The 266,632-nt window shown below is 38.7% G+C and overlaps 7 protein-coding genes and 1 long non-coding RNA gene across 25 annotated transcripts; 2 read left to right on the plus strand and 6 right to left on the minus strand.

Moving 5' to 3' along the window:
* Nucleotides 1–1,658: 1,658 nt before the first annotated feature.
* Nucleotides 1,659–38,662, plus strand: gas7a (growth arrest-specific 7a). Of its 6 annotated transcripts, none has more exons than XM_053239319.1 (14): nucleotides 1,659–1,917; nucleotides 8,600–8,719; nucleotides 11,769–11,831; nucleotides 13,529–13,614; nucleotides 16,491–16,559; nucleotides 23,350–23,439; nucleotides 25,097–25,212; nucleotides 26,775–26,849; nucleotides 26,979–27,057; nucleotides 27,833–27,964; nucleotides 30,243–30,366; nucleotides 33,489–33,568; nucleotides 33,817–33,915; nucleotides 35,195–38,662. In XM_053239319.1, exons 3-14 carry the CDS (start codon nucleotides 11,783–11,785, stop codon nucleotides 35,306–35,308), a joined length of 1,113 nt encoding a protein of 370 aa, XP_053095294.1. In that variant the 5' UTR covers nucleotides 1,659–1,917; nucleotides 8,600–8,719; nucleotides 11,769–11,782; the 3' UTR covers nucleotides 35,309–38,662. The 6 variants fall into 6 exon arrangements, with proteins under 6 accessions (XP_053095294.1, XP_053095293.1, XP_053095295.1 ...); XM_053239318.1 differs by having other exon boundaries at nucleotides 8,600–8,675; XM_053239320.1 differs by lacking the exon at nucleotides 1,659–1,917 and adding an exon at nucleotides 8,409–8,445.
* Nucleotides 38,473–41,737, minus strand: rcvrna (recoverin a). The gene is made up of 3 exons (XM_026916997.3): nucleotides 41,204–41,737; nucleotides 40,840–40,951; nucleotides 38,473–40,536 (listed from the first exon to the last, which is right to left on the minus strand). Exons 1-3 carry the CDS (start codon nucleotides 41,582–41,584, stop codon nucleotides 40,418–40,420), a joined length of 612 nt encoding a protein of 203 aa, XP_026772798.1. The 5' UTR covers nucleotides 41,585–41,737; the 3' UTR covers nucleotides 38,473–40,417.
* Nucleotides 41,738–53,725: 11,988 nt separating this feature from the next.
* Nucleotides 53,726–56,147, minus strand: LOC113528015 (immunoglobulin lambda constant 6). Of its 2 annotated transcripts, none has more exons than XM_034309798.2 (2): nucleotides 55,133–55,431; nucleotides 53,726–54,345 (listed from the first exon to the last, which is right to left on the minus strand). In XM_034309798.2, exons 1-2 carry the CDS (start codon nucleotides 55,194–55,196, stop codon nucleotides 54,023–54,025), a joined length of 387 nt encoding a protein of 128 aa, XP_034165689.2. In that variant the 5' UTR covers nucleotides 55,197–55,431; the 3' UTR covers nucleotides 53,726–54,022. The 2 variants fall into 2 exon arrangements, 1 of the variants encoding a protein (XP_034165689.2); XR_008303214.1 differs by lacking the exon at nucleotides 55,133–55,431 and adding an exon at nucleotides 55,858–56,147 and having other exon boundaries at nucleotides 54,203–54,345.
* Nucleotides 56,148–61,311: 5,164 nt separating this feature from the next.
* Nucleotides 61,312–103,575, plus strand: aatka (apoptosis-associated tyrosine kinase a). 3 transcript variants are annotated; one of them, XM_026916454.3, is made up of 14 exons: nucleotides 61,312–61,916; nucleotides 76,359–76,492; nucleotides 82,397–82,535; nucleotides 94,640–94,719; nucleotides 95,031–95,149; nucleotides 95,328–95,415; nucleotides 95,742–95,875; nucleotides 96,175–96,259; nucleotides 96,386–96,507; nucleotides 96,597–96,746; nucleotides 97,364–100,553; nucleotides 100,656–100,800; nucleotides 100,943–101,143; nucleotides 101,294–103,575. In XM_026916454.3, the coding sequence occupies exons 1-14, from the start codon at nucleotides 61,835–61,837 to the stop codon at nucleotides 101,320–101,322; spliced, it is 4,698 nt and encodes a 1,565-aa protein (XP_026772255.3). In that variant the 5' UTR covers nucleotides 61,312–61,834; the 3' UTR covers nucleotides 101,323–103,575. The 3 variants fall into 3 exon arrangements, with proteins under 3 accessions (XP_026772255.3, XP_026772257.3, XP_053095219.1); XM_026916456.3 differs by lacking the exons at nucleotides 61,312–61,916; nucleotides 76,359–76,492; nucleotides 82,397–82,535 and adding an exon at nucleotides 93,828–94,350; XM_053239244.1 differs by lacking the exons at nucleotides 61,312–61,916; nucleotides 76,359–76,492; nucleotides 82,397–82,535 and adding an exon at nucleotides 93,829–94,419.
* A 1,100-nt stretch (nucleotides 103,576–104,675) lies between these two features.
* baiap2a (BAR/IMD domain containing adaptor protein 2a) lies at nucleotides 104,676–177,250 on the minus strand. 8 transcript variants are annotated; one of them, XM_026916570.3, is made up of 14 exons: nucleotides 175,799–177,250; nucleotides 151,168–151,243; nucleotides 147,474–147,560; nucleotides 127,668–127,729; nucleotides 127,434–127,505; nucleotides 123,358–123,495; nucleotides 117,031–117,183; nucleotides 115,913–116,146; nucleotides 113,782–113,992; nucleotides 113,371–113,572; nucleotides 113,130–113,198; nucleotides 112,579–112,732; nucleotides 107,571–107,613; nucleotides 104,676–106,995 (listed from the first exon to the last, which is right to left on the minus strand). In XM_026916570.3, the coding sequence occupies exons 1-13, from the start codon at nucleotides 175,868–175,870 to the stop codon at nucleotides 107,602–107,604; spliced, it is 1,542 nt and encodes a 513-aa protein (XP_026772371.1). In that variant the 5' UTR covers nucleotides 175,871–177,250; the 3' UTR covers nucleotides 104,676–106,995; nucleotides 107,571–107,601. The 8 variants fall into 8 exon arrangements, with proteins under 8 accessions (XP_026772371.1, XP_053095097.1, XP_053095098.1 ...); XM_053239122.1 differs by lacking the exon at nucleotides 175,799–177,250 and adding an exon at nucleotides 112,212–112,249 and having other exon boundaries at nucleotides 151,168–151,603; XM_026916567.3 differs by lacking the exons at nucleotides 104,676–106,995; nucleotides 107,571–107,613 and adding exons at nucleotides 108,302–110,777; nucleotides 112,212–112,249.
* Nucleotides 177,251–177,704: 454 nt separating this feature from the next.
* Nucleotides 177,705–182,484, minus strand: chmp6a (charged multivesicular body protein 6a). Its single transcript, XM_026916804.3, has 8 exons — nucleotides 182,119–182,484; nucleotides 180,591–180,700; nucleotides 180,352–180,439; nucleotides 180,106–180,192; nucleotides 179,736–179,801; nucleotides 178,435–178,515; nucleotides 178,275–178,341; nucleotides 177,705–178,175 (listed from the first exon to the last, which is right to left on the minus strand). Exons 1-8 carry the CDS (start codon nucleotides 182,182–182,184, stop codon nucleotides 178,126–178,128), a joined length of 615 nt encoding a protein of 204 aa, XP_026772605.1. The 5' UTR covers nucleotides 182,185–182,484; the 3' UTR covers nucleotides 177,705–178,125.
* Nucleotides 182,485–184,576: 2,092 nt separating this feature from the next.
* Nucleotides 184,577–221,975, minus strand: ttyh2l (tweety homolog 2, like). Of its 3 annotated transcripts, none has more exons than XM_053239434.1 (15): nucleotides 221,609–221,975; nucleotides 215,037–215,209; nucleotides 208,342–208,453; nucleotides 203,731–203,951; nucleotides 202,328–202,423; nucleotides 197,751–197,823; nucleotides 192,775–192,844; nucleotides 192,551–192,606; nucleotides 191,094–191,186; nucleotides 190,899–190,991; nucleotides 190,665–190,807; nucleotides 189,380–189,565; nucleotides 189,143–189,221; nucleotides 186,748–186,760; nucleotides 184,577–185,586 (listed from the first exon to the last, which is right to left on the minus strand). In XM_053239434.1, exons 1-15 carry the CDS (start codon nucleotides 221,735–221,737, stop codon nucleotides 185,546–185,548), a joined length of 1,578 nt encoding a protein of 525 aa, XP_053095409.1. In that variant the 5' UTR covers nucleotides 221,738–221,975; the 3' UTR covers nucleotides 184,577–185,545. The 3 variants fall into 3 exon arrangements, with proteins under 3 accessions (XP_053095409.1, XP_034166181.1, XP_026773009.1); XM_034310290.2 differs by lacking the exon at nucleotides 186,748–186,760 and adding an exon at nucleotides 215,435–215,572 and having other exon boundaries at nucleotides 221,609–221,737; XM_026917208.3 differs by lacking the exon at nucleotides 186,748–186,760.
* A 26,733-nt stretch (nucleotides 221,976–248,708) lies between these two features.
* LOC113528410 (uncharacterized) lies at nucleotides 248,709–251,441 on the minus strand. Its single transcript, XR_003402938.2, has 3 exons — nucleotides 251,264–251,441; nucleotides 250,210–250,459; nucleotides 248,709–249,659 (listed from the first exon to the last, which is right to left on the minus strand). It is a non-coding gene; the product is annotated as an uncharacterized LOC113528410 (long non-coding RNA).
* Between the last annotated feature and the right edge of the window lie 15,191 nt (nucleotides 251,442–266,632).

Raw genomic sequence — 266,632 nt, forward strand, 5'->3', positions numbered from 1 at the left:
CTGAGTCCACCAGTGATGAGAGCTGGCATAAGTTTTGAAACCTTGACATCTTAAGTAAAATGCTACTTGTGTACTCTAGATAGTGTAGCTTATGTTTTATTACAGATGGCTGAGCAGATATTTATTACAGATTTTTTTTTATACAAATATTGGCAAAGGAGATTTTATATCATTACATTAAACTGTAAATAACACTCTACAATAAAACACACTTGACTGTAAGATTTCTTTAATTTGTAAGATTTTGCTGATGCAGTATTTTGCTTGGAAAGAAGTATTTTTAGTTAAAATGGAAGGAAAATAGTAGTAAAAAGACTTTTTTATCTCATAATTATGACTAGGTACAGTATATCAGATTTATGACTTATCTTACAATTATGACATATAGTATCTTGAAATTATGACTTGATATATTATGACTTTTTAATCTCATTATTATGACCGGTTATTTTATAGTTATCTCTTAGAATTTAGAAATTATAAAATAATATCTTGACTTGTTTGACTTCCATAGGGGTTATGGGATGTTGGTGATCTGCATATTTTATAATCCTGCTAACATTTTGTGTTTCAGAATAATTCTGTGCTTTGGTTTGGCCAGTCTAAATGTGACTATCGATTTTCCTTTTTTAGCCTCAGGAAGCAGACAAGCAAACACGAGCTTTTAGCAGCATAAGCACATTATGCTAATGGATGGCAATGATTCATATAAAGATTAATGGTGTCATTTAATTTAAGATTTCTTTATCATGGTATGTTAAAAAAATTCAAATATCTCCCTAGTTGAATGAAGATAATCATTGTACAAGTATCATGAGAATCACAACAATAAGTTGGACATAAATGTGCCCTATATCTACTACATAACATTACACACAACCCTGAGCAGCATCTGTGCTGAGCAGTAGAAAGGTAGGCAGGATGTCCAAGGAAGAGACGTCAGATGGTGAAACTGTTACAAACATTTATACACCCACTTAAACAAGACAGAAAGCAGTAGGGAAGACAAGGTTTTATCCTATCCAGTTTTAGTGCATAGATGAAATGATAAAATGGAAATCAATTGTCCTGATTCATGTAAAAGAGTTGTTCAAAACGAATGAATCATTTGTGAATAACCCATCATTAACGCTAGCACGGTTGCCCAGTGAATGGACGCACTGAAGTAACTGGAAGCACACGTCAAGCTCGCAACTTTGTTCTTTGATGTGACGACATGACAGATTTCTCACAGCCGCTTTTAGAGGCATGGCAGAGGGCGGTTTCTACGGTGAAAGCTTCATGCTTTCTTTTTCAAAACAGCACTTTGTCCTCCTCACTCATCACTGCTCCTTAACTCTCTGGTCTAGACAGCAGTAAAAATAGCAGAGCCGTTGTCTTTGTCTGAGCTACTGTCATTACGAGGGGAGTTCTTTGGCAGGAAGAAGCTCTAAACAAGGTCTATTTGACTCAAGCAGCACAAAACTGGCCTTGTTAACTGAAGAGGGAGTCATTTCTTCACTCTCTCTGTCTTCATGGTGTCACGCACTGTGCTGCCTGTCGTCTCCAGAGTCCAGGAGAAGGCTTGTAACCCGCTTGCATCTGGGGCTTGAGAACAAAGCCTTATAGAAAGTTTCCAAGCTTGGCAACCACAGCCTGGCATTTTTTATCTGACCTCTGCTTTTGGGAAATGAGGAGGAAAAAGAGGGGCAGGGTTCATGGCTCTTCATTCTTTCCACATATTTGAATTTTGAGTCTGGGATTTGGGTTGTTTTGTACTTTGTGTACTAGTGTATGAGTGAGTGAGCGATGGTGCAGGGTGTCTAGAACCAACTGCTCTGTTAGTACTGGTACATAGGACGTTCATCATCCCATCCAGAATTCTCTACTTTGAATATTCTGTCTTGCAAAGGCTTGTTTGATGCACAGGAGTACCTGGTAAGAGCATTTAGTCAGTTTTGAGTAAAGCAGATAAAATGACTTGTAGGTTGATTAGCCATGTTTACTGTTCTAACTAAGAATGGGAATGTGGTCTAATATGCTTTGCTGAGCACGTTGACTTTTTGCTGATATCTTTTTTTGCTGGGAAAACAAGCTGCTTGTGATTTAACTTATGATCAGCATATACATTTGACTCCCTACTTAATGTAAATATATGTGTAAACAAAAATTTCACAGACTCTTGGGTTGAGGTACTTGGTATATACAAACCCATTCTGAGTTAATGGCGTCTTCCATGTTCCATGCATGTAATTAAATCAGCACAACCCAAATTAATGATCAGACAGCTGAGCTTTCTTTGAGAGTTTCTAAAACTCTGTCTTCACTACCATACAGTATATCAAGTCTCAACCATTTACTACTGACAACTCTATGTTTTTGGCTCAGCTGCAGTGTCTTAAATAACACCCCTGGTTATCTTTAAAAAAAATCTAATGTCAAGTAAAATCTGGTTTGTTTATAGCCATATCCATTAGTCTCTACCAGACGTAGTATGGCCTTAGATTCTTTCCAGATCTCCTTTCAACTCATTCAAGTGTGTTTAATTATTACCATCTATAAGATTTCATTTCTTTTGTCCCATTGCCCTTTACAGAGGCCCAGCACATAGCGCTGCATATGCAGCACATTACTCTAGACCTGAGTAATTCTTTAACTCAAACCTTCAGTCTACTTAAGTCCCTTATGATGTTTCTGTTCTGAAAGCAGGATGCATTTTGACAATTAGTGCTCAAATTTTCAGGAACAATGGGCCATGTTTATCATTCATTTCAGGCTCAATGCTTTTTTGTTTTCTACAGTCAAATCAGTAAGGTGTATGTAGATGGAGGGACCTGATACCTGATGTTTTTGTGTGTATAGTCTTTAGAATAAAACAATCTTAATTCGAGTTCTAGAGACTTTCTAATGATTTTACACTGTGTGATTACAGCGGTCTTTTACAATCATTATTTATAAAACCGTATGAGATAATCCTAAGAAAATCTTGGCTGAATTCTGTAATAAACAGTGCGATATCATGTGTTCTCTGTGTCAGAATATACAATAAAGATCCACTAATGATAGACCTGTGATTAATGAAAATTACAACACAATGTTTACATCATCAATCAATGCAATCTGGTCTTGTGCAGAAAACGGGGTTGCATAAACACAACCATTCTTCAAACTAAACTATTTTTCTGTACATTTGCCACTACCATATTTGTCCCACAAGTTTTTTGTAATCTGTTGATGTCCCGTTGGTGGTTTTTAGACAAGCGTGGCAGTAGTCACATGCTGAGATTTTAATTTATAAATTATTCTGACACTGCCAGAACTTTGTCTTTGGTTGCAATGGTACTAAATTGGTCCCTGGTGAGCATGTAACATTACATACTGTAGACCGCTGATCTCAACTCTAAAGAAGGACTAAAGAATGTTTTTACGGTGGGTGATTTGTTTGCAACAACAAAATCAGGCCAAACATCATACCATGTAAACCCAATTTTAACTATGAATAGATGTCATGTTCCCTGTCAGGACTTCGCCTTTGTTGATTTATTACCATTGATGTTGTTTTTAATGGCCATATTTTTTTATCATACAAGGAGTCCATTGATTCTTCCGAAGTCCAAAGGCAGTATACCAATTATTACATGCTATAGGACTTATGTTGAGAGTGATTTTTGCTTTCAAAACCAAAAAGAAATTGTTCTTTAGTGGTGTCATTTAATCTTATTCTCTCTCTGTGATCTGAAACAAAACATTATGAGAGAAATGGTACGACTGATCAAAGATAATAACATTCTTCCAGCAACATTAAAATACCCTCTTTGGGCATTTTAATAACTTTTGTCATTATAAAAATTTGCAACAGGTTTCCAAACATACATTCAGAAGACGTTTATCAATGTCCCAGTATGGTACATGAGCAGATTCTCAGAAATACAACTGTGCAACTTATTCAAGGATGGTGGACTGATAAAACTCAGAAAGCAAGAAGCTAATATAAGAAGTTAGAGTTCTTTCAGTAGACAGGGAAGGGTAAATACTACTGCTATGAAATTTATAAAAATTGAACTTCAGCCAACTGCAAGAATATTCTGGATTTGAATATCTTATCGTTTGGTGAATATGCAAATCCAGGTCAGGCATTTCTGCCCACGACAACTAATAAATCCCCCAAAAAATCTTTTGTTGAAACTGCACACACATAAAAGCCCATCTTTTTTTTTTTTTTTTACCACTAATAATCTACCAATTTAGTTTCTTTTCAATTTAGCAATAAAGTAATAAAGTAAAGTAGTTATCAGCATGTAGGTTTTGTTTTGTTCTTCACAAAAACCTCATCTTGCACCAGGTGATTTGGTAACCGTTTTATATAACTTTTAACAATTATACATACATTCAGTTAGCCACTTTACTCTAAAGTGAGAAATAAACAGAGGTCCTGATTAAATAGATAAGGAGGCTACCAGTCAAATTAAAGTACTCCTGGTAGATACAGTATGCACACATTTGTCTTTCAATATAATAGTACTTATTAAAATATTATATTCAGTATAAATATTCTATTAAAATGCATTTTTTAAGTATTACATATTATAAATAAGAATCAGTGTGACAAGATAAATATTAATAAAGCTGTTCTGTCTTAGGCACAAGGCAGAGTTTCTAAGACAATTACAGTTGTAGGTTAGTGCCATCTTTTAGGCAAGTATTCACTAAAGATCTTTTAGTATTCACTAAAGATGAGTGTTTAATACTGTGTTTTAAGCAGCACATACACCAACTGCCCTCTTTATTAGACATACCCACCTTGTTGCTGCACTTTGTAAACTTCTATAACTAAAATACTATAGCCCATCTTCACCATTCACAGTGCATGTCAGTCAGCCTCCAGCTCTTTATCAGTGTCAGTTTCTGACCACATGATTGTAGTTGGTTTATATAACTGGTTTTGCACATTTTTTTTAGTCCTGTGGTGAAATTAAAGTGTATAAAAATCTTAGTGTACATCATATCATAGGAAAACAGCACCACTGTGAGTTACTCTGACAGGATTCACGTGGTGATGCACAACAGCTCATGTTGAATTTTTTTCTTCACTGACTGAGTAATGTCAATAATGTTTTTGAGAAACTTTACATTTTATGGCTGATGAAAACACTCAACACCCTATCACCATCCAAATCACACCATAATTTGTGCCACGTTTTTGTTATTTATGCCACTTTTGTGCTGTTGAAAGAAAGTTGTTAAGTGATATATTTTAACTGCATGAAAAGAAAGGCAGGATTCATCACACAAGTCTCCATCACAGCTAATCCTAATCACACTGGTAAATCCTATTCATTTGTGCTCAGTGTGTGCTGGCGAAAGAAACATTTGTGCCATTTTATTTCTTCAGTTATTAAGCAAAATATTTTTCACTTGTAACACCACACAGAATTAACTCCTTAATTGGACCAAAACAGCATGCTTAATCTGTGCTGTTTATACGCACTTGTGCTTTTCTTTCTTTCTTTCTTTCTTTCTATCTTTCTTCTTTTTTATATATGCATTTTTTATACAGTATACACGTTTTATAAAAGCCATAACATATATTACTGGCCATGACATCATATATTACTGGAAGTCACATTCAGACAAGCCAGGTTTAAATTAAAAGGGTATTATTTTTAGTCTTTTTCACTATCCTGACACATATTTAAGCTATAAAAATAGACACATTTCCCCATCCATCCACCTCAATTAAACAAACTAGTGTTGTGTCTCAAATCACATGCTTATGTACTATTCTACACCATTATTGAGTACCAACACTATCCAGTTTATCTATTACAGTGTTTGAATTTGAAAAACCTCCCATGTAGCTTTCAAACCTACCAAAAGGTCTGTTTTTGGTACTAGTCATCTGGATTTTCTAGATTAGTAAATACTTTTGAATATAAGGGCAGAGCTTTCGATTTGAGATGCAGCCCAGGACATGGCGGAAAGTTTTAAGACAGACAGAGCTTGTTACGGCCGAGGAAATAAAGAACAAACAGAATTCAGTCTGGTTATGATTAGAAACGTGTTTTGTTGATTGGTAAATGTAATGAATGTCTGATTGATGCATCCTTTGTTTGAAGATAACATTACCACATTACTTACTTGACATCAGCCACCACAGTCACAATTAAGGTAGGCAGTGGATCAAACTACTATGAGGCATATTAGGGGGGTTTAAATGCTATAAAATGTGTTATTTTGTGTTATTTATAAGTTTTCTTTACACACTGTATTGTTTTACATAATTATTTTTGCATTAGTAAAATTGAGTGGGGGGCAATTCATGTTTTTTTCCAGCAGAGGTTTACATGTACCCCATACCCCCATTTCCACTTATACTCTTTTCCTAACAAGGGTGACAGGAATGAGTCTCATGTCAGCAGTACACCTAAATAACTCAGTGGTTGTCTGCTAATCCAGGGGAATGAAAAAGTAGTACAGTGCAGAATGGCCCTCTGGTGGATTAAAGAGCTCTCCTTTGCTCCCCCATCACAGCATGTGCCAGATCTTTCATTAAACCTAAACAGAGTAACAGACAGAGGAAGAGATGGAGGGAGAGTGAGGGAGTGATGCAGTGTGGAATCTCTTTTATGTTACACATCAAACGTCGACCTACAGCCTGTAGGAGTGCCTATAGCATGCACACTTATAGAAGTTATCCAATGATTGCTGGTGCCCTCGATCTCCTCATTTTAGGAAAACATCCAGTGGGCTAAAGTTCTGTAGGCGGAAACGCCTTATTGACGAGAAAGGTCAGAGGAGAATGGCCAGACTGGCTCAAGTTGACAAGAAATCTACAGTAACTTAAAATAGCCACTCTTTACAACCATGGTGAACAGAAAAGAATCTCAGTCAGCCAAGAACAGAAATCTGAGGATACAGTGGGCCCAGGCTCACCAATACTGAACAACTGAAGCATTAAAATGACCGGATTTAACATTAGGGGATTTAATGATAGCTGGCTAGCTGACTACCCTTAGACTGTAAAGTGTAAAGTATGAAGTATCTGAGATGACTTATGACATACAGTATGTGTGGCAGTCTGGGAAATCCTGTCAGATGTTGCTGTGGCCGAATACTGACAAACAGCCTAAACATGCTTATTGCATACTTTAACCTCTCAACTGTCAGAAACCATAAATACCAAAATGATGTGGAAATGTTTTTATTTACTCTTAGGCTATCTACCTGCAAAGATCATGTTGGGTAAGGAGCCAGTCTAACAAACAGAGTGGTAAAAACAGTCATAAAGTCTGCATATGAAAAAAGATGACTAAAACCTAGCTAAGTGTGATTTCCTCACACAGTGAATGTTTTGCTTTGATCAAGTTGCTGGATAGCTATGTACCATACAGAAATAGGCATAAGCATAATCAAATCATTTTGTAATAAGAAACCAGTTGCTTTCTGATTATCAAAGATATCTGTGATATTTCGGTGCTGCAGTTGGAATGGAATTTTTAAATGCAATTTTCTCTCTTTTCAGATAAACATTTTTAAAAGCTTGTGATTAAGATAGGTGGAAAAGAGAAACATATGCATCTAAAACCTCTTGTTAAATCTGACCCAATGTGTCTGGCTGTGATACTGATAATAAAAAAATGCATTGCAGTTTTAAATGACATTAAACTGCAGCGGCAGTCCAACTGTTAGCTTATTTAGTTATGGATTATGCTAGAATATGTAAAAGAAGATGGTATTCAGTGGTTCATCAAAACAATTAGGAAAATGCAATTTTAGGTGATTTTTGTCCTTTTTTTTAAGTAGTTTATATTGTTTTAAACTCTTTAGCATTTTTCAATGTCTATGTTCTTTTTCTTACTCATCTTCTATTATCTTCATTGCCCTCTCCTTCTTTTCTATGTTCGTATTTCCTCTCAGTCTGCGTCTGGAGGTGGTTGATAAGGTGTGAATAGACATTAGTTTTGTTTCTGACAGGTAATAACTTTTTTTTTTTTAGAATGCAAGCTATACCTGTTCATACTTCACAGATATAGTTTATTACATAACTGATAAGGGTCTTAACTCTAGCTAAGGATGTCTGGGTAGAAGGCTCAGTATCTCATACAGCATTTCTACATGGCTGATGAGGCAAGACACCCCACTAGACATAATTTAATATACATACCTGTAGATAAAGGAAAAATATGAACAAATCACACATCAAATCTGGGTTTGTATGATTGTTTAAAACTCCTGATTATACTGTATATGTTTTAAGCAAAATTATTTTGTTGTGTTATTGGATAGCTGATAAACATGTGATTAGTCAGTCTGAATCTGTGTCACCACATCATATGGCAATGTGATTCATCAGAACAGTCTGTGTATTACTAACTCTGTTTGCAGCATGGCCATGATGCTGTGGGCACATTGCTAATTGGAACGCGTTCATTTTTAAATCATATTCTTACCTCCTAATCTCACTCGGTAGGTAATGGGAAAGAGAGTTAATAGAGAATACAAGATAAGGAACCCAATTTCTAATAAAAAATTGGGATTTTTTTTTTTAATTAATTAACATAATAAAGTTTCCTTAGACAGTTTCAAGTCTTCTGACTGACTTTTTCGAATTGTGTTCCAGGAGTCTGGGAGCTCCAGTCCGACTATAGACCAGAGCTAGACAAAGTTCTTTTACCCGTGGCCTGGAACTGCTACAGGTAAGCAGAGGAGTGCAAGTACGACAGTAATTCAAGCAGTAAAGGTAGGTTACTTTTTTCTCTCACATTATAAATGTATATGATGGATGCCTGGAAACTCTTCAATATGTGCCTATATGTGCACAGAAACAATGTTGCCAACTCCTTTCAGAGGAAAATATCTAATGCATGCTCAGAAAGTTGCTACGAGCTGAAAGATGATGTCATAGACTAATTTGCATATTCATTGAATGATGATCATTTCGATATTAAAACGAGTTACATGAAGATGGAAAAATTTCTGAGGACAAGAATAGAATAGAACAGAGTTTTATTCTGACTAGAAAACAATAGATTATTACTTAGTTTCTTATAGAAAGAAGTCATCTTCTGTCATGGTACTACAAAACTAACTATTTACCTATTTACAAAACCGAATCAAACCAACTTCGTACATATTTACAAAATACTATAATTTCTTTCAAGAACATAGACAAAAAGAAGCACTGGTAGTGAGTAAGTGGGAAATAAACAAGAAAGAAATGGTTATGTATACATGTAAACAAAGAAGTGTACAGGTGCGACAAACAATGGTGATCAGTGATTGGTCACTGGGAACAATAATGATCATGGATTAGTCCTTGGGAACAATGGTGATCAGTGGTCATTGGGAAAAACTGTGATCAGTGATTGGTTGTTGGTAAGAATAATGATCATGAATTAGTCATTGGAAACAATTGTGATTGGCATTTGGCCAGTGGGAACAATAGAGATCACGGACTGGTTGTTGGGAAAAATAGTGATCAGGGATTGGTTGTTGGGAACAATGATGATCAGTGATTGGTCATTGGGAACAATAGTGATAAGTCATTGGTTATTTGGGAACGGTGGTGATCAGTGATTGGTAGTTGTGAACACAGGCTCAGGTAAGCACTTAAAGTGGCCAAGTCTAACAACAAAGTTGCAAAGTTGGCAAGATTGTAGAGACTGTGCAAATTCTCTGTAGTTTGTATCTTGCTTAATGGAACTACATTAGGTATATTTTTTCTTGGACATAATACAACACAGCTACCTCCTACAAAGCCATGCCAAAAAGCTTAGGCCTCATTGTCTAGTCTGGCATTTTAAAACAAATATACAGTACAGCTCATTGTCTCTCCTCATCAGTGACCAGACTCAAATACTCAAGCAGCTAATCTCTAATATTCTAATAACACTAATAATCTCTAATATTTCCTAAGGCTACTATAAGCGAGCAAGCATACATACCTGATAAAAATGCGAATTTTAATGAGTGCAGAGTGCCAACTGCGTAAAGAGCCGCGGGCTGTGATGTGCCATTAACATTTTTCATCATCTCCACAAACCATTTATCTGAAAACTGAAACATGGTGCTGATATAGAATGGATTTATCTGATTTATACTGACACACATAGCCACCAACATGGACAGAAACTCTGAGTTTATAACCTTTTCATTTTTCTATTTGGCTGCTGCATTGCAGCATGATGACTGGCTTGCATAATGCTGTAATAGCCATTTGTTTTCAACAGAGCGCTAATGTAAGTGCATGCTGAAGGCAGCTCTGTTTAATACCGATCATTATCAGTAGTTAGAGAGCGGAGCCTTGGCAGCACCCCCATGGGGCAGCCTGTGTTTGCAGAGTTTTGGATAAAGGCCAGAGCGAGAGAGAGAGAGGTGGTGGTGGAGAGGGAGATAAGAATCGGCTGAGCAGAACTGTTGATCTTGGATCAGGCTGCTTCTTTGCAATGCTATTTAAGACTTAGGTGTTTTAAGGAGATAAACAGTTCTTGAGTCAGTGCTATTCGGGATTGTACTTTGTGCTCTGAGCTGGCATTCAGGGTATTTAGCACACTTCTGGCACTGGCCTGGCACGACGCATCTCCTGTGAACTCTGGCAGATTTGTGCATTATAACCATGTGCTGCTGCTTTTACTTTGTAAACAGTTTATGTCCTCAGATTTTCTTCCTACAATATTCCACATCAGTTATTATTGCCAGATCTGAGCAGACAGTCTGCACTGTTTTTTCATTTATACAGCCAGCTATCAACATGAATAATCACTTTTTTCTTCCTGTGTCAAAAATTACAGCCCTCAATTCATTATCAGCTTACTTAGACTAACCCTGACGTGCCCCTTCAAGTTATTTATTCCTATAATAATATTTACAGGAGTGGCTGCCAAATGGTCACTGAGACTACTATTTGAGACTGATTACCAAATAATGCTTGCACAAGCAGTTTTTTCTGTTAAAACTGGCGTCTCACTCACTGCCTGGGACACAACTGGACTATTTTGCAAGTGCAAAAAAAAAAAAATCTCACTACACAGCAAACATTGGAGCAACTGAACAAAAAATAGGCCCTGCAGTTTAAAAGAAGCACTTGGTAGAGTACTATTGTACTCCTAAGCCCCGATTTACTAAAATCCCAAATAACGCATGTTAATTTGTGTGTGCAAGGGGATAAATTGAGCACACAAAAAGTGGTGTATCGCGGGCAATTTACAAAGAATAATTGTTTGAATTACATCATGGTATTAGTAAGGTTTAGAAATTAGGTATTTCCTTGTGCTATTTGTGTGCTCAGACCTCTAGACAGTTAAACTGAAACAAAACTTTTCCACAGATATTTCCTGTAAAATATAACAGCGAAGTTTGTGAGATGCATGGAAAAATTGTACCAAATGCAATATGAACACAAAATAAGAGCATGTATGTTCTGTTCTTAGCACAGGCTACGTATCAAAACCTTTTCACACTCTCTTTAAATGCAGAATGCTGTTTGTTCACACAATCACCATTCCTGAAGGGATTTGGGATTTAGTAAAAATACATTGTGCCTAATAATTTAATCTATTTGCATTGACCTGCCCTGTATTTTATACCCCAAATTGCATAGTCATTACACACAAAACCAGACAAACCATTATGCACTGTAATGAATTTTTTTCCATATAAAAATATAATGACTTAAGAAATAAATGTATTATGTTGTTTATGTTAAGTGATATCTGCTAATCATGATAATGATATCTGCTAAAAATGATAATGCTAATCTGTCAATTATGTTTACCATGTATATTTTTCAGAAACAACGTGGAAAATGCCGTCTACTTTAGCCACAAAGACTACCCATACACACAAAACCTCAGGTGATGTCAAGCTATAAGCTGCATTACTCAAGTCTCACTTTGCTCCCAATGCCAAACCTGTTGAACATCTTGTGTTATCACAAATAGCAGAGAAACTACAAATAATCTTTTGCAAGTGCTCAAGTTTGTTCCTTTTCCTAATTAACCTCACTTGGCTAGCTATGTTACATCATTAAAATGAACATTATTAACATGAAAACCTGCTATAAACCACCCCTACATAGTGACAGTGACAATCATTACACTGTAATAATGTGTTTATGTACTTTTTGTGGTCATCAAGTAAAACAACACCATATTTCTGCTTATAAGAATGAAGCTAAAAACTCAGTTTTCAGTTTTGATTTTTAAATGCATGTCAGTCCAGAAAGTGTTATAACACAGCTGTATGTCAATGTAAATCTGTGTCATTTAGCTCAGCTGTGTCAGATTAACATCAAAATTGACAAAAGCAGCTGATGCCTTTCAAAATAAGACTCTATAAAACCTTATGTCATATGTATACAGATGGCTTATACAGATGTCATGTAGCCCTGTGAACACTGCCCTTAGGTAAAACTATACTGTTCTACTTGTGCCAAAAATACTGCATTACCAGTGAAGGGGCAGTAAAACCTGTGCATACACAGAAGAATCAGAAGTGTTAAACTGTTTACTGTATGTCAGTCAATATATTTAAAACAAGGACAGTAGGATCAACAGACCCCTTTATACAATTCTAGTTATGCACTGGTTATTTAAGTGGTAGTAATGCACAAAAATATAATGTTGTGTCTGTTCAGCATAGTACATTAAAGTATATGTTAAAAGGTAAGCAGTCTATATGATCTGATTTCCTGTCTTGTGTATGTGTATTCCTGTCTCGCGGCTGTTCCTGTCCCAGCACCCATTAAAAATTATGTTCTATTCAGGACAATGATTCAATTGATTCTAAAATTATTTTTCCATCCTAAAACTTTATGGCCCCTAATAAGCCGGAAAATTTCAGATCATATTTATTCTACAGTGCTTATGCTCATGTCATTTTAGCCTGGGAGTAACAAAATGATATGCAAGTGTTTGAAAATAATATAATAATATAACAAAATGAAATAACATAACATATAGATAATATGAAAATATAGATAATATGAAAATGGCACAAGGGTCAATGCAGTCTGAGGGACGCCTTCCAGAGACTCCTGTGTTAGACACCAGGCAGTGAATCACAGGCTCAGGGACAGAGACACAGAGGAAAGGAAAAGCAGATATGGCCAGTGTCAGTGGTGATGTCGCAGAGGTTACACATATTCATGGACGTCCCTGAGGGGGATTAGAAAAAACAACTCGTGACTCCCAGTAGAGTTGCAGACTGCGTGGGCTGGCCTGAACCATCTCTGCACCACACTTACTTTATCTCCCTCATTTATCATGATGTTGCACATCATTTGTCAGACTGATGTTGCTGTTGTCATTTGTTTTCATGGAGCCATTCATCATGCAGATGTGAAGGTGTCTGTTATTGCGGTAACTCCTAAAAATTCGTTGTTAATGTTTATAATTGGAATAAATGAGGTTTGAATGACATGATAATTAATGTGCAAAAGCCCAAATATTTTGCATATTGCATGAATTGTTTTTTTTTTTAATTTATTGTATTGACACAGTGAGATTTCACAGTTCTAACTGATGTAAACTCCTGATCTGTATGCTTTCAGTAAATGGATCACAGTCTGCTGACATTCCTGTGAAGCGACTGGAGAAGGTAGACAGGATGGTGCGGAAAGCCAGAGTGAACAGCCAGGTACAGTCCTACTCGGGCAGGTCAGGGGTGGGATCTTTAAGAGGATTGATCTGGATGTCTGTGTGATGCATAACTTAAAACAGGAATGTCAGTTTCCATTCACTGTAGAGTCACATCTGATTCAGCTTACCAGCTAATCACCAAGGCCTTCACAGGACAAGATAGATCACTGTATGGCTGTGAGTTTGACACTTCTCAGTTAAAGTCTGGAGAATAAAAGTGCACATTGCGATCAGTGTATCTTTTATTCAGCAGGATGACTGTTTAACATCTACATACAGGTGAACTGAGCTGAACAGTTAAGGAAGGGTTTTACTGAAGGGGTCAGAGTTATTACTCTGGTGGTCCTGGGAGTATTTTGTATTAAACGTATTATCTCAGACTTTTAACCATTCCAGCATCTGAAACATATTTGCACATCATTGGTACTAATAAATGGTAAGATGTTATACCAACAATATTGTAGTCCTGTAAACCAGACATCTAGCTTTTGACAGAGACTATGTTTTGTTGCTAAATGGTGCTAAGAACCACATACTTTCAGCAGAAGAGGCCACTTGACTGACATTGCAAGTGACCAACCACAGACTGTTGTTTTTGTGTGACTGATGCTACATTAAAAACACATCAAATATTTCAACGACATGATCATATCTTCCTCAGGTGTTGTCACAGTGATTGAAAGGTTCCCCATAAGACTGATGAAAGATGTATATACAAAGAAAAACCTTCAAGATCCTGAAACCTCTGGCCAGAAAAGTGTACAATAAGCATCAGACACTTGGTGCCCATCAGCAGAGCACCTGAGGCTAAGACTGAAAACATATGCCATGGTATTACTAGATAATGGTATTACTAGCTATTAAATCAGCATAATAACATATGTCCATGATTTAGTATTACTAGATATAACAATGATACACCATCAATACCTTATATACAGCAGGGTACCACTATGCCATGCCACCAATAAAGCACTGGCATTGGCATTGCTAGATGTTCATACAAGATGCCAGCAATATGATCATGGCTTTGGCATTACTACATGTTAAAGAAATGAAAGTTAAATCTTGTCTACATCACTGTAACAATTCAAACATCTTTGCCAAATTTAAGCTGCTTGGCAGGCTTCTACCACTTCTTTTAAAATCATCTTTTGAATTCACTGCCAGGCTCAAATCAAATGCCAGATCACTTACAATCGAACCCTTCACTGTTTGGCAGTCTCAGGCAGCATGCCTAGGCTGCAGGCTTTGGAGCCACCTGCAAGGCTCTGTTAACAGTAACGCTTGAGTAGCAGAGGAAATCAGACCAAGTAAAGCTCTGGGCAGGTCACGTGGTTGCCTGGCAGTGGGACGAGGGCGTGGGCATGCCAGCAAGCAGACTGGAGCACAGGCCATATGGGCGTCCCGCTCCTGGACACTGGCACGTGGTTAGCTCCTGATCTGAGGCCAGGTTCGGAAAAGACTGAACGGGAGAATCGTAGCAGGGAAAGGGGTGCATTAGATTGGGACGAGAGGGAAAGGAGGTCGAAAGGCAGTGTGGAGCTGGCACAAAGCGGGAGTGGATTGTCAAACGGCAGGGCACAGAACAAGACAGGCAGTGTGGGGCCGCTGCCTCCATGTTCCTGAGAAAGGTGAGAGGCTGTATTGTTGTTTAGTGTTAAGTCCTTTTCTGTGGTTCAATGTTTGGTGGTTTTGCTCTTCAGGTGAGTCAGTGTGTGTGGGTGTGCGTCTTTGATCAGTCACGTGTATATTTGTTTGAGATCATTCAAATGTTGCATCTGTATTATACCAAATAGAACACAGAACAGAACATGGTTGTTTTGCTCAGAGAGCATCATGAACATGGGAAAATGCAAAAGCAAACACTGACAAAGATCCGAACACGGGGTGAGGATGGATGCTGATGAGGTTGAGTGTAAATATAGCACCTGCACACAGTCTAGTTTTCGCACCTTCACAAAACACACCAGCACAGACAGATGCACACTCTTCTCACTACCTATTGCTCAGTGAATACATCTATCATGTGACCCTTAAGCGGAGATAAAATAATCTCCCCTTTTCACAATTACAGAGAAGGAAAGGCTCTTCGTTTTTCATTCTCTTGTCTCAATCGCACATCTCGTATTCATCTCACCTCCAATCATTAGCCTCTCAGTACTTATTACACGGCCATTTCTCCCCTCACACTCCCTCCCTTTCCTTCCTTCTCCTCTTCTCTTACTCAAGCACACATAGGCATGCTGAAGAAGGAGGGAGGTGTGGTACGGTTTGAGTAAATAAAAGCTCTTTCCCTCCTTGCGCTCCCATTTATGCTTTCTAACCCACTGTCTCTGTCACACTGTCTCTGTCAGGTTCCCTTCATAATATTTCTCTTCCAGCTGTATTGTGCTTTGCCTGCCTGCCTTGCTCTAACTTTACCTCTCTCTCCCTCACTCTCCCTTCATTTTTACTGTTTGCATGCAGTCAGCATTCTTAACTGTTAGGAGTGTAGGTGTGTCACACCTCCACTCACCCACTCACTTACTCATTCAGCCTCATTGTCCCACTCACTTTCCCTTTCTGTCTCTCTCTCTTGCTCTCCTCATTGCAGTTGCACTATCACAAACCCCCCTACTCTCCAACAGCACTGGCACGCCCCTCTCCCTACACACATGCACACACACACACACACACATACTCACATAAACACAGCCCACTCTGCACTGCTCACCACGGCAACGCAGGCAAGCAGGCAGACGGCACACGGAAGACACGGTGGAAGAGAACGAGTGAGAGAGAAGGAGTGAAGGGAGCACCTGAGAGATGGAAACAGAGGAAAGCTTTGACACAGAGGGCAGTTTTGACGATGCCTCCTATCTCTCCCCACAGAGCCCCGGGTCCCTCTCACCAGCCAGGAGACAGAACAAGGAGAAGGAAATCAAGGAGACCAAAACCACAGTGAGTCTGGAGAAACCACGCACACACATAAATTCACAAACGTAAACGGCACAGCTGGAATACTCCAGAGGCTGATTATGCGCATACTGACTTGATGCTGATTGTATTGACATCCTCAGGCTGAAGCTCCCAGTTGGTCCTGGATAATAGATATCTAGGGAGTAAAGGCAGAGCTTGATTGAATATTCTCAATCACTAAAGTGATAAGAAGAGGTTGAAATGTCAGGTTGTTACACTTCTGAAACTGGCCAGTGGGGTTGTAAAGTCCTGGAGTGTTCTGCTGATGGGAAACATCTGTTCACTAGTTCAGTGCCACTCTCCTTTAGTGTATGTGTGTTTCCTAAAGGGGATTACATCATTGCTGTTTTACATTGTGAGCATATGTTGTAAACTGTATATTGTTATGGATCAGATGGTTATGGCATTGGGTGATACTTTGAGCTAGTGTGTTTGGACAGCTGATTTACAAACTGTCTTAGTAACATCAGATTGGTCATAGTGTGCTGGGGTCTTGGCTTCTTTTTTTTTCTTCCTAAGGCTTTTCCTTCTCAATCCCCAGAGACCACTTGGCATTCCAGACTCTGCTCTGACGTGACTTTTTGTGTGCAGTGTGTGCAAAACAGCTCTGGCATTGCTGACACTGACAGCATGAGACTAATTTCTCATAGACGCACACTTCTTGCTTGCTTGCATCACTGGTGTTGGATATATAAAGCTATGTATATATATTGAACACACACAGTACTCTGACAGTAGCCATATTGGGATCAGGAGGTCTGGCAGATCAGTTGATACACATCTTGTGTGCAGTATTCAGTTGGGGTCCAACTGAGATTTGTATTATAGTTAAAGTAACACGCTTGCATCCATGCAGCCAGAAGAAGGTTTCCAGATTCCGCAGATTATTAAGAATCTATATTTACATCCCTGGGTATTATGTGGCCATTTGTAATAGTATTAACTTATAGTAATAGCAAATCACATTCTACATCAGAACAAATCATATTTAAATGTATAGGCAGTATAATATATACGCATTTCAGAAGATCCCACCCCTGGTCCTGTTGTAGTATCACTGTTCTGACTGTTTTATTGTGTTTCTTGCCGTAACACATTCCCATTAATCAGCTAATTAACAGGCTGCATGTGGGTGTTCTAAAGATCAGGGCTGGGAACTATTGTCCTCTATCACAATACAGCGGAGTCTATACACAGTCTTGATGCACAGATGACACTAGTATTGTGCATCAAAGTAGGATGTATATAATTTTATTTAATTACATTTATTTGAATGCTCAATTGACAGGCTATAATTCAAAGAGTAATACTGCATATAGTTATGTAACCAGCGATATCTGCCTGAGATAGTGAGAAAGAGAGAGAAAGAGAGAGAGAGAGAGAGTGAGAGAGAGAGGGAGAGGGAGAAAAGGAATGAATTAGGGATGCCGCATGTGCTGGAAAGCCAGACCGGACTTCTCGATTACTGTTTTGGAAGAGGGGAGTAGTGTTTCTGTCACACCAACAGGGCAGCAGAGCCGTCCATCAGGGCCATAAAGCCCGCCCACTTGGGAGAGATAGCTGCAGCCCGGGGAACGGGGGAAGACTTGGCTGGTCCAGTTTCCATGGTGACAAAGGCACCAGAAGTGATTAATGGGTGTTGAAATGAAACACGCACACATACAAAGAAAAGGTTAGAGAGAAATATGGATTGCGAGAGGCAGGGAGGGAAAGAAGACCTTTGATTTGTTTTTATAACAGAGAAACATATGGCACACTATGAGTGATATTCTGATTACTTTAAATATATAGGTCTTGACAGATGCACATGAACCTGCATTAATTGGTTAAGGAGAATACTGAGTATGGTCTGATGCATGCACGTATGCATTGCATCGCATGTCAGTGGCTGAATATTGTGAGGTGCACTTAGAGAGGCTTAACAGGCGGTTTTCCATGACAACCACAATCAAAGCTGCTTTCGATCAATATGGTGGGATGGCTCAGATTCGTGGAGAGGCAGAGTTGTCTTTTCTCCTTCTCTACTGTGTGCATGTGAGGCAAAGCCAGTGATGTGTGCAGATCTTTGAATCCAGACTCAAAGGCATTTTAAATAGCCTGACCCTTAATTCCCTCAAGCACTTGTTGCTTGATTTGAGGTGCAGAATAGGCTGTAAAATGAGCCTGAGACAGCTTGTAGAAGGAGGTTAAGTATTATTGAGTGTTATGTCAGGCAGTGTATGTATTGGGTAATGTGTCATGTTTAAAGCAGGTGGATATGCAGATTCTTTAGTCTGTTAGAGTAAAGCACTATGCTGTTTCACAAAAGGAAAAAAAGTGTGTGCCTTCACAGCGAAACCAATTTGTCGCTTAGCAACAGAGGCCGAGCAGTCCACATTCTGAGCAGTGTTTGAGATCAGCGATGTTCGCTGGAGTGTGTACGTTAGTGTGTGTTTATGTATGTTTTCAGCAGTCCAATACAGGTTTTCCATTGCAGTATATGTATACTGTGCCAGAGGAACCCCGGACCAAATGGAATTTTATTTACTGGTTGGCATTCCTGGAGTTTACTACACATTATCATTATGTCAGTGGTATTCGCTATTCAGCGAAAAACTGGGTGCTGGGCAGCCGACCAAATATAGCCAGTGCATCTAAAGAGAAAGCGAGTGGGTTAACATACTGGTGTCTGACCCAGACTACGCACAAACAATGTGCTTACTCAAACACTGGACCTTTATAATACAATTATAAGCATTGTATTAACTTTTTATAATGTAATGCTGGACGGATTATGGAAGGCTTATGTAAAAATGTATGTATTATGTGACGTTGAAAGACAGAGGAGAGGAATACCTCTTTACCTTAATGTTACTGTACATGTTTTTATCCTTTTCTTGCAAGTTGTTTGTTTGTATTTACCAACCAGACATTCATCAAGCTCTGAAACATCTACAAAATATCCATTCCTATTACATCAGAAGATATATGACATTTCAAAGCTTTATAAAGTGCTTCATAACAGTGCCATTAAGTGCAACACCAATATGAGCAGCAAGGGTCTCTCAGACTGTTCTGAATTTGTTGGCACTGGTTGATGCTATATTACCTCCTTAGAATCACAGCCTTTGTCAGTGCATTCAGACTTACCTTACTCATTCTTGTAACTATGCACCTTTCCTATTAATTTCAAAGTAGTTACTGAATAACCAACAGTTGTTACTGAATAATATGCTCTAAGCATTAGTCCTTTGTTCCAGTACTTTTTCAACCTCAATCTCATTCCATTACATCTGTAATTAAGGCCAACTTAGGGACACAACACATTTCCCTGCATTGAGAAAATAACCCATTTACTTGTAACATACTAAAAGTGGAAGTCAAAAATGAAAGGATGGTTCTTTAACTCTATCCATAAAAGTTTCATATACATGTGGTGGGCTGGGAAAACCCAACAGGTGTAGCTCAGTTCTGGAAAACAGCCAAAAATGATGAAAAATTGTGTTTTGACCATTTTCTGCCAATAATATACTTTGACGTCTTTAAAATTTGAATAAGTAATTTTTCCCAAAATGGTATGGAAGTGTAAATGTTTATATTTTGTTACCATGCCTGTCTGCAAAAATTACATTGGAGCCAGTTTAACAAACACTGGCTAAAATTTCTACTCTAATGCTGCTATACTGCTTTCCCCAAAGTGCTGTATTCCAGTTTAGGTCGAAGGTTTCCCTCCCCCGGATCTGAGCAGGGAGCAGAGGCAAACCTGAGGCTGACAAGGGGGGTGGAGTGGTGTAGGAGCGATGTAGTGACGATAAATGAGCTAATTTAGAGCATGATGGGAGGCTGATTTAAACAACAGCAATGACAAATGTAGAGGCAGCGTAATGGAAAACTCAGTGGCCGTGACAATTGGTATGATCTCCCAGGGAGGTAATAAAAAGGGACTGGGCACAAGTGTGTAAATCAAGACATTCGGCTTGAGCACACCTGGGACATATGAGTGTGTGTGAGTATGTGGTGGTAAGCTCGTGCGTAGTGTTTCCAGTGTATGCACACAGAATATAACCATAGGCACTTAATGTACCTAGAGTATTTATATGTTATTAAGAGCAATAATGCATAAAATACAAGATAACAATCTGTAATCAGAGACACAGCTATGACATTAAAATTTATGAAAGAGTTGTGACATGGAACTGCACCAGAAGTAGCTATTTTATACAGAGAAATTATGACTCACTCCATATTTGCACACTATCCTTGGTGGAAAAAGTCAATTCCGATCATTGTCATGAATCATTTAAACACAGATATGGCATTAGTATGCCAAGTATGTGTTTGGAAATCCATGTGAACATCATATCCTAATTATGGACAAATCTTTGGAAAATGTCTCTGGGAATTGAGATCCATCTTCATGCGGTGCTATGTGTGAGTGTGTAAGGCAGAAGGAGCGTACTGTTTGGCAGTTGCAGGGATGCAGTGCAGATGGTGAACATTACATAATTGTAGGTCTAACAGGCTAATTGGAGACGCTGTGGACCCAAGAGTGTATACTCAAACAGACTGTGTCTTTTAGTGGTGGGTACACTTGAATCCTACTTAATGAACATCGTTGGATCAATGACACTGTGCATATTAATGCTGTATTAGTTGTTACTATAGATAAAGGGGGAAAAAATCATATTCAGTTTGATCACATTCTGGTTTCGCACCCTTCTTCTCCCTGTCTCCTTCATTTTTCCTTCCTTCCTTCCTCAGGCATGTTAGGTAACAACCCAGATGACTAGTCCATTGCTGACCTTTAACAAATACAAATTCACCCACCAAGCTATATATAAGTCCTCTAATATTATATATATATATATGTTAGTGGTTTTCCTCATGGGGACCAGCCAAATGTCCCCGCAAGATTAAAACCATTAGATATTTCTATCCTTGTGGTGACATTTCGTCCCCCCAAGATAAGAACCTGTCCACATAAACACACATACATACACACACACGGTGCTCTCCATTTGTGTCACTTATTGTCACATTGCCACATATGTAACACAATGGCCCCTATTTTGTTGTAATAGCACAGCTGAAAAAAAGGGAGTATTGAGGTTTGCAGTACAGAGCAGTGGCATATCCATAATGACATACAACTGAGATTTCATTAACAGATTTCATGATGATTTTTGGTAGTAAGAACCGGGTGACAAACAGAAAAGACAAAAAATGTGTTTCTCTGTCACTTACAGATTTTCATTCATATTTAAGTTGTAGTGTCACTTACAGATTTTCATTCATATTTAAGTTGTAGTGTCACTTACAGATTTTCATTCATATTTAAGTTGGAGTGTCACTTACAGATTTTCATTCATATTTAAGTTGTAGTGTCACAAACATGGAGACATGGATACAAGAGCACACATTTTATTATGAAAGCCAGCTATACAAAATCTCCTCCTGCATGAATGCCAAAACAGGCAAAAAGTCAGTGAGGAATAAGAGAGAATAATGTTGCTGGTCTGGTGTCATTCCAGACCAGCTTACAGAATGCATAACTATAGCACTGATGCACTGCCTGATTTGAATATAGTTTACAGTGTAATAGAAATATGATTGTGTGATTTAAATAGATTTCTTTTGAGTTTGCACTACAAACACCCATGCATAAAAATGCATCAGGATGGAGTGATTTAAACACTGGATAAAATGGAATTGTGCCTGTTTTGTTTGAGCCATGGAGCACATTAGAAATGCTTTGGGTGCAGATTGTGATTTCACATTGACACCATGTGAAGTGCATCATTCAGAGGAGATGAGGAGGTTGTGACAGGTAGAAATAAGTGGCTAGCACACCATTCCTGTCACCATGTAACTGTTTACTGTATGTACGATACGTCCAACACTGCCTGTATTGTGTTACAACTGTTCTATTGTGTTGCATTTATTGTGTTGTACTGGTACTACTTGAACAGTGTGCATTTATTGTTGTGTATCTTGTCTATTTGCAGTACATTTTGTTTGGTGATTATCTTGCTCCACACTGTTGTCAAAATTCTATAATATATTGCACCCAGGCCTTGGAGAATGCTATTTTGTTCTACTATTTACCTGTGTATGGCCAGAATGGCAATAAAACTGTCTACTACTCTACTACTTCATGTAATTTAAAACATATGATTTATATTTAATCCTGTGCTTGACCTGTTTTGGCATTGTTTTGGGTAGCAGTAAAGCAAATGCACTTTGATTTTCCATCCTGTAATCATATCAGTTTAAATCTCAATTGTAGACCTTGCAGTATAATTTCACTTCAGAAAGCTAGATTTCCTGATGGAACAAAAAATAATTTAAAGTGTGTATGTTTTTTTTTTATGTTTGCATAAAGAAATGTAGGCCTATGTGGGCTATTCAGTGCTCTAGAGTGTTTCCAAGTCAGACAAGTTTGTACAGTTTTGTTATTTGTGGTCAGTTTGTACAGTATTGCTAAATATCAAGTCAGTATTCAGACAGCAGTCTGAGCTTCATTATTATGTGTTATTATATTGTGGTGTCGTCATAACTGTCTTGTGAAAAATCATTTGTGCATTGTGAATCCTTTCATAAAATGCAAAGACCCGCCCTGCCATATGTTCAGGATATGGCACTGCCTTTCTGAATAAATGATGAGTATAATTAACTATATAATATGTATTTATGTTTGCTTGATGATTCTGTGAACCCTGAGATTAGAATTCCTATGCTGTTTTATGCTTTTTCTCTTTATGTGGTCCTGTTTTTCTACTCCATCACTCTGTAGATCAACTTCGTCACGTTCCCATTGGTACAGTCTACGCCTGAGCAGCAACTCCTCAAACCCAATGAGTGGAGCTACTGCGACTATTTCTGGGTAAGGGAAAATGAAGGAGGGGAGGGGTGGGAAGATAATCTGCAAAGGAAAAAAATGCATAGAAAGTTAAACAACTACTACACATCTTCCCTTTATCCTTTACTTTCCATTATATATACACTAAGTATTGTGGTCAGTAACATGTGGTTAAGGAAGACAGGGCACAAGTGTATAAACTCAGTGTGATATGTATTAGGGGAAGTCCAAGAATCATTGTAAATGTCAATATGATTGACTAAAACACTGGCAGATGGTATTAAACTTGAATGTGGCTGTTCTGACCCTGCCTGGTTAGCATTAGCCAGCTAGCCTAAGACGACAACACTCAGCAGCACCGCTATGCTGACAAGATTTAACGGATGCCATTATTTTTGGTTGGGACTGACTCTGGGAGGCAGCAGGACTGTCTCTGTTTTGATTACGTTCATACATACATACGTTCTTGTTAGGACTTTCAAAAAATAAGAAAAATGCAGTGCTGTGATGAGACTCAAGTGTGCCTGTGGCTTGTCCGAACTGCCATTTGTCAGTTACTCCAATTGACTAACTTTCTTATACACATTTTTTGTTGCCGATCTGCAGGGATTTTATTTTTTTCTGCATGGAAGCATCATCAGAAGTGTGTAGCTTAGAGGGAATAATGCTGAGCATAACTGGTGAACACAATGGGGTAATCAACCAGTGAAAGGGGAGGATACGGGACAGAAACCAAAACAAAAGCACATGGCAGTGTAAAGACAAGCACATCACATAAACCCAAAACAGAAAGACACATACTAAGTACTGCACGCTGAGAGAAGAGGAGTTTGTAAGGAGTTAGGCTTGCTTGCAACACTCCAGCATTTTTCAACTTGCATCTGTAGCATATGTAATTACTGAGGATAATAATGTCGACATGCTGCCCTGCTCTGAGAAAAAAATTTGCACAGAAAACTGTTTACTATAAAGTGTTTTCTAGAGAAAGCAGTTTGGTTCAGTGAGCATTACATCCCTCAAATTAAACGTGACAAGAGTATGTGACGCCTCTGCTATGTGTGAGAAGGCACGTCAGTGGCTGTCAGCCCTGCAAACCATACACACACACAGTTGTAGTTAATGTTTATTATTGTTTGGTTTGTGTTGATTTACAAAAACACTCAATCACAGGTGAACATCCACGCTTGTGCATCAAACGCCTCCATACACACACACGCACACACACACACACACGCACACACACAAAATTACTCATAGGATGAAACACTCTCTCTCCTGAATCATGTACAGCCCCACACGTGATGTCATGCCCACACACACCCTCTGATTCATACAAGCTCGTCCCCTCACTCACTGACTCACCTACTTACCCACACACACACAAACGCTTGTGGTTCAGGTGTGTGTATGTTTTTCTGAGTAGGAGGTTGGGGGTGGGGTTTAGCCCTTTGTGAGGACATTTGACTAGTCCTCATAAACAAGACTTTTTTTTAACAAAAAAAGCAGCTTCATAATATAAAAAAAAAATCAGGCAAAGATTTTCTTTTAGTTACTGAAGCTAGGGTTTGGGTTATGTGTAGGCATAGTATTATTTACCTATAGCATTACAGAAGTCAATATAAATACCTCACAACAAACAAGTGTATGTGTGTTGATTTCCTGTTCTGTCTGTGGTTATTAGGCCGATAAGAAGGACCCTCAGGGGACGAACACGGTATCGGGCTTCGAGGTTCTGCTGCAAAAACAGCTGAAGGGCAAACAGATGCAGAAGGAGATGGCTGAATTCATTAGGGAAAGGTATTCCACTCTTTCACACTCCATGGACATTTCCTAACCTTAGCACACTTCTTAGTTTTTGTAGATATGCTGCAGAAATTCCAGATAATTCTAAAGGTCATGCAAATAAAGGACCAAGTGACAAATACTAATTAACCCCCCAAAAAATTTAAAGTTCATGTTAGTGATTTTAGATGGAGATAGCAATTTCTTGATTGACTTTTGTTGATCCTAAAGAGGAAATTTAGATGCTACAGTACCAAAAAACACTAATATTATGTATACCTAGTCAATAGTCACATTCACACTACACATATTTACACATGTACACAGCAGAAAGACATCTTTGTTGAGTGTTCTGAGTGCAAAAAATATGTGCAGAAGATGACATCAAACTGAAGCATTCATATAGTATTTGTGCTTCATTGTGGTTAATGTTAAAAAACATTTAGGCCCTACTAAGTAATAAAACACAACGGGGCATGCTGAAAATAATCATCGACTGAATGGTGTAATCCTTTAAAACCCCAAAGTGAACTATTTTCCAAACAAAGCACATAACAAAGTGTTTTATTCCTCTTATACCACAGCAATTCACCAACACTAACAATTTTCTATTAATTAAAGAACGAAAAGTCAATTTACAGTTACATGTAATGTTGTAGAACGTCCATAAGACAAGTTAGTTCCTGTTATTACTAAGTTTATAGCAGGTATAATCTATAAGTTCTCAGCACCAAATTGCATATTCATTAAGGCAAACAAGCAAAAATGAACAACTCATACTGTTTTGCTCATGTGAAATACACAATCCTCCATAGACCCTGTTAGTAAATCAGCTTGCACATTTTTGCAGGTGTTACCAAGTTTGCATGTGTTTTTACACACACGAAACTTCAGTAAATCATAGCCTCACTGTTCTGTGGGACTTGAGTTATACAGTGTAGCATGCTGGGATGAGGCATTATGAAACCTGATGACATCTGTGGAAAAAAAATCCCCAGTGTGCTACCTAGAACTTCTTGGTGGATCCTACAGCATAGATTTCATTTACATGACTCATATATTTGTCACTTGGTCAGTTTTCCATTAAAGTGGCTCATCACAGACATTGTCTTAATCACTTTTATGGCCCTGTTAGTAAATCAGCTTGCACATTTTTGCAGGTGTTACCAAGTTTGCATGTGTTTTTACACAAATTGAAGGACATCTTTGCTGAAGCTGTTTCATTGTCAGTGGTTTCTTTCAAGGGACTTTCCTGAATCCCATGGTTTCTTTCTCTCAGCTTTAGGGAAGAGTGACTCACCGTCCCTTTGCTTACCTCAGAACAAGGGTGGCCTATTACACAACTCTGCCTATGGCTTATTCTCATCAAGCGTTTTCGCTGCGAATGTGTACCCCATGCCCGCATTGTGTGTTTAATTACGTTTTTAACAGGAAACTCATCAATTCAGCAGGTGTAGCCAGCAGTATTCTTATATCAGATTTATGGTCAGTAACTCAGTTGTTTGCAGTACTGTTCCTCTGGGACATCACGTTGCCAGTTCTGACTGTTTTTCTCCCGTACATTCTGTCCGCACTAGAATAAAGATTGAAGAAGAGTACGCCAAGAACCTCTCCAAGCTTTCCCAGATCCCGCTTGCTGCTCAAGAAGAGGGGTATGTAGAGCCAGATAGTAGCAAGCGTCTGTGTGTGTGGGGGTGTGTATAGTGACTGAGTGATGCATGTGTGTGTATAGATGTATTCTAGCTTTATTTCACTGCAGTGACTATTCTGGCTTGGTTTAGGACACTTGGCGAGGCTTGGAGCCAGCTAAAGAAGAGTTTGGCCGATGAAGCAGAGGTCCATCTCAAATTCTCCTCAAAGGTAGGAACCAGCAAAACATAGTGTTGCCTTTAATACACAAGTAAATAAAATATCATGCTGTGAAGAAGAACTTACATGAGTCAGGTTGTTGGACAAAATAATTAATAGAGTAACTGAATAATCAAGTTTTTGGATAGGTATGTCTCATAGAGAAATGGACATAAGCCTAACAAATTTGTAATCAGGTAAAATTACAATTTGTCCAGATATATATACACACAAATATTTGGAAGGGCTTGTGTGTAAATATACTCTTTACTGTTTATAATGAGAGTAGAGAAATGCTCAGAAAGAATATTTTTTAATTTTAGCTGCTAAAAACAGGTATGAATCATATAGCTGTCTAGAGACACAAAGAAAAAGTTGGCACTCTCCCAGAATGAAATAATTATTGCTGAGACAGTAACTCTGTCCCTGGTCCAAACAAATCCCCCCTAAAATAAGGCAAAGCCTAGCAGCAGGAAGCAGCAACTCATTATATCTGCAGCACCAATCCTGTAGAGACACACACTGCAAGCAAGCTGGATACAAACACTGATATACACAACTGCCCACTAAATATCCTGATCCACAATAGATGCTTTGGTCCTTTTTCATACACACACACAACACACACACTCATGTACTTGTGTGGATACAGCACTTACACTGACCTACACCTACACAAGTGTACGGATGACAGTACTTTGGGGCGAGTGGGCCGTGGTTAAGGGCCGGTTATGAGTGTAATGAGTTTTTTTCTCTTCACACCAACCTTCCCACTTCTGCCTTACAGCTTCAGTGCGAGGTGGAGAAGCCACTGTTGACGTTCAGAGGGGACAACTTCAAGAAGGACATGAAGAAATACGACCACCACATTGCTGACCTGAGGAAACAGCTGGTCAGTCGTTATGCTGCCGTAGAGAAGGTATGTTTTAAGTTGTTTTTTGTGAACTCCATAATCATTTTCTCTATAAATACACTGAGAGCTCTCATCTGACACAAGTTTTTCAAGTATTATTACCTATATTTATATAATTTGATCTTTAAACCTTACTTGAATCCTGTAAGGCTGAAATAACCATATCATAAACAAAACTTATGCTGACATGAGCTGCCATGACAGTTTACATTCAGTAATATGAGTGTCATGTTACCATTACCAATTGTCCTGATAGCTTTCTTAATGTTTGACACCATGAAAGCTAATTGTACTTCCTAATTTCCTAATATTTCCTAGGTACTCTAGTTAGCACGTTTTATAATTAGGTATGCACTTTATGATCCCCGTCATAGCATATTTTGTAACGTAGCCAGAAAAACCTGTCAAAAACATGCTACTGTCTGATTATTTCACATGATGGCACATGTTATTGCCATTATCATGACATCAGTGTGAATGTTTGATGTCATTACAGCTTACATCACATACTAATTCTTTGCTAATTGGGTTTTAGTTAGCTTAGGTTTTATTACATGTTTAATTAATTAAAACTGATAGTAAATAGTATTTTCTGTGGCCATGTTTGAATATATCTTATGCTCTGACAATAATTGTAAGGTATCTACCATAATATCTGTAATAAAACATATGCTAACCGTAGGACATGTAGCAAACAAAAATTAGCATGTAAAATGTCAGCTATGCTAATTACAGGGAATGGTTACATAACACTGCTATGCAACTGGACACGAGTTGACTTGATAGTGTATGACATCTGCCATGAAACGCATATGATGCCATTATGATGTGGGGTTCAAACAAAGTTTTATCTGACAGAATATTTTAAAGGGTTTTTTTGTGTGCGTATTTTCTTTTGTGTCAAATATCTTTAACTGTTGCCCAAATATAAACGAGCAGCCATAGCATTAACAGATTGTGCTGTATGCATCACTAACACCTCACCATACTGTATCTGTGCCCAGATTCCCTCATCCACAGCAGGTGGCTGGGTGAGACGTTGGGCTCAACGTCATGAGTGCGATCTATGTTGTTCTTCCCACCAGAAAGCAACAGCAAAATAGTGGTTTAATAGTGGAGAATTTAACATACTATAGTGTGTAGACCATTCTGAAGGCTTCTGAGCAAATGATTTAGGCTGAAACTTCAAAAAATGATAAAACCAGAATTCTCCTTTAAGTAGTCAATTGCTGTTATAGTTTCACACAGAGAATGTATTTAGATACCTATCTAATGGTATCTGAATATACAGCTACTATACACTCACTGGCCACTTTAATAGAAACACCTGTATACTTCATGCAATTATGCAGTCAGGCAATCATGTGGCAGTAGTGCAATGCATAACATCATGCAGATACAGGTCAGGAGCTTCAGTTACCAAAACTGGACAGCTGAGGTTTGGAAAAACATTGGCTGGTCTTTTTCCAATCTTGGCCTGTGCCCACTGGACTGACAAGTGTGGAATCTGATGTGGTCTTCTGCTGTTGTAGCTCACTTGCCTCATGGTTTAACATGTCCTGAGATGCTTTTCTTCTCACCACAGTTGTAAAGAGTGGTTATTTGAGTTACCGTAGACTTCCTGTCAACTTGTACCAGTCTGGACATTCTTCTCTGACCTCTCTCATCAACAGGGTATTTCCACCTGCAGAACTGCTGATGTTTTTTTAATTTTTACACCATTCTGTGTAGACTGTTGTGTGTGAAAATACTAGGAGATCAGCAGTTTCTAAAATACCAGCCCATGTGGCACCAACAAACATAACACGGTCAAAGTCACTGTGATCACATTTTTCCCTGTTCTGATGTTTCATGTGAACTTTAACTGATGCACTTGCCCTGTATCTCCATGATTTTATGTATTGTACTCCTGCCATATGATTGGCTGATTAGATAATTGCATGATAATTTGACATGAAAGTGTGCTGTTAATCATGCTAATAATGTGATGAAAAATGCAGCTAGCCAATATTAATTTTACTTGCTAATACTTATACTGTAAGAAACACTATTAGTGCACGACAAATATTTAACTTGGGTATGGCCTTGACTGTAACACGAGTTTTTTTTGTCAGAAGAAAACACAGATAATACAGATAATAGGAAAGCCAATACAAAAAGAGATGCTGAAAGCAAATCCTTAGTTATAAGTTAAAGAGAAGTACAAGAACAAAGCCTGGCTGGGGGTAATTGGAGGCGATATATTAATGTCTGCATTGTGCCTGTGTCAATTGTGTGGCTGTAGGCCCGTAAGGCTCTGGCAGATAGGCAGAAGGACCTGGAGGTGAAGACCCAGCAACTGGAGATCAAACTGAGCAACAAGACTGAAGAGGACATCAAGAAGGCCCGACGGAAATCCACTCAAGCAGGTCAGAGTTTTTTCAGCAACTTAACATTTATTGCATAATCACTAAGCAACATTTCCGATCCCAGTTTTCAGTGACTTTGCTTTTCTTAACCAGTGAGTCTAGACATGCTAGAACTGATTTAGATGGGTAGATACAGATTCCTGCAATATGAATAAGAATCTCTGAATTTTGTTCTCTACGTAAGAATGAGCCTTTTTTCATAACACCTTCTCGGTATACTGAGCTCAAGACTTTCTGCTCTCCTCTCCATCTCCTCCTCTTGATAATTACACTGGAAATAAGCCTTCCATTATCTGATGTTCCTTATTTAGACATAAGTAAACAGTTTTTTCATATGTCACTCTAGTGTGGAGTCAGTTAGCGAACACTGTTGTGCCTGTGGAAGAGTTTCTTGTCTCATTGCCAGCCTCCAACATTTTAAAGGAGCCAGGTTCTTTCCACTCCAGACAGCTGAAAACTGGAGATCCGGTGCAGATACAGTGGGATAATAGCCTTAGAGGGGAAGTTAAAAGCAGTCGAGCTAACAAAACGTCTGCCCTCACCAAGTGAGGACTATAAGTACTAGACTTCAATGCTGGCCAGTCAGCACTATTGAACAGGAGGGGATGTGGAAACCTGCAGGATGCAGCTTTTCAAACCTATGAACTGCCTGATGCACCATGGGAGAGTATTATCACCCAGTCAGAGCCCAGGCAGAAGATGGTATGTACGCATACAAAGAAGCTCAGTTTGGTGTCTGCTTTAGGGTCTGAAATTAGACAGTGCACCAGGGACATATTCAAGCTGGTAACTAGATATGCAGGGAAAGTTATCTGTTCTGTAATAACTTTCTATTCCATGTTGCTATCTATTATATTGCTATCTATTACATGAACATTTTTCAATCCAGTGATTATATCTTGCCTCAAAATCTAATTGCATCAGAGTGTTCTACTGTTTATTTTCTCACTGTAAACTGGCACACAAAGTGTGTATACACGCAACAGTGAAGATTGCAGCCTTTAACATTTTGAAGCTTGTGGCCAGAAAGGTGTATAAAAGATACCAGATGTTCCATGACCCCTGGATGGAACGCCTGAGGCTGAGTCTATTTTCTGCGTGACTGATTCATATTGTTGAAATTACCTGCCTGCAGTTTACCTCTCTGAGGATGTCAAGTTTTATTCCATCATGTATATATTATTGCCCAAAGACATGAATTTCATGGTGAAATGCAACAAATTACAACAACAACTCAGGTGCCTTGGGGAGAATATGGGCTGTACAAAATGAACTACAAAAAAATGGAATGATTTGTTTATTCCTTGACTTAGCTATAAACACTGGTCATTGATCTGAACAGTGTACCGGTTTATAACATTAACTTGATGATTACATTTCTCTCACTTGAAGCTCCCACATTTACTCATTTTATTTCTTTTGGCTTTTTTTTTTTTTTTTTTTTTTAGAAACAACATTATCTGGCAGCATTTTAAGGCCAAGGAAAAAATCAGGGTGGCATACCTTGCGCAAGAAAAAATACTTATGTTCAAAGTCTAAATAGTGGATGACTGAGACGCACCTCCACCCTGTCTGAGCACTTAAGTCTCTAGATAATTCTGAGGTCTGAACACTGATGTGTGCAGTGTCTGTATTAACTCAATAGGTGTGCTTACCTCAACACTGAATAAAGTGTGTGAGGGATTTTGATTATAACATAAGAGCATCAGAAATACCTATGTGATACACAGACTGAGCTTACCATATAAAGATCTGTAGCTCAGTGCCCATGCAATACTTGTACTTACATATTTACTGGTGTGTACCGACTAGTATTATGAGTGTTTCTTACTATCAATCACTGAATGCCCTGTATCCTGTTTAAACCTTATATGATGGCTTGCATAAATATTCACCTCCTTGAACTTTGATTGCTTCTCTAAAAATTTACCTGGTCACTGAATTTTGGTGGATGGTGTCCTCTAGGTTGAGTCACGGTTGTGCAGTATTCTTTCCATTTTTTTTCATACTGGATTTAATGGTGTCCCAAGGGATGCTTAAAGTTTGTTTTTTTAATAACCAAACCCTGAGTTATACTTTTCCAGGACTTTGTCCTGGACTTGTTTTGATAGCTCCTTGGTCTTCATCTTGCTGCTTGTTTAGGTGTGTTCTCTAACAAACTCTAGGTTCTTTCAGGAACCGGTGTATTTATACTGAGATTGTGACACTTTACTTGCTTTAATAAGCTAATTATGTAATTTTGATGGCATCTGGTTGCACCAGAACTAATTGAGGGGTTTCACTCCAATGGGGGCAAATACTTATGCAATCTCAACATTTATGATTATTTTTATTTGTAAATGGTTTTGTGAACTATATTGGTCCCCCCACTTCAATATTATGTGCTATTTTGTGCAGACTCCTGACATTTATAATCCCAGTTAAGTCCATTTCAGTTCCAGGTTGTAACACTACAGAGTGTGGAGTTTACAGGGGGTGGAAAGTTAGGCAAGACACAGTTTATTAAGAACCTCAGCAGAAGCAGTACACTATACACTAATGTACAGCTGCATTTAACTGGAAAAAAAAAAAACACCTTGCAGCTTGGCCAAGCAGCAATCCTTACTGAATTTCTTTTCTGCATTTTACTGTGACGTACATTGCACATTTAAATGTGGAAGTGTCAACATCTCACCTGCCTTTTCCTTTTTTCTGCTGATGAGCCCAGAAGTGTAGCCCTACTGACACACATGCACACACACACACACACACACACACACACACACACACACCTACGCACAGTTCACACTGTAAATAGGAAACATCATTCATGGTTAGATGCTGCCTACCTACTGTCAATTATCTTGTTTGTCCCAATTATTTAGGCAAATATCATTAAAATCACCACTTCATTCCTATATACATGGATATGTCACTTTATTTATAAGTTTGAATAATTGGTTTCTTGTCTCAATCTTAGCCATGTTTCCTCTGCAGAAATATTTTTTATTTGGTATTTTCCAGTTAATATATTTTTTAAGTATCAGCTGTGACTGCCCCCTGCTGGTGTAAAGAAGCTCTGAGTCTGTGGCTCTGTAAGCATGACTACAATACTACAGGAATGTCTGTTTTGCTGGCAATAGGTGATGACCTGATGCGCTGTGTGGATCTCTACAATCAAGCCCAATCTAAGTGGTTTGAAGAGATGGTCACTACAAGTTTGGTAATCAATCTTATACATTTATACAATTTATCTGGACTGTAGCCTACACTGTCTATCTGGAACTACGACATCCATTTTCTGAAATCTCATACCTCACTTCCACTGTACAGAATTGTTGTAGATTCCTAATCTGCATCCTAATCTGTAGATTCCTGTAACACCTGAACAGTTTATAACCATACTATATTAGATAATATTCTAGGACACGCTCATATGCTGATTGTTTCATGTCTGATTGTATTCTGCAGGAGTTGGAAAGGCTTGAGGTGGAGAGGGTGGAGATGATACAGCAGCACCTGCTCCAGTACACAACCCTACGCCGCGAGACAGACATGTTCAACCAAAGTGTGAGTAGTAGAAAAATACACATATTGTTTTAACACCACCCTTCTGCACTTAGCCACTGCCTTCTGCAGCTAGTCCTTACAGCTTGGTAGCCACAGCACACAGCTCTTTTTTGTTTAGTGTTTACTTCATGATGAAAGTTTCAGTTCAGGAAAAGCTGTAGTTTTCAAAACTTTATACAGGAGAAAATGTCAATATTTCACTATGTGAAAGGTTTTCCCAGGCCAACATGCAAATATTCTCCCTATAATTTCATCATACAGCATCAGGCTCCAATCAGATGCAGCACTTCTTAGTCTATGCACACATTTCTTATGCACAGCTCACTAGTCAGCTAAGGGATTAGACGTGATCCAGTTACTGATCCTGTTACTAAAAGTGCATGCTCCACATCTTTCACCCATGGCTAAATGCTTTAGCAAATCCTGCCACTTAGCACTTCGGTCACCAGGGCTGAGTAAACAAGGGTTGTGGGCATGCACCAGTGAAAACTGCAGATTTAATGATGGCTGGCTGCCAAGTATCAGTGTCAGACACAATAATAAATAGAGAGATCTCTGCATTATACCACCACACTTAAGCACTGTGACACTCTTGAATGAAGAAGAGTGAGAGTGAAGAAGTCTGTAGATTAGGGTGTAACACAATGCCACTATCTGTATACATATCTGTTTAGTGCTCCAAATATTCGTATTTGTATCTGTATTCAGATTTAAACCTGAAGTGGGAGTGGCCTAAACCAGAAGTTTTTTTTTTTTATTAAATATGAACCACTCTGCCTCCAGAAACATTGGAGAACACTGGAGAGAAACCCAGAGGTAGAAATCCCAGCACTGTCAGCATGCATTAATAAACACTATAAATCCATCATGTAATGTGGTTTTTCTTTGTCCCCCAAGCTTTCATATTATAGCAGTAAAACTTTTTTGTTGCGTTCCACAGGATCCCAGAAGCCCCGTCAACCTTTCTGCCAAGTTTTCTAAAGAAAAAAAAAACAGAATAGTGCATCTCCTGTTTGTATCTGTATTTGTATCCATTTAGAACACATGATCTCTTCAATCCGAATAATGAATTTATATTTAGTCTCTACTGATAGAGATGCTCTAGATAAACCAGGAGCAACATAAAGACCTAGACCTGATCATTAACAGTAACTAGAGTAATGATATCTTTATATATTGTAGGATGTCCACTTTCCCAACGTAGAACACCATACTGTAGAGCAAGCATCATTTTGAAAGATGTGTTTCACTAGAGTAGTGTCTGACTTGTGTGTTGTAGACCCTGGAGCCGGTGGACCAGCTCCTCCAGAGTGTGGATCCAGCCAAAGACAGAGAGCTGTGGGTGCGGGAGCACAAGACAGGGGATCTGAGACCTGTGGACATGGACATTTAGAGGACACTAAACTAATAATAGAAGACAACCACATCCACACACACACACACACACACACACACACACACTACACACTTCACACTTCACCCAAACTATTCAAGTCTGCCTGTCTGTCTGTACAACACTTCAAGTTCTCGGCCAAAGCCATACAGCATTGTCCCACTCAAGCCAGCATTTGTTTCCTTCAATATCTTTCCATGGACATACAAATTGCAAAGTTACAAAGACTGGTGATATAATTTATATCAACCAGTTTACAGGCTGAGTGCCTGTAATCTGCTCAGCACTTTGTTTTGCATGAATAAAAATCCACCAGCCTTATTGATCTTCAACACCCACAGATATTATTTTACTGCATCAACATGTTGATCAAGGTACATATGCATATACACAGTACAAGCAGTAAAATCTTTTAAAATAAATATTACAGTTAACTACATTCAGGCAACATTCATGTTGCTAACAGAAGCACATACAAATGCCTAAATATGTTGACATTATGGAAGCATGTATAAATCTGACCATTATTTCTATAAAATAATGGCTTTAAAAAAAGTAAATCAGTCATTTATCATAGTGTTCAAAAAATGCTTTCTACAGGAAGAACCAGCTGCAGTTTGAAAAAGGCAGCAGTCTGAACCTAAGTAACCAGCATGATCCCATTTGTAGAATTTGTGCGGATTAATATTCTATTATAGTGTCACTGTATAGTTATGTTGTTAGATCCGTAATGTAGTAAAAAAAAAAAAAAAATACAGAATTTATTGCAATGAGAAATACAATAGAATTTTTATTATATTCATACCCTACCTAAATCTACAACATGAACTCTTGTTGACAAAAAAAAAAAAAAAAAAAAAAAAAGCCTGAACAAAATGCATTATCTAGGTGCGGATATTTTTTAAAAATATTTTTGCAGACTTGTTTTGCAAAGAAGCATGTAGATCTCAAAAAATGCGGTGATGAATAGTTCTATTTCACCTACAGAATAATATTTGTGTAAAAAAATTTCAGCCCATTGACTGTGTTCATAGAGTACGTGTCTGCAAAATACTGCATTCGTAAGCCCAATCATGTAATTTCTCCTCAATCGAAGCCAAGAAACCTCTTTATGCAGAACATAATCAGCTCTGAGCAACATCGTAATCTCATTCTGCTTTCATTTCAAGTTCAGTTGGAGAAGTTACTAGAGCTGGTATTAAGGATAAACTTTAGACTTGAGTGTAGAAACTGGTTTAATTTAAACAAAGAAGAAGAAGAAGCCTTTATTTGTCACGTATATATTACAGTACATGTAAATGTACTGTAATGTACAGTATATGTGACAGTAAATGGGACATGATCATTTGTATTATGTACACTCTTAGAATAAAGGGTTCTTTAAGGGTTAACCTATTATTGTATATTAAGGGTTCTCTACTACTACTCTTTCTGATAAGGAACCATTCTGTTGTATAGTTCTACATAGAACCTTTAAGGAGTTCCCCAGAGGGACAACAGCAGAGCCCTTAAGGTTTCTAACTCATCTAAGAGTGTATAATGTACACCTTTTAGTGCCTAAAGTTATGTCTTGGAATGTTCATGTTGTTTTCTGTCTGTACATAGGTGTAAATATGTGTGTGTCATGTTCCTTTTTTGGTGTCTGCAAATGTCATAAGCAAAATCTAACGAAATTCTTGTGTAATGGTGAGTTAATGTGGGATTGTTCACATATTGAGACCTCGGTTAAACATTTTTATATCAAGACCCATTTGTGGTAGGCAGTTGAACACTGTAGGCTTGAAACCATTTATATTATATTAGCAAAATGTATTGAATATTACATTTCTCACTAGTTTCACACAGCAAGCCTTGTTTCTCAAGCTGGATATGAACATATTTATTTGTAAATCGTTCACAGCGGCTATTTAAACATGAAATGTAGTATTCATGAAAATTGAGTTAGTTTGGGAGGAAAAACATTCATATCCTACAAAAGCTCCTGAGTTTGTATAAATTTATGTATAAGGAAACTGCTTAATGTAAACCGTGAGTGATTGGTTCAAATTGTATAAATGATGATAAGTTACCTGAAAGAATGTAATCCAGAATAAATCCATAAATTAAGACAACCAAGCCCAGTCATTTAATATAGGATAAACCTAATTGCAGCCTATAAAATGAGGAAGAGTTTGTGTGAGTCTGTTAGATGTCTGTTAGGTAGATGTTACCTGACACACTGCAATGGTTGAGCTACATTACTGGAAAATTTTTGTGCACACCACACTTAGAAGGTGCTCTTTCACTGTGTAGTCATGTTGTTGTTTTCAGCTCTGTGATGTTTTATGGAGTTTGTATTTATGTAAAACAGCTATGTCATATGAACCTTCTTGGTAATTTACGACTGATTGGCATTTCTCAACATATACACTTATAGTACAGACAAAATCTGCATTACCAAAACTTTTATAAATCTGGTGAGAATTTTTAGTATGGTCTGGCCTACAAAAACATTTACACACAACTTTACTAAAAGATAAATGAGGCCCAATGAAAATTAGACAAAACTTGGATATGCAGCACATAGGAATTTAAAGTACAAAAAAGCCATTTAAAAACATTTCTGCTATTTCTAAATTCATTTATATCTTTTTATTAAGCATGTGTCAAGTCTGTCAACATATAGGGAGAGCCATCATTTAAAAATAATTTGAGTTCAACGATAAATGATGGACAAATATGACACTGTTAGAAATTGTGAGAAATACTGGAATAAATCTATAAAGCAGTCAACAGGAAAGCAGCTGCATGTGTTTACTACATTCATTGTTGTTCTGTGTTAATGTCTTACTGTAAGTGTATGTGCAGATATAAATCCATGCAGGGACTCTGAGCAGAATGGGATTGTATGGGGTTGATGCAAGTCTGTGTCACCTCATGAAAGGAACAAAAGAAATATGGGCTTGAACAGTGTTGGTTGTTTAAATAAATCAAATAGAGCACATGCTCAGACATTTTCAGGTAGTACACAGAAGCTTTTTTTTCTTTTTAACTAATTTAATTTTCTACTACCATTCCTCTCTTGCTTAACACTGGGTGTAGGTGGTTTACCTTTATGCAGTTTTGCATGTCTTGCATTGCCCATTTCCAAATTACATGTGGCATAACATTGTGCATTCTGTGTATTTTTAAAAAAAAAACTGTTACATTAAATGTCTGTGTATGTAACTAGATGCTTTTTTATATGATGCTGTAATTGTTGATTTATTTGCTTTCAAATTAATGGTCCCCATTAATACATGTTTATGGAATCATCTTGTTTCTGTTGAATATGCCCATGAAATCACCGAAATAAAGAAATAATAATAAAAATGATTTCAACTATATTTTATTTTCCATAACAGCAAGAACAAGACAATAATATCTTTGTCAAACTCTTGTTATCACCTCACATCCCCTTAATAACCCAGCCATTATGACAGGAAAGGACTGATCCCTTTAAGCAGATGAAATGTAGCCTTCTAGCACCAGTCCTCCTACAAGTCCACCACATCCAATCAGCTTCAGCAACTCAGCATTTCCCTTGAAACCGGGCCATGCATTAGCCTAATCCAAAGAAAGAAATAAGCCCATGCATTTCTCACCATTCCTTCAAAGCTTTGGCGAAGCAGAGAAGCAACATGCCAAGGATTCAACAGAGAAAAGAAAGTTGCACCTGTAATGCAAGTTTTCCATTGTAGAACTGTTACACAACAGTGTTATGATTTATTTCTGCAAATTTTCCTCTTAAAATGCAATGCATGCCTAAGACCAAAATTAACTAGTTAATTAAAAACAAAATTCTAAGTAGCTAGACGCAGAGCACTGGCCCATTTTAAAAGCATGGAAAATTCTACACAGTCTTTGCACACCTATGAGCAGTGTATTATTAGCTGACGTAAAGCTAAAATACGCACAGGAACAAGTCCCTCTTTGTTAGCAATAACTGACTGTAACCGTTATCAATAAGAAATGTCTGACAGACGGCTGTAGCTGACACATGCAATGTCATATCCCTTAAAGGCAATATATAGAAATGCACCAGGAAATAGAGCCAACTGAACTAAAGCAATAATAATTATAGATTATATATATATATATATATATATATATATATATATATAGAAGAGAGGGCAGCGTTCATTTTGTTGACAGAACAACTTTGTCAATAACTTTGTCAATTTTTTCCATGATGAAAAAGAAACAATATCTAAATCAATATCTTCCATTGTATTCAAAATCTAAGACAAAATGTGAGGACATTTTTCTCAGCAAATAAAAACAAGACAAAAATGTCAGTAATGGTCGATTGGACAAAGGTAATCCCCGACTCCAACACCACCAAATGTGGTTGAACATGAAAATTAATTGATACACATGGTTAGAGGGCATATGTGGTCATGCACACTGCACTGTAAATGGCTCTTCTGATTGGTGCATGAATACAATCTGATGCTTAAGAAATGAGAAATTAATGCATATACCTTTTGGAAAACCTAAAACTGACATTTGGGGAAAAATGGGAAAAACTGAGAAAATTTTTTTTCATTGGCTGAATTATTTAAAATTGTAGTTTTTCATAAATTAAATCTAGCAAAAAACAAATTACTAAATACAATTAAAAGTGTTTTTGGTTTTGTCAATAGAAAATCAAATTAGCTGCCAAAATTAAAACTGCCACTGTCTCATGAGGGTTTGCCTGGATTGACCTTCAGATTTTAAGAGGATTGATTACACCAGAGGGATTGCTAACCTGAGCCTAATTGCTTTCTCATACCTAACATTCTTGTTATTATAAACAAATAAAGCAATAATACAATAATGGTAAATGCTTAAGTAATGGATCTGATTTGTACTTGGAGGACATGCATGGCCATACAGTGGCTCAAAGCAGCTTGTATAGTTGTGCAGTAGGAATACAGTTGGTTGGGCAGGGTCATGGCTCTGCTGTGTTAACTTTAGACAATACAAATACATATACACACACACAGATGGTCCTCTTGAGCAAATGAGTGCCAGAGTGGCATAGGAGTTTAGCTGTGTAAACAGGAAATGAGCAGTGCACAGTCTCAGGAGAAAGTGGTGTGAATGTTATGGCCTCTTCTCCTTCAGTTTGTCCTGTATTTTCTTTGGCTCATCAAACTGTATCAACCTCAAAATGTCTTTGTTGTCCATCACTCCCTGAATGAACTCGCCCTCAGCGATCTTATCTGCAAAGCCAATGAGAGATTGTGAGAACATGATATTTTTATTACTGGCTAATATTCTTATAAAATGTCCATCTAGAGCCCTTTGAAAGGTTAAAAGTTTTAGCTTTAAGGGCTTCTTCTTGAAACTTTTTTGAAAGTGAAACACTTTTTTTTTTTTTTTTTTTTTTTTTACAGTGTTTAATGCTTCTCCCACAGGGGCAAACAGAAAACAGAAAATAGAATTTGCTTTAATGTAATGCAATTATTTTTGGTGTCATTCAGTCCTATAATATATTTTTATTTGGCCATACAAACAGCAATTACCATCTTCTTTCTTTTGGAAAAAGTTCCATATTTTGTCTGCTCTCTTTTCTGGTGTGTTCTCATCCTCTGGAAGTTTTGTCTGGTCCTCAACAGGAATCATATTGAAAATTGCCTAGATTTAGGCAAAATCAAGAATGAAGAACATAACTGTCATTTGAAATAAATTAATTCATAAATGCATTAACTCAACCTAGATGCTAAAGACTTACGCATTTAAGAGGAATAATCCAAAGAGGAATAATCCAATAGCCAAACCATGTAGCCAAAATTAACATTAGTAAAGTATAAAGTAAAATATTTTCATACACTGTAGTCAGCTTAGACTAAAGTAAAATACGTCTATATGGTGTATACACATACACACCTTCACAATATCCTGAACTTCATTTCTGCTGATGGTTCCATTGCCATCAACGTCATAAAGAGCAAAAGCCCACTCGAGCTTGTGCAGAGTTTTGCCTGAGGAGGTTAAATGCAGTGCAATAATGTACTCCTTAAAGTCCAGTGTGCCATCAGCATTGAGGTCAAAGCTACGGAAAACGTGGCGTGCGTAAGCAGTGGGGTCGGCATCAGGAAAGAAGCTGGCATAGATGCCCTCAAACTGCTCCTTAGTAATGCGCCCACTAGGACACTCTTTCAGGAAAGTGGTGTACCAGGCGCTGAGTTCAGCCTCACTGTATTTGGTGTTCATTTTTAGATCCTCCAGAATCTCCTTGGACAAAGCACTGCTCTTGCTGTTTCCCATGCTGTATTTTAAACTTAAATCACCACTTTCTCCTGCTTTTGCTTTCTGGTATCTGTTCTCTGGTGGTTTTGGCTGAACGCCCAACTAGATCTATGTGTAAATCTTCTTGGGTTGCTCTACGTGACAACTCCAACTCAGCTACGTGCTCGATGGGATTATGGATATCTCTTTTTATACCCAGTCAGGCTCTCTGAGAGATTACTTAGCTACGTCACACAACTGTGACATCTTAAATAGCAGTGCAACTGTTTACCACAGTGAATCATCATCATCTTTTTCCCAGCATCATTCAATTCATGTTCAACACTGGAGTACAGTTCATAATTGGCCTCATAGCTGGGAAGCCTCCTGAAGAAGCGCATGGCTCTGTTAGTTACCACCATTCAGCTCCACAGTTCTTTCCATCATTTTGGTTTTAGTTTGAGCTAGAGTTACAGCAGTCCCATGTGTTTTGTTTCATTTGGCTATGTGAAGCGAAGATTTCCTTGAAATTATATTCAAGAGATTGGGTTAAGACATACAGTATGTTTTGATTTTAACCTGCTTTATAGCGCTGATTTATTAAAGGCAGTTTAGAAAAGAGGCACTCTCCTGACACACTGGCAACGGACAGTTTGAGGCAGGGCTATAGCCACATTTGGAAAAATATTTTGCAGAATGCATGAAATTATTAGAAAGTCTTGTTATGGGAGGAAAGCAGATCAATGTCAGTATGTAGACACTATGTGTCTCTTTGTTTGTATCCAACAGAAATCAGGGGCCCCCCTCCAAGCTCAGGCTCTAGGGGGCCAGGCCAGACCTGGATTACAATTACAGTGAACAACAAAGTGAAGCAAGGCTAGAAAAATAATGTAAATGGATCTGTAATTGGATTCAAGTAACAGAATGTTAAGTGTAAAATAAACTAAGGCAATAATAATGAAAAAGAGTCCCACTTTCTACACCTTCTATGGATACAGAAATGTGTCCATTATTGCTTTTTACCACATAAACCCCATAAAAAGCTTATTGTTCATTAATTCGTTTAATCTGTACTACAGCGAAACAAATAGGAAAGATAGGTAGTTATGTGAGTAACAATCAAAGGACATAGTTTGACTAGTGAACTGAAAATGTGAGAGAAGGCCCAAAAATGACCAAAATAGGTATAGGTATAGGTGTCTTATGTCCTTAGAATTGTTTAAAACAGTTTACACCACAGTGCTGTTTAATTTTTTCTTCTGAATAACTGAAACGTAAAATGGGAACCTTAGAGATAAATTGCTTTTGGCCTTTGGCTGAATATACAATGTCCTCTGACTAGACGTCTACCGGGATGAAATGATGTCGCTTGTGCAAAGGTAGAGAAATTGATTGCATGGCTTTGTCCTATGCAGGCCTTTTAGTCATCAGATGAGCACGTGGCTCGTTGAGCTTATAACACCCCCCTCTCCTCATTACGCCTTGTTGGCTACTAACATTGCCTTCACGTCAGAGAGAATTGTGTTGCCCTGCTAACCAGCTTAAAGCTGAAAGCAAATCTGCCAGAATGGCGAACTCCTTATGTTTGCTCTTTTCACTAATTAAGTAAAGCCATTTACTTAATACATTCCCTACTATACAGTTCTTTCACATCATTTTAGCTATTTGATTAACAGGTTTGATGAATAACGTTACACTGAATTAGGCGCCCAAATCCATTCACATAATTCTTTAATAAATTGAATAGAATGTATGTTTTTACATCATTGCCATAGATTCCTTTATTTAGTATTTATTCATGCTATGGGTTGATCTACTGTCTATGTCCTTAATACTTCTTATCTGTTTCAGGTGCCTTGGCATCAGTGTAGAAAGGAAGGAGGCTTATGTCTGACGTTGAAATTATCACGTTCGATGGAAAATAAAGTCATTTACACATCAAATGCAGGTCACCACAACAAAAAATATCCTACTGTGAAATCTGAAAATCATTTGTGGTTGAAGTTAAGTGTAACTGCAGTATCATTTTCATCATACAGTCTTAATAATTTAACAACACAGCTGAGGAAAATGTTGTCATTCAGGAAAGGGGTCATAGCTTTCTGCAGGGGTTCTCTGACAGGCAAACTGTTGGGTTGTACATTAAACCTTTAACACTTGAGGTTTTGATACTTAACCTTTTTCTCCTCAGAGTATACCTCCAGACAAGATGGATTTAGTGGTGGTGAGCTGAAATGTTGTACCCTCTTCTGTTTAGTCCCTATTATTATTATTATTATTATTATTATTATTATTAAAATAATGCAGAATAAATGTTACCTATAATACATAAAACAGGAAACCAGGTCTAAGATGGAAAAGTTTTTCCTTCTGTCTCTTGAATAATCATGTAATATAAATCTCTCTCATGTTTTGCACCTATTAGTCTTTACGTAATGCTTAATAGAATTATCTAATTTCTTTTTATTATCTTTTTGTCACTACATCCTATTAAAATTCAGCAATTTGAAGAATGGCCCAGAATGCACAAGCCCCATGTTGGATGCTAGGAAGAGCCATGCACCAGACTGGGGAGTAATCTGACTGATAATTTTTTATATCACTGTGCTGAAATATACTATGGCTTTAGTTAGAACATGATATATAGAGATATAGATATATAACCTATTTTCACAGGGTCAAAAGTAATTGCAACAATCATAAATATTAGGATTATTTTTAATACATGATGCTAATCCTTTGTGGTCAATGACTGCCTGAAGTCTGGAACCCATGGACATCACCAAATACTGAGTTTCCTCCCATGAGATGCTTTGCCAGGCCTTTACTGCAGCTGCCTTCAGTTTTGTCTTCAGTAAGTGAAAACCATGATCAGTTGGGTTGAGGTCATCAGAGATTAAGAAATTTTAATCTTAAGAAGCTCTTGAGTTGCTTTCACGGTATGTTTTGGGTCATTACCCACTTGTACTGTGAAGATCCGTCCTGTCAGTTTTGCAGCATTTGACTGAATCAGAGCAGAAAGTATAGCTGTGTATGCTTCAGTATTCATCCTGCTACTTCTATCAGCAGTCACATCATCAATCAACACCAGTGACCCAGTTCCATTGGCAGCCATACATGCCCATGTCATAACAAGCCATAACATTATATATAAATTAAATTTTTTATCACTCAAAAACTCTTCTGAATGCTTTCTTTCCACTATTATTTCAGTCTTGTTGTCATGTAATGAAGGTGCAGACAGATGCAACTGCAGGTTAGGCAGAATATTTAATGCACAAAACACAGGTAAAGTAATCCAAATTGTTCAGCAGAGTCAAAGTCAAAAACAGGCAGAAGGTCAGGTGATCAGCGAGCACGGTAAGCTAGTCAGGACTAATGCAAAAAACATGAAATCAGTGTTATGTACTTTAAACCTTTTGGTATGTCTGTAATGGTTTTCTGACATCCACTCCAAGTTTTGTAATAACAACTAAAAAAAAAAAAACAGAGAGGCAAAATAGGAACAAAAGGCTTGGTATAATCAGGTGTACAAGACAAAGCTGAGCATATACTTTGCAAAACATGAATGGATGAGAGTCTCTGTTTAAAGGGTCCATGTGAGAGTGTAGCCGATTGAACGCAGGTGTGTTCAATCAGAAACTTGGTGATTGAGAACAGGTAAGAGTGTGTGCATTCTGGGGAGTGTAGTTTGAGGTGGCCATATTAGTAGGCCACAGAGATTGTAGGGATATTGAGTCAGCGGAGTGCTGTTACGTGACACTTGTAAACAGCAGAAAGATTTATTGTTTTAACTATAAACTCTGTAGCACTGTACATACAGTAATTATACATTTACTGTAATACAGATTTTTTAAATTCAGGTCCACTGTTCATGCAAACCACTTTGTGTGTGTAATTATAAAATCTAAAAAGACTGTATATCTTTTTTGTCACAATGGGGATAGAATTGATTACGCTGTTAATCCCATAATCTAATGAATGATTACATTTTTGGATGGACATCTGGATAAGCAAAGAGTAAACTTTTGTAATTGGAGCAGAGATACTACTTACAGACATGCTGACAAAAGCAACTGGCACACACACACCATATCTGTAATACTTTACAGTTTGGTAATTTGGCTAATGGCATATTATGATAACACATTTACTTACATGTCATGTTACATGTCACATGTCAATTATCTAACGGTCAATTATCTAACTGGAAAAAAGCTGACTTTATCCATACATTGCATGTTAATTCTTAATAACTTATTTTCAGAACATTTGACTTTTTTCTGATCTTAATGTTGTTACACATCTTTTGGGGATGAATAGCAACATAACAAATAAATAAATTGCACTCAGTATCACTCAAATTCTTTCAAATACCTATATGCTTGAATTATATTAGAGATATCCCCCCTAAATAAATAAATAAATAAATAAATAAAGCAGTTCTATTGAAGTGATGCTGCTCAGCCACAGCCATCTGGCATGCGTCACCCTTGAAGCACTGCTAATCACATTCCATTACATCAAGTACCTTAAAAAACAGGGCCGGGGGTTAAGCAGAGGCAGCCTGGCTGGAGTTTTACTGCATCTTTAGCATAGACAGTCACAGAGGCTGCAGCACTGTTCACATGGTAGGCAGGAGATCTTCTGACTGGAACTAAAGGAAGGGTGATTACGCAATGCCAGCTGCTCCAGCTGCTCCACATGCTAGCCAGGATGACAGTCTATACGGGATAACACCGAGCACCTACTGATGCAGTACAGACAGAGCAGCACAGCTGCGTATATGGATTTTTATAAAAGATGTTCATTACACAAGTGCACAACAAAATGGCACATTCTAATTTATGTAAAAACAAAATTAAACAAGGTATTGAGGCAGGAAGTATATGTGAAGGAAGCTTTAGATCAGGGATCTAAAAATGCAGGGATTTCATGGTTTGTGCTGTAATCGGATTGGAGTGGGGGCAGTGCTTTTAGCAAAGAAGACCATCCTCTTCTCCTCTCTCCCACTATCATTTCGATCACTGCTAAGTGAAACACAAGTGAATCTTACTCATGTACTCATTTGACACTGTTAGAGACTGCTGTTATTTTTTTCTTCACCACTGAGCATTGATCAACACTGCACCCTTGTGGTGTGCCCTATGATCACCATGGACACTGTGGTGTTGTCTGACAGGTCTTTTTGGCATGGTAGCACATATGTTCAACACAGCATCTCAGCTTGCAGTCTTTATGGGTCCAGAAGACTTTAAACCCAAAACCTAGGACTAGAGCTGGTCCTATGTGTGTGTAAAATCGGTTTATGAGAAGGATGCTGGTTTGTACTTGTTATACTTCTCAATTTAAACATAACTCTAAATTTAAACGTAACTCTCACTGTAAAATTACTTAGTGGACATTTTAAAAAAGCAAAGTCTAGCAAAGCCAAACCAACAAAAAATGTAAAGTGAAAAAGTTAAATAGTAAAATAAATTAAAATAGTTACTTAAGGGCAATATTCACAGTGCTACACCAACACAAGCCTTTTATGATGATGGAAGTAAATATACATAAACATTTACAGTATAAAGGCACATATAAACAAATGTTAGCTGCTTTTGTCAAATTTGTCAAGTTTGTCAACATCTGAGTCATGTGACATAGATGTATGTTGACATAATGTTTTAGGGTATTTCCCAGGCTGATTTATATAAGAATGTCAGACTTACAGTGGAACTGAGTATAGCTCAGTGCCTTTCTGATATGTCAGATATAACTGATGCGACACAACTTGCCAAGTGAGGTCAACTGTAAAACCAGACAAATGTGAGCACTTCTAAAGGTTGATCTACAGTATAGGTGTCAAATGTGCTTTAGTCCAGCGTCAAGTGGGCCAGACCAATGCAACAATTCCTCTTATGTTATGGGACAGTTCAGTGTGGACCAAACTGCAGAGTGGAAACCACTGTTTGCTTATAAATAAATAGACAAGCAGGGTTTATACAGCTCTGGAAAAAATTAAGAGACCACTGCAATATTATCAGTTTCTCTATTACTATTTATTGGTATTTGGTATTGGTATTTGAGTGAAATGCACAATTTGTTTTATTCTATAAACTACTAATGACAATAATGACAACATTTCTCCCAAATTCCAAATAAAAATATTGTCATTTAGAGAATTTATTTGCAGAAAATGCCGTTGCTTATGCTGTTCTGCATAGGCCTGAATCCCCTCAGCCATATCATCGCAAAGAGTGGATATGGATACAGATTCAGAAGTGGAGTGACCATCAGCCACCTCCTATACACGGATGACATCAAGCTGTACACCAGGAGAAAGCAAGACATTGACTCACTGATCTAACTCACCAGGATCTGCAGAGAGGACATCAGGATGCCATTCGGACTGGATAAGTGTGGCCACATGGTGGCAAAGAGAGGGGAGGTGATTAGGACTGAGGGGGTGGAGTTACCAGCAGGTAGGATAGCAGATATACAGGGCAGATACAAGTGCCTTGGTATCCCACAGGCCAACGGAAATCACAATGAGGATGCAAGGAGATCAGCTACAACCAAATACCTCCAGAGTGTAAGACAGGTGCTGAGAAGCCAGCTCAATGGTAGGAATAAGATCTGAGCCATCAATATGTATGCTACCAGTCATCAGATACCCAGCTGGAATAGTAACCTGGCCACAGGAGGAGATAGATGCCACTGATGTCAAGAGACGAAAACTCCTCACAATGCATGGAGGTTTCCACCTTCACGCAAAGTCCATCACCTTGAGACTCTACAAGCAATGAAAAGAGGGAGGCGAGGATAGTGAGCATACACACACACACACACACACACACCTTTTTTATTGACACAACTCTGGTCCTTATGCTGACAAACAGCAAAAGCAGACCCCAAAGGTGACCAAAACCTTAGAATCAAGATGCTGAAAGCACTCTTATACATACGTTAATGAACCTATTAAACACACTTGAGTAATTACAAACACCCATGAAACCCTATGTCCCAAAAATTATGGTGCCTTGAAATGGGAGGGCTATGTACAAAAAGTGCTGTAATTTCTACATGGTAAAACTACAATGTAAAAATGACCTTTATTAAATTCTGAGATTTTAACTACATGTGAATTATTTGAGTACAAATGTAAAACTTTGGAGTGCAGAGGCAAATTAAAAAAAAGCCTTTGTCCCAAACATAATGGAGGGCACTTTTTGTGACCATCATCACCATTATGTGACTCTGTAATACCTTATATACACTGGGTCGCAAAGTCATCATGATACTTTATAGCGCTTCACTGAACAGCACTGAACAGCACAGGCACAAATAATGAAATACTAATCAAACTTAAACATAAATAAATAAATGAAACCAAGTGTCTCTCATTTGATGTTAACATTTTTGCATGATAGCATTTTTCTCTTGCATGATGGCACTAGGCAGTTCTATTATGTTATATCGTATGTAGGGTGTAAATAATGTGAATAAGAAGCCATTGTGGATTTGCCTTTGATTATGGCAGATTTTACTTAGAGTATGGGGAATAAATGTAAACTATCTAAATAACAATCTAAATAGCAAAGTTTTACTATAGAGAAATGAATCTGAAACATTAAATAGCTGTCTAAAACGGTCATGTTGCCTCTTAAATCTGCCAGAAAAAGAACATTTGGAAAGATAAATAAATTTTGGCAGTCACTACAAGGCTTCTAGTCGACATCTGTTCGACTGTGTTTGATTGATGGTCTATATTATTTTTTTAATATAATTTTAATAGTCCCTGCTCAGCTTACATGGGAACTGGGAAAGAAGGATAACCAAATTCAGTATGGCACAGATTGTGTGGCAGTGGAAATGGTGATAGTGAGTCACCAAACTGTTATTACACACACAACACACACACACACACACACACACACACACACACAAAAAAAAAACTTAATTGATTTAAACTATTCAGCTTGAAATTATATGACTCTAAACCATTTAATAAATGGTAATCTTGCACATTTTCCCTCTCCCCCAGTTTGGCCTGGGCCTCCTTTGCATGCCCTCAACCACTACACCAAAACCATAATCCAAAAGTTCAAGCGGAAGAACATTAAAAACAGCCTGAAGCTCCTGGGACTGCACGTGCCTATAGGATTATAGGATACATATCTGAGCTCAGGGCTTGATCCTGCAGACCAGCACATGTCCTTTGGAGTGAATGGCACCAGACTACTTTATTCTTTCTCCCCAGACACTGCAACACTGCACTCACAGGGTGAAGAATACTGCTGAGGCCAGGTCACAGTCACTGAAGTCTTGCTTTTTTCCACAGATGGAAGGTAACAAGCTACGTGTAATTTTGGCATAGCGCTTGAGTACATGATTCACTGTAATGGTACATTCTCTTGAGTATTTTAAAAATAAATATATTCAACTGTTTCATTTATTTTTGATTTTGAATAATAATGCATTTAACTCCAGAAGACTGTAAGCTAAGTTAAAGAATGTGCAAATTTTAAATACTTCAATTTCAAGAGCCATTCAAAATAAAGCAGTTTCATGCTGGATATCAAACGCTTAGTCAGCAATGTCTCAGACATTGGAGACAGAAGAGCATTCCTGGCCCAACTGATCAGGAAACTTCAGTTTTATTGCTTCAAAGAAGAAGGTCATCTCAAAAGAGATGTCTGCTTATTTTTTCTGTTTATTTTGAGAAATTATTTATTTTAATGTAATTAATTTAATCTATATTTTTATAGTTTTAATAGATTTATTTTTTACTCAGATGGAAGATTGTCTTTCTGGATGTTTATATACGTTTTACTTATTCTGTCCTTTACATTTGTTAGGGAAACAATTGATAATGAAGTCTTTTAGTTGGAAAAATGTGTTTTTATTTGGATGAAGTTAGGAAAATAAGCCACATTAAGTTAAATGAGCTTGAACTTTGGTACTGACAACTTGAAAAAGTAAGTTCACCTTACTTTTATAATGATATTTCAACTAAACTTGGTAAGTCCACATTACTAGCATCCAACCTGCTGAAAGATATACAGGTAAACCATTAGCTAGTTGAGTGAGCTAGACTAGCTAGCCAGCTCTTTCAATGTTTCACAGTTTGAAAGCTCTCCATAAAACTTAATATGTCACTTTGGTGTTTGGTAGCTATTGCTTGTTGTGTTAAATCCGTGTAAGTGAGCTATAGCCTATACCTAGTATATCCTAGAAACATATGAATTAGCATGAGCTATCTAGCTAGCTAGCAATCCTAGCAAGCTTCTGAAACCCCAACAGCATTTAGCTAAGTTAGCTAGAAAGTTAACATTACCTTTTTTTTCAGCAGTATATACTGTTGATAATTGATGTGCCGTTCACTTCAGCATAACTCACCTGCCAAGTTAAAATAAAAACAGAAGTAATTACTTTTTAACCAGATGATTATGTGTTCTTACTTGAATAATTTTCCCTACTTTTACTCAAGTGAACTGAATTATTACTAGTAGCGGTTTTGCTCAAGTCAGTGTGTTTTGTACTCTTTCCACCTCTGTTTTTCCCCCCATGTGTATCTCAGTTTATTAGACTTTAAAATCAGTGACTGTTGTAAACAAACTAGATCATTCTGTCTTTGTATTAGGTATGTTTGCCTAGTGTAAGTGGATGCTGTGAGACTGTAAAGGTGTTCCCATGGACCCAGGAAGGCATTTTTCATTGGAATTTTAAGCACCATACAGTACATGTACTACAACATCGTACCCAAATGATAATCAAATCATTTTGCTTTTAACAGAGAACACATATGGATTATATATATATATATATATATATATATATATATATACATATTTATGTCTTAGTGTTGCCATTGTAACCATTTTCCCCTGATGAAATATGCATTTATGCAAATATGCAAATGATCAGGGAAAAATGGTTACAATGGCAATGCAAATATGCAAATTTCCTGTACAAATACAATAATACATATTATTGGGGATAATGTTGCGATAATAGGGTATAATGCCATCTACAGGACAATCAGTGCCTGTATCTTTTTCAAATGTGGCAACTAAAGAAATGACTACCAGAATAATTTCTTTTTACCATACTTCTAGACCTGATATCAGTCGTTCTGATCAAGACGGAGGTCAGTTTAAAAAAAAAAAGGGTTATCCATATCTATCTATATCAGTAAGGTGCTAGGATAAACTACTTGTGCTCACTGTATATGCTGTGTATGAACATACTGTATGTATTTATGAATTTCAATACTCTGTAATGGTCTTTGAATAAAAGTTGAAATACTAAATCAGTGGAATATCATATCACCTTTAAGCATAGTGTGCAATATTGCATGTTTGCAGAGATACCATAATGCACAACATGCACAAGTAGATTTGATTTTGGTGGGGCTGGATTACTTTAAAAACAATATGACATTAATAACAACATAGCCTCAAACAACATTAAGCCCCCAAAATTGAATTAACCAGGGATTCCAGATTTCAGCCAAATTTCCTGCACAAATACAGCTCAAAAGACCTGAAATTAGCCCAAAAAATTGGGAATTGGGAATTCTTCTTTCTTTTTTTCTCAGCCTTTGTATTTCACATTATATTTCTGATGTATGGAATATATCCATTCCATAATCCCCTTTTCCTTCTTCCAATCTTTGTAGTATAACTAGTCGAATCTGGCAACCCCATTATTAACTGTCTGTACACTCAAATTGTTCATAGGGTGGGCATGGGGCAGTGTGATTCCTTCTACTGTTAGCTCCTGTTGCAGTTCTCAATTTTGACCACTAGGTGCAATAATAACTACAAAGAAAGCCGAGGAAATCAACAGAATATCAGCTTGTATCTGTCAAAAAGCAACATTTTTAAATCACTAGTCACTCAAAAGAGGTGTTTAGTTATGACAATGTAATTTAGAATGTATGCAGTTGTGAATGAGGACTTTATGAATATTTATGAAACAAGTTTTTTATGAAAACTTGTTGAACATCTGATATAAATGATGGGCTCTAGACATAGAGATACAAATCATTACGTGGCAGGCACATCCTGTGTAAGACAAGATAAACCTGGATATTTTGAACTTTTAATAATATCATTAAATGCCATTTACTGATTATAGGCATTGTTACGTGTGATATCTGAAATGCCTCTGCTATGCCACACTCATCAGTTGAGAAAGTGGATTCAGGGATGCTGAGAATAGTGCTCTAATTGTTTGATGTTTAATAATCAGAGATAGTGCACTGAGGTGCTCCATAGGTGACAGTAATTCTAACATTTTACTTGTTCCTAATTTCATCACACTTGACTTAATTTTAAATTTAAGTTCATAAATTTTTAGCTTGTGTGAATTGTTGATACTTTGTCAACTTGCCCACGAGCAGAACAGCAAGCTGTTTGTTCTGCCCAAGTTCATACTGCTATCTATGCCAGCACATATTTTCACCTTCGAGGTATGCCCTTAGGTGTTCTTCCTGCAAGCCCAGGATGTGGGCCGACGCACACCTTTGTGCCTACTACCTATCAGATCAGACCTACTGTCCCACATGAATGGGTCAGCATGGCACAGCAAACTCCACATCTTGATATTATGGTTATGGCCTGGGAAAGATCCAAGCATACTGTCATGTTCGCAAGGGGCCAGATACACTCTTGAGTGCACCCACTCCGTCTATGCTCCAGATGTATTCAGGCAAGAGGAAAATTTTTAGAGTCTGCAGTGTCTCCATGTAAAGTGTATGTGGACGATTGCTGTGCACAGGGGTCAGATTAATTGTTTTCTACTGGGAGTGCATAAACTAATCAAAATATTTCTTACAGTTTGGTGAACTAATGTGAACCAATGGGAGATGCAAACCCAGTATTACTGCTAAAGATAGTGATGCAGCAATATATCAGTAAACTTTTCCACCTATCTGCTCATGAAATCAAGCAAGTGTTTGTTCCACTGAAGTAATAAAATGTGTTTATGATGACAGTCTATTGCACATTATGTCATGTACTGTCTAATTAAAAAAGAACTTCATTATGTTATGTCGCAACAAATCCCTACAGCAATCTATTTAAGAACTAAGAGTGCAAAACAACATACTAATAAACCTATTAATTAATACAAGGAACTGAATATAAGAGTACTCCTGCATAACGGCAAAATATGGGTAACAATTTCCCATGTAATTTCCACAGCCTTTAATTCTAGAAATATTTTGCTTAATGTAATGTATTTTAATATTCATGGTTCTGTCACAATTTGTCTCTCTAATGTAGCTTATTAAAATGTACTATGTAACATCATTCAGTATTTACAGAGACATTTTTCTTTTTTGCTTATTTTTCGAAGTTTGCACTTTATTAAAATTGTACCATATTGGTGTTTTGAAACAAAAAGCTCAAACATTACTTTGGCAGGAAAGCAACATTTTCAATATTAAATTTGACAGAGAATTGAGATAAACAAAATGTATCTGATTCACTCAATACACTGAGACTTGTTAATTTCCACTGATGCTTGTTTTCCTCCAGAAGACACGTTGCATGTTATGCTCTTATCTTTTTCCCACTCGCAGCTGTCAATACTCAGATAGCTGCTCGAGGTGAATTTCTTATTTGGTTGCTGAGCTGCAGATCCAGTGATGACTCCACTGGTGATTACGCTCCCATCTACGAGCCAGTGCATTTCAGCAAAACCGCTGGACATGTCACTGGCTACACATGCTACAGTGACTTTGTTAGACTTCAGCTCGTTACTGGATGGAGGGAAAACTGTCAGAACAGGAGCTGGGAGAGCATGGTCTAAGTGGGAGAAAAGAATTTAAGCAATAAAATTAATGTGCATATATAAATGCAATGCATTTTTAAAAATTAAAAATATACAAGAAAAATTACAGCACATAGCTAAAAAAAACACACACTAAACCTCAGCTTTCACAAAAAATCACTTAATATAATAAAGTATAAAGTGCAAATATAATAAAAATCCTAACAACAACAAAAAATTCAGTCAAGTTGCTTCATAAACAGTTCTAGTTCCAAAAATAATATTTTCCAAATCCATTTCCAGTCTTTCCCATTTGTTACAGGATTGGATCCAGTTTGTTCTTTTTTTCTCTGATATCCAATCCACCATTATTCCTGGTATCAGCCCGATACCAATCCTGGATATTGGATCTGAGCCATTGGTGCGACCTTTGGTTAATCTGTTAAACACTTTCTTTACTACCATAAAAAAATTCTCTCTGTATTAACAGTTTTTTTGGAAGTCTAATGTGTGCACTATTCAGCTGACACATTAATGCAGAAGACATAAAATATCTAATACAAAATGTAAAATAAGGAATGCATTAGACTATGAATGTAAAAATATATATTCAATCACTGGCTTGACACAAACACACAAACAGCTAAAATTCTACAAGCAAGCACATTTGAAATTTGCTAAAATAAATTTCTCAACCTGCGAAATAAAATTTATATTGACCAGTAAAAGAAAAAAAAAAAGAAAAAAATAAAGCATGCAGTATGTACATTTCAAGCCGTGAAGTGCGTATATGTTTACTGTAGAAAAAGAGTAGTTACTTACCAGTCACAATCAACTTTGTTCCTTGGGCGAATACCACAGTGATACATTTCGTATCCTCACCCATACAAAAACCCTCCCTAGTTTCAGAAGTGTTTGTAGAAGAACTGAAACATCCTCTAGACTTTAGCTTAGTTTTCTACTGACTATGTTCAGCACACACTTCGAATCTAATTATAGTCCCATATCACAGTGTTCTGTTAATAAGCCTCATTGAAAGAAAGGTGTCATTGATAACATTTTCTATAAGCCAGCTGAGAAATGGGATCTTTGTAAAGCAGAAGTGAGTGTAGGCAGTGAGGTGGTTAATGTTATGATGTGAATCACTGTGACACATATTCTTTGGCAGTGCTGTCATATGTCTGACAGTAATACACTGCAGAGTCCTCCACCTCCACATTATTTATTATTAGGTTGTAATCAATTTTAGATGAGCTTGTAGATGTAAATTTGGGTGAAGAGAAGCCAGATCCATATTTAGGAGTGCTCCAGGAATTATAATGTCTTAAGACATACTGGGGAACTCCTCCGGGAATCTGCTTGTACCAGTTAGCGCTTGCATCATCATCTCTTACAACATTGCACATGAATGTGGCCGTGTCTCCCTTATTCACGGTATGCGACACAGGTGTCTGGGTGACAACCTTCTGGCATTTAACATCTACGAAGAAAAAGTACAAAATGTCACCACAACAAATTTCAATAAAAAAATAAGAACTTGAGACTACCTGTAATAAAGTGAATACAGAATGGCATTTCAATGTTCCGTACAGGATAAAGCGAAGATGAACACCCCAAGCCTTGCAAGCATGATGCTAATGCACGTAGAGTCCAAATATTTTAAACAAGAACACAGATGAAGAGTGAGTGGAGGATGGAGACAGACAGAGTGATATATATAGGGTGGGGGTGGAACAGCTGTGGTGACGCTTTCTGACATGCATTCTGTGATAACCAATCACATCATTTAACCAATAAATAATCACACAAATTGTATTATAGTGATAAAGCAACACAATGTCCAAAGAATTGCACAATTTGCAGACATTCTTAATAGAACTGAATGCGATTTTTAATCAGTCATGCCTATTTGGTTAGTGAGACTTTGTACTAATCATATATCACTATATTAAAAAAAACCTTCAATGTATCTTGGACTTGCAAAAGTTGTCATGCTCTGATTGACAGCAATGACATAATTTGCATAAAGCAGAAATGCAGCAGGTGTATCCTGACTGAGAGAGGAGTTGCTCATACTAATTATGGGACTGAAGCATCTCTTGGGGAAATTTCCACATCTGTGCATCTCTTCTAAGTTCTTTCACTGCCTCTACAATAAAAGTAATCTACTGTAATTTGGTATAAATGGATATTACATTTTACTTTAATTTACTGTATAATGTACAGTTAAATACTCAAAACATTTACAATTTCATTTACAATTAAGTTGACTACTGCAGCTGTATACATGCTCTACAAGTGTCCATTGATTTTAAATGCCACAGCTTGTGCCATCTTTTTTCCTTCGAATGTGAATAAACAAACAGATTTTGTCAGGTTTTATCTTAATAAATCACTTCTATGTGTCTTCTAGGCACTTACAACAAAATACTAAAGTATTTAAAATAATCATGTTCTGACTGACAGAAATGACACAATTTGCATAAAGCTGAAATGATACTGTCAGAGGTAGCAGGTGTATCCTGACCGAGAGAGGAGGTGCCGATACTAATTATGGGACTGAGACATCTCTTGGGGAAATTTCCACATCAGTGCAACTCTCTAGGTTCTTTCACTGCTTCTTAATGCTGCTCGACTCAAATTCATATCATGGATCAAAACATTTAAATCTGGGCTCCATAAATGTCTGAAATTATATGATTAAAATTGTTTCATATGTATTGTTTAATTTAAACATTGCCTTCTGATTTTCCTACTGTAAAACAAAATACTGTAGATTTTACAGTAATTTACAGGCAACCTGGGTCACCAATAAAATACTGTAAAATTTACAGTAAAGTACTGTAATGTCAAACATGGTATAAAACAAATAACAAATAAACCAGTAAATTTGCTCATTTTGTTATTGCAGGATACAACTGAGCTGAAGGGTCTTGCTCACGGACCCAATCAAGGCAGTGTGGTGGTGCTGGGATTTAAACACATGACCTTCTCGTCTGTGAATTGAAACCTTAACCTCTGAGCCACCACAACTAGCTCAACTAGCTTGCATTGATTCAATGCAATCTTTTAGTGGAGTTAATTCACTGGTAGAAGTAGTTGAATCAATGCAAGCTCATTGCAGTGTTGTTTTGGTGTAGTTGTGGTTGCTCAGTGGTTAAGGCTTTCCGTCACAGATCAGACGGCTGTGTATTCAAATCCTAGCACTGTCAAGCTGTCATGGTTGGGCAAAACCATGAGCTTAACCTTGAGCTTAGCTGTATTCTGCATCAGCCAAATGAGTATACTGGGTTATGTGTTATTTTATACTACGTATGACATTACTGTACTTTACTGTAATTTTTTTTTTTTTTTTTTTTTTTTTACAATTGTTTACTGTAAATTTTACAGTACTTTACTTGTAACCCAAGCTGCCAATAAATTACTGTAAAATTTACAGTAATGTAATGTAATGTTATGTAATATATGTAAAAAAAATGTTAAATGAACATTTTAACGCAGGATTAACACTGTTGGCAAAAAAAGAGTAATATCTTGTAGTTTGGTTTAATTGGACTTATCAGCTGTTATAGTGCTATTTTTGCATATAAGTCCTTTTTGTACCTTTGTCCATTCTTACATGCTACAGCTTTCCATTTACATAATTTTGAATTGATTTTGTAAATTTTGAGAAATTAACTTGAGACTTATTAGGTGTTACCCTAAAGAGCTGAGTCATACTATAAATTCACCTTCTTTACCACACTTACCTGGATGGAAATCACTGACTCAATCCTCTAGTCACTGTATAATCACATTGATGCTTCTCTTTCAGCTGCTTCCGTTAGGGGTCGCCACAGCAGATCATTGGTCCGCATATTTAATTTGACACAGTTTTTATGCCAGATGCCCTTCTTGACGCAACCCTCCCTAGTTTTATCTGGGCTTGGGACCAGCACTGAGAACGTACTGTCGCATCCAGCGCCAGTGGCTGGGGTTGGTTCTGTGGCCAGGAATCGAACCTCGGCTGCAGCGGTGAGAGCGCTGTGGCCTAACCACTAGTCCTCGAGGGATCCATATAATCATATTGATGTATGAGGTTGAATAAATTTATGAGTTTATGAGGCTGAGTAAACACTTTTTTTTACCTTCTGTCTATTACTAATGCTATTTTTTAGTCATCACTGCTCAGTAATGACTCAGCTGGTGACTGAGGACGTGACCACCTCAGCAACAAACCAGTGCACCTTGGCAAAACACTGGACATGTCATTGGCTAGACACTAGACCGCATGCTCATAGCAGTGTGAAGAGGTGTCAGCAACAGTCTCCTGATTACAGTCTGCAGTAACTGTCTGACCTCTAGGCACTGAGAGAATATAATGAGGATTCTGTCACCACTTTCATACCTGGAATAAAAGCAGCAACCATATTACATTTCACACTGATGTGCTCAAATGCTAAGAAATTCCAGTGATGTGATATTTTATATGCAAGAGTAGTGAAGAGAGCCCAGCGAGCAAGTAGTGTTAATCAAGAATCATAATTCAACTCCAGAATTATTGGCTCAATTGATGAAAATTTTGTAAAAAAAACCCAAAAAAACAAAAAACAAAAAAAACATAATTAATTAACCCATATAATGAGTGATATTTTGCACTTAAACATATAAGGACGATAATTCATTTGAACACAATATGTTTTCAAATATTAAAATGCTTTCTCAAGTGGTACATTTTTTCTAGAAAACAATTCATTCAAAATGATCAGCACCCCTGTAATATTTGGTATTAGAAGAGCTTACCATTCCATAAAGAACATTGCAAGATCATTTATATTCGTAGGTTTGCGCTTGTGGTGTGACCTCTGGGATTCGGACCACATATTTTCAATAGAGAGTTCATTTATTTTGTGCTGTTTTGGATGGAAGTTTGAGTTTATCTTGTTGAAGGATCTGTCTAATTCCTGGTAAAAGCAAACTGACATCACGCACACAAACCACATGGGGAAAGAAAAAAAAGATAGAGAATGTGGCAGTTGTTTATGATATGATAGATTAGGGAACAAAAAAGATTTTACCTTACGAGTGAGAGATTGTGATTGTTTATAATAATTATTATTAGTTTTTGCTTGGGAATTGATTCACTGATTCATTTAAAAGAAACAGAATCAACATCATTACAGGAATGACCCTAAAAACCACATAGTTGAGAAATAAATGCAAAGGCGATTTTTACTGAATACTAATCTCACACACAAGTATTTTTACACTAACGGAATACAGAGTAAAGCTACTGAGTGGTAGTGTGTCACTGCTGAAAAATATAGCATGGTTTGACAAGCTACCAGCTCCCAAAACACAGGCTGAGCTGGTCAAACAAACTGGTAGACCATCTTTGCCAGTTGGCAAGTTTTTTTTTTAATTTAACAGCTTTTTTATTACTTTGACTGAACAATTGAACAACAAAGTGAACAATAAATGATGTTCTAATTGCCTTATTGTGCTATTTATTATTTTTTTTTTAAATAACTTGTCTATGATCTAGCATTAGGAGTGTTAATTCAGCAGGGGTCAGATAAAGTCCTGCAATGAAGGAACAAAAACCAAAATTGTTGAGACTGATCTGAAGGTTGTGAGTTATAAATCCCAGCACCACCAAGCTGTAGGTCCTTGAGCAAGACTCTTAATCATTTTTATCCTGTATCAGTTGAAAGTCAATTTAGATAAACATTTAGATTTACGGCATTTGGCAGACACCCTTATCTAGAGTGACTTACAGAAGTGCTTTAAAGTCTCTATCAATAAATCCGTCCTGATACCTGTTCACCAGGTCACAGACGAAGAGTACTACCAGTCTAAAAAAGCATCAGTGAAATGAGCAAATGTAAATGTATGATTCATTCCTTCATTCATTTATCTTGAGTAACCGCTTTATTCTGGTCAGGGTTGGGGTGGATCCTGAGCCTATCCCGGGAATTTTGAATGCAAGGCAGAAATTTAGCATAGCCAATTCACCTGCTAGCATGTTTTTGGAAGGTGGGAGGAAACCAAAAATCCCAGAGAATCCCCTGTGGACATGGGGAGAATATGTGAAACTCTACACAGACAGTAATCTAAGCTGAGGATTGAACCAGGGACCCTGGAGGTGGCAGCGCTACCCACTGTCTAGGCAATATATATGATCTATTCATTGTATATACATCATATACAGTATGTATTAATGTATTTTGTTATATTGGAAAGCAAATGTGTCTCATTTTTAGAAATGTAAGGGTTTGTATCAGTATATTAACATATTTGTATTAGGATACTGTTTAGAGAACGTTCCCCTAACGTTGGGGGAACGTCCACCGAACCATCCAACCAACCAACCAGTGCAAGGTTCAAATTATTTAAAAGTTAAGGGAACTTTAGGGGATAATTCTCTGAAGTATAATGCACAAAGAAATGTTGTATGCCCTATTTCCGTAAACAAAACTCGCCTAGAAAGCCAAAATTACTCGAAACCAAAAAATGTTAGCTGGGGTATTATTATTCCATCCATCCATCTTCTGTACCGCCTATCCTACACAGGGTTGCGGGATGTGTGGAGCCTATCCCGGGGACTCAGGGCGTGGGACACTCTGGATGGGGTGGCAACCCATTGCAGGGCACAATCAAACACACACACACACATTCACTCAATACAGACAATTTAGAGAGAAATCAGCCTACAGTGCATGTCTTCAGACTGGGGGAGGAAACCGGAGCACCTGGAGGAAACCCCTGAAGCACAGGGAGAATATGCAAACTCCATCCACACAGGGCGGAGGCAGGAATCGAACCCCAACCCTGGAGGTGTGAGGCAAACGTGCTATCCACTTATCATCTTTATTCTTCGTGTTGTGGTTGTTACCTATAGTCGTACAATGGCTGCTCGAACACGAGTCTTAGATCACATTTTTGACCTTCTTGACGCACAGTGCTGTTCAGGGTTCCGCCGGCAGATGGCGCGCTTGTCAGCTCGACCACCTTTTGCACCGCATCCAGTCTATTAAGAGACGCATCATAAAGCGGTGTTATTAACTGACTGATGCGAGCAGCAGATTGGACTCTGTTAATAGCTCTGATGCTGCATTCCAGCGCTGGGCACAAATGAACATGTCGTACAGGAAACTCAGACTTTAGCAGCACCGGGGCTGGACGACGGCCAAAGCATTGGTGCAGGGACGAAGAGGGACGCAGAGGACCAGTGTGTCGCTGAAGAGACACACGTCAAGAACACTGGGACATCAACTAACGTAATAAACCAGGAAAGCACGGGGAAATGCGCGGGAAAAGCGGCCTGTCAATCAAACGTGTGAGTGCGTTTATTAAGGCAGAGAACAGAGAGGACAGAAAAAGGTTTCCTGCGCTCGAGGCTGGTGTGTGACACCGTGACGAGTAAAATGCTGCATCTGACTTCACCTTCACTGCTGCCTGTCATTTCTTTCAGTACGACAGTGTTTAAGAGTTAATGTTAATATAAAGTACCGCAGTACAGCTCCATTAATCCTGCCCAGGAGGATGCCATCGTCGCTCTTGATCGTGGTCATGTCCTCGGTTTTTCTCAACCCCAGCTTTGCCTTCAGCTCACACTACGACACAGGTGAGTGTCAGGCACAGATCAAGTGAAACCCTCATACTGATCTACCTTATTACTGCATTTTAAACATGATGGTTTGATGTTTAATCTTTAATGTGATGTGCATTTGTTTGGAGTGTGTGTGTGTGTGTGTGTTTGTGTGTGTGTTGCTGGTCCTCCACAACATTCCAAGTGGAATATATTTAAAACCTTATTAACACTGAGACATTTCCAAGACTGCACCAGCCAACCAGATCCTGCCTTTGCATTCCTGTCTGTGGTTGCGGTTGTGTGTGTGTGTGTGTGTGTGTTCCCACAGTGGCCCTGTTACATAACATGGCTGCATGCTTGCCACATAGCATTGTTGTTTACTCCATGGAGAGGTTGTTGGCCTGCGAAAGGTCTTCAGGACGCACTGAACAGCAGGCAGAGCTGTAGGAGACGATGAGAACAACCTTCACACAAAAGCCACCCCGTTGATTTCATTTCATGGATGTGGTTTATTTTGTGTTACACTGCATTGACGCTGTAGTCCAGGGCGAACTGCCTAGCTAGAGTCAGTATGCTGTGTGTATAAATGTGGGGTTGAGGTTGAGATGAGCCCTAGGGGGTCCTGCAGGACCTGCATGAGGGATCAGTATCATTCTTTATGCTCTACACAGATGTGAGAGAGCGTCTTGGACAGGCTGTGTGCTGAGCATACAAATAATGGTAAAACTGCTTCTTCAGCTCAGATGTGTCATGCCAACGTGCGGTATCATGGTCCAAATTGATCTCAGTCCAGACTGCTAGGTTTTGAGATACAGTGCAGTTTTTGTCACATGTAACCAAAGCTAGGAATTTATCACCAAACATATTATGAACCAAAGGACTATACTGGTGATATAAACCATACTTACATTTATTCTTCATTGATTTTAATGCTCTCCAACCTCTTTCTTCCTTCTGTCCCTCTTTCATTTTGTGTTGAGAGAGCTCCTGGTTCACCCTTCATACACCCTGAGCTAGTCAAGTGCTTCATTTAGTAGTGAATTTGGCTTTTCAGTAATGCTCTATTATGTAAACTCTTCCTCAGTACTGCAGACAGAATGGCTCTGCAGTCCACCTGATTAATCTGCACAGTCCCTCTCTTGCCCAACGAAGGGGGTTGTAAAGCCCACAGTACAGCTTCCCTTATCCTCATGAAAGCTGTTAATGAGATATGGTGCAGTTCAGGAGGTCAGGCATATATATGTTGCAGTATTCATGCCTTGCTACAGCAACCTCAGACCTCATTCTAGTGTGAAGAATTGGCTTGATTAAACTGATGAAATTAGTCCGATGCTACTCTCTCTCTCTCTCTCTCTCTCTCTCTCTTTATGCTGAATTGCTGTAGGCTGCCTTCTCAGCTGCTGTGATATATGTTTCATAACGGGCCTGAGTCAGTGGCAATCTGTTACTATGACTGGCCGAGTAATGGAATTGAGAATTGATGTTACCATGGCAATATATGGTATGTTGTATATGTGGGTGTGAATCAAGAGTCTAGTCTTTTTTTTTTGTGCAGGTCACATACATCCTTAACGTTTTGCATAAGGACATGGACATGGCAGTGCCATGTGGATAATAGTACCCTAGTGTTAATATCTTGGTGGGGATCAATCATCCCCACAAGGATAGGAATATCTAACAGTTTTGACCTTGTGGCTGGAATATTAACAGTTTTGACCTTCTGGCTGGTCTCCATTTGCCCCTTGTGTATAATGATATTGTGGCATATGCTAATATAAAGCTAGGCTTTATACTGACTGTAGCTGTAACCTTTGTTTGTTTGTTTGTACAATTTCTTATGCCCAAGATTGCTTTACAAAGTATGTAACAAACAATAATGACAAATCTGTCTATGGAATCACGTCCTTTCCTTAGATGAAATTAATTTTCCTCCCACTGCAGAAAGTACATAAACAGTGTAATAAGATAATTACATTTTTAGAGACTTTTCCAAAATATTCATCATTTTGAGAATGCCAGAAATATTATCTCTTAATCTGTGTGCAAAATGACTAAACAGTGGTTAAACAAAAGATATGACATCTTCCAGCAAAATCACATTGATTACTACTGAATATTAACATTGCAGATCTGGATGGAAATAAAATCACAGAGTAGTGCCTGTAAAAGATGAAATTACCCCAGTAATGTTGTACAAATGGGGTTTAAATATCAGATTCAGCCTATAAAATGACTAGCTGATGATTTGGATAATGTGTTAAATAAAATCAATAAACTTTACTGACTGAGAATAAAATTCAGTTCATGTATTGCTGTGTCTTTGCACGGCTGCTATTAGGTCTGTGTGGTTCATCTTAAACTGTACCTTCTTGAGGTCAAGCACTTGTAGCTATGTAAATGTGCCACAGAATCTCGAACCGCATCCTCATCCACTTTAGAAATGAGGTCATTACAGTTGCATGTCTGCATTTCCTGAACTCATGCTGACTTTATAGGCTACTCTTGTTTGCTTTTACTGATGAATTAAAGCCTGATGATGAATCACTTGATTCTTACTACAGAGCTTTAAACATTTATTGGTGGACATTAAATGACTTGTGCAACTATAGTTTCTGAAATCATCAGTGTACTTTTCTCTGGAATAGGTTGAATATTGAGAAGGTCTTTGCACTTCCTATTTCTCAGTGGCAGCTTGTCAACGTTGTGAGGGCTGTCTTTAATAGTCATACTGCCTCCCTTCGCCTCGCTGTAGATTTTGAAATGCTCAATGAGACCTTTAATGATACCTGTTATCATATAAAATAGGATGCCATTCACAGGATACTGACCTGGTGCAAAGACAGAAGGGCTGTTTTTCTCCCATGTGGTGCAGTAAGACATTTAGATGTGATTTTTCTGTGTTACCAACATTCCATAAAGCAGAATGGATCAATACTAATTGTGGTACCGATTGGCTGCTTAGCTGACTGACCTCTTAATTGTGGTCACATGCGATCCTTAGCAGGCTTTAATGGTCAATGCCCCTGAATGATTCTCTGCTCCCACATTGTGGATACTTGTGTAGATTTAAAATTTTCATATCTCAATATTCGACTAGTGTTTTATCACAGGTTTAAAGATTTTAAAGAAAATGGTTTCCCCAAGACACCCAGTTAACTTGCATTTGCAAATGCATTCCTCAGTTGCAGTGAAATCTGACATCCTGTTTCCTCTTTCATGGAGCAGAAATATTGCAACACTGCCTTTATTTTTGCCCTAAAAAAATGCTGCCCCCGGAATGGGCCAGATTTTTGGAGCATGCAATTGCTGCCCATAAATTCTACCTCATCAACTGCCTTCCAAATGAACTCCAGTAGTGCTTGTATTTTGAAGTGTCCACTGTGACAGTATAGTCATCATATATTGCATAACTGATTATTGGTACATGCCTACTGTTGAGTTTCAGAATTACCTGTGCAGAATTTCAGCACCATGGAGAGTGGATTTGCTCGTTCTGCACCTGTGCTGGCAGACCTAATGGACATAAAACAGATTTGCTGCCACAATGGTTTTTGAATTAAAAGATCTCTGTCTTTTACAGTTTATCAAGAAAACTTCTACAAGAAGTCCAAAAGTTTTGGTTTTAATAATGAGAAAGGTTATCTATATGATTATAACGTTATAACGTTAAGTAACACTGGTATCATATTAGATATTCATACCACTTTCACACCAACAGAATTTAAACAAAGAGTTGGCAAAAGTACCTTAACATACCTTAACATACACTCACTGAACACTTTATTAGGAACACCTGTACACCTACTCATTCATGCAATTATCTAATTATCTTATCAAAACCAGACATTTGAAGACTGGAAATACGTAGCCTGGTCTGATGAATCTTGATTTTTGCTGAGGCACACAGATGGTAGGGTCAGAATTTGGCACCATCAGCATGAATCCATGGACCCAACCTTTAGTCAACAGTCCAGGCTGATGGAGGTGGTGTAATTGTGTGGGGAATGTTTTCTTGGCATACTTTGGGTATGTTAATACCAATCATTGCTTGAATACCACAGACTATTTGAGTATTGTTGCTGAACATGTGCATCTTTCAAGAATTTAGGCTATTTTGAGAGCAAAGGGAGGCTCTACCCAGCATTAGTATAGTGTCCCTTATAAACTTTTATTCATATCATATTTTTATCAGTTTTTCAATCCATCTCTGTGGACTGAAAAACTATCTTTAATTCAAAATCAGAATTTCAGCTTTCATTTCCTGATATTTACATCTAGATATGTTAAACAACTTAGAACATGGCACCTTTTGTTTGAACCCATCCATTTTTCAAGTCATCAGAAATATTGGAACATGTGACTGACAGGGGTTTTGGTGTTGCTCAGTTGTGTCCTGTTAGATTGATCATTTAAACAATTAATAGTTCTGAAGGTGTACTCTTGGTTTGAGCCCTGGGTTTCACCTGTGAAGACTGCATTTGTTGTTAAAAAGAATAAACCAACATGAAGACCAGAGAGCTGTCTAGGGGAGAAAAGCAAGCCATTTTGATGCTGAGAAAAGAGGAAAAAATCAATCAGAGCCATTGCACAAGCATTGGGCATAGTGAATACAACAATTTGGAATGTCTTGAAAAAGAAAGAAACAACTGGTGTACTAACTAGTACCAGACATTGAACAGGTCAGCCAAGGAAAACAACAGCAGTTGATGACACAAGCATTGTGAGAGCTGTGAAGAAAAACCCAAAAACAACAGTCAGTGACATCACCAACAACATCCACAGGGCAGGAGTGAAGGTATCACAATCCACTTTTCAAAGAAGATATTGAGAGCAGAAATACAGAGGCCATACCACAAGATGCAAATCTCTCATCAGCAGTAAGAATCAGAAGGCCATATTGGAATTTGCAAAGAAATACAGAGACCACAAAAGTTCTGGGACCAAGATTAACCTCTACCAAAGTGATGGAAAGGCCAAAGTGTGGCGAGAAAAAAAGGATCTGCTCATGATCCAAAACATACAAGCTCATTGGTGACGCATGGTGGAGGTAGTGTCATGGTTTGGACTTGCATGGCTGCTTCTGAAATTGGCTCACTAATCTTTATTAATGATGTAACTCATGATGGTAGCAGTAGATTGAATTCACAAGTCTACAGAAACATTCTGTCTGCCAATTTACAGAGAAATGCATCCAATTTAATTGGGAGAAACTTCATCATGCAGCAAGACAATGACAAGGGACATGCATCAAGGGACATGCATCAAAATATTAAGTGTTTTTCTTTTTTTTTTTTAATTTACTTTAAGACTATCTATACCTTTGCTACAAATTGGGTGGTCTGCCACCAAAGGTACCATGTTCTAAATTGTTTAACACAGTTTGATGTAAATATCAGGAAAGGAAAGTTGAAAATCTGATCTATCGTCTCATATTCATCTTTTGATCTCAAACCCAAATGTCTTCAGTTTATAGCAAAAACAGAAGGATTGGCCTGGTTGTTCCAATACCTTTGGAGGGGATTGCATGTTTTTAGCCAAAAAAAAAAGCTTAAAATCTGCTCTATGGCTCAGAATTCTTAGACAGAACCTTAAGAGTCTAAGGCATTGAAATGTCTTGCTATAAATTAAATTCCTTTGTCTTCTTTGTCTTCAGAATCTTAAAGAGATAAGATTTTACCTGGTGTACAGTTAAGATGTTCAGCTTTATGTGGAGAAAATTCTTCCTAAAAAAGTTTGAGAATCCAGCAACTTGTCATGCAGGTGCTATATCATGGGAGAGGGTTGGTAGCAGTGCTCTTGCCTTAGCTGTCCCTCTGGCATTGCCTGCTTCCATTCCTTAACAGCTTGCCTACTTTCTGAATCGGAATCAACAGCAGTCACAATCATAAAACAGTCTCTGACTACCATATTTAATGCCATATTCTCATTTTAGAATCTCTTTATACTCTTAATAATTGACCCATGTCTTGTATCCTGTATATTTTCCCTAAGGTAATAAAGACTAATGCGTAGTGTTTTTTGCCAGGTTCTGGAAGACAGGTGCACTCCAATACTATAACACATCTATGCTAATGTAGTCTGGCTAAGAGTGAAAGGCTTTTAAAAAACATCTCACGTGTGCAATAACTCAACATTTGCTTCTAATCAGGTATCTTTGTAGGAGATAAGAAAAGACAAAGTTCACAAATTTTTTGGACAGTTGTATTCAATGGACATTTACTGGCATAACCCGTCATATAGCTAATGCACAAAAGAAAATAAGGTGTGTAGATGGATTTAAAAATGAAGATCACCATCTCAAACATCATGCATTCACTGAAGAGAATGCATATTGTAGGGGTGCAATGCAATGCCACTATCTGTATCTCTATCTGTATTGGTTTAGTCTGTTTTAGTTCTGTAAATATTTTAACCCAAAGTGAGGGTGGCCTAATTTGATAGTTTTTCTTTCTTTCTGTCTTTCTTTATTTCTTTCAAATCTGGCTAGTGATTTTTTTTTTTTACCAGCCTATGACATTTTCTAACAGATTGAGTTGGTTCTATTTCCCCAAATATAAATAATAAATTAATGAATGAAAATTGTAAATGCATCGGTATAATTGCATTGTTCACATTCATGTCAATGAACATGGGCTTTCTTTGTTGCAAAAGCTCCAATTCTGGCCATTTGCCCACAATTAATTAAAAACCTCCTGCTAGCATTACTGTTTGTTACGTCTCAACCCAATTCCATGTGAACCATTCTGAAAAGTGTGCAATCTACTCAAATCTGTATTTGTATCAGTTTAGAACATAGCATCTCTTCATTCTAAATAATGTATTCAAATTCAGTTACATCCCTAGCATGTTGGCATTAACTGGCAAAATATTGTTAAATGCACTGTTTACACTTTTTATTAAAGATACCAGAATTCATACAAATTAAGTTAAAAGAGAAAGTATGAATGCTAACCCCACTCTAACCCAAATCTCAACCTTCATCAACTTTTCATATGAATTTGCAGATATAGGGTCATGTTGGATTTAGCATATAATACACAAGCATTTCTGAAACCAGCCATGTGTATTAGGCACTGTTAGAGCTGTGTGAATTTTATAAGAGGGAGTTCGATAAATGTGATTTTTGTAAGTGATTTGATTAGCGGTATAACAGTCTGACCTTTTGCATTACTAATACAATACAGATATCAGAGAGTATTGGTTATTATGTGATACTGATTTAATACTGATGATACATAGTAACTGAGTCTGGCATTAAATGTCAGTGGATTAAATCAGAAGAATAAGTCAAACTCAATACTGAGCTAGCATTTCAGTATAACATATTGGCTCTGAAGTATTGGATCAGGACATCCCCATATATGACTGGCCACTTCAGACAGGATCAAGTGTCTTTGAAATTTATCTGATTTACTACAGATTGATATGTCATATATCATAGCCCAGAGGTACATGTCAAGGTTATGAGGAAAGAAATGACATGCAGACAGTAACAACACAGCACACAACCATATCTATAAACCTAATAATTTTAGTTAATGCATTACTGCCAAAAATATTGAGGAATTTTGTGTTCTGGCAAAAATACAGAAGGCAATTTGCCCCAAATTTAAAAGTGTGGGTGAGTAGGTGAGTATTAAGGTAAAACAATTATATCAGGGTAAACAGTATGCTGCCTAATTAATGCCTTAATATCATATCTAAACACACCATTTTCACTGATCCAGTGATAGTTTGCTTTCATTTAGGAATAGTTTATCAAGTAAATGTTTGACTCCTAGTCCTCCAGGGACCCTTTAACAAATTACAATATTTATCACAAAAAAATAACATTGCAGTGTAACATTTTCCTCAATCACTCATCCCTATACCCAGTTTAAACTAATTCTGTGTAACATGCAGAAGTGGGAGGCAGGACACAAGTGCCTAAACATAACATGTTTTATTGTGGGCAATCCAGAAAGGGGTAGCCAGTGTACGTAGCACTGGTCAAAACACAGGCAGACAGGCTTAACACAGGATAAGCCATAGTCAACATATGAAAAAGGAAGGGTCAGAACCAGAAAACACAGAAAAATATGACTTAACAAGACAAAAAGCATCATAAGACTTTGCAAGGAGGGACAGAAACAACAGGGCAGAAATAACCAAACTAATCAAGGTATGACACAGAACAGGTGAATACATTAGAGTAATCAACCAATGTCGTAAAGGGGCATAGACAGGACCAAATCCACAACAAAAGCACGTCATAGCAAAAGCACAAGAATTAACTCAAAATAAAAGTACACGAGAGTGCTGAAAGGGAGAATATATGACTTCCTGTTTGACGGGGGGTTTAGAGTCTGTGAACCCAGTAATGCAGGGTCAGGATTACTTTCCATGGCCATTTTCCTGTTAGCTCTGAATATGGAACAAGTTGAATCATGCCTTTATGGTAAAATTCTGAAGGTGCTCCTGAATATAAATGCCTAACAAAACTGTACATAGAAACAAACTGGCATTGTGTAAATATGATGCGTATGTATGTATTTGCCATTGTTGTTATCTGTGACGCATGTTTTGTTCCTGAGGAAGGAACAGATGTGTAAACACTTCAGGCTTCCTCCTTCCTGAGTGTGACTTTTACACAAGCACAAATAGGGTGGAAAAACTCGTATTGCTGTTAGTCATATAAAAGCTGCACTGTGACCACAAACGCATTGGTAAAAATACTTCCCCAACTAAGTGAACACAAGCTGTGAACAGTCTGTCAGCATCACCTCGAGAGCTGCTGAGCCATCTGCACAGGCCATGAAATCCAACAGTGTACATTTAAAATTGTCTTAGTTTCAGTTCTATGCTATTGGAGACAATTTCATTTTAACAGTGTGGGAGAGTGGTGGCTCTGGAGAAATCATGCTCTGGAGTTAGGGTAGTGACTTCCCGGTGGACAAGACGACCTGTTGAGTTGCCATCTGTGCTAAACAAGCAGGAAAGAAGAAAGTGCCACATCACTATTATTTCACTATTGTTTACACATCATCCATAAGGGAAAAAAGGATATCCTTTTTTTACCCACAGTTTCTGGGATTGAGAATTTAGGCAGCATATCAACATTGCCTTTTCTATCAGTGCTTCTCATGTTTCCTTTTGCAGGATATGGTGCTTTTCCTCCTTTAGCCTTTCTCTTTTCTTACTACCCCTTGTTGACAGAAAAATGAAAATGCTTTCCTGCTGAGGAAGCGTTTCTCTCTCCCTGGCTATTTAATGAAGAGAGTGTTTGTACATCCTTAATATCCTGGTGTCCGAACACAAATCATCTGTCCTGCATTATTATAATACCAATTTATACCACTTCCCATGTGTGGAATGAATCATTCAGAGTCCCAGAAGCACACAACGATTCACAAATGTTGAAGCATTAGTTTACTGCTTCTCTTTAAATGCAAGGCCACTGCCAAACCAGAGACCAATGCATTCTGCTCTACATAAGTCCAGAAAGGTCAGCTTTGCTATGGCGCTGAATGAGGTCCGCCATCAAAGCCGTGCTGCATTGAGCTGCTCTCCAATGTCCACGAATACATGGCCAACCAATAGGGAGAATGGAGCAAGAGGTTGCTAGGCATGTGAAAAAGAGAGAAAATTCTCTTCAGACCCAGAGAATTGTGAATGGTATTACCAAATTATTAATGCTTAGAATGCACCAACCCCTTCACTACCATTAGCAACAACCTTGATATATGTATCACACTCTGTCTCTTTATATTTTCCTCTTACGGATTTGACATGGTGGTGTTTGGTTTGGCACACTCTATTTTGTAGTAGCAACACCCAGTACCAAGACCGCAAAGCAACACTTGTATATTTGTCTATGAGTGCAAACAGAGGAGGCAGGTGAAGCTCAGCTACATTCTGAGGCATGCTAAGACTACAGAGTGAGAGAAAAAGATAGACACACACCGAGAGACAGGGAGGGGGCTAAAAAAAGCAGCCAGTCAAACCCTCATGCTGCTCCCTATGCAAGTGTGTCAAACCCTCCTGCTTCAGTAGAGTGTAAGGACTGCTTCTACCATGGACTGTGTACTTACCTCCAGCAGAGGATGAGGCAATGGTCTGCTGCTCACCGTTGCCACGACAACTCATTTTTCTTCCCTGGGCCCTAGAGAGACCCCATGCTGCCAAACTTCCTGAATAGACCTCTGTGTCTTCAAATATAGCCTTAAATAGAATGGGCATCTGGAGTTTTATGGATAGGGTTTGTGGCATCTCTATCATTGTATTGATGCAGATGCAGTCTGCTGAGATGTCCATGATGCAATAGCAATTGTGACTGAAACAGGGAAATGTTTCGCAAGGTTTAGAATGAGAAGAAGCCAGCTCACTCATGAGCAGAATAACTCCTAATCTGTGCATTAATAATAGTATCAATGATTTTTAAAGTTGCACTTGCTGATGATTGGCACATTATGATATAAGAAAAGGAACTAACTTTCAGCATCCCTATAATCTTGCTAGTTTTTCTATTTGGGATTCAAATCAGTTCAGTATACTGAATTAATTAACAATAGACATTGCCTCAAAGCAGCTTTATAGAAATCCAGATGTAGATTTATATTTTGATCCCTAGCAAGCAAGAAGCTATAATGGAAAGGACAAAACTCCTTGAGATGACATGAGGAATAAACCTTGAGAGGAGCCAATCAAAAGGGAACCTATCCACCTTCTGGGATTCCATCATGGACCTTCGTATATGATCAAGATTAAATATGCATGACTGTCACCGTCAGCTGAGGTATAGAGAGTGATTAAGGACCTGTAATGGGTGTTATGAGTTACAGCTGGAGTTGTGGGAGGCTTTGGCTTTATTCTAGACAGCCAGGCCCCCAATAACGAGTCTTGGTTAGGAGTTGTTGAATAACAAGAAGGAGGCAGGGAGGCGGTGGGTGTGTATACACTGTCATGAGGAATGGAAGAGAGGGAGGTAGAATTTCAGGCGTGGTCTTTCTCACAAACTTCTGTTTGTTTTTTTTTCATAACTCCATTTACTGAACTCTTTTTTTTATAATAGTTTTTAAATCTATGTTGGACTTTTTTATTGACAGTGCTGTGGGGTTCTGCAGACATTGTTTCATATAAGGAGAGCACAGCCCAAACTGCATGAGCAATTCGTAGACCTGACTCAGAGAGTATCACAATGTTCTACCACATAACATCTTGCTGATCCATCTGGCATTTATTTGATTATTGTGTTACTTTTCTAGGCATTACTGAGCCTATCTAGGACAAAATTGGCTAATCTTGGCTAATCTTCTCTGCGCCTGGATTTTAGGTAATGCTGTGTGACTTATGGCTCTCTTTGCCCTTCTTCTGTGGTTTGTAGCAATGTAGTGAATGAATGTGAGTTTCCCAGTATTATCAAGTGCTTTTGGAAGTTGTCTTTAATGTGAGTGGTGTGGACAGCTGCAGGGAGAAGCATTCACCCATATTCTGTTGTCACTGTCACCCACTGTCTAATGGCACAGCTAGACTCATAGTAATACAGTAGGATTACAAGGAGCTATATGGTCATACAGTCTGGGTTTAGGCCAGTTTCTGTTGGTTCAAAGCATCAGCTCCTTGTCAGTGATTGAGAAGTTTAAGTTACAATGCTATAATGTAGTTTTGCATTCCTCATCAAATGCTGCCTCCTAAACTGACATGATTACAGTGTATATCAATAAAACATAAAACAAACACACACAAACAATTTATTTACAACTCAATTCTGTATCTACTACATTAACTATGGTAGTTACAACGGGTGTGGTTGCTCAGATTGTAAAAAAGCAAGAGGCCAACGTTTAAACGGCGTTCAGCTGTGACCTGCTCCCATCACACCATCTCACACACACACACACACACACACACACACACTACTAGGCACAGATGGTTCCAATTCCATAAACTATTACATGCATGCATATTGTGACTACTAGTCTAACTATACCTCCTCACAAACTCAGTCATACTCTTACTCATCCACCCCTAAACGTTCTGCAATCTGTGTGTCCTTGGATGGCTGTGACTCCTGGCCTGTCAACCACCATAATGTGTCGCATCAGTCATCACAGTATTGCGTAGTTCTGTACAGAGCACACATATTGTGTGTGTCTGTGCCTGTGTGTGTTTATATTAGAGAGGGTGTGCAACAAAGATTATGAGTGAGAACATAATGAGATGGAAGGAGCAAGAGAAGGTGAGTGAGAAGCCCTTGAAGGCCCAGCTGTTAATGCATCAGCAGAAATGTGGCAGAGCATGATGAAAATGGGGGGTTAGGCAGGGAGTAAGAGATTTAGGATGCTGTGAGAGCCCATCAGAATTGAAAGGGTCAGCTGACCAGGCTGTTACCATGGAGTCGTGAGAGTGAGGTGAGGGAGCATGTGTATTCAGATAGACTGCGGATCACTGGCCATGTTTCTGATACTGCTATTTACAAGCATGTGTGTGTGTCTTGAGGTAGTTTTGTGTGTCATGCTGTGCTTACTGTTTCTCCCTAAGTGCTATGTAATCAGCTAGATTCTTACTAAAGTGAAAAGCAAGCAGAGGATAACCTTCCTGACACATAATTACTCTTGGAATGTGTTTGGTAGGTTTCTGAGACTCTTGCACATTTGCCGGTGTAACAGAACCAAGCAAGATTGTACACCATTTGGCTGTATGTGTATATTCATTTGTCTGAGCATCTGAGACTGAGTGTGACTTTACTGTCACATTACCCTCTCTCACTTGCCAGCTGGAGGCTTAAATTGAAAATCAGATTAAATCTTAACGCCCCAAACTGTGATATCTGGCCCTGCAGCTTTCATCTCGACCCCCCGACAGCCTGTGAAAAGGCTAGTGTGATTTTGGCCGGAGCTCCTTTATCATCATCTATCAGCACAGAGCCAATCAAACTCTAACATTAATGCTCTGTATTTACATACAGGTATTTACTACTTACTATAATACACTGAACATGTAATATAACTATTAAATAATGTATGTAGAATAATTGTTTAATATTTCTAATGTCCAAGAAAATATAGTAAATTTAGTCATTTCTGTACCGGGTTGTTCTACAATAGTTTGTGTAGGTCCAGCTACATGAAATTCCAGAGGTCTGGATAAATGCATACTTCTCTGTGCAATCTTCTTTAAAAATGTTGTATTTTGACATGACTATCTTTTTATCACTCAGATAGCCTTTTTTATTATTATTTTTTTACAAGCCATGTATTAACTTCAGTAATTAGGCAAGATTGTGTAAATCTATGAATGTCTGTGAGAATTCTTATCTTTCTTGATATGCTACCTTCAGGTACATAATTTACATAAATGCTGCAACAGAAGATCTGCTACAGAAGCTTTGGTGGTTCATGTTTAGAAAACCGGTGTTGTTACAGTTTTTTTACATGTTGATCATTTCAGCTACAGTATTTTTCGAGCTCTCTGTTCGAGCTACTGAAATGCTTTGCTCAGTCTTTATGCTCATTAACAATGCCAGGCTCCATAAATATGCATGAATATGCAATTTAGAAATACCCTGACATCCTGCTCTTTACCCAAAGTAGTTAGCAAGCTAGCTAGCTGCTAGAAAACTAGCTCAAGCTAGTCACAGCTAGACATAGCATAATATACAAAATATACAAAACATAATATACCATAAGAACTCAGATATTTCCTGCTGAGCACAGACATGTCTGAATCAATCAACAATGGCAGTCTTTTAAAATGAGCCTAGTCATAACTTTAAACTTGTCTTTACTGAAGAGTTAATTTAGCTAGGTATGTAACTAGCTGAGCTAGTTAGGCTAACTAACACCTAATAAACTAGCCTACAATTGTCACAGGTAGACATAGTTGGAATTTTAATAACTCTATTGATTTTATTTTCATATTCTTGACAATTTATCTATCAGTAGCTGATCTGTCAAGATATATCAAACAGAATTATTTTGTGAATCAATAATACTAGCTAAATTAGCTGGAGAGAAGAGAACCTTTTCATATCACTGCTGAGATTTGGTTGTGTTTTTTTTTTCATCCAGATTGTGTTTCATAGTGTAGCAGCAACAGTGAAAGACAATTTACACTCCATTAAAACCATTTTCATCGTGGTCTTTCTCAGGAGGCAATGTGATCTAGCGCTCACACACAGTGGCCACAAAATTAAATCAACCACCAGGAGGCACATACTGTTTTAGAGTGTTATGAAACATCCAGATAAATTGAATTGGGAAATGAATAGACTCTAAATGGGCCACAAAAGTGTCTCTATTCCTTGCACTAGAGGAAGACACAAAGCTTCTTTTCATGCTGCATTGCTGATGTTGCTCTGCTTTTAAGTCAGTCATTGTTTCCATGCCTCATTTCTCCTTAGTGTCGTAAAACTTCTTTAAGTTTCTTTCAAAAAACTGCAAGCTGGCAAGATTACATACCCATTGTAACGGCTGCACCTCTGCTTGGGTCCTGTAGGTGGCGCCCCCCTGAGTGAGCTGTCATGGCCATCCTCTCTGGCTGTGGTGGCTGTCTCCTTCTCTGGCCTCTTCACATTCATCTTCCTCATGCTGGCCTGCCTGTGCTGCAAGAAAGGGGACATCAGCTTCAAGGTGAGTGTGCCCTCCTCACCGACTTGCTTCATCTATCAAACTGGTTGGAAAAATTAGAAGTGGATGAGAAATTAAATCTTGATTTCTTGGCTTCAGCAGGATTTTTTTGCAGCCATTACTCAGTGAAATGAGTAAGACCCTGCTTGATTTATTAGCACAGATGGAGGAAGTGAAACAAAGAAACAAGAAAGAGAGAAAGATATGAGAGACAAAACCAGAAAGTGACCTAGAATTCACACCAGGAGGGACATGGCCATAGGGTGAACACCCTTCCATCCAGTCCAAAACTCAAGGTGGGGCCGGGTTGGACATCAGTCATGACATCTCATGACAATATTAGTCATGTATATTCTCATTTCCTACCATTCAGCATTCCACATGTCCTATTTTTAAACATTACCAAAACACTTTAGATTCTATAGATACATTTTATTGTTACAGGCAGTTAAATTAGCATGACTGATTTTATTATGTAAAACCAATATAACACCAAACAGTATAACATAAGAAGTGTTCAAATGCCTTGACCAAAAAAACACAGCCAGCACTAATAGCAGGCATGCCAACCTTAATGCATTTTTTATTTTATTGCTTTCTGTCAAGGTAAAGGTGAATTCTTTTGAGTATATTAATGTGAAATAAAATCTCATTGTATGTTTGACTTAGGTAACATTACACAAGGATAAAGTTAACTCATTTATTAGGGATACACTGAAATTTTGGCCACCGAAAATTGTCACGAAAATAGCACTTTCAGTGTTTGGCCAAAAGAGAAAAAGCATGAAAATTCTTTACCAAAGTTTGAGTTTGAAGTTTGAAATGAAGTGGCAAATCTAGCAATTTAAAAAATAATTTTGAAAAATAAAGAAGTAGAAAGTGATAAAAAATGCAGTTTGTTTCCTTTGCTCGCATACATCGGTAAAGCCTCAGACATGTTTAAACAGTTTGAGCAGCAGGAAATCAAGTGAAAATGTTGGCCATGTGGAACCATTTCATTTTCTACGAGGGACATTAGACATGAGATTTCAAAATGGACTGATTTTATCAATAATCAAAATACTGAGTCATTGACATTGTGTTTATCTGCTCATGAGAACATGTTTTAGTCCTGGTTTCAGGGATCAATAAATCAGTAATATGTTGAAAATGTTCTGTATTGTACCCTCAAGCCCCACCCACTGATTATTCCTCTTCAGGGTTGGCAGCTCCGTACTAGCCATGATGCACACGTAATTATAGTATATACAATAGTTAGCATGGCAGAATAGCTAGCATACCTACTTCAGTTAATATGTAAGCTGTTTGTTTTTATTGCTACAGATTGGTGCTAGCTAACCAATATAGTGCACATACCCAGTGTTATTTTACACTGGCTATTTTATTATCTGGAAATCATACATACACAGAATACTTAAATATAAGACTTCAGTTGTTTTGCTGTAATAGCTAATAAATAAATGATACTACTATGCTTTGAAATTCTTTAACTAAATGCTAAAGGTGTGGTTGTTGCAATCCACAGCACTTTTGATGGAAGGTAAGCAACAGTGCAAAAAAATTAATGCCTGAACATATAACAACCTTAATAGAACATGGGCTGTTGGGATGAAGTTGGGCCAGCTGTACTTACAACACACTTGACATGAGATAGTGAGACGGCGAATAAACAGCATCTGTGTTTAATCTGGTTCCAGATATTGGTGTAATGAGTGTCATTCCTGTAACAACACTATATACAATATATACATTTAGTTTATATATTTAATTAGTCACTTAGAGCACCTTACACAACTTGCAAACAGTTGAAGGTACATCAGTACAAAGTATGTAGAGAATGTGCAAGGATTCCTAATCTGAAAGACTAGAGACAAGTGTTGGTTCGTACAAATGCTGGAATGGTCCAGGCAGTGACAATAAGATTGAATTTCAAACTGAAGTGCATAAACAATAATATGGACAAGTTTAGAAATAGACAATTAAAATAAGTGCAAAGAACAATATCAAAGTATTATCATACATATTGTCTGAAGAGGAATGTCTTTTTAATATCTTACTGGAAAGAATGGAGACATTGGGGCTGTATGTCTCAGAGAAGGACATGCCAGTCATCTAGAGGTTGATGACCTGAGTTGATGTGCAAGTCCTCAGTTCTCTATGGCGTTTTCACTTCTCTCACACATGCAAGTAAAAAAAAAAGCAGAGCATAGATAAACATAGCAGGATGGATGAAGTCACATTGTGACAGACATGAGTTGGTGGATTTGGTGTGGACTGAAACTGGTAAAATAGGAAGTGTATCTGTTCCAGGAGACGAGCGGAAGACAGATGACTAAAAAAAGACAGAGAAAAAGAAACGGCCTTTTAGATTACTGTACTAAACTGTTTTTAGCAGTTTGTGGACTGTCCTAAATTAGAGGTTGTAGCCAGAATGATGAGGATAAGTAGACAGCTTTGACATGCACCAGTAAGGATGCAGGTGTGGATCAGTGTATCAATGAGATGAGGAATAGACAAGCATTAATACTGATTAGCTCCTGGTTTCATTGGCCCTGAAGCATGATTCATCACAGCTAGTTTCCCCACTGAAAACTCTGATACCTGGCAATTAATGTATCAAGGTTTTATTAGTTTGGACCTCTAAGCTCCTCACATTGAGGCTTAATGGGAGTGTACATGTGGTCTTTACAGCTGTAAGAGAATGGTATGTGTGTGTAGGTGGTTGGTTTATCTCTGGCTCACCCACACTGGGCGGTTTGTGATGGACTGTGAAGGTGGCTGAGTCAGAGATGTCACCATGTCACTGATAATTAGGACAGTGTTTGTTATGATGTGGACATTGCAGAGATGCCACCCTGTGGAGAGGAGAGCTTTGTGTATGTAGTTTATCATTAGAGAACGGTGGTTGTAGTGTGGTTGGTTAGACAGAGATTAGAAATGGACAGAAAGAGAGAAAAGAGAAAGGGAAAGGGACAGGACGCGAGGGGGAAGGGAACGGAATGTAAAAACTGAGGCTGAGTCTCTCTGCAGTAGTATTTTCCGCCCCCTCTTCCTCTGCTCTGAGGCTGTCTGCAGCTGGCTGTTCTTTAGGGACTGTTGGCTCCCCCGTCCCTTCTTCCCTGATCACTAAAGCATAAAGCATGCGTGCCAAAAGAGAGTTGCATGGAGGAGGTTTCTCAACACTTTACACTGTTGAGATGTGTTAATCCGAGGCTCATGGAAGGGTTAAGAATGCAAAATGCGATGACCAAATGACCAAGGTTTATGTAATTGTATAAAGGGGCGGAGTTAGAACAAATACATTATCAAAATTAGGTGATGTCAGTTCAGCAGTGGCTTTGTGCAGTAAAATCTTTGTAATAAGGTATGATTAGATATTTCACTTACAAAATTCGTGACAATATTTTAGCAGTACAATGAAACACCTGGCTTGCATAACCTACAAATAACATGTTTTGGGCTTGTGTATGCAAGGACCCAAGAGACAGGAATGTTGTTAGCACAATTTTGGACCAAAGTGGGTTAGAAAATATCACAACAGGAAAATTCAAACATAACACCCCATGTTGTGCTTTTATTTCCTCCATGAAATAGCAACTGGATCCCAATATTAGCAACATACTGGTTGCTGGTTAAGTTTCTACTGGAGCATGTAACCAGGACTTATCGGAAGAATGATGAAAGAAACAAAATTAATTTCTTGACCTGCAAAATAAAATGACACATCCTAGTCCTTACAAATATTACATAGGGAGAGATGAACAAATGTGAGTGTTGATACAGCTTTGGTTTTCATTCTTGAGGTTGGTTTGGGAGGCTAATTTATAAAGCCTTTTTGTGTGCCAGTTACTGTAGATTAACATGTGGGTGTTGGTCGGTTTCTGTGGTTAGGACGTACTGTGTCTTGGTGCAGCAGAGGGCTCCACTGTTCTGTATGGGTGTGAATTCATGAGAAGAGGTGGTTGTTGGACGTTGATATACAGTTGTGGAGGTGATATACATATTGACTATGTATGAAGTGGTGCCTGTGTCTGAAAGTGTATGTACATCCATGAATGCCTGCTTGTTTGGGGGTCAATGGGAGCATGTGGAGAATCAGTTAAATAGAAGCTTTATCTATGTCTCATCAGCATAGGGAGGCGAGAGAGAGAGGAGAGAGAGAGAGAGAGAGAGAGGGAGAGAGAGTCCAGTAGGTCAGAGTTTTCCAGTCCAGCCTCCTACTCCATCTGTTCCCCAGTAAATAGAAGCCTGTCTGTTGCACAAACCTCCAAACACCAGAAAGTCATTAAGCAGTGCAGTAAGATTCTGTACAAGGCAGAGAACTACATTAATTACTTTAATCAATTTTGGTAGCAAAATTGACTAAATGCAAAATTAATGGTCTCATTAATAATAATGACAGTATTGGCAGTAAGTTAAATGACAAGGAAATGGAAAGCTTTAGGTTACAAGTCCTCTCTTAAATTTACCACAGACAAATAATTTGACACTCCTAAATTAATCAAATCAAGAGGGGATAAATCTGTCAGAATTTTTAGTTAGTCAGAAAATGTGTTTATATTCTGTAAGACTGCTATTAAACACAGGCATGCTACTATTTATTCTCTGTTTATTCTGTGTCTAATCAGTGAGATACATTTTATGACCACTGTTTTGTCAGGTGTCCACTTTAAAGTGCTGTACCTCTTCAGTGCTACAACTTTAGAGTTTTAATATCAGAAATTTAATGGTGAATATAAATACAAATAAAAAAATAAAAGGGGTGAAGGTATCTCAATCCACCTTTCGAAGACATTGAGAGTAGAAATACAGAGGCCTACTACTCATGATGGTAGCAGTAGAATGAATTCAAAAGTCTACAGAAACATTCTATCTGACAATTTACAGAGAAATGCAATCAATCTAATTGGGAGGAAGTTCATCATGCAGCAAGACGGTGACCCAAAACACACTGCCAACACAACAAAGGACTGGAATCAGGGGAAAAAGTAGAAGGTTTTAGACTGGCCAAGTCACTCACCAGACCTTAACCCAATTGAACTTGCATTTCACCTCCTGAAGAGGCGACTGAAGGGAGAAACCAAAACAAACAACAACTGAAAGAAGCTGCAGTACAAGCCTGGAAAAGCATCACAAAAGAGGAATGCAACAGTTCAGTGCCAGTGGGTTGCCGGCTTGATGCAGTTATTGCAAGAAAGTGATATGCAAACAAATATTATGTTTTTTTTTTATTTTAAATTACTTTAAGACTAACTGTTTTGATACTTTTGCTCACCTAAAAATTGGGTGGTCTGCCACCAAAGGTGCCATGTTCTAAATTGTTAAACACATCTAGATGGAAAATCAGGAAATGAAAGCTGATATTCTGATTTAACATCTCATATCCATCTTTTGATCTTAAACCCAAATGTCTTCAGTGTATAGCAAAAACAAAAGAACTGGCCTTGCTTTTACAATACTTTCAGAGGAGACTGTATGGGCCTTCCCCAAATTGATGCCACAAAGTTGGAAACACAGTTTTCTAGAGCATTAAGATCTGTAGCATTAAGATTTCCCTTCACTGGAACTAAGGGGCCTAGCCCATACATGTTCCATTATGACAATGTCCCTGTGCCCAAAATCAGTGCCCTACCTCACCACTGTTCTTTTGGCAATGTTCCAAAATCTAGTGGAAAGCCTTTACTGAAGAGTGGAGGCTGTTATACAAATGGGGGACCAACTCAATGTTAATGCCCATGGTTTTAGAATGGGATGTTCAACAAGCACATATGGATGTGATGGTCAAGTATCCACAAACTGTTGACCATATAGTGCATATATATATATATATATATATATATATATATATATATATATATATATATATTTGTGTGTGTGTGTGTGTGCACGTGTATTTGTCTTGTGCAGGAGTTTGAAAACACTGGTGAGGAGTACCAAGCGGATCTGTCCACTCTCGCCTCCTCTGGCTCTCAAGATGGCCCAGATGTCTACGTCCTGCCCCTCACTGAGGTTTCACTGCCTGTGGCCAAACAACCATGTAGATCAAGTAAGAACATGTTGTAGATTCATGTAATATGCTTTGATATAGGCTGTTATAGGAAAATAATCAATGATGGGATGTTGGGATGCAAAGCAGCCAAAACAATTTGCCAACTAGGGCTGGGCGATATTGCAAAAAAAAAAAAAAAGAAAGAAAAATCTCGATTTTTTATCAACTTAATGAATGATTCTCGATTACGATTCCAATTTTTTTTGTTCTTGCATAATGCAGTTGAAAAATTACGCAATTTATTTATAAAGTCTTTTATTTATTAGAATGGATTTTGGAAAAATAGTAACAGCACCATCTATAAAGGATATTTAAAGAAAGGATATTAAAAAAGCATTCTTTGCACTATTTACTATAGAACACTAAGTAAACCCTTCATTCTTGACAGAGTAAATGGGGACAATGTCTTTCGTGACATGAAATATCACTGCAACCAAGAAGTCAACTTGTGGTATTCTTCTCCAATTCTAGTTCCTTCCCCATTTACAGAGTGACGTCAAATCAACATGGTTGCACACAGCATCAGAAATAAACAAAGCAAAACTTTTTACCTTTAAATGAGTTACATTATATACAAGTATCAGCTTTAGATTAATCAACATATTCATTTTCTTAAATCTAAAACACTGACTATACAGTTTGCTGTTTGAGAAAGAAAATATACATCACTCATCCAAGTTAGCTGCCTAGCTTGTTTCTAACAAAATACGAACATACGAACATTCAGTTTCCCACTTCGTCTGTCGAATATGCCGAGGTCAAAAATGACATAATTCCGACTGGCAAGTTGCCGCTTAGGATGTACAGTAATGCAGCGTTATGTTTTGCATAAACTTGTGCATCTGACTTTTCAAACCTGTACCAATATAAATAAACATGTACAGCCTTGATTGGAACATTTTGAAAATCTTGTTAAAACATTAATTCGAATTAACAAAATTAATCGTGAAAATCGCCCAGCACTATTGCCAACAATTACAATGAATTAGAAAGAATGGCACGTTTGTTAGTTTATAGTTATGTTTAATGTTGTGTAATGTCTGTGAAACTCCATAATTCCAGTTATCACTTACATTATACCATAAAAATAGTCATTGTCACTCTTGAAATTACTAAGAAAAGAAAAACAACTTCATGTTGTGAGAGCATTCAACAATGTTATCATATAAAACTAGTAATTTAGGATAAAATTAATATACAATAGTGTATAACATTTATGAATATTCCTTTTCTTTAAAAGGAGGTGTTTTATACAAATTCTCCACCTACTGTACATAAAATGTAGTCAGTTAAGACATATTTTTTTACTGGATCTCTAAGACCAGTGCAGCTAAAACGTATGACCATCATTTACTATCAGTTCAGCTCCTTTTAATTGTTAGCTGTGTTAACCTTGTAGCTTCAGTGCAGAGTATTTTGACATCCAGGCATTTCATGGTGGATGTCAAATTTTCATGGTGGAGTGGAAAATTTTTGTAAACTTGATTTTACCCCAAATTATTCCTTTAATCTTTTTCACCAAATTCTATGAAAAAACATGATCATCTAATCTGAAATGTATATCTGTATTGATAGGTAAAAATGGCATTTTACAGTGGATATAAAAAGTCTACACACCCCTGTTACTATGGTAGGTTTTTGTGATGTAAAAAAAATGAAACCAACATAAATCTTCTCAGAACTTTTTCCACCCTCAATGTGAAATTACAGTGTATAAAAATTAAGTGAAAAACAATCAGAAACATCATAGGGAAAAATAAGAAAAATAAAAAAGTTACAATAACCTGGTTGCGTAAGTATGCACGTCCTTTTACAACTGGGGATTTGGCTGTGTTCAGAATGAAACAATCACATTCAATCTCATGTTCAAAAGTAATTATCATACAGCTGTCAACAGTGAAATTATTCTGATTAACCCCAAATAAAGATCAGCTCTTTCTGTAGGATTTTCTTGACATCTTCTTGGTTTTATTTAACTGTGAAAGCCATGGTCTGCAAAGATCTTACAAAGCCTGTACAATATCTCACTTCATGTACAGCACTCATCGATCAGGAGAGGGATACAAAAGAATTTCCAAAACATTAGAAGTAGTGATTACTCTCTGCATGTCACAGCAATCTCTTGTATTCTTCTCACATGTCTGGGCTATGGGGTCGGGTGGCTAGACGGAAGCCCTTTCTCACAAAAATCATCCAAGCTCAACTAAATCACCCCAAACCATGTAGCAAAATGTATTATGGTTTGATGAGACCAATTCCAAAAGGTATAATAATTCCATAATTCCAAAATGTATGTTTGGTGCAAAAAAAGCACATCACCAAAAGAACACCATACCCACAGTGAAGCATGGTGGTGGTAGCATCATGCTTTAGGGCTGTTTTTCTTCAGCCAGAACTGGGGCTTTTATCAAGGTGGAGGGAATCATGAATAGCTACAAATACCGGTCAATGTTCGTGCAAAACATTCAGGTGTCTGCTAGTAAGCTTACATCCAAAAAAAGGTGGGAAAAGATCTGACATGATTTATCATAGTTTCATTTTTTTTTACTTCACAAAAACCTGCCATTTTAACAGGGGTGTGTAGACTTTTTATATCCACTGTATGTCATATATACACTTAAATATATTATAGCGTAGTGTATTAGTGATTTCACATTTAAAACCTGCAATGTTATTTTCGGCATTTTTCTGGGATGTCCACATTCACATTTTGCATTAAATTCTCATTTCGTTCTGTCTCATTCCATTCTGTTTTCAGAGACTGCTTATAAATGCCAAGACTATATGATTATTTTACTGAAGAATTTTAACCTCAGCATTAATGGCCATCAGCACTGTCATATCTAAATGGTCTGTCGTCAGAACTTTACCCTATTCAACTTTATTATAATAATGTTTTGAAAAAGGTTTCAACGCATCATAGGATAAAGAAAAATGTTACTCTATTTTCTGGTAATGTTTCAGATTCTGTTCACAAAGCAACCCTTTTGATATTTTACTAGGAGTTGTACTCTGGTTTGCATTCACACTTAAGCTCTTGCCTACTATGTAAAACTGCATGTATAAAAGAGGTTTATGTGTGCTTTTGTGTGTGCTAATCTGACATGGAATGTAACAGCCATTGTTCTGTTGCATGTTTCAGCAATCTCTAATCTATCTGAGAACAGTAGTGCGTCAGAGTGTAGCCGGGACACACTGAACTGGTATTATGTAGATACCAGTCTGGTGTAGTGCCTGCATGTCTTAGTTGGCCTTTAAAGAACAGGCTTTCTGTCCCAGCTTGCTGGGGTTGCATATGGAAAAAAGAGTCGGGTTGTTTGCATTCTCACAGTGAACACTGGAGCAGAGAGATGGCTGCCTCCGAGAGCTGGATGCACATCTGTCTGTTGCATAACATGCAGCAAGACTGGCCCAGAGGACTGCGGCGTGGCTTGAGGAAGCCATCTGAAAAGCAGAACTAGAAAGAGAAGAGAGAAAAATATAGAAGCGTGGTTGTTCACTGTTGCTATACTGTGGTCATTTGTAGAGAACTAGAATACATGCAATTACGGTATTTCACCATCCAACAGGATTAGAAAATGTTTCTTTTGACTTATATTCTGGTGGACTATAGATTGACTATGTGCACCCTAAATTTTAACTTATAAAAATGAAAATATTTCGCGATTTTGCATTAAATGATAAACAGCAGATTGAACGGCAGACTGTGTCTGAGTGGGAATGTGTGTGTGTGTGTGTGTATGGTGCAGTATGTCAGATGCTCGCTTTATGACTCACATGCTCTTTCTATGTGGACTGTAAGGAGGGGGTAGAAGGCGGAACCTTGGATTGAAGCAAGATCCTTTAGCAAGGGAGCCAATCGGATCCTTCCCTCCAGTCATCCGTAGTTACAGCCATGTGATTGGTCCAGGTGTTGTGGGGAGGGAGAGATGTGGGTCCAGGTCCCCATTAGACTGAGCAGTGCTTGGTCACGGTGAGGCTGGATAATGCTTGTTCATCTTCCAGCTTTTTCCTACACTGTGCTAATTCATGAAAGCTGAAAAGAACAGAACAGAAAATTAATACTTAAGAGAAATACAAATACTCCCCACCTGTTTATTTCTCTTTTCCTTCCAGAGACTTTCTCAGGGATATGGCAGACTGAGTGAAGCTCTTAGCACACAGAACAGATGGGGCAAATGTGCAGTAGGATCTTATTAATTCAGTGAAAATGTACAACATATCAGGTACATGTACTGCAGTGTGCCACCTTTCAGAACCTACACAAAGAAAAATGGAATGTGTAATATTTGCTTTCATTTTCTACGGATTAGTGAGCACTAAACAGGACCATTACTCTTATATCTGACACACCGCCACTGCTGTGTGGAATCACAAATCTCAGATATACTCCCATATGAGTAACTACTGTCACATTTACATAAGTCTTCTAAATAAATTTAAAATCTATATATCTTTATAGCTATGTATAACTGCTATATCTGTACATGGATGCATGTGTGTTTGTTATGAGACTGAAATCCCTTTGTGGGTGGTTTCCATTCTGTCAAACTTTCTCCTTGTATAAAATATTATCTGGGATATGATGGAGGGCAGATGAGGTGTATCTTCCAACAACAGGAGCAAAGTTGATGGCATGTATTAGGAGCTTCATATTCCTTTGATAGAATCTAGCACTAAATTTGTGTGTGTGTGTATATACACTATATTACCAAAAGTATTCGGTCACCCATCCAAATGATCAGAATCAGGTGTCCTAATCACTTGGCCTGGCCACAGGTGTATAAAATCAAGCACTTAGGCATGCAGACTGGTTTTACAAACATTTGTGAAAGAATGGGCCGCTCTCAGGAGCTCAGTGAATTCCAGCGTGGAACTGTCATAGGATGCCACCTGTGCAACAAATCCAGTCGTGAAATTTCCTCGCTCCTAAATATAGTCAATTGCTACAGAGCTCCAAACTTCATGTGACCTTCAGATTAGCCCAAGTACAGTACGCAGAGAGCTTCATGGAATGGGTTTCCATGGCCGAGCAGCTGCATCCAAGCCACACATCACCAAGTGCAATGCAAAGCGTCGGATGCAGTGGTGTAAAGCACGCCGCCACTGGACTCTAGAGCAGTGGAGACGCGTTCTCTGGAGTGATGAATCACGCTTTTCCATCTGGCAATCTGATGGACGAGTCTGGGTTTGGAGGTTGCCAGGAGAACGGTACATTTTGGACTGCATTGTGCCGAGTGTGAAATTTGGTGGAGGAGGAATTATGGTGTGGGGTTGTTTTTCAGGAGTTGGGCTTGGCCCCTTAGTTCCAGTGAAAGGAACTTTGAATGCTTCAGGATACCAAAACATTTTGGACAATTCCATGCTCCCAACCTTGTGGGAACAGTTTGGAGCGGGCCCCTTCCTCTTCCAACATGACTGTGCACCAGTGCACAAAGCAAGGTCCATAAAGACATGGATGACAGAGTCTGGTGTGGATGAACTTGACTGGCCTGCACAGAGTCCTGACCTGAACCCGATAGAACACCTTTGGGATGAATTAGAGCGGAGACTGAGAGCCAGGCCTTCTCGACCAACATCAGTGTGTGACCTCACCAATGCGCTTTTGGAAGAATGGTCAAAAATTCCTATAAACACACTCCTCAACCTTGTGGACAGCCTTCCCAGAAGAGTTGAAGCTGTACTAGCTGCAAAAGGTGGACCGACATCATATTGAACCCTATGGGTTAGGAATGGGATGGCACTTAAGTTCATATGTGAGTCAAGGCAGGTGACCGAATACTTTTGGTAATATAGTGTATATATATATATATATATATATATATATACATATATATATATATATATATATACACACACACACACACACAGTGCCCTCCACTAATATTGGCACCCTTGGTAAATATGAGCAAAAAGAAGGCTTTGAAAAATTGTCTTTATTGTTTACCTTTTGATCTTTTGTTCAAAAAATTCACAAAAATACTCTACTCTCATGGATATCAAACAATTGCAAACACAACAGGTTTATACAAAAAAACTTTGTTAAATATATGTGTGGCACAATTATTAGCATCCTTTTAGTTAAAACTTTGTGCTACCTCCCTTTGCCAAGATAACAGCTCTGAGTCTTCTCCTATAATGCCTGATGAGGTTTTTAAGATCCACACTGGTGGACTCTCCTCTTCAGTTCACCCCACAGGTTTTCTATGGTCAGGTGACTGGGACGGCCGTGGCAGGACCTTGATTTTGTGGTCAGTAAACCATTTTTGTGTTGATTCCGATGTATGTTTTGGATCATTGTCCTGCTGGAAGTTCCAGCTACGGCCCATTTTAAACTTTCTGGCAGAGGTATTCAGGTGCTCATTTACACACATTCCAGGTCCTCTGGAAGAAAAACAGGAAGAAAAACAGCCCCAAACCATTAAAGAGCCACCACCATATTTAACCATGGGCATGAGGTACTTTTTCATATGGCTACCTCTCTGTGTGCGCCAAACCCACCTCTGGTGTTTATTGCCAAAAAGCTCTATTTTGGTTTCATCTGACCAAAGAACCCGATCCCATTTGAAGTTCCAGTAGTGTCTGGCAAACTGAAGACACTTGAGTTTGTTTTTGGATGAGAGTAGAGGCTTTTTTTCTTGAAACCCTTCCAAACAACTTGTGGTGATGTGGGTGACATTGGATTGTAGTTTTGGAGACTTTATCACCCCAAGACACAACTAACTTCTGCAATTCTCCAGCTGTGATCCTTGGAGATTTTTTGGCCACTCGAACCATCCTCTTCACAGTGCGTTGAGACAATATAGACATACGTCCTCTTCCAGGTTGATTCATAAAATTTCCAGTTGACTGGAACTTCTTAATTATTGCCCTGATGGTGGAAATGGGCATTTTTAATGCTTTTGCCCTTTACTTATAGCCACTTCCCATTTTATGAAGCTCAACAACCTTTTGCCGCACATCACAGCTATATTCCTTGGTCTTACCCATTGTGATGAATGACTAAGGGAATTTGGCCTATGTGTTACCTCATATTTATACCCCTGGTTGAACAATTTCATGGTTTCATGGAACAAAATCATGGTTGAACAATTTCCTGTTCCTAGTCACCCAGGTGTACTGGGTATAAAAACAAAAAGTTAAATATCAATGGGAATATACTTCAGATATATTTTTCTCATATGAATTCATAGGGATGCCAATAAATGTGCCACGCATATATTTCACAAAGGTTTTTTTTTTTTTTTTTTTTTTTTTTTTTTTTTTTTTTTTAAGTCAGTGTTGTTTTTGATATCCATGAGAGCAGAGAATTTTTGTGAATTTTCTGAACAAACGATCAAAAGGTTAAACAAACAAGACAACTTTTCACAGCCTTCTTTGATCATATTTACCAAGGGTGCCGATATTAGTGGAGGGCACTGTATAACACATACACACACACACACACACACATACACACACACACACACACACACACATATATATATATATATATATATATATATATATATATATATTTGGACAGTGACACAATTTTCGTAGTTTTGCCTCTGTACTCCACTGCAATGGATTTGAAATGAAGCAATCAAGATGTGATTGAGATGTAGACTTTCAGCTTTAATTCAATGGGTTTAATAAAAATATTGTTAAATAACTGTTTAGGAGTTACAGTCATTTTCCCAGGCTCAAAAGTCATTGGACAACTGACTGATAAGCAGTTTAATGGCCAGTCGTGGCCTGTTTACTCCTTATTTCATGACAAATTAAGGAGATAAAAGGTCTGGAGTTGATTCCAAGCGTTGAATTTGGTAGCTGTTCATGGGAACTCTCACTATGCAGTCCAAAGAGGTGTCGATGCAAGTGAGAGAGGCCATCATTAGGCTGAAAAAACAAAACAGACCTATCAGAGAGATAGCAGTAACTTTATGAGTGGCCAAATCAACAATTTGGTACATTCTTTGGTACATCCCTTCACAACATCTAGCCAAGTCAAGAACATTCTTGAGGAGGTAAGCATGCCATTGTCAAAGTCTACATCATGAAATGGACAGTTTACCTCAAGATGCAAACCACTGGCCAGATTTGACTTTGCTAAAAAAAACTCTATAAAAGCCTGACCAGGGGCCCGTTCTTCGTACGTCGCTAACTCAGTTAGCTGGATTTGATTGTTGACGATTTGGCATGATCTTGGATTATTTGGTTCTTCGACGCTCATCCTGAAGTTGTCGTCATAGCAACGGGTCGGTAAGCTTAAACCTGCTCGGGAGCAGGCTTATTTCATGTAAACAGGATTAGATCGCGGCTTTATAAGCGGAGGTGATACAGGAAGTCTTTTGCAGCCATGTCTTGCCCATTTTTATGAGAGCAACCTGTTGCGGAAGGTGCGAGGATAATTCGCAGAGCTTTTAGAATTAATCGCGTTTAGCGAGACAGACAGGATCCATTAGCACAGTGCACTTTTTGAAAGATATCATTTTTCACGTGAGGGTGTCATTTACATAATTAATTTGTTGGAACCTCATATTAAAAGTTCGACTCGTCGGAGTAGGGCTTTAATAACAGCAAACTGTGTGCATCGCGTTGATATTCTTTGTGAGTGGCACTTTACACTATTGGAGATGCAGAGAACTTGTATATGTCTACAACAGTACACATACAGTACATGAACAGTATATGTAGTTAATATTACCATTTTGTAGAATATTCTTGTATTTCACCTTTACTTGTTCCCAAGTTCTAGTGGGTCCCGTGGTGGCTCTAATATAAAAGATTAAAGTAATTATGAAAATTAAAAAAAAAAAGAAAAGTACATAATATATACTGTAATAAATGATAAAAACATCTAACACCATGACTACTTACCCATTCAATTTGTCTGCAACTTTTTGCCAACCCTCTCTCCTGGCGTTTGCAGCCTTTGAGGTGTTCCCAGACGTTTTTATTAAATTTTGGAACTCGCCATAGTTCTTGTTCTGTCGCTGAGAAAAAGTGGGCACGCTCTTTGGCCATTGTGGGCAACCAATAGCAGCGTTGCTGATCAGTGTTTCTACTATCGATACATAGCCCCTTTTAAACCAGCGCATGAACGCGCAATGATCTCAGATAACTCAATTCAGCCATACTAATCATCAACAACAGGTGTGTTCGAAGAACCTAATTAGCCAGATAATGATTAGCTGGATCATATCATCTCGGATGTGTCTTTTGATCTCGGATGTAATAAGCAATGTACGAAGAACGGGCCCCTGTTCTGATGCAAGATTAACTTGTACCAGAATGATGGGAAGAGATGAGTATGGAGAAGCAAAGCATAACACATCATCTGTCAAATATGTGGAGGTAGTGTTATGGCATGGGCATGTATGGCTGCCAGTGGAACTGGGTCACTGGTGTTTATTGATAATGTGACTGCTGATAGAAGTAGCAGGATGGATTCTGCAAAACTGATAGGACAGCACTTCACAGTACAGGTGGATAATGACCCAAAACGTATCGTGAAACCAACCCAAGAGCTTGGAAATGGAATGTTCTTAAATGGCTGAGTCGGTCACCTGACCTCAACCCAACTGAGCATGCTTTTCACTCACTGAAGACAAAACTGAAGGCAGAAAGACCCACAAACAAGCAGAAGCTGAAGGTGGCTGCAGTAAAGGCCTGGCAAAGCATCTCAAAGGAGGAAACGCAGCATTTGGTGATGTCCATGGGTACCAGACTTCAGGCAGTCATTGGCTGCCTGTTATTGCCTGTCTGTCATTGCATCCAAGTATTAAAAATAATCCTAATATTTATGATTATGTTAGTTTGTCCAGTTACTTTTGAGCCCGTGAAAATGGAGGGACTCCATTAAAAGGCTTTAATTCCTAAATGGTTAATGCAATATTTTTGTTAAACCCCAAAATCTACTTCAGTAACATCTTGATTGCTTCAGTTCAAATCCACTGTGGTGGTGTACAGAGGCAAGATTACGAAAATTGTGTCACTGTCCAAATATATATATATATATATATATATATATATATATATATATATATATATATATTCTGTCCAGGTTCCCTGGATATGCTCCGGGTCCACAGTGACCCTGACCAGGATAAAGCAGTTACTAGAGATGAATGAATGAATGAATGAATATCTAAAGGTCTACTCCTGCAAACTCATGTGCACCAAAAACAGAAACGAACAATGGGAAAACAGAACAATTAGGACAAAACATGGCATAGGCAAAGTATAAAATCACATCTAAGTGGCATAAAAATATTTAAATAAAATGAACAAAAAACTGACCAAGAAGCTGGACAAAAATTGTGGTAATGAAATTGGGCAAGAACCTAGACTTACATTACTTTAGTGATTCTCCAGAAAGCCTAATTGGTTTACTTTTTCTGGCTTGAGCAAGAGCTAACAAAAAAAATTGTGCTCCAATGGCTACCTTGTAGTACAAGTGCACAGGTATTTGTTAGACCACCCAAGACATTAATGAGAACAGGGTTTGATTTGTTTTCCATAAAATAAGCAGGTCTTCATTTCACTGAATTACAGGCTCATGACAATAAGCAGAAATCTCCAGTGTTTTCTCCTCTGTGCACATCAGACTCATGAGTGTGGCCATAATATGGATGTAATTTATTTAAATGGTGTAGATGTAGAAAAAAATGTGTAATTATCACAACGTTCAAATACAAGTGGACACCATATTACTCTAGCTCGATTGCATTTTTGAAGATGGCCCGAGGCTAGGGCTGGCCTGCAATGGGAATGCCAGTAGTGGGGTAGGAATGCATAGCTCCCAAATTCCACTCAAATAATATAAAAGAGCCAGTTGATGACCATAGTAGGAAAGAAAAGAGAGAGATAGTTGTGTGTCCAGCCGGGACTAGGGAGGGGGGCAGGCTGTTATCACTGTGACAATCCAGGCTCTGAGGAGTAGAGAATGGGCCTTGTGTCTGGCCTGGTACCGGGGGTACCAAGCGCCATCACGTCCTGCACAAAGGCAGCGATTTTGCCATAGAGAAGAGCGTGAGCGGCTGTGAGTGGCTGGAATGAGTGACCTCTGGAACACTGAGGAGGAGGAGGATGGGCCACATCACTAGAAATAATACAGGGAGAGAACTGTAGGAGGGGACAAGGGAATAGTGCACACATAGACTAACGAGAGTGTGTGTGTGTGTGTGTGTGTGTGTGTGTGTGTGTGTGTGGGGGGGGGGGGGGGGGGGGGGGGGTCATGTGTTTGACAGAGGTCTTTCTGGTGCTTACAGAGCTCTGTTTGTTTATCTCAGCCCCCACAGCACCGTTGGGAGACAGGGACATGGACAGAGACAGCATAGTAAAGACAGGGCTATTATACGCTTCTTATGTCACTGCTGGAGGGACGTCAGACACATTCTGACATGCGTAGAGCAGAGAGAGAAGACGCCCAGCAGAGACTAAAGGATGACTGAGCTCTTAGCTCTAACTTCTTAGATCTGGGCATTCATTACAAGAACTTCGCACCAAGGTACATGCCAGCCTCCAGGCCGCAGTTGCAGACACAAGACATGGGAATGTTGAGGGACAGTGTGTGGTGGTGCGGCAGGATGCCCATGGCCACTGGGAAGAAAATGAGAAAGGACTGCATTCCTAACTGGATGAGAGCTCTGAGTGTTCTTGGGAGTCATGCCGGCTTGAACTGGGCCAGCACTGCTGTTCTGTTTCCTCCCTGAAGACCCAGCCATGGATTTCTGCTTTGCAGTGATGACTGTTTTTTGCATCATCTTCACTATCTGCGCTAGTCTCTTCACCATCTTCCTTTGACTGCAAATGTGTTGCTTTCCTGGTGCGCCATTTCAGAAAAAACCTTTATAAAAACTTGCTGGATTTTTATTTATAGCCTCAGGTCTCTTAAGTAAGCATTTTCTAAACAAAATAATAAAAGTTAAATGTTACCTTTCTTGTAAACTGTCTTCCTGGTTGGCCGATGACTATCTAAGATTTGCAGAACTGGCTTGGCGTTAAGGCTCTTTCACCATGATGCATTGTTCATTGTTAAACAAGTCACATAACCTCTTTTTCCTGAGGCTGCATGCTTTCAATTTATGACCTCTCTTCCTTTCTCCCTATTTTAGTTCAGCTGCTGAAGTCAGCGGATCTTGGACGCCACAGCTTGCTTTACCTAAAGGAGATTGGCCATGATTGGTTTGGCAAGGTGAGCTTTCTAAAACAAACATCATTTTACAATGAAGGGCTTACAATGCAGGGTTCTAGTTCTTGCATGCAGTCTTGGCACAGAGTCTAAGGCTGATGCAAAGCCAGTGGAATGTGTGTGTAATTATATACAATATCATTCAAAGCTACTGTTCTATGGAAGGCAGCTTCTAAGCCTTAAACATGGGAACTGCTAGGGTATGGGGAATTCCACATAATCTACACACTTGTAAATCTCTGCTGCTTCGTCCACAGGATGGTTCATGAAAGTCTACTGTATCTCTGATAAGTTTGTGTGTGTTTGGTTTTCAGGTTTTTCTGGGGGAGGTGAATGCTGGACTGAGCACCACACAGGTGGTGGTGAAGGAGCTGAAAGCCAGTGCCAGCATACAGGAGCAGACGCAGTTCCTGGAAGAAGCTCTACCTTACCGGTCTGAATCCACTGTCATTACTCTATCTCTGTCTTCTTTTTCCCCACTCTTAATATCTTCTCTTCATTCTTTCTCATATCCTCATTTTTATCACCATTTATTTTATAAAATTTTCAAATGTATAATTCCACTTTCTAATAATAGGACTTATACTGATGTGTGTGTATAAATGATACAGTACTCTGCAGCATCCTGCCCTCTTGCAATGTCTGGCCCAGTGCACAGATGTCACACCCTATTTGCTGATTATGGAATACTGCCCTCTGGTAATTGTCTTTCACCCTGTCTCTCACACACACATATACATACAGTACATACATTGTTCTACTAGACCGGTGTATGCAAGTTGAATGATATAAATACCCACAGACCTAGCAGTTCTGCATTCCCTGCCCCATGTATATGTGTATTTTTGAGGGAATGAGGCTCCCTCTGCTGGTCAGTATGAGGTCAGTTTGTTCAAGTGGCTAATCACAGCTCTAGTAGAATTGACATTAAATGCACTTTGAAATATATATTTTGCACCCCTTGAAGTGTGGTATATTATTGCTGATCATAACTTTGCAGATGAGTAGTCCTTGGTTGGTTTCAGGGTGATGTCAAAGGATACCTCCGTAGCTGCCGGGCAGCAGGTTCAGCCACCCCTGACCCTTTCATCCTCCAACAAATGGCGTGTGAAATTGCCTCTGGGCTTCAGTACCTCCACAAACATAATTACATTCACAGGTGAGGAGAAACATGCCCACATTGTTAGCTGATTCTTTGGTCCATTTTGTCCCAGTCTAGAGTGTGGATTTCAGCCCTTGTCTTTTGGTCTCTTCTTGTAACAATATCCTGATGCTGCCTGAGTGCCTCTTACAGACTCCAGCATCAGTGATTTTGTTGCTGGAGGTGAACCTGTTGTTCATCGGAATCTCTGAATGGCATGCAAACCATTCAAAAGAATGATCAGACTTTTATCTATATTAGACTTTTAATGAACATTCAACTTCATTTGCTGACTATGAATGTTTGTGTAACCTTAGCGACCTGGCTCTCAGGAACTGTCTCCTTACTTCAGAGATGTCCGTGAAGATCGGAGACTATGGCCTCTCTCACAGTAGGTACAAGGTGAGTCAGGAATACATGAACAGGGACTGCTGAATTGGAGTGCTAATGCTGTTGTGATGACACAGCTACATCAGCCTCTATTCAGTCCATCGCTTTATTCCACATTTGTGCCTCTGTCTCTGCTAGGATGACTACTTTGTGACGGCAGATCAGATTTGGGTGCCACTGCGTTGGATCGCCCCAGAGCTCATTGATGAGGTCCATGGCAACTTGTTAGTAGTGGACCAGACAAAGGCCAGCAATGTCTGGTGAGAGGTGCCTTACAAGTTAATCACTGAACATAAGGATTAACATACCTTTCATGATGCCAGAATATAGATGCATTTTTCTGACTTAGGTCACTGGGTGTGACAATCTGGGAGCTGTTTGAGCTGGGGAGCCAGCCATACAGACACTACACAGACAGGCAGGTGTTGACATATGCAGTGAAAGAGCAGCAACTGAAGCTGCCAAAGCCTTTGCTGAAAGTCCCCCTGTCTGAACGCTGGTGAGTCATTTCAGCTCCCGAGTCATAATCACCACCATTGGTTAATGACCTTCTATTCTCCATGTGCTGGACAATCATTACTCTCCCATCACCACATACAAAACATACCACAGGCAAGCTGAGCAGTCATCAATTATCCCTAAAATAAATACTATCAACACAGTGAATATATTTTCTATCAGAGACTTCTTGAGTGTTCATTCCATTTTCTCCCTTGCAAAGCCAACAAATCAATAGTGCTCAGGTCTGTGGTTAGTCATTCATTTTCCTCTTTCACAGTCCAATCAATCATACATTTAGCTTTTCCTAGAAGTTTGTGATCATTAATTCTGGTCCCACACAATGCCATTCATTATACATGTAGTCAAGATACTGAAGTTGCAAATATTGACATACTGTGTGAATAAAATCCTGCTTTCTCTGTCAATTCATCATTATATGAGCATTTGGTCTTTATGCACTCTATAAATAGCCATGGTGCTGGCTTACCATTTGCAACTGTAACCAAAGTAAACACAGTATGCTTCTGTATGATTGCCCAAGCATTCATATAATTCAGGTATTGCAGTTTTCTTTCTAATCCTAAGAATTGTGCATTTTTCTTTGTGTATGAGCAGGTATGAAGTAATGCAGTTCTGCTGGCTGCAACCAGAGCAGCGGCCTGTTGTGGAAGAGGTCTACCTGCTGTTGAACTATCTATGTGCTAAAGGTACCAGTGAGGCAGAGGAGGACTTTGAGAAACGCTGGAACTCCCTTAGACCAAGTCTAGACACAGGCAGTTCCCAGAGAACCCCAGCCCTAGAGGTACCCTCATCTACTTCCTCATTCCCTCTGCTGGAGCACTTCTCCATGGTTGACAGTTTCCAGTCTGAGAATGGTGATGAAATACTAACAGTCACTGAGACCAGTGATGGGCTCAACTTTGAGTACAAGTGGGAACAGGCCAGAGCTGAACAGCCATACTGCTCCTCATCTACAAGTGGGCCTCTAGGAAGTAGCAACCCACATTATCAGGACATATACTATCCCCTCAGCAGTTCCACAGGAAGCTGCAAAGGGGAGAGTCTCACTCTGGGTGTTTCTCCATCCCAATACAAGTCAGATTACCCAGGTGTGGTCCCAGTGTTGAGTGCACACAGTCCGTCTGTTAGCAGTGAGTACTATATTCGCATTGAGGAACCTGTAGAGTGCAATATCAGTGTGGAGGAGGCCACTCTTGACTACAGTCCAGAACTTGAGGCCAGCAAATGTACCTTCTCCATGGCTGACATAAAAAGTCCTACTGAGGCTCATACAAACACATACTGGTCAGGAGCAAAAGACTCTAATAGCATTATCAATGATTCACAAGCTAGTCCAACTACTGGCCTCAGTGTGGAGCCACCTCAGAGAAAAGATCTGAACCATGTGGATTCTGCTGAACAATTAAATCAATACTTTTCCCCCAGTGACCGAGATAGATTGCACTGTGAACTGACACCCTCAGGAGAACAGGAAGTTCCTTTGAAAAGAGGCCAACAATCTGAGTCTTGTCTTAAGTCTGGGAGCTTACACAATACAGGTGTACAAGAAACTCCACATGGCATATCAGTTTCACTGAGCAGCCCCAGTTTGGGACAGTGTGACCCCTACCTTGAAGCCAACCAGAGGACTGCTGAAACAAATATGGCCAATGAGGCCTATTATGATATGATGGGTAGCCTACCGAAGAATATTCCCAGGCCACACAATATAACTGTTGATGTTGAAGCTGCTGATTGTCTTCTTATGGGTGCTGCTGATCCAGAGGATGACATCAATCATTTTACTGAGAGTGAAACAATTAACTGGGCCTCAAACCATTCCACAAATAACAACACTTTAAACTTTGATGATCGACAAACAAGGGGGTTTCTTGACACCTATCTTGATGTACACCATACCACAACTTCCTCCAGTGCCCAGAGCTTAAGGCCAGGGACAATAACTACCAGGCAAAATTCTCCAAGTAATCCCTCCGATACATTTAAACAGCATTCACGCATTGCATTTTCATACACAGATTCATACACAGAGTGTGTGTCATATATACAACTCTGCTCTGAGGATCAGAAGATGGTAGAGTCATCAGCCCCAGAAAAACACCAAATTATACATCCAGCCCAGAAGAACACTCCTCATCTGCATATCAGAGAGAATATGACACACTTCACTATAAGGGATTATTCAAATAGCAATCCTCTTTCTCTTGTAGCTGAGAAATCAGTGACTAAAGACAGAAGCACAACTCCTGCACAAGACATAAAAGTGCAGTCAGCTGGTCCTACAGTCATGCCTGCAACTCTGTCTGAGTGTGTCTCTGAGTGCTGTCATACAGTGGACAGCATCAGCCTGGTAAACATTGATGACTGCAGTGATGGTGATGTTACTGAAATTATTTCTGAGGTGTTTGCAGACTCTCCTATTGATTTTGCAGAAGTTGGAGACATTAACCTAGCACACATACCCTTGCATAGAGAGATTCGAAACCAAGACCCTCAGGAATTTATAGACCTTGCCTCAAGTAGCAGCCCCTGTGAAGCCTTCAGTCCAGATGCTTACCACACATCCATTCAGCCCAAATCACTGGACAGTGGTTATGACACAGAAAACAATGAGTCACCTGAGTTTGTCATGAAAGACTTGGAGGGAAAACCAGTTCTCAGTACAAGTGTGGAATCAGAGTATGAAATGGTCCTTCAGATGGACCTTGGAGAAAATGATTTGACCCCAACTAGCAATAGTACCCTTAAGCTGACAAGCCTGGGCAATAGGAATCAATACAGAGACTCCGCTTATTTTTCAGACTACGATGCAGAAAATGAAAAAAGTCCCTGTGAAGGAGGCAGCATCTTCTTTGACAACAAATTGGATAATTTCTTTGGAAAAGAACCTGTAAAAGACAACTCTCTTAAGAAGGCTGGGAGAGAGGGGGGCTGCCCAGTGAGTCAGAAAGAAGATCAGCATCATTTTCCAAGCATGATAGAAAATGAAGCTAATGGTTTGCTGAGTGTCAAACAGTCGTGTCTTGAGAGGAGGAACATGGAGTTTGATCTAAGTTCATCTCCTGCATCAGGTCCAGTGATTACAGCGTTGGCCCCATTTCCTCCAGAGATGGGGGGATGTTTGACCAAAGAGTCTGCTCCAGATGATGGCCTTGGAGTGGAATCTGAGCACTCTGGAGAAGAGCCAGCCTCTGAATGCTTCTCCAGCATGGCTTCTGAGGGCTCATCCACAACACAGGAAGCCACCACCATGGAGGACCAAGTTAACAGTACTAGCGTGGGCTTCTCATCTGCAGACTCCCTGGGTTCAGCCTCCACTATGTTGGAAGTCAAGAACTGTGAGAATAGGGAAGACAATCCAGACTGTCAGATGGATGGGAAAAATGAGGAGAATAAAGGAGTGGAGGAAAAAGCAGAGGTGGTAGATGAAGCTCTTCTGAATGTTAAGCGGGATAGTTCTCTGGACAACATTCTGCCTGCCTTACCAGAGAACCTGGACATACCAGCACCCCTGGGGAATTGTGAGGAAGAGGAAGACTCTGATGACAGCGATGAGTCGGACGAAGAGTTGCGTAGCTACGATGTCCAAGAGCAGAGTGAGGAGAGCGAGGAGGAATTCACCACTGTTCCGATGGTGGTGGTGAGTGAGCGAAGTAGCACCAGGCACCTGCGTAGCCTCCTCAAAATGCCATCCCTCCTCACACAGTCCTTCTGCGATGAGCTAGAACGCAAGAAGAAAGCTGTCTCCTTCTTTGATGATGTCACTGTGTTCCTTTTTGACCAGGTCAGCTGCATTGCATCTTGTGCATTTTGTGACAGAAATGTAGCTGGACTAGTTACTAACAGTGACTTTTTATATCTGAGAAATAGTATATTTGTGTTCTAGGACAGCCCTACAGGTGAACTGGCAGAATACACCTTTCCTCCAGGGATAGAACCGAACGGCCAGGCAGCAGAGTGTAAGGAACATCCATCACAGAAGGAAGTCAGTGACACTGATAATTCCTCAAATGGGAATGTCTTAGAAGATAGTAAGTTTTACGCACCTAAATCAAATTTGCATATTTCATATATAGCTTTTTTGCATATACTCTGTAGCTATATGGTAAGAAATGAAAACAAAAAAAAAACATTACTATTGCTATAAAAATAATAGATCCTCTCACTAAACAGGTGGGACCTTAGAGTGGGAGAATGACTTTCCATTGATGCCCAATGCTTCAACCGTAGAACCTGCCTCTGACAAAATCTGCACTCCCCCAAATTCTCCGGTCAAACTTCCTGAGGAGAAGCCAGCATCCCAGTGTTCCCGCTTCAGTGTTTCCCGCTTCTCTATTACACATGTGTCTGACTCAGACATCGAGTCCATGGGAGGTCAGTACCACTCAGTATCCTCCAGCCATGTGAGTTACACAAAGGCATTGTGCCATATGTGGTGTACATGTCTGCTACACAACCCACACATAAAATGTTTCTTTTTCTGTGCTGCACATCATGCTCTGTACTCTTGTTATCTCCACACAGGTAGCTGTTCAGATGGAGACCAGGCATGAGAACGCATCCAGATTTCCTTTTGGCCTGATCCGGCTCTAGATCCTCTTTGGTGTTTATTTAATGTTCTGGACGAGGGTTCTCTGAATCCGGAAGACAGTGCCTCATGCTGTAATTGAATTATATTAGCCAACCCTTTCTTTGTGTCTTGAGCCAGAGGTTGGCAGTGACATTGTCTGTTATAGACAGCATTTAAAAGTTCAGAAAAATCTCTAAGGAAAATTTTATGTATGCATATTTAAGATGATAAGATTATTTGCAACATTCAGTATCAGCACTCATATTGCAACAAATCACTTTATTACAAACTGTAGCAACCATAAAGGTATTCATTACATTGCTGTAATCCTCACTGGCTTACTTACAGTGCACTCATCAATCATTGGTCAGATCTTCCAGATGTTGGTTTTAACTGCAAAGTAAATGAAAAAAGCTAAAGTCTTGGTAAGACAACCCAAATCAAATAACATTCAACTTCTGTCAACTACAAACGAATTGTGTACCAGTGTTGGAAACCATTTTCCATGGAGGCAATCGCTTTTGACCACTTTAGGCTAAAATATTATGGCTCAGGTAAATTGTATTGAAGGATGTAAAAAAATTGGTACGGCATGAAAGTTTAAGCCACATTATGAAGATACTTGTGTTTAATATAATATGCTTCCTCACTTTTCCCCATTTTCCCCTCTGTGCTGCTATACAACCCTGAGGATGTGGAAAATATTACGTAAATGCACTTTCTTTGTTGAAGCCTGGAGGTTATGTGCAAATTTGTTTCCATCAACAATGTCAGGATGCTTGTCTTGTCTATTTATACAGATACCGTTAAAATGTATCCCAGTCTGATTCCTGTCCCTGATGTTCACCTTTATATGCAAGTGAACTTTCATCTCCATGTCTGTTGAGGTAGGGATTTAGCATTTTATTATATGTTTACATATGCTGGGATTATCACATTAGTCTTTAGTATCAGTGAGCTATAACTACACAGTGATGGGATTTTTGTCGTAACAGAAGACTCCAATATTTGCCAGTAATATGGCTGTATAAGAGCCTTAACTAGAGAGAGAGAAGAGATATCAGATCAGGTAACTTCACTGAATACTGCATAACTGATTAAGATGCAAATTTTAAAGGACAACTCCACAGATTTGCCAAATAACCTCAAATTTCAGTCGGATGACCTGCAGACTGAAATATTGAATTACAGCTAGGATGTCTTTTAGGATTGCTTTTATGCAAATTTGCTGAGATTTTTTCAGCTTTTCTCATACAATCTTAGAAAAAAAAGAGTGAGTTCTAGTTTTCTAACATTTCTATTTGGACCAGGTAGAAATGTTTAAGGGTTCCCCAGAGGGACAAACCAAAGAGGGTGCAAGATGGAATTTTTTTCTAAGAGTGTAGGTGAAGACTGTGATTACTGGGAAGTAATACTCCACACCTAAAATGCTCCAGGACAGCTTTTTGTAATACAGTTTAAAAAATTAAAAATTTATTTAAAGTACACCAAGTGTTAACATGACTTAGTGTAACAGATAGGTTGCTTACTACCTATAAGTTATTTGCAAAAAATGTCCTTTAAAATAAAGAGGCTCATTACAGCCACTGGCAGCTCTCTGAACAGCTCCTATAAATGGTACCTCATAATGCTGGAAGACGCTGGATATGTATTGTTAGAGAAAACTTAGCAGAGCATATCAGTATAATGACAGAAACAAGTGTAAAACAAAACACCTGTCAAATAAATGCCTGTGGACTTCCTGTCTTTCTCATACATTGTCCATCTTCAGTTACATGTCTGTGCTAGTGATCCGACACTAAGTTCTTGTAAGTTCTCGGTAACATTTTTCACTTAAAATGCTGTAATGATGTATGTTACTTGGTCTTACTACAGCTGCACAGTCATGCTCAACCCAGCACCACTGGGCCACACCCATAGTTTATTACTGTGCCAATATTCTCAAACAGGCATCAGTATACACTGGACCTCTTTAACAGGTGTTTTGTAATCTGTACAATCCTGCAGCACTGTACTATTTTTGGAACACATATCAGTACTTTATAGAGGACAGATAGATGACTGTTTCGAGTTGCCAAAGTGATACCTGATCATCAGGAGCTCAGTGAATCATCCTGTTACAGTACGGTGTGTGGTGTGTTTGTTCCTGCACTTGTGGTAGCACCATGGCTGTTGTTTCATTTCAATCCACTCCATGCTGACTGTAGTATTAAAAAATAATACTAAAACAAACCAATAGTTTGTCCTTATGTGTCAGGTGTTTAATTGTAATACAACTTTTTTCTTTTTTTGCAGAAGGTTAACAAGTTTCGCTGTTTCCGTAACATCATCTAGACTTAGCCAGTGTGTGTGTGTGTGTGTATATATATATGTATATATATATATATATATATATATATATATGTGTGTGTGTGTGTGTGTGTGTGTGTGTGTGTGTGTGCGCGCGTGCATATACATTATATGCTATATAAGCTATAGTTACAAGCCACATATTAAGGCTGAGAATTTCATGAGAACTGATCGAGGTGTGCATTAGTCCATATGTAGCATCCAGTATTGCCAAATATGGACTAAAGATACTCTGCTGCTCCTCCCAGTTTAGTCAGTGACAATCCAGTCTATTAGTTAATTCTCCCCTGTCACATGAAATTTACCACATTGCTAACAAGAAAATGCTAGCAGGCAGAGAGAGAAAATTTTAACACAAAAACCCTAGTGCATGTGGATGGACAAGATGGCTATTTTTTCTGATGGGTGCCAACAGAGCAACAGTAGGAAAACAGCGAGGCAAAAGTCCAATGTGACCACTACTTAAAAATTAGCAGCTCATCCATTTTTTACTGACCGAAGAGCCCACAGCCCCACCCACGTCAATTCTACTGGCTCACAACACTGAAGCTTGTGATTCACAGATCAAAGTTCACCAACATCAAGTCGGTATGAACCGAAAGAAACCATTACCAGAAGCAAATGTGTGTCTTTTCACATATCATTCCTTTTCCCTTCAATGAATTAGCTTTTATGCTGGGTGAATTTTAGCCATATTTGGGCTGCTGCATTAGTCGAAAAAGTAGAAAAGTGTAGTTTTAGATGGCTATATTGCTGTAGCAAAGGGTTAATACTAAACTGAAATCACAGATGCCTAGGGTCATTCTGACAGACCACCTCCTATTTCCCCACCTCCTATTATTTGGTACCACCACTTACTTTTCCAAATTGGGTGAATGCTTAATGTTGATCCACTTAATATTCCACCCAAACAATGTTTTATGTGGCCTGTTTCCAATTCTTTTAAATGCTTGGGTACTGGTGTGCTAATTAAGAATCAATGTGCACTTGATTTCATCCATTTTTTATTTCACAAAGAACAGAAATATGTATTAGTAAAATGCATCAACATAAATAAGAATGAACAGAACAAAGACAAAGCCAAAATGGATTGGACATGTTATAAAAACATAGGCTTTTCACACAAACATTCATTCTCCCAATGCTGTGCAATTCCAATCAGACATCCAGTGATGTTTCCTGTCTTGATGGTACACTCAGTACCAGGATACACTACTGCAAGTACACAAAAGCTTTCAAGATTAAGTAGGATTTAGAACTAGAAGTTGCAAGTTTTCAAAATGACACCTATATCTAAACAATATAAAGGTGTTAAGAAAAAAATGAGATCATGAAACCAAAATATTTTCAAGCATAATGAGTATTTTAAGCTATTTCTCACAATTCATAGAGTCGACTGCATCATTTTTCTATAGGATTGTAATGTTTGTTTTCAGCACAGAACAAGCGATGCTCTGTGTATTAGAGAAAATGTCATATACAACTAAAAAAAAAAAAAAAACCCCCACAAAAAACAAATAACATTTAAATCTTAAAAGTTCACATCTGCTGGAGTTCTGACCTCCAGTAGTTAGAATATTTTTGAAATAAGCACAAGAGTGATGCAAGATATGCAGATAAGTGTATTTTTTAATTAACAATTTAACACGTGGGTGACACGGTAGTGCAACCAAGGGTCCTCAGTTCAATCCTAAGCTTGTGTTACTGTCTGTGCATTACAGTTTCTGTGCATGTTCTCCCAGTGTTTGTGTAGGTTTCCTCCCCATTCTCCAGTTTCCCTCATCCCATAAAACATGGTAGTAGGTGACTGGAGACTCTAACTGACCCTAGGTGTGAATGAGTATGTGAATGTGTGTGTGTGCATGGTTCCCTGTGATGAACTGGCGTCCCATCCAGGGTTCCACCTCGCGCCCATTGTTCCTGGGATTGCCCCGGATCCCGCCATGACCCTGACCAGGATGAAGCGCTTACTGAAGATGTACTTGTCAAGCAAATTGAGAAAAATATCTATTTACACTAAATGTACATTTTAAGCAATTGTGCATGTGCTCATAAGCCCACACATCTAATTCTGAATTTTTAAGAAGCAGTAATAATGTGAGAGAACAAACAGTATTGTTTATATTGAATTTTTTTTTCTAAGTAGTTAATCAACAACACAAAAATTTCATCATTTTGTGGTGTCTATAATAAAATTAAAAATGAAAAGAAACTAAAAAGCAAACATCAATACAAAATTCTGAATACTTCCCCTTTGCCTATGAACATCTGGACTTTTTATTTTAAAGCTAAAACACCTAAAGCAGTAGAAGGCACAAACCCCTGGTGGAAAATACATTATACAGGCTTCCCTGCCAGGAAATATACAGAGAAACTGCTAGCTTTATATTGAAGCAATAGAGACGAGTGCAGTGACACTTTCATTACTGAAGTGTCCACAGTATAGAGGCGCCAGATGGAGTCTTTGCCAAAGTACATTTACATTTATTTATTTGGCGAATGCTTTTATTCACAGCAACTTGCAACTCAGTTGATCATTTGAGGGTTAAGGGACATACTGAAGGGCCAAACAGTGGTTTTTGGTACTGCTGGGACTTGAAGTGATCAGTAGCCCAGAGCCACTGAGCCACCAGTGCCCCAAAATAAAGCCTCAATTTACAGCAGCTATAGCAGGGGCAGAGGGGAGCCTTAATTACAGAGTGAAAATAAGATCACTTTTTATTCAATATCTAATATAAACTGAAGCACTAATCTTACCTCAACTTAAGATGAAAAAGGCCAAGGCCTACTGTAGCAACAGATAATAATAAGGGATGAAAGAAAAAAGAATTAAAATAATCTATACTCAATCATTACATTTTCACAAGGGTAAGCCATGTGCCTTTTGATGTGACTAGCTTTTTTCTGAATTATTTCTTAATTTTGTATCAAAACCCTTAACCATCACATCACATATGACTGTATATCACCATAATGGGATTGAATCAATAAGAGTACTGATCTATAAACCTTTCAAACATACACAGTTAATTTCTCTTCAGAGCAGTTTAGAGTGAAGATGACATTTCTGCAGAACTATACAGCAATGTTTAGGAAGCTATACAGAACACTTGTTTAATTTCTAGAACCCCGAGTTATGGATCCAGGGCTTTATCCCCAGTTGCCCTATAGAGTCTTAAGCATGTGGCTCGGTGTATTATTTCAGGTGGTAGAGAGCAGGCCTGTGAACAGGCCGCATTAGTAGAAGAGTGGAGCTGTGTGGCCGTCCATCAAGCTTGATCTGAGGTACACCTCCAGGGAGCGGTCACTGGAAGAAGAGGGGGGTCAACAAATATTATCAATGTGTGAAACGGTGCACATGGGCGTGCCATTCACTTTAGCAGGCAAATTTTAAATCTATGCACTACAAACTACAAACTATACGTGAATTTGGTCAAGATAAAGAGTACTGCTGAAAGGCATACAGTGATTCATTTGACATATACTTATGAACAAAAGTACTTTTTCTATGGAGGGTGTTTTGAGCAAGCATGCAAATGAAACAAGACGTTGTCGACTAAGTGCTAGTGTGTACATTTGTTAGGCATTGATAGGCATGCATGAGAGTTAGATTTCGAGTTACCTCCAGTGCCAACATTTTGCCTCCATGAAAACACCACCTTCTGGCAACCAATGACCTGTCTGATTGGCTGGTACAAATTACACCACAAGGAAAGAGAACCAACCAGAGAGGCCGGTGACAGAATGAAGGGAAAAAAAAGAAATAACAGAGAAGCCCCACTCCCCAATTATACGCCAGACAACCAATGAGAGCAGAGGGAAAATGAGCGAGAGGGAGGACATGATTGTTTGGCTGAGCAGCGATGGAGGCAGGTGACTTACGGAGGTCCTGTACACTCAGAACCGGGACAATTCAGGACCCAAACTGGAAGGTAAAGAGAGTCCATGGGTTTGTACCGGAGCTCAGCTCAGACTAGGATTATGCATGGCTACATATCCGACTGTTAGTTTTGTGTAAGATGGTGGGAGGTTACTCATTTTGTGGCATGGTGTCTTTGAGTTTTGCACTGGCTCAGATGGATGAAGGACATTCCAACCCTATGCTCATTCATGAGTAAATAAAACATCTCTACAATGATGACGGGTTCAAAATATAGTGTAAAATGAAGAGTCTGCCCATAGCAGTTATCCAATTTGTTTTTGATGAGACCAATTTTGGGAACAAAATCTCAGCTCTAAGTCACTCTTACACAGCAAAATATATTAAACTTCTAGGTGTTGTCAGAGCCCTGTATTAAAATCACTCCTGCTAACCTTAATACACACATCTCAGACAGCAGACAGACAGCATATCCCACTGTGACAAAAAAATCCATGATCACATAAAGACACAAACCTAAGTTCTCTCTCTCTCTCTCTCTCTCTCTCTCCCTCTCTCTCTAACACAGACACACACACACAATACACAAACAGCATTCTCTATGTATTGCAAAAGGGATTTGTTACTAAAGTTGGTGAGTGGGCATTAGATGAGAAATATAATGATGTAGTGCAGAAATGCAGAAACACACACCATGGATTCAACAGCATGGATTCAAGTTAACAATCATATATAATTTGAACAAGTGTTTTATTAATATATAGATATATTTATATATTATATATACTTTTTGTAAAAATTCACAATACATTCAAGGTCAACATGTTGCTGAAGTTCCTCCATAGCATGCATTGTGTGATGGAATGTTTTCTGTATACTGATTTCTGTGCATTGTAATTTGATTTACAAGAAAAAGAAAAGCATTTTAAAAGAGACAAAAGGTACAAAAGCACAGCAGGAAAGTACACCATGGCTCCAGAGGATCTGTCAGCTGACCATTTTGGAACACAACAGATTAGAAGTGAGAACATTTTACAGCTTTTTTTTTTTTTTTTTTTTTTTTTTTTAATGGAAATTAAAGGAGATTCAGGTCTCAGAGATGGAAAAAAAAAAACCAGAGTTGGGAGGGAAGAAGAGAGATACTATATTTACACCTGGTTGTTTCATGCATCTTGAGTCTCAGGATTATATCCAGAAATCCAGTTATAATTACAAATACAATCACACAGGAGAGGTTTTAAACAGATTTAAATCTGAGACACATTTGGGTGAAATGTTATACAATAGCAAATGCCTCCATCTCTTTTAAGTACAGTGGTAATCATATGTGAATTCAACATTAATATTCTATTATTTATTAATCACGATTACACTGAGAAGTTTATAAATACGAATTTATTCGTCCATTTCTTATGTAATGTTTGTAAACCCTCATTCAGCCATTCACTTTGCTTGATCACTACATCGAGATTTGTTTTAGTTTTAGCTTTCTGGAACCATGCGCTTGGTCCTGCCCTATACAACGTTACAATACTGTGCCGCTCAAAACCCATTGCACTGTAACCAGTCATTTGTAAATGTAGTATGAGCGCTGTAAATGTGCAAATTTATTGAAATATGAACATTATAAAGAATTAGGATTCATATTTTTAATATAAAAAGTGTTCTTCCAACGTGGAAAATGCAGTTACAGCTACAGATTTATGTCTCGAATTGCACAATTCAGAAAACAATTTCACTTTGGCAATAATGTACAATTACTCATATTACTCCGACCAAAACCCTTCACAATACATTATATGACAACGCATGTGGTTCATTACTACCAAAGTTGGTGCCTTTAAGAGAACTGAAAATGACATCTTTTGTGTAAAACAGTTGGAAACAAGGAACAACATGGGAAATTGGTGGTCAAGTATAATGAGCTGATTTGAATATTACATGCTACACAGCACCAGTTCCCAACCCTGATCCTGGAGTTCCCCCTTTCCTACACATTTTAATGTTTTCCCAGCTCTATCACACCCACCTAAACTCAGAAAGGACTGTTAATGAGCTGATTAGTTGAATCAGATGTGTCAGAGCAGGGAAAACACTAAAATGTACAGGACAGGGAATACTCCAAGAGCAGTGTTGGGATCCTGAGCATTATAGCAATTACTTTTCAATCTGGATAAACAGAGATGGATTTGACATCAAAAGGTTAACAGGATACACTCCAGTTTAACAGGATACAAACCTGATACAAGACTTTGATACGACAACCAGGTGTAAATGTAATTATCATGATTTTCTTGTTATATTTTGCTTTATTATGTGGTGGTAGCATGGTAATATTACTCATGCTGTTCTAGATTTTGATATTTTACAGTGCTATCATATTGGACTACCTGTTTGGGCCTACTTGGCCTGCATATCATATTTAATGATTTGAGATCTTTCAGAAATAATAATGGAGAAGTGTGGACAGTAATGTAAATCAATCCCACAATGTTAAAAGTGACACACCCTCTGGGCTGCACGTCGCGCTGCTTAAAGACACGGTGGAAGCACACAACGCTCTACAAAACACAGAGAGAAAAAAAAACACGCCGCACAACTGAACCATAAAGAGAATACAAGGCTCTGCGGTGAGCGAGAGCTTCAATAGTGCCAGTCCACAGCGTATAGAAAAGGACAAAGGGCACGTTTCTTTTATGGAAGGAGAGCTGCTTGAAAATATCGACATAGCTTTTGGCACTTTTACATGATGATGTCCTTTAAAAAAAATAATCATCATCATAAAAACACAACAGTTGCAGAACTTGTGCACATGCATGGGAGAGGAGTCCATTTGGAGAAGTCCACGGAGGCAGCGGGCAAGGCGAAGAGCAGCTCAGTGTCTGTAAAGGTGCGAGGCGAGCAGATGGAGCGCCCTCTGGCTCTCTCTGTCAGAGTCCCCCCCGACCCACCACACGCCACCGGCACTATGGCCCCCCGGCGACAACACGCAGGGGAGGAAGAGAGGACAGAAAGGAGGGATGAGAGCGGCCTTCTTCCACTGAAGGAGGGGTGCGTGGAGGCACGTGTTAGGATTGTTTTGAGGGGGGTAGGGAAGGCTAGAGGGGAAACTGGGAAGGGAGGGGTGCAACCCCTGTGCTATCCGGAGTTGTGTCTGTGTCTGATAGCCTGTCTGTGTTCACACTGTCGAAATCAATTTGCCATCGGAACTGTGGAACAAAGAGAGAAGGAAGCTTGCCAGGTCGGACACACTTAGAAAGAAATGGAGAAAAGACAAGACAGCCAAAAGAAGTGGAGAAAGGAAGGGATGGAAGCGACTTTGGGGGGTAGGGAAGAGAGGAGCACTGTTTTAACATGAAAAAACAGGAGCTCCACAAATGTACTAGATGACAAGATTGGGTTATATAGTGCTATATACTGCTGAAAAACAACAACAACAAAAAAAAGAAAACTAGGGGCCAGATTTGAGGTGGTTCGGCTATCAAAGTCATCTTCTTCAGTGTAAGTTAATTGTATGGCTAGATGGGTTTCAGTTTAGATGTACAGACCTAGAGACAGGAGTTCAGGGCACACAGGATACAGACAATGAGGTCAGAAATGATGCATTGCACATGTTGATGATGCTTCTCTCAGCCCTCAAACCCACCAACTCGCTCAAACACATACACAACACAAAGACATACACTCAGCCTTCTCATAGGGCATATACTGTTTTGTTCCTTCGGGGGGTGGGGGGGTATTTATACACAAACTTTTTCACATCTGCTACTTATCTGAGCTGACAGATGCCACAATGAGCTAATGAAAGGTAAGTACTGATAAAGACAGGTATTAAAAGAATACTCCTAATTTATATATACCAAATCTGTAGTGTGTACCATGGACAGGAATTTCAACTCCTTTCTCTAACTTGGGAAAGTGCAGAAGTTGCATAGCAAAGTGTTGGTAAATGAAGCTCATGGATAAAACAAAACCAAAAGCACAAAAACATAACTAAATAAAAAAAAAAAAAACCAAACCAAAACAGATATGCTGTTTATCTTCTTTACCACTGTCTCATGTAGTATTTGCTGAGCTGTATTTATAACTTTGTCTCCATCCCCATGTTTTATTTAAACTGTTGTACATATGGACATTAGTTTGTTTAAAATGTGTCACTAGTGTGCATGCAACAGCTTGAATTCTGGGTAGGGGCAGTCAATAAATGTGAAAAAGTTTTTATGAATTCCTCAAGCAAACATTTGTACATTAAGTTCAAAATGTGGTTAGAACGCTATAAGGACGTCTTTGGTAAGACCTTCTCTCACGTCTGCCTCACCCAAAGACATCTACTGTTGTAGTGTGACAGTGTTGGGTTTAAATATATTCATATATATTCAGTGACTGCACTTACCCTAATATTTATAAAGCAGCCTTTCTGTGTTTTTTCCCCCTCAATACAAGGAAACATGCCCAAATTCTTGTCCATGGTAATCACACATACGCTGCAGATGTGGTGAAAAGTGATTAGCCAAAAAGCAATGGAGTATTCCTTTAATTACTGTTCATTATCAGAAGGATCTCCCTGCTATCTGATTCATTTGACACCTTACAGTTTATTTCTTACATATAACACATATCAGTTCCTCCACATTAAATCTTACCTTGTGGCAAAACGACTGTCATAATCCTCAATCGCTGGCTGCAAATTTGTAAAAAGAACATTTCATTCCTACCCTGGAGTGCACTGAAGCAGAGCCAGTGAAGAAGGTGTGATTAGTGTTAGTAAAAAGTCATGCATTGCTCAGTGCAATAAGAAACAAGTGTGTTCTGCTCCAGCAGGTGGAGTCAGTAAGCTTCTGAGCTCAGAGGAATATATCTGTTCCCATTAAGCAGACTAGAATCATGCAGAGACGAGATAGGAAAATTTAGCTGAGAAATCTACAGGGTTAATAGTTAGCGAACTTGCATGTGTGTGCACGCGTGTGCGCGCGTGTGTGCGTGTGTGTCTGCGTGTGTGTGTGCATGTACCTGTGTGAAGCCAGCCATGCTGTAGGGACGCGGGCGATTCTGTGTGAGGCTCTGAGCCAACAGACGGGCGGTCAGACCGTAGTCAGGCATGGGCAGAGACGTGTCGTCTCTCTCCAGCAGGTTCCCTGTGCTGCTGCTCTTTCCATGGTGTAGACTGAAGGAGAGTGCACAATCAGCCCAGACTACTCAAGCCCATACATGCACCGCTGGAGTTCGCTGTAGCTTATATCAAATTAGTTGATTTAGCATTGGCCTTAATTGAATGCAAAAGGGGTGTCACCCAAAACCCAGCTTTTGTTTTTTTTGCCCCAGTGACAGAGCACCCAAGCAAGAAATTCCCCAGTCCACTTAAGAAGCAACAACTATAAGAGATAAGTGCACTTGATCTGTGTCAAACCTCTAGGAAACTATACAGCCTGAGAAACTATACAACCTTCAGAATGTCGCTGTTATAAAAGATTCGCACTAAGTCACTTTTTGTATTTCCAAAAAATGACATGCACTTAGAGGTTGTTTTTTTTTTAAGTGCGAGAAAGCGTCAGGGTACTTACTTAACTCGCAGCTTGTCACTGTCGCTGTCAGGTAACACTCTTGTGTAGGAAAAGGGGAACCAGCCTCTCCTGAAAAATAAAAAAAGCAAGCTCCTATTTAGTGCTTTTAAAAGTAAACCAATAATACATGAGCTCATGAAGGCAGTAATGGTAAGAACAAAACCACTAGAGTAAGAGTTTCGTTCAGTCATGTCCCAGCAGTTGGTAAAAACAGGTTTTTGTCTACAGCACAAAGACTTACATCTTGTTCTTCTCGTTCTCTCCATAATGCCAACCATCCCGAGCCTCAGGCACCAGCAGTGTGATAATGTCACCCTCGGTAAAGCTGAGCAGTGTGCTGTTGTCACCAGCAGCATGAGAAAAGATGGCCTGCACACGTGAGCGCCCATTCTTCTCCAGTCCTGCCGCCATGGAGCTGGACCTGGGCAGAGTCCGTGTCTCGCCTGAGGGGAAGAGAGAGAGACAAATGCTATGAAATCAAGAGAGTAGATAGTAGGTAGAATTCAGTTCTGCAACAAGTGATGCCAGAACTGTGCTGCTTCAGCGATCTGAACATTTGGGTAATGAAACTCCTTGACTGATAATTACAAAACATTCCAGCTGCTTGGCTAGTTGCATTTAGCTCTTTTCTGTAGGTGGCTTGGTCTCGTACCCACGGTGGCCTTGCTCTTAGCGGGCTGGGGTCTGCGGACAGGCAGGGTGTTGGAGTAAACCTCGCTGACCTGCCTCTGTGGCTGAGTCTGGGACTGAGGCTGAGGGGAGGCGGGTCTTCCCTGAGACACACCCCCGTCAGCCCAGTACTCCTCCCCTTGCATTCCTGTCGTACCATTGACCAGAGACATGCCATCAGGCCCCATCAGCCTCTGTAAACAAGAGGTACAAAATGAAGATTAGGCAAAAGTCATTTTAAAGTGTAAAAAACACTTTTGCTCTTATTCAGCTGAGTAATAATTGAAGTTGCATACAAGAGGCACCATAAAGTGCTAATATGAATGCAGAGTCTTGGGCAGACGAACCACACCCAAACTACACTCAAAGATGCTTGATAACACTGTCTGTCTACTGAGGTTATTCAGATCAACACTAACACACACCAGACATGATTTTAGTTCTAGTTCTAGAAGTTTGCTTTTCAGTGTTTTAATAATTTCTTTCAGTGTTCTGCTTATTTGAACTAATATGGACTTATCTATTCAAGATACACAATTGGCCCACCTACATTTATAATTAAAAATTCAGTAATCTAACTTAAGTTAAATCTGACCTAATCAAGTTCTAAAATTAATAGAAATGAACCTGTTAATACAAATAGCCATTAACACAGGACACATAACTACCTGGGAACTTGTGTCCACACAGCTGAAGCTGATTGACCATTTGTGCTCAAAACACCATTCATTTTTGATGTTGTATGACAGTTTCATGAATCAGAAAAAGGTCTGTTCATACCCCATTTTGTGAATTCAAATCTGTGATCCTTTCTTTGCAACATGGATGAATAAGGGCCAGTGTGACAGATGAAAAGCAACAACAGTTTTCTCCTTTTCAGGGTGGTGAGATGTGAATGGAAGACCGACTAACTGATTGGGTGAGTGAGTAAGGAAGGAATGAAGAGAGGGAGGAAGGGAGGAAGGGAGGGGGAAGGGAATGAATGAGTGAATGAATGAATGAGTAGTGAGTAGGTGAGTGAATGAATGAATAGTGAGAAGTGAGTGAAGGGCGAGAGAGTGAGGCAGTGAAGCAGGGAATGAGTGAAGCAGTGAGAGAGTGGGTAAAGCAGTGAGCGAGTGAGTGAAGCAGTGAGTGAGTGAAGCAGTGAGTTACGAAGCCATGAGTGAGTGAGTAAAGCAAGCAGTGAGTGAGTGAATGAAGCAGGTAGTAGTAGTGAGCGAGTGAGTGAGTGAGTGAGTGAGTGAGGAAGTAGTGAGTGAGTGAGGCAATGAGTGAGTGAATGAAGCAGTGAGTGAGTGAATGAAGCAGGTAGTAGTAGTGAGCGAGTGAGTGAGTGAGTGAGTGAGGAAGTAGTGAGTGAGTGACTGAAGCAGTGAGTGAGGAAGTAGTGAGTGAGTGAGGCAATGAGTGAGTGAATGAAGCAGTGAGTGAGTGAATGAAGCAGGTAGTAGTAGTGAGCGAGTGAGTGAGTGAGTGAGTGAGGAAGTAGTGAGTGAGTGACTGAAGCAGTGAGTGAGGAAGTAGTGAGTGAGTGAGGCAATGAGTGAGTGAATGAAGCAGTGAGTGAGTGATGTAGTGAGTGAGGTAGCAGTGAGTGAGTGATGTACTGAAAAAGGATTGTACTGAAAAAGGAATCTGACAGTAAGAACTGGGTTCAAAGTTACACATGAGACTTCAGATTTATTACTCTGGCATTAATAACAGACAAGTAAGAGCCAGTGTAACTAGATCCAGCTTGGATATTAAAATTCGCTGAGGGTGAGGTGCTCCGTACAATAGCGCTGTCTGCAGAAATGAGTTTCTGAGTCCTTGACGCATCTCTTGCACTGCACTATGGAAATGTTCACTCACTTTCCATTTGCTCCCTGCACCAGCCATCCATCTAACCACATGATAACACAATACCATCAGCATCTTAATAGGCTTATTTACATCTTCCTTCCACACAGAAAGCAAATGATGAAGATAAAGAATCGCCTATGTGAATATCTGTGACGATAACTTATGTAATATGAACACACAGAATAATCCCACAGGCTGCCACTTGGAATGATGAAACCTTCTGTAATAATAAGCTATAGCTGGGTAATAGGTGGGTAGGTGCCACTCACCCCTGGGTGGCCCATGAGGGCCGCCAGTTCAGGGGGCACAGGCAGGGGCTGAGCGCCAGGGATCGGCTCCGAGATGACCAGGTTGCCCTTAGAGGAATGCAGCGGGCTGGAGAGAAGGGGGTTCGAGCCGGACACCATCTGCTGCACAAGCAACATGGCCCTCTCCGGGAGCTTGTTGGGATCTGAGCAGGATTGCTGCCACACCGGGATCTTCTGGGTGAGCAGATCCTTGCCCTAGACACAGAAACATAAAAAGCTTTTTTCTTTAAATCAGCCACCATTTAAACTTTCTTCATTACAGATCAATTCAGTATGCAATTTTTATTATACAATCTAAAGATTAGATCATGCAAAAGCTGGTCTTTGAGAATCTGCTGGTAATCACGACAGGGCCTCTCTTTCTCCTCACCTCTTTGCCCTCTATTCCAACACACTGCAGCGTGGGTGAGGAGCCTGCCTCTGTACCCATCCGCCCACTCCTCGCCCAATGACTCACTCGCTCGCACACACGTACACACACACACACACACACACACACACACACACATATACACACACACACACACACACACACACACATATACACACACACACACACACACATATACACACACACACACACACACACACACACACACACACAGCACCCTTTCTAAACTCTTCCCACACATGGCCCTGTACTGCTACTGGACTTTCTGTCAGGGCATTTCTCTCTCTACGCCACGCATAATCCCATTATCAGAGCTTAGACCATACATACAGACAACACCAACACAGACACAGGACCCCCCCCAACCCCCACCCCAAACACACACACACACACACACACACACACACAGACACAGACACAGAAATGCTGTATAAGTAGTATGACCACAAGTTCTTCATAAGGTTCTTATAGAACAGTTCTGTGTACAAAACCAAGGACATAAATGAGCTCCTCTTCTTTGGTAATTGCAACAAAAATAATGCAGCTAAGAGCAGAACGTTGCAGGAGAGAGCTCGGAGAATTGCCATGGCAACTGCTAAGATTCTGCCGAATGGCCTTTACATTGAATTGGACAGTTTGTTTGCAGATTTCAACAGACCGTAAGATGAACATGCTCCATCTCTCTCACCTTGCCATGGTAGGCACTGCTGTTCTTGGCCACGGCGCACTGGCGGTCCACCAGGAAGCAGTATCGTCTGCGCTCCTCTGACAGAGCCGTTTTGTAGCCCTCTGCGATGAAGGTGTCCAGCTCATTCTGCTTAGTGTTGATGGTCTCCACATACTGATAAAAGGAGAAAAAGTCAAGCAGTCAGTCTAGATTCCTTACAGTAGAAATCTGGAAGTCACTCCTTGACCAATTTAATTACCCCAGGAAGCAAGTTGTTGCTTGGTGTTTTGGCTAATATAGGAAACTGGAAAATGAGGCATGACATCATGCAAGTTAACATCAAATAGACAGGTTAAAAATTAAAGGAAAAACCTGCATAACTAAGTATAGTTCAGAAATTAACATCCTACCATGCTAATTGACATGTATAAAAATGCTGAGCAGGTCTAGATTTTGGATTAAGTTCTCAAGAGGAAGAGATCTAAATGACTTTGAATCTCAGGCCTAAGTAATGAATCCTCTTTCAGCCATAAGGTCTGCTCATCTGAGTTTCAAAAGGAACAGTGACTTAAGAGACATCTGCATTTAAGACTATGGAAAAGTACCTGTGCAAAAACTCATCTACAGAGATGTGTAAAAAAGTATTATGGACAGATGAGTCATCCTTCACCATGTTTGCGACAAGTGGGCGTTGAGAGAGCGGTCCAAGCCTGAATGCTTGACCCTTCAGTGAGGGGATCTGGCGGCACTGATATACTGTGGGAGGTATTTTGCTGCATGTTTTGGTCCCACTTGTGCCCTTAGAGGGAAGGGGCACTGTAAATCAATACAAAGTCATTCTGCCTAAGCACCTTTACCCTATGATGAAACACTTCTATCCTGATTCTTTCCTTTAATTTGTCACTTTTCTGTGCATGAGCCACAGATTAATTTCATTAAGCAATCAACACACCCTCATACTCCACATCATGCCCCCTTACAATAAATGATCAAGCCCTGTTAGCCCATTTATACTAGCTATCCCTGGAGTGGGTTGTACTTATTACAGAGGTATTATTAAAACGTCATAATGGTGTTGACATACTTGCACTGTAAAATAGTCTTTTGTGGGTCTCGAAACCTCTCTGCCCCCCATGAAACCTGAGTGTTCCTTCCATTCCACGTGACCACGCCTCTGACCCACTGCCCCCATTTGAAAAAGCATGTGGACATTTCATCTGTCACTTCATCCATCCCTCCCCCTCTCTACCTACTCCCCTCTCCTATCAGCAGGAGTTTTCACCTGATGGAAATGTCAGCACCATTACAGAACTCATTACTGGAACACATCCAGGTGTTCCAACACTCAAATGTAATTTCCCCACAAAGGGGTAAGAGGCCTCCCCGCTGGCTTGCTGCATTATCATCCGTTTCAATCATATTGCTGTGTTCACCCTGGGAAAAGGAGATTTGCCATAATGAGAAAAGAACTCCACACACATACGTTTGCGCTGTGTGGAATCAATAGCGGACGTAGCTTCGGAGGAAGAAGTTAATGACTCCACCGGAGGGAGAGAAAAGGAGCTGACAATCTAACCAAAGCAAAGAAATCTCCCTTGGTCAGTCATGATGGTGTTTAATCAAGGCACAGTTTGGTGTCCAGTCCTGTCCCGGGTTGAGATTAGCACTCAGCAAGGTAGGCAGGTATGCAGGACTGGATGTAGGTTAGTGTTTCCTTTTAGCTTATGCGCTGGATGTGTAGAGATTATTGTAATGGAAAGGGTTTCATTACAGCACAAACTGTCCTAAAGAGAAAGCAATAGCAGCACCACTGTGGCATTACTGCATGTGCAGTTCATTATTCCACCACAGGCTGGTGCTAGTTTCTCACCAAAATGTGAACAAATGCACAGAAATGACCATCAAGAGTCCACACAGTGTACAGACGTAGGCTGTGTATATGCGGGTTGTAGGTCTCTCTTTATACTGCTTTGCTGGCAGCCAGTAGATTAAAGGATGAAAGCTTCAGTGGTGAACTGATATACAATCAGCACCGGCCTGTTAAACTGCATAGTGTGGTGGGGTCGTGCCCTCTACAGGCCCCTTGGCAGAACAGCTTTTGGTTTACTGAAAAAAATTGAAGCTGAAGCAGTAGAGCAGGAATGCTGCATGAGTCATACAAATGCAGAGAGGACAGATATGGAGTGGAGATAGCAACATTAAAAAAAAAAAAAAAAAAAAAAAGGAAAGAAAAGCAAGTGTACATGTAATGTGAAGTATATCAGAGGTCAGCTTTGTGGCAAGGAAGCAAGACTGACGAGTGAGTATGCAGGCAGACGTGTCACTTCATGATGCATGGAAGGAGAAGGATTTTTTTGAGATATGACAGCTGTCAGCCACGCTACAGCCAACACACTGGCTCAGCCGCTGTGACTGGTTGAGCATGCAGAGGTGGAAACTCAGCCGTACTGCAGCCTCCACACTCACATGCTTCTCTCAGAGTGCTCAGACTCCCACTAAACCTCCAAGGCTAAGCACAGCTTCTGGAGAACCAGTCAAGCCTTGCACTCGTGACTCACGAAACATTCATCATATGACAAGAGCTATCTGAGAGAGAGAGGTATGATTGTGAATTAACTTTAGCACCTTAAATATGCACAGTGGACATAAACACCTCTACGTTTGGTACTCTTTCAGAGAGCTCAGTTAAATATGTGGGGATAATAGTATGGAATAATAAGCAGGGCTGTCTCAGTAGAGTCCATTTATTAAAATATTTTCCTGAGATATAGCAATAGCAAATGGGAAGCAGTAAGCGAAGGATGCAGCAAGGGAGAGACACTTATCCCTGCTTACACTGCAATCAGTTACTCCTCTGCACTCTTCAGCACTCTTTCAGCCTTTTTTGTCCAAAGTCATGCAGTGCCTAATCCTGAGCCTTCACTGGCTGCATGCAGAGATTTTGCAAGTGTGTGTGTGTGTGTGTGTGTGTGTGTGTGTGTGTGTGTGTGAGAAGTGGATTATTTTCCTATAACAGCACTATACAATGATTTATTACTCTTCCAGTACAGCAATTTATCAACAATTGCAATTTTCATATTCTAATGAATTACACGACGCTTTTTATCCATTTACAGTTATGTTTAATGCTGTGGAACGTCAACAAGACAAATTTGTTCTTGTTATCATTTAAAGTTAATAAGACAAAAACTCAACTTGTTATGTTACTGAGAAACTGGAAAGCGCAAAGTCCTCTGTCCTGAGCACTCTTCCTTGGTGGAAAACTGATTGACCACTACAAAGCAGTCACACCGGAGACTCATTCTATAAATGTTAAATAAATGTCTCTTTACAGAAAGCTTCAGTATTAATGATTATTTCTTTGTTAAATAAAAACACATTTAAAAAAATATATTGTATGGAGCATTATCCATACAAAGTTCTTGTGAATGAGCTGTTACTATAGAAATGATAACACATTAGAACAAGTGCATTAGCCAGAAGTACTGTCAGAGCTGCTGTTATAGAAATGTAATCAACACCTTCTGAACAATCAGATTTGAGAATTCACCAGTGCTATTGTTAAAGTGTGAATCCATGGTATGGTGCTCTCGCTTGTCTATCGCTAAGGTTTCCTACTCAGATTGATAGAGCCAGCTCAAACAAAGTCACATTTCAGATGTCTAGTGTTGAATAACTTCCTGTGTGCCAAAGTTCTTGACTACAAAAATGCCCATCACTACTGTGTGTATGTGTGTGGGTGTGAGCACTCAGGCATGTCTCTGGGAGTGCACACATGTGTGCATGGCTTTGCTCCTGTGTGCATACATAATCCTGAAATGATGCGGATCACCGATCTCCATATGCTTCTCCTTAGTCACCAAATGTGCCTCAGTATGGGCCGTGACAGCTCCACCTCCACATGGTTATTTAAGTATGACATGCCAGCTGCCACAAGCTGCATTCTCCTCCATCTTCTCCCTTTATTGCAGTAAATAATTAGCTAATTAGACACTGCACTAGTGAATAATGCTTTTTTGAGGTTGGGGATGAAGTAAACAGGGAGAAGGATGGACAGAGGTATAGTGAAGCGGAGCAGAGGATCAAGGGAAGCAGACGGCATTGAGATGGAGAAAAAAATGCAGAAAGAGGGCTCAGGAATGTGGTACACTTAAACACAGCGATTTGGAAAGCGTGGGTACTGTGCTGTGTGTAAAATGCTGGAACACACAGTTATTTCGACACCCCCGCCATTCCCCAGCACTGGCTGCATGTGCCTTTGTTTGCCTATCTTTCAAGAACAGAGTGATCAGGTGGGTTTCAACTCAGCTATATTATAAGCACAGGCTGCTCTCGCCTGCAGCTAGACAAATCCATTTACATAAAAGTTGCCAGGAGGAAAATTAAATGAAAGGAAAGATTGCTTCCCTCTAGTCTGAAGTGGTCAAAAAAAAAAACAAAAAAAAACACAAGTCTGGGAGCAGTTGATGACGGTCTGAGTGCACACATCCAACCTAAAGTGCTGATGACACTGATTCATGCCGAGAGCTGGGAGTGGAGCCACATCACGGCTGATGTATGGCTGGAGCCTACATTGAGACATTGTCCGCAGGGTATCTGGCAGCACCCAGAGAGCATTCATCAAGTCCTAGCAACAACAGGCAGGAAAAATGGATTAATCCAGAGCTGGGCTACCTGCACCAGCATGCAGCCTACTCCTAGTTAACCTCGAGGGGGAAAGGAAGAGTTCCGCAAACAATTCAGTCTATGCACAAATGCTACATTAGAGCTGAGCACAGATTGAAATAACCGAATATCTGGAACCGAATACATTATCTGGCGTGAACAGAAAAGTGTTATAAATAGACACAAATGCAAATACAAATAGGAAACACACTATTGTTTTCCTATTCACAGGGCATCTGATTAAGACTAGATCGTGACTGAGATCCTACAGCATGCAAAAATGTCGCAGGACCGGGAGGTTTTTACTTTTCATCGAGTGAGTGAGCATTAGATTTGAAGCTCACAGGACAAACAAAGACCATTAACTTTGCCGCTGTGCAATGCATGTTCAGTGTTTCATTCTTCCTCCATAGTGACTACCTCGTCAGTGTTGTGGTGTTTTAAATAAGGCTACTAGGTTTCTTTTGGGATACCAACTAAATTTGTTGGAATATATTGCTGGCAGGTGCAAACAAAAATAATAACTGCACAAGTGGAATTAAAAAAAAAAATCTCTAGTTGATGCCAATTAAGTACATGAGTGATGTAGCTGAGGTTGAGGAATTGAGGATATAATGATATGATTTTATTTTATTTTTTTCTTAAATGCCAGCCCACTTTGGGTTTCAGTCCAAACAGAGATAGAGACATGGGTATTTGGAGCACTAAACAGATACAGATAGAGATGATACAGATACAGATATAATATAGAGACAGATGTGCTGTCTCATACACAAAATCCCAGAGTCATGTACAGGCAAGGGAGCTGTGTTGTATTACAGCTTGGTAATGGGTTTGAGAGAGTAGAGTTTTCACACCCAGGAAAGCGTGAAAGCTTTCTCTGGAGCTCAGGTCTCTCGGGAACCTGTATACACTGAGCAGAGTCAGAGCCTATTTATTTCCTTTAGGACTCTGCCACTATGCTGTTGTACTCACAGCAATTAAACTGTGAGCTGAGGCCTGTTCTGCTACCACAGCAAACACAGAGCAGGAGGGAAAAAGCTGGGAAAGATGGGCTCGTACAGGGAGTGGGTGCATTTGTGTGGCGACAAAAACAGGTCAAAAATGCTGAAGAAACTACTTACCTTTGCAATAACTTCCAGATCCTAAAAACACTCTCATAAGCACCTTTTTAAAAAATATATATATAACACTTCTCCTCAATAACATGTGGCCAAATACTAATTGTGGGAGTACAGATTCTTTTTAAAAACAGTGTCTTGCAGGAAAAATAGTACTTTCTACATGTTAAAATAAAACTGTACATCATCCACATAAGTTTAAGCACAAAATGCTGTTCATTTTACATATTAATTCCAGGAAGGGTGCTAATAATTCTGGAAATAACTCTCACACAACCTGCCTTCCTGATCACATGACTCTTAAATTCAAGTTAGATTAAGATAAACACAACGTTATCATAGTGTATTGTTATCAGACCTTTCTGTGTTTGCATAATGCACTCTAATCCTAGTGTAGGCGTAATGTCCCACCCCATGACTCACGGCTCTCCTACCTTCACTACTGTAGCATGTCAGGAGGTGGAGGTTAACGTGTTACTGACAGTGGGGAGGAAGACAAGGGGAAGGAGAAAGAGGAGGAGAAAAAGGAGCAGGCAGAGGAAGGGGCTAACGGTTGTCTCACCTGCAGCTCCTTGTCGTTGTATTTGGATGGGTTCTTGCTGCCCTGGCTCTTCCTACGCAGTTTCTTCAGCTCAGCCTGACATTTCTCCAGGCTCTCGCCTTTGCTCTTGTGCTCAATCTGGTACTTCTTCAGAGCCGCCTTCAGGAGACAAAACACACAAAATCTTAGTGTACACAAAGTTTTTGGATGACTCAAGCACGCTTCAAACATTATGCTACAACACAGATTTTTACAAGGCTGAAAAGCTGCAGATGTTATAAATGTCCTCTAACAAGCAATCAGTGAATCTCACCATGCCGATTAATTGGAGGAGTCGTTAAAGTTTCCAAGCAAATATAATTTTTGTATGTAATAAACAGCAAACTGCATGATCTTCTATACGGAGCTATGAATGATGGCTTAATTGCACACATGAGCATTCTTAAATAATGCATCTCTAAGCTTTAAAGCTCATACTCATAACTCACTAGCAGTTACCATGGCCACTGGAGTGAAACTCTTTGCATGACACGAGTGCGCCCTGAGAGCTGCATGAACGAGATGAGATTGGTGGCTAGCACTCATTTGTCATACAAGTCAGGGCAAACCCACAGGCACAGCAGCGCTCCTCGTTCACTAACCATGTTTCACTTTCTTCCTGTTTTCTCTCAACTCAATAATACAGCCCATAATAATTTATGAAGTATTGAAGCAAACATTATTAAACATGAAAGAGTGGCATTTTAACAAGCGCAGAGCTGAAACTGAAGGGAAGGGAAGCTTTAGTGGTTATGGGGCTGAATCTCAGTGACAGAAGCCGAAAAGAAAGGTCCAGATGTGGTTTCGGAAGTATTAATGATGATCTGTGGCCATAAATTTAAAGCTGGACTGCAAAAACAAAAAGCTCTTTAAACAAAAACACAGGGTGGGTGGATTGGAGCAGGTTTTGTGCAAAAACAGAATCGTTACTAATAGCAGCCTAATATTACTCACTTCCTGATTTACTGATTTTTTTTTTTAACTAACTGCTTCAGTGAATCAAATTGGGCATGCTTTTGTCTCATTTGATCCTCCATCCAGAGCTGTGTTCAGAAATCCTACACAGACTACACAGACTACACAATACTTTATTACTTTATTAACATTCATCACATTTATGTCTAAGAAAAAGCTATATAGTAATCTAAAAAAGAATAAAGTATTCTAGGTTACATTTACAAACTGGTATCCATATTAACTGCTTATAATTTTAGAAAATTGAAAAAATGAAACAGAATAAATAAAGAGTCATCTTCAAGACTAAACGAAACCAACTAGAATGACATGTGCTAAACAAATTACTTATTTACTAGGTAGCTAATGACACTCATGATTTTTAAGATGGAAACCTACTAAAAAAACCATTTTAATTCAATTATACCACTGCACTGTTGAATTCTTGAGTTGAATTTTCTATTAAAGTAGCTCTGACAATAGTGCTGGCTGCAAGGCAAATCACAGTTTTATGATAATGCACTTGTTCTAACAAGTTATTGTTTCTATAGTAACAGCTCATTCATGGGGACTTGTACAGAGACATGCTGCATAATCTAAGTCTAATAATACATGGTTTTTTGTTAAGCTTTCTGTAAGGAGATGTTTATTTAATATTTATGAAAGAAGACTTCAGTTAGCAACAGCACTTTGAGATAAAGCAGACCATCAAGTTTTGCACCATGAGGAAAGTCTGTAAGATGGTGGGCTTTGTAGTTTTTCAGTTAGGTGACAAGCTGTGGTTTTTTCTTCTTATTTGCTTTAACAGAGAGGAAAAAGAAAGGCTATTGGGGACTGTTTATAGCTTATTTATATTGTGATAACAGGAACTACCTTGTTTTGCAGATGTTACACAACATTAAACGTAACCCTAAATGAAAAAAAAAGTACAATGTGTTGTACGTTAATAAATAAAATAATTCTAATTGTTGACAAATTGCTGAGTTATAAGAAAAATGAAACACATTGGGATGTGCTTATATTGGAAAATAGCCAACAATTATGGCATGCCCCGTCATGTTTTATTACTTATAACAGTCACTGATGAAGAACAGAGTCGTGTGAAAGAGAATCTTGAAAGCAATTAGTCACGCAAGAGGTATGTGAAATTAGGCCTCAGCTGATTGATGATGGTACTGGGAAATCAGTGACAGGTAAAATGGCAATGTATTCGTGAATTTCAGTTTAAAATTCACAATCCTATATGCAATTTTTTGCTCAAACTGAAAATTCAATATTGACATTTAAATTTGCCATTTGGTATTGTGGCACTGACATTTCTGTTACTGCTGTGACCGTGCCCCGACATGCTGGCTGACACGTGGACGACTGTGAAAATGAAAATGCAATTGGCTCAAGATGCATTTTCCAAGATAAAGCAGGAGGTGCTGTTCCCCTCTTTAGATGTGAGCTTTTTGACATCCTGTTTTCTTTAATACAGAAAAGGTAAGTGCCTCATTAGGGACTTCAAATCCACATAAGTTTTGACAAATTTGACACCATTATTGCACTCTTTAATTATTTAATTTTCCATTTAGCATTTTTATTTCAGTAAAGCTAATTATAAAACATCCAAATCTTTGTGGTCAAAACTGCATATAGGCCTGTGATATAACAACATTCCCATTTTACATATTATATTTTCATTTAAATTTTGCCACCAACAAGCTTCCAGTCTCTTTCTGCTTTACATATGGAAAAGTCATATGCACTGCTTTTCATACAGCAATGGCTTGCGTGTCTCGAGTAGTATCCATAGCAACAACAACTCTAAGCACAGCTATCACTTGGGTTTATCACCAAAACCACATATCAAAGATGAAAATGTTTCAACATAAAGAAAACCTAAAACGGTCGACTACCTTTTTGAGTATTATTTCATCAAAATATAAAAATACTCTCACTGACCACTTTAGTAGGAAGATCTGTAAACCTGCTCTTTTATACATTTAAACCTGCAATTATCCAAAAATAAATTCACACAAATACAGGTCAAGAGCTTCAGTTCATGTTTACATCAAGCATCAGAACTTAAGAAAATGTGATTTTATTGACTCTGACTGTGGCATAGTTGTTGTATTAAGTATATCAGAAACTGCTGATCTTTTGGTATTTTCATGCACAACAATCTCTACAATGGTGCAAAAAGAACAAAAGTCCTGCAGTTCACATCCAGTTCTGCAGGTGGAGACCCCATGTTGATGAGAGAGGTCAGAGGAATTGGCCAGAATGGTTTGAGCTGACAGAAAGGTTATAGTAACTCAAATAATCAGTCTTTACATAAGTGGTGAGCAGAAAAGCAAATCACAACGAGCTAAATCTGAGGCTACAGTAGTCACAGTCTCACTAAAACTGGACAGTGAAAATTGAAAAAACATTTTTGACTTTTTTCATCTGGTCAATCAGTAAGTGTATGTTAAATAGTGGGACTTTTAACCAAATGTTGGCACACACACAATGCATTGTTTAAAAAGGTTCTCTTGCCAGTTGATTTGCCCAGTTCACTTAAAACGATCATGTTTACAAGAAGCACCCACCATTACAGCGTCTTGTACTGATAATTAAATAAAGGCTGGGTGTTTGCTCTGACTGACAATATAGTACAAAGGCAAGCAACACCCCCCACCTCCCCCCTGTTATGTGATTCCATACTGTAGCAGCACCCAGCTCCGTTCCCACTGCCCACTCGTTCTAAAGATATCCATGAGATGCTGCACATATCCTTTAATCTTGGTTGAATCGCCGAGTTGAATCGGTGCAGCGTGTGTGAGAATGAAAAAAAGAAAAAACAACTGACGATGTTGCGGCGCTGTTGCAATATTAACAGCATGAACAACACGAAACTGCAGGGATGCAGAGAGTATATGTACATATAAAAAACCCAGAAATCTGCTGCTGTATGAAAGCCATCTGTCAGTCATTTCTGTTGCCATGAGAATAGAGTGTCTCAGTGCAGTACGCTTCTATAATGCAGCATCAGGAGAACAGTCATATGCAGACTGTTCTTTCTCTATTTAGAACCTTCTGAAAGTGTGTGTATGTGTGTGTGTATTGAGGAAACTCACAGTCAGGTATCTGGCATCCAACTCCACTTTCTTCTCCAGCTCTGAAAGCAGCTCAGTGTGGAAGCACTTCAGCTGCAGAGAGAGAGTTCAAACATTCAGCGTTCTTATTTACAATGAACAGCCTTCCAGGCATGGCCATGGCTGAATCTAGATCAATATCATATTATATAAACCCAGAGGCCATCTGTAGGGCATTAGGCAAGTCAACTGGAGTGAAGATTAAAGATAACGCACCATTTCCTCTAGCTGCACTTGTATCTGCCGGTGGACCTCGGCCATCTGAAAGAGCACGTCCCCTACAGAGAGGACACAATTATTAATTTTCAGGATGACATAACGGGAACTGTAGAGAGGTGGAAACCCCTGTCGTGCACTAAGACCATGCAGTCACACAAGACACACAGACAAGACAAGCAAACAGAGGACAAGATGGAGCAATGGAACAGAGACTGACAACGAACAAACAAAAACCCCACAGACAACCACAACAAACAGAACAAAGAGAAGTTTAAAAATCTCTAAAGAAAATTTTAGGAAACTTTGAAGGTTTTTTTAAAGCATTTTTCAAGGGTACAAGCCAAGTGTCGTTTAAATAAATAATAAATACATCACCCGAGTCTACATAATTGCAATTTTGAACATCAAACCAGTCATTTTATTTCATTTGTCTTCCCTTATAAATAGCACTAATTGAAAAAGACAGTCAAAACCAGCAAACAAGATCAACAAAGAGGGAAAAAGAAAGAGGCATGCAGCTGGCTGAGGAGGTTTTTTGCATTTTATATACCTACACGCTGCCTCTTCTGAATACGCAATGCATTGTGAAGAAAAAGAATAAAAAGACACATTGAGCAGGAGACAGGAGACATACACAGAAGGAGGAAAAAGAACACAGAAAGCAATGGTGGAGACACACATACATACATACACACACACACGCACACACACACACATGGCCAGACATATCATAATGAAAATACAAAGCAGAAACTAACTATCAAAACTACAAACTAAAACTTTTAACCAAAGGTCACAAAATGTCACATGATCCAGAATCCAGACCTGATTAGAAAGCAATTACTTAAACATTTTCTCCAGTACACAGACACTAGCAGACACGCATTCGGTTGCCTAAGGAGAGGGCTTGCTCCCAGCAAGCAGATTTGGTTTGATTAATGATAATTACACAATCAGGGTGGTAAACATGCAAAGCTTATTTGCACATTTGACTTGCAGGTTGCAGTTTCAAAAGACATGAACTTTTTTCCCAGAGAAGGAGTCTGAGATACGTCCTTAGGCTGCATGTCAAACAAACAAGATCATAAACAAAGTGTTCAGAAAACTCTGTGAGAGGAAGCTGAAGATATCTGTGAGAGCCAGAGGCAGGCTGGGCGTTCTCACACAGTTCTCAACTGTACAATACACAATACTAATCCAGTGCCAGAAGCTAATTAGACACAGAAGCAGACTGTGGCCTATTCACACTAACACAGTGTGAAACACAGCCTGTACTTAGAACAGCTCCTGATAAAATGGTCTTGCTTATATAAGCAGGACACACATCAAGGAAGAGAGTAATCAAGGCAATTGTGCGCACACACACACGCACGCACACACAGACCAGCACACACATACAGACAGACAGACCTTACCCAAAACTGGATTTGTAAGAGTGTGGAAGGGAGAAGGGAGCACTTCTTATATCAGTTATATCAGAAGTATTCAATAGGCGTGTAAACCTCAGGCCTCCACTTGATACGATTTCATTTCTTAAGGGAATGATTTGAGATTTGACAAGTTCCACAATTTAGTTCGCCTCCGATCGATATGTGACCAGTTTTGTTCAGAAGTATCAGGGTTATGGGCAAATCACTTTGCTAGCCAATTTACACATCAGTTTAAAAATCTAAATAATTTTTTACACCAGTACTTTTTTCAATAATGATCAATTTATTAATTCTAATTTTTCAATTAGAATCAATCTTCAATCTCAAGGTTTCTTCCTATCACCATCTCAGGGAGTTTTTCCTTGCCACCGTCGCCCTGCTTGCTCATCAGAGACGGCACACACACACACTTCACTTTACTTTTGTTTGTGTAAAGCTGCTTTGAGACAATGACCTTTGTAAAAAGCGCTATACAAATAAAAATGAATTGAATTGAATTGAATTGAATTATAATTCATAATAATCGATTTACGACTGGTGTCTAGATTCATTTCAACTGTTACCTCTTAAACCTATGCTCTAATCCAAATCGTGCGTTTTTTATAACCCTAGTATTCAACAAAATTTTTTAAATGTTCAGTTACATAAAATTCGGTCCTTAGAAAAGATCCTCATAAACAACTAACATGACTTAAAATCAACAACAGTTACTTTGTAAAGCTTAACCATTAAGCATTAGTTCATAGCTATAAGTAAGACAATTTGAAGAGGTTATGTTTGGTGCTTCACATTGTTATTTCTGACTATCCGTCATGGGCACTGAACAGAGGAGATACATCGGTTTTGAAATGCATACTTCTCTGCCCATTCGTTTTTACTAATTCTGTGTTCATCAACTTTCCTTTGTACAATGTTCTTGATTGGTGAACTGACGAGAGAAGGCAAATAAAACTTTAAAATTCTACTAAAGCTTGTAAAAACTCTCCTCTTTCTGAGTTCACGTCTCTAGCCCTATAGCTAGTCTCTTGTCTGATGAGCTGTCTTCAGTTATATAATTTACATTTACATAATAATGTATGTGATTTTTATAAACCGCAGAGGATCTGCTAAAGTCTGCTGAACTTTTTCATACACTGAACGCTCTGCTACAGTATTTTTTATTTCCCATCTTACTGCCACTGGTTTACATTTTGCCTTTTCCTCAAAAGGAGCTCTCTCAAGCATGAACAATCCTGTGTACCAAATACAAACAAAGATAGAGGCTGCAGAAGACGACAGCACGCTCTCAGAAGGCTACTTAAGCCGATTACAGATAATCAGTTGTGATCACAACCCCGGGGCTTACACACCACTGCGCTCAGTTGAGAGCTCCCAGAGGTTCAATCAGTTAAAGATAGCCGGCCGAAGGCCTATCCGCCTTATCAGGCACCGACTGAGCCTGAGCCAGCACTTTTATAGGAGTTACGCAGGTGCAACTGAAGATAATGTTTATCCATTAATAATGTCCAAGGCTTTTGAGGTCCTTGTCTGTAAAGTAAGTGAAACATCATCAAAGCTGTATCTCAGATGATGTGCACTATACACTAGAAACCATGTGCTTGAGTATATTGTACCTAATTAGCACTAAACAAAAATTTCAAGTTCTGGTGTGAGACATCGCATCACTGAATCATGCCACAATAGCCTTCACAAGAAATGAAGTGGGGTTTTTTTTGTCTAGATTGAATTTTTTTAACATAAATTTGTAACATGGGAGCGCTCTTAAACTGTTCGGTATAAATTTAAGCCTTAGTGCTCTCTGGCAGCTCCGACCCTTTCACTGGCTGTGACAACTTTGTGTAAAAAATGTCCAATTTATAAATTACGCACTAGATACTTAAATTTGTGACTCAATTTCTGCTGGTCCCACATGGATACACTAAAGATTTGCACATTCCAAAGATAGTTCATGTCCACATCTCAGCCTTTCTTTAGTATGTAATGTCATCTGTGTACTGTAGACACAGACCTAAGATAAGCTTCTCTAATCATAAAGACTGCCCTGTGCTCATTCCAGACTCATTCACAACATGCTCATACTGAACATTCTTTCAACACACTTATTCTTGCTGACTTTAGATTATACGGTTACAAGAAGAGTAATGTTTTATAATCCCACTCTCTGGTGTCACCCAGAAGAGGACAGGTACTTGTATGCTGTAGCATTATGATTTCCCTTCACTGGAACGAGGTCGAGTCCAAACCTGTTCCAGCATGACAATGCCCCTGTGCACAAAGTGAGGTCCATGAAGAAGTCCATAGTTTGCCAAGGTTGGAGTGGAAGAATTTGAGTGGCCTGCACAGAACCCTGACCTCAACACCACTGAACACCTTTGGGATGAACTGTAATGCCGACTGCACCCCAGGCCTCCTCATCCTCCTCCTCCTCAACATCAGTGCCTGACCTCCCTAATGCTCTTGTGGCTGATTAAGCAAATCCCCACAGCCGTGTTCCAAAATCTTTTGGACAGCCTTCTCAGAAGAGTGGAGTTTATTATAACAGCAAAGAAGAAGCTAAATCTAGAGTGGGATGTTCAAAAAGCACATATGGGTGTGATGGTCAGGTGTCCACAAACTTTTGGCCATATAGTGTATGTGTCATATAGAGCCATATAGTGTATGTGTCATATAGGGCCATATAGTGTATGTGTCATATAGAGCCATATAGTGTATGTGTCATATAGGGCCATATAGTGTATGTGTCATATAGAGCCATATAGTGTATGTGTCATATAGAGCCATATAGTGTATGTGTCATATAGAGCCATATAGTGTATGTGTCATATAGAGCCATATAGTGTATGTGTCATATAGGGCCATATAGTGTATGTGTCATATAGGGCCATATAGTGTATGTTTTAGCAGTATGACTGGGACTAATTGCACTGCCTTAAGTTACTATGAGGGCAGCAATGCATCTCATCTGTTCACAATTTAAAATAAAATAAACGTTTATCAAATACTCCAGTTAAGGAAGACCTTCAGCATGACCGTGATCCAAACTCCATTGGCAAATCCCACCAATCGGGCATTCGAGAAATGGTTCACATCACAAAACTGTGGAACCTGAATAGCATTTGAAGGGTGTCAATTCTTTTCCATACTACTCCAACAAACTTTTGCTGGATCTCCATCTAAACCAATATAAATTCAATGCTCCAATACCATTTGAATGTCTGAGGTGACTACCACGCATGTGCATTTCAACAATTTTAATGAAAAAGCTTTTTCTAGGCCGGCCCACTTGGAAGTAACTGAGCTCCATCAAAAATTACTCAAAAAAAAAAACAAATACCCTAAGCAAATTTGAGTGCAAAGACACTGCACATAATGACTGGATTTAACATTGGCCTGGGGGAAGGAAATGATTATTGTAGCATTTTGTTGTAATTCATGGCTTTTTTTTGCAATTCAATTTAAGGGCTTTGGCCAAACCACTGAGACTCTGAGACAGCTGAATCGATTAAAGAATGGCATGTCGCAGCCTGTCGCAAACAGCCGCAGGCTCTTCTAAAACAAACAAACAAAAAAAAAACCCACACTGCAGTTCTTCTGCAGAAATCTAATTATTGCTTTGCTTTTGCTTTAAAGTGGAACTAGAATAAAGTGCATCTTGATAAAGTATGCACACAGAGACAAGGCCAAACTTTCAGTTTACAAAAGTGAGCCACAGAGGAGCTATTGTGCACTGTGGTTTTAGGGAAAGTCCACAGGAAACACTGTCCTTTACTAAACTGTTTAATAGGAATAACCAGAGACTTAGAATGTCAAGTTCTAGTTAGAGATCTTTATTCTTGCATTTGAAGCTGATGGGTCAGAGTGCTTGGGTGTATCCAGCTCTGGACTCATCAAACCTATTTTCTTTAAAACGTCTTGTCACATTAACAAAAGCAGCTTCTCAGCCTGTCAGTCAGTGAGCAGATTTACCCGGATGAATCAGCCGAAGTAGTCATGCATGCCTCTACCTGTGTATGTGTATGGAAAGATCCCATGCCACCACTGTCTGTTTAAATTCTTTGTATAACACAGAAACACCCAACTCATTACACACCATGCAGGCTGTAGGGGCGAGAAAGCGGAAACCCAAGCGGTGATGAGATACTGTAGCCGCGAGCCAACTCAACAGGCCAGACCAGTCTGAAAGGAGGAAGAGGAGGTGGAGGGTGAATCATGGATGAAGGTCAAGTACAGATTACTGCAGGGTGTCGTGGAAACAGAGGAAACGCGGAGGCTCGGGGCCAGAAGAGGCGAGAGGAGAGAGGAAGGGTTTGTGCTTCTGTAGGCGGTCGGGTTTTCTCTCAACAGCTGTCTGCTGTCACTGTTCCTCTTGTACAAACATGAGAGGATTACATCACTCGCCACGTTTGTTATAAAGACTATATATCCCAGAATGCTTCAGCTGACAGAGAAAAAAAAAAACTCAAAGTGTTTGTGCGGATTTTATAAGTGCTTGCGAATGCAGTACTGAGATGAACACATTGTTGACGGATGTGCGCTGAGCAGGAAAAGCAGTGAGGAGCCACTACAGAGAAAACGACACAATGTCAACTCCCGAGCTCTCTTGGGAAAAACACATCTGTGTAGCCGCTGATAAAAGAATTGAGGGCGTGTCTGTGTGTGTTACTGTGGGATAAGAGGCTTCAGAGCGATAACCACAAAGACAGCAGGTAATCTGATCTCGGGTACAGTAGCCATAATCAGTGTAGATACCAACACCTCTTTGTGTTTACTACTTCCAGGCCACACACACACACACACACACACACACACACGTGTGCATGCACGCACACACGCACACCTCAGCAGTACTCCCTGTGAATCCTAGTGATTAGACAGAAGTGGTATCTAGAGGCACCAACAGAGTAATAGGCTTCACTGGACTGAGTGTGTTTGTGTGCATTTGTGGTGCATCATGGTACAGAAAATAAAAGGTTTTACACCTGGTATTAACACCCATCTTGAGTGAGCTGAGACAGATAGCTGTTGAAACCTGGAATTTCCGTGTGTCCTGAATGCATCTCCAGCGTCCACCTTTCCAGATTTGATGCAGTTGACACAGAACGTCTGATTGATACTTCTGAGAGCGTGTATCTGTGAACATGTCAGGATTGCGTGTGGACACTCTTACAGAGTGAAGTCTTCACACTTGCACGCAATGTGAGTGTGTACACTAGGGAGGAGTGTCACATGAAGCACACCAGTATTTAGTTTAGCATACCAGCACACCAGTACTTATTTACAGGGAATATATAATTACAGCGAATAATAGCAACATAAACAAAAAAAAGTTCCATGTTTCAATGTAGGAATAATAAATAGAAGACGACAGGGGCATAGAATTGTTTTGCGAATTGCAGGGGGAAAGAGTAACCTTGCATAATCAATTATAACCCAAGTCACTCCTCACCAAAAGCAGTATCAAGTGGCTCCTGTATCGAAGGACTTCACTTTTACTAGTGTTTAGATCTACAATTCCAGCAAACACCAAATAGATGCTTTCAGATTTTTTATTGAGCTGTTATCACCTACACATACTTTACTGGGAAAAATTAGGTCCATTAGGGAAAAAAAAGCAGATGATACTACAGAATTAAACTGACAAACATGAAACGCAGAAGAAAAAAAAACATGATCTACTCACTCATGCTGTTCAATGCAGGAGTTTTATCACAGAGGAGAAATTTTATTAAAGACACCAGTGTGAGAAACTAACAGAGTCACCAGCATGACCAAAGATTTTTTTACGGACTACATTTTCAAAAAGCAGTTGAGGAGCACGAGCACGTCTCTAGCCCGTAGAAAAGAAAATACTGGATGTTATGAGGGAAAATTTTATTGTTTACATTTTTTTGTTTAAAGTTTTATATACAAAGATGTACTTGGAACAATATCATTCTGAAACCCTTGATAAAACCCACAGAAGAAAAGGTCAAAATTTTTCCGGTTACGCAACCAGACATCCCTCTCCGTCAGCCTGAAGGCTAGTGTATGCACAGCACCACAGATAGAAGAAATGAGCATTTAGCTCATGAAGGACCGCACATAAGAATGTACAAAGTGCCTCTGCATGCAGCTCTTACCCATAAACCCCCTCTCCAGCCAATACACGTTAACGCAGAAGTATAATGCCTAATGCGCCCCGATGTCTCCCACCACTTCAAAGGACTGCCTTCCTTTCAAAGGACCGAGATCACACTTCAAAGGTCACACAGCCATGTGTCTTTGACCAAGTGGTTGTCAGCAAAGAGAGTGAAGATGTGCTGGTTCAAAGTCAAAATTCCTCTGGTTAAAATATGCCTGTTCCTCTGAGAAGAGGTTTCTGTGGTAGAAACGTTTGCCCCTGTTTCACACCTGGTGGATCTGATGACCGCATCAATTGGACACCGTTACATACAGGTCACAGCTCCAGGAAGCTGTTTATCTCCTGCTTCAGAGTAGGTACTATTCCACACCCCAGCAACTACTGAGGTGGAGCTTGCTGTACTGAACATCATTCAGTGGTGCATTCAAGTGCAAAGCGTACAGAATGACCAAGCTGCCTTTCTGGAACAAATCACTAACTACAGCTTGCATTAGAGCTGATGTAGTCTGGTCAGGGAAACATTTCCGGAACACTTATTTTTATATCAACACTGAGTCAAAAAAGTAGCAACAAGCAGCAAAAACGCTGAAAGTCTGCCATTCTGCATGATGTGTGCACACAGCTGGATTAAAAAGCTTTATACCACATTGCTGCTGGCTTCTGAAATCTCAGTGTGGATTCATTTTCTAGAACAGCAGCTCTGCCAGTAGTTGGTTTTTTTTTTTGAGTGTTTGTTTTTTAATGTGCTCAATGTAATGTGTTATCGTTTCTATAGTAACAACTAATTCACAGGGAATTGTATGATGGATGCTCCACAAAGACCAATATAAACAGATTCCTTTTTTTTTTTTTTATTTTTTTAAAGGTGATATTTAACCAAGAAAAAGGTTTAATAAGGTTTCCATTCACAGAATTTATTATTATATTATAATATCTCTTTGTACTTTATTCCACACTAGAACTGTATACTGGTTGGCGATGCACTGTCCTTTACCGTGCCTATGTCCTGTTTTATTAACTGTTGTACTGTCTTGTGCTTTTTACACACATGCACTTATGTAGCACTTATTTGTGTAGTCCCGTGTAGGTCTGTGTAGTCTTATTTAATTCTGTATAGTCCCAAGTATTTCTGTGTTGTTTTATGTAGCATCATGGTCCTGGACGAACATTGTTTTGTTTCACTGTGTGTAGAGGGTTGAAATGACAGTAAAACCACCTGACTTGACTTCTGTAAGTACATGTTTATGGAAATTTATGGAAGGAGTCTCCAGTCCCAACACTTTGTAACAGCCAGTAAGTTTCAGGACAGAGTACTTGTGTTCTCCAATATCTCTGTAACATGACAAATTTTGGTTTTTGTCTTATTAACTACAATAAAGTGAAAAAGAGAGGCCAGTGATGAAACAACTGTTTATAGCTGTCATAATATAAGTGATAACTGGAACTAACTTGTCACTTGTATGTTCCACAACATTAAATGTAACTATAAATGGTTAACAAGCAATATGTCGTTCATTAATAAATTAAAATTGCAATTGTTGGCTAATCACAGGAGTGCAGGAGGAACAAAAGACTTCTTTACGAGCTTTTCAGGGTGCTAATGAATCACATCACCTCCTCATGGACTATTTTCCATGAGGCACGACCCTGTCTGGTTTTACTTCTACAAAGACAAATATTAATGATAGTGTTATATTTGTATAACAAAGGTAACAAAAAAGCTCAACTTCCTCCATGTTTACCGTGTTACTGCTTATGTCACACACTGAAATGTTGGAATGACAAGTCATTCAGGTCATCAGAAGCTTCTGGAAACTCTATAAATGTATCTAATGAGAGTGGGTTTGAGCAGGTCAATCACCATGACCTACTGGCCTAGTAAGACTCCTCTGAAGTGGCATTACCCCAAGCAACAGAAAGGGAGACAAAAATAGAGCAAGAAATGCTGACGAAATGACAGAACTAAAGCGGGAAAGAGAAAGGAAGATCAAAGAGTCTCTTTCAGACACATTATGTGGGATTGTAGCAATTAAGAGCCGACAGGAATGCCTACATTCAAAATACAGCAGGCACGGTTTTAAGAGTGAAGGTGAGAATGACAGATCCTCACAGCACAGCCTGTGTACCATGACAGAGGGAAGGAGAGAGGGAAGAAGTAGAGCGCATACAACTCTTCTATTGAGAGATGTGCGAGGTGCCAAATGCCAGCGGTGTGACTCTAATGAGGAAGAGAGTTTTACACCAACATGGAATACCAATAAGAGGGAACGAGAGCAGTCTACGGAGAAACGCCTGCAACAAATTCATCTCCTACATACGCATATACACACCCACACCAACATATATGAAACATAAGGACACAGAGTTATGAAGAGAAGTAGGTATAAGAGAGAATGGCAAAAATATCACGTGTCAGCTGGCGGTGCAAGATAAAAGGACATATGTTTTCTGGAAGTATGATGGTTAAGTAATGTTGCTGGAGGACCTCTATAATAATAATGATGACCAATTTACACAGCAATCATACAAATTACAGAGAAAAGAGTGTTTTCACAATGCAGACATCGCCATCACACTGAAGTTCCATGCATACTACCTACACATCGCATCTTTAATCCAAACTAATTGTTTTGAACTTTCTTATAAGCGCTTCTTGTAGGCCCAGCAAGTTGCCCTTGATTATTAGTAGGTTACATGCCCATGCATGCAACCTTTTAAACCTTGTCTATATATTAATATTCTGCATTTTAAACTCAAACAATAATCGTTTTTGGTTTGGTTGAGACACAATGGAAGAGAGAGCTTCCTGGATATGACAGTATCTTTAACGTGTCTACTCGCACAGGAGACACAGTGAGGGGAATTAACTCATCAGGCACTTTTGTTTTTTGTTACTGAATATATTTCCAGTGCATATATCCACTGCACATTTACACACACAATTCCTTTTGACTTTGTACTTATAAATATGAACAAAAAGTATTTATTCATAAAGATGTATTTAAAAAGAAATTAAAAGAGAAAAAGTATTCAGACACCAAAAATTACTAATATTAGTACTTTGTTGCAAAGCTGTTGGCAATTACAGCTTCAAGATGTTTACAGTAAGAAGTAATTTTCTTTTCTGCAGCACTGGGGTTTAACTTTGGCCCCTTTCTCCTGGTGAATCATCTTCAATTCCCCAGTGTTACAGGGGTCTCTCTGAGGAACTCAATCTCAAAATCCTCCATAAATTGTCAATGGGATTCAAGTCAGTAGATTAGCTAGGCCATGCAAGGCCTTCATGGGTTTTTTGACTGTATGATTGGGGTTGATGTCTTGTTGAAATGTCCATGTCTTTCTTTGCAAATTCAGTTTCTTGAGATTAAATTCTTCTCTAATATGTCTCGGTACATCACTCCATTTATGTTTCCTTCAGTGACATGTAGTGCCCCATTACCTTTTGCAGAGAAGCAGCCCCGTGTCATGATGCTCCCACCTCAATACATCTCTGTAGGTATGCTATTCTTAGGATCATAACCCTTTTTTCTCCTAACATGACAAGGCGACTTATTACCAAAGAGCTCTATTTTGTTTCGTCTGACCAGAGTATATTGTTCCAAAAGAGCTCCGATTTGTCTAAATGCTTTTAGATGCACCCTCTGTGTGTCTTTTTTTATCAGAGGAGTTTTTTGTTGCTTTTTGTTCTCTGTGTAACTATTGTTCCTGCTGCATTCAGGGCGTCCTCCAACTCGTGTCAAGTGACAGCTGGCTTCTCTCTCACCTTCCTTATCATTAGTGACATTAAGTGTGTAAATTTTGAAATGGATATATGCACTGGAAGTATATTAAATAACAAAAATAGGTGACTGAATAATTATTTCACCTCATTGTACATTATTAAGGTGGTTTCTACAGATCCTTTTTAGTAGATAAAAGACGAGAATGCAGGAATGCAAAGTCTGAAGAAATAATACTGACAGGATGGATTCAGGCAGGACTAAAATCAGAGATGCAACAGTATTAATTACATTACCCCACCTCCTCATGTAAAACTAAACCAGTCCAAATAGGTCTCGAAAGACAAATTATTTCCCTGCATTCTTTTTTCTATTGTTTAAAAATGAGTAACTCTGAAAAAGTTACACAGAAAGAGACCAGTAAGTGAGAGTTGCAAGAGACAGAATGAGAGAGAGTGTGAAAGAGACGGAGCCAAAAAGACAAAGAGAGAACGAGGGTGCAAGAGAGAGAGGGAGATAAATAGCAGTAATTATGAAGAAAAGGCATCTTTGTAATAAAGCACTACAGGATGAAAAGGAGAAAGGCTCTAATTTTAAAGAGAGGAGTGGTTTATAGCACACTGCACTCAGCAGGAGTTCGTGTCAGGACAAATCACGTGGTTTATTTTTTATATACACACACACATTATATATATATATATATATATATATATATATATATATATATATATATATATATATATATATATGTGTGTGTGTGTGTGTGTGTGTGTGTGTGTGTGTGTATGTATGTGTTTGTTTTTATATGTATTTGCAAAGCATGTGTGTCAAGACTGATTCAACTTCTTGTGTCAAGGAAGCGAATCAAAAACCGGGGTGAGGGACTATATGGGTTTCGCATGCTTTCCCAGCATGCAGCACGCCGCTCAGAAATAGAGCGGAAAGTAGGAGCTCCTGGGACCATGGTGCAGGGCTAATAAAAGAGCCCCACTGCTCTCGTTCCAACCGGGCCAACACTTTCAACTGTATGTGAGACTGAAGGAAGGACACTAATACAGGCGAGACAAGACCTGACAGTGGAAGATGGCAGCAGTCAGCACTCTCTCACTCTTTTTCCCCTCAAACAAGTAAACACCATTTCCCTGCTAACTAACCTCCATTAGTGAGCACTGATCTCCCACTCCTGGCCTACCATAATCCATTAGTCTCAAAAAGCAATTATGTACCTTGACTCATTGCCTCATTCCCCTTTCTCTTACAGTGTAATTATGAGAGACGCACGTTACACACTTAAGCACAAGTGTGCTCCAAAACGCTGGTGCTGCTGCCATAACTCCCTATGCACCACCATGTTATTAGTTAGACTCATGATGCAGACCAGTAGGGGACATGTTTTATATAAAGGACATTAACATAAACCTATTATAAAAAGAAATGCTTATACCACAGCTCAGCAATCTGATTGGTCAGGAGGTTGATTAATATTTTACAACAGTATAATATATATATATATATATATATATATATATATATATATATATATATATATATATATATATATATATATAAAAAATATAATAGTAGTGTCGGCTGTAATTGAGCTCACAAGTTTATATTAACGCACACGTTCTGGTATGTTACTGTTTCTATAGTAACAGCACATACACAGCGACATCTACATAACCTAAGACTAATAATAAACAGATAAAAACATTAGAAAATAACAAAGAAAAATGTCTTATCGTTGATATGACAAATCTTTCTGGTAGGATATGTTTATTTAATATTCATGGAAGGAGTCTCCAGTGTCAGTGCTTCGTAATAGTAAGTCTTCCACTAGTACAGCATCTTCAGGATGCTGTGGTATAAGAACAATAAAACGCTTCAGGATGTGGAGTTATTGGAAAATAACCCATTTTGTCTTCAGGACGCTCCATATCACACTACATTGTAGTTGATTATTTTCCTCTAACAGCACACACCGTCATGTTTTATTCTTTACAGTTTGCTACTCATTTACTATGAGCAGGAGTTCATATGCCATGTTGTGTTTTCAAGGGTGAAAATTTTCATTAGCAGCCAGTGTTGTCTGTTCCCCAGGGCGCAACATTGGTGATACGGTCTCAAAAAAAAAACAGGACATCCCACTTCCCCTAGAGCGGATTTAAAGATGTTTAATAGAAGTGGACAGGGAGCAAAATTGCTTTATGTGCCGTATCAAACAGACGGCTGACATCAAAAACAAGTGGCAAATCTGACTTTAATGAGCGCGAGACAGAGCCTCATTTTGAGCAGCTTTGTTCTCATGGTAACCGCATGTGGGTTCCTCTTCGCTTTCAGAGGATTCATGAGAGCAGAAAGCCAGAATTTATCATTGGTTATGGAGAAACTGAAAGATTGACTGGAGGAATGAATAGGGTGATGAGTCTTCCCATATTTCCTATAGCAGTCCTATATTTGAGTTTTGTTGTCCCAATTCATTCTCCAGAATTGATCCTGTATTCCCCCAGGGAAGGCTTTTCCATTTTTGGAACACGAGTGCATACCACAGTATACTGTATGCGAAATTACCAAAAATATTAACCCTTTGTACACATATAATTATTTCTTGCCGTGCGTGAACAGGAGAGATGCTACGCTCCAGAAAGGTATGAGTGCCAAACTAGCATTTTTAAGCATAACAGGAAGAAATTGTAGCAGGATGTGTTTACTTTCATCTAATGAAGGCAAAATGATTCCTCAGATCTGGACACCCCCAAGATCATTTGTTAAATGAGGAGATCTACAGTTTCTCTTGATTTTAGCAAACACCATGATGTAACTCAACTACAGTTGCATGAGGTATCGAAACACTAATCCGACATTGCATTGTCAGCAGGCAAATCAGATAAACATTATCTTAAGTATATAGCTAATTAATTTACCATTTCCCATAATCTGCATAACATTATGTAGATATTCACACCATAAAAATGTGCTGTGTCCGAAATGGTCTCCTACTCACTGCTCTCTACAGTGGAACATCAAGAACACTGCATACAGCATTCATTCAAAATTAATCAACATAAGATCAAACCTAAGCACATTAAAGGATCCGAGAGGACTACAGACAGAACATTTCTGATTATGTGTGACTTTTGTAAAGAAATGACTTTACGAAACAATTTATTTGTAAAAAATTATAAGGGGAAGTATGAAAGGATGTTGCCATAGTAACTGGCCATATTTCTCAGAGACAGATGGGGGTGTGCATGAATTGAACCAAACAACGCAGTGCATTTTGGGTATTTTGAGACCAATAGTGTAGAGTATTTGTACACTACCTACTACGGGGCATTAGGGGATTAAAACACTGCACTGGATATTCTCCAGGTTTTTGGACAGCACTACAAAATGGGAAAAAGTGCACTATATAGTGAATAAGGCACAGTTTTGAACATAGCTTTGGTTCCTATAAAGGGTACATTTAACATTTATTTTTATGTATATACATGCAAGAAATAAACCAGTGGCTCATTATGCACATTGTAACTTGCCTCATGGGTACCTACAGGTTCTAATACATGATTTTAGAACACATAAGCTGAAATCATATTTGAGTATCTGCTCAAAAATATGGAAATTTCGCTCTATTCTGAGTTTTAAATGGTCAATGATTTCAACGTGCCAATTGCCTATATAATAACTGGTTATACTGACATTTTTCCAGAGCACTGTAACTGGAAATTGGATCTGCTATATGTTACTGCTTCCCTATAAAGTGTTTTATTTAGCGCAAGCTACATGTATAGTAACGAGTGAACAATAACTGGGGAAGCGATTTTAGATACGTGTAATACTACATGCTCTACCCTAACCCTGCATCCAGTAACAGCGGCAAGTGATGAAGTGACATTGCAGCAAGTGACACAGGAGTTGAAATTTTCTCAAATTAGTTAACTGTAGTAGTAGTTAGTAATAATGTAGTAAATGTAGTAATGTAATGTAGTAAAGTGATATATCAAAAAAAAAATGGCTCAAGTAATTCCTTGGATAGGGCACATGTGGGCACAACTTTTAGTTCCTATCTGCAGTTAGTTCCCATTTATGGGTTAATAACCAAAAAATAGAAGAAAAAAACTATAACTATGGTTTCTTATCCTGTTATATACAATGTCTCATTATATGTAGAGATGTGACAAAATATAGAGATGGGAAGGAAGCAGCGGAGATCACTGATGCCTCTGCTGAGTGTATGTAACTACATTTTGTCACCTAAATTTTGGTTACTACCATTTCTGGACAACGCATGCCCAACAGTAGTGGTTGCTACATGCCCACATACACTATATTGCCAAAAGTCTGTGGACACCTGACTATCACACTCATATGTGGTTGTTGAACATCCCATTCGAGATTTAATCCCCTTGTTGCTGTTATAATAACCTCCATTCTTCTGGGAAGGCTTTCCACTAGATTTTGGAGTGTGGCTGTGGGGAATTAATGCACTAAGAGCATTAGAGAGGTCAGGCGAGAAGGCCTGGAGCAAAGTCTGCATTCCAGTTCATCACGAAAGTGTTCAGTGTGGTTGAGGTCAGGGCTCTGTGCAGCTGACTTGACTTCTTCCACTTCAACCATGGCAAACCATGTCTTTACGGAGCTCACATTGTGTAGAAGGACATTGTTATGCTGGACCAGGTTTGGGTCTCTTATTGCAGGGAAGGGAAATTGTAATGCTACAGCATACAAAGACATACTATATAACTGTGTGCTGCTAACTTTGTGGCAACAGTTTGGGGAAGAGCCTCATATGGGTGTGATGGTCAGGTGTCCACATACTTTTGGTCGTACAGTGTAACTATAACAGACAGGGTGAATGCAGGATAAGGCTTCGTTAGTGGACATGAACCCTGAAAAAGTATGCGTGAAACCATTCCATGTTTTCCTGTAAATGTAAAGCTTCTTTTGTTATTGCCATTCTTTGTAGCTGATTTATGGTAATAAGGATCAGTGCCATTAATTATACATTTTAGCTCAAAGTTCAGTTGGTATTGTTAATGGGTTTCTGCTGGTGCTGCTCGTTTTATACAGGGCGTGTCTACTAACTCACCTAATAAGGATGTCAGATGACAAGTGTGGAGTCTAATAAAGGTAGTTAGACCCCCATCACCCTCCTCATCCCTGTGTCTTTTGTTATATCCAGAATTAAAAAAAAAATGCAAAACACGCCCTTCATGGTACAATAATGTAATAATTCAAAATAAGAACATAAAGCTCCATTCCATGTAACTAGTGCAATGGCTATGATTCAAACTGGACACAAGACCCGGACTTTCGAGAGACAAGATGATGGATAGACAAGCAGAACATAGTACAACCTTGTTAGATGTATAGTAGCAGGCAGAGAGAGGGGACGGTGAGCTATGATATGTTACCTATCAGTGGTCCAATTACTGTCCACACTGCTGGCTGTGCCAGAATGATGTAAGAGGTGAACTGAGACAGAAAGACAGAGATAGAGAGAGAGATAGAGAGAGAGAGAGAGAGAGAGAGAGAGATAAAGCGAGAAGGAGCTTGGAGGGTTTGAGTGGGTGGGACAGTGACAGAGCGATCATTATCCTAAACAGCACAGTGTGTGGGGGAGTGTGTGGGAGTTAGGGAGGAATAGAGCAAGAGAGCAAAACACATACATAAACACAAAACTCGTCTGATTCGGTTTAGAATGAAGAGCCGTGTACACCCAAGGACGTTTTCTGAACGCACAATGCTTGCACAAGCATCTACGTGACTGAGTGCACTTGTCAGCGTGTGAAAGAAAGAGGGGGGCATCGGGAAATAATCGAAAGAGAAGGAAAGTGAACAAAAGAGAGAGAGAGAGAGAGAGAGAGAGAAGCACAGCATCATGTGTAGGTGGAAAGCATTTACAGTTGGGCTCCAACTGAACCCCTGTGGCTTTCTCACTGAGTGCATAACACACACGTAAGACTGGCTGCACACTGCCAAGATTGACAGAAACATGCATCTCTGTAAGACAGCAGCACAGTGAGCGGCCACACGAGAGACAAAAGCACGCAATTTAACAACAAATCATTAACCTGGCGCTCTTTCTGAAGGACAGCAGCCATGCAGCGAGTGTGTGTGAGAGAATGTGTGTATATCTGAGTACAATGTGAGAAAAACAAAAGTTGAGAGTGAAGTGATGTAGCAACTACCAATGGGACTGAGGGACGGAGTGAGGGAAGTGGCGCCCAGCACGCTAATACCACAAACCTGAAGCTTGGCCATCGCATGCAGTAGGGCTATCAAAACTGTATTATATTTACATATCTGAAGGCTGCTTTTAGTCACCTCATGAGAGTTTCCTAAACTTTTTAGCCATACCTTTCTGTAACCTTGATGTAAGAAAATGTCCATGAAAAAATAAATTCCATTTATTAAATATTTAATTTTAGTACTTAATTATGAATTACTTAAACCTAGTACTCATTTGGAATTTGTGGAATTTTGGCTAACCTTTTTATAAATGGCTTAAGTAAAAATAATTACACAATTATTAGGCTTATTAATATACCACATACTATAATACAAATGACAGTTAAATCATTAATCACAACTATTCATGTTAATCACAGGCTAAATTCTGTGAATGGGCCTTAAATTTACATGTGTATTACATAAAAACAGAAGGTACAGCTCTTGTCTGTGAACGAATGTTAACATTGTGTAGCGCTATCTGCTTGCTAGCTAAGTGACAAGTTAGTGAGTAGCATTAGCATAGATACAACCTCAAGTTAATGCTACATGTTTTCTCAAGAATCACATGTCCTTGTAAGCTGAAATTGCCACATTTTCCAGGGAACAAGCTAGGCAACATTTTACATTTATATTTTATACTGGCAGCCTGGAGGGAAAATACTTTCTGTATGTGACCAAGGACGCTTCTTCACTGAATCATTGTTTTTTTTTTTTTTTAATGAAAAAAAAAATAAATCATCTGTCTCAGTCAGTGTCAACCTGAATGTAACATCTGACTGCTATCATGTAAAAAGTCACTTCACTTCAGAAAGAACATAACGCAGCAAAGGGAAAGTACATTTGTGTGCTTACAGATTTACTCACATTTCTGTTAAATACATATATCCAGATTTTGTTCACATTAAATCAGTAATAAAAATGTATTTTGCTAGCCACCTCTCCATATGGCAGTGCGCATGTGATTTTGTGTTGTGTAAGGTCAGGGTTTCAGGCCGGGAGGTGATCAGGAAAGTTTTAACTCCAGGGTGTGGACCACTCTTTGTGGAAAAACACAACTGCTATTGTCCTGTCATTATCCTGACCACACACACACACGCACACACATCTAAAATGTATCTAAGTGCTTCAGATGTGCTTTATAAGTGGTTTCTACCCCACATTGAATACTGTATGTTGTGTGTACACACACCCACACGCCCACACACGCGGATGTCTTCATTAGACAATAATGAGTCATTCCACAAGAGAACTTTGGGAACATGCTGGTACACACAGCTTAAAGAGGCTAGTCACAAGCTCAGCAGGGCATCGTCGCTCAGTCATACCTCTGAAACCAGGCAGTGGTAAAGAATAATTACACAGGGACAAGAAACTGAACATCACTGTGACCTGAAAAGTGAGCAAGACTCTGTGCAAACGCGAACATGAATTGTATAACGTGATGGGTGTTGCAGGACCTGTAATGAGTCACTGACTGAGCTGTATGCACAAGGAAGAAAATAAAAGGAGCAAAAAGGAAAAGGAAAGAAAAGTGCAAGAGAGCGAGAATGAAAAATCAAGTGCTAATTGGCTTTTCAGAGTTTAAATGAAAAACTGGAATAGAGTCGGAATATTGCCCCATGAGAGGCGTTTTAAACCTGAAATCACCGGCTGCCAGTCTGACAAGGTGCCTCCAGAGACCTGATTGTGCAGATGTGGCTTTCTTTTATGGAAAGAAGCCACGATGAGTCCAAACTCTCAAATCAGAATCTCGCCCACACTCAGTGACAGCCGGGAAATGAGAAAGTTCACTCAAACCTCTAAATGTTCAGTCAGTGGGAGAGTGGATCAGGCTGTGAATACGAAATGATCGTTGTGGACCTGACAAGCAAACAGGGTATGAGTAACATTCCTGAGGTCAAAAGTATACAAGCTAAACAGAACCAAAGCAACACTAAAGTATTGGAAAGGTCTTTCTGTGGGGGAAAATAACAAATTTTGGTCTCAAATGGTGTCAAATCTCCATTTTCTCTTTTTAAACTAATTGATATATGACTGAATTACAATACAGCATCAGGAGATTTGCAGCCATTTCATCAACCCCATCACCTCCACCTCCATCCCACACCCACAGATGAATGCACAAATATCAGCATACGAAAGCGTTTTTCAAAGAGCAAAGTTCATTCTCAGCAGACCTGACATTTCTGCCCAAGCATAAACAGCTAAGCAGCATTTCATACCATGTTTTGATTTGTCTAATTGCGTGTTTTCAGGCTCATGGCCCAGTGAGACAGGAGAGACAAACAGAGAGACTTACCGAGGTCTTTGGATCCCTGGCTCTCGCTGGCCAGCTCACCCATCCTCACCAGAGCGTCGAAGTAGCCCTTGGCTGCAAATGTCACAGCTGCAGAGGAAACACAGTCACGGTCAGAGCGTGTAACAAGGTCAGAAATAATACGCGCTAATAGTCAACTTCATTATTCCACTTCCTGCTGGTTGTGTGAAAGTACTGCTGATGTAAACACATTACTGCTCTTCATCACCCTGCTGGAATTGCTGCTCAGCCTTGGCAGTGCACAAGACAAGCATACAACTCAGCACTCAGCTTTTAAAGGAAGGATATTTAATGACTGCACAGATCTCTCACGCACACAGACGCACACAGACGCACACAGACGCACACAGACGCACACAAACAAAAGCAAAAACAGAAGCACACACAACACATGCACAATCAGAAAAGCATACACAGGAGCACAAATACACAAACACCTCACACAAACACAGCCTCAAACACCACACTATCACACAAGCGTACACACACAAAACACACACAAACACAGCCTCAAACACCACACTATCACACAAGCATACACACACAAAACACACACAAACACAGAATCAAACACCACACACACACACACACATACGCACAAACCCCCCCCCCCCCCCACACACACACACACACACACACACAAACATACCATACACACACATATACATACACACACACACACACACACACTGCATGCCTCATTAATCAACAAATTGTCAACCTGAGAGATGAGAAACAATAGATCATCATTACTGCACAAAAAGAGACAAAAAGACAGAGTAATCAGTTGTGTAGTGCTATGCTGAGAGTCGTACTGGCTGACTGATGTGTGTGCGATTCATACACAACATTGTTCACACTACAGAAAGCCTTTTCCTGCCTCGCTCAGTTGCTCAGCCCAGCTCCTCATCCTCCTCCCTGTACTTTCAAGTCAGTAGAATTGTAATTTGCATGTATTGCATCAATTCACTATGAGACACACTGCTCACGTTCCACGAAGGCTAGACGACTACAGCGGGTCACTGATCAGACTGGCCAGCTGTGCCTCCGTCTATATCAAAAGTAGGGCAGGCACCGTCGCTCTTTCTGCCACTGTGGGTGTGTGCGCAATTGTTCAGAACTCATCTGGTAGAGAATTATGCTGAAATGCTTCTCGACAGATGGGACCACTGCCTGCGGATAGCTGCAAGTCCTCCTCTGGAAGAGGCTCTCTGAATCGGTGCTAGCAGCTGGAGAGCGCCACATGTTCATATGCTGCATTAATTAAATCATAATCTATAACAGCCCATCAATTCGCAGGATCATCTCTACAAATTTCCCTCATTTCTTTCCCAAACACATAAGGGGAGCCCCTCTTGGCCGCCTCCTTCTGCTAAAGGCTCCAAAATCAACAACGCACATACTGAGTAGTGATTAGCTGACAGCGCATCTGAACACTTGGAAGATCAGGAGTAATCTTCTTTCAGTCTTTATCCCTCAGCCTCAGAGTGGCCTGACATTAGGCTCAGGGTCCATGGGTCTCTTACTTTAAATTGCTCTTTTAAAGCCAGAGTACATGAACCAGACCATCTTCTTAAATGGTAACCTGACATGACCTTGAGTTTTCTCACTCCTCTGGTGACACTCTGCTCTAGATCTGGGTGCTGGGTGCCATATGTAGTAAAGTGTGCAGCAGTGGGGCCATAAGGAATGGAGCACCCACTTATTCTCCTGCAGTACGTCTTTCATGGACCAATCCACTGAGGAGCGCTAATGCTCCCAGAGCTCTTTGGAGGGATTTATCCTCCTGTGTGGGACTTGTAGGTGACTGTTTATAGCTTGGAAAATCAAACTAATCATTTGCTAATCTATATATAGGTTAATATTAATGTACTCATCTCATATTTTATCATTTCTGTAGTAAAATGCTCCACATACTCCAATTCTAATAATAACTGGATGGAAAAAAAAGAGTGTTATTTAAACAAAGAAAAAAGGATAATAATCATTATGATGAAATTTTCTGTAAGGAGACGTTTATTTCACACTTATGAGAGGGGTCTCGGGTGGCACGGCTTTGGAACAGTCAGTAGGTTTTTTCAAGCTGCACTTTATGTCTTATTAACTTCAAGAGAGAGAAAAAAAAAGAGAGCTATTGAGAGAGCAACTGTTTACAGTCGTTATAATACAACATTAAATATAAATAAAAAAGTATGATGTGTCATTCTTTAATAAAATGAAAATTCATAATCAATGCTTTGGTATGAGAGGAATACAATATTTCAGAACATGCTGTTATTGGAAAATCATCCACCAACCTTCCAGCACACACTGTCATGTTTTATTTCTTACTTATCTTCCTGAAAGGGAAGTCTTTCTGATATGAAGAATCCTGCAGCAATCGCTTCCCTCTGAACCTTCGTGGACTCGACTACTGCAGGTTATGAAATTTATATCTTTGATTCTGTGTTTGCACCTGACATCAAGACAAATTCCTAGTACTGTAGAGTGTCCTTTACTGTACCTGGCAATAAATTGTTTCTGATTCTGATTCTGAAATGGTATTTGCAGAATAGTAGATTTACAGTTTCATATTTTGTGATGTTAAAATGATAATCTGTGATAATTAGGGATAACATGGCTTGTTTTTCTTTGCAATATGAGGACTAAGTAATGATTCAGAATTTCACTGACTGTCTCAGTTTCAAAAATGAAATTTGTGGCAGAACTCTACAAGGCACCACAGTGATGTTGCATGGGGAAAAAAACTGTTCAAAAATTGATCTTTTTTATTTATAAAAAAAATTACATTGTATTTACATTTATATAAAAGAAGGGGGGGGGAAATCTGTTTTTTTAATCAATTTAAGATTTTAAAGATGAAGTACAAAATTTTAACATGAAATCAGCTGCTTCGGGTCAGTTTGTAATGTTTTTTTTGTAAGATTTTGTAAGATAATTTTGTTAAACAAACAAAAAAAAAAAACCCAAACACAACATAAAAGATACTGTGATATCCATGATCTCAGAACAGCATTTATCGTCATATCGCCCAGCCTTAGGCGGTGTTTATCAAAGACTGCGCTGAAAACACCTGCCCTATTTCTCTCATGCCAGAGAAAAACCTTGCACAATAGCATATGAGATTATTTCTCACTAGAGAAAACGCCAATTTAATATTACATCACAGAACTACAGCTTTACTTCAATACAGGTCTATTCATCATTCTCAAAGGTACCGTATTCCAAGAGCTGCTCGTCATTATATCAGAGATTAGGAGAAGTAAATTAGCCGGAATGGAAATGTAGACACCAGTGGCTGATTATCTGGATCTTAAAAGCTCAACTGAAACAAAAAGTCCTCATGGCCCCATTACCGTGCATCCATTGACTAAATATCACTTTCTCAGACATGTTGTATGCATCATTTTCAATCTGAAAGGCCTCCAGAGAATGTGTTTGTGTCTTTCTCTAAACAACACTGTGGTACTGAAGGTACCAATGGCTGGGCTAGAGCTGATAAGGCTGACTGTGGTCATTGCGAGTGGCAGGATGATAAATTGAATGGCGCTGTTGTCATGATGGTCTTTAAAAGAAGTAGCGCGAGCAGGAGGTGAGAGGCAGGAGGCGCTGGCTGGCTGCCCAGAAGGAGCGGCTAAATGAGGACAGAATGGGAGAAAATGGGTGCCGTACTTACTGGAGAGAGCTTTCTCATAGTTCTTCCCCATGGCAACAAAGTTCCGCAAGCAGGGGTTGAACTGCTCCATGATGGTCTGAAAAGCAAAGGGAGAAAGGATTTGCTTGTCAGTAATGGTAACAGCAGCACTAGAATTAACACACATGAAAATTTCATGGCTGATCAGTATACCGTTGGAGGTACATGTGCATACAGGCATACTGGCTCTGTCCTAAATTCAAGAATTCAGATTTTTTTTTGTAGTTTTTACTAGAACAGCTTTAACAGATACATCCTCAGTGTCCAAAGAATTGTGGCAACAATGCAAATATGGCTGGGATGCAAGAGGAATGCAAGACTGTAATAAAAGAATGCAAAAAGGTAACTAAATCTCTGATATACAGCTACAGGTCTTATTCAGCATCTTCAATTCAATTCAATTAAATATATAATGCTTTTAACAATATACACTGTCACAAAGCAGCTTCCCAGAAATCCGAAAGTAGATTTATATTTAGATCCCTAATGAGCAAGTCAGAGGCGGCAGCGGCAATGAAAAAACTCCCTGAGAAGACAAGAGGAAGAAGCCTTGAAGGGAACCAGACTCAAAAGGAAACCCATTAATCATTATTCTTTCACATTTGTATACTAATAAAGTCAAACAATGCTAAGAGTGTTAAAAGGATGTTCTGTATGAGCATCATGGACTTTATGATTACAGCAGCAGACCTTAGGTACAAGTCTACAGTATCCAGGTGAAATTATCCACTAAGGAAAGGGTGAGATTTGAGCACAGACATGTTTGAATGAGCAGGATCTGCTCATATTCCTCCCCATTACACATTCTATTACACCTCAACCCCACTGCGCATTGTTTCTATAGGCATCATGCTATTTGTTATGTCTGTTCCTGACTGCGGGGGTGGAAGATAGAGAAACCTACAGCTGGCTTTGATCCAATTTCCTCCGCCTTGAGAAAGGTGTTGTTTGAGAGATAACAAGACGGATGTTTTTACGCTTAACATTTATGTTAAAGTGCCTATATCTTGCGAAGTGGAAAAGGCTAAAAGAAAAAAATCTCTAGCGCCATTCTAAAAGTGACCAACATAAAAACACCCCTTCATGTAATTGTTGAAGTGAAGCTCAGTTGTGCAGGCACCTGCCATAACACTCACAGCTCCGTCCCCTTTCCCTTCAGGCCTTTCTCCAAATAGAGCGGCAGCAGTACCAGGGCCGCAGGGTTAACCAACTTCCAGAGCTGAGAATACAGCGCACTGCTCTGTTCCTCCCTCTTGCCCCCATTCTCAGGCTTTGTCAGACCTACCACAACAGCTAGATCAATTCCTCTGTATTCTTCGGTACCTCCTTTCTTCCTTCTCTTTACCATCCGAATGGAACAAGTGCTGCAAACACACTCATCCCTGACATGGCTGAAGTCCTGATCTTCCCTGTGTGAGGTGAAGGTCAGCTGTGGGACCCACTGGGGTTATTTTTTATCAGGCAACTTCATTGAGATTTTGGAATGAACGACAGTACACAGGCGGTCTCTGGACTCTAGTAAGTAGTCTAGTAAGTACTACGTTCAAAATTCTATGCATACAACAAACACCTCATTTTAATACAAAGATTTGTCCCCGATTTGGTCATCTGCCAACTCCTACCCACCATCCAGCTATCTCCAATCAAACAACAGCTACCAACTGGGGAGGATGAAGGCTAACGTGCTGAGACACGTGAAGCCAGCCAACCACATCTTTCCAAACTGCTGCGTCACTGGGCAACACAACACACTCGGAGCTCAATCTGCCCTCTTCCGCATACATGAGCTCACAAACGCATCTGATTGGCTAGTGTTGGGCTGTTAGCTGTTAGTGATAGGTTGTTGTATCCTTGGGATTTGAACTAGCGATCTCCCGAGGATAGGGTAAACGCTTTTTTGTTGCGCCTCTCTTGTTTTGATCCCTTATTTGAGCCCTTATTGTAGGTCTCAGTCACGCATGTTGTGCTTGATCATTACTAGGTCACATGACCATTACATGCACTGTCTATATTTAATTGTTCTGCGAGTTCTTTAACTCACTCAATACTTTGTTTCCGGTTTAGTTTCAGCAGGGGAACAAGAGTAACACGAAAGAAAAAAAAAAAAACAGCACAATCTTTCCAGATGCATACATGCACAGTCCGTAAAAAAATTCCTGACATGACAGATTCAGAAGTATGCCACATATGACATATTTGTATATTTGCAAGTGACATGACGGATATTTAGCCAAAAGTTTTAGGAAACAAAGGTTTCAATAGACTAAAAGTAGATCAGGAACTACACAGTGTACTTCTGTCACTGAAATTCAAGCGATGTTTGTTCTCACAGCCTTAAAAGAAAAAAAAAAAGATTATTTTTCATGATGATGTTTTGAAAGGAGCAAGTTGTTACACTGGAAAAAAAAAAAAACTTAAATGTAGGCTATAAAAACTAAGAAGTGAGATGCATCAAGATGTATATAGAATCAAATTACGAATGCCCTGAATCGAAATCAAATCAAGTCGCAAGGTCCCTAGAGATTCCCACCCCTTATAATATGGCTTTTCAATCGAGTGGTTAAAAAATGCCAAACCCGAGCGGAGATTTTTGTGCAACGCTGATTTTGTGAATGCAGGCATGCAGAGGGCCACAACAGAACAGAAATAGATTGTAAACCTGAGTGCTAGCTGCATCATTAGTACATGTCGATGGGTTGAAAAATAGCAGGTCAAAACCCATATTGGATATGGGGAGCAGAAGATAGATTTGAGCCGAATGGAGCTGGCTGATTTAGGTCAGGTATTTATAGATACTAGAATACTCGGTGCTGCTAGTTTATTTTAATTTTTTATAATGCAGGTTTCATTAACAGAGGCGTAATCACAAACACAGTGGCCTGTGATGAAGGGGTAGAGCTTACTTACTGTGGGCATGATAGCAGGTTCATTCCTCTCTGCCTTAATGGACCAGAGAGCAAGGTCACCTTGAAGTTTCTGCAAAGCTCGGTAAGTGGGTCTGGCCCTGACGGAGACGAAGAAGCCTGGAATGGCTCAGCAAATCAGCACACTGAGGAGAGTGCTTGAACATGGTAGAGAAAAGGATCCTGGATAAAACACTTGTCTGATGCTGGATTCAGACTCCCCCTGAATGACCTTCTTGCGCAGACGTTCTTACCACATCTTATAACTTGCTTAATGTTGACATCAAATCTGAGTGTAAAGGAGATACTACTGAATATTTTTTGGACTTTGGGATACTTTCTAATGTTAGATCAGGAGTGGATATGCTTATTTCTATATATTTCTGGCAGATTCCGAATCATCTGTTATGAGATGGTCATTACCATAACAACAACAATCCTTTTAAATTAAGATAAGTTTTTACTAATGGGGAAATTAAAGTAGTACAGAAGATACGAGCAGCATTACAGGAAGAATAGTGAGGTAGAACATCTGTATACCTGCTCAATCATGTGGCGCAGAGCAATGCATTAAATCATGCAGATACTTCAGTTAAGTCAAGAACTTCACTTAATGTTCCCATCAAACATCAGAACCAGGTGGGCTGGTCTGAGTATTTCAGAAACCACTGATCTCCTGGGTTTTTCATGCACAACAGGCTCTAGAGTCTAAACAGAATGGCACAAAAAGACAAAAAAAAACATGCACTTAGAAACAGTTCTTGGAGCAAAAGTGCCTTGTTGATGAGAGAGGACTGAGGAGAATGGCCAGACTTGTTCGAGCTGATAGGAAGGCTATGGTAACTCAAATAACCACTCTTTACAACCGAGGTGAGAATAAATGCATTGTGTGATTGTAAAGATGAATATAACAATAGCTGCGTCTTAATATGTTAAGTATTTAACATATTTAACATATCATGTTTAATTGCTTGTGTTTATAAATAATTTTCATCTCTGCACAGCGTTATCCAAATGCTATTATTAAAGAGACATTGTGAAGGCCACGGTAAAATTGCTCTTTATGTGATATTTACCTAACGTTCAGCAGCAAGGATGCTCATCTTGTTGAAAATCCAGAAATTAATTCAGTAAATTATCAATCAGTAACCCAGATATATTACCATTAATCATCTTCAGATGTTACCAACATTAAGAACCGCTGCCTGGGAAAACTGCCCAAGAAGTCACTTTCTTTTTTTCTCTGTATATTTTTTCCCCTCACTCAATGTCTGATGCTGCGCCAACTTTATTTTGCAATCAAAATGTTCGTTTAATGTACATCCCACTGCCTATTCAACCTTTTAAGCAGATTAACATGACTAATATAAACTGTGTTTAGACAGATGTACATTTTTTTGCACCATGTGCACACTGTAACTCAAACACACGCATGTGTATGTGCACATTCCGATAAGTAAAGTCAAACGATACAAAAGTTTACTTCTTTTTCTTCTATGAGCAAGGATAGACAAATCAGTAGCCTGGGTGCCCAGGCTGATTTCATGTCCAGGCTACTAATTTGTCCATCCAGGGTCTCATTTTCATTTTCATTTTTGTAGTTGCTCAGCAGATAATGGGGTTTAACAACGAGAAAATGAGAAACCCCACTCCTTACTGCATTTCACAAAATAAGCTGTGAATTTTCATTTGGAAAGTAGGCTATGTTTAAACTTAATGCACTTCAAGGTGTTGTGACGCACCCTAAATGCTGCAACTATAGCATGAGCTTCAGTCAAGGCAGACGGGAGACCAATTTTTATTAACCGGAGTAATTAGCATGCATGGATTGCAGATTATCTTTTCTGAGGCAGGAACATGCAGGCATGTAGAAGTACTGATTTTTGGTATGTCCACCCCCGATAAGGATAGTTCCATCATTTCCGATTGGCGTAAACTGGTTTACTTTTTTCTGATTGACGTATATGCACAAGCATTTTCTATTCTAATTCAGCTACCAGTAGAACTATTAGGCTGTATGTAAATGTACATATTATTAGAGTGCTGTATAAAATAAACCATCACCTAAAGTCACAATGAGCAATATGAATACTAATGAAACCCCAGACAGTTCTCTAGAACAAGGGGGGAAAATTTAGAAATCGAGAAATCCCACAGCGTACCTCAGGATCAGCCTGAATATTAATGAGACCAATGACAGTTCTCAAGAATAATGGATAAAAGGCATTGAGAAGTAGCACAAAGTACATGATGGTCATGTATTTTTAAAGAGGTTCAACACGAATTTCTTTGACATGAGCTAAAATGATTATTGTGGGAATACCACATGCTGGATTTTATTTTTTTTTAATGGGACTCAATAGGTGTTGACATTCTTCGAGTCATTACATATTCATCATTAGCTCAGCCTGATATCAAATAAAAGGCAGTAATGTGAAGAGAAGGAAAGCGTGTGCCAGTCAAAACAGAGATAAGTAGCACTTCAATAAATCTCCCCGCCAGATGAAAGACCCCTCCATGTCCGCAGGGGGCGGCGAGGACTTGAAGGTCTTTTTCTCCCTCTTCTTCCTCCCTCTTAGGTTTGCCACTAATGCTTTTCTCTCAGTCCTTCTCTCTAGAAACAAGCTGCATGCAAAATGCTACAGTTTTAACAAGCTTTATAGGAGGAAGAAGAAGGAAGAGAAGAAGAGAGAGCGAGAAGGTGGGAGGTTTACATAACAGCCAGCAGACTCCATGGCAGTTCTCCTGTTATATGCTCATAGAAACGCACTGGGCTTCGGTTAGAACAGTGAGGGGGGCGGCAGCCGCGCTCCGCTCCCTGCTGAACAAGATGTGCAAACACACTCGCGCTCTTTAACAAAGAGCATCATTATCTCTCCCAGAACATTTGCTGGCATCACCATGGCTAAAAAACAGTTTCATGTGACATAGGTGTAATATGAATTCCACGAGCTTATGAATCAAATGTGCTATAATTCAAGGCGAGCTTAAGGGGAGGAGGTGGAAGCAGCGTTTTATTCTCCATATTTTGTCAGTGCTGCTAAATTTATCATCTATCCCAGTCCTCTTGTGCTACATCTGCCAGGCTAATTGCAGGAGCTAATTGGAACCCGAGGCCGGCAGGCACTTCGGCGGAGCTGGGTTATTCCTGACTCGCGTTAAGGGGGGCATACACACCATTTCTACTTCAGTGACATGGCAGGAAAGCTGAAAAAATAAGCCAAGAAAAAAAAAAGATAAGGGAGGAGGCAAGTACACACACTCACGCACACACAAAACAGAAAACATGCTGTGTATTTTCTTTCTTTAACAAGTCACAGCGGATAAAGAACACAGTGTGCTCACCTGCAGTCCTGTATCACGCAGGTCGGTAATTTCCTTGCTCTAACACACTCCACTAAACCTAGTCATTAACTGATGAGCTGAAACAGGTGTGTTAGAGTTAAACAAGCAAAAGGTGCTATATTAAAGCTCTCCAGAATCACACTTAGGCTGTGACATGGCCAGAAACAAGAACTCTAAACTCATGCATCAAGAACCTCTTATCCACTGTAGGGCTGAATGGTTACAGCTCCATTCTGTTTCTTTCTCTAGTTTTCTGGTTTCTCTTTCCATGTTGTGTGCCACTCAATCCAACCTATGAACTACAGTAACGACACGAAGTGACACGTGGCAGCAATGGGATCTCATGTTCAAAATAAACATGTGGTTAAAATACATGTGACCAATCCTGTTGGTGCAAAAAAAAAAAAAAAAAAAAAAAAAAAAAAAAAAAACTATTGACAATGAGATAGAAATCTTAACCTTGGGTTGAGAATATATCCAGTATATGTCCAGCCATCTTACGGGTATTGTTAAAGGAAACATTAAAAAACTCGTAACTGCATTATTAAAGAAAACTAGCTCACAATTTGTGCCAGCCTTTACGCATTTTACGCAGGAGCTCCTCAAAAACAGCAAAAAAAGCAGTCTTTTCCTCTCCAATAAAATGGGAGATGAGCCAACAGACATATTAATCTGGAATGATCTGCACATGTGTTATGAACTCTTGAATATTAACCGACAGCTTCTGGAAGCGCCGCCCCTACCCTCATCTCACATGCTCCCGAGTCGCACAGGCTCCCTCGAGGTCTGAAAAGGTCTATGGAGAATGTTTTGAGTTCATTAACATGAAATAAAAGCTAAACCAAATATATATTTAACATCTAACACTTTACAAATGCTGTTAATGGTGTTGATAATTAGAAAGTAATTAACTACGCTGGGGGGTTTTTTGGCCAGTGCTCTCCTGCTCAACAGGACCAGCATCAACAGAGCTATGCAGACGTTTGGAAAAGTATTATATTGAGACGTTGAGTGTTGTTTTTTTTAGGTTTACTACAAATTACTACAGAATTGCTTAAAAATCAATATCGCACACGTCTAGGAAGCACTCGACAAATAAATACATGTCCAGATATGAGCTTGGTCCTGCTTTCTGTTGGATCGGTTTAGAAACATCAACTGTAATCTACAACACAGAAATCACCGGTATTAACGGACAGGATTTAGCCCAGTTTTGAAAAAGACTTTTTTAGTTATAGCCTGAACAAAATCTGATGATGTTTAATAAGACAAGCCACTGCAATCATTTGAAGGATTCATACAAAAAAAGATCATTTATAGGACAAAGTTTTAACGCTGCAAGGAAGCTAAAACTCGTTGTAGTGATATCATTAGAGTAGACGATGATTTGAGTATTCTGCTCTGCAATAAATTTGATCACAGATCAGCAAGATGGACAGATATTTCTCTGAGCTTTGACAGCTCTACACACTCACACTAATCACGATGTGGCAGTGACTATACTTCATTTTTCTTACGTTGCTTTCGTTCAGACATGACCGGGTTACATTGTGTCATTGTTTTAAACTGATGGACAGACTTGTTCCGTCAGCATACCGCACTCATTTTCCTCATTGTACGCAGGTGATTGTGCATACTATAACTTTTAGCAACCAATCTGAGCACCTGATGCATTAATAACATTTCGATAGGCAATACTATCAGATTTAATTTAATAATTCAGCTGGAAATCAGTCAGATCACATTTATCAAGGGATCTGTATTCATCTGAGTGCTGTTTATTCCTGTTATGATTAGCATCATTTACCTGACTGCTTTTAAGATAAAATAGGGTGTCATCTCGTTTCTGTCTATCAGGCATCCTTAAACCTATATCACGTATTCAGCTATCACTACTCGAGACAGGGTGCTTTCATGGCAATAATAAATACAAAATCTCCAGAATTATTGACACCCTTCCTCAAAAATGACTACACAACACATATAGCTTAAACATATGGAATGGTATAGTTTAACACAATATTATTTCAAACATAAATGATTCCTAAGTAGTGCCATTTTGTCTCCTTCAAGAAGTCTCCTTCTCTCAGTCACTTTGTGTAAGGGTCCACGCCTAATATCATTTCAAGCTCCATTATAGTCTTAGGTTTGTGCATGTGGACTTCCATCAGGTCCCACCATTTCTATGTTGATTTGAATGCATAATTTATCTAGAAAGACCAATCTATGGCCAAGTCTTTACCTCCTGGCAGAGGCAACTAGGATTTGTACTGAAATATTCTGGTACATAGAATTCATGACTCTTCACAAGAGCTGTTGGACCAAAACAACCCCATATTATCAATGATTCTCCACCATTTAAAAGTTGGTTTGGGGGCTTGTTCTTGTCTGCAGTCCATTTTTCATCAAATATGTTGATGGTGTTCATGGCCAGATTGCTAAATTTTATCCTCATCTGACCACAACACACCACTGCCAATTGTAGTTCCAGTGATGTATGCTGAAGTTCAGAGGCATATGCAAGCCTTAATTTCCTGGTAGAGGCAACCAGGTTTTGAGACGAAATGTCCTTGTATATAGAATTCATGACACCATCAGTCCCCAAAAAGCCTCTGGGCCACTATCCGCAAACAGCCCCAAAGCATCAGTGATCCATCACCTTGTTTTACAGTGGGTTTGGGAGATTTTTCTTTCAATCACCAAACACTCTGATTGTGTGCATTATCAAAATTTTGATTTTGCGCTCATCTGACCTCAACACACAAAGCCAACTGCAGTTCAAATGAAGCTTGGTGAAGTTCACAGACTACATTTTGCGAGATGCTCTCAGAAAGAGCTTCATGCTACCCTTCCAAACAGCTGGTTGGGGGATAGAATGCTTGACGTGCTTATGTTCTTCTCAACAGGAATTTCAAGATTTGTACAGGTCAACAGATGAGAATGGCTTATAAAACCTCTTTCTACCAAAGACGACAGGTTAATCATCTTTAGTAGTGCCACTAATCTTGCCCCATTTTTGAGGAAAAGAGTTATTTGTTTAAAAATTCTTTTAAGAATGATTTTTGCTAGAGAATAGGTAAGAAGTTTCTCTGTGAGTGGAAATTTTGAATAATGTTTATTATTCGCACATTCTTTTGAAGGGCGCCAATATTTCTGAAGTTACCTATTACCATAGATTTGAGCTACGATCCATCTTTCTACAGAAATGTCCAGCAGACTTGTGCAAAACATCATTCAGAACCGGCTTGATAAACAGCTGCCTGCTTGTCAAGGTCACTGGTTGAGACTCTATAATAGAAATGTCACTGAAATCAGTGTAACTGTACTGGTACGTGAATGTACAGTATATGCAGAAAGACAAAAAAAACTTGCATTTCTTTTTTTTTTTTTTCAGTATGCACTGGGGACTGTGTTGGAAATAACCAGAAGCACCTGAATGTGAGTGAAGCTCTCACAGGTTAGTCTATTCCACTACATGTGGTTCTAATACGAGGCCTGAGGAGAGCAGTTATGTTTCAGCACTCAGATAAATCCTGAAGAGGAAAAAAGGCTTGAGAGTCCATGTGCTTTTCTCCACAGGAGGATGTTCTCTATAAATTTTACACCCTCAAATCCATAGCCAAAATAACACTGCTTATTCGTTGAGCTCTTGATGAAAATGCTTTAGATTACTTGCTTGGGTTTTTTTTTGTGTTAGGATCTCATCCCAGTCATGCTGTTAAAACGTGTCCTCCAGGACTGTTCCCATTTCTCTCTCCATCTGGCTCAGTTTGTCTCACCATCCCATCAAGAGAGAGAAGATAGTTGTGATACACCACCAAGGCCACCTGTAATGCAATTTTCCCCAGTTTAATGAGTGATTTGGCAACGCCAGTGAGTTAATGGAATGTAGCAGGGCTGCATGAACGAGCCCAGAGCACATGTTGTGCGCAATTAGAATGAAGGTACACAGTAGTGCAACTGTATATCACCAGGCCTTCTGCTCAGCCCCATGATTTAATCACATCAAGATATAATAAAGATATAAAATATAAGACAGACACACAGACACACAGACACACAGACACACAGACACACAGACACACTCTTCCTGTTTCTTTCTACGAGGGCCACACTGCTGGCAGGGTTGCCAGGTGGCCAGAATCCAATATATTTCCCAAAGATCACTTTTTCTATGTTCACTTTTGATCAAAAGGCAGGAATGTAGATTATCCAGATGCACGAGTGTGCAGATACACAGATACAGGGCCGCCCTTTCATGCCTGCAATCTATTAGCTTATGTTCACTTCAAACAACAGAATGTGGGAAAAAAAATGTGATCTTGTGGCATGGTTGCTGGTGCCAGATGGGCTGGTTTGAGTATTTCAGAAACTGCTGATCTCCTGAGATTTCCACACGTTTACACCAAGTGGTGCAAAAATCAAATCAAAACAAAACAAACAAAACATCCAGTGTGTGGAAGTTCTGTGGGCATAAATGCTTTGTTGATATGAGAGGTCAGGGGGAGGATAGCCAGACTGGTTTGAACTGACAAAGAAGTCAAATAACGGTAACTCATTAACCACTGTTTACAATCGTGGTGAGCAGAAAAGCATCTCAGCACACACACGTGCGCACTGACCTGTGTCTGTATGATTTTATACACTGAATGGCTGCTACATGGTTGGATGATTAGAGAATTGCATGAATGAGTAGGTGTATAGGTGTGCCAATTAAAGTGGTCAGCGTGTGTATGTCTCTCTGTCTGAATATAACTTCAAAAATGGAAATGCTTTCTGTGGCATTCACCCCACGACCCACTCAGTCTTTCACTCTTTACAGTTAGTTAGGCTTCAGCTCCTATTAAGGGCACTTGTACTTCTTGTTCATTATGCAGTAATGCATGGTATGCACTGCATGAGCATCGCTTCTAGCTTTTGGGCTGGAAGTGCAGCTTGTTTTCCAAAACGACTGCGGAGCCAACCTTGCTGCCAAGGCCTGGGCTCACAATCACTCAGCAGATAGCAAGCGCAGGTCTGCGTTTGGGAAATTGTGAGAGCACAGTGCTTAGAGACAACATTTTTCACAGTGTTAATGATAAGCAACCTTCAGTATAAGTATTAACAGCATGATAGCATGCTGTTAGAGAGAATGCATTAACTCTTATTACTTTGCATTAACTGGCACTATTATGGCTTAACTAGCTAAATCTGATGCAAATTATGTTCCTAGAGAAGCTGCAAAACATGTTCAGCTTGATTTAAGTCACATTGATGCTCAAATGTAATACAATTCAAAGTATCATCTTGTGCATGAGACAACAGATAATATACCAATGAGAAAATGTTTGTCTGTTTAAACCAGGGTTTCTAAACCGAGGGTTTCTGAAATGCTAAGGGTTCATGGAGGCATTTCAGGGGGTTCAGAGGACTGATTAAATCAGAAGAAATTAAAAAGTTTTTAAAGTTAAAATTGTAATAATGAAAACAAAAAATAGTAGAGATGTTAATGTATTTCACAACCTGAAAAGTAACATGCTTCGCCATTTATTACAAAAGTTTCAGATAGCCTACTTAAAGTCTCGAGAAGTAGGCCTACTTAAGGCAAATAATTTAGGCTGAAGGGGTTTAGCTGGCAAAAAAGTTTGGGAAGCCCTGATTTAAATAATCAAACTCTTTCAAACTGATCTGGATGGGAAGAGTCCCTCTTTACCACTGTCAGAAAATTTCAGAAGATTTGATTTTAGATCTATTCTATCCATTTCTATATAAAAACAACAAATCACCCAAACATAAAACCTTCATATTTGTTATATTCATTCATTCCTTCTGGTCAGAGATGCAGAGCATATCCCTTGAACACATTCATTCATACCCAGAGGCACATTAGTGTAGACAGTCCACCTACTGGTATGTTTTTTTCAAAGATGAGAGGAAACCAGAAAGCCCAGAGGTAACCCACAGGAGGACACGCAAAACTTCACACAGACAGTAACCAGTGCTCAGGATCGCACTGAGGACCCTGGAGCGCCGTGCTGCCTGTCTGTAAAATATAATATCAAATTGGCAGAATACATAACAGAAAGGACAACTAGCTTCTTGTAACACTATATTCTTAAGATCCTGTTAGTCTTAAGAATATAAACATGGTCTCTCGTTCAGGCATGAGGCAAGTTTAGCGACTATTAGTGACCAGCCCCAGTGTAGAAAAATCAACATAAATAAGTACGGAAGTAGCTGGTATGGCATCTCCAGAGATGCATTTAGCCTGACATGAGAGACAATATTAGCTGGTTGTGTCCTGACATTATCTGTATTTTAATAAAATACAATGATAACCAATTTAAACCATCAATTTATTCTGCATTACATATTAAGACTACATTACAGGCTCCAGAGTGGTGCAACAGAAAAGCGTTCACCCTATAGTCAGGAGTTCGTGAGTGATCGAGTGAGAGTTCAAAACCTGCTGATTTCACAGTTAACCGTGGCTGGGAGCCAAGGAAGCAAAATTGGCCATGCACTCTGCTCTCTCCCCTGTCAATAACAGCACCACTAGCCAATCAAAAACATCTGTAAGGTCATGTATGTGGAAGGGGGTAGAGAGCGCTTTCCTCATGCTGTGATGCATGCTGTGTGAGCAATTTCAAAAAGATGCAGTTGGGGGGCTTGGAGGAAGCACAGCTGGTAGCTGTCATATGATTTAAACTAAAATACTACGAGGAGTCTGGATATTCAGATATTTGAGTATCCATTCCCATGCCTAATGGACAGAACCTTGAAAATGTTGCAAGTGCAAATTTCTTAGAATAATATCCCATTCCTAAACAACACTGATGATCATCAATTCATGGTTGAGATTTTAAACACATAACAGAAGTGCTAATGGATGCTCCACTTTACTGAGAGATTGAGTGGGAAATGATACAGGACTGTACTTTCTGATTTGTTGCGTTTCTTGCCCACAGAAGCAGTTATTAGTCAGAGCTCTTCAGCACTGTAACCTCCTGACCCCTGTGCACAACACTCCACACACACCAGCATCGGTGTCCATGGAAACACCAGTGTGTTTAGTTCTTCGCCTCATTCCTTCTTGATTGATTTTTTTGCGTATTTAATTAGGAACAGATTGTGAATGCCTTCATGACTAATGGTGTGGTACAGGCATGTCTTCTGAAATCTTTTAACTGAACGCACATGTACATTAAACGGCGTACGTCTGACCCTTGTGCAGTACAGCACTCGGGATATCTATGAACAGACACATCTAATCATGGCTCTCAAACGAAGCTGTAGTGAAATCAATACAGCATACAGGTCTGGAGAGATATAGATCTGAACGTCAGCACTCTTTAGACACAGCTTTTAGAAACTCAGCAGTCTTTTAGGTGATTCAAAATGTGTACAGATAACTTTTGGACCTGCATATGACTCAGAGGCTTGGTGTGGACAGATCTCTATTGTACAGAACATCATGTGCTTTCTTTCACACACTCAGCTACGACTGCAGCTTCCGCTCCAAAAGGGAGACGTCTGCAGCCCTCATCACATTTTCATCCTTCTAAATGTGAGGATGTGGCATTAATGACAGCATGCTTTAAGTGGGAAAAGTCAGAGGTGCTACAAACTCACAGCACATTAAAAAAAAAACCTCTCCATTCGGTCATGGATGGACTTTAAAATGCTGACATACGGAGTTTGTGCTGGAATTATGTATTCAGGGTTGGACACTAAACCTGTCATAATTATTGTAATTATACTGAAGTGCTACTGAATTCTCGAATCCGATTGGTCAGAAGGTGTTGATTAATTTTCCATAATAGCAGCTCTGACAGTAGTTCCGGCTGTAATTTAATTCATGGGTTTATATTAATGCACTTGTTCTAATATGTTAGGGTTTCTATAGTAACAGGAATTCACAGGGACTTGTCTGGAGGAAGCTCACATAATTTAAGACTAACAATAAACAGTTTTCAAGAGAGAAAACATGCTTTTATTTTGAATGGTTATTTAAAATTTATGAAAGAAGCCTCCACTTCAGCACTAAAGCTGTTCCTTTAAGTTTGTTGCCACAGGGAAAGTCTTCAATGCAGAGAGTTTAGCCATTCTCAGAAACATGACAAGCTATATTTTTGTCTTAATATCAAGAGAAAGAAAAAGAAAGACTGTTGAGGGAATTACTGTTTACATCCCCACCATTTTTTTCAGCCGAAATCCTTCAACCTAAGTTTGCTTTCACATATGCAGTGTTCAGCCCGTTTGAATCAAACCCTAGTGTTTTTTCCTTTCTGGTGCGTTCTGTTTGCGCAGGTGAGAACACAGCAATCAGACTCGGGTACCGACCAAAACAACTGCTCCAAGACCATTTCAGAGAGGTGGAGACAAAATGCGTGTGTTGGGCTGCGGACGGCATTTTTCTGTTGATTTAAGCTCCTAAACTGAGCTGCGAGTTGCAAACTCAGCGAAAACAAAAGAGCAAAGTTCTGTGGAAATGTGATGAGCTCTGTAGATTTAGACTGACAAAGAGAAAAAAATATGGTGGATATGATACAGAAAATGATTTACACTAGTCATTTCTATAATTATCTAGTATCATATTGAGTGCAGCTCCATGTTTCTTGTGCTCTGGGCATTTTTATATTTTTTATGCACACTCGGCAAAGGTTTGTTTGCTTTTTCTGTCACCGTCACAAACCAAACCAAATAGCAAACGGACCAAAAGTATCAATTTCACTCTCAGATTCAGGAACCAGACTAATAGGTGTGAAAGCTCCCTAAATTATTTGCGTCACGTATCCACAGAAATGTTAAGCATTAGGTGAAACTTGTGCTTGTTGAAAAAGTTTGATTTACTCATTAACAGCTTTTGTTGCTGTTTTCATCTACGCAACTTTGCTTTTTAATAATTTAACTAAGTTAAATTATTAAAATTTAACTTAACATGTCATTGACAGTTTAACGACCCACTGCAATGCCAAGACGCTAGAGGATGGCGATCCTCTCGCTGGGGAAACCTGATATAATTGAAAACAAGAACTAACCTGTTCATGGATGTTGCACAACATTACAGGTAACTATAAACAGGTTAAAAAAATTAAAGTAGGTTAAACAGGTGAAAACATTTGTAATCCTCGGTAATCCTTGCTGTGGTGTAAGAGTAATAAAACACTTCGGCGTATGCCGTTATAAGAAAATACAGCATCACACCACACCATCACTGATCATTTTCCGATAAAAACACATCCTGAAGTGTTTTATTCCTTACAGAATCAAGTGATAAATCATTAGTTTTCACAGTTAAATAATTCCATACACTACCAGTTTGAATACACCTGCCCATGGAACACTTTTCTTTCCCCTTAATAGTTTAGAATAATAATGAAGATACTATCATTATGAAATAACACATTATGCAGCTTCACCCAGGAGGCTTCTTTAGAAAAACAATTTAATTTTCAGCAAAAACTGCTTATTAAAAATACATTTTGATTCAATAATACATTTATATATGGGCATTAACTTCCCTATATACCAGTGTATTACAAACACATTCCTACTACAAGCCTTTATCAAATTGTCTTTAAGATGATCTACAAATCTAGTGTCCAAACTTTTGACTAGTATTGTATACACACACACACACACACACACACAAAATAATGCTTATAAAATAATAATAATAATAATAATAATAAAAGAAAATTGTAATAACTGTTCATTCTCAAGTGCTTTATGTCTATAATCAAATCACTGCCATGGTTTAATAATTGTTCTCCAATCTGTTGGTATGAACTACTCGCAGCTGTGTATAGCACATTACTTATTTACATTGGTTTCTCTCTCAGCGCTGTTCATGGTTATGTATCCTGTAAATCTGTGACGTCTCTGCCCTCTGCACTTTTTTTAAAGTCTAAAAGGCAGGCAGATTTAATTTACTTACGTTAAGTGTTAACTAGCTGTACATGTGCATTATTAGACAACTGCTATGCTTATATAATGAGGCATAAAGTCAACAGAAAGATTAAATCTTTAATTACAGTTATGTGCGTATACGACACTGCAGCCAGAATGGTCTTATCCTAATGGGTCTATTGAGCTCCATGTTCTGATCTACGCAACCCTTATCTTAAGACACCCAATATGATCTCTATTCAATATCTCTCTATAGAAATTATATTATATTATAATATGTAACCACCCTGGGGAGGTAACAGATACCACGCTGTTGTTGATTATTTTCCTGTAGCATAACAGCACACCCAGTCATTACTCTTATAACTTGCCAATGATTCCAATTTCTATTTATTGAACAACACCACCTCATACTTTTTAATCAATTCAAGGTTACATTTAGTTCCCTCACCAGCCTCTCTTTCAGTCTCTCTACTGAAGTTAATTAAAGGATATGATAAAAATATCATATTATAATTCTGAAAAGCATGATATGAATCATGACAGATTTACAGTTATAGATTTGCTAACAAACTGCCTGCAATATAGTAGTGTTTCTTAAAAGAAAAAAAAAAAAAGTCTGATGATACTTTATTTAGTGATATGACAAAAATATCACATCATGATATTAAGACATTTCTATGGTACATGATATGTATCACAAATTCTTAATAAACACTACAGCAAACAGTAGTTTGGTGATAATTTATTTTTGTACACATTAAATAAAAGTAACACTAAAAAAGAGGGAAAAATTTAAAAACTTTCAATTTTAACGATTAAGACAAAATACTCAGAGTAGAAAAAATGTTATCAAATCTGCTTAGAGTTTAACACTGTTATTTAAAAAAAAAAATATATATATATATATATATATATATATATATATATATATATATATATATATATATATCATAATACTCACAATATCAGAAAAAGGTGTACCTTGACCTAATTTATCACAATATGGATATTATATTGTCCAGCCCAAGTTAATAAGACAAAAAAGCAGCGTGTCGTGTCACTGAGAATTCGTCTAAGAACAGACACTCAACCCTCGCACACGGCTGAGGATCCTCCTGATGGCTGGTGTGGAGGTCATGTGATGGAAACTAACAGCCTCCATTTTTTTGGTTCACATTTCCAAAGACTTTTATGTCACTTTGCTAACCTGAACGTATTTCTATGTAATTTTTAAAAAATGAAAGCAGAGAGTGGAGTTTGCCGTCGGCAGCCTGGGCACAGAGCTGCCTGCCCCTCTGTACCAGCTCCTCTTCTCTGGTTAATTACAGGCCCACGGCCCCACGTAGCAATTACAGGCCATTTCCACAAGGATGGAGAAACGCTCTCCCCACCCTCGCTCTCTCACCCTCTCTCCGTTTCGCTCCCACACTCGCTTTTCCTTGCAAAGGCCACCGCCGACATCCCACTCTGTCCTGGCATTCACAGACTCAACTACAGATCAGACGCAGTGATATGGGCTTGAAAAAAAACCCTATTAGAAATGTCAGTGAAATACTCAGACTGTAAAATAATGTCAGATTTTTATTTTAGCACAATATTTGCTTTCTTTAATTAATTAATTAACGGATGAGCTTAGCTAATTGTGTTATTGGTGATTATTGAATCTGATGCATTAACTTTAAAGCTCCCCATTTATTTTTCTACTCCCTGTGCTGGCGTGCTTATTTATTCCCGTTTGCTTGACTGACATTCTAACTGTGCTTAGAAACGGTTTATGAGATAGAGGAAAAGAGACAGAAGAAAAGAAAGAAAGAAAGTGCAATAAAACAATTCTTCGGAAATGAGATTTGCGCAACAATCCTGATGAGCATTTTCATCAGTATTGTGCAGAACTCTGATGTAAAGTTGAACTTCACTGAGCTTGATTTCCTTATTGCTTTGCAAGGTTAGTTTATAAGCTTGTCGTGTTTCATTTTGAAGGTTTTTTTTTTTTAAGAGAGAGAGAGACAGAGAGAGAGAGAGAGAGAAAGAGAGAGAGAGAGAGAGCGCTCTGACAATAAGACGCAGCAGTGGCTCCAAGCCATCCACCCCCAGACTCAGAGAGAACGTGGGTGTATGGATTTGAACAGTGCCTCCGCTTATAAAACCCACTTCATGAGACATGTTTCTGCAACAAATCATCAGGAAGCTGGTAATAAATATGGACTTAAAACACACACAAAAAAACATATATGTTTACCTATTATACCTTCATTAGTTTAAGGCAGAAGTCATATTTAACAATTAAATGAACATTAAGGTAAATCAGGAACAAACAGACTGATGTATGACTGTAAATGCCTTTAAGTCAATGCTGTGAAGAGAGGGTAATTACAGTGGACATAAAAGACCTTTCGCTCTCTAAAAAGCCTTTTGAAACAAAGCAGAGTTTATGGTTTTGCCTCGAAGGCATTTTAAAACTACTCTCGCTGTTTATCCTGAATTCCTTTGTAAAGCCATCCTCCACATCGCCCAGCTCTTCCCACCCCCGTCTCTCTTTACCTCCCTCTCTCATATGACTTGAGAGTGACAGAAACACATAATGGCATGTTGTTGCTAAGAAACCACCTGTCTAGATTTCGCCACATCCACACTGCGACGCAGTCCTCATCTTTTTTAAAATCACCCTGCGGTGATAATAACTAATAAAATGCATCTCCGAACGAGCAAAATCTAATATCTGCCAGATTATGAAGACGCTGCAAACAGAACTGTACTATGGAGAGAAGTTTGAAACAGAAAGACAGCCCGAGTGATCGAGGCCAACATCATCACAGGTTTGGTATGTGCAAAACCAGAGCCACACCTGGTATTTTCCACCTTGGGATACACACCAGCACCATACCCAAACAGGCAAACCTGTCCACGGTTGACTCTTTGGGAGAGGTGCCGGAGACACTCCTCTTTTTTTCGAGTGTTGTTTTTCAACTGAGGACCTGACAAGTCACACCCTGCCCAGAGCACGGCAACCAGGTAGTGTTTATCCACACACACCCTTCACAATGCCTATGTGCACTCTGGGCTGCCAACCAATAGCAGGAACGGTTGGTGCGAGTTGATTTTCATCCCCTCCCCATCTGGTACTATTTCCAAATAAGTGCAGTATTATTAAATAGAGCTTTTAACATAGAGGAATTGTGAATGTGAATTGCGAACAAAAAAAAAAAGTTACATGCGAGAGGCGTCATTCCAATCAAGGAAGTCCTGAATGCAATCTAAGTGTTTTTTTGTTTTTTTTTATTCAAATGCAGCCCAAATATGAATACTAATATAGTAAACCATAAAAGAAGAAGTTTGGGCAATCACAGTCATTTGAAAAGGGCACGTCGATGTAAATGGGACTGTTTTTTCCACTCACAGTGGTGGTCAAATCATAAATTAGTTACCTAGCCCACTGGACAAAGGCTCTAATGTGCTGCCCACTCCCATATTATGCATGCCTAAAAGTCCACTTAATGAAGCCAAAAAGAAGCAATTTAACTTAAAAGTTATTGATTAGTTCATTAATACAGATTATGGAAAATAAGCTAGTCGCTGGGAGAGGCGACTTTAAATAGCCGTAATCGTCTTCTCTGGTGATGAACAACAAAAAGGCAGAAATATTTCACCTGTGACCTGTAGTGCTCTCTTGTCGCACATAAAAATGTTACTGGAGTCTGTCATTTTCATTTGATGAAATGTTTAAATGCATAGTGACTGCATGTCATCTGAGTGAGAGAGATAAATAGCAGTTTTTATGCTGCAGTGTGTTGTACTGCACTTCTGTCACTTCATATTCCTGACTCGGAAACGCTTGTCTAGCATACGTTCAAACTAATTAATATGCCTAGTAAAAAGAATTCCTCCCAACAGCCAGAACACATCCTCGGAGCACATGTGTAGTGTAGCAGACAGCAGGATTCGGAAAATCGTAGCACAGGACTAATCAAGCAGTTGAGAATATGAACCAGTTGGAGCGTGTTATGTTTAAACGAAAACATAGCATCTGGTTTTTTTTTTCCTCAAAAGGCAATAGGAAGTAAAGTTATTCTTTCTCTGGTTGTTGGATGAATGAAACAGAAAAAAAAAAAAAAAAAAAAAAAAAAAAAAAAAAAAACAACCACAGGTGACCGTTATATCGGGAGCCTACTGAACCTGCTTGTCCAATGAAAAACTTATCGGGTTAGAGCTTTGCCCCATATCAGTTGTTTCGTCCAACAAATGTTGATTCAGCCTTAAAATCTGTATCGTAATGCAAAGGAGTGGATGGAAGGCATTCGTTTCTGAGCTGCTGATCTATAGCAGCGTGTGTTTGAACAACTGTTTGATACTTAAAGTGAATGAAGGCAGTTTACCTTTATGTAAAGTGGAAGTGAAGCAATATGGTATTTCCCTCCAGACATCCAATTTGGAGTCACATGACTGGCTTTGTATATGTTCTGTAGGTTACTTGTGTAGATATCGCACTAGCCTGGTGCTACCAGTGAAACCATGGCAACCAGCAAGCTAAAGATAGGAGCATCCACTAGTGACCAGAGATTTGAGAGACACGACATGACAAAATGTGCAGAATAAGTCTAGAAGATGACTCTCAGTGTTGTATATAATAAGATTGAGCAGGCGGTGAAACACTTTGCAGGTCACGATGTGCACAAATGACACACCCATAATGCTGGAACTGCCCTATTTTATAGTCACCTTGGTCAACTTGTTTTACAGAGCATCATTTTCTTTATTAAGCTGTTTGACGGGACAGTTCCACTAAAACGCCATCATCGATAAATTCAGATTCTCTAAATATGCAAATTAGAAACTCCATAAACAGACACAGTGTTAGCCTGGTGAGTCAGCATTATCAGGCCTGAATTTGCATACGGACAATGATTGGCTCTTACATTTTATGATGCAATGACACTGTCCTGTCACATGTTCAGCTGCCTGGTGTGGCTCAAATTAATTCCCCACAAAAAAAGCACATGTCTAGCCCAGAACAGAAACGTCTAGGTAGATTTACATCAGAATTCTGCTCAAGCAAGCAGTGAATGCAGGGCTGCTGATGTCCTCCGCTCACCTGTGGAAGCCTTGTTCGTGGCCAGCTTCATGTTGGAAGGTGGCTGAACGCAGTCAGAGCCGAGAAACCCGGGTCACCTTTGCAATATTGTGACAGCAGACTGAACGTCAGAAATGATGGAGACCGTGACTCACAGGGGGGCCTTGCAAGCGAGATGGCAGCTGTAACCACAGGTAGGGAGTGCCTTATTTACTTGCGTATGTTTGTGTGCATAACGGAGTCTTAGGTGGATTCACACCCACACCCTGTGTTTAAACATGAACACACCTTAGCAGCCAGAGTGTTGCGTTCGTCATTCTCCGCTCTCCTGTGATTATTCAGCAGCTATCTGAATGTTCTACCATTTCCGATGACCGCCTTCATATTTTACCCTCTAACACGCCTCTGCAACCTGATTTGTCCAACAGAACAGAAATGATAGGAATGTGTATTTTATAAGTCAGACAAAAAGGCCAGTGAGAAAATCCGAGACATCCAACGGGGAAAAGTTCTTGATAATCTAACATCACACTGCAGTAACAAATCCCATATTTTGAATTTTTTTCCTATTACCGAGTGATCCATACTGTGCTGATTTTGGTTACCTTTCTTGTCAGGCTATTCAGAGTACCAAATAGGGAGAGGGGTAGATCAGTAGCCCAGGACAACCACATATCACATTGGGGTTATTGATAATTGCCTGGTGGAAAACCAAAAGAAGAAGAAGAACAAGAAAAAAAAAAACAACAACTCCTTATTGACAAAAAATTTGCTTTGTATATACAGTGGGTTCCAAAGGTCTGAGATCATGCTGAAAATCTGGGCTTGTTTTTTTTAAATTTATTTTCATTTAAATTTAGAAATAAACAGAAGGTTTTAGGATTTTGAAATATTTAAAAGAAAGTAAATGTTCAATATTTTGAATATTTAATATTCAAGATTCTGCACTATTTCTAGGTCACTATTTAAATCTAAGCAAATTTGTGATATTGAGCATGTTAACTGCTTTGTAAAAGGTCAGATTTCCTCATGACTAATCTCTACTACTGGAGCACGTGTTCAGATGACACACCCGTGGATTTGATCTGAAATGGATCATAAGGTTTTGCGCAAACTTGTGGAGGCCGTGCCAGCTCGAGTGCACGAGTACATTGTCAAACTGGAAATGGGACAATGAAGAAGGAAAAAAAAAAAAAAAAAAGAAAAGAAAAATATTTAAATGATTCTATTTTTCACTCAAGTTGTTGTCAGTAATATAATTTGCAAGGAAAAATGTTGTATTAAATTAGAAAAGAATGCAAAATAGCAGCATTCTCGCTAGTGCTCTCAGACTTTTGGACCCCACTGTATGTTTAACCCTTGTTGCTGTAACTATAGCACGCTTCTAAATCCCACATCCTGCTGCACTATGTACATCAGACAAGGCACAAGATGGCTGACTGCAGAACAATTTTTACCAGGTGGATTAATTAGTGTACACGAATGACAGATGACCTTTTCCGAATCAGGAACACGCAGGTATGTGGAAAGCAAGCAAAATAAAGTGAGGCGCATATTACTTTCCTGTTTTCCGCACTGTGGCCAAACACATCGACAGGAAATGAATGTGTTAGCCATGCTTGAATAATATAATTTACATGTGATACAAAGACAGAAAACCACATTTCATTATAAACTTATACGTTTCCCTTATTCTGTATTAATGCACCTAATTAGCTATGACTTTTTATCCTAGTCAGCTTTCAGGCTAACATAACAAGCACTGAGTAGCATACTGGAGCTTTTACTTGCCTAGCTAAGGCACTTGAATATGGCTGGAGATCTGTTTGGTAAGCCGTTTATTTTATTTATTTATTTATTTTTTTACAAACCATGATGCCAAATACAAACACATATTCTGTTAGTATTAGTGTGACAGCTTGTCACTTCACAACCTCCTGAGAATTCATCCTACTTTCACAGGTATCATTATAGCACTGGGAAACAGACACAGGTAAGAACAGTTCTGGATTCTGATTAGTGCTGTAAAAGTGCTATAATACCGAAGTACAGTGCTGTTCACTGAAAATGTCTGACTGGATCCGTGACATACAGCATTAACCCTCAGTTCCTCAGCAGTACAAAAAAAAAAAAAAAAAAACACCAAATGAATACATGGAAATGTGAAATACGCAGCAGTCTCCCTTCCTCAATCATTATCTGACACAGGACATGGCGTGACTCACGCAGACAACCCGATTGATAAAATCCCAGTCCGAATCCAGCACAGACTGGTGTAAACACAGTGAGGAAATGGTGAAGTGGTGTTTTGCGTCCGCCGCAATGCAAAAGGCAACACCCTGATACAGGACACATGCGCCTGGCCTTGAGCTCTCAGAATAGTTCCTTTGTCCTCGTTTTAGGTGTTGGACTTCAGCTGCCCTATTTAACAGGCTTATGTATCACAGGACTGCTGCTTAAGCCAGAGAAAAGACCAAGTTTGGGGATTTTTGTGTGTGTCTGTGTGTGTGTGTGTGTGTGTGGTGTACGTAGGTAGGTAGCAATACACGATAGCTCATGGAGACACAGGGTGTGTGGATGGAGCTGATGTGAAAACTGCTTAAGGGCAGAGTTGACTAAAAAACCTGTTGCAACACAGCAAGTCGTTTCTAACACACCTGTGAAGGAAAGGCAACCATGAAACCAAGCCAAACCCTGAGCTTCACGTGAGAGAGAGAGAGATTGCAGAACGTAAAATAAAAAACAACCCTGCTGAAAAGAAAAAAAAATTAGAAACCATTACAGAAGCTCTGATGGTTTCCACTACAATTACCATTACAAACCATCGGCTAACCATTAAAACCTTTACCTTACTGGTCCTTAGTGGTATCCATTAGACATAACATGCCACCATTAGGAGGCTACACATTACCAGTAGAGACCCACAGGGACCATTAGAGCTTCCATTAAACCCAATACAATTCCCATTATAACCATTAAAACCATTATAAATTCTATAAGGGTTTCTACTGTTGTTTTCAGCAGGGAAAAACGCACATGGAAGCACATGTTCTACTTAATAAAACCAGGTTAAGCTGTTAAAAAAGGAAAACAATAACAACAACAACAACAATACTAAAAATAATAATAATAATAATAACAAAAATAATAATAATAATAATAATTATACTGCATGCTAACAAGTTTGTCTAGTCAAACGTTTGTGATTCATTTCCCCTCACACCCAACAACACCACTGTTGCTTTAAACACCTGTGTAAACACATGTAAGCACATATTCTGCGGTTAAATAACTTCAGTAGTGTTACTCCTGAGCATTTTATTAGGTTAAAAAACTCCTCATTAATTGCTAAAACATCTCTTGCTGAGGTGAAGCGAGCCCGAGAGCTTGTCCGCTACTTTACCTTGTAGACATTCTCCGTAACGCGGTGGACCTCGTCGGCACGAGACATGCTGATATCTTCAGTCCAAACCATAAACACTCTCTTCTAAGACAATGGTTATCCGAAACACGTCTTGGGTTTGTTTTTTCGGCTCCTAGACGCAGTCAAAATAAAATAAAGCTCAGGTTTGACTACAAAAACTCGCTCTTTTCGCTCGACAGGAGCTGCAGCTGAGAAGCGCCCACCGTGCTGCGGTAATTGAAACAGACAACTCTCTCAGTTTGGAAAACACGCCCCCTTGTTTTAGCTCCACCCACAAGGCGTGTCTTACAGTACCTGTTCACATTCCACGCCTTCATAGGTTCGATCACCATGGCAACGCATAATAATATTGACGAAAGGAAAAACAGTTCCTCAGAATCAGAGGAGTGAAGACATGAGGTGAATTTTGGTGAAAATGGCTTTAAGTTTCAGTTCAGTTCGGTATTAAAGGGTCAAAAGATTAAGTTAAAGATTGGAAAAAGACCAGATGATGTTTTTTCAGTCTTCTGCTGCTCAGGTTCAATGAATCTGTGCCCACTGTAGACTGTTCAGATTGTAGCCTCAGATGGTCTTCTGCTGTTGTAGCCCATCTGCCTCAAGGTTTGGCATGTTGTGCATTCTGAGATGCTTTTCTGCTCAGCACGGCTGTAAACAGTGGTTATATGAGTTACCATAGTCTTCCTGTCAGCTCGAACCAGCTGTCCATTCTCCTCTGATCTCTCTCATCAGCAAGGAGTTTCTGCCTGCAGAGATGCCCCTCACTAGATGTTTTTTGGTTTACGCACTATTCTATGTAAACTCTAGAGAGTTTTGTATAAAATTCCCTGATCAACACTTTCTGAAACTTCCTGACATCTTGTTTTGCTGTGAACAAAATTTGTCCAGGGCCCCAAAACACCCTCAGACCCCAGAGGGTTAACTGAAGCTTGTGGGCCTGTATCTGTATGATTTTTGCACTGCGCTACTGCCACATGAGTGATTGGATAATTGCATGAATGAGCAGGGGTATGGGTGTTGCTATTAAAGTGGCTGGTGTATGTGCAATCACTAATCATCATCCATTACTCTTCATGTATCCCTGCTGGATTTGGTTTATTGCATTTCTCTTAAGATGTGCTCCACACTGGAGAAACAAAATCGACTGATTGTTTTGTTAAGCGCCTCTCAGGCATTAGAATCAAGGACTTTTCATTTCACCACGAGACACTTTAGCAGCTAAGAACATAACATCAGTGCCATCACATTTAATACTGCTCGTTGTTGCCATGGTAGCAATGAAGTGAGGAAACTGAAAGAACTCATCTGCACGCTCAAATTTTTTGGATCCCCAAAGAATAAAAGTTATGCAATAAACATCTTGAAATTTGAATATGAACTTGTTTTGCCTCCTACAGCTTCAAAGGCTTTTCTGCCAGATGTATGATGGAGTACCATCTGAAGCAGGCATACTGTTTCAGAATCCCAAATCTGGTTTAATAAACATTACTTTTTCATGTGACTGCAGTGCACTGTTTTTATGTCATGAGATCAGGTTTATCGTTTCTTATCTTAACAACAAACATGAACAGTTGATAGGAATACTGGCTTCAGTGGTCTAGGCAAAGAGTAATAATTAAAGCAGGTTACTGGTCAAGGACAATCGCATGTGGGTGGAAAAATAATCATGGCAGAAGGTGGAGATTAAGTACTTCTTACTTACTGTAGCCACAATGCCGTGGATGTTTTGAAAAGACATTTGTGCAAGGGAAATTATATATACACAAAAGGAATATCGCACTCAGACAAAGCTTTCGGGGATTAATGGAAGCAAAGGTCTGATATCTTTCTGGTGGTCATATTATTAGAGCATAATATTTAGAGTAGAGTATAGACTCCCAAAAGCACATTTCATCAATACTGACATGGATTTTACTTACACAAAAAGGTGAGTTTCACATATTGCAAGATAACAAAGATCATCTAATACCAACCACACATGGAGACAGTTGTGTATAAATGTCCACCGTCACCATAATTACGGCAGTCAATCCAATACGTGAATCATAAGAATATGATTCAAAGCTGATGAATTCCAACTGATAATGGCGGTGATCTGTTCAAGCTCAGTGGTTCTGTTCAAATCAGACATTTTTTACCTTCATCATCAATAAATAAAGCCAGTACATGCAATGCATACGTTGAGTCAGGTTTAAGAAAGGTTATGGAAAGAGCTGGCAGGAAAGAACAGTGTGTTTACAGTGCGCTCTCCTCTTCATATAAGAGGCTGATTAATGTGTGACCAATCCGCATCACAGGATCGTCGGCTACTACGCCAACAGAATCTCTCCATCCTGCTTCACTTTAGCTGGTTTTCTCTCTAAAAACAAGGCAAGAGCAGAAAGTTAGAAAGAGGGAGAGGGAGCCACATACTGGCAGTTTTAAGTAATGCTGCATTTGATCTTGAAGAGATTCACACCCTTCTCCAGCTCGGGCACTGCAGGCAAGGGCTCAGTGGGCACTTCAGGAAGTTGAACATCTTCATCCTTTGAAACAGAAGAAATCAGATCATTTCAGCCAGTAAAAGAAAAATAACGCCTAAAATAAGCAGACACCTGCTCTGAAAAAGAAGAGCATACCTGAGTGATGGCCTCAAGCTCTGCCAGCACAGCCTCCTCATCCTCCTGGCTCAGGGAGCCTGCCAGCATCTCATCGATTTGCTGGGGAAAAAAAAACATTCAGAGATGCATCAAAGCCATGTTAATACTAATCTGATAATACTATCCTGTTATTAACCAAATATTGAGACAATTTGTAATATTTGTAAATATCTATATGTATTATGTATAGTAATAATCATATTGGTCATTAATAAAGACATCCTATGTTCACATGGTTCATGTCATCGATGCCGTCAGTCACACATATCACACACGTCTACGCTATGAAATACATCAAACATGGTAAATTTGATCCAATACTCTTATTGAGCTATTTCATACCAACAGAAGCCCTTATACAAATACTCACTAGAGGTTCAGTGTGTCCAGGTTTGTATTTGTTCATTCAGAGGCCATTTTATTTAAAATTTACAAAATACAATGCATGTATAAGCTTGAAATTAAAACAAGTCCTTCGTCTCACAGTAGTTCCAGCTGCAAGTTTTATATTAATGCACTCGTTCTACTATGTTCTCATTTCTATACTAACAACTTACACAGGGACGTGCATGGGACGCTTGTCTATACTGATTAAACATGGCATAACTGTTGGTTTGGTGAAGTTGTCTGTAAGGAGATATTTATTTAGCATTTTTGGAAGGAGTCCCCAGGGTCAGTGCTGTGTAACTGTCAGAGGTACAGCAAAGCTGTAATGTTAAGATTTCTGCCATGTCTTCAGGATGGAGGGCTTTAGGAATTTTCAATAATGTGACAAGCTGTATTTATCTGTCCTATTAATTTCAAGTGAAAGAAAAAAGAGAGGCTGGTGAGGGAACGGCTGTTTATAGCTGCTATAATGTAAGCAGTATATTATAATGTTTTGCAGACATTTCACAACATGAAATGCAACTATAAATGGATAAAAAGTATGACATTTAATTTTTTATTAATAAAAAATTGTATTAGTTGGCAAAATCGTGTGTTATAAGAGGAATACAGTACTGCTGCTTGTTATAAACAGTGTGAGGTGTGCTGTTATTGGGAAATAATCAACTTCCAGGTGGTAACTGCATCACACCACTTTGTCGTTGATTGTTTTCCTATAACAGCACACCCTGTGATGTTTTATTCCTTTCTTAACCACTGCCACCACTGGCTCACATCTACTTGTAACAATGGGGAGATGACAAAATGGTTTTATTCACTGCCTCAGAAAAGAGATCAATCACAGCACTGGAGCAGCAGTAACCACTTGTACTGTAAGTGATAAAACGACAAACCTTCTGATATTCTATGGCATCCTGCGTCTCCTCCATTATTCTCTCCACATCTTCAACGGACAGTGCCTGTGGAGATGAGATATCCATTAAATGCAAGACATTTCCTCAGGAAAATTATAGCACCATGACTTCATTAATGGATTTGTTTTATAAAAAAAAAAAATTTTAGCAAAGTGTTTTGGGTTTGGCTTTATCTATAATCACTTAATCTGTAAACAATGGACCGTACAGACACAAATCTTTCTCAAGTACACAGATTTTTTTTTTTCTGGAATGTGAAGCAAGAGACACCTGCCAAGAAACAGCTATGATACTTCATAATTCATAATGCTGAAGCGCACAAAAACTAGCCTTCATGCGAGCTCCTCACCTCATGCATTTTCTTCAAGCAGTCATTGCCGACCTTCAGACCTTCCAAGACCTTTACTTCAATCTGAGTAAATTCAAGGTCTTGGACCTGCACAGGGGACATATAGGCACATTAGATGCTTTTGACATACTGCGTTCTGCTACTTTAAAAAAAAAGTAGGACATGTCCACAGAGTGAAGTGCTCTTCAGAGTGTCACTCATTTGGATCATTAATGCAGTCTCAGGAGAGCAGGGGATGACTCTCACCATGCGCTCTAGGTTGCTTATCTGGGTCTCAGTCTTGTCCAGAAGTTGATCCTGGTAGCGCTTTTTTTTGAGCAGCAGAAGAGCTCTTCTACAACCACAAGACCACGGGAATCAGTCATAAACGTCAGTGTACTTACCATGAATATTCACTCAAAACTCATTTATAATGGGAACAGATATTAAACTCTGATATGAGATATCTTATATGAGAGAAGATAAATGAAACTCCATAAAGTTACTCTTTCTTCCCATCCTTCAGCAGTTGCTTGGCTAGAAGCCTCTCTTTCTCCAGCTGAACGGTGAGTTTTCTCTGGTACTGCTTCAGTTTATCTCGCTGCTGTTTTAGTTGCTGTAAATAAAGAAAGGAAAATAAGGAGGTGAAATAAGTCATGTTTAAGATGAGACATTGCAACAAATCTATCACAGTAACCTGCATGAGACTTAGACGTAAATCATTGCAGTTTCCTAACAGACTAAACTCATCTGACTGAATAGCATGCAAGTAGAATATAGACTTTATACAACAGCACTGGTAAATGCTTGATTCTGATTGGTCAGAAGGTGTTGATTATTTTTTTTTTTTTTAATGGCACTGACGGTAGTTTCACAGGTTTATATTAATGCTCTTATTCTTAATATTATTTATATTAATATATAAATCTTAATATTAATATATTATGTATATGTTGTATAATTATTAATATTATACAACATATACATGGTCTTGTAGCGAGGACACTCCACATAAACGAAATTAAGTAAATTTAAAAAATATATATATATAATCATTGATAAGGTGACATTGACCGTGCTTTATGTTTTATAAGGTGACATTGACATAACATTTTATGGAAGGAGTCTCTAAATCTGTCACTTTAGGTTGTAGCTGAATTTTTTGTATTATTGTCTTCAAGGGAGAGAAAAAGAGAGGTTGGTGAGGAGCTGAGTGTTTGTGTAGAAGTGGTAACTCAGTGTGGAAGTGGTAACTCAGCAGGCATGTGGTAACCCAGAGTGGAAGTTGTCGCTAAATGGTTCAGATGTGGGACTGCTGATCGGAAGGTCATGAGTTCAAATCGCAGCACTGCCAAGCTGCCACTGCTGGGCCCTTGAGCAAGGCCCTTAATTCTCAATGTTGTTAAGATTATAAGTGTATAAAATGAGATAACTGTAAGTTGCTCTGGATAAGAGCGTCTGCCTTAATACCTTAAACATAATGCAGTGCTTATGATAAGAGGAACTAACTCCTTTCAAGGACATTCATTAATTGTAGCTATAAACTGATTAACAAAATAAATCAAAGAATTGTAAGTGCTGGCAAACTGATGTGGTATAAGAGAAATAAACCACAATGGAGCATGCTGTTATTGGAAACTACTCCATTTCAGGGTGGATACACCCCCTGGCTGAGTCACACCAACCTGTCGTTGATTATTTTCCTATAACAGAACCCCCCAAGTTATTTCATCATTCCTTACTTAACTATCCATAGCTGTCAACTCCTTTAAACCCCAGGGCCAGTTATACAGGACACCTGACTAATCCCATTGCATGCAGCTGTTTATCCATGAAGACTAATCGCTTTAGTGGTATTTAATTAGCATTACCCAACAGCCTGAGCAGAACTACACACACACACACACACACACACACACACACACACACGGACACAGAGAGTGAGACAGAGACAGACAGCAGAGAGAGAGAGAGAGAGAGAGAGAGAGAGAGAGAGAGAAAATGTTATCCAGGATAAACAGGAAAGAACAGTACCAAAATAGCCCGGTCCTGCTCTGTTACTCGACTTGGGCGTCCTTTTCCGGCGAAAACGTTTCCCATTGCGTTTTTCCCACATCCCCGCCACTTCTACTCCACCTGACTCCTTTCTGAAATAAAACAACTATTTTCTCTCTCCGAAATACATTCCAGTAAATCGCTGTGTGATGCTGATATTCACATCGCCTGAGTCACACCATTAGACCACTTCAAAACGCTCACCTGCTACCAACAAACCGGAAGTGACGTTAGCTAGCAACCTGATACAGGATCAGCTTCCCCACCCCCAAAACACCCAAACTAAATATTAAACCTGATCCCAGATCAGAGGCATCGTTCTGACTCCAGCGTCCACTGAGACTGATATGATACACTACAATACACTACAATATACGCTACTTCCGGTTTCCTGTCAGGCGGAAAGGCTAAAGTCCTGTCTAAATAATAAAAGTCTCTTAAGGTTTTCTAGTCAATTTATTTTTGTTGAAATTTTAATGTACAAGTTTGTGTTTACTGAGAAGGGGAGTCAATGGAATAGCTTCTTATAATATACTTTTAAATGTATACTGTAAATGTATACCGTATATATCAGTATTTTTAGTAATAATAATCCACAGGTTACAAAATGGTGTTTTCAATGTAAGACACAATGGGGAATTGCTTTATAGAAAGACTAGCTCAGAAATGTCCCTGTCAATACCCAAAATGTGAAGTTAAGTGATGTATCATTTACAAATGGGTCGACTCTTTGAACAGGCTCTTTTTGGTAAACACTGGGAGCCAACTTACCTATATGACCAGTAAAAGTGTCTGTGGTGGTTCACTGAAAATGTATTAGAATTCTGTATTGATAAAACTCCAATGTGGTAAATCACATACAGAGCAACTTATGCATCCAGTGAAGCTGATCAACATACGAGTTGTTTGGCAAGATTTGGAGCCAATTCTAGTTAGAATAGTGAAACATTTTGTGTGTGACATGAGGCACTGTTGCTTGTTATAATGATGCCAAAAGTTTGTGGACACCTGACCATCGCGCTCATATGTAATTGTTGAACATCCCCTTCCAGATTTAGTCCCCTTTTGCTGTTATAATCACCTCCACTCTTCAGGGAAGGCTTTACACTAGATTTTGGGGCATGGCTGTGGGGATTTTCTCATTCAGCTACAAGAGCATTAATGAGACGAAGAAGCCTGAGGTGCAATCGGTTCATCCCAAAAGTGTTCAGTGGGGTTGAGGTCAGGGTTCTGTGCAGGCCACTCGAGTTCCTCCACTCCAATCTTGGCAAACCATGTCTTAATGGAGCTCGCTTTGTTCACAGGGGATTTGTCATACTAGCACAAGTTTTAGTTCCAGTGAAGGGAAATTGTAATGCTACAGCTTACAAAGACATCCTATACAACTGTGTGCTTCCAACTTTGTGGAAGCTTTGGGGGAAGAACCACATACGGGTGTGATGGTCAGGAGTCCATATAGTTTTGCAAAAAAAAAAAAAAAAATCCATGGACCTCCACTGAACAAATTTATTTCATGAACATCGTTTAAATGTGTACATACAATATGTTGGCTATTTATTAGAGCCATAGATCTTTCTATTTCTGAAATATCCCCCAGCAGAACACATTAGATAGATCTAAGTTGACATTATTTATAGGTCTATTTATTTGTGAATCAATACATTTTGGATTAAGCCAATTCAATTCCAGTCAAACCAGCAAATAACTATAAGAACTCTATAATAAATATCATGTCTTTGATATCAAAAATCATGGAACCCCTGTCTATGCTTCACAGAGCCCCTATTGAGACCCAGTATTTATTGTTCATGTGTCAGGGAGGTGGCTAGCAGGCTAAATGTGTAAAACGGGGGCAGTTCACAGTGATTGTACCATACGATCTAAATCTAAATCAGTTATTCCACCCAGTGAAGACAAAACATGAGTGTAAATACTGGGACTGGTAATACTGGTAAATACTTGAATATAAGATGAATATAAAATGAATATATAAGATGTATATAAAAACAGTCAAATTATAATCTTAACAACAGGCTGATATCATAAATATTTTTTGACACAGGAATTATTACTGGATTTGCAAATATGCAACACCTTTCTTGTTTTATGATTTTATTACAAATGCAAAGCAACTATTATGTTGTTTAGTTAATCAAAAGGTGGAGTAAGAATTTATGGGACCATTTAACCAACAGATTGTCAAAGAACCAAAAATTTGTGGAATGCTGAAAAAACCTGGTGAGCGGCTTGAGAATATTGGAGAGCTACTAAAGTCGTCCAAGGACATAAACGACTGCAAGTCCAATGATATTAACAATAGCATGCTTCAATTTGCTTTGTCTCAAGACACTCTTCACTCTTCAAGAAACTGTTATGATCTGACTGGAAACTATCTCTAAATAGAGAAACTTGTTCAGAGTAATAAACACATACACAATAAAATGAACAAATTATTTATTTAATCAAGTTTTACCTTTTCCAAACTGGTTCAAAACATAAACAATAGAAAAACTTCTGAGAATAAAGACATTAGAAAGGAACGCTGTTAGAATTCAGGCTATATATCTTTAACAGTATAGGTACAATTTCAATCTTGTTCAGCATGTCATTCAGGGAGTGATGCCTAAAGCTTCTTATTCAAAACTGATGCCTATCCGGCACTGAAAAAGCAACAAGCTAACGCGTGGAGCTCAGTCATATTCACACAGTACATCAGCATACATATACTAAAGTATTGACTGCTTTAGCCTTAACCTTGCATTGAGTATTGAACAGAAAGCTACTTCAACACAGAGCCTAAAAATAAATCAAATCTTTCAACTCATGGTTAACCTACAGTCCTGGCCTGTGATACATCTCTCGATGCTTGAAAACGTAACCGACTGGTTTGAATGCAAACATCGATGAGGTAAAAGTTCATTGCACTGATATGTCACAATTATGTATAGAAGCTCTACAGGTAGCAGCACCATTTATTTTTTATAATGCAGAACAATGTCTTATTGTGGAATCATGTTCAAGTGATCTTTCTGTTTTTGTTCCTGTGTGAATTTATCCCACAGACAACTGAAAGGCGTTTCTGTAACAAATCCAACCATATTTTTTTTCAACATCTCACAGTTTGTATATTTTCCTGTACTGACCAAAAAGTTGTATTTACATGGTGGTTGATGTATGCTGTTAGCCTGTAAGGCCTCCTCTTTGGAGAGATTTCTGCGTGGAGTCAAAATACTGTACTGCAGATCTTGAATTCCTCAATATGGAGAACGGGGAAAAATGTATCCACAGAGATAAAAGTCTGATTTAAATATCATCTATTTGGTTTCATCATGGTTTCGGCTCCTTCAGGGTTCAGACACTCACACTTTACACCTGGTAGTCACTTCCAAAATGTCGCGTCTGGGCATCAGTCATAGACAGGTAGGTGGTCCTCATGCTGGGTGAATACTAAACAGAAGAAAGAAAAGGAGAAGCATAGAACCAGAAGCTCTGTTAGCTGCCATTTGTCTGCCATCACATGCTATAAAATATTTCTAATTAATCTCAGTGAATGGGCATTGGACAAGAGGCACTATCTTGTATGTGCTGTCAGATCATTGTGATATTCAGAATGGCAGGTGGCAGGTAGAAACACTTAGAGAAGCAGTTCAAGCAGAGGTGAAGATGCGAGATTGAGAAGCACTCTGAAACAAAATAAACAAAATCAATAAAATCTCCAGTTACATATGCAACTGTGGTTCAAAGGGAGGTCACGATGAACCGGATACCATATTGTGCATGTGTGTACGTATACCAAGACCTTACAACAAAGTCACAAAGCGACCACATGGTGTAGTATTTGATATAAATACTATTGTTATAGACCAACGGTTTCCATGGCATCTTCTCACCAAGTTTCCACCAGAAGGGCACTGGTTCCCAATGACAATGACAAGCAACTCTGGAGGTTATCCGTTGTTCATAAAATCACAGGTATCCAGCAAGGAACTGAGAGGTGAATGCTGTCCTGATCCACAGAACAGTACTCAATGCAGTAGCCCTAGAGTTCCGAATATACTTCAAAGAGTATGAAAATACATTCACTGCAGCTGTGAAGAGCTGAGTATCAACTGCTTTGGAGGACAGGGTAATTGCGCCTGTAGTCACAAGCTGTTACACAGATAGCTCCAAGCTTTACATGATCTCCCATGAGGGGCCAGAAGAAGAAAAGGAACACTGGCAGTATAACAACAGTATGTACATCAAATATGTCATCATACAGAGATTTTGTGTCTTTGTTGGAAGGTCTTGGCTTTGGAAGGTCTTGCATGCACTTGCACAAGGAGGTATCCAGGTGATTCTCACGTCCTGTGGCAGTCAGGACGGCTGACACTGAACAACAAAAACACAGCAGTAGGTCAGAGCTCACACTGCTGAGGAGACTTATTATCACTAATTTAATCCATAACAAACAAACTGCTTGGCTGAGCCGAGAAACATAGTGATGATGAGCGAAGAACAACTGCACTGTTGGACCAGATATTATAACCTAAGAGGAAATCAGTGTAGAGAAGACGAAGGACAAAGGCAAATAAAGAATACACTGTACTTGTTAAGAAGTCCACTTACTGTATCTACATGTCTGCAGATATAAATCCAGAAAAGAATAAAGAAAGAGGAAAAACAGTATTTAAACGTGAATGGATTTTTAACATTAGCATGAATTTTACATTAATCTTTCTATAAAATAACTATAACACATCTAGTATTGAGTTGATGAATAATAAGACATTTAGCACTTGTAACTCATACACACACTGCACTTTATGGGACTTTGATTCCTCGTCCCTGTACACTCATCACCCTGATATACACCCCCTTGAATCTGCACAATTTCACTCACAGTGTGTTGATACATGCATACGTGTATTAGTGCATTTTTATTTTTGTATTGTGTCTGTGTATGCATACATTTTGTATATTTCATGTTATATTGTACAGCTGTGTGCACTCTACTGTAGTTTCTCCTGTCATGTTGCAATTATCATTATTGAGATAGCACGACAAATCTGATAACAGGATACAGTAAAACACATTAACATTTATAATGTGGATTTATATCTGTTGTCATAAAGCGCAAACATAGGTGTCAATTAGCCTCATGAACACCTCCCTTATAGAGTTACTACAGGCTTTATAAAAGCTGTTAGAATAAACCTTTATAAATGTTTATGTAGGTGAAGGGGACATGTAGCCCCATGTACACTACACTTAAGTAGTGTTACTGAGGTTATATACTTTGTTGAGGCAAATTAAATACAAGACTGCACACACACACACACACACACACACACACACACACACACTTCGAAGTGTTAACTAAAAGAACTGAAAGAATTCGATTTTTGGATGGTTCATTATTGAAGAGCAAAAGGCAGCAAAGAGCAGTGAGCACTGGAAACACTGATTATAGGTGTCCTGTCAATATTAGGTGCTGATCTTCTTAAAAAGTGTTCTTTCTTCCTTGTTACTGTCACCTCTAGCTTGCTCATTAAGGATTTAAATCTAAATCTACATCTGGATTTCTGTAAAGCTGCTTTGTGACAATGTCCATTATTAAAGTGCTATACAAATAAAATTTAACTGAACTGACTATCGGTAATGTATCACCATATAACTTAAAAGAAGTAAAGTGAAAAACATACTGGGGCGTTTGCTAATGACAGAAGAAAGTAAATGTAGTAAGTATCTAGATGACCTCCTGTGGCACATGGACAATAATAGTTTTATGCCTGAAAATCGATTTGAGCTTGACTTGAGACTTAATGTCAATTCACACTTTTACTCAGCATCAGACTTATTGCTGGAAATGTTTCTTTACTTCTCATAGCCTGATTGGGAAAAACATAACAAATTGTTACAATAAAGGTGATTTAAGAAGTTAATTTGGAAGTGTAAGCACTCAGGTCAAATGCAACTTCACATATTGCCCTCCTCTTCTTTGGGCCTACATACAGAGAAATCCAGTGAGCTAACAGATACTCCAACAATTAACCTGGACCAAGTCAGGTGCTCATCTCTCTAATCTCTGCCAATATTGCATAATTTCAGTTGCACTACATTACCCAGATACCCTCTCATATTGCACAATATACAATTTGCTATAACACTATAATTATGAGTGTACTTTATAGATGTATATAACGAATAATTTCAGTTCTAAAATCTGATTTGCTGATTCGTGTTCAAAGCCACTGTCTGAATCTTCAATGTACACACACCTCTGACCACTTCACAATAACTGAATTCTGTATTATGCACCAGGTTTTAAACCAATTAAATCATTGCACTTAAGCCACTGTTCTGTCCACATAATGCCTTTGTCTGTTACGTTTCCTGTCTGTAAAGCTTAGTGTTAACAGACCATGGTGGCTAAATAGTCTATTACAAATATTATTAAATATATTTATTTATCATTTTTAATTATTTTTTATCATTATTTCTCGTTGGATTTTGTCACACCCACACCCACACACACACACATATATATATGTATATATATATATATATATATATATATATATATATATATATATATATATATATATATATGTATACACACACACACACACATATAAAAGCAATAAGGGTGTGCATTACAGTGAATTTATCATGGGCACAGGGGTTATAAGAATGCTCTTACCCCTGATAAAGCCACTGTAACACACCCTTAAGTGGCTTATTGCTTTATTATACAATTTCATATATATTTCTATATTTGTTCATTTCTTTTTGTTCTTTTCATTATTTAATATGTAACATAGCTTGATAGGGAATTGACAGGCAAAAAGGAATCATCAGAGACAAAGAGAAGGCATTCGAGGCTAATCCCTAAAACCAGCAGGGGGCAATCTTGCACTAGCCCAAAAACACTGATTCATGTTTATCATTTCAGCATATACAGAAAAACTTGGTTGAAAATGATAAGCTAAGCTGCTGTATTGCTCACAGTTTCCTGACATACCGAGGGTGGTGGTGAACCTCTTCCAATCAGCGGTACATTTTCATATCGAGGATTTCCGGCAAACAGCATCGACTGATTCCTAATTGATGAACAGAAACAAGAATGATCAAGGCATGGGTGTACGTATAACCACTCAGACGATTATGCTCCAAACAGCTAAAAGAGCTCAGGAAAATTACATAACTCTTGCATGTATTTTGCTTTTAGTTTGGTTAATTTCCATCAGGATAAACTCACATGTACTCTGGAGGGGGGGCGGTGGAGGTGGCTGGCGGCGGTGGCTGCAGGCTGCTCTGGCTGCCCAGGCTGCTGCTGTAGCTGCAGAAGCTGTGCACGTTTGTGCGGCTTGTGTTGTACGGGGCCATGCGCCGTGACTGTGGGTTAAATGGGTCCTCTTCGTCTATGTCGTCATAGTTCCTGTCCCTGTGGGCAGAGAGAGCAGGCTTGGTTTGAGGCGCTGTAGATGTTAACATCTCCATTTTTGTCACCTTTGTCTCCTTTTTTGGCAGTTAATAAATTTAAATCAATTTACTGCTTTTTTCCTTCTCTGTTTCATTTTGGTGATAATTCGTTAGGGGAGAGGTTAGCATTTGCATATCAACTCTCTTTCTTTTTGTCTCTGTATTCTTTTTGCCAATGAATACAGTAATTCAAGGAAAGAGTGCTTTAATTCTTACTTTATTTCATGAGCTTTGCTGCCATTCGGAAATCTTTTGTATCGAAGGCCAGTTTATGACGATGAATAACTTAAGTAACATAAGGAGCAAAAAAAAACTGTACTCTTCAGCAATGGAAGAAAATATGGCCTGATAAGACAACTTTCACTATATTACCTACATCTGGATGGATTTATGTTTGGAGGAAGTCAAAGGATGCCTTTAACCCTCAAAGTCTCCTGCCAACTGCTAAGTATGGTGGGGATCCATAATTATATGGGCAGCCATCTCATGGAAATTATTCCATCCAGGGATTGCTTTGCATGGTTTTATAACAGAGAACAAATTTTAAAACAATTTTGCAGGACCAGGTGCACCCTGTAGTGCTATCACTCTTTCCTGTTAATGTTTCAATATTCTCATGAGTGGTTTGATAAGCACTAGGATGAAGTCCTTCCATGGTCTCTCTAATCAACAGATTTAAACATTGTTTAACCTTTATGGGATCAATTAGTACACATATTTCTTTTTTCTTGAAAACGGTTGATCATTCCGCCACTAGCCATTCATGACTTACATGACAGCATCAGAGTATAAAAGCTGTTCTGAAGGCAACGGGAGATCCTATTCTTTTTTGATGCCCTTGATATTAATACACTCTTGCATGTTTCCATTATTTCCATAAATTATGAAACTTTTACATACTTAAAGTATACGTATACCCTTTCACATTAAAAAAACACTGATATTGCTAAGAACTGGTTTCTAAATAATGAAACAAATTCCCCCCCAAAAAACTGATCAGAAATATCTTTAGCAGCAATAACAGGAGGCAGATTTTCTTACCAAAACAAGGCGAGGTTTACCTGCTGGCTATGAGAATAAATGCTCGTGGAATGGTGCAAAGCATAGCGCAGAAGGCGCAGGCTGCTAGCAGGGAGAAGAGGCAGAGGTAGAGTAGGCCCTCCACTCCATCATAGCACAAGCCCACCAGGGCATCCAGATAGTCCTGCCATAGAAACACACATGCAAAACACACACAGGCTGTTTCAGATTTTACTATATGAGACAGATATAGCGTGCAAAAGAGTGCTTCTCACCTTATGAAGACTGCGGCAGTCCAGCGAGGCTGTGAGCTGGTGCAAGCTGACTTCTGTGGTGTTCAGGAGACCTTGAATGCCCAACAAATCCCTCTAAAAACATGCATGTACAAATAACATCATTTATGTTTAAATAATGAAAAAGAGGCAGATATTACAATACACATAAAATGTGTGGAGGTGTGGAGCTCTTGCCTCAGCAGTGGGGAAGATAGAGAGAGAAACATGTAGCAAGCCTTGGACCTGAATCTGCATGGTTGTCAGGGACCTCTGGAAGATGGTCAGTGACTACAACACAGGGATGAGACATTAAACATATTTATGCTGATGTTTCCCCCAATTTGAGCCACTTCCTACCAGGTGAAGATACATCACAGCAGTATGAAATGTCTGATGTTTAAAATGTAGCATTTGCATATTTGTATTGTATTGCAAGATAAGGAATCGCCATCAGCTTACAACCTGAATGTACAGTAAATATTAATATTATACCAATATAAATAATAATAAATTATTAATTAGAAAAGTAATCTTTTTGCTTAAATTCTTTAATTGCTCAAGAGACTCTGAAGCATCTCTGTACTTTTACCCTCACTGAGAAAGCTAGGATCTGTGAATATGCATGAATTTGCAATTTGGAAATGCCACCTGCCGTCCAAAAAAGCTGGCACTTAACGGCTCAAATTTGTCACAGGTTGACAAAAGTAACATTTCAGTATCTGAGTTTTGATTTGCATGGTTTGCATGCATTGCATTTGGTTTGCATTTATTTATTCATTCATCTCCAGTAACTGCTCTATCTTGGTCAGAGTTCTCAATGGATCCAGGGGCTATCCTGAGAACACTGGACATGAGGCAGGAATACACTTAGGATTCACACACTCACACATTCACACACTTGTTTACATTTAGTGGTAATTTAGAGCAGCCAGTGCATTTACCAGGATGTTTCTGGGAGATGGTTTGCATTGTAATATCCATTATTTACTTGTAACCAAGCCAGTCAAAATATATCATGACAGTACGTATAGTAGGTTCTGTGGCAAAACTTTTCCTGGTACCACAGCATCCTGTAATAATTTGTATATTAGATGTGATAGGTTTAAGCTGTTCAGCCTATAGCTAACTGAGCTCATACATAACATTCCCTGAATCAGTTTCCTACTGGGATACTGAGACAGTGTCTGTTTTCAATTTGACCCAAACACCAGTTTATATCATCAGAATCAGCCATCAAAGAGGAGTTAAAACATTTAACTGCTGAGGTCAGGAGTACTTTAATGAGTACAGTTTTACCCACGTTTTACTATATGCTTCTGCCTCAGTTTTGCTTCCAACACGCTTACTTAACAAATGATCAAAAGCAGTCTAGTTCCAACAAACTAAACTAATGCCTACCTTTGGAAGCAATCCCACAGGAAGTCAGACAAAACTAATTACCACAAACCCGCAGACTAAAGGATTCCATTTGATCCAAGTTTATTCTCATATCTTCTTTAAGTAATTAAATTAGGCATGCTGATATTTTAATCATGCCATAATAATGGGGTTAACACGGAGCTTTCTCTCAATTAACTGCTCCAATTACGCCCATCGGCCCCTAATAACAGCTCTGTCTGAGAGTTCATAAGCAGAGAGAATACAACACTTACCTGCTGAAAAGGATTGGGTAGAGTCTGGCTGCAGTAAAGGTAGTAATGGGCTACATCTGTAAGGCACAGTAAGAAAACAAGAGCTTGTTAGCAACTCTCATTTCTATTGCTGACACATGCTTATTTTAATAAACTGTATACAAATGAACTGACTCATGGTGTATAAGATATTGTGTATTAATCCCTAGATCCATGTTGTAGGAAACTGTACTAAACCCACTTGCCTTCACTCAGGAAGTCCTTTGTTTGATTCACAATAAATTTGTCAGGGGCCACACAAAAGTCACTGGCACCCTAGGAAATTAAAAGTAAAGTGAATTATAATGCACAAGATCCATATCAGAAAGACATTATCTGCACGAGACAGTTATCTGATGTGAATGTGGGAGAGAGATAAGCAATGCAATAACCAATGTAAATACTGTATAAATAACTCCTCGCAGGCATTTTAGAGAGACAGATGTGTGTAATTTAGTGAATGTTAGTTGTGTTGTACATTCCATACCCTAGGCCCAAGAGGTTAATATCATCCATCTCCAGAGTTGTATATGAGACAGTCAGCCAAGGATGTGTATGTGTGATAAAAGAGGAAGCCAGTTATAAGCAATGTAATAAAAGATTGCATAAATAACTTCTCCTGAGCTTTCAGAGATGCTGGTGAGTGTATTAAACAGAATTTAAGGAATGTTGGCTGTGTTGTAGATTCAGTGCACTTGAGCCATTAAAAACAAAAACATCTGTTGTTACTGTTCTGCACTATTGGAGACTTGCTACATGCCACTTTCTTAATACTGTACATTTTGCACATGCTACCTTCTACATTACACATAGAGAAAGCTGTGCAGAGATCCCCAAAACCAAATGTAGTTACAGACTCAAATGAGAGATCAAACTTCATGGCAAAAACTAATCAAACTAGTAGTACGACTGTATCCTGAGATACAGAGACGGCAACCAAAGAGGCAATTATTTTATGCAAAACTATTCACATACAAGTGAAGTACATTTAGAATACATTAGTATGCAGTGACACCTGTGGTCTCAAGGGGTGGTCAAAAAACAAGTAGAAATTTAATATCAATATAAATTTAAGGGAAAATCAACATATTCTTTTCAGAAGAGTTAGATCTTGAATATATTTTATCTATCGTCATTTCATTGGCCTACCCTCCTCTGTCAATGTAACACTAATTTTATTCCACTGTGCGATGGCAGAAAATTTATTTCGTTTCACTTTCCTAAATTGCTGTCATTATGGATGAAGTAGAATTAAATGCCTTCGTTATTGAAATCTCACTGTGCGTTACACAGACAGAATTAATAAATCTCCACACAACAGAAATCGAAAGAAACAGAAATTGCTGCATCAGAGGACAATCTTAAAGACTATCTTAAATAAGAGAGCAAATGTCCAAAGTGACACCACATTACAGTGTTGTCCTGTAATCTCAAAAATTCATTTAAAACTATATTTCAAGCTAAGACGTTTTGTAACTACCTTATTTACTATTGTTAAGATCAAAGAAAATGGCTTTCTTCTCTGCATGTCCTACTTGTACGTAGCCATGTGACCTAAGGCAAGCTACTGGCTTATATACATTTGTAGTTGCACGGCAGTGTGAATGAGAGAGTGGACTCCCGTCCAGCCTAAACCCTGCTGCCAGACCAAAACCTACCACTTACTAAAATATCGATGAGGTTTTATTGAGTCATATAAAAGAAACAGAAAATCCAATATTCTATCCACCAAAGCCACAAAACAGAAGAAGCGAGTAATCAAAATAAATGGCGCTCATCCCCTACAGCTTCCACATGTATCTAGAATACAACAGGTTATTTGTAACCACAAAACAGCTTGTACTTTTGCACTTTAGCATTTGCTGGAAGAGACAAAAGCTACTGCAACTCAAAGTGAAGAGAGTCAGTTTGATCTGGTCAGGTTGCAGGGTTCCCCTGTGCAACCAAAGACAATGATCCACATGCTGTTGCAAAAAAGAAAGAGACAGAAACATAAGCCAACATACAGCAACAGGGAGCATTATGACAGATGGTTGTAACATTAGCCAAATTGTGCTTTTGTTAAAACAGCAACAGATACTAATAAGAATATCTGAGCAACATCTAAAACAGTAGGCAGAGAGCAATTTTGGGGGAAAAACACCTGTTATCTCCTATATGGTGAAGTTTAAAACATAGCTAACACCAAAACACAAGCAGGGCAGCATAGCACACACCAGTGCAGCACACACCAGTCAGGAATGCACAGATTTTTATACTGATGAAACAAATCTTCTACTTCATTAGTACAAGATACCAACATGTGAAATGACCTTGACTGAAAAACATTATTTACTCAGCCTTTAGGATCATGGTGGCCTTAATTGAAATCACAAACAAACCAGTTCTATTTTGAATCAAATTAAAAATTCTTCTGCCTCCTCCACACTCATTTGTGTGAGTGTAACAGCTGAAAGACACTGCAATTACAGCGCTTCATCATATTCATCTTCTTGCAAATGAAATCTGGAGGAGACCTGTTATTTTCTCTAATTGACTTGAAGCACAGCTGCAGCCGCATTTGTTGCTGCTCTTCAGTGGAAATATTTGGACAGGTTTCAATCTAAGTGTGTAGCATTTACGGATGTGCAAAGGTACATATTTTCAAAAATGATCACTTGGGTTTTCTGAATGACTGGTTGTATAATTGGTCAGAGGAAAGTCCTGCATAGCTGTGAGTAATTAGGCTAGTTTAGGACAATCTTCATCTGAGACTAATGTTTCTTTGTTAACTAACATATACATACATAAACCAGTTAAATCAATATCTATCTTCTACTGCAACACAATCACCATTATCATCATCTCAGAAAAACAGAAAGTGAGCTAGATTATGCACAATAACTACAAATTTGCTCAGAACACAGAAATTGCCTTGAAAAGCGGCTGCTTTGATGGCAGTAGTGTTTTACAAATAATGACTATTATTCAAAGACATCATTTTGGCAACATGAATTGCTAACCAATGGCTATTAATTAATGACTTATATTGTTTATGTAATGTGCTTATGGAGGCACAATTGCCTATAGGTTTCCTCTGAAATTAATCATAGGATCAAACATTAGAGTTAAGTAACCAGTCACTTATGCCTACATACTTTTGTCATCATATTTGCTATCAATACAGAAATCTGTGTTGTATTGTATTGGCTACTTATGGTACTTATGGACAGGTGTAACATACTGTATGTAGTGTGACATAAACCCACAATATGTTGCACTGTTATATACTTGACTCTATGCAACTGTTCGCAATCACTCTCCATGACAAAAACAAATCTGACACAAATAAACTTTCAGCTCCGTAATACAGTGATGGCAACCAAAGACTCAATTTTCTTAAGGAAAACTGTTTATAAAAAGCCCAGCCAGAATACATCAGTATGCAAGGACACCAACAAGCCTCCTGAGGAGATCAATGAAGAGGCAGCAGTTTAAATTTCAGTACACATTTAAAAAAAGATGAACTTTTTTTTCAGTAAAGTGGGTGTTGAAACATATTTTGAATATGTTGATTTAATTTCCCTCCTCAGTGTGACAGTCTCATTTTATTCCACAATGAACATAAATTACACTTTTTATAAAATCGAGATACCATAATCAGATTATTGTTAACCATTTGTCTGAAAACAAAAAAATGGAGATTAAAGAACCCCACCAGTCGACCTCTCTAAATGACTTGTCAGCTGTGGGACACTGATTGATCATTCGAACCCATTCCTAATAGCATTTATGTTCTACATTGTATTCTACATGGATTAGGAGAAAAGGGTCGTCAGGCCTGCGGGACCTGAATCAATATGGCACAGCAGCAGGGGGGCAATACACTTCACTGAGGGTAACTGACCCCTGATTCTGCCCTTCATCAACCATGCTAAGACTGAATCCCCCAAGAGACACAGAGTCAATGGCGTGTGTCTGAGGAGTGACATCATTAATGGCTGTTCTGCTTCTCTGTAGAGAAACAGATCTGGCTCCAAATGGCTAGTTCCTTACAACAACCAGGAAGGAGAGCAACTGTGCTGGTTCCACATGGGTTAACAGCATGGAAAAATCAATGGGTAAACTACTAGCTGAAAGCATTCATTTTGGTTGCAATCAGCTTACTTTTGTTCTATGAAGAAATGATAAATACTATTAGAGATGCTTGTACCTGTCATTTGCCTGAAACACTGATTCCATACTGGATGTATATTTTTTTAGTCCAATCCACTGACATCTTTTGATGTTAGTACAGATCTTCGCATATGAATGTAGTTCAGAAATTTTCTGGAAGCATGCCACCTTCACGCCTGTAATGTTTTACTGCGAGGAAGCTAACATTAGCTTAGTAATGGTTATCGACCAATATTCAGAGGTCTGATATAAGTATCCCATCAAAATATGAAAACGCATCCTTAAATATGTATATACTATATAGATCTATACCTATAACTTGGGACTCTCAGTTCTCTGAGTCAGAAGAGTGTGGAAAAGAAACAGCTGTGCAGATAAAGTAGGTTTTTCTGGATAATCCGTCTCTGACATGCACATAGCTAAGAAGTCTTAGATACTGCCACGACTACTGAATAAAAAATGTACACAGTGTAGCCAGTGCATGTATGCACATGCATGGCTAAAAGAAAGCGTGTGTGAAATAAGGAAAGAGAGAGAGAGAGAGAGAGAGACGGGGAAGGGCAGACACAACAGAACAGAGGTGCAAGCAGCACCTCGACCTGTTTATGCCATGAGTGACCCAGAAGGAAGAGCTGTTTACAGCAATAAGCCTGAAGGTTGTTTAGCCTGATTGACCAGGGACTAGGGCTTTGTAATCAGCTTTAGTAAGCGGCCTGCACTGCTGAGACATGCAGACTAAAGTGAATAGCAGTCACTGAGCCTCAGTAATCTTCTGAAGAAAGAAGTTAAACTTTACTCCCTCTCTCTCCATAATAATGACCTAGAAACACCCGCATGTTTCTATAAAAGACTTGATCAGCTGCAACTGTGTGATTGCACAGATGGTGTTTAAACAGTAACAGGTAGTGTTTAAACAGTAATACGTAGTGTTTTCACTGTAACAGGTAGTGTTTTCACTGTAGCAGGTAGTGTTTTCACTGTAACAGGTAGTGTTTTAGTCAGCTTAGGAAGACCAGTAACAACTCACCACTGCAGTGGCTGTGCCCACTCCAAGTGATGCCCAGCTCAGTATAAGAGTCAGCATACCTAACGCCATAATACTGAAACACAGAAAGAGATTCAGTAATTAACTGTATCATCCCTGTAAAGTCCATAAAAGATTCTTTTCTCACATAGAGCACATCAGACTAAAAAAGCACCATAATCAGAAATATTGCTTATAAAATTATGAAAAATAATTACTTAAAGTGAGCTGTAACAATAGCAAATACTTGGTGTACTTATCCTTTAATCTGCCATGTTTTCTTCACAAAAGAGTTTATCAAATTAACAAAATCACTGGCATTATTTTATTAAATAACAAATCAAACTAGCGAATTAAATGTATGATAAAATAACCTACATCCTGCAACATGTTACAATTTCTAGTCACTTGATGCAACAGTAGATACAGCATTTCTCACCTCTGCTTATCTTCACACTACATTATATGGCCAAAAGTATGTAGAAACCATCACACCCATGCATGCTTTTTGGACATCCTATTCCAGATTTAGTTCCTCTTTGCTGTTATAATAACCTCCACACGTCTGGGAAGGCTTTCCACTAGATTTTTGAGCGTGGCTGTGGGGATTTGCTCATTCAGCCACAACAGCATTAGTGAGGTCAGGCACTGTTGTTAGGCGAGGAGGTCTGGGGTGTATTTGGCGTTCCAGTTCATACCAAAGGCGTTCAGTGGGGCTGAAGTTAGGGCTCTATGCAGGCCACTTGAGTTCTTCCTCTCTTCTGGTTGGCAAACCATGTCTTCATGGACCTCTATTTGTGCACAGGGGCATTGTCATGCTGGAACATGTTTGGGCCCCTTTTTTCCAGTGAAGAAAACTGCAAATTCATTCTATACAATGTGCTTCCTTTGTGGCAAAAGTTTGGGGAAGGTCCACATACAGAATGGGTGCAATGGTCAAGTGTCTAAAAACTTTTGGCCATATAGTGTATCAGCCAATGTACTTCTAGTTCACTGTTAAAAAAAAAACAGGATGTGCTGGATCAAACACTTATTATTTAAGCTGCCAAATAATGAGGGTGGAAGCCAGATCGTAAAATTAAGCCAAATTTGCGATGATTAATGTGATAATTATGACTAGAACTATTCATGCAGCAATACACTGAGCAATGCACTAGACTCTTATTAGTTAGTTTATTTGAACAGTTGCCATTTTTTTATTCATATTTCATTGCACTGGTCATTATTTTTACTTGTTTATTTTTTAGTTGTCTCTTGGATGTGTCGCAGTTGACAGCAAAGAATACAAAGTAATCTGCTTCTTCATAAATACTGAACATTTGAATTTAAGTCACGAACTCTGAATACGGACTAAAATAACATCTCCCAGAATCAACAGTGGCCAGTAGTGGTCTTTCAATTAGTTCAGTAGCTGGCCAGCTAACTTTCCAACATCTCAATTTAACTGCCCGATTACAACAAAATTACCTATAAACACACAAATACTGATATGCCAAATAACTGATTTGTTGATGAAAGAACGGTTTGGAATGCACATAAAGAGAGTGATTTTGGATGTTTATGGCTTATCTCAGGCACTTGGATCAATTTTCTTCTTATTTTTATTTCTTTTTATTTCTTTTAATTTTATTTGTCAGTATGTTTTTTTGGGGATGGGTAGCTCTGTGATGCAGTGGGTAGCATTACCACCTCACCATCCTGAGCTCATCTTACCATCTGTGCAGTGTTTCACATGTTCTCCCTGTGGGTTTCCTCCAGGTTCTCCCATGTCCTCCCACCTCCCAAAAAAACATGCTGGTAGGTGGACTGAATGCTACAATAAATTGCCCCTAGGTGTGAATTAATGTGTGAATGTGTGTGCATGGTGCCCTGCAATGAACTGGAGTCTCACCAGAATGCACTCCCACCATGTGCCCAGTGATTCCGGATTAGGCTCCAGATCCAGCGCAACCCTGACCAATATAAAGCAGTTGCTGAGGATGAATGAATAAATTGAATGATGCTTTTTTCAGTGTTTTTTCCAACAATCATACCTGGCAACACTCGCCGTTCAGCAGTGGATTCTGGCACATTTGTTTTTCTGCTCCCTTTGAATCACGAATTGAGTTTCAACAATTATGTTTCATCATGTTCCCCAGATTGGTCTCCATTATTCCATGTAAATATTGACCAGCGCAACTTGGTAGACCCATAATTTCACATGGTTAAAAATTGTCCTGAATAAATTTGGCTTTTTTTTTTTAAATTAGAACAATTCTATATCAAAACAATGACAGAAAAATTATCTGCAAGCCCTGAGATGGTCAGAATGCTCCAATAAAATTCTGAAATATTACTATTGTCAAGCGTGGAATTATGATCATGTTTACCAAAGGATATTGTCCAGACTTAGCATGTTTATATGCATAGATGAGAGGGAGAGAGGGAGAAAGAATAATTGAGAGAGGAAGAGAAGGAGAGAAAGAAATAAAATGGGGAAAACGACTCCCTGATGGGTGCAAAAATACAGCTGAGGTTTTCACAAACCAAATCTCTTTTCTGATGATGGTCTTAAAAGCACCAATAAAGTGGACTGGAAGCACTTAAAAATTAGTTAAGGGCGCACTCGTGCACAGACACACACACTAGTGCACACGCATACACACACACATCCTGGCAGAGCGATCAATAGGCATTAGTGGAGTAAGTGGAGGGAGCAGGGAGAGAGAGACAAGTATGAATGTATGAGAAATGAGAGAGGGTGAGAAGGGAGTAGCCAGCATGCAAGACACATGCTAACCACACTGTCAGTTCTCACCCAGCTTGTTTTTATACTGACACAGTGTGATGTCATTATATACAGTTAAAACTACAGATGAGTGAGGACAGTTTAAAGTATGAAGCAAACTGCTCCTGAAATGTGATCTGACCAGACAGAAGTGACCACACAGCTGTTTCATCTGCAGGGAAGACAGATGGGTAGATAGAAACTAATACCACACAGGAAGGAAGGTATTTAAAAATAAGCCATCATCTGATGACTGACTGCCGTGGAATTCAAGCAGCTCAGAAATGAGCGCACTATATTGCATTTATATTATACCTCCCACTATATATTATACCACCCACTATATATTTATATATCATCCCCAATGACAGTTCATGCTGTGTGGTAGCCTTAAAAAAACCTTCACATGTTGAAATTTTCCACTATATAAAGTTCTGATAGATGTCATTTTGGTTTCTGGTTTCCCCAAAAGTAAAAAGAGAGAAAATTAAAATGTAAAAATCTGGCACAGGAGCATCACAAACAGATTGAGGGCTTTTAACTATTTAAAAAACTTCTGATTGGACTTATATCTGTTTTGCTAAAGCATGTAGCTACTGTATCTAACAAACTGAAAAAAGAGTCACATCCATTGCATGAGAAAAATCACACCTGACCTGACGTGATAGCAAAGGAAAACACTATTATGAATCAGCCAAATGAGTCAGCCAAATGTAAAAAAAAAAAAATGTTAAAATGAACAAAATTCCCTATTTTTGAAAGAAATCAAAGAACAACTCTATTTTAGCTGGAGTAACATTTAGTCTTAATGTTGAAGTTGCAAAATATTCACTTCAGCTAATTATTTACTGTTGTTATTCATGATCACATATACAAACACATAGTTACGTTCTCTGTATGAGATAAAGATATGTACTTTCTAGAAGCCTCTCTGTGAGCTTATTTTATATGAACTATATATGAACTTTACATAAAAGAGTATGAAACTGCTTAGTTCCAAGAACATGCTGCCTTGCAAGAAACGTTGTGCACTACCGCTGAAGATGCTACGTAACAGGAAGCAGGTTTTGCCTTAATGTTGGTAACCACAACACTTGCTAGATATACGCTAGAAGACTGCACTGAAATATACTGTTCACTAGAAGACTAGGAAAAAATGTGATCTCACTGACTGGCTGATTTGAGTATTTCAGAAACTGCTGAAAACTGTTGTGGTTACAAAGAATGGTGCAAAAAAAAATGTGGAAATGCCTTGTTGATAAGAGAGGTCAGAGGAGAATATCCAGATTATTTCGAGATGACAGGAAGGTTATGGTAACTCAAATAATAACTCTTTGCAAACGTGGTGAGCAGAAAACACCAAACCTTGATTCGGACAGACTACAACTGCTGACTCCACGAACAGGAATTTGGGGCTACAGTAAGCACAGACTCACCAAAACTGGACAGTTGCAGATTGGAGAAAGACCAGTCAGTGTTCTTACAATTTCTCCAAGCTGTCCATTTCCGGCGAACCGGTGCCTACTGTAGCCTTAGATTAGGAAAAAGGATTATTATTTATATCCCTTTTTCTGCATGAACAACAAGGGTCATTTGGCTGTGTTTTGATGCACTTACAGTAGGCATCTAAATCAGAACATGTGAGCATGTCATGTCAACATTTAAATGTCACTTTCATTGCCAGAAATAGAAAAAAAAATTTAAAAATTGTATGAAATCTCTGTTTTTGGTATAGGACAGTAAGTGCATATACAGACATGGGAGGAGATGTGTGCTCCTTCAGTAAGTATGCAGAAACATGAGAAGCACTCACAGAGTGAGAAGCCAGCGAGAATGCTTTGCCAGCCCCAAACAGCATCCCAGACAGATGACCAGGTCTAGAATGAGCAGCAGGAGATACATCAGCCATCTGAAAGAAGCAGAATCAAATCATACATATAATCATGTATCTCTTGCTCTTTCACAGGAATGAAGCCACAGCTTTAAATGTACAACAAAGTCTAGTATTTAAAAGGCATACAATGCATAACACACCAGCAGGACTTCATGTGTGTGTGTGTGTGTGTGTGTGTTTAACCAGTTAATAATTCAGTAGTGCAAATCCATAAACATAAGTATTTCATGAGCTAGAGAACAGACACTATGACATCAACTCTCTCTGAGAGTGTGTCTGCTCCTGCTCCTGAGTATTTATGAATCTGGTCTTGTACAACAGCAATTGACGACAACTTATTTGGACCAAAGCAGTTCCTAAATAACTTTAAAGTCATGTTTAACAGGTCAGCTGTGCACAGTAGCTAAAATTGTTTACAGCTAGACAAGCTGATGATCAGCTAATCAGCCTCTGACCTCTTATCATTTATATTGTATTGGCTCCAGGCATTTTGAACATTTACAGCAATGCTACAGCACGCGGATAAAGCAACAATCTTATACTCATACGCCTTGAGACAGAGAGACTGAGGAAGTTGGCTGATTCGATTTGCCCTGTGAGTAATGCAGGAAGAAGGTGTGCACATTCTCGCTCAATACCACAGTCCTCCGGTCGCCAGAAACACGAGCCCTTCATCAATAAGCCCACTGCTAGTTCATAACATGCTAGTCTACAATCGGGAATGCGATCTTCATAGAGAATATATGACTCAATTCGGCATGCCTAACAGCTCTGAAAGGGCAGTGGAAATGAGGGACTGCTTTAAAGGCTGGATAAAGGTCAATGGCACAAGTGACTCCTACATAATTCTGTGCTAGTTAATGGCGCTTGTCTGCAGGCTAGATATCTGCTGGGGCTGTTAATAGCACTCTGAATAGCTTTACATGTGATGGAGAAATGCAGTGACCAGACTTATAATCCATTACATGCAAGCCACGTTCACTTGTACCGTGCTAACGTGTACCGAGAACGTGCTCTCCTGAGAATTAACTGAAAAAAATAAAAAAATAACACGATGGAGGTAGGACTTGCAGGATTTGATTACTGTATGGAGCAATTTTGCATCTAATAATCAAGTTGACTAATAACCCAGGACTCAAATTGCATTTATTCAGCTTTGACTTGGTCACGGTCATGGTGGATCTGGAACCCAAACCTCAAATTGGGAATGCTAGTGATGTGAGGTGGCAATGCTACCCACCTTGATGCCCACTCAAACTGCAGTCTTTTAAAAATAACTCATAAAGAAGTAGTACTAAGCCCATTAACCCCATGCAAGTCACCTGTAGTACTCCATGTAGCTGGCCTGATCAGCGACTGTTGCAAGGTCCTGTCTGGCCTGGCTGATGTTGGGCATGGCAGTGAGCTGTCGGATGATATTGTCAGCCATCTGCTGCATGAAGCGAAGTGTCTGGGTGTAGTCCTGCCGAGGCGAAAAGATCTCATCCAGCCGTGCCAGGTGTTCCTTTAGCCGTAACTGCATGTTGCTCAAAGAGCCGGCCACCTGAAAGAGGAGAGAGCCAGGAGAGTACTGTAGCTGCTGAATTAGGAAACAGACTGTGGGTCTGGAGGCACGGTCAAGCGTCATAAAGAACTTGGGTTTGTGTCATTTCACCATTCATCATTTCACCCTTTTTTTCTCATGTATTCAGTTAATCAACATTTGTTTTGTCTGCATGTTGACAAGCAAAAACTGAGAGAGCCATATTTATAAAACTTCTCAAAAGCTCTAATCCAGGATCATCTCCTAATGGACATGATTACCATGCACAAATCCATTTTATAAATATGGGCTAAAGCCCAAGAGGGATGGCTGAGACAGTGAGGAGTCATTTGGTCCAGCATGGCTGCTGGGCAACTAGCGCAGCCACACAGCTGCACGCTTTTTCAAATCAGTCTGCAATCTAAAACAATCTCAGGCTAAATCCTCTTGAAATACAGACCAATAATGGAACAAAACATGATAGATTGTGCTGTTGTAGGAAAATAGTCAACGATGTGGTGGTGTGATGCGTTGGCACTCTGAAGTTGATTATTTTCCTATAACAGCATGTCCTGAAGTGTTTTATCCCTCTTATACCACAGCAATGTGCCAACAGTTACAATTTTTATTTATTAAAATACTACACATCTTACTTTTTTACATAAACACATATAAAATGTCCACAAAACAAGTTATAGCAGCTATAAACAGTCTCCAGCCTCTCTTTTTTATCTCTCTTGAAGTTAATACTACAAATAATGCAGCTTGTCATGTTACCAAGAAAGCACAAAGCTATTTGTCAAAGTCAGATAAGCACAGAACAGTCTCCCTATTCATCTGTTCCAAATTTTGACAGGGCTTTTAAAGATAAGAACTTTCTGCTTCAAATGTAGTCCATTTCAGTATAATGTCTAGCATCCACCTTTTTTGTTTAGTTCTGCCCTAGAGCCACAAGGCTAACATAGCTAATAGGTAAAGAAAGCTTATATTCACCAAGCATACCAAAGCCATTAATATGTTACAGTAATGTTTATTAATACATTCAATCAACTACACCAATGTTATTCTAATATAGTTAAATATTTCAGTTTCCAACATACATTTGCAATTAAGACCGCTTTTGTAATAAAATACTGGACTGGGCAATATAATTATTTGAAGCACAGCACTGTTTAATGCTCGATTCTGTTTAGTTAGAATGTGTTAAATATTCTGTAAGGTGCACAGCTCTGACAATAGTTCTGACTGTAATTTAAGTGATAGGTTTATATTAATGAGCTCATTAATATATATGGCAAATAATACATTGTATGTATGGCAAATAATTTACATAATCTAAGATTAATAATAAACAGATTAAAAATGAAAAATGTATAATCATAAAACATGTAAAAATGTATCATCTGTAAGTAAAAACAGGAGCTAACTTGTCTTGAGGACTGTCCACTACATTAAATGTAACTATAAATGATTAAAAAGCACAATGTGTCGTTCATCAATAAATGAAACATTTTAAGAGTTGACAAATCACTGGGGTATAAGAGGAATAAAACACTTCAGGATGTGCTGTTAAAAGAGTATAACCCACCTCCGCTTTGCATCAGATGACATCACATCTCCCTTACGTTGATTATTGCTCTATAACTGTATGTCCTGTCGTATTTTATTCATTGCCTAATATTGGTATTGTGATCATTTTTGTGACATATCACAGGTATCATCAGTGCTTTTATTACACTGACCAACTCCATTGTTACTCACGATATGGGCATTGATTTTTGATCATTTTTCTTAAAAGGATTATGTTTTTAAATGTGTCTCTACCTTTATCCGGCTCTCTGCGAGCAAACTCAGATATTCTGCTACAAGTATAATGCAATGTTTTCAAGTATCACAATACCCTCTTTTTAAAAATATTTGTAGCTTAGCTCTTGATCTGTACTTACCAATCCCTCCTTTCCTTCTACAGGACATTAGGCTGCTTGTGTCCTGCCTCCATTTACAATCTCCGGGACTAATTCCAACTTATCTTCAAAGTCTTATATGTAGGTGCTCATAAAGAGTGTTCCTGTGCTTCTTAATAGGCTCAAATGTGGTGCTTGTAAAACTAAGTACTAAAGATAGCATAATCTTTATGGTGTTTTATTTGTAACTCAAATAAAACTGTCATTCATAACTCTATCAAGGCAACTCAGTTACAACTAAGTACATTTATCAGGCTACAAATCAACCATACACTCATGAATTCAGTTAGCTGTCATGCTTAGCTCAGTATGATTTATTCAGACTTGATTTATGTTTTGTCCACTTCACTTGCCCAATTGACTGATAACACAGTCCTCAGCCTTGGAGGGTTTTCAAGACACAAAAGCATGAGTATGGTGAACTGGATAACAATGCCAGGAATCATCTGCCTTAGATCAGAGTGGACAGACGTCAAGGATTAGAGGCTGCCATGACTCCTGTGGCCAATGGCACACTAGTGAAGAGATCGAAAGTTGAATGGAGTTCAGCCATTCCTCTATGGCACTTTCTATGAACCCATCCAAGGCCAGAGATCTGCAAGTTAGCTGTTTTTAAAAAGTATCTCAAGCTCTGAATGAAAAAAGGAATGTGTTGTAGAGTCTGGGGCTTGACAGCACAACACAGCCACTGAATAGGCTGTAAGAGAGGAGGGGTGCCCCAGAGATACACATCAGCTTATCACACAATCCAGACATCTGCGGAGAAAACTGAGATAAGACAGAATTCTCTCTTCTCAGTCTACAGGTACTTTTTAAAGGAAGATTTCACTGTAAAAATATATATTTTTTTATTTCATTTGTGTCAGTTGCCCCTCAGTCACACAACATTTGTTATTTGATTTTTGATTCCTGTATAATTTAAAAACTTTGTTTTTAATCAAATCATTTCAGACATGTCATATGATGTCTTGCTTCATAGTTCAAAACAAGGAACCAATATATGAGAGATACATGGCAGAATCAAGGCATTTAAGTGGAATTTCCCTGATACTGAGGATGTCTCAGCACAACACAGGCTTCTTTATTCTGGGTCTTCATGTTATCGCTATATTGGATTTTTTGTTCTTTGTTCTTTATTCCTCATTTGTTCTTTGTCTCACAAAGGAACCTTCAACCTTCAAATGAAACTAGTCTATGCTCATGAAGATTGGTTATGGTGTAGACTTTGTTCTGTGGTAGTCCAGAGATGAGCTAAGAAAAGATTATTAAAGATTAAAGTTGTTTAGGGTGTGTACTAAGTGACAGAAATATCCTGGAAATGTTTCAGCCCATGCCCCGCAACACACTCCTGAGCATGTGTCACGAACTTTAACATGTCACACAACAGTGTAGGAGTAATGCAATGCCACTATCTGTATTTGTATGTTTAATGCTCCAAATATCCATATCTGTATCTATATTGAGTTTTAAACTGAAAGTGGGCATGGCCTAAACCAGAATGTTTTTTTGTTTCTTTTGCTTCTTTTTCTTTTTTTTTTTTTTTTTTACAGTAAATATGAACCCAACCCTGCTCCTGGAAACACAACAAACCCAGAGGTAGAAATGCCAGCACTGTCAGCATGGTGTGTGAATCCAGGCTCTGAGAGTTCCTCAAACCCAGCTGCATCACCCAAGTTCATAACTGGTCTCAACTAAAGATCTGTGAAGAATGTTTTTTATCCCTCTCACAAAGATATTTTTGTTTCAATCTGCCCATGATATTTTCCAACAAAGTTGAAGTCTAAATTAGTTGGTTCTATTTCCCAAAATATAATCAAACTAGTAGCCTAAGGACGAATGGATAAACACTGTAAATGCATTTAATGTACATGGAAGATCTTTCTTTGTCTTTCTTGAGAGTTTCATATCTGACCACTTGCTTGTGACTGCAAGAAATTAAAAATTTCCTGCTTGTGCACCACCTATTTATATTTATATCTATTTAGAACCAATTATCTGTTCATTGGACTACTGTATTTGTATTTGATTATATCCCTACAAAACAGAAGTGAATCATGACACTTTCACCTGACAAGCACACCTACATACAAACACCCATATATCCACTCACCGGAACACCTATATCCCTGCTCATTCATGCAATTATCCAATCAGCCAATCATCTAGCAGCACACATGTCTGCGCTGCTGACACATGAGTGGCTGATCAGATAATTGCAAGGGGCACAGGTATTCCTATTAAAGTGTATATACTTCCTATTGCTATAAAGTGTAAGACTGTATATACAGAGAGAAAAGCTTTTATAAATGACTTGGTCGTATTGTGTTTGTATGTGCTATATGTGTGTATATGCGTGTCTGTGTGTGTGTGTGTGTGTGTAGTGTGTGTGCATTATTAGCCCTCAGGCAGCACAGTAATATGAAACAGCAAATGAAACACACTCTTACCTGGCTATCGATGCCAGCCAAAGTGTGATTGGTGTTATAGAGTGAATAGGTCATTTGGTAGACGCCATCGTTGGTTTCGCTGTTTCCATAGAAACCCACTCCCACTGCAGAACTGAGAGAGAAAAAGGTACATTTGCTAATACAAAGACTTTACCAGGTTTTTCAAATGCTGTGTATTGAATTTTTTACCCATACAAGCTAATTGTTAAGCTCTTTTACACAATTCCTTTACACCAAAAAAGATGCCTCATATTCAAAATGAGGAGAATATTGTAGAAATGTAAAGTTTAATATTCATAAAGCTCATTTTATTCACACAATAACATAACTGGCTCTACATGCTCTCAAAGACATTCATATTACCATAATTTGTCATTTGTAATAAGGAATAAGTCTGTCTTTTATGCCTCTCCTGGACATACTTGGGCAACTAGTTATGTTCATCCACCTGTGGATCATAAAACACAAGTTCCGCCGCAGGCTGATCTATAGTATCAAGGCTCAATCCAGACCACCTCCCACCTGCAAGATTTAATGTCTGTATGAAATCTGGTCTCAGTGTGGTGTTCGTCTTTCTCATCCTGCTCTATCCTTTAGTGCTCTTGGTGCCTCTCACCGCTTCTGTGTACTACTTTTGGAGAAGATGCTATCTCTCAGAAACAGAAAAAAAAAACTGTACTAGATTAACTTCTCCTACTATTGGAAAAGTATTGCCTGCTGAATCACAACATACCTCAGAGGCACTGAGATGGCACTTAAAAGTCACTTTTCTTCTTTTTCTAATCAAATAAAATCTAAAATATGTTCAGAGGTCCTTCCCAGAAGCCATATCCTCCATGGATAAATATCACCCTGCGCCTTCAATTATTACTCAGTGTCCCTCGCTACCCGAAAGCTGCCCGCGCATTCACATGACTGATGACATCATTTTGTGTATCAGATCAAACTGAAGTTGCACTGCTCAGGGGTCAGTGGGTAACTCAGTGGCACAAGTAATAAGCAGATTCTTATGTGAAACCACAATCAATCACATCGTTGGTATGTTTTTCACAGAAAAGGAAAAGGGAAGGTGGTCAGTCATAAATTACTTTTAAAGAAGAAGTTTAATGGGTATAGATACCATTTACTCTGACCATCACTGTTTCAGTGTGTTATGGGTACTAGCCATGCCCTAGTCAAATCCCTGTGTCAAGTATACAACATAAATAAATCTGAAATCTGAGGCAAAAATCCTAAATTTACATAATTATCCAATCAGCCAATCATGTGGCAGGAACGAAATGCATAAAATCATATAGGTCAAGAACTTCAGTTCCCTTCAAACATCAGAATGGGGAAAATGTGATCTCAGTGACTTTGATCGTGTTATAGTTGTTGGTGCCAGATAGGCTGATTTGACTATTTTAGAAACTGCTGATCTCCTGCATGCATAACAGTCTCCACAGTTTACACAGAATGGTGCGAAAAACAAAAAACATCCAGTAAGCGGCAGTTCTGTAGATGGCAATTGTCTTGTTAATGAGAGAGGTCAGAATGGCTAGACTAGTTCGAGCTGACAGCCAAGAACAGGAATCTGAGGATACAGTGAGCACAGGCTCACCAAACTAGACAAAGAACAGTTTCAAAAAAGACCATGCCATGTTTTTCCAATTGTTACGCATTGCACATGATTTACAGTGTATCTTAATAGAACATAAGTAAACAGGTACATGATATCAAATTGCATAATATGAACTAGCTAAAATCAAATTGTACAAATAGAAACTGATAAAATGAAAGATTACACATTGTGAAATTGTTAACTATGAGAACAGTGACAGAATCAGTGAGTCTCAGTCCTGAATACCAAAGAAAAAAGAAGAAACAAACAAACAAAAAAAAATCAGGATAGCTAGCTAAAGTTAACCACCTAGCTTTGCTTATCTTTACATCTAGTATGAACTTGCACTTACCCTGCCTAAGTCTTTGAAGCCATGCTATTTAATTTAAAAAATGTGAATGACAAACTAATAGGCGACATAGAGAAAGGGGAAAAAATATAGCCAGACAAGGTTCCTTTGCTGCTTCACGTAAACGCTTCTGACACCAAGTTTTATAGTAAAGTCTAAAGATTTTTCATATACGCGCAAAAAAAACAGGCATATTATATGTTAATGATACTGTGGTATTGTTGCTTGTCTACATCACGCAACTGTTGAGCGCAAATCATACGGAGATTTTTAGCCACGCAACTTTTGACATTTTGATATTTTTAAATTAACTTGCCAACCCAACTCTAAATAGGAAGCTATTAGGATTCTTCTTTAAATTGTGAAATAAACATGTGATATTGCTTCTCAAATCCAGCAGAAAAGTGACATTTGAAAACAGAAAAAAAAAATGAGTGGCCACTATACAACTTAAGATTGCTGTGTCATAATGTCCAGTAGAAAAACAATTCTAGCCAAAGGCAATATCAGGATTCTATAATGACTAATCACAACGATTAGCAATATTTCTAGCTACACCCATATCACTGTTTTTCACGCATGGTACCCTAGCTTGAAGCGTAACCTAATTCAGCATGGGTATTTAGGTACGGCACGGCCCAGATAGCAATGAAAAGAGACAAAACGTGTGATAACAGTGGCGTTACCATGCCTTGTCATAATGCCGTGTCTTTTGGGAAAGCTCTAGACACCTGTCCATAGCACGAATAAACACATTACACAAACTGACATAAACACAAAGACACAAAAACACAATCAAACTTTTGTGGGTTTCACACTGTCAGGAACAAAAGTGGTTACAAGTCACACATAACATAAACACAGGAAATCCATGAGAGGACAATGGAGACTGAACAGATGGACCATGCAGCCCTGCTGTTAGATCTCCTCCACAAAGTGGGTGGGAGCAGCAAGAGAAGTCCGCTGCCTGTTACATATCCTCTCACAGGGAGAGGTGTGTGTGTGTGTGAGTATGTGTAGACGACCATCCTGTCTCTGAGGCCTCCTAATCATGATGGATGTCACACTCTCTCTCTGTCTAGGCCAGCTTCAGACTGCGCTAGTGAGTTCTCCATATTCGCTGCTTCTCCCACAGCCAACAGTGAAAGAGTTTCATTACATCACATCTCGCTTAAAGCCTGCACATTTCCATAACTAATTAAATTAGCAGTTACCTGGAATATGAATAGATGGGGAATTGGGAAATGTATAGTCTGGGCCTGTGTTCATGTATGATGAGTAATGTGCATGAACACAACAAAGAAGTAAAAGTGCCTAAACTATATAAGTCCTTACACTAAGCTGCTGTTTGCCTGTTGGAGGGCAGCACAAGATCAGAGGCTTCAGAAAAGTCCTCATTTCCTGCAGCTGGGCTTTCAGCCATCTCTGCACATAATGGCTTTGGTTATATCATCAGAGCTCTGAGGACAGCTAACTCACCACTCCCTGGACCTCTCTGTCCTGCAGCTACAGAGATAATAAGAAATAAGCAAGGAATTAGGATGAATATGTAATGAGGCTTCAGGCACGTGGAAAAACACTAAGAACACCAATGCACAATTGCACATCTAAACCCCAGAACCATTTATCCTCATAAGGCTATACTATATTATACTACACTTTAGGTTTGCTTCACTAAACGTCAGGTCTGTCTAACACATCTGTAGTATTCGTTCAATTACTATGAACATTAAAGTTGCAATGTTTAGTTGACATAATTATACATCAATTATGAAAAATGAAAGATATGAATTTTTTATGGATTTATACTTAATGTATTCTACATGTGTGTAGACTAAACCATAGGTTGGCCGATCAAGTTTAAATAGCTGTATTGAACATGTTGAAGAGAAGTCATACAAGCTTTCTACTTCAATTGAACCCTGAAAAATGTTCTACAGCCTCAAAACATGTTTTCAAATAAATGCTTCCCAATAAACTACGTGATTCTGTGTAAGCTTCGCCAGATGAGGCCACAGTAAAAATAAAAAACTGCAATATCCTCATCTCAATTCACACCCATCTTATTTTAATGGCCAACAATAAAGGTTATGTTTTTACACTCTATATCACATCTTACTGTTTACTGCCCTGGCCGTTTGTTTGATGGACAGCTAAGAACCTCCCACTGTTCTAAAACACTATAAATGCACAAGGTTTTCCATTTTTTCCATCATTAAGGATGGTTCATATAAACCATATAAACGTAACAGAATATAAACCATGCTTTAATTGCTTCCAGTGTCATGGTATGGTTGAGAGAGACTTTCTTTACTAAGCAGCATCATGCTGTTGCACTTAAGACCACAAGAAGCTCTGTGTTCAGAGGTGGAATGGAACAGCAAAGAGATTCAATCAGAACTCTGTCACAAGATTAAGTCAAACCCTCTGCAATTCAATTAGGCACTTTGTCAATACTCCTTGTATTAGGAAACCATTTAATGTGAGCAGTGTGTTGAAACCATTATGAGATCCCGATTTGATTTTATTAGAGCAGTAAAGAAATGGTGACTACTAGTAAGGAGAGATGACCAAAATATTCTCTAGAGTGTTAAGAAAAGAAGTACAGAAAATGTTTTGCAACAAGTTGTTTACATATTATTATTTAAGCTCTTGTGCATAAACCACAAGAGGAACTGTCCTCTGTAGAGTGCTAATGTCTTTCTGCTTACTACTCATACCAAGGATGTCATGTCCTCACTTACTTCCTGTCACCACTTCTCCTAGGGGGACTCCTGGGGATTTTATGGTTTTGTGTATTCAGACATACCTGTTAAACTACCAAGTGCTGTCCAGTGCAGGTGTAATGTGGGAATTTTTATTTATTTATTTTTTTTTTACTTCATCTCTGTCTATTTTAGTTTGCAATACTGGGCGTAGTGAATCATAAGTCTGGAGGAGGCTATTTCATCAAAGTGACAGCTGCAGCCCTGATGCATGATACTCTGTATAAGAGTAGGAGTGCAGAAGCTCACTGCTCCTACATTAGAGCTAATCCTCAAAAATAAGCAAATAAGCAAATATCGAGAGGTTCAAGCTAGATGTTAGGCAGAGCATTTGGCTTAAAAGTGAAACTTTCCCACTTCCCACAAATTACTGCAGCATTGCAAATTCAGCACTTAGCATAATTATCTCCTTATCCTTAAAAATACTGTACATAAATATGCATCAGCCGGCCCACATGACATATCACAGGTTAATGTTTTATCCTCCCCCTCATTATTATCATCCTCACTAATTTTCTCAACAAGCAAAAAAGGGTATTGCAGGTCTTACTGCATCTTTTCAATCCAAAACTGAACATTAATCTACAGCTCACATACTCAGCTTCAAGAACAGACAAATCCTAAAATTCTGTGAACACATGAACTGAGGTACTGCAGACTGTCCAAATGTGTAGTATTCTGCCTTTTCAGTATTACCTTTTTATACAAAAGGAAGAAAATCAGAAATACAACAGTAAAGGTCTATATGAAGTTGATGCATTATTGCTGACTATACTTTAGCTAATATCCAAATGTTTGTTTTCTCTCACATACTATTCAATATTATACCACAGCGCAGTTGAATTCTCAAATCTGATTGGTCAGTAGAAGTTGACTGATTTTCTATAACAGCAGCTCTGACTGTAGTGCCAGCTGTAATTTAATATCACAGGTTTATATTAATGCACTTATTCTAATATTTTGTTGTTTCTATAGTAACAACTCATTTACAGAGTTTTGTGTGGAGGACACAAATCAAAGCCTAATAATAAATTAATTTATTATTTTATAAATGTTACTTAACAATTAAGAAAAACATAATAATTGATATGGTGAAGTTTTCTGTAAGGAGACTTTTATTTAGCATTTATGGATGGAGTCTCCAGAGTCGGTGTTTTGTAAAGGTCAGTAAATTTTCCTCCACTGGACTTTCCACATTCTGTTGCCTCAGTAACATGATAAACTGCATCTTATTTACTTCAGAAAAGAGGAAAGAAGTGGTTGGAGAGGGAATGATTGTTTATAGCTGTTATAATGTAAGTGATAACAGGAACTAACTTGAATTGTGAATGCTCCACTACATTAAATGTAAATATAAACAAAAAAAGTATGTGTTGTTCGTTCAATTAAAAACTGTAATCATTGGCAAATTGTTGTGCTATAAGAGGAAAAATCCCTTTGTGGTGTGCTGTTATAGGAAAATAAATAAACTTTGGGTAGTTGTAAAGGCCCTGAGCTTCACTTCAAAACATTCCATTGTTGATTATTTGCCTGAAGTGGTTTATTCCTTACTTCAAATCTGATTTTCATATTATAAATATTACAAGGGATGACATATCACTGACCTGAGTGCCTGGGACAAGCAGAATATGTGTCTGGGCTATCTGTACTTTTTCACTGAGAAGCATGTAAGTGACTGCACAGCACGTTCCTATGGTTTTGATATACTTCTTGGTGAGGCGACAAACTTGTAGTTTGAGTCCTGCCACTTGCTGTGCTATAGACATCAACTGAGGCGCACGTAGAATTGCAGTGTATTTGGATGCAGCACGTTCCAAGTGTTTCATATACATTTCTTGGTGTTGTGTATTTCTATCATTTCAGTGAATTTAGGATTTGTCCACGTCTGTAGTCATCTAACCAATCCTTCTTTCCTTCACAAACCCCTACATGGCCTCAGGAGACTGAGGCTAAACTATGAAAGTGAGATGGATTTACTCACCATATGACCAGGCCCGTGATCACGGCAGCCCACGTGATGCAGCAAGTGTCGGGCCTCTTGGTCTCCTCGGCCTCTTCCCTACGCCAGAAGCACAGGCAGCTTAAATAGATGCCCAGCAGCAACAGGCTCAAGCCCAGGCCCATTGCTGCCATGCAGGCCAGAAAGATCAGAGACTACAAATAAAGAGACACACACACAAACACACACACACAAAGTTAACAGCTGCTTGAGAAGATATAAAAAAAAAAAAATGATATATTTAACAGGTTACTTGTGACGTGTGCTGCATGTGTGTGTGTGTGTGTGTGTGTGTGTGTGTGTGTGTGTGTGTGTGTGTGTGTGATTTTTGACCCTGTATATGGTTTTTAGTAATGAAGGAATAAGGATGAATACAGTACTTGCACAATATCGTGGAAACCCATATGGACTGAGGCAAATGAGAAATTATCAGAGGATCACTCAGAATAGAGAGTCATGTGATAACATGAGCGAAGTAAAACAGTTCTCCAGTCTTGTGACATCTGAGTTACTACACCCTGAAAGAGAGGTGCACAAAAGACAGAGCGATGAAGAGAACTGAGAAAATAAGCGAGGAGAAACCTCTGATTAGGAGCCTGCAGCCACAGTATCCATTCGAGCAGACTAAACCATAAAACAATTACCAAGTGATAGCACATCTGAATAGCAGTCTTTTATACAGGGCTGTGAATTCCTCTAATGTCAATTACATCAGACTCCTGCTATTACACTAGCAAATAGCGGCACTAATAAAGCAGCTCAGGTTGCATAATAGAATAAAAACTCTGCTGATCCTGGAAATAGACTCTCTTGCAAAATTATTCCAACACCTTGATATTTTGAGAGTTTTGCAAATGGCATGCACATTTTGAACAAATATTTTCTTACTTATCTGGTTAAGCTTATTTAGTTTGGACCCATAAAAAATGCATTCTAAAACATTTTCTTATTTTCGGTCAGAATATGTAACAAGCTGATTGCCAAGCTGCTTACAACATTCACCACTAAATCTCATAAAGAGGCATCATAACTGCCTGATGATTTTTAGTCATTACATTAATTTTGACAGCAGAACATGGTGCATTTTCTGATCAAAATAAATTTCACAAAGGGGTACAATGGATGTATCACTGGCACTCAAACTTTGAGTGCTATCCACAGAAGCACAGACTGTGTACCTAAATCCTTTAAATTAGCAGTTATCAAACCACTGATTAAAAAACTCAACTTTGACCATTGTCATCTGTCAAATATAGGCCTTTCGGGACTGTCAAACCTCCCCTTTATCTCCGAGATCTAGAAAAGGTTGTAGCACAGCAGCTACGCTCACTCCACAGACAGCACAGTTTAAAATGGTAAATAACCTATTACAGGCCTTGTTTGATCATAGTGCAGTGTTTAGTAACACAGATGACAATATTCTTCTATATAGACTCTATCATTACCAGTTTGTAAATGTAATGCTGATTTCTCTGTGTATACAAAAGTGAAGTTTAGTGTTCCACAATTTTTACAATAATTTAATTTTCATTTTGAATTTATAGCGTACAGTTACGGATGAGTAATAACTCATAATCCCACTATCCATTGTCACCCAGAAGAGGATGGGTTCCCTTTTCAGTCTGGTTCCTCTCAAGGTTTTTCCTTGCAAATGTCAGAGGTGATAGGCTGGAGATGGCTTGTTCCTTAGGGATTTAAATCTTTACTATATTGCCAAAGGTTTGTGGACACCTTTAACATCACACTCACACACTGTGATTGTTGAACATCCCATTCCAGATTTAGTCCCCCTTTGCTGTTATAATAACTTCCACTCTTATGGGAAGGCTTCCACTAGATATTGGAGCATGGCTGTGAAGATTTGTGCTCATTCAGCCAAAAGAGCATTAGTGAGATCAGGCAGATGTTGGAGGCCTGGGGTGCAGTCTCCAGAAAGACAAGGTCTGCGTTCATCCCAAAATTGTTCAGTGTGGTTAAGGTCAGGGCTCTGTTCTCAAGTTCTTCCTCACCAACCTTGGTGAACCATGTCTTCCTGGGGCTCGCTTTGTGCACAGGGAGCACAAATGCTGGAACTTGTTTGGGCCCCTTAGTTCCAGTGAAAGGGAAACTGTAATGCTACAGCATACAAAGACATTCTATATAATTGTGTGCTTCCAACTTTGTAGCACCAGTTTGGGGAAGGCCCACATATGGGTGTGATGGTCAGGTGTCCACAAACCATTGTCCATATTGTATATATTCAGATTTGACAATTTCCATTGTTAAACATCCTATATAAATACAGTTGAACTGGACTGAATAGCATTAAGAAAAAAACTCAATGAAACAGCATACTTGCAGATTAACATTTTCAAAGGACACTTTGTGGTCCTAGACTGGACACCATGACTGTGCAGCCGGATATCCGAAACACCCCAACATGCACCTGACACCTATATTTAGCTATTTACCCTATTGTTATCAGAGGCCAGGTTTATGCTCACAGAAGACATGCTGTGTGTGAATCACAATAAACATAACACACGGTTGCCTTTCATGATGCTTCACTGGTGACATCCCTTCTTAACAAAAACAATGCATGGCTATAACCTGTTAACATGTGGGAATGAGATCATTGGGCACAATTAAATTACCTTGTTCCTATCTTTTACTAAGCTGTGGGCTCGCATCAGTTTTAGCAACAAGCGATGTTATCAGTGGGGTTCTATATCTTATTTACACTCACCTGCCACTTTCACAGGAACCAGATTAGTTTGAGCTTACAGAAAGCTACAGTAACTCATATAATCACTCTTTACAACTGTGGTGAGCAGAAAAGTATCTCAGAATGCACAACATGCCAAACCTTGGGGCAGACAGGCTACACCAGCAGAAGACCACATCAGGTTTTACTCCTGTTGGCCAAGAACAGGAATATGAGGCTACAGTGGGAACAAGTTAAAAACACATGATTGGCTGATTACTGATACTATGTTTTTTGGTGCAGTGGGTAGCATTGTCTCTTCACAGCTCCAGGATGCCTGGTTTGGTCCTGAGCTCGAGTTACTGTCTGTGTACATTTAATTGAAAACAATTAAGAGATTAAGAGATAATTAAAAATGAAAGGCTTTCTGTTCTCTTGTGATGTTCATTTCAGTTACTTACTTTGGTAATTAATACAAATAAATTAAAAGAGTAAACAATCCTTAAAGTGGAATTGAAGTCATGTTTTAAGACAATTTGGTAAAGATTAAATTAATTTTACTGAAGAAAAATAATTTTTTTAGTGTTTGAGGAATAAAAGTAACTTGTTTTGCTCCATCCCTTCTGTGTATATTGTAGAAATATCTTAAAATATCAGCCTGACAATAACATCATCACATTCAAGCATAAAGACAAGGGGTTTGCATTCAAGCCTGCAGACTGCCAAAAGTGGAATTGATTGCAGTATAATATAGTATAAATCACTGAGTTGCTCTAAAAAGGAACTAATACTATTGGATTTCTTTCACAGCTTCGGTGCACTGATGTGGGAGCAATTTTCAGCTCCAATACAATGTTAACTGCCCTTACAGTCTGATAGCTCCTTTCTCTTCAAGTATCTACTTTACTGACATGGTTACAAGAATCAGAGTACGGTTACAAGAATCAGAGTATGTGAGTGGGGAAGGGGTATGATGACAGCACATATGAAAACTATCAAAACAACACCTTTACAAAGAGATATGGACGAAAATGGACACGCAAACACCAACCCACAGACAGACAACATATAGAGAAAGAGCATAACAAAGATGAAAACCACCCAAAGACTTGTGGTTATTAACCTTACTGCCAACTAATGACCACTTACCGCATTCACTAATTCATGATACTAGAATGTCCGCTTTATATAGTTACGAGATTTCTGTCAAATTGCAGATTTTCTACCCATGTCTGCATTCAGACTGTAATAGTAACTTGCATGCAGAAGTGGGAAAAATATTACTGATACTTTAACAAAAACAACTCAAGCCTGTCCAAAACAGGACAGGAAGACTATTTCCCATATTTGCCAAAATTACAATTTTTTTTATATATTAGTAAATGATATGTCATGCTTTTTAACCATTCATAGTCACATTTAATGTTGTGCAACATCCATGAGAAAAGTTAGTTCCTGTTAACATTTATAACAGCTATAAACAGTTGTTCCCTCACCAGGTTCTCTTTATCTCTCCTTCTTGAAATTAATAACACAAAAAAATCGGTGTCTTGTCATGTTATAGAGAATCCATAAATGTTAAATAAACATCTCCTAACAGAAAGCTACACCATATTAACGACTATAGATTTTTATTTGTTAAATAACATTTCAGTTTATTATTAGTCTTAGATAATGTAGTGTCTGCCACGCAAGTCTCTGTGAATGAGTTGTTACTATAAAAATGATAACAAATTTAAAAATGTATATATATGGTGTTATTATAAACCTGTGATTTGAAATACAGCTGGCACTGTTCTCAGAGTTTCTGTTAGGGAAAAGTAATCAACATCTAATGACCTACCAGAATTACGAATTCAACAGCGCTGTGGTATATAAGTATATATGTAAAACATATATTTAAAAAAAAAAGTATGTTTTTAAGAAGATGAATCTAATGACTGCACATATACAGTGTATAAGCTTTATGCAAAAAGACATAACATGGCCTAATGTAAAACAACAACCTCCAGTATAGGATGGATGAGGGAAAAGCTTAACATATGGTAAAGCTCTGCTTTATAGTGAGATTCAGTGCTCATTCTTCTTGGAAGCAGATGGTTTTCTATGATAAATTACTTTTGAGAGAAACTGGATATTGCTATGTAGTTGTACTGCAGTTATGCCACATTAAATTACCTTTAATAAATAACTAATAATTTGTCCAAACATAGAATTTACACTATGTATACAATTTTCTCTTACTTTAACCATAATCGATGAACTACAACATGTGTGGTGAAGTCTGCATTTGTTTTGGGTGGAAGCCTAATGTAATAAACAAGTAATGGAATATGACATGGACTTGAGTCACTTGTTAGCTCTGGTGAAAAATTAAAGACATAAATATTGAACACCAAAAATGTTGTAGCTAATCTATACTTCTGATGTTCACTAACCATACACAATCATACCATCACAATCATTTTTGCTTTCTGAACATCTTCCAGAGTTTGTTTAGGGTATATGACCTGATACGGTTTATGACCTGTGATGTGGTGTTGCTTGGTTGCTGTTTTGGTACAGCAATGCTAAGTTATTTGGAATGCTTTCTTCGTTTTATTTATGTCCCAGACACGGAAGAGGATGAGTCAATATTTATTCACATATAAACAGAAATATGGCCTGAGGTTAATAACTTTATCAGAGTAAGTTACTGATCTAGGACCAGTTTCTTACTTTTCTTCTTAAGGCAAGACACTACATCGAGAAACAACATTTTTGGTCACATTTTTTTCAGATTTTTTGATAAGCTGCATCTATAACATTTCTCAAGCTGTAGTAATAAAAAGTACAGTGATCATTTGACTGTTTTTGTGCACTCATATCCACTGTGTTATCCTGAAGGAGACTTTAAGCTCCGCCCACTCGCCTCAACTACATCATATCTTATATCCCTGAAAAGCTTATTTCCTGATATTTATATGTCAATTTAAGTGTCACAATTAATATTGCATAATATTGCATTCATAAACCTTATAAACCCCATGAACTAGAGTGGAAACACATTAAACCACCTTGTATTTTTAAAACCTGTTTATAATAAGTTCATAACCAAAAATCCTTCTAGATGACCTGAATTCAGGAAATGTTACACGTCCATTCCTATTCCTATTAGAGACCTTTTACAGAGTAATTCCCCAGAATATTGATTCTAGCTGGATTTGCATTGCATTTTATACTGAAAATGTACATTGTGTTTTGTTAGTTGAACAATGAATTAATTATATTCCAACAAACTTTTCTGTAAAAGACTTTGAAGTGTGTCTTCACAGTAAAATATATATTTTAATTCCAACATCACCCAAATACTAGATATTTGGTTTTATTAAGTATGCAGATGTATGCATATTTAATAAGATGAAGTCTGATTTGCAGAAATGCTCCAATGCAAGAAAAAAAAAATACTTGTAAGAATTTAAGAAAACAAAACAAAAACAAAAAATGTCCATTTGTAATGTTTCTCCTTACATTTTAATGGATGGGTTTAAATGAACAGTGAAGCTGCAGAACTCCTTTTCTTCGAAATGTCCATGTTTTCCAATATTTAAAAAAATAAATAAATAAATAAAAGAAATGATGTCCTAACTTTTCAATAAAAATAGCAAGAACACACGTGAAGCTATTTTTATGTTACAAAAAAAAAAGTTTGAACGCCTCGCGCTGGCCTGAAAGCCCACTTACTGAGGCAGGCAGTCACGCGCTCGCGCTCTCCTGAGACACAGTGAAACCAGAACGCGCTTCATTTTACTGAAAAATAGCCACTTAGCTAACTCTGTCCCATTCACCATACCTTTAATTAATGTGTGAAGTAAATAAACATTAAACTAACCTGCTGGTAGTTTACTTCCCCCGGTTTAAAGGCACTATCAACTGCTTGGAAATGAAAATTAACGTGTGGGAAGTTGTGAAGCCAGTAAGTCCACCACGGGGCGACGTAGTCTTGTCGAGAGGACGCCATCCTGACCAAACCAATCCTCACTGTCCACTTTTACACGAATTAAAATGAATAAAACGGGAAAGTATGCTCTCGGATGTATCAAAGCAGTGGGAAACGCTGCCTAAACGCATTTCCTCTTTTTAACATAATACCTACCGCAGCTAGACTCGGGCTACATCTGTTATCTCATGACTACTCAGAGCGCTTGTTTAAAGATTGCTCGCTGCTCTGGCAACTTGGCTCAGGACCGCTCGCCTGCTCCGCGCGCATCCCGCGGCCGATTCTAACGCGCATGCGCAAGAGGAAGCGCACGTTGGACAACTCTTTAATTTAAAGAATGTTAATGATTTGGTCATATCCATGTCATGCAGTGTTATATGCATGATTTTATTCCAGAAATGATTTTGAACAAAGTTTGACCCAGAGGCAGAGAATTGACTACTAACTGACCAACTCCTGCTGAGTCGGCTCTATTAGGTGAGTCGATTCGTATATATGAGTCATCTGAATCCCAATACCATTGAAACCTTTTTAATTATTTGAGCTTTTTGTGAGTACTGAGTCGTGTGTGTGCCTCTCCATACAGATGTACTTCATGTAGTCAAGTGTATTAGAAGATCAGCTACGAAGATAAATGGAAATGAATCTTCTTGTTAAAGCACAGACACAGCACATACAATCACCTTAATGCAAAGCTTAATGCATACTGTATCTCTCAATGCACTTTTGTAGTGCCTTGCTGTTTTGCCGATTATTTAAATAGATTTTATAAACTGCAGTGCAAAGTAATGATATTTTGTTCGTTAGAAAATAGAGTAGGAATTTCATGAAACAAAGAAGAGCAATCACTGGTCAAAATCTTGTTTCTTTCTCTAACCAAGCCGTTTGGGAGCCGAAAGAGTCGACTCGTATCGGTGAGCTGAGCCAAATAATCTGACTCACTGAAAAGATCCGGAATTGACATCACTACTGGATATGCTAAATTTGCTTCTAGGTCTGAGTATGCGTGTGTGTGTGTGCGTGGTGCCCTTCGATGGACTGGTGTGCCATCCAAGGTGTATTCATACCTCACACCTAGTGTTCTGGGGGATAGGCTCTTGATCCCCTATGACCATGACCAGGATAAAGTGGATACTTAATATGAATGAATGAATAAATGAATATCTGTGTTATATCATTAGGCATTGCTTTTATTATTGCTCAGTACTTTCTAACACTCAAGGGACTTGGTCAAAGAACCAGCAGTTATGATTTGTATTAACATGAGTTTCATATGATTCGTTAATTATGCATGAATTACACAAGAATAATAGCTCTATCAGAGATGCAATTTGAGGCCAGTGTTGGGGTAACAAAGTTTATTTCAAGGGTGGCGACGACCTCTATGTGCCATCTTTATAGCTTTACCCCTGTTCAGACATTTTCAGATTTGGATGAACACATAAAGTGTTCAGTTCAATCATACAGTGCTTATCTAAGCACAGCTGCGCTTTTATAAATATTCTAGGAGTTCATAAAACCTGATTTTTTAAATGTAGAGCATAGCCATGCAGTAAGTCTAGCATATTTGAAATACAATGCAAGTTTTAAAGGTGTAAGATTGCATCGCAAAAGACCGATTTATTGTATCCAGGTCACGTCGAGTCTCAACGGATCAGGGTATTAGGCCATATCAAAATCCATCCCGTAGGCTGTCTCACAGATATGGAGCTCTCATTGCTAGAGAGACTGAAATGCTGCCTTTAGGCATGTTATCAAAGAACAGAGTGTGTATAAATAAATGAACTGACCTTCATATAAAATGAACAGGACACTGATCATGTTATTTAAAATCCATTTGACCTCTATGAGGTCAACCCATATTACCTTTCTTCTTGCACTCATTCTCATCTTACACTTGTCACACTGTTTGCATTTATGTAGCTCTTTCCTTTGTGCAGTGTTCCTGTTTTTGTCTAGTATGGAGTCCCATGGGCCTGCAGACATGGCTGTCTATTTCATCTCAATCTATAAAGATATAACAACAATAAAAATGTACTTGAGTATTTGACTGTAGTATAAACTGCACATCCACTCCATATTCTGCATTTCATCCGCTTTCCACTCATGCTGTCTTCTGATATTATAGTATACATGTATTGACTGTTTTCTTTAAAAAAAAAAAAGAACCTTTTCCAGACTATAATTCATCCCAACTCACATGCTGCCATAATTACAGGCAATTTGTTACATCAGGGATGTCACTTTGGCATCATGACCCAACATGCACCAGAGGTTTTGCTTCTGTGCAGTTAAGTAATTATGAAAAAATACAGCATTTTGGGTAGGAAGGTACTATAGCACATTAACATTAAAGCTATAACCAAGAAGCAGGGTTGTGTGATTAATAATTAATAATCCAGTGAAAGCTGAAATGTGTGCTCACCTCCAGAATAGAGCTGAAATCTCCCACAGGTTCTGAGTACAGTCATGCTGAGTGACAGATGAGCTTGGAAGTGAAATAAAAACCCAGGCATCTGGAGCCAAAGCAATGAGATTTGAGCGCAAGTAAACAAAAGCTAATAATACAAAATTACAACCAACAGAGTGGGAAAATCAAAGTCTGTAAAATTGACCCAGTTCCTCTTCATAAACTCATCTTCCTCTAGTGGAAAACTTTCTGCATGACTCATGGTAGATCATTTAAACAGACTTGGTTCCTGAAGTATAAGGTCATCAGGAATACCTAGGCAGGACATCAGATTAATTATGGGTGCTGACCCCTTGGACAAGGTTGTTCAAGGTTGACATCTGCTGGACAAACTAGGCATTTCAAATGATTATGAACACGATAACACTATTCCTGAATTTTAGTATACGTGAACCAATATCTTGCACCATGGAGCAATGGAACATGGAGCTCTACTTTCCCTCTGAAATTTTAAAAAGTTGCATAAACCTAACTTTTTAAAGTGAATTTTAATTATTAATGCATTTCTGACACTGGATATCAAAAATTTATTCTTTAGCACATGGGTTATTTATTGTATTTTATCTTCTAAACTGTTTTGCACTCACTAAAATCATAAAATTCACAAAATCATAAACCTACAAACAAATATTTTATTGGTTATAAGTCATCCACGACATCAGTGGAAAAAGATTTCTTCCCTATTACTGCACATTTGAAAACACATGCCTCTGTATATGTTTTCTACACATATGTGTTTTTCCCATGTGTTTTTCCTTTTTCATTTATAAACTGTTGTGAAGGAAAAGTATGTGATAAGAAGGCCAGAGCTGAAGTCATCAGCTTTGTCTGCTTTCAAGGTCACAGGTCATCACAGTAATATTGTGGACATGATCCCACTGAATTTCAAATATTGGTTGGTGATCCCCTACAGTGTCCCTGTCTGTCCTTGACTTGCGAAGCACCTTCTAGGGGGTGCATATATTAGGTTGAATGGACTGCATTATCCAGTTATATAACCTTCAGAAACAGAAAGCCCAGTCTTATATGGGTCATTGATATACATATATAAGTTACATGGATCATTAACCTGAATGAGCTAGTATTATTCATTTTTTTTTAAATGTTAACGTCTTCCTTTTTATCTTTTTATTCAAATGAGGGGACATCTCACATGCATTGGAAATATTTTAAGCTAACTCAGGTACCTAAATCTTATGTGTTCTGTAAGGAATAAAACAGAATGAAACATGTTGTTATAGGAAAATAGTCCACTATGGGCTGGTGTGAAGCAAAATCGATTATTTTTCAAAAACAACACAGTGTTTTATTCCTCTTATAACACAGAAATTACAATTGCAATTACAACGATTAATATGTTAATGAATGTCATGTCATGTCATATTTTTAACCATTTATAGTTACATTTAATGTTGTGAAATGCCCGTGATGCAAGTTAGTCAACGCTCTGACACTGGAGACACCTTCCATAAATGTTAAACAAACATCTACTTAGAGAGAGCTCCACCATATCAAAGATAATATATTTTTCTTTGTTAAATAACAACATATATATATATTTTTAATTCATTACAAATTATGTATGTAGATCATCCACCATACAAGTTGCTGTGAAGGAGTTCTTACTATAAAAATAATATTCTGTAGTTGTTACTATAGCAACAATGTTAGACTAAGTGCTTATAAGTTTATTGTCACTCGTGCCATCATAATAAATAAAGCAGATATCAGCAGCTGTTTTACACCATTAACGCCATTAGACTTGTGCTGCACCTTAAACTTCCTTTCATTTTAAAACTGCTATTTAGTTTATTTTCCCTCCTGCTTCAAAATGTATTCTTTTGGACCACCATTCCTCCAATGATACCTTTTATACAGAATTTACATTACATTTTAATTTTTTTCTTGATTTCTTGATAACAGTGTGAGGCAGAAGCCATTCATTTACAACAGTGACAATGATATAATCTATACATCCATAATCATATCTAAATTTAACATGAATGTGTAGATTGCCATCTCAGAATACGACCCTTTTTGTCATAATTGGGCTACAGTAGTCAAATACCATGTCAGATGCTTATATTGTCAACAATGAATGAGAAAAGCTTGTCTCCAAGGGACACAAATGGCTCAAAACTGCATCACTGTGAAGTGGAGAGCTGCATGTTCCATCAATCCCAGCTTTCTTTTTATCACCTGCTGATGGATGTTGATGTTCACAGTGAGACTGTAGAGCAGTCCAATTTAAAGCAATTGCTCATTGCAATCATATCCTCAGGGTAAGTTATATCGGCCAAGCCTAAAGTTTCTGCTATCTCTCTGATAGGTCTGTTTTGTTTTTTCAGCCTAATGATGGCCTCTTTCACTTGCATCGACACCTCTTTGGACGGCATATTGAGAGTTCCCATGAACAGCTACCACTTGGAATCATCTCCAGACCTTTTATCTCCTTAATTTGTCATGAAATAACAAGGAAACAGGCCACACCAGGCCATTAAACTGCGTATCAGATAATTGTCCAACTACTTTTTGCCTGTGAAAATGGAGGTACTGTGTAACAAATGGCTGAAATTCCTACATGGTTAATGCAATATTTTTGTTAAATCCCTTGAATTAAAGCTGAAAGTCTACACTTCAATCATATCTTGATTGCTTCATTTCAAATCCACTGTGGTGGTGTACAGAGGCAAAATTACAAAATTGTGTTACTGTCCAAATACTTCTGGATCCGACTGTATCCCTTTAATTTTATACATTAAAGGGTTTTACTTTTTCTCTAATTATAAAAAGAGACTATGAGTCACATATTCTTTTGCCTTTATGTCGTATTCACAGGCGTAACATGCTTAAGTAGTTGTACTTTTTTTTTAAATTGTACTTGTAAGTACAGTACTTATGTACTATTTTGGAAGACTTGTGCTTTACTCAAAATTTTTTTAGGAAAAAAACAACAAAAAAAATCCTTTTTACTCCCATTGTTCTCATTTTGACCTATAAAGTGCTTGTTACAAATCTCAAACACTATGATATTTTTTTCTATTTTCCTATTCTTTTTCTTAGTATTTTGTCTTTTGCTGGAATTACAGATTCATCGAGGATGTGGTCTTATTTGCCTCCCACCTAAAAATGAAATAGCCACTTTCAAAATTCACCAACAAAACTAAAGAAGTATGTTGAGTTAACGTTAATTTTGGCAAATTTACTAGTTTTGAAATTTAGCTAGTTAAATTAGCTTGCTGGTTACGTTTTGTACAGTAGTTTGCTAAATTAGCTCGCTAGTTGATTTCTGTAAATTAGAAATTAAATGTTAAATTTGCTAGTTAGTTAAGTTTTATTTTCATTGCTAATGTGCCTTAGCATTCATTTCAAAAGGATTTTTAAACATCAGCTAATCAGGTTTGTTTGCGTTTGCAGCATATTTTCTTGTCGCTAATTGTTTAGCGAACTAGCGAGTCATGCAAGAATGGGTATGATGAATTTGTGGTTAGCTTTTTCATCAGTCACATATATTTGATACTTGATTATGTTTAAATTTCTAACATTCATGCTACTACTTTTAACTGAGTATGATTCTGACACAGTGCACTTTTACTTACATACTGTTTGTCTGTACGTTTTTCACCCCAGGTCATATCTCCTGTAGAGTTGACTGCATTTGTATTTCTTTGTCTAACTGACTCAAATCTGAATCCCAGGCATTTTCACCAAGGTCACTATGACTGATTAAAGTTCATGTTGTGCTGAAAGAAAAAGTCACTTGACTGAGTCATATGTCATCACATTTGGTGTTATATACTGTTTCTTGTTGGAAAATACATTGCTATAGTAAAGACTTTCTGTTGCTTTTTCTTTGAGACTTAAATCCTTTTGAGGTATGGTATGTGGCTTAAACCTATAAATATAAATGAAGATTTACACATGCACTTTCAACCACTCACTGTTCCCCAAAGCTGTATTAAAGTATAAATGCTGTTACAGCGTACTCCTCTAGTGTCTCTGAATCAGAGCGCTTTGTTCAAACCAAGCTGTTATCCTCTGCTGCGTTAGTTCATTTATGGGCTAAACAGCTACAGAGAATTCAGATTTAACTCTTTTGAGTAGCACTGTCAAAATGTGGAATTACTTTTGGTCATATGTGCTCTTTTTTATACGGTCATATGTCCATATGTGCTTCTTTCCCGCTTTTTCTCCTTTTTTTAAAATTACTTGTGAATTAATCCAAATAATATTTGGACAGCTCTCTGCAAATGTGAGACTGCCTTTTTAATTGTACCTCTCTACCTTGCTATTTCTGTTGTGCCAGAGCCAGTCTCCTTTCTAGTCGTAATTACTTGGCAAACATGCTATATAACTGTAAAATCCTCAGAGGAAATGTTTGACTTTCTGTCAGAGTCCATTCCTGGCTTGTTGCTTCCCTGAGCTGGTAAATTCATTACTTCCCTCTTTTCCTTTCGAGTGCTTTCTATAGTATCTGTCATCAAAGTATTGATCATGTATTTTGCCCTCTTTCAACATCGCAATCTGTTTTCTGTAAGAAACAAGACAATTGTAGCATTGGATTCCTCTCAGAATATGTAGTGGTATACAAAGCACTGTGTGCAGGGATATAAAATCATGGCCCTGAACCATTTTTATACATTCAAAACGCTGGATGTGTGAATGGTAGGAACACCGTGTATGTGTTGTCAGCAATTTTAGAGAATCTACAGTGGCCGCAATGTTTCAGCGCAATGGGCCGTTAAACTGTGTAATGGCCCTGTGTCGTAAATGAGAAGTCCTGCAAGTCGAATAGCAGCAAAGGATGATGGTAATATCGGGAATCTACCTTGACTTTCTTTTATTTCCCTCTAGCTGCGCCGACTCAGTAGCTCGAAATTTATATGATTGCAACAAACGAGATTATGGTGGCAGTGTGAACTCCAATGGCCAAGCATAGGCCTGCGGAACCAATCCAGTTATTGCAAGCAGTGGTTTTATGGTGATAGTCGTGCTGCTCTTGTATTGATCTTGTAATGTGATGGAAAGAGGGCCAAACAAAGCCAGGTCCCGAAGAAGTCTCTTATGAGCAATAAATACTTTAATGTGTATCTTGGATTTTCAAAGACAATGGGGAAGGCAAGGCTAACACTTGAGATGGGCTATACTTTTTGCGTGCTTGGTTCAATGCAAAAAGGTGGAAACATACTATATAAGAGAAAGGCATGTGCTCTCCAAGGGTTTGCTTTAATGTCATGATTATTTCATCTCCTGTGTGATTTCTATCTGAAGGGAAAATGGTAGTTTACAGTCAGTACATTCATCCAGAGTGTTGCGATTTCTGTTTGCAGCATAGAGAAAGAATGTGAAGGTAAGCGGCACAAATAAAAGGAATGAACAACCTAGATAAAATCCTGGTATTTCTCAAAACACTGTTCTCTTTATGACATTGCATTCACTACTTCAAGATCCCAAAGCTGTGGTTTGTGTCTATTCGGTAATCCTTGAGCTGCCTGCTTAAATATTATTACAAAAATAATACATTCAGTGAATGCCAAGGCCCCTATCTTTAAAGTGCCGACAGCAGAACTAATGCATTTCAGGATCCTCATTGATAATTTGTGCTTGCCAGTGGTTGCATTTAACTTTTGACCATGACATCTTTTACTGTGCTTCAACCGAGCTCTTCCACCATCCTTCAGGTGCTACTCATGCCATTATCGACAATAGCATTGCCAATCACTGAATCAAATTCAGAATCTGCTTTTTATCTGCATGGCTGAAGGGACACACCAGCAGACCAGTAAAATAGACCTGAAAAATCACACATCTGACATGTATTGCAGGGGACAGGTGCCGAGAACAGTAAGGAGAAAAGGAAAGATATTAGCATCAGATTTAATTCTAATGGCTCAGCAGCCATGGCTGTTTACAGACCAGCACATATTATTCAACTGCCTCTGATTCTTGAATTTTAAGCAGTCTATAGGCATTTAAAATGCAATGAATTGTATAATTAAATTGGCTAACAATGTAAATCAATGGGCTGAAAAGAAGCTGGTTAATTAAACAGATAGTTTTCCTAGTGGAATAATCTCCAATTGTCTCAAAAAAGTAGAAAAAGTCTGTAGCACAGCAGAAAGGCTTACCTTATGTTCAAGTAAGCACTCAGAAATTGAAACACATTGAAATACAACAATCTCAGCAAACTCATTATAGACATCTTAACACCACTTTGTTTTTGCTGTGAGGAACACATCATAATTTAGCATAATCAGTGAGACACTGCTGCCTGCATTCAAATATATGTTTGGTATGATCAGCTAGCTTTATATTTACTAAATCCTAAGTGATGTAATTACAGATAATCCTTTAAAATGGACCATGTGACTTCCTAATCCATCAAATCCATTACAGTTATTCCTAACTTCATTTGGAATTTAGACTTTGGATCAGGTTGTCCCTTCTACCCACTCTCAGCCTGTTATGGGCTCATAACAAACATCACTGTCATCATTTACAGTCAGTTCCAAGAGTGGACTGGAAACAAAAATCAGCCTGAGAATTTGCTTTAAAGTGGCTACATTTGTGCAAAATAACATATGTAAGTGCATCAACTAGTATATATGATATGGGTCCAACTTAAAATGCCACATAAATAAGAAATATATAACCATATATTCTTTTTTTTTTTTTTTATAGATCACTAAGAAATAGAAACAATATGCTAAAAGTGAAACTCATCTCTATATAGTTTATAGTATATAATTTCTTTGATAAAGCACTGACTTTTAGTCAGTGAGCAATTTTTGATTGATTTTAACGCAGGGTTAAGAATCAGATTTTGTCGGGTAGCACTGGTGTTCACATTTCAGAAGGCTAGAAGCACCAGCACTAACAAAAATTCAGAAGTAAACACTTCAGAAAAAATTCAGAAGTAAAAGTGTTTCAGGCATATACAGTATGCATGTGCTGTCTGAGTATGCTACAGAGTAACGCCATAGAGGGGAAGTATAGCCTACCGAGCTAATATCAGCTGGGTTGGTTATTGTTGTTTTGTTTTGAAGGATTGTTGCACCGGGACTAACTTCTCTAGCTAGTCATCTCTAGCAAGAGACACAGACCTTTAAGTACTGCAAAAATTGCCATAAATTTTACAGTAATTTAATGGCAACCTGCCAACTGTAAAACTTATTTACAGTAAAGTACTGTAATATCTTACATAGTATAAAATAACACATAATCCGGTACATTTTCTCAATGCAGGATGCAACTCAGCTAAAGGATCTTGCTCTGGGACCCAACCATGGCAGTTTGGTGGTGCTGGAATTTGAACAAATGACCTCTGACTTGTAACTCAAAGCCTTAACCACTGCACCACCACAACCAGCTCTTGTAACACACCTTGATTCAACCACTTCTACCTGAATGAACTCCACTGAAAGCTTGCACTGAATCAACTCGAGTTGATTGAGCTAGTTCTGGTGGCTCAGTGGTTCCTGCATCTGCCAAATGAGCAAATGTACTGGATTATGTGTTATTTTACACCATGTAAGATATTACAGTAATTTACTGTACATGTTTTACAGTTATTTACTGTACATTTTATACATTTTACAGTACTTTACTGGCAACCCGGGTTGCCAGTAAGTTACTGTATAATCTACAGTAAATTTTCACAGTGTAGTTTTCTGAGAGACAAAACAATGAAAGCTGGGGGACTGTATGACAACACAAACCAGCTCTAAATTTAGGCTGATTTACAAGAAGACTTCTCATGCCTCTGTCTCATTTAGCTAATAAGACTGTGCCACTGTGTACTGTTTTGGATTGAAAAGTTCATTTTTGTGCAATTTGCTGCATCTGACAGCACAGCGTTTCTTTTATTTTCTTGCTTTTTCTCCATTGTTGTCTAGTCTGCATGCATCCACAAACAGGAAATGGATCATTGGAACCTAATGGATTGAAATAGGATGTCGGAGCTAGCAGTTTCTGTTTAGTAGTTTGCATTTACCGCTACTTTTAGTTTAGCAGTTTGCATTTACCACTATTTTGTATCCTGTCAGTTGCCGAAAAAATCTACTTTTGTCATTAACAGGATATGGAAGTATTTTTTACACCTTTTAATGTCTAATTTATTGTACTTTTAATATTCATTTAAGTATACGTTGCATTCTTATATGAAATAAGCAATCTAAAGGTACAAAAAAAGTAGCATTGAGGGTACCACTGCAGTACCAAGCAATGGTACCGTTTAGCACCTTCTCTTCTGCATGCGTTGCAAAATACTTTGCCTTGACAGGTTGCTAGTTTCAGCCTCAGAGTTTCCATTCACTGTTATGGAGTGACTGATGTCTTTTGTACACTTAGATGGCAATCTTCTGAATCTTGAAGGCTCTAAATTGATCGCAATCTGCAATTCCATACTCCTGTTTCAACATTATGTGTTTTAAGGGTTTACTGCATTACATCTTTAAAATTAAATGTGGTTGGTCATTTAAAATGGCAATGAAACAGCCTCTTCGAAAGTGAGCTCTTCCTGGCCATGTTTAGATGTGAAGCTATGTCTGGTGCCATGTATTATGAGTAGATGGCTTTATATCCATTATATGTTGCTTTTTTTCTGTGGTTGAATTTTAAAAAGGATAACATACTCTATGTAGTGAGAGGCACCAGTAAAGAGGAAATCATTTGAGATTCTGCATAAAAAACACACTGGAGATCACAGGGTTTTACACAGATTCGAGTAGGCTAAGAAATGATAACTGAGCTAAAACATTACTGCAGGTACATATAGAGACATTAATATAAAATGGTAAAGTATACAATTTATACAATATGAGCAAATGGTATGCTAAATGATAATGTGTGATCAGTTTATTATTACTATTTATCATTATTGATGAATCACTTAAGAATGTTGTTTGCACTATATGGATAGTGAAACTCATTACTAATAACTGAAGTGTTGCTGTGTTGCTCTTCAGTAGTTAATGATGATGTGGAACAGTATTTTAAAGTGAAACACACAGAAACTCATTACTAATGACTGAAGTGTTACTGTGTTGTTCTTCAGTAGTTAATGATGATGTGGAACAGTGTTGTAAAGTGAAACACACAGAAACTCATTACTAATGGTTACTGTGTTGTTCTTGAGTAGTTAATGACATGAAACATGATTACACATGGTAATTCATTACTAATGTTTCTTATATAAAAGAAAATTATTTACAAAACAATTTAAAGTATGTTAGTGGAGAATATTTGTTACTCGTTACTACATTACAGCCTTGTACTTTTGTAGGTTATTGTTGTTGATTTCTCTCTTTAGACCTTGACTGGCTAAATAAACACAACACTCTGACCCTGTGCTCCTCTTACTGTAGTAGCTCTACAGGACGGAAGGTAGTACTAGTACAGGAGGAAGGTAAGGCTTTGTTAGTGGAAATTAATGTCAGTGTGATCAGTAATTAATCAGAGCTTCTTATAAAAGTGCCACAGTTAACTAGTAGTTCTGCAGGAGAAATGTAAGACTTAGTAATTTCTGCTTAAGACTCAGTGAATTAGTGCATAGTTAATAGTGAACTCCTACTAACACACTTACTGAGTAATTAACTAGTAGTTTTTAGTAGTTAATAGGAATAAGATAAGTGAAAAATTAATGAAGAACTACTGATTCATTCCTGCTTAGTTCCTGCATAGTTAGCTATGAATTATTGAACAGTATTGCAACGTGTTAACATATTTTAATATGCCCATCCCAGCCCAACAGAACTTCATTTTACCTTGAAATATAACCATTACAATACCTCAAAAATTGCATTTTTTGCATCACTGTGTGAATCCATTTAACATCTGATGAGGGAAACATTCATTTCAATGAGTCATCCATTATAGGTTATGAAAAATGTATATTTTCCCACACACATTCACCCAGATGAAATATTGGAAATATTCCACATCATGTTCAGTAGGAAATTGTACTATTTTCTGAAGATCAAGCGAAAAAGAAAGAGGAAGTAAGGTTCATAGTATTAAAGTGTATTTTAAGTAAATCATTACTTAAATGTCCTACTCCGTAATGTCCTCATGCCATTATCAAAGACATTTTGTGTATTTGTGCTAATTCTGTGCTAAAAACCTCAACCCAATTTTAACCCTGTTAAAAAGCAGCCAATGTCAGAAATTAAATCTTGTAAAACACAAACTTGACTGAGATGTGTTAATGCAATTCTTGAATGGATAATTCATGTTTTCTTAGATTCCATGTTGAAGTATAAAGTTTATTTTTTTAAGAAGTATAGTGGCTAAATGGTGCCCCAATTGTGGAATCACTTATTTGAGCTAATGAAACATTCCCCATGGAAAAATGTTGAGGACAAGTAGACAAATCAGTATTGGAATCCAGATTGGGAATTTGTTTGGAAGGTTTCAAGAATGATTTAGCACACTCAGGAACGTAGGAACTCAGACGCTGTGCTTTGAACGTCACATTTATGTTTAGCAGATGGAGCTCTGCAGTCAGGGAAAGTCAGCAATCAATTTCTGTCTGCTGTAGGAAGAAAGGCCTCTGCAGCATGTACGCAGTGGAATAAGATAACAGCATGGCTCCTCATGCACTGCTCACCCTACTTGTTCCTTGTCTGTTTTTTTTTTTTTTTATTTATTTATTTTTTTTTTAAGTGCTATATGAGCACTTAATATGTACCCCTATGCTTATAGCTTCTACATTGTACACTGAGTAGATGCATTTTTCATAGAGACATTCATTTTCCAGCTGAATCATCAGCTTCACTCAGTATTGTGGAGAGATAATTGGCTGGGTTTGGAGAAATAATGTATGTATTTCTCCAGGCCTGAGGGGTTTTGTATTCAGTACTGTGAACACCTTCAGCGTATTGATCTTCAGCTCCAAATTCTAGGTTGAGACTGATATTATAGAATTTTTTAATATATATATTCCATATATGTGCATTAACACATGGCAAAAAGTATGTGGGCACCTGACTATCACATATGGGTGTGCTTGTTGAATGTCTTATTCCAGCTTAAGTCCCCTCTTTATGCTAGATTTTTTGTGGGGATTTCTGCTCATTCAGCCAAAAGAGCATTAGCGAGGTCAAGCACTGATGTGGGGTGAGGAGGCCTGGGGTGCAGTCAGCATTCCAGTTCATCCCAATGGTGTTCAGTGGGGTTGAGGTCAGGGTTCTGTGCAGGCCACTCGAGTTCTTCCCCTCCAAACTTGGCAAACTATAGACCACTATCGGCCTCACATTGTGCTCAGGGGCACTGTCATGCTGGAACAGGTTTGGGCTCCTTAATTCCAGTGGAGAGAAAATTGTAAATCTATAGCTTACAAAGGCATTCTACACAATTGTTTACTTCCAACTTTGTGGCAACAGTTTGGGGAAGAACCACATATGAGTGTAATGGTCAGGTGTTCACAAACATTTGGCCATATAGTGTACATAGAATATATATTTTAAAAAAACATTGCCTTGACTTAGTACTAAATAGACTACTACATGTGTAAAATAATTTAAAATTCAAACTGAATTACAAGCTGAAATTTAAAAAAAAAATCAAAATTTAATTGTAATTTAAATGTAAATAGCTTGAATACAGGCAAATTTATTTATTATTTCTCACTGAGATTACAATGAAGCAAATATAAGATGATTAAACCTATTTCTAGGTGTTTTTACTAATCTCAAGCTATAGTATTATATTGTTCTAGGAGTAGTGTAGTATTGTTCTATTGGCAGATGATGTTGCTTCTTTCTAGAAAGTCAATTCAATTCAATCATACAGTTACAAGCTTGCTAAGATATTTATGCAGTGAAATTGTGCTGAAAGCAAAACTACTCCAATACTGATTGGGTATCGCTGCAGGAAGTTGTGACAAATCTGGTGTTTTCCATGGTGTATGTACATTTGTGTGAGTGTGTGCATGAGTGTGCAAAACATTTCAGCCGGTTAGGGACCAGCACTGGGACGGGCCATGGTCCCAGCAGGGCAACATTTGTATAGCAGCTGTGTGTTTGTATTGAGTGCCGTGCCGATGTGAGCCCCGAGGGGGAGATGAATGAGAGTGAGCCAAGGTGTTGGTTTTCACCTTGAATGTGACATCACTCTTCCTGACTAATCCTCCTCACCAGCACTGTGCTGAGCCCAAGTCAGGTGGCCGTTAGTCAATGACATGAGAAGACAAGGGCCGCATCCGGAGTCTTCCGCACCCATACATCACTCTGCAAAAGGCTTAACAGGGCTTAAGTGCTCTCTTACGACCTGCAAAATCCTTCATGGGTTCTGCACAGATGCTATGGTATCTTCTTTCTCATTCCTTCTTATTTGGATATGGTCAGTAGAAGAATATTGAATATTGTTGCAATCTAATCGTGTGTGTGTGTGTGTATGTGTGTATGTGTGTGTGTCTTCTTGCAATATGATTAAGGTTCAGTTCAATAAGTGGTTTTTTTGGCTACAGGTGCTGCAACAGGGGCCTGATAAAGGTAGGTTGTGAATGCAAATAGCACAGAGAGAACTGCCTGCAACCACTATTGTGATTCCAAGGGGAGAATGAAAAATCGTTTTCTGCTCTCCCTCTCAGAGGGCTTCTTTATCTGTTTGCCTTCTGTTTTATTCCTTTTTCTGGTTATGTCAGGTAGAGGGCAGAGGAGGATTGGAAAAAATGCACTCAAAAGGAAAGCTTGTGTGCTTCCACAGACACTGGTTGGCTTGAGGGAGTGACAGCATAAAGCAAGCATCCTCAGCTTGTCCCTTGCCATAGCAATTGCAGGAATGTCATGTTCCCTCTGTGTCATTACCACTGCCTGTGCAACCCACTGTGACAGCGGGGAGATGACTCTGAATTCTCGTCTTCCCTACCAATGGCACTCCCCCTCCCCAATCATCCAGCAGATGATGTGATAGCCTCAAAGCACTATAGCGTGGAGCTCTGACATCAAGACACTCAACGAAACTACTGAATTCGTGCTCAGCAGAGTGCGTCCCTGCAGAACTTAGGGTTTTGAATGTATTGTTCTAGGTGAGCCTATTTCGGCAGAATAAATCAGTAGCGTCTGTTACCACCACCACCACCACCTACTATTACCTACCACCCACCTGCTCCACGCAATAGTTTGCAACCCAGCCGCCACTCCAGCTGCTCTAATGCTACCTGACAAAGGCATGACAAAGGAATGATGAACAGAACAAGAATTTTCAATCTGCAGGCTGACATGTAAATCCAATAGTTTGAGCATTTTCCAGTCTCATTCCAAACTGTATTTCGGGCAGGGCACCTTGAGACTGGTTCGCTGAAATACAATGAGAATACAGAAGCTGGAGAAGCAGCTGACAATTGCAGACTGAAATATGAAATGAGATCAAAAGAGAAGCTGCAAACTGGAGAAGTAGAGTGGATCGACTTGATTTTATAAATGTTAAGGAGAATAGTTAATAATCCTTTTATTCTGCATTAATTATGTATGTCTCATTTGTCAGGCAGGGATACATCACACAAGCACATAATAGTTATAATGTTCTTAAATGATTTTTCAAGGTTATGGGACTTTCCCCATTGAAATTCCCATCAAATCTCCATCATATTGCTGTTTTTTCTTGTGGCTTTATCTCTGCATTTTGTTTCTAGAGGCAACACTGGTCCAGGCTGCTGCAGAGTGATCCTTTGGCCCGACAGCCAAATAAGATCAGATTCTTGCTGACATGAAAGATGAGAGCCTCCATGGGCTGTAGAACATCCAACCTTTGAGGAGGAGGAGGAGAGGCAGGATCTCTGCGGGCAAGCAGAAACATATAGAGCAAATGCAAGAGCTGTACTTCTCTTTGGAGTGCCCGTGGGGCTCAAATGTGTTTCATCTTAGCTAGAAAGCTGGACATTGCAGGAGAACAGCCTGTCTCTGTGCTCTGCCTGGCATCAGACTGTTTAATATGCCAATAAACTGTCTGCTGGCTACTTTTGCTGTGCTGACAGAGCGTGACAGAAAAAAAGACCTTCAACTCTGTGAGCCAAAATGTTGTGCAAGTGGTAAGTTTGACTCCTGGACATAAAAGTGGAAGGGAAAACAAACAAGTTCAAAGATGTGATAGGATCAAATGTGAGTTAAGACAGCGCTTAACAAATGGAACCTTTAACTATGATAGGTCATGAATTGTGACTCCAGAGACAGAGCAACCTCTGCATCACTTGTCTTGTTTACTGCAAACTGTAACACTTTGTGGTCTATATAAAGACGTCACAATGGTGTTTTTATAACGATTGATTAGTGCACATGAGAGGTTCATTCATTGCTCATCAAACCCACACAGTATCTCTCACTTACCAATTACAGCTCCCAGTCCCAACAGATTTGCGGTAAAGAAGCTGTAGTGGTTGGAAATGTCACACAAAAGCAGGGTACTCAAGCCCTGTGGCAGGAGTGTAGTGTTAATTCACCAGGGCTGATACAACACCAGACTGACAGAAACCATCTCCCAAAGTTCCCCAGGCCTGTTGGCTTCCCCTGGTCCTGCCTGTGGTTGGTGTGGTGGGTTTGAACCATGCCATGTCAGGCAGAGGCCTGGAGCAGAGCTTTCATTTTGATTAATGGACCCCTCTCTGCCCCTGAGTGAGCAATTATCAGAGGGTCAACATGCTCGTTCATCACTGCAAGCGGGCAGCTCCGTCTGTGCCACAGAGCGGTGCGTGGCTTGGTGAAGTGGAGAGCAGAGTAGATAAGATTTCCCTAGAGCAACAGTTCAGCGTAATTTTGGATCTGCTTCCCTGGCCGTGGCATGAACCCTTCATCAGAACCCCTGATTGCATCTAGACCAGAAAGCACAATTCCTCACACTTTGCTCGAGTGGCTTACAGTTCCCACCTGTCCATGTGGCTCTTTTTTCTGCTCCAGACAGCAACAGTCTAAACAGATAATGATCCTATCCTTTATATTTTTTTTCTCCAGTTGCTAGCAATTCATTTTCCATGCTTTGTATTTATTAGCTAAATTGTTCTCTGGATGTCCTTCCTGTGTATAACTGTGAGATTCAGAGCAGATCTTTAAACAGGCAAGATCTGGGCAATAGAGATAAATCTCATTATGTGTACATTTAAACCTATCAAGGAAATCTGACAGATGAAATATATCATGTGCTTTATTCCTTGGCTGATGCTGACATTAAAAGCTGTATTAGACAGCCAGCCAGTGATCAAAATCCCTGTGATGCATGATCGATATGTAATTTTCAGTAGTATTATTTCTCTTGCCAGGTAACACATTAGACAAGGCTATGTGAGTCTGTCTGAATAGATTTTTGTACGATGCTTTGAATAATCCACTCTGCCTATACTCTCCTTCCATATAGCCTGATAGCCAACAACCTTTTGGAGCATGATACAATTATAAACAGAGGAAATTTTGTGAGCTAAATATTCAGACAGTGCATTCACTGATGTGACCTTATTAGCTTACATCCTGCGGTCGACTAGCCCCATGCCTGTGCACCTACCTCTATTATCACGAGGTATGCAGGGCTGTTCCAAATAGATTTGCAAATAGATTCTATTATCACCAGGCATGCAGGTTTGCTCTGCTTTGCAAATAGGTTCAGCTTTATTTCCACCATCTCAGCATATGTCATGACTGTCACATGGCCCTATTTTCCATGCGAAGAATGAGGCTGGAAGCATTTCATATGAGGAGAAATTAATTACCAGCTGCTTTCTAATGAAAAAAAAAAAAAACAGCCATTTTTTTTTCTCTAGGTATCATCACATTCTGGCTAGACCTGTATTTTAAGTGCTATTTAACAGTAAATATTAGTCCATTATCAGAGTGTCTTCAGCCAGACCAGATGAGTTAATGGGTCTGGAGCAAGGCCAGGATCTGATTTCTTTTAAACACAGTCTAATGGGATGTCTGCCTATGCATTATTAATGCAGCCCATTGAAAACCAATCACTTCTGCACACTATTAGGGTGTTTTCCTCAGTGATTTTTCTTCTTTATTTTTAGTTATTTTCCAACGTTGATTTTATCTTGATGAAAATGGATGCTGTTGCTCTTCCTTACTTTTCAGATATGGCTATTGGGAGGACGTCTATCAGTTGCATGTCAGATAGCAAGCTGCTTTAGAACATAGAATTTTTTTTACTCCTGTCTGTGGAGATACAATACAAAAATACAAGATAATGCACAAACCATCATGGGCAAACAACAACAACATTGCTGAACTAATACCCACATTTAATCCATTTTAACACTAATGAACATGGTAGGAGGCAAATCAGCATGTGATTTTTTGCTTTCTGGCACCACCTTCAAGGTAGTCATTATGGTAGACAGCAAAATTAACCAGAGCGGATTTCCTCTAAACTCTGGTGCGACACTGCTTATGGCTTACATCACATAATTAAACAAAATATTAATAATAGACAAATACATTTGTCACATTTGTTTTGTAAATCCAATGAGTAAAATATTCCAATGATTCTTTTTTTTTTTTGACATATAATAAGTACATTTGTGTGTTAATTATACATAATATCAAATTATGATTACCATTTTCATGTAAATATCAAAGGATATACAGTCAAGTCCATATATTTGGATATTGCCAAAGTTATTGTTATTTTAGCTATCTGCCAAGGTTGAAATTAAACAATGATATGCATTAATTTTAAGGTATTTACATCCAAAACAGGTGAATGGCGTAGGAATTACAGCACTTTTTAAAGAACCAAAAGTATTTGGAAAATGGTCTGCTTAGCTCTTCTATTACCAGGTGTGAGTTATTCCCTCATAATTCCACTTACAAGTGAACAAATAAAAGCTAGAATTTATTTCAAGTGTGGCACTTGCATTTGGAATCTGTTGCTGTTAAATATGAAGTTCAAAGAACTATCACTGCCAGTGAAGCAAGCAAAACAACAGTGATGGATGACAGAAGAATTCGTTTCCTGGTGAAGAAAAACCCTTCACAACAGTTGGCCAGATCAAGAACACCCTTCAGGAGGTAGGCATATCTGTGTCAAGGTCAACAATCAAGAGAAGACTTCACCAGAAATCCTGTACAGTTCTGGAACAACATTGGACAACAACTGTGGACAGATGAGATCAAACTGTATTATAATGATTGGAAGAGAAGAGTATAGAGAAGTGATTGAATTGCTTATGATCCGAAGCATACCATCTCATCTTATGGTGTGGGCATGTATGGATGCTAAGGGAACTGGTTTCCTTGTATTTATTGATGATGTAACAGCTGACAAAAGCAGCAGGATAAATTCTGAAGTGCTTATGGCTATATTATCTGCTAGATTCACCCAAATGCTTCAAATATAAAATAAAAATATAAAATATAAAAATATGTTGACCATATATATAAAAAGTGCTACAATTCTTACACCTTTCATCTGATTTGGAGGAAAATATCTTAAATTAAAGCTGAAAGTCTGCACTTTGTGCTCACATTCATTATTTAATTTCAACTCCAATATATTGTGGTAGACAGCTAAAATAACAACAAGTTTGTTAGTGTCCAAATATGCAATATTTCCAGGAAGGAAACTAATTTTCAGGTAAGTTTTGGGTAGTGTAACTCAGAAGGTTGGGGTTTCCAGCGCCACCAAGCTACCAGTGTTGGGCCCTTGAGTAAAGCCCTTAACCCTCTCTGCTCCAGGGGTGCCTTATCATGGCTGACCTCAAGTACTTGGGATATGCAAAGAAAATAATTTCCCTGTACTGTAATGTATATGTGACAGATAAAGGCTTTCTTCTTCTAAATTCTTTAGAGCTCTGATTATTTTACTGTTATTTGGCAGGCAGGCAGGCAGAGGATGGTACTGTGCATGTGCAGAGTGAGTGCCACCACTGTAGCTTGTTGCTGATTGGAGCAATTGATAGTTATGACCCAGTATCCCCTACAATATATTACTCTATGCTGTGCCAGTAATTCAATTTGCAATATGTTTACTTCAGATTTCTACAAATTATATTTTGGACAAATGTTCCACTATTACCACCCTTCTTACTACAACTATTAAAAATAATTCTGGGTCATGAAGCAGTCAGATGGACAAAAGTGCAGGTTTACTGGTTTTATTAAAAGCAATTAGCAAACAAAACAAAAGACAATACTGGGCAATGTGAGACAAGACTAAATCAGTTAAAGCAGGCAATGTTTCGAATAAAGAAAAGCAGATAATAAAGGCTTATAATAAAATCAGAAAAGAGTGGAGGCTGTTATAGCAGCAAAGGGGGAACCAACTCTGGAACCAACTCTGGAATGTTCAGGAAGCATATGTCAGTATGATGGTCAGGTGTCCACATACTTTTGGGCAAATAGTTTATATGTAGAGCCAATAAACACATAATTATTTAAGCCATGGCCTCACCATAAGTGTCTTATGTGGCTGAGAAAACCCATTTAGAAAACCTGCACATGCCATAGTGCTTATTTGTGTTTACATGGGCATTTTTTTTGTAAACACTCCCCAAAGCCTCTTCACTCCACCCCATCTCAGTCTGTTTAGAAAGAAAAAACATGGCTGAAAGCAGTAAACACCGAGTACAGCCATATAATTCTCCTATGAGCAAAAAAAAAAAAAAAAGGAGGCAAAAACAGAATAAACATTCATAGTGCTTTCACAAGATGGAATATTTTATTACTGGTGAAGGGGATGAAACTGGATGCGGAATGAGTGATGTTGCTCCTGGACATGTATATGAAAACACAATCTGTATATTGGTTTGAATTGTTTGACTGGCTGGCTTTACATAATAAAATCAAGTAGATACATTTCTATCACTTAGAGAGCCAGCTAAGGCAATGCTTTGGAGGAAGCACTTTCATAGAAATATAATATAATGCTAGTTAACTAGCTGACTTCCATTAGTAATCTGGTGAATTTAGGCAGGAATAAGTGTGTAACTAGCAGTTATGTCGGCTGGGAACATGGGAGTTGCATATGCGGGTGTGACATGGTATCATGGTGACATGACAGAGATGTCATGGTACTGTTCTAAGAGGCTTCATCACCTTTATAGGCTTCATTACCAACAACATTACCTTTTATATGAAAGCACTAACAACATCAGCAATGGAGATTTACTTATCATTGAATCCAATTCACATTTCAAAAACCTTGTAGTCATATATTAGACGACTCTGTTAGATACGAATAGCCAACAAGCTTTTCTTTCCTTTGTGGGAGAAAAGTTAGTGAGAATAATTAGTTTATCTTGAAAGCAAGATACACAGTCAATACAAGATTTACATACTTTACAGTGAAAGTTATTGGATTTTAATAGCTCTCAGTCTCAGTCAGTTATGAAAATGTGGTAAAATAGGGCTAGTGCGTGTTCAAAGAGAGACGAAATGTACTAAGATATCTCATTACTATTTGGATGGATGAACTAACACAAAGAACCTGAATGAGACAAAAAGGAACCAGTGATTTTCTGACATATGCTTGAAATGCTAAGTAGAGTACAGATATGCATTTTGGTGACATTCCTGAGAGCACACACAGAAAAAAAAAACTGCATTTGGCACACAGTATCTGTTCCACTCCTATTACAATCTAGCTTTAGTCACTTTCATTAGTAAATACATTTTGAATCCCAAATACAGAGTGTATGAAAATAGCTGGTATGAATGTAGAATCTAAGCTATCACTACCTTGAGCTAGGCTGCAGGATTAGTCTATGCTGTTTAATCCAGGGTAAGTCTACAGCTTTGAGTTGCTACACTGTCACATCTGTTTAGTTTACCTTGGTTTTAAGTAATCTTGTCATTTGTGAATATTCTCCAGAAAAATGAAGACACCAGTTGCTGCACAAAAAAACGCTCCCCCCTCTACTCGTCTTCTTTGTACAAAGACAAAAAGAAATGATTGAAATTAGTAATTGAATTTATACCATGTCCCCCATCATCCCATATCAAAGAACCACTCTTGTGTTATTTATTACTTTCAAAATCAGTTTACTGATAGCAGTGTTGATGTTTGCTCAGTATGGTGCAACCCATCAAAGTTAAATTTCCAGTTTGTGTAATTACAACAAAATATTAATTATTAATTTACTTATTAATATGAATAATCTTATTTATATTACATCTGAGGGAAATTGTGGCATTGCCTACAGTTTTGTCTTGTTTCCAATGTCTTTACATTGTCTGTATAAAAAGCCTTAACATCTAGGTGCTAGCTAGCCAAATTGCCCCAGTCATTACCTAGCTAATGCTCAAATGTCCAGACTTCACTGTTTCCTAGCAACAGTGTTCTTATAACATTAACCACTTAAACATGACCTGCAAGCATGCTTTATGTTTGCCTTTCCATGTTGAAAGCACAAATTCTGTTTTTGTCTAAGTGAGAATGATGTGGGAGCAGCTTTCTGACAAACCATTATTACGTTTTCAAAAAACTGCAGGAATGTTATTTTTTATAAACTTTTTAAAACCTGTCTAATACAGCACTGAACCTTCTGAGAATATTCTCTGCTAGCTGGTACAAACCCGTTTTGTGCATGGCATCCTGTCAGCAATCAAATGGTTGGATCAATATAAGAGTCTATTGCACCCAGTACGTTTAGAGGCTGTGCAATTCTGAAAAAAAATCTATGTTTGATTTCATTAAGTCCATCCAGGACATTTGGGGCTGTATGTGGTTCTGAACTCGCTGCAGAAGTGACCTCAAAACTGTGAGCAGTGGAGCAAAGGAGCCTGACTGTGACATTCCAGCAACTGAAACCACAGTGTTCTGGAAAAAACATCCTGAGGCCAAAAAGTGAAGGACAGCAAAGGAGGGGTTGCAGGGCTCTTTCATGCTTTGGGACAGCATATCATTTTCTTTTGTATTTGTTCCAAATATTCATTTTAATATGACTTGGCAGGAGATGTGTTCACAAAAGGGTATCTTCAGTCATTGATAATATATTAATACTATGTCTTTTGGAACACACTGTCTCTGCAGGCATCAATGTCTCCTTTGGGCAAAGCTAGTACCAGAATAACTCCAACCCTCTTTGTCCCTAAATAACACTAGCTTTACAACAGGCTTAAATAGCAGACACGATCACAAAGGCAGTAATTACTATCAGCCTTGATAAATCGAAATGGGTAGTTTATTACAATAATCTCCACCCAGTATTTTGCACTTTGAGACAGAAACTCCCATAAAGGCAATCAGCTTTTAAAGCTTAAAGAGTGCTTCTAATGGCACATAATGTTAGTAACTCTGTATAGACTTTATTGAATCTAGGCTGTTAGAATGCAGTTCCACTTTCAGAACATCGAAACAAAGTAGACTTGTAAGCTTGAAGACTCTATTAGTAGTAATGGTTGTCTGTCAGAAGATGAGCTCATGCTGCAAACAGCTTTTGACAGCACAGCGATATCATGTTGTGTTCCTTCTGTCCTTGGCAGTCTGGTGACCTGTTGTATTGTGTTCGAAACAGAGCAAGAGCAGAGCAGAAATCATTTACATGCCATTTACTTTTACATAACAATGATCAGAGCTAGTTAATATTAATGGCAGTGTTTCTTGAAGTCTATTCATGGGTATAAACTTGCCCATAATTGTTTCTTCAGGATCTTATTGCCTTAGAGTAGAGACTAAATCACTTTAGTTAAAACTGATATTTGAAATCTTTATATTGCTTTCATGTCTGCTCTTTTATGCCTCAGCTTCCTCTCTCCCTCTTTACATGTACGACCCTTCTTCATCATCTATTTCTCTCTTTCTCTCTCTTATCCTCTAGCCTCTCCTCCACAGCCCACATTTTTTATTTTATTGCAATTTTCACACAGTCAGTCGGAAATCGAGTGGGAGGAGGACTGGGTAGCTGGATAAGACAGAACTGTCTTAGAAGAGATGAAAATAAAAGTCAATTTCAACCAAACCTGATAGCCCTTCTCCCAAGAGCAAGCACTGCACCTGGAGCATCTCAACAAGCACTCTGACTATGCAGAAGAGAAGTTCTTCACTTACAACAACAGCATTCGAGTTTCACCAAACTGTAGAGGTCATATCATTAACACATCCCTACACACATTCTCTCTCTCTCTCTCTCTCTCTCTCATAGCACAACTGGCAGCAAAGCTGTAGTGGATGTAATAGTGCTACATGTGGCGGATGTTGTTCTTCCTTTGAGGTGAGACTATTGTGATATGCACCAGAGGGCCAGATTACAAGTAAGCCCCACTGCCCTGTCTGAATTATCTGCCAATGAATCAGGTGCTCTCTGGCTCAGCACCTCTGATGGCAGCAAATTACTGTGACAAAGTAGCACTGGGCAGCTGTCAGGCATGAGCTCTCATCACACACTATGCTCTGATGGCAGTGCAATCGCATTACAGGTTCACTGGGTCAAAGCAGACTCTCTTTCTCTCTCTCTCTCTCTCTCTCTCTCACACACACACACACACACACACATTGACAAAAAGAGGAAAGATATGTCCTGAAAAATCCAGGTTGAGCATTTGATTTTTTGTGATGGGTATGTAAGAAGGTACAGCACAAAATGGGACATGATGCAAAAATGTATCTGGCATTGATGTTCAATTAACCAAGGCGGAAGCTTATCACACAAACTGCACCTGGGCTGTGTGTTAAACACATATTGGTGGAGTGATCAACAGAGCCGTCAGGACTAAAGGGCAGGTTTATGATCAGTAACAGAAATAAGTCTCTGTTAGAAGGTCCAGTGCAATTTAGAAATGTGGCAGTAGCACAAATGCCCTGTTTAACATGTTGAATTTTTTCGTTAGACACAAGAAAATTGATAAGCATGTTTGTCATGTAGCTTCTATTACCAGGGTTGCCAGGTCTTTACGACGAAATCAGCAAGCAGCATTAAAACATATATGTAGTTCTTTCAAGTCTAAAATGGTCTCATGTTGTTACACATTTTGAATCCCAAATCATAAATCATCATAAATAAGGAATATCTATGAGAATAAAAAACAACCGGGAAAAACTGTGCCCTGGGAAATCTACCCTGAGCAACCACCCACCACTAATTTGCACCCTGGCTTAGGAGGCAGACAAAATCACATGCAAAACTGGCCACCAGGAATTTCCCTTAGCTTTGTACCTCTGAAAGAATATGTGACTAGAACCACATTTTTTTTAAAAATGCAGCTTAATTGTGTCTGAAAATTGTTTCAAATAGCTTAGGACATCAGGTCCATAGTCTAGTCACACACAAGTCAAATACTTTAGGATCAATACCATCCTAGACTGCTAATCTAAGATACGAAATATTAGCCAGTGAGTCACTGAAATGCCTGCAATTTGTATCTGGTTCTCCTACTAAGGTGATTGCGATCCTCTAAAAAAAATATTAATAAAAGAACCATTCTCAGTTCACCCCAACAGAGAAAAGAATAGTAAATCGCTTACTTGTTCATGTGGGTGAAAAGGGTAAGTGCTGTCAGGAGCAGATATAAGAATCAAATGATGGAGAATGCAAAGAATAGGAAAGAAAACCTTTCACTCTAACAATTTTATTCCTCTTACAAGAAAGCACGGAGCTCAGGGTCAGAAGGATCTTTACCTTGCTTTTATTGAAGTGTAGCTTCAGAGCATATAGCCCCTTGAAAATGGACAGGTGCACATGATAGTTTCTTCCATTGAAACCCGGTAAGAGAAGAATAAGAGCAGCATGAAGGAATATTTATTACTAAGAGCAATAGCTGACCTTTGGTTTATGGCATACCAATAATTCAAAGTCAAAATAAGTCAAATTAGGAGAACTTTTGCTGATCCAACTATGGACTCTATAGGTCTGTATGCTCACAATAAATTAGACTCTTTAAATGAAACACTATGAAAGCATAAAAGCATCTTTTCTTTTATGCTTTCATGGCACAATGTGATGGCAGTGTGCTTTAATACTGAGACCTTGGAATACTAAGGTTCTTTGTGAGGTTTTTTTTCCCCAAAAATGAGGCGCAATGGTGCAGCAAGTAGCATTGCTGCCTCACAGCTCCAGGGTCCCTGGTTCTATCGGGACCTCAGGTTACTGTCTGTGTGGATTTGTGCATGTTCTCCTTGTGTCCATGTGGGTTCTCTGGTTTCCTCCCACCTCAAAAAAACATGCTGGTAGGTGGATTGGTGACTCTAAATTGCCTCTAAGTGTCAATGTGCAGCATGTATTCCCATCTCACACCCAGTATTCTCAGGATAGACTCCAGATCCAATGAATCCAATGAATGAATGAATGAATGAATGAAGCATTGGCTCAATATAACACAATTGTCAGATAGAAATATATAATTACATGCTCTTGATATGCACCACTTTGTCCAAAAGGTGAATATCCTTTGAATACTGAATCCTGGCTATATACATGAATGTGAATACTGGCTATTTATATATTGCTTCAAAATGTTGGGTGACTTTCATGCATTGTCCTTCAGGAACTAGCTAGATCAAACCAGGCATAGACTATGTGAACTTAATCTGAATGCATTTATCAAGCTGCTGTTTTGCTTGTATGTATAGTACATAATTCAAAGACTGCAGATAAGACAAAGATATGTATCATGTTTTCTTTGTATTTTGAAGAGCAGAGAGCAGTAAATCAAAGTCAGAAATGTCACTTTTTTGTGAAATTTGTGAAATTTAGAAAAACGACAAGTGTTTTAGTTAGTTCATAATCAGTTATGAGAATAATAGAATACATGAGGTTATGTGTTGAGAATTCCAAAAAGGCAACTATTCTTCATTACTCATATGCAAATAAAAAGCATTACAATTGTGGGGGAAGACACTTCAAATGATTAACTTACTTAACTGATTTACGGTAATTAACCATGAAAAATTGTCAACAAAATGAAAATTAAACACTAAATGACTAAATGAACATGACCTCCAGTACTACCAGTCTTTTCAGTTTAATTACTTTAGCTGCAGATGACAATCGTAGAGCGGCACTGAATAATCTGTAGCAGAAAGTAGTTGAAAAATCACCCTTCACAGCACTGTTCTGAGCTAAAAGTATCTAATACCCAGGGTTTTTGTTGAGGCATAAAGTGGTGGATTGTTAAAATCAAGGTCTGGGTTTTTCTGATTGTTCACCTGCAGGCACTCAGTCACTTCTACAAATGCTAAGACAGAGCAGCTGAGGGAAGACAGAGACCTGAGGATGGCATCCATGTAACATCCTTGACATGTTTTATACATTAAAAATTAATGTTATTCATCCATTCGGAGAATCATTTTTTACATTACATTTTCATTACCCTTTCTCCTATTTAAAATTGTTTACTTACAGATATGCTGCAATGTTGGCCGTGTTTTCAAAGATATATTATTATTGATAGAGGTGATAAAATAAAATGGAGTTCAACCTAAGGGTGTGTTATAATGGTTGTTTAGTAAAGGTTTAGTAGAGATTCCATAATCATGATGCCTCCTATTGTTCTAAGTTCAGGGCGGCAGCCACCAGGAGACAAGCTTTTCTTGATTCAGAAGCAGTAGACATCTCTGTGAAAATAAAAGAGCATTACACCCTTTACAACAGGCAGACAGGTTGACAGACTTCAGAATTGAAAATGAAGATTAAAGAAAATGACTCCTGAAGAGAGAGCAAGAGTTCAGTTAGGCAGTCAGATGCAGTCTAGCCTGAGATTTTGGTGCATTTTGGCATTACGACAATGAATAATAATAATAATAATAATAATAAAGAAAAATACAGGTTAATAACACTGAATGTAATGTACTTTTCAACTAACAGCATGGAGTCCTCAGAGAAGGGTTTGGATGAGTTGTATCTGACACAGAACAGAAAAGAACTCAAGAGCTATACTATTTGTTAGCTGCCAGCATCCTGATGAATTGAGTTGTAATTGCTTTTTGTAGTGTTATTGTGGACAATGGATTCCAAAAGGCATATCTGCTGATTTTTATAGACGTGCGCACTGTGTGACATTTAATTAGCTGAGGTGGTGAATTTACAGCACTTGATGTTACTGTCAACAAACGACATTGTGATCATGCAAAATGTTTAGAAATGGCTCACTGTGTTTGAACTTACACGTCCACATCCGGATACACATGCCACACATGGCGATGACATTAGCGATGCTGAGTGCTCTGCCACATTCTGGGCTCATCAGGCATTTCTTGGTACTCATGCAGCACCGCATGCAACCATTTGGCCCCGAATCGGCACGCTTGCTCTCAGAGTAGCCCTTATCCACGTTGCTCATGTGCTGCTGCCTTATGACATCAGGGTGACTGTTCTTCATATAATCCTCCTCCATGGCTAGTGTCCAGGCTCGAGTCTGTGGGAAAGTGTGAAGGAGATAGGCAGTGACAGACTCTGGGGCAAAAATAACCAATCAATAGTAATTATGTTACACTATCTGAGGCCATCCTTTCATTGTCATTAACTGATATGGAAATCGGTCGATAGTGTATGGATCATCGAGCTGCTATCTGCATGTTGCTGTCATACACTGCGCCTTGGCAAGTCCCCAAAAGGACACCCAAAACCTTCAAGGGCAATTAGCCACATATCTGACTGGCTTCAGTAGTTTCTTTTCCCAACTGTGACGCAGGCATTTGAAACCTGCAATGCAATTTTGCGAGGTGGGTCACCTCCTTGAGTGTTTTGTCTCATTTCTGTGCCATGAGTCAGAAATCACATAACACATAACCATTAAAAACGGTACTCAGATAGCCATCTATCTTACCTCTGTGGATTTGATTCATTAACTTTAGCTCTGGGCTGACTACTTTATTACCATAGCATTACAGGCATAGAACAATGGAGGCACTTTCTACATTTTGGATTTTTCTGCAATCTCACAGTGTATGAAGACGGCAAGAGGAAAGGCCCAAATGATGAAACCGCAGTGCACTTTACCTCTACTATACCTTCCAGAGAACAGTTAAGACTTTTATGTGTGTTATTTTTCTTGAATTGTTCTTAGGCCCTTGCGGATGCTATTCTTTTTTTTTTTTTTTTTTTTTTTTTTAAGAAATCGAATTAGCTGGAATTAAAATCCTCAATCACCCTGCTGTCACAGAAAGAGAGAGCACAGAACACAATAAGAGCTGAGCCTTATCAAGTATTCTTTATTTACCTCTCAAGCTTCCTCTGTCTTCTTTTTCACCCTTCAAATGTGCTCCAAATGAACCAGAAAAAATCCTTCATAGCTTTTCCGTGCTGATAGAGTTACTCTTTAGGGCACTGATTCTCTTTAAATCACGAAACAACCAAAATACTCAGCCTTGGCCCTGGGTTGGTGCGTTCTTAGGGTGTGTTTTCAGGTTTTTCCAGCCTGTCAACATTAAGCAGGCCATTCTAATGTTCCCTGCATATCACAGATGCCTGGGTGCTACCTTGATTTTTTTTTTTTTAAAATAATGTGTCACAAAGCAATGCTAAATTTAGGTGGTGGAAATTTACATAATGTATGTATATAAAAGCTATGCTATGAAATGTCCACATATTCTTTCAGAGTAGAATGTTATTTAGATCAAATGGAAAATAGTGTCTCTTATGAAAATAGTGTCTCACCATTGGAATGTAAATCAATACTGGGTTTTCACACACTCTCAGATGTTAATTAAAAAACCCAATTTAGTTGCAAAGTGCTGAAACTGGTGGCAAAATGGAGAAGTGAGAGATACGTCCATCTGGTCCAAGAACTCAAAGTTTTCTGTCTGCAGTTCATGTCCTCATCATTCTTAACCACTTGGCCTCTATTCAAGAAGCTTGAACAGACCAGACAAGGAAATGTTTCAAGAAAGTTGCAAAGCTGACCCATTTAATTTTTTTTTTTTTTTTTTGCTTGGCTCAATTTCTGATTTAACATAACACGAACAAAAAACAAAACAAAATAGACTTTGTAAATATGAAACAAAAAGGTGGTTTTAATCACAATGTTTCATTCCATTAGTCAATTCCCTTAGTCAGTCCTTTGCTAGAAAGATATCAGGGCATGATGGTTAATGGCTGAACACTAAACATTGGCTAGCAAGGGTAAACTCAAATGTTATGTCAACAGGATAAAATAACTCATGTTGTCTGTTGTCCCCAGAGCTCAAAAACGTGATGTATTAGCAGCCCACCCACAAACACATTAACCAGAAGATGCAGCTGCAGTAGATGTCCACACGCAGCTGGCAGCAGCAGTCCCCAAATGGCCTATGTTGCTACAGGACACAATGGCATTGCTCTTCATATGAGGGGATGTGCTGGAGGCCTTGTACCGTTTCAGCCCCATTGTTCTCCTACAGTATTACCTTAGGTTTACTACTTTACTACTACTGTTTGGGTTGGGTTTACCACTATGCAAATGATTAGACCAGGAGTTCTCAGACTTTTTGCAGCATGGGGACCACTTTAACTGTACTTTTTTAAAAAAAAAAAATTAGATTTATTTAATGAACATAATCCAACTATTCAAATATTAGGGTAAGTGTAATGTAAATGTATGCAATTATACTATATTTTGACTGTTTATTGGCGCCATAGAGTTTTTCAGTACTTTCCACTTCATTTTGGATTAAAATTGTCATTTTACAGGCCTACATGTTTTTGACTTTTTGAGGTTTGGATTAAACCCATGCAATTCAAACTGACCAGTCAAATAGGCAAAAAACAAAATAAATAAATAAATAAAATACACACACAAAAAAACACCTATAAAAACTCATTACAAAGGATAATAACTTTGATAATAGTGTGGTTGTGGTTTCCACCACTGTAATAAAAAAAATTCATGGATCCCCTGGCTACACTTTATGAAGCCCACTCTGAGAACTGTGGGAATAGATGGAATGTCCCATGATTAGCAGAACTCTGAGTCTTTTTTTTTGCCTCATAACTGTTTGAGCATAGCTTCAGACCAGCAGCATTTCCAAAGTCATACGTAGATCAATTCAGATAAGCTTTTATTTTTATTTCAAGGTGAAAAAGGAAATGATTGTGCTTGTTTGTTCTGGTCTATATTAGCAGTATGCATAACACTTCTAGCACCATTGAAACTAACTGCACTGAAGACAATGACTTTGCAATTTATGTCTTTTATACAACCTAAGAACACATTTAGCTAGCATTTATCTGTTATGACACTTCCATTTAGCACCCTTAAGCATTCTTATTTAAGGACTAGTCCCTCTGGGGGAACCCTTGAAGGTTCTATGGAGAACATGTAGGGTTCTACGTAGGGTATAGTAGTATATTACTAATAGTACTTATTCAAGCTGTTTGGAAGGCATCAGTGTTAGCATAAAAAAACTGTTTACTGATATACCTGGCCAAGTTTTTGAAAGCAGCATCTATGTATCCTTCCTTGTCATACATATCTCAGAATCCTGTGTCAGCCTGGGTGCAACAGCCATTTGAAACAAAAAGCAGTTTGTGGACAAATTTGGATTACAGAAATAGCTGGTGTACTTATTATCTCCAATGATATTTTTAGGGCTATGAAATGTTACCATATTGCTGTGCCATATTACTGCTTTCCATTTTTACAGTAATATTGTGTCTAAGACACTGGCTAATGGGACATTAAAGGCAGCACAGTCAGTGTTTCTCCTTCAGATGGCCACTATCATGGAATCGCAATTTTTCTTTGAAACTAAAGAGCTTAATGGCTTAATATGTAAAATATTATTAAAGTCTCAAAAGGAAATACTCCCTAAGGTTGATTTATAGGAACCAAGTTCCTATAAAAAACAGCCCATTTTGGATTTCTTGTTACTTTGACGTCACAAAAATGAACATGTTTAAATATACCTGCCCAGTTATTTTACAACAGGTTAGCCCCACCTAGTCCTGATGAAGTCAGCAGCAGATACCGGAGTGAAAGTTTTTGCAATAAGCAGTTAAGTGTGCTGATCCTGGCTATCCTGAAACAAAATATATCTCTACAGAAGCATTCAAAGGACCAAAACATTCAAAATGAGTGGCTGAAGATATTTCTGATGTTCCTGAACATTTCAGTCCAAAGTTAAAAAATATGTTTAGCACATTTCCGTCCTGTGTTTTGAGGAACAGTACAGAACAGGCTATGTCAAAAGGTTACTGTCATCGGGTTAATAAGGGTAGAATGAACACTAGAACACTATTTTTGAAAACATTTTAACAACTAGCACCTGCCATTGTTCATCTCCCAGCATTTCTTACACAACTCTACAGGTTACATATCATTTTACTTGTGAGGTGACTGTCCAATCAGATCAGAGCTCATTTACATATAGCAGTCTTAAAGACACAATAACAAGAACAGCCTGTTTAATTCTGAAGGATAAAAAGAGACTACCTAAGGGGACTCAGGAGTATGGTGAGGATCCATGTGTTTAATGAGAAGAATCAGGGTCACAATACACAGGCTAGAGTTGGCACACAGAAGATCAGAAAAACATTAGAACAAAGAAATATCCAAGGGGGGAAACCACAGAAGCAAGGAAGGGCCATACACAAAGATCAGTCAGATAAACAACAGCAAACAGCATGGCTTCACACCTAGTGCCAAGTTCATTTGCTTTATATATATCAGGGGTGTGCAATAATAACAGCAAAGAGCCAGTGTGGGTGCAGGTTATCATTCCAACCAAGCAGGAGCCACACCTGATTTCACCTGTTTAATCAGTAGATCTCTTATTTCAATATAAGGACTATCAGGTGTGGCTTCTGCTTGTTTGGAATGAAGACCTGCACCAACACCGGCCCTTTGCAGTTAAGATTGCAAACAGGAAATGAGTGTAACGACCAAGGATAAGTTCAAAATTCAGGAGGGGGTGCCCTCTGGTGGTGTGGTGGAGAAGTGTCCATGACAGTGGGAAAATGGTTGAAAAATACCTGTTTTTTTGTTTTGTTTTGTTTTAACAGAAAATGAGAAAAATCACTAGTCTAAAATCACTGTTTCCTCATTTAACTTCATGGAATGTGTTCTCCACATAAGCTGCCTCATGTTCTCACTGTTTATCATGTAAACAACTGAGTCTACTGGGACGTATATGATTCATTTCAAACAATTGATGGTCACTGTTTGTCAGGGTAATAGTGGCTGGACTGGTTCTGGATGCCTTGCAACATTATTCATTCACTGTTGATGGCTGCAATCCACTCAAGTCTGTTCTCAGACATGGTAATGTGGTGTTGAAAAACACAAACAGGCTATCCAGGGTTAATTGCTTGAGAGTGATAGGGGCAACTAAACAGATAAGACGTCCTGCCTTGTCCTGAAAAGCTCTGTCAGCGATGATGGTGATAAGTCTACACGATTATTAGAAGATAGTGAAATCTGCTGCCACTCATTCCAAGTAGGAACAGACAATCACAACCTCAGACAAAAGCATTAAAGGAGGGAGAAAACTAATGGTGGTACCTAACATTTTATTTTAGCCTTCCATTGTTATCGAGACACGATTTACTTACTTTTTGTCAGCTTCAGTCTTCATTTTGCAGCAATTTGCAGTGATTCTGCTAAGTAGCCTCCAGATCACATATACTGTGTCACTGAAGACTGTGATATCACAGCTGACTGGGCTCAAGCACATCAAATTAAACTGCATTATGGCAGTGGGAATAGATTTCAGCTCATGGAACCAAAAGCATTACTTCAAGCAGCTATGCCAACAGAGCGGAGTTCCTGCTAGAGGCTGTGAGTAAGAGTTATGAAAGATATTGTGGTGCCGTGAAGACTGGGGGAAGGTGGACAACGTAGTTTATTCTGTAAGAGAGGGCATCCCCAAGAGAGGGCATCCACTGTAACATATCACATGGAGTGGCATCCAGCCTCCAAAACACTCCTATTTTAGCATGACCTCTTTCCTTGGGGCTGGATTCCATAAACCAGCCATTCTTCAATAACTCAGAGCGGATGAAAGCGATTTGAAGAGGGACGAGTACAGATGTCAGTGTGCACATACAGTATATGAGTGTATGTGTGGGTGTAGCCTCCTGATACTCCATGAATACCCATGAAATCTGAATAACCTTTATTCTCGTCTCTATATAAATATACAAAGTACATGTTATTACAATGTTCATGCCAGTATAAGGTTTTCTAAGGAGGAAGAAGAAGAAAGAGGAGGACGAGGAGGAAACAATTGGAGATGAAAAATGGTTTGAGATGTTAACATGCTGTCTAAATCAAATGGCAATAAAGTCCAAGCATGTGTCTGATATAGTGCATCGTTTGATCTTTACGGGAATGGGAAGAATAGTCTGATGAGCGACCTCGATGTTTCACACTGCATCATAAAAAAAGAAGTGATGGGGCAAAGAGAAAGAGCTTGTTGCACCGTTATGCTTGAAAACAAATTATCTGAATACATAACGGCTATATAACAGTGTGTATGAGGGTTAAATGTCAGTCAAGGCCTCTGAGTTCATATTTATGCTGAGCTACAGGCAGCATTCTAACGATATTCTTTTGCAAAAATTACATGAAATATGTGAACCCGCTTCAAAGATGTGGGTGACGGTCGGATGTCATGCGGCAGATGGTCTTCATGTGTCTGAAACCCTGTGTGATTGATTGATGTCCTAGATTAGATCATCACAGCATTGTTTTCACCTTGTCAGTGTAGCTTATTTCAATCATTAACCTCTGTCAGTCACTCAAATTCATTCGTAACATCATTTACATAACATAAGCCACCCCCAATGAAAGAAACTCCTAAAAATCCTGCTACTGTTGTGGATGCAGCTAAAAATGATCAAACAGGGCAGCTGGGATATAAAGGGAAGGCTGAAATAAATCTATTCTCTTAGCTGCACAGCCTGACTCTGGAGGGAGAGCTGCAGAGATGGCAGCCGTCAACAGGCCCTTCGCCTCATCTATCAAAGGGGAGAATGCGTTGTTAGTGAGAGAGAGTACACATCACACTGGGGAAGTGCTGAATGACTGCTGATTTATGGACCGAGACTGACAGTGGCAAGCCGTGCAAGCAGGAACCACTCTCCCCAACACCTGAGCTCCAAAAGAGATGGAGATAGAAGGAAAGCGAGAGAGGAATAGATTGAGAGAAAAAGATAAACAGTGTGTGTCTGAGTGAGTGAGAGAGAGGAATACAGGGGGAAAAAATCAGTCCAGTAAGTCTTAAACACAACCACAAAATGGATATAAAAAGCTTGCAGACATGGGTTTTAATTTTAGACCTGCTACAGAAATCTGAACATAACAAAATGGTAGCTTGGAAAAGTTGAGAACACATACACATGATTCATACCAAAATGCTGTAGGTGGACCCAAGTTTTAAGTGATGCCTGTGGGTCATGCAGCAATGATGAAGAATGTCAGGCTGCAGACAATGGCCTGATGGGAGATTTATTGGCAGCAGTGATGCCTGGGGGTGAAGCTCATGGGAGACTGTGCTTGTACGCACTGATAGAGAGGGACTAGCAGGCTAATAAACAGCAGGATGGAGCCACAGGGCCCAGGGCCAACTTCTTTAAATGCCTGGGGAGTGTGCTAGTTTGGTATTTGGGTATGTAATACATCTTTACACTGAAACTCAGCAGGGATTTTTGTAGACAAACCGGCACATGAGAAGGTCTGAATTATTGATGTCTGATTTGGCTGACTCACTCATTCAGAGCTCACCGAACCAAATTTGCAGCCTAGTGCTGCAAATATGAGCCATGCAAATTTAATGATTTAATGATGAATGGAGATATGGAATATGTATGGCCACGTCAGTTACATACTGTACACGTCCGGCATGTTATTACTTGTTCTGACCCTGCATGGACTGATTTCCATGAGGCACAAATTCCTCTGAGGCACCCAACAAGAAAGTGATTGCTGAGTGTAAGATGAAAGCTAAATGAAACAAACAAACAAACAAAAAATGTTCCCCAATAATTCCTGGGTGGTTAAATATAAATTGGGAAACAAACATTTTTAGCATCACTGAGCTATTAATGTGCAATACAGGGTTCCGCTTTCACAGCCTGATCTTTTTATATGGTCTTCGTTCAAACAGTGTATCATCCATAACGAAGCTCAGAGAGTTTTTTTAGTCGGACAAAGGAAGAGTCAATACACTAACAAGCAGCTTACATTCAAAAGGATCTTCATGGCTCACACCTCTTTTGTTTCATATCTTTCTGCTCTGTAATCCTTCCGAGAACTACATTGTCCAGTTCATGGGAAAAGCTCAACAAGAGGCCCATGAGTCTATATAAATCCATAAATAAGGCAAACTTCAACTTAGTCTTCAAAGTCATTGTATTGAAACTCTGAAGCCTGGAGTTGTACAGCTCCAAAGATAAATGGAGCGTGTAAATGAGCTAGATGATATGGTTAATGTGTCAGAGCACACCTATCTGTTGCTTCTCTGACCTTCTCCTTTTTTTCCTAAAAGATACCATAGCAGATGTTTCGGCACACATTACAGCATTCCGCTCGCAACGGATCAAAAAAAGGTTATGTTTATGCAACTTGTTTTAAGGCCATGCAATTTCATCAGCCACTGTGCTAATTGCATGTTCCGCTCATCAGTGACCTAAAAGAGCAGAGGCTCTCTACTTCATTAATGTACACTGTGCCCTAGCTCAGATTACTTCCCTTCCATGCCGTGTGTGTGTGTGTGTGAGGTTCATTAATTCCTTGCCTCACACCGGACCCCCTCTTATCCCTCTTTCAGCCAAAGTCCTTTATATGCACTGGGATTGCTTTATCTGGGAAATGCATTCATTCAAGGTCAGAAGTGCAGAGTTTTCTTATATGAGTAGCTCAGAAAGATTGTAAAGCCTACCTTTGAGGAAGTGTTACTCTATTTCTATAATTTTTTCTTGAATAGAGGCAACTCTTATTTAGGCTCAATTGACTGTCATTAGAGCACCTGCACCCTCCATTGGATGAAAAATTAATTCCTATTTCTTGTCTAATCCAGTTTGGCTGAGATTAATTGTGACAGGTTGTCTGGCATTCATTTCAGCTACCTGACAGCTGAGCTTCTGTACATTTACTGAAAATGTGTGGTTCACTTCATGTGAGATCAAAACTGTACAAGGGTAGTCTACTGGATCTCCATTAAGTGTTGTTAATATTCTTACACTATTTTCTTATACTATTTGATAGTGATCCATGAAAATACCTTTCATTCCTTCATTCATTCATTCATCTTTAGTAACCGCTTTATCCTCATCAGGGTCCCTGTAGATCCAAAGCCTATCCTGGGAACACCCTGAATAAGATACCAGTCCATCGCAAGGCATCACGCACACACTCGTTCACACCTGGGACAATTTAGCACAGCTAATCCACCTACTGGAATGTTTTTGGTAGGTAGGAGGAAACTGGAGAACCTAGAGGAAAACCCATGGAGCTGACAAAAGTATTTGCATATGAATTTTGTATATTTGACTTATATACATGTGACATCAAATAAAAGTCATGTTTTTTTCTGGGGCGTATTTAATAAATTAACATTTTCCCATTTTCTCTTTGTTTTGTACTTGCTAAGGGTAAAATTTACCATTAAAACCATATGTTCATAAACAATTTTTAAAAACCTGAACAAACCTCACAAATTTAAATCTCAAATATAGAGATTTGATGCAAATTAAACCAAAGTATGTGTATGTTGATGGAACTTGCAAACTAGTAAAAATTATTTGAATATGAATTTCGTATATATTAGAATTATAGATATTAAAATGATATTATTAAATCGATATTGATATTAAACGCTCAGTCAAAAGTCACTCAACTCCACTCTTCCTCACTTCACTTCACTTTGCGGTCATGGATTTGAGCATGATATTCCACACTGTGATTGGATAAATGATGTTTTTGACCACTCTGAAAGCATCTACTTTTCTGAAAATCTTCACCTTTAGCCTAATTTACATCAAATCTGTATTTTTCAAATTTGAATTTGCAAGATTTATGAGATATACGATATTCATATTCAAATACTTTTGTCAGCTTCCAAGCTCCATAAGATCTATGCATAGATATTTGCAATAAACTACTAGATTAACTAGCCAGTTATGTATCAACCTGCTTGCTAACATTTTCTTTACTCTAACTGCCATCAAAAACTGTGTTAAATTCTATAGCTTTACCGCAGCAATCCATGGAACACTGTTAAGTCAGCAGCCTACCTCATGATGGCTAAATTTCGTCTTGCTTTTCAAATAAAAGACCTTAACACAGTTCAAAAAGGATGCTCTCAAACTGGTTTATTCAAAAGCCTTGCTATCTTGCTTTCCACACAGAGTGTGACTTAATATAACCTATTTTAAATTTCTAAGTTTGGAGCTTATTTTCATTTGGGGTTTCAATTATTCCGATTGTGGTCTTGTAGAAATATGTCTGAATATTTTTATGCCTCTGACGTTAAAAAAAAAAAAACAAACTCCAACCACTCCATCCTAAGAGACTGGATTAATTGCTCTCGTACGAAGATGGAGTAAAAAGTAACAGCAATCCTATACATTTCACTGTTCCAAATGCATATTTGTTAGGAGCCTTCTTCATTTCTGTGAACTAGCCAAGCTCAACCCCAGGAAGGCGATGAGTCAATCCCTAAGTTGGGTTGAATGTTGGGTGTCTGTAAGCAAAGTAGCCACAGTGATTGAAGAAGTTATTAATCTTCTCTCTTATCTGGTCTTGTCTCAGCTGTTTGTTCCCCTCAGGCCACAGATGGTGTCACACAGGAGCTCCAGCATGGAACTTTTAATGAACACTGAGATGGCCAGCATCAGCTTCTCCACAGGGCCTAAATTTATATTAAATCTGCTATTGATTGCTGTAACTTTGTTATAGTTATAATTTAAGTTTGGTTTGATGTTTTTCAAGGTTATGTGAACTAGAGCTAGAGGTGACATTAACCTTACAGTTTTGTATCATCTCTGAAGGCTGTCCATCTTTTTTCACCAAAATGACACAAAAAGGATACTGTGAATTTCTGAGTGCTTTAAGAGGCTCAATTTTGTTGCAGAATACTCAGGTCTGTTAAATCGTTGTTATCCGACCATTACTGGTAAAGCTAAAGAACAGCGAGTTCCTTTTTCGTATCTTTTGTCTCTCACGTCAGTCCTACTCCAATTAGGCTTTTGTTATCTTTCTGAAGCTGTCTTGTGGGGGCCTGATGATGAGTTGTAATAGTCACACTTTTGCAGGAAAAAGGAAAAAGAACTTTTGCAGAATGATGCTCAATCAATACTTAATAACATAGTAATATACCTTTCATTGCTCATAAAGGTCTGAAGAAAACTGTAGTGGCATTTGATTCAGAGAATGAAGAGAAATTGTCTTTCTCCAAATTCAACATACCAGGAAAAAACAAGGCACCAAACGCATACTTCTAATATTCTACTACTTTAGATACAGCAATAAGATCACTATGGACTCAGATTTCTTTTTTTTTGTACGCCTTCTCCAAACTGTCCTACCAAGGTGTACAGCATTTTCAAACATGGAGCCTGTATTGAGCCAGTGCATGGTACTCATAAAAACAAATAATACAATGCAGCATAGAGAACTCCTCTTCCTCCTGAAGAGAGCTGGAGGTAATCTAATGGCCCCTCTGAGAACAAGTTTATTTGCTATTACTCAGCACAATATATCCCTGACTGATCAGGCACTCATTGCTTGTTGAAGCACATGTAAATGATTTCTATATAATGAGAGCAGTGAGGACAGCAAGAAGGTGGGCAGGCAGTGAAGACGCTATTGAAAGGAAGCAGGGAAGATGTCTTATACCATTAAGGCAACGCAGTATCCCGTGGTGGTGCAAGCAGCGTGATTGAATCAGTGCTTTTTTCATCTATCATTGGATGCACCATGGTGAAATTGTGTATGGATATTAAAAGGCTGTTGAACTATGACAGTGTGGAAATGGCGGTTATGTCAGTTTTGCATTTATAAAAAAAAAAAAACGCTTTCCCAAACTGCGTGTGAGCTCTCTGAAATGAAATCTACAGAGTCAGAGAAATATAAGAAAGGCTTAGGCACTAGTGTTTAAATATGCTCCCTTTGCATCCTATGCACATCCATCATTTGACTAAGCTGCTTTCCTCTACTGTGCTGTAACACTGAACGCCAGCTCAGAGGAACAGGATGACTGTAAATGGTTAAATTGTGGCATTTGTATCACTTCAGGCTCATAGTAGTAATTTATTCAAGGGCTCAGAATGTGCCTTCTTAATGTACAACATTTCTCTGTGTGTCATCCACAGAGACCAGATGCACAAGAGCCCTTAGGGTCATCGATCAGCGTGTATACATTGCAGGTCCTCAACCCAACGCATAGGCATTCGACACCTCTCAGACACTCTGTGAAGTGGGGGTGGGGGGGTGGTGGGGAAGCTAATTTGTTTTTTATAAAGATTTTAAGAGGGATTCGTGTGAGAGCTCCACTGAGAAGGAGAAATATTTATCAGTCTGATGATTCATAGGTTCTGTTAGCACCATGGGTGTTTTATCCCAGTGAGCTGGCATTTTCCAAGTTTCAATCTGCAGCTTGGCTACACAACCATCTCAGGGACAGTGCTGCGTCTGTGAAGGATGATTTCTCTCCGAAGGGAAATCGGATCTTTCCACTGAGGTACACTGTTTAGTAGCACTGGAGCAAGACTGATTCTGGGATATCGCATAATTGTGGAAGTGCGAGAGAGTGTGTGAGAGAAAGACCATGTCCATGACCAAGTTTGTATACAAGCATATGTGAAGTAGGCACACTTTAGGCTCTAGAGGGGTGAGATTATCAGAAGAAACATCTGTGCCACATTAGAACAGCAGCCACAGTGGGAGATAAACCAAAAGAGCTCCAACACTAATGAGCTGCCTGCATGGAGCTGCAAAAACATGCTCGAAACCCAAAAGTGCTAATCAGACACTTAGCATGGGGCATCTTACTGGGCCTTTGTTAACAGTCTGTGGGGACAATATATGTTCTTAATGGATAAAAAAGTATGTACTATTGTTATCATTAAGGCGTAACAGTAAAAGCAACAGGTTGGGTGAATGAATTCATTTATTCTAGGGTTTTTTTTTTTCCATTTCTAAAGACATGAACTCAACAGAACTGTGAATTTGAAGAGAAGGTACACATTCTTCATTTACTGCTTCTCAGGAGCAGCTTTATATCCTTCATTATAGCAATATTTCTTTAGTTCAGTTCCTAAACAATCCTTCAGATCTATTCTATTATGCCTCTGAGCTATGCATTTTGGGGCTGGTTTTATTCTAATGGAAAGCAGAAATTGTGGCTTGGGTTTCTCAAGACCAAATTACAGTGTTACGGCTTGACAGGCAGGAGATTGAGATGGAGTTGACTAAACAACTAGCATGTAGGCTATTCATATTATCTGGGTTGATTTGTATTCATCAGGGATGTTTCATCAGCTAATAAAACAGAAGGTGTAGTCTTTTGGATGATTGTCATTTCCGAACCTCTGCTTGACATAGAATAAGGATACATAAAGCCCTTTGTGTATGATATATCACCACTGGGTTGAGCTCAATATGGAATGTAAAACAGTAAACAGACCTCTCTCAAATATCAAATAAAATGTGTGACATTCTCGTCTGCCTCAGGAACAAGTGAATCTAATGGATCAACACAAAATTGCCACCTAAATCAGGAATCACTAAAACAGTACAAACTCATTCCAGTACTGAAAACCAGCCTGGTTAAAAAAATAAATAAATTTTAAAAAAAGAGCAATAAATAATGTATCAAGATCTGAAATGCAAGAGGTTAATCAGGAGGCTGCTTATGAGGCTGCAACTTTTCAGACATACTATACTGCCACAGCCAGATACCCTAATACCCTTTAACCCTTGAGTCTTTCATCCCATAAATAATGTAGACATATACTGTTCATATCTGATTCTGCCACATCCTCAAATTTGACTGCTGCCTCAGAAGTGATCCTCTCCCAAATTCTTGGACTGAATATCGACTATTGATCTAAGACTTCACATTTTGACTAAAAAAAAAAAAAAAGCAACAATTTAGCAAACAGAACAGAACTAGCTGAATTAATCACTGATTATTTCCCCAACGATGTTAGCGTGAACAGAGATCAGTCAAGTGAAGAGATGTTTAAATGCTGTAACTTTTACCTCAGGTGCTGAGACAGAGACTGATGTTGATGATTTAACATTTGGCAGTAATATTGTTTTTCCATAAGTAGATCAGTGGATCATCTTTCAGTGGAGTAGGAATGAAAACTATAAATGCAATTTTCTCCCTTTTCACTTTTGGGAGGAACCAGAATTCAAAATGTTAAAACTTTACTTCTGGTAATACATACAAAAGATAAACATATTTCAGTTCAGCAAAACCTCTAGTTTTCAAAACTATATATTTGTATATCACATTAAATGTAGAAAAAGATCTGACATAATTTATCTTGGTTTCTTTCTTCTTTTTTTTTGCATCACAAAAACCTGCAGTTTTAACAGGGGTAACTGTAGATTTTTTATATCCACTGTATAGTAGAAGGTGTCGAAATTTGATCATGTGAATGGTTTCACATGTATTTTCCTTATGCTATTTAATAAACAGTATGGTTTTGGGCACTCATTTTTCTGAACTATGTTGTAATATTACTTAGAAGTATGCAATTTTAGATGCTGCCAATAAGAGAGGCGTGCATGACAGAGTAGGGCACTCTGCAGGCACACACACACATGGCATAGACCTCCGCCAGCGACATATTGCCTCATTAACAGATAGGCATCTCCTTGAGGAAACCAGGACAGGAACACAATGCCACCAGTTTCAAACCAACACAACCATCTGTGGTCCTGCCTCCAATGGGCATTATCTATTCAAACCACACCCTCATACCTCATAGCAGCCATATAGCAATACATTTTTATACAGTAGCACTCATTTGGTTGTGTTTTCTTCCCCAGACAGGAACAGATGTTAGTGCTATTGGGAGGGTGGAACAAACAGTTTGCTTTATGATACTCATTTTTATTCAAAACGCTATTGGAAGTCCTCTTTGGTACACTCTACATCTAAGTGTTTAATCGTTTAGAATTATGGTGTTGCTATCCAGAAGCTGAAGATGCTGAACACATTACTGATGCCTTTGTGCTCTCTTGTAATCATGATGAGAATGACGACCATGACTCACCACTGCCACTATCAACAAAACTCCTATTTTCCCTAGTATGAGGAGGATAATTATTATCTCTTTTTTTTTATTATTATTTTTCCAACTTCTTTAGCTGATTCTCTCTACTTTTTGAATGTGACCCGCACAGTGGCACAGATATATGAGTCGTGACTATGCCTGGTAATCGAGCTATTCAGAATTCAAAACCAGATTTGAGCTCTCAGGATCAAAGCAGGAACTGAGTCCGTGAGTTTCTGAGAGGGAGTTACTAATATTGCCGGGGGAAGAATTCAAATCTCTCTGTCCCTCCACTGACAAAATCTACCTAGCACTGTTACATTTTAATGTTCCCTTTTTGGTATCACATATCTTCTAAAGAAATGCTTTACTCCAGTCAAACTCAATTTACTGGATTAACAGATTTTCAAGTTATATTTAGATAGCACTTACTTAGAAGCTTTAAATAGAAGAAGAACATTTTATCAATGAAGCCTAAATCATATAGACTAGTTTTGCAGTATGAACTCACAATGTTCATTACTGTGAGCAGACTGTGTATTGTAAGACTGCCTTCCATTTGTTTCAAAGCAAGTGATACATAGGACATTTATTGAAAAATACTACTGTATGCACTTTTGTGTAAGCAACCCTGCAGCTTACAGTTCAGTCCTCAGGGACTTCCTCCACATTTCTTTCTTGTGTTCCATCTCCTAACACACTGGAGCAAGGTCAGTAAGCTACAGCCTTAATTACCTAGCTCAGGTGTGTAGAAGCTGAAACAGATTAAATATATAAAATATAAAGACTATCTGGGGGTCTCTGAGAACTGCACTGGGAAACACTGCCCTATAGCTAACTTAAAACTTTAAGAAACTGACCTGAATAAAGTACACTGAGCACAATTAGACTACATTTTAGGACAGACATTAGTCTCAGGTGACATATGTACCCTCTTAGAAAGAAAGGGTTGTTCATACATTGTTTAGCTTTCTTAATGATTTTTACTTGAAACCTTCTCTAAATGGAAACTCTCGGTTATATGGTACATGGAACATTTAAGACCTCTACCCCAGAAGAACAAACCAAGAGTAAGAGTACAAAGACTCAGCTCCAAAAGGGAATAGATTTTATGTTGAAAATGCATCATATTTCCTCAGTCTAAAAGACCTTCACCATCACATCAGTTATTGTTCCTCCTTTCTTGATAGCCATTAATTTTTCATTATTTTCAGTTTATACTTTCAGACAAAGGTCAAATCCAGAATCCTTAGAACCCAAACTAGAACATTTTAAGGCAACTAAAAACCTTAACTATACAAAGGACCTTTTGAAGAACCATTGATGAACCCTTTTTCTTAGAGTGTAGGTTATTAGCTAGATGGAAAATTTATGCTAACATTAA

Source organism: Pangasianodon hypophthalmus, chromosome 13 (genome assembly GCF_027358585.1).
Source record: "Pangasianodon hypophthalmus isolate fPanHyp1 chromosome 13, fPanHyp1.pri, whole genome shotgun sequence".
NCBI lineage: Eukaryota > Metazoa > Chordata > Actinopteri > Siluriformes > Pangasiidae > Pangasianodon > Pangasianodon hypophthalmus.

Excerpts from the sequence above, each read along its gene's own strand:
- rcvrna (XM_026916997.3), bottom strand. The coding sequence starts at position 41,584 with ATGGGAAACAGCAAGAGCAGTGCTTTGTCCAAGGAGATTCTGGAGGAT. Across the intron at positions 40,952-41,203 it reads AAGTTCAGGATATTGTGAAG|GCAATTTTCAATATGATTCC; the intron begins GTGTGTATGTGT and ends GCCTAAATCTAG. Across the intron at positions 40,537-40,839 it reads TTTCCAAAAGAAAGAAGATG|ATAAGATCGCTGAGGGCGAG; the intron begins GTAATTGCTGTT and ends TTGGCTTTGCAG.
- ttyh2l (XM_026917208.3), bottom strand. The coding sequence starts at position 221,737 with ATGGCGTCCTCTCGACAAGACTACGTCGCCCCGTGGTGGACTTACTGG. Across the intron at positions 203,952-208,341 it reads TGGCTGGCATCGATAGCCAG|GTGGCCGGCTCTTTGAGCAA; the intron begins GTAAGAGTGTGT and ends CTCCTCTTTCAG. Across the intron at positions 192,845-197,750 it reads TGGGCACAGCCACTGCAGTG|GGTGCCAGTGACTTTTGTGT; the intron begins GTGAGTTGTTAC and ends TTAATTTCCTAG.
- aatka (XM_026916454.3), top strand. The coding sequence starts at position 61,835 with ATGCCATCGTCGCTCTTGATCGTGGTCATGTCCTCGGTTTTTCTCAAC. Across the intron at positions 95,416-95,741 it reads TTATGGAATACTGCCCTCTG|GGTGATGTCAAAGGATACCT; the intron begins GTAATTGTCTTT and ends GGTTGGTTTCAG. Across the intron at positions 101,144-101,293 it reads AGACATCGAGTCCATGGGAG|GTAGCTGTTCAGATGGAGAC; the intron begins GTCAGTACCACT and ends ATCTCCACACAG.
- gas7a (XM_053239319.1), top strand. The coding sequence starts at position 11,783 with ATGCCGTCTACTTTAGCCACAAAGACTACCCATACACACAAAACCTCA. Across the intron at positions 33,569-33,816 it reads AGATGGTCACTACAAGTTTG|GAGTTGGAAAGGCTTGAGGT; the intron begins GTAATCAATCTT and ends TGTATTCTGCAG. Across the intron at positions 33,916-35,194 it reads CAGACATGTTCAACCAAAGT|ACCCTGGAGCCGGTGGACCA; the intron begins GTGAGTAGTAGA and ends TGTGTGTTGTAG.
- chmp6a (XM_026916804.3), bottom strand. The coding sequence starts at position 182,184 with ATGGGAAACGTTTTCGCCGGAAAAGGACGCCCAAGTCGAGTAACAGAG. Across the intron at positions 180,701-182,118 it reads AGCAGGACCGGGCTATTTTG|CAACTAAAACAGCAGCGAGA; the intron begins GTACTGTTCTTT and ends CTTTATTTACAG. Across the intron at positions 178,516-179,735 it reads ATGCCATAGAATATCAGAAG|CAAATCGATGAGATGCTGGC; the intron begins GTTTGTCGTTTT and ends TTTTTTCCCCAG.
- LOC113528015 (XM_034309798.2), bottom strand. The coding sequence starts at position 55,196 with ATGGGTGAGGATACGAAATGTATCACTGTGGTATTCGCCCAAGGAACA. Across the intron at positions 54,346-55,132 it reads AACAAAGTTGATTGTGACTG|ACCATGCTCTCCCAGCTCCT; the intron begins GTAAGTAACTAC and ends TCTCCCACTTAG.
- baiap2a (XM_053239124.1), bottom strand. The coding sequence starts at position 151,366 with ATGCCTGTATGCACATGTACCTCCAACGGTATACTGATCAGCCATGAA. Across the intron at positions 116,147-117,030 it reads GCAGTGCCTACCATGGCAAG|GGCAAGGATCTGCTCACCCA; the intron begins GTGAGAGAGATG and ends TTCTGTGTCTAG. Across the intron at positions 112,733-113,129 it reads AGTGACAAGCTGCGAGTTAA|TCTACACCATGGAAAGAGCA; the intron begins GTAAGTACCCTG and ends ACTCTCCTTCAG.